The 288358-nt window shown below is 38.6% G+C and overlaps 1 protein-coding gene across 3 annotated transcripts; it reads left to right on the top strand.

The window, feature by feature from the left end:
• Positions 1-73840: 73840 nt before the first annotated feature.
• Positions 73841-244824, top strand: lrrc4ca (leucine rich repeat containing 4C, genome duplicate a). Of its 3 annotated transcripts, XM_035944424.2 has the most exons (4): positions 73841-74677; positions 182678-182815; positions 223951-224024; positions 239198-244824. In XM_035944424.2, the coding sequence occupies exon 4, from the start codon at positions 239249-239251 to the stop codon at positions 241193-241195; it is 1947 nt and encodes a 648-aa protein (XP_035800317.1). In that variant the 5' UTR covers positions 73841-74677; positions 182678-182815; positions 223951-224024; positions 239198-239248; the 3' UTR covers positions 241196-244824. The 3 variants fall into 3 exon arrangements, with proteins under 3 accessions (XP_035800317.1, XP_023118070.1, XP_023118060.1); XM_023262302.3 differs by lacking the exons at positions 73841-74677; positions 182678-182815 and adding an exon at positions 189867-191692; XM_023262292.3 differs by lacking the exons at positions 73841-74677; positions 182678-182815 and adding an exon at positions 189867-191696.
• The last annotated feature ends 43534 nt before the right edge of the window (positions 244825-288358 follow it).

Below are 288358 nucleotides of genomic sequence, written 5' to 3'. Positions count from 1 at the left end.
ATAATTAAACATTTAAAAAATACATTTAAACAAGAATATTAAACATTTAGAAAAATGCAAAACATTTAATTAGATTGTTAAACCTTTAAAAAGACAAAATATTTAATTAAAAAAATAAATGTTTAATTAGAAAATTAAATCTTAAAGACAAAACTTTAAATAAGCATTTAAAAAGAAAATTAAACATTAAAAGGTGGTAAAACATTTTAAAAGAAAAACCTTAAAGATTTCATCGAAAAATTAAACATTGGGAAAGAAAAGGAAATTTTTCAAACAAGCCAATAAAACATTTGAAAAAAACAACAATTAAACATTAAAAAGACAAAACATTTTGAAATCAAATCAGACATTAGAAAAGAATAAAAGGTGAGAAAAGAGCAAAACTAAACATTTAAGAAGAATCAAACTAAAGACAAAACATTTGAAAAGACACCAGTTAAACTTGACAAGATCAAATTAAACAGAAGAGACAATAAAATGATCAAAAAGAGCAAAAACAGATAAAGGTTTTAAAGCGTTTTCTAGTCTGAAATGAAAACATCAAGTTGTTTCTCCAAACATTTCCTCTTTCTATGTTCTTGGTTTGATTGTGGACAGATTTACTAAGAACTCATTTCAGAAAACTGCTTTCCGGATAAAGTCTACTAGTAGTTGAAGGCATCGATCAAACTAATGTTACCTTCTGATCTCCACAAACTTTACTGTTCAGTGAAGAGAATCAAAGTTTGTTCAGGATTTCTAAAAAACTCACAGGTGAAGGTCTGAGAAGAACTCAGATGGATTGTCTAAATGTGTAATCAAGACTCATGGTCACAAGTTTTAAGGCTTCTGTTAACCAGAAAGTTCAAACTAACAGAGAAGTACTCAGAAACTTTAAAACTTCAGTCCTCAGAGTGTCTGAAGGTTCAAACTAACAGAGAAGTACTGAGAAACTTTTAAAATTTCAGTCCTCAGACTGTCTGAAGGTTCAAACGAACAGAGAAGTACTGAGAAACTTAAGATTTCAGTCCTTGGACTGTCTAAAGGTTCAAACTAACAGAGAACTACTCAGGAACTTAGAGGATTTCAGTCCTTGGACTGTCAGAAGGTTCAAACTAACAGAGAACTACTCAGGAACTTAGAAGATTTCAGTCCTTGGACTGTCTGAAGGTTCAAACTAACAGAGAACTACTGTGGGACTTCGAAAATTTCAGCCCTCAGACTGTGTGAAAGCTCAGGTCCTGAGGACTCGGGAGGTCTGGAGGCTTGGAAAGTCTTGGATCTGAGGGTTCCACCCTCCAGCACAAAGGCTGAAGTCCAACCTCCTGAGAAAAACGGTCGAGTCAAGACCCGAGTTAAAAAAAAAAAAGAAAAACGACAAAAAATAGATGACAAATGCGCAAAAAAAAGAAGAATTAGTATCTGAGCGAATAGCTCAGGAGGATAAGAAGAGTGACTACCAAGCGGAGGGTCGCAGGTTCAAGACCCACCAGCGGCAGTTTTCTTTCTTTGTCTTTGTCAGAATTTTGATAAATTTTAAGAAGGGACTGGTCTTGAACCAGCGACCTGCAGCTCCATAGGCAAATCCTTAACTCACTGAGCTACAGATCAGATACAAAGAAATAAATTCGTCGTCCCTTTGGCATCGTAGTTTCTGAAGTGACCACATGGGCGGAGCCAAGGCGGAGTCTGGGTGGAGTCTGGGCGGAGAGTAGGCAGGGAGGTGGGTGGCGGCCTCCCCCCTCTACTCCCCCACCTCCCCCCACCACCCACCACACCTTCCCCCGCCCGACGAGTTCTTCGAGTCTCCACGAGTTCTTCGAGTCTCCACAGGTTTTCCCGAGTTTCTTGAGTTTCCACGAGGTCAGAGGCAGAACAACTTGTCATGAAGAGGTGTTGAAGTCGGCCAGGATGGAGTGACTTTTTACAGCGACTAGAAGGACGATGACTAGAAGAGCAGGTCTTTCACCACCATCCATAAAATCCATGGAGTCGGCTCCAGAGAAATGAAAGAAGGTCAACTTTTATCAACCTCCATCCAGATGTTCAACTTGATATCTTTACTTTGACATTTTTAGCACCACAAACCTTTAGTATCACACTTTATTATCATTTATTAGGACTTTAATGGAATCCACCAGCAGATTTAGTTTTTGTTGAGAAACTTTATTCTTGTCATCGTGGGACTGCAGTATTTAAAACTGTTCCTTCTATTTGACCTCATGTTTATTAGTTTTAGTGGAGAAAGGTATTTTAGTTGTCGATTAATCTCTTAAAAACCAAATAATAAATTGGATGAGTCAAGAGGTTTAAATCTTACTTTTTCATATTTTAAATATGACAAAAAAATATAAAAATAAAGCGTCTTGAGACAATTTGACCTGTAATTGCCGTTATATAAATAAAATTGAATTCAAATTGTATGTATCTTGTAATGGAGTAATTCAGCCATATATGTTGGAAAACCCTTTTTTTTTGTCCATTAATCTGTTGATTGTTTTCTCCAGTAATTCATTTCTTGTTTTGGTTTACAAAATGTCAAACCCAAATATATTCAGTTTACTGTCATAAAAACCAAAAAGATTTACATTCATGATGCAGGAATCAGGCAGTTTTTCACTTTTTTATCTTAGTTTAGTCAGAAAGATAGTTGCTTGTGAGCCGTAGAAGGTTTTAATCTTTGGGGCCGAGTGTCAGAAAACATTTACAAACCAACATCAACACTCAACAAAGATTTGAATATCATTAAAGGGAAATCCAACTTTTGCATGACAATGTCTAATTAAAGGACATTTATTTCCAACATAAATGTGTGATAGTCATCCTCTGGAGCTTTCTCTTCACATCGTCGTCCACCTGGACTGGTTTGGTCGGGAGCATGTGCAACAAACATTTGAAAAACTGCACTTTAACATCAATGAATGACACTGAAGTTTAATCTCTACATAAATGAGACTGAGTCTGGATGTGCTGCTCTTTCATTAACTCCTAAGTTTAGGGAAAGTTCAAACAAAAGAGTTCAGATACGACTTGAGAATGAGCTTATTTTGAACAAACATCTCAGACTTTCTGAGCTTCAGAACCTCTAGCAAGATATTTTAACAACAAGCAACTCAAGAGATCCACAAGTTGGAGAGAGTTAGCTTTAGCTGAGCCAAAGAACATGTGGGACGCTAACCTAGCAAACATTTAAGACTTTTCTCTGTGAATTCTGAGAAATAAAATGACAGAGTAACACATCTTAACTCTGTCTCATTAAAACAGACTCTAATTCAGTGTCATCCATCCATATTAAAGTGCAGTTACCCAAAATGTTTGTTGCATGAGCTCCAACAAAACTTGTCCAGGTAGAAGGCCACTTTGACAAACAGGAAGTGGATGATTCCAAGCAGATTTATAGAAGGGGGAACCGGACTGTACTAAGTGTGGTCGAGTATAGAGGGGTGTTTTGTGAGTTTTTAAGGCTGATAATGATTACTAGTGAGACATTTGGAGTCGATACTCATTTGCAGTAAATTAAAGTATTTAACATCTTGGAGTTAAACTTGAAGAACACAAACTCTAACAGAAAACTTTGATACGTTTTTGTTTTGTTTACAGATGTTAAGGTAAAGGAGTTTTATTCGTTACGTATAACCAATCAACTCACTCCAGAAGACAGAGCGACCACAGGTAGATAAAGGTTCAGAGCCAAAGTAGCACCATTTTTAAATGTATTTATTACCGTAAGTCAGTAAAAAATAAAATACTGATAATCAGTAAATCAGTCAGCCCACAATTACTACAATTCTACAATAGGATAACGTTATTTCTTTTATACCGACAACTCAAAGTACAGATGGTTTTACCTTAGCTGACATGTTTCGACTGCAACTGCAGTCTTCTTCAGAGCGTCATCCGACGTGTGCTGACGTGTCCTTTTTATCAGGTGACTGGTCAGACAGATCTGTCAGAATCTGTCAGATAGGCCACGCCCCCCGCCGTCCGGTGGTCTCTGGAGGATGGAGTCCCAGGTATTAGAGGGTGTAGGCCCCCTCATCCCGGTTCATGGAGAGTTCTCTGGAAATCCAATTGCCAAAATATACACGGACCGAAAAAGTATCTAGTATATAGCTTTAAAAAAACCCAAAACAATGTAAACTTAAATGCAGGAGTTTTCGTGTGGATTGTGGGGTCGTCTGTGGAACATTTAATAATTAACTGTTGAATTTATTTTAACCAGTTTAATAAAGCAGCCAACAGACCATGTCCAATCTGTGCATCTATGACTCCCTCATGATCACCAACAATTCCTCGAAAAGCTGTGCGGCCAGAAATAGAAGCTATGCGTTCGTCCAATGTACATAAAGCAGGAGTTGCAAGCCCTCCTCCTGTTGCCTTCATGCTTTCCTTGTGAGAACTTCTTTTGTGCTTCTCGTTAGTAGTCCAGTGTTTTCTTTTTTACCTTGAGTTCACAGCGGGCATCACTGTTTTCCATCCTGAAAACACAAGAAGAGATCTCACATGTAAGAACACATTTCTTTTTCTCTGTTTCCCCAATGAGTGTCTTCATTTCTTATTAATTGCTGTATTTGGTAATAAGCTGTCCAAACTGTGTTTGTATATGCAAATGATTAATTGAAGGACTATCTGTATCAAATTATTGCTAAAGTTTGAATTGGAAATCAGGCTTGTGCGTGTGTGTACAATTGATAAATCTGCCGAAAAGAATGTTCATGTTCTTCCTTATCTAAACAGAGTTTTAAGCATCTGGCCCCTGGTCCTCCTGATGGTGAAGTGTGCTCTGTTTGTCTGTGTGCTTTTTCAAAGTCTGAAATATTTATAGTGTGTGCACTAACTATGAGCAAGGTGAAACGCACAAGAAGCAATCTGGCAAAACCATCTTTTGCTTCTCCTTTTTTCCCCCCTCAGATTGCTTCAAACTAAATGAAAGAAGCGGGTCACAGCTGAAGTACTGCAATCTCAGCAGCTGGTTACTGAGAAAACACAAAGCAACTTGTGCTTACCATAATTATGATTATAAGGAGGAAAACCAAAATATGGCGCCTCGCTATCGAAACATGTTGTGGGGCATTACTGCATAAGCCACTGTGCAGTTAAATGACCCCTTTAATTTTCTTTGTACATAATATAGAGGTTCAAAACTCATGAAGGGTATGAAGACAGCATCATTCATTCTCACTTCATTTTATTCCTAAAGATTTCATTATTCTTTTGTTGCCCCTCTTCTCCAATCTTACCCCAGAGGCTCAGGACTGAACACCATTCTGCCTTTAAATGGAGCACTGATTGTTTTTCATGTTTATTCACAACCCACGGGTCAGCAGCCTCCTATAATCTCCTGTTTCTTCCAAGGACAATTTGGGGGATATCATGAATAAAAATGATCTTAATAATATTGCAGTGAAAGGACCCATGGCAACTATGAATACCATTAGAGTCTGATCAGAGGCCGTTAGTGTCACATTTATGTGGCCAGAGCGACAGTATAGAGCCTGCATGAGTGACTCCAGAGGCTGGCTGTTTACACTCTTTTGTCATCACTTCTTTCATATATTTTCTCATCCTTATCAGTTGCTGTATATCAGTGAGGTTTTTCTACAACACAACAGTTTTGATCACTGGGGGCATTGCTGTGTGTGTTTGTATTAAATGAAGTATGCATCTTACTTCTCCACTTTATCTCAGATTGATAATATGGAAACAGAAATATCAGAGAAAGTCATTGTGTCTTTGGAAGTATCTTCACCGCAAGGCGAGCTGCATGTAGCATTCAGAGCAATTTGCCTCCCTCCAATACCCTTGACCTAGTTGGTGAAACTTCCAGGGGAGTAGAGAATTAAAAGTGAGAGAAAAATACAATTATGTGCAGGAAAAAACATGTTAGGTGATCAAATATAGTATTTTCCTTGAACTGTGGGGTAAGGGGATGACTGCTCTCAAAACATTAACATAAAGAACAGTAAGGACTATCTTCCAAGGGATATGTTCTACCTGTACAATCTCCAAGGGAAGGAGGGGTTACCACAAAGGTTGTTAGGACCCTACAAATTACACATACTGTGTCACAGTGTCTTGGTTCTGACATTCTGGCTGGGTGGAGTTAAGCTGTGAGCTATTATTATGCATGGGTTGGAGTTTTAACAGTGACCATGGTTGATTTCTGTTAATATGGTATGAAATTAATCCCGAGGTCAAGGCCAACCTGTCCCTACATCCTTGTCATGCTGCGACATTTTTTTCTTTTAACTATTCCTGCTTGCACTCTTCCAAGTTTTATGATTTACATTCTCTTTTCTTGACTTTGAGGTCTGTTTTAATGAATCAAGGTGCAATGGGCAAAGCACAGCCAACTGTGGCGTGGCAATGGGGTGGGATGAGAAAGAATTCATTATCATACATTATATGTGGGTGTGTTAGGGGTTGTAACAATCACAGCCGATCACAGTGGTCTGTTTGATTCCTTTAAAAGCAGTGTCACCCCATCACAATGTACTGACAGTACCGATAAAGGTGTCCTGGAATCCTTTTAATGTGGAAACTGATATTCCTGCCATGAAGAAATATCACAACTTGGAAAGAGTCCTTGTGGAAAAATTACAATATGGTAACAGAAATATGCCAGAGAAGGCTGAGGATTAGTGTGACAAATTATATTTCACCTTGGAGACAGTCTCAGTTGTTTGTACCCGAGGTTTGGGAGACCTTCCTGGGGGACTGCCCTTAGTGAGATAAATTTTTTTCTTTCCAAATTTCACTCAAATTTTGCAGTAGAAAAGCCTATGTCAACAAAACACAAGATTTAAACTGGGCAGCAATGGGTTTTTTCAAAACAACACTGCTTCTTTTTTTTTGTTTAAAACAAAGTAGTTCCAATGACAGTTTGCAGCCTCGACCTTGGCGAATGTGGCTATCAATATCTGAGGTAACGTTAAGCTTTTATTTTTGTAGCAAACATTAGTATGCATTGTGGACTAACACAGAAATAACTTGCAGAGACTTTGTGTGCATTAGGCTCGACTGTGATTACTAGTCCACCTTCTCTTCCCTTCTCTCCATGTCTCTTTCTCAAATTTACACAGGCTCACATCAGAGGGTACAGGCTCATGCTCGAGTTACATTACCAAACCATAAAGTAGCCTACAGATACAGTATTTAATATAGATGGTTGGTGTGGAACAGGTAATATGACTGAGGAAATTACCCCACACTGCCTGGACTGCGCTTAGCTGCTACAGTTGCACATAATTTGACATCCTTAAGCTTAAAATGTCCCTGGTTGCAGTGTATCCTGAAAAACGTAACAAACCTTTGTTGGAATGAGCCTACTGCATCAAATTTAAAGGCTTCTTCAGGTATAAAAAAATAAAAACATTTGGCGACTAAAAAGGAAATAACTGGACAAAATGTAACTGGGGTTCCAATTAAGGCCAGTGTTATACTTTGTGCATTCACGAGTACACAAGGGTCTGCTAGGGTGGTACATTTTATCATCTCTCCAAGCCTGCTACGCCATATTTATGTATATCACCGATATGCACGACTACCAAGCATTCACACTTCGCCCTTATAGAATACTGGCTGCATTCACGAGTACACAAGGGTCTGCTAGGGTGGTACATTTTATCATCTCTCCAAGCCTGCTACGCCATATTTATGTATATCACCGATATGCACGACTACCAAGCATTCACACTTCGCCCTTATAGAATACTGGCTGCACAGACTGTTCATGTGGACATAAAATTTTGGTTGCACACAGAGGGGTCTGGGCAAAGACATATGGTACAAGGGCAGTTGTGTGCATGCTTGATGGCAGCATGTATTCATGCAACACGTAGATACGACCCACTGCACATGTATAAAGGGACTCCAAACAGACTAGAGAGCAGCATGATAACAGCGATGATGTGCATGTGGTATCTGCAGCAGTCTGTGTCCACATTCACACACAGGATGGGAGTTGTAGGTGAAACATCTTCAGTTGGATAGGCCTGCTTCTTTAATAAACATAAAAACAACTAATAAGTGAATCTAAACAAGAAAATAAATGCAATTCGATAAAACTTCAGTTTTAAATAAAACTTATTGAAGTTTTGTTGTTCTTGTATTCTAAATTCCAGTCCAAAAGTTCTCATTTGTGCATTAAAATCACAACAAAATTGCAGTTTGCAGGCCTGAGGATTCCACCCATTGGACAGTTTGTTGTTCTTCATTGTGTCTCACCACAGACGACAGTATCTCGCGAAGCGAGGTGTTGAAAAGGTCTTTCACACTAGTATGCATTTTGACAGCTATTACAGAAATACAGTGTAATTAAGGACTATCTCCAGTGTCATGACCCGAGGCATTAAGCTTAACCTTAAAGAGAGACAAACATAAAACCCACTTAAAGGCAAGTTTGTAGACTGGTCTGTCTGGTTAAACTGTCTGCATTAATTATTTAGTAATTAGCTACATGTAATTGCTTTCTGAGACCTAGGATTACACTGTCTTTGTAATGCATTAGCTGTCTCAATTACAGCAGTGTTGGATAAGCCTGTACTTGATGTGGCTTATCTTTTCATTTTCTCTCTCTTTATCCTCCCCCAACTAACCCTATTTTCCTTACTTCAACATGTTCCCCGTCATTCTCTCCTTTGGTTTTTCATTAGGATGAGAGCGGTGAGTTAAGCTATGAGCGAGATGTTATGTTACACCAAGACAAACGATGCGAGCCTCTGATCTCTAAGACAAGGCCTCTTAGTGTTTTATTAGGTCCACAGCCTCTCATTACATTTGGAGTACACAAGTGCACTTCTCACTGTGTTTCCACAGAAGACATTACACACATGCAGCTTGGATGCTTTTGCAGAAACTGCTCATCTTTTCACTTTTAGCAGCTCTGTATTTGCACACTGAGACCTTGAAGCCAGGGCTTGGATCTCATATCTCTAGACCTAGGGATATTCACCCAGACTTCAGGCCAAACAGAGATGGCTGATTATCAGAGGGGCTTTGGGACGGATTGGGGAACTGCAGAACCAGGAGGCCCATAGACGAGATAAGCCGGGGTTTTATGGGTTAGCTGAGCGGTCCAACATACCCTGGAGGGATCTATGAATACACAGAATGCCTGTTTGTGTGTGTAGGCATATGTCTATGTGTAAATTTGTGTACATCTTTGTGATGTTTGAGTGTGTACAGTGTTTGCATTTTAAGGTTTTGTCACATATACTGCAACTTTTGTTTGTCTTGAGGGCTATTGCTTCACTTTTGTGAGCTGCGAGCTACACTGAAGGGGGAAAAAACAGGGCCAGAAATTGTGGCTTGCCTCAGAAAGCTTCTTTTTTGGCACATGGGTGACTTGTGCACACTGTCCTCTGTCAGTCTTAGTGTCTTGGGAGTGAATACCCCAGTTTTGACTGCTGGTGTATCGCCCTCTCAACCCTCGCTCCCTACAAACACATTCTTTCTCATGCTTGCACATCATAAACCACATTTAAGGAGATGTTATATGTGGTTTTGCTTTTATTATATCCTCCTACACTGTACACTGTCTTAGTTTCATCAATATTAGGTGCAAATGAAGCCCACAGGAGGTAATTCTGGGACAACTAATAGAGCAAAAGGCTTAAAGTAAAAGAGCAATGGGGGAGATGTGGCAGAGGTTTCCACCTTACCTGCTGAAATGTGCCTCCATTGCCCTGCCAGTCCTCTGTGGCATTTTGTTTAGCTTGGAAATGCAGTCTCAATCAATTTGTGGTTAGCTACTTTGCTTTAGAGGCTTAATGATGTGAGCAATGTGAGCCGAGCCTGGTAAGTGGGTGTCTCAGTCTGTGCTCCTGAGATACTACAGTAAAATAAGTGTTCTAACATCATTCTGACACTCAACCTGATCAGAGAAATAATTGAGTTTGACTGAGTTGACTTAGTATGTAATGGCATCAAAGACAGGAGCTTACTCCCATATTTGTGCGTCTCCCTCGAGAGCTGAGTTGGCACCAGGATTTGGAACATTTTACCATCAAATTGCTGCTCTTGAGTAAGAAATGGAACACAGCGGGGGGACAAGTAGGCTGGATGTATATTCCTCAGCCAAACTGAAGGCCTTAGACAGCTTAATAGGAGATTATTTTAAGAAACTAACCCTGCACACGTTCTGTCTGTAACCTTAAGATATAAAAACGACCACCCACACCGAGAGAAAGCAGGCTTTTGGATACATTTTGCTTAACAACCTCTGATAATAGAAAAACAGAATTGTAACATTTGAAAAATGTGTGTGCACATGCAGGCATGCCTCAGTGTGCACAGTCACTTGTTTTTCCATGAGAACCTGCTATAAGATAAGCTAATTATCATCCCTGTGCTTATTCAGTACATAGTACTATTATACTGTATCTACTGTATGTAGTTTTTAATTTATTTCAAAACAAGATGTCAGAAATTGATAATTTTTTTCCTCAAGCATAAACACACAGTTGCATATGGTTTAATTGCTACTCATTTATTATTATTACAATTTCCTTTATGTCCTTTACATTTTCATACCAAATTCTGAGGCTCTTTCACTGTCTTTTTTAAAAATGCTATTATGAATAGCACCTCTCTTTGTGCATTGCATTGTGGGAAAATGTTATGCATCAGCAGCAAACTCAAAAATCGAGCATGCTTATGAATGCATACTGAAAATCTCATCACTTACTTTCACACTTTTCCAGCGTTGATACAGTTCAGAGCCATGAAGTATAGAACTGAATCACTGCCATCATCTCAGCTCAGAATGCATAGCTGCATTTAGTGCAGGTCATCGACTGAAAGGACATTCTGATGGCAGTACCAGGTTGCTTTATTAGTCCTTTGTTTCTGTTTCATGAATCTGGCTACTTGTGATACCCTTAACATAAAGTATTTAATCAAAAGTTAATTAGATGTTGCGCTATTAACATACATAACTGTTCTGTGCCTGCAGGGTTTAAGGTTTCTCATTTAGAGAGTTTAGTGAAACACAAAAACATATTTAGGTTGCTCTGAAAAGTAAAAGATGAGTATCTTTATTATAACAGAGATGAATGATGAACTACAAATGTTAGAGGCTCGAATGTTGTCAAAAAAAAATGAAAAAATCACAGATCGAGGCTGTAAAGAAAAAGTCAAAGCCTGAGCAAAGAATTCCATTAAATTACCACTCTTGGCTTATGCTAAAAGCCTTCTGCAAAAATACTAAAATGCTGCAACCAAAGAAATCATGCTTCATTGCACATCTTATCAGTATGTAACTCCACCCCTAGCTTGCTCACAGTTTTGCTTTTTCCTATTTTTTCCTGAAGGCACTACGTATATCCTTGGTGTAAACTGAGCTTCCATCGACCCATCTAGAATATCAGTAGACTACTTCTTCATACATTCTAGCCCAACACAACTGTATAGACTTCTTTTTCTGTGCAGAGATCTGCAGCAAGTGTAAAGTAGGATTAACTGATGACCTTAGACTACAAAGATTCATGCTGTTCTGCTTTCACACTCCTGACACACAGATGTCAAAGGAGCCAGCATGCAGAGAAACAATGTGTTTGTGAGATGCAATGGCAAGGTCAGGTTGTAGACATTCTCCTCTGGCCTACATAGAGTATGAAAAAGGGACATCCTTGAAGAGGATTTTAAAGATTGTTTTGTAATTTATCATTGTGGGAAAGTACACGTACAACATTTTCTTGTTTACAACTGAGAAATTGTTCTTAAGTTGGCGAGCACAGAAGATAAGTGTGTAAATCTTATTTGCTCTTTTTCAAAGAACTGTTTGAACATTATGAATAATGTATGTGAAAATCTGATCACGAAGGTAAAATAATTAACTTTTTCCACCTGAACCTTTCCCCGTGACATTTTGCATTCTTATCAGTGGTCATGCTGATTCAAAGACAGAAACTACAACAGGCAATCTAATGTGAATAAGCTGTTTCAATCAGCAAATAAGCTTCCGATTTCCATATCAAGCATAAGACAAGTGACAGAACATTTACACAAACTTACATGGCCACTGCATGCCTGTTCCTTTCCATCTGTTTCACATTCACGGTCTACCCATGTTACTTGCTCTGTTTTTGGTTGTCATCACTGTGGCGATAACATTCATCCTGTTGAGAATTGTTGCTCTGGGGGTCAACAGCTCCTGAAACACAGATGAGAAATGGCTGTGAGTGATGGAGGAGTGCCATACAGTGTCTGTGACTGATAGAGCTGGCACTACTTCTTGGATATAGGTCATCATTGCTTTATCCATTTAAGGCGTATTAATTACCAGCCGAAAGAAAATGCTTCATTACAGACTCTCTGTTGGCTCTGGAATGTGGTTGCAAATCACCTGGAGGTAGTGGGACTTTGGGGACAAATTCCTAGTTGCTTCAGACGGCTACATATCGTGTTTTATTGTTCTGAAATCTAATCTGTATTTACATTTTCTTTTTAAAGCACACTTTTTACTTTTGATCCCTGCAATGCTCAAATTCACCCTCCTGGCAACCGTGATCTGGGCTTAACGATGACTTAGATTACACTGAAAACCCCGTTCCCTGTCATCTGATCAAAGGCAAAACACCTAGTGAAATGACATTGCTGTTGCATGAACCTGTTGGTGTAAAGACATATATGCAAATGGATCTTTTCTTCTAAGAGGGAAGACCATATAGCTTTTCGAGTTACTGAACATATATCAGAGTGAAATAAGCATCCATATACTTGCATATAAGAGGCTTATGTGAGTTTAGTGAGGGTTATGTGGGTGTGATGTTGCAGCGATGATGCAGGCAAATGTTTTTCAACTAAATTACCACCTCCCACTTAATTACCAGTTGAAGGATAGCATTGATTCATGTTTATTCCACAAACATTATGTGGAGTTGTTCCCCATAGAACGCAGTATATGTTACCATGGTGTCAGTTGCACCGACATAAATGAAGCTGATTCACACAGTGAAGTCAGAGTCAGAGTTAATCCTAAGAAAAACTGACAGAACTATTGAGAAAACATACATTTTCTCAATACATTGCAGCCGAACATGATAAATACTCTTGGTATCGGTATCTTGATGCTACTGATGGCTATTTCTCGTTCTCTTTTTTGTGGTTCTTTAGGTACAGCTTTGACTTTGTGGTGTCCTCTCTGACATGGTTATACTTCAATCTTCAATGACCCTCATCTGGAGCTCAGCCCATAGAAAAAAAAAGAGACCATATTTCAAATGGTTTCCCCCCTCCCCATCCTTTTTTAGTACTTCCACCTTCCATCCCATCTGCTGGGCTATTCTCTCAGTCGCACACTTGCATTTGTATGAGGCAGTTGTGAGATATTCAGTGAAATAAGCAAACTCGAATTTTGTCATCGCACAAAATGAATTTAATCGACTGGAGTAAAGTGAAAATTATGTATGCCTCTGTGTCCCTACATTTCTAAGCAAGTGGGCTACTTTTTTCTACAGTCAAGAGACAGAGAGACAGAAAAAAAGACTGGGTATGCTGAACTAGATAAACAGGATGAAATCAGATCACAATGGCCTTGATGTCTAACTCAGGGATTTAGTGAAGGGAACCAAGGGACAGGATAAGGGAGGACACTGACAGCTTGTACCCTTGATGGCCAAATCCCGACCCCTGTTGTCCTTCCAAGTTAGGGAGCATTTCCAGCTGATAGACACTGTGTTTTGTGTGCCCTGTCTGGTACATGGATTGTTGCAACCTTGTAATCTTCTCACTCCTATTCATGCTGCAGTGCTGTTTTTTTCAAACCCAACTTTTAAATAAATTATTTTTATTATTCTCCTTTCTTGTCCTTTTTGGAGCTGCTGTCCTTGAGCCATTTTTCTTTCAGATCCTTTGAGGGACAAGCACTCTATTCATGTATCCATCTGTGCTGGGGATGGTGGGGTTATATATCCATTTGAAATCATACTGTCTATTCTATGTCTGGGATCTTTGAGGGCAGATTTGGCCTTGGGTCTGGCCTACTTGATCTCATTTATTTACAGGCCAATTGATGTATTCTTGTGAAGTAGGAAAGCCCACTGGGTATTTCAAGATATTACTACTAACAAGCAACTATTACAATAGCACAGTTTTCATCGGAATGACGATAACCGCTATGTTTTGCTAAATGTTTAATCCCTTAACCTCCAAGGCTGAAAACTAAAGCCAAGATTCAAGTATCATAAACTGCAATTACTCAAATGGCCACTTGAGGCTGTTTTCAAAAGTGAGTCAATCCCTATAGATCCCAGTGTTAAAATACCCAACTTTACAGCAGAAATAAACATGCTTACAGTCTGGTACAAAAAAATGGTTTCGTTCTCCAGCCTATTCACCTGTTTATAGGTCGCCATATTTAAACTATATGGCATTCAGTTAAGTGTGTTTAAGAGTGGGTTAGCTTTGAGTAAGAGGTGGGCATCGGACAGACCATGGCCCAGAGATATTAGCATGACCCACCTTAACTCCACTCATGCTTCTCCTCTTTGCTCATTTTTGGATTAGTGGGAAGTTAGGCATTCAGGATTTGCTCATCTTTATATGCAGTCAATGGGACAAACCAATTTTATTTGACCAGATCAGCGTGTTTGAAAAATCAATGTCCAACCAATGTACTTATTTATGATTAGCTAAAGTCATTTCAAATGCCCAATAAGTCACCTCCAAACACATCAACATCTGCTTGTTCCCATTTGACCTTTAAAATAGTTTGACAAATTGAGTGCTACAACTAGGACAGTTGATCTTCAGTTCAAGAGGTATTTGTGGCAGAACTTTGTTGCTTTTATTGATGCTCTTTTTTCTAAAGCACCTCATAACTTTAAAAGGTGCTATATAGAGCAGGATTTAAAAAACAACAAAAACAACAAAAAAAAAAACATGGTTGAAACCATAACTGTAGTGGTCTTATTGTAAAGGCACTGGGGTACAGTAAAGTCTTATCAGGGTAGACCAAAAGTGGTCATTTTAGTCTTGGTTTCCTTTAATAAAACCATACAGAAGACTATAAAATACATATTTCTTATATTTTCAAATAATATATTACAGTAACTATCAAGTCATAATCGTAACAGCTAAACTTTGCAAAGAAACGGCAAACCTTCTTCCTTTGTTATTTTGTCAAGAAGGGGCTGAAGGACCTGCATGCGGCCATGATGATCTAAAGTTAGGCTAAGACTAGAAGGTCTTGTGGTGCAGCTTCAGCAACGTCAAAAGAGGCTGTTGCTGGATTTGGAAGAATCTTTTTGTGTACTGTGTCCACATACTGTAGAAGAATTGGCCAAACCTCAGTAAACTCTTTGCAATGGAGATTTTCAGCCCATCTGTGGTCACAGAATGGCAAAGGGAAGAAAGATGAATAAGTGCAGTCCTCTTCTCTTGCTTTGACATTTTTGAAAGAGCAGTGCATTGTAGTCACCCGATTTCTGAAGAGCCTGTCGTGGCTGAAATGTGCAGTGGCTGCTACAATAAGTTCAAGACCTCTGTATTCTTCGATACATTCTTGCCGAAGGAGATTCAGTATGTAAGTCAAGCTTTGTGGAAAGGTTTCAGTAATACTGCATTAAGTTTTTAGTAATCTTTGTTTTTAAATTCTTGTCGTAACATCAATTGTGGATTCCACTGTACTAGAAGCACCACATTAACGTTAATCAAATAGCCATTGTAAAGGCCTCAAGTGGCAGTGCAAATTTGCATTAAGTCCTCATTCCTTCACAGAAACTACTCTCACATGATATGACTTTTATTTGACACATTGCTTGCAATTGCTTATAGATAGCTAAATATGCAACGGCTGCTTACACATTCTCATCTAACATCAACCAAACAAGATTGAGTTTGTTCAACAATCCCTGTCAATGTCATCTGCTAACACAAACAATTCTTGCATTGCATTTTTAATCCTATCTGAAATATAAAATATCACATATGAAGACATTGCCTCATTCTCTGTTCATTTCATTAAATGTGATTAAATTTGGGCTGAGTCTTGGCAGAATAAATAGCTAACATTTATGTATAGATGTTGACACAGATGGTTTCCTTTAAATTTTGCTAAATCAAGAGCAGAACTTGGGAATTTATTCACTAGATTTGGGTTATACTTGTCAACTTTCATGTGAGCTCGATCTGATTTTAGAAACCCTGCACTAAGACCTGTGGGTTTAGATTTTGTCTGTTTTCCAAACTGTGTAGGTGGATGCCAGAGTTTTTTGAAAACTAACCCAGAAATAATGCTATTATGATAACACAAAATCACTATAATACAAAATTGGAAAAATGCCCTAATAGTGATGAAAATACACACAATCATTCACCATTATTGGGACACTGAATGTATTATAAGGAAGCTCTATTGGATTGTCGCTCATTACATTTTAATGATGTGGCTTCAGAAATGGCCTTAAAAGCTGTCTGTCTCTTTGGGGCTGCATGGTAATTGAAACGAGGTTTCAATCTGGTATGTGGAAGCCAACTGGGATATTTCTGAAAATAACCCCATTTTAATGAGTTTGTTCATTAACAATATCCTTATAAAATGTAGACAGAATTTTATGCAGAGGAGGATCACATATAATGACAAATTAGAAGAGAGGAATAACAGTGAAATCAGCGTCAGGCTTTTTGACACAAAGGCTTTCTGTGATGTGATGCTAAGCAGACATTTTACTGAATGTAAATGCCGAGAATGCGAAGCTGAGTACAAAATAGAATATAACAAAAAGCTTAAAGATATCCAAGCATCACATAAGGCCTTTCTCCATGGAAGCCATTTTGATCTGATGAACACAGTTGCTACTAATGATGATGATGGCCACATTTCATTTTAGTGGGTGTTGGTGACTCACTGATAAGATATAAGCCCTGGTCATTACTGCTGGATGGATGCAGACACACTTGGACACACTTTTCCTGCATGGCAACAGGCTAATGTACGTATTTTCACAACATGAATGAATGAGTCCACCATTGTTATTAGGTACACATGTGCTTTCCCTGCTTTTTCCTGTCTGTTTTTAAAAGATATACAGTGCATGGCTGAGAATAAGTGCAAGGACAAGGACAGTAAAGACAGTGATGAAAATGCCTAACTTGGGAAATGCTAATGGCACTCAGCTAGTCATACTTATTCCAGATTATGTGTACAACCCTATCCAGACTGTTTCCTTCAGCCCTACTTCTTTTTCAGTCCAGAGGGACAGTGAATTTTGCTCTGTCAATTTGAGGTGTGCAAGCAACTTAACCACCTCTAATCTAACTTAACACTGGGAGACGTTGTACCGCTTGGGAATAAGTGCTGTCTGAGAAGTCTAATTCAGGACAAGAAAAGAACCTTAACCAGAAAAGGGATTTTCTTTATTGCTGCAGCACAGAGCCAGGCTCCAGCAGAAAGTCAAAGTGCCTGAAACAACTGTAAATCGATTGCGGAAATTATATTTTGCCATTTTAGGGTGAATTCATATAGTTGTACTTGTATCAAAAACATCTGATGTTTAAAATAAAAGATACAAAGACTTTCAGTGAAATACAATTCAGTCGTCCTGTCCTCTCAGTGGTGCTATCCCATTCTCTGATTGCACTAAGCTTAAATGTGAAATGTCAGTTGAACATAATGTGTCATGATACCTAAAATGAACCGTAACTAATTGACTTTTGACAAGCCAGCATATGGAATCTCTTTTATTTGTAGGTTCCCCAGCAAAATAAAACCATCTCTCAAATGGAATTTTGAGGAGATAATTGTATTGAATGGGGAGGATGCTGAAGTCTTGGGTTCTCATGTTCATCAAAAACAAAGTTTCACTAAACTACTGACCGGGGAGGAAACGTAAGGATTTTATTTGCATCACATTGTTGGCATGCAGATATTTTCAAATGCAATGAACATGTCTGGCTATACTGCTCCACCGACCACCCAATATTTCCATCACCCCAGAAGAGTTTTAACAAAGAACAGGGACAAGATGCAGTTTTCGGTTCCCACAAATGATGAATACCATTGCAAATCTTAGAAGTTTTAAACATAAAACAAAGCGAAAAACAGTCAGGGGCCATTGGTCAGCTGCTACTTGATTCATCATGTTTCTTTCAAAACCTAATCATATTCTTGTACATCAAATGTGCTCGTTGCTTCTATTCCGTATTCATATTCTCATACATTACTTATAAAAACAACTAACTGAAGTGTGTTAATGATGTTGGACACTGTTATTAGGTCCACTGATTCGCCTTCCTGTTTTCATGCACCACATAGAAAGAGGATGTGCGCTTTGCCTGTTCCACCCCTTTCCTCGACCACTTATTCACTACTCTATATCTCTCATGCAGCTAATATGACATTTATCTGTAATTAGACTCTTACATATTTTAATAGAAAATGATATCCCTTAAGGTCTCCCTGTCATTTGCATGGGCAGCTCTGATGATAATCGGGTCGGAGAAAAAACATTCTCGATGACATGGGCTGTCATCCCAAATTAGCAGATGCAAAATCCTTATCAGGTGACTGACCTTCCAGAGCACTGCTCAAACTTGGGCAGCATGTGTGAAGAGGACGTTTTTTTATTTATATTATACTACCTCTCAAAAGTATACTATATCAGATATTTGCTCAGTCCACTGAAAAAAAATGTTTTATTGTACAGAGAACTAGAATATTTATCACACACTGTTTGTCAAGCTTCTGACCAACAGCTTTTAGTGCCTACTTCTAGATTTGAATTTTCATTTCAGTCAGGGTGCACTTTGTTTGTGTAAAAAACAGGCAGCAGCCAGTCTCTCTTTGTTGACACGATAGCCCATGAATATTCTATGTGAATGAGTGGGTTTACTCTGGATGCTTGTTCCACAAAGCTATTCCTATGAGGGTTACCGTCTTATGAAGAACTTGTAGTGAACTACTCCAGGTGGTAATGAAAGAGCATGTACTATGCTCATTAGACTACAATGGTACACAACATTTTTCCACTCTCTATTCATTTCAATATCAGTCCAGTTTCAACATAGGTCATTACGGAGTACTTTACATAGTGAGGTCAAACTTTACAATAATATGCAATAGAGAGAAACCCAACAAACCCAATGATCCTCTCTGAGGAAGCATTTGGTGACGGGGAGGAAAAATGTGGGGATTCACTGAGGAGTCAGGAAGAAAGGAATGACCTGGTAATGGCTCATTAATGAGTAGTTCCTGAGTGACTGAATGATGGACTATGTAGTGGACAATAATGAGTTACAGGTAAACAGACTCGGAGATAAAACAAGAACAAAGGTTTGGTTTTAGCCTTGGTCATTAAGCACCACTTTGCAAGTTTGCATTGCTCTTGAAGTTCTTTTATCTTTCATATGCAGACAAATACACACTGTGACTGATGTCCTGGTTGGACATTACTGTGGTTCATTGTGTCCTACTTTAACCAGAGTCTTTATCTTATCCTTCTGTAGGATCGGTGCTGTTGTGGAGATGCTCTGACCCGGTCGTCTAGCCATCACAACTTAACTCTTGTCAAAGTTGCTCAGATCCCTATTTTTCCATAGGTGGTCTATATATGTGCAGCTGTAGAGTCCTGACTATGACTTTAAATGACATTATCATTTTGTGATCTTCTTGACACCATAGTGACATTCACAACCCATTACTGTATTAACTGATGAGATAATAGTTGGTTCATAAGTGTCTCTAAATTGAATTCAAGTGTCACCTATCTTTTCTGCTTAACTCTGACCCAATATTTTAATCAGCAGGTTTTTCTCCATCTTTCTTTTTTCTTCAATGATGGCTAGAATGGTTTTGGAAATAAAACAGTTTTCGTTATTTTTGCTTTAACAATAGGAAAGTGTCATTTTCTTGTGTTTCTTCATTGTGAATATACAGCAAAAAAATTGTAGATTTCAATCACTTTTGTACAGAACATTGTAAACCAGTTTACCAAGGAAAATGTACATTTTGGAAAGCAAGTCTACACTACAAACAAAGCAAAGGTTTTCACAGCGTATTTAGTACAAATAGAAATAACGGGTATAAAGCTGATGTAGTGATTTGTACTAAAGTGGCTTATTCCATTCTTAAATTGGGGACTTGCATCAGCCTTTATAGTGTTTTACAGTGACCTCACTGCATACATGCCCGCATTTATTTTATTTATCCTTCTCTATCCTCAGCATAGTGCCATCTCTCCTTCCCCTTCTCCTATCTCTCTTTCTCCATATCAGGGGAACTCTTTGCTCAGGAATAAGATTAGATGAGTAGGTGGTTGAGTGTGGCAGATTGGGAGTAAAATGTGAGACAAAGCAATTGCATTTCATATTGAATTGGGAATAAGGGACAACATGGCCTCCCCATGCACACCTCTCATCTTTTGGACTTCCTGCAGACACCACTGAAAGTCCATAGGAAATTCAAGGGCCTTATCAGTCAGCCTGATAACCTCACAAGGCATAGAGCCTGTCAGTCTTTTAACTCTGACATTAGATTTTTGGTGTTGTTTTGGCTGTTTTTGCTTTTATTTTATTTTTTTAAATCTTTCTTTTTGATGGAAAAATGAAGCTTTTTAAAAAAATCATTACAGGTGCAAAAGTAACTAGAATTACCACTTTGTGGTTATATGCCTCTGGCTGCCAGTCAAGTTAAAGTTCACACCCATGCATGTCCAAACGTGACCTTTCACCTTTAAGATGTAAAATGTCATCTCCTCATCATCATATCCTCTTAGACATTTCAGCAGCATTTTAGCAAAGTGTATGCATTTTTGAATATTGACTGATTAAGGTCACGCTGACCTTGAGGTTTTTTTTTTGCAGTTGCAGTGTAGTTTGCTAATATGTGCTGTTGAGACTGTATCTGCTAGTGTCGAGCATTTAGTGATTTTATCCATTGTGTTACATTGTTACTGAGAGCACATACAAGAGAGCAATCCTGTGGATGTTTTATTTTTCTTCCACTGCAGGCATGCCTGCTGACAGAGAGCTATTTCTTTTGTCCCTTTCTTTTCTGATAGAAAATACAGTATGTTGCAGTGACTTGCTTAAAAGCTTTGATATTTAGTTTATTCTTTTTGTAACGTTAGCATCCATGCTCTCTTGTGCTTTAAAGTTTTCCAGAGGAAGGCGCTGAGAGCACACACACAAGAGAATCCTGTGGACACTTAATTTCTCTGCCAATGCACATGCTGAGAGAATGTACAGCCAAGAAAGTCTGTCAATGCTCTGTTCTCCACAATGGTTGTTATGCGGCTGTGGGTGGTGAATAAAGTGTGACACAGTGTTGGACCCATTATATACAGGCGAACAATGCAGACACATAATGCCACAGCGGTCACCTGCACAGAGGCATACAGTAACCTATGATGCTGCAACACAAAGGTATGTCATGCAAGACTGTTCTTTCCTGCCATTCAACTGCAACATCAATGAATTGAACATCTGCAATCATTCCTTTGTTGCACCTTAAAGCTGATGCCATAACTGTCAGCATATGGGTGGAACTTTCTTAGAGACAAATAGACAAATAATAATTATTATTTTTTTTAAATGATTAAGTTGTTTTTCATGAGAGGTGAGAGACAAATGTGTTAAAATTTTAAAGGAGCATTAACATATTATAATGTTACTACTTACATGCTGCTTAAAGCCCTCTGGCTTTAAACAGCATTCAGTTAAAGGGAAATATACAGAACATCAGGTTTGCACACACAGAGCCAGTCAATACAAAGCAAAGTGGGGTCTTTATGTTTATGAGTATGTTTGATAATCTTTTGTGTGTATATATATATATATATATATATATATATATATATATATATATATATATATATATATATATATATATATATATATATATATATATATACACACACACCAGTGGCAGCAGAACAACAGATTGAAATTCAAGTTTATATCGTGACATTAAGTTAGAAAAAAGGATAACGTCTCTTAGAAAAACTTGCTTCAGTAATTATCATGCAGATGTGAAGTCTGTCCTTGTGGGTCACTTCAATGCCACTGACACAGACAGTTCTTCAAAACAGACTGACTGGATGAAGTGTGAGGTGAAGTGATCCTTTAGCAGTGACTGCTGCAAAAATGAGACTTTTGTTTTTCCTGATTTAACCCCTTAACACCCAAAGGTCCAAATATCGGTCAAATGAAAGTACGACTGCCGTATTTTGGCATCATTCCATTCTTAACATTTGTGTGCATTGCTTGAAATCACAAAGCTTCACAAATAAAACATTTTAAGATACAAATTTAAGTGACCAATACCAAGCAATAATAGTTTCTTCATTTCTAATAAGAGTGTGGACACAGCAAAACTGTACTTTCTCACCTTGTCTGTCATGTACAAGAACACATACTTGTTCAATCATTAAGTCCTGCACATTATTTTCACTGAGACACCAATAAACAAAATGCCTCCAAGCTTTTGGTCTTTTTTAGTGAAACAGGTCCTGAAAGACTGACCTTCTTTGTGCTCCTGCTTCCTGATGTCTCTTTTGATGCAGTTGCATTTCCCACAGCACAGCGTCCATGTGGCTCCTCTTTCTGGATCACATCTGTCAGGGGTGGTGAGAGACTGACAAAGAAAGAAAGAGTGGCAGAAAGAGAGAGAGCTTTGCTTAGTGGAACATCTGTTGCTAGACCAGGAAATCCCTCGCATGCAGTTTGTTTCTGTGCAGGGCGAAGAACACTGGCTCCGAGGTGCAGGCTGTCTAATTCTTTTGTGGTCGCTCTACTCCATCTGAGATAGAGGTTATCGCTTACAGGTCTTTCTGCTTTGTTCCACTGCACTGTATGGAAGCAGAAGAACTGACCATTGTCCCCCCAGCAAAAAAAGAAACTTAGAAAGAGAGAGAGGTGGTGTGTGAAATTCGTGTCATGGGGAAATGTTCACACCTTGATGTCAGATGACTGTCATCCTCTCATGTCACCTTGTTGGGAAGCCTGCAGCAAAATACATGCCTCACACTATAGTACCTGTTCGGCTCCAACAACCAATTTTGAAAACTTTCTTGGTAAAATATCAAAGGAATAAAAGGAGGAATTGGACACTATGGGGGTTGTAAAATGCAATTATTTTCAGCGTTCTTAGTAAAGGCCAAGAATGTCAAACTCTCACACAGCGAATGTTCACAGAAAGCAGATTTTGGAGAATTAGAAAAATGGTCAGCAGCGCTGGGTAAAGTACCACAGCTTTTTCTTTAATAACTCCCTCTCTGGTTTGTATTTTAGTTTTTCCCATTGCTCATACATTCATGTATTTTGTCAGTACCATAGTTTACTGTATCTCAACCAAGGCCGGTATCAGTTCTGGATAAATGTACACCTCACAGTAGCAAAGTGGAAAGTAATGATGTGAAGGTCAGAATGGTGGTAGAATGTCTGAAAACAGCAGTTTGAGTCTAGTCTCCTAGATGCAGGAGGTGGAGTGGGATGAGGCACGTTCTAGTCCTTGAATAAATGGTGTTGTTGGAGAGAAAACAGAAAACAAACAAGACAGAGATATAATGAAAGTCCTGAATAGAAGGCCTGTATGGTGAGCATCTTGACCCCATAAGCCTGTCAACTATACCTCCCATCAACATTTGGTTTATGTTTATCATTATTTTTGCAGCCTTCGACAGTCTTATTCTTACAATCATTTCTTATACTTGCAGCTATAAAAAAAAAATCTTTAGGAATATTTACTTGTCCATTGCTTTGATATCAGGTATTGATAATATCCACTTCACTCACTAAACAAGAAGCTTTACTGTACACTGTACTGTCCAAATTTTCCTTTAGACAGAGTTCTTCTCCTACAAAGAAAGGTGTAATGGTGTCTTTTTTAATACTGCTCTTATTTATTGATTAATTTAACTATTCGCAGAACAAATATGGAAGAACAAAAACTTGTTAAAATTTCAAATGACACAACCAATTGATGATTTCAGATCTATATGTTATGTTTGCTTTAATATTGAAAAAAAATACGTGATAGTATAATGCCCACAAGGAAAATTGCAGAAATATATTGAAAAGATGCCTTGTATTATATTGTCAACATTTGTGTGTATCACCCATTCACAGGAAATAAAGTGATGAGCTTTGGAAGTACGGAGCATTCATATTCAAAAATCTGCACTAAACTATTGGATGTTACAAATAATGTCTGATCTCCCTTTGGATTCTCCATTGAACATGTTTGCTTAAACTACATGCTCTCACAATATTCACTGACTTTTCATGCAACCTTCATTCTATCACATGCCTCCTACCACTGTTCCCCTTCTTCCTTCCTTACTTGCCTCTCAGAGGTCTTGTTGACCTTATTATAAATATGTTGACCTTTTCACCGGCTGGCTTCTTCAGTTGTGGACAAGGGCACATTACAGGTAAGTGATCAGTCGAACAGAATGGCTGACAAGGGCTCAGATGGACAGGACAGTGGGTGGTGGAGTGCTAGGGGTGGGACTCGCGTTGGAAAAGCTCCTGAATGTCAGAGATGAGGGCAGCGATAAGGAAAAAAGGTGAGAAACACAGAAGAGTCGAGGCACCCCGGCATGCTGTTCGCTGTCCAGATGACCCCTCTCACTTTATCACAGCAGAAGGAAGGGCCTGCCAGCTACTCGGTCCATCATGTTGACTCCAACAGCTGAGCAACATCTGTTCATTAGACTTGACAGATGAAAGAGGGGCCTGTGAAGATCGGAAAATGAGGATCCCACATAATATGTCTCCCATATAATTACGAGGACCTCATGTTGTATAGCAGCTTTGGTACGCTGCTGTGCTTTCCAGCTTCTTGTACATGTGATCTGCACACCGGGCTGCACAGATAGGTGGACGAGAAAGAGAGGGGGGGGGATTGTGAGTGGTAATCGAGGCGTTTGCTTCATCCGTCACGCTTCTTTCAGCTCTATTGTGCTGCGCTGAAGGTCTTTCTCGCCATTACATTGTTTTGTTGCTTTTTTTCCTCAACCTCTGAAATGTCACAGGGAAATGGGCACAAAGCATTGACATGGATGAGAACCGATAAATAATGCAACATACATTAACCTCCCCCTCTCCTTGCCCCACATACACCCCCCCCCCCTTCTCTTCCACCTGCACTTGTGTGTTTATAGGAGACAAGATGGTGGAGGGCAGGCACCCAAGGGACAGGGCCAGACACACTTCAGTGCATGTTTCATACACATGTATACACATGTAGAACTCATTTTAATGCTGAATAAAATGCTGCATGTGGAACACAACACTGCCTAGCAAGAAAAAACTAAATTCAAATGACACACAGACAAATAAGCCTGATATATGCCAGAGCTGGTGCTTTTTTAGTACTACATACAAACTATAGTGAAAGTGCTTGTGAAGCCATGCTTCCAGACACAGGCAGTGAGAGTGGCCACGCATGGAATGATTTAGATTTTATCACCCTGGGAAGCAGGTCACAACACCCAGGTCTTTTGACAAATACTGTGGCTGAGAAGATGGATTAGTCAGCATGTGCAGGACTGAGACAGAAAAGAGAATTAAGCCATCACTGTAGCTATCTGAAGTTCAAACACAACACTGAGTCCACTCCTGTTCTCTCCTTATCTCTCTCACAACAGTAACACTGGTGGCTGTGTGCATGTTAGCCAGACAAGCTTCTTTTATTTCTGCTGGAGATAGGTGTTGCAACACATTTTTTAAGTGTTCTTGGCATTTGGTGAGGATTGATAAGAACGTATGGATAAGAAAGAAGAGCCCTGATTTGGTGTAATGAAACCTTGTAATATGGTTCCGTAATATTCAACTATGACTGCCTGCTATCTGCAATCTAGTTTTTCCACTTTGGCCAAGAATACAAATCAAAAAGAGCCTTTCATTTTATTTCAGGGGGGTCCACATCTCATGTCTCTTTACTCAACTCCTGACTAATCTAAACACCTATTTTTAGAGTTATTTACCATTGCAGTGATGTTCCCAATCAGTTCAAGCACTACATAATATTTCTCTACACAGAAAGCATTTGAGTCGCATTTTTTAATTGACCAGGTGACAGAACAGATACTCTTCAATTTAAATCGGTCCAGTTTCCTACACTGCTTATGTAACGGCATTTTACTCACTATACGCATACAAACATGAGCCAGAGTGTAGTTTTACATTTCCAGTCTATTTTATCGCTCTTTACAAGCATAACTACAGTGACTGTGTGTTGGGCTTTGAGCATTGCCAAAATGTGGGTGACCTGCAGCTCAATACTGTGCCTGAAAGCATCCATGTGTAGACACTGACAGAACGCCAGAGCTGCTGCTATGCTATCATATTGCTCACTATGCCTTCAGTGTAGACACTGTGTGAATGTTTTAAATCTGGCTAATTGTTGCACCCACCTTATAAATCATGCTTGCACTTCATATGTTGCCTGTTTCACTGGTTTCGGGTGAAGTAATGCAGATGCTCTTCTGTTGTGCCTGATGCTTTCTCACCGTTCCCATCGGCCACCTGGTCACTTCAATCATCTCATCTTGTCATGTGAAAAACAACAGGATACATGAATGAATAAACTTGTCAGCACAGTTTCTCCTTACAGCCTTTGCTAATATGGCTATGCTTCAAACATCAGAAACACAATCCCCATGCCTCGCAAAAATTCTATTTTCTCCTTGAGTAGTTTGCTTCTCATCTTTCTACATTACTCTAAGTGAGGCTCCCCTTTACAAAACAGAGTTATTTCAGAGCAGTGAACATTTTGCACACTTGGCTTAGAGTCTTTCTGCTGTACAGTCGGTGTGCATAGTATTTTCCACCATGTTGACATTTTCATTTGTGATTTAAGCTTTGCATGTATTGTGCATCAAGAACTTGGAAATGGAATTGTTAGTGACCAAACAATTAGATGCATGAAAGCTTTGGGCTCAGTCATGGAAGGCAAAGAAAAAAAAAACAGTAATTGCTTACAATACAAGTTATGTTCCTGTGAATGCATAATAACTTACGCCTTCAGAAATGACTCTCCAGAGGCTGAAAGTTATCACTTTTATTCTGCAGAGGAAGCTACACCTCCTTTATTTTTCTTAAGGATAATACATGTCTCCCATTGTGATAATGTGGCTCAGTGATGTGCTTGTAATAGTTTCTGGGCAACAATGGAGCTTTATGGCACAGAGAAACATGATTAATCAGGCTTTGGATACACACATTCTTTGTTGGTTTTGGTCCTTTCATGAGATTTGTTCACAGCAAGAAACATACCAAAGTTATCCCTAATATTTAAAGAGCCCATATTATATGTTTGTGTGTTATAAGCTTTTTTTGTGCATGGAAACGATCTGCAAACTTACAAAGCCCAAACTCCATGCGATAAGGAGTTATTCTGTCAGAAAATAATGCTCTTTAGCTGCCTGAAATGCCTGGTTTGAAGTCCAGACTTTTCTTCCATTATGTATCTGCATTACCATTAGCTTAATGGCTAGTTTCTTAGTTCTTTTTTTCCCCTCCTCTCTGTCAAAGAGGTTTTGTTGTTCCTTCCCAGAGTTGCTGACTGCTTGCTCATAGGAAATTGTTGGGTTTTCTGCTCTTTGGTTAAGTTCGTTCCCTTAAAATGTACAGTTCTATGAGATGACATATGTTGTGAACTGGCGCTATAGGAATAAAATTGAATTGATCCACAACATCCAGTCAAGAATGTCCTCCATGATTTTATCACTAGAGCTGCTTCTTCTTCTAGGGATACATCTTTCTGCCTATACTTATTGACGTGGGGTTATGGTATGTAACTGTTACTTTCATTGAGCTTGCAGACCAACCAGGGCTGACAAGGATTTTCAAAGAGGGGATTCTTAAAGAGACAGGAGCTAAAACAACTGTTAGACAAAGGGTGCAAAGAGTTGCTGTAGGTTGAGAAAAATAACAGCTTTTTGTTGAACATGAAAGCATGGAGGCATATTCTAGTAGATCCCTAAAATACAAATCTGAACTTATAAATTTGCTTAATATGGACTTTTTAAGAACTAATACTTTCAAAAAGTGTTTCACGAAAGCATAGAAAAATAGAGACTCCATAAATATTTTGTACTGAGTCACTGTCCATTGGATATCATAAAAATTCTGAGGGGAAATGATACAGTGCAACCAAAATGATAGACTAGAAGACTAGAAAGCTGAGAAGCTCTAAAGAGTGAGATCCATATGACAAGACCCAGAATAGAGGCATATGGACAGAAGAAACACGCTGTGGCCAGAGTCAGAGCTCGCCAAGGTGACAACCCAAGAAGCTGCTTGTTGACAGTGAGATGCTGTTTTCTCTGCAGAGTAAACGCCTACTGATGACTTTAGAGAGGCAATGAAAGATTGCTTATATCATCTGGCCTGTGATACACTGGAAACCTTTTAGAAATCCATCAAGACATTAAAACAAAACACAAAAACAAGCATATAAAAGTAGGTATATGTTCACTCAGATTAGAAAAGGTTGGCGTTACAGAAACCAGGCAAACACAGACACAGGAAGAAGCTAAAACCAGAACAAGGTCAAAAACAAGTAGAACATAGACAGAAAACCTCTGGGCTGTGATAGTATTAAGCTCAATGACAATCTGGCAAGTTGGCAAGCATGATGAAACTGTGGTATATGTTCTGAGGGAGCTCAAGGGGGATATGAATGCAGGTGGGCAGAGGTTGACAGCAGGTGTGGTAGGTGTGTGCCGACAGGTAACTGGGAGCAGAATGGAAGACTGAGGACATCTGGTGGGTGGATAGGGTGAAACAGGAGGTGGTAGTGAAACATGGCAAATAAAAACGGTACTAAGAGCGCAAAGTTCTGTCTTTTCTCAGTAAGTTTGCAAAAAAGCTAAAACCAAGAAAGGATACTGTCAGAAAACGAAAGGCGAATTTTGAGGAACGCTTTAGCCCTATAAAAATGTGCTTTGGGGAAGCGGTAGCTGTGCAAAATTTGGTGGTGAAGACCCAGAAACAATCCAGTGAAACCACCAAATGTGTGACTCAAATTTAAAGTCTGCTTGACGTTTGCTGTTCTTATAAAGACCTCTTATTTAATGTTATCCAGTTGGCAGGAGGGGGCTTGTCAACAAAGGACAGGAATGCTGCTACCATCCAAAGTAGAAAGGCTTTGGGTAATAAAATCGAAGGTGACTTGTGATTAGAAAATTGGAAAAAGTTGCTGAAAGCATACAGATTTCAGGAAGCATAGAGATTGTGTAGAGACAGTATTACGAAAATTTGCTTGCACTGCCAGATGAAAAGCTCTGTTTTAACCCTTTAATGTCTGATTTTTTTCCGCCACTTGAATCCCATCTTGCAAAAATCTTCCTCCAGTGTTTTTCCCTTTATCTTCCAACTCTGTACCAGCATTTCTCATGCTCTCCTGTGCGACTTTGTACAGCAACAGGCTGTTGAAAGTCTCCTACACCACTGCAAAACCTGAGCTGCATCACATCTTTACTGGAAAAAGCACAGGCCGGGTTGTTTCACAAAATTAGAGAAACAAAGCAATACAAACAGAGGAGGAGAGGAAGACACAGATTATGCACTACCAGTGTTCCTAATTTGAGGTAAGCTGGTTTGCAGTCACTGCCAACTTAGCAGGCCTGCTCTCTTGAGTATAATGCATGATGTAAATTGAAGTACAAAATACAGAACAGACATACGTGAGACAGACCTCATGGCAGGAATTATCCTGTACACACAGGAGATAGAATATCCCCTTTGTATAGAAATATCAAGCAGCTGATTGATTCATCTATGCATAAAAAATGCACATACATCCAAACATGAATCAGTACTTGACGAACTGACAGATTTTTGACACTGGACATGTAGCACGATGCACCAGAACCAATTCAATGCTGAAATGTACAACTGCATATTTCCTCCCCTTGAGACACAAATACGGACTTTCTCATTTCTGTAAAGATTTATACTGAAACCCAGATTTATGGTTAGAATTTTGAAAATTAAGCAACGTGGAAATCAATGCAGCTCTGAAAACTGAACCCCAAATTGTATTAGCACCAAAATGTCATACAAGCATAAAATGATCATAGTTCTGGGAATATTTTCATGGAAGCTCAAGTTGGGAAATTGTGTTAAATTCTACGTCTTTACACAAGCACAGCACAGAAAGCTTGAGGTTTGATTTGCTGATTTGTGGCAGGGAAAAAAGGAAAAGAAAACCTGCCTGTGTCAATGTGCCCTCCATACCCCAGAGCTCCTGTGCCATCACAGAGTGACAGGCCTTAGTTCTTACTGTTCTGTGAGCATGAGCGACAGCCACTGATCCTGCCTGGAATGGTGCCACTGCAGTGCTAGCAATGCCCAGAGTTTTTTTTTCTTTCTGTCTTTTTTCTGACAGAAAAGTCATTGAAGAGGTTAAATGTTTAGTTATATACAGAGGGGAAACAGGCAGATCTGGTTAAGGGCCCCAAACAAGGGCAGGGGATGCGCCTTCTTCCAAGGCAAGATGCCAGCTGGAACATGCTTTGCAATTACAGGCTTCCATCCATTTCACATTAGCCGAGTTTGGTTTTTGCTTGGAGCCAGGAATGAGCTTGAGACAGTTAGTTCATGAGGTGAGACATTTTTCAGGTCACAGCTAACACTTCAAATTATAAATACAGGTTGGGTCGTTGATGCTGGCATATAATTAATCATAATCAGAAAAAAAAATTATCGATTCCTTCAGGGAAACTCTGTAAACAGCTTTGTCACTATTGATCAACACGCAGTAAAGGAAACATGAAAGAAATTAAGTACAATGAGAATCTTAATGCAACATTAGAAATAGTAATAAATATGCATAAGAAAAATGTTGGTGTTTGAGAGTAATGTAACAGGTAGAATCACAGTAAAGAGTCTTGTCTGTTGGAGTCACGTAATTGACATAATGAAGAAAACATTGGGCTGCAAAATCTGGAATCTGGTGGTAGCAGAGTAGTTGTTGCCAGTTGAACAGGGAAAGGCTAAAAACCAAGATAGTGTGTGAAACTCGGTAGATTTAAATGTAACCATCTGAAATCTATCAATGGTAGCAATGGCGTTGGGAGTTTGCCCTCATTTTGATTTCTGGGGGAATGTCCACTGTTGTTGTTTTGGCTACTATACCATTTTGGCTAAATGGTCTCTGTTGTAAGCAATATGAGAATGGAGGTGCTGCAGTTGGGTAGTTGAATGAAAAAAATGTTAACATGGTGAACAAACAGCTCTGTAGTCTCATTATCTCTCATAATTAGAGAGGGTGAAGCTTAATAAGTCACTCCTAATAATTGAAACAAGTATGACAAAAAGCAAAAAAGGTGAAAAAATGAGAAAACAAGCAGCACTAACTCCATCACGGATGCTTGACATCTACCATAAGTTTGTTGTTTTATATAAGATAAATGTCTACATTTTTAAAGATTTGCAGCTTGTTACAGTATAGGTAAAAAATAGGACCTCATAATGAAAAACATACAAAATAAGACAGCAGATACTTCGCAGCTGAACTGAACAAAATGCTAAACTTACATCACGACCTCAACTGTGAATCATTGAGGTTTAATTAAAATTATAATAGTACAGTGTTGTTGTTCATACTGGGTATTATGCCTTTTTTTGCATGTTTTTTGGACTATGCCTTTTGCCTGTTTCCTTTTGCCTTTTTGCTGGTCTTGACGGCCGATGCCATCTGTCAACTAAAAGATTACAAGAATTGCGACTACATTCACCTCTTCTGCTGCCCAAAAACTGTCAAACCTGACAACCTGTCCTGCCACTTCCAATCTGAGAAGGCTCCAAGAGAACCAGAGAATGACCTTCTGTCAGTGGAGCAGCTACCTGGGGAATTCTGGTGAAGCTAAATAATATATCTTCCCCTGCCCATAGCAACTACCCCATTAACTATCTCTTTGTCAAAGCTCATCCATGCTCTCAGGTTCTATAGTGGAGCACCCTATCCTTCAGTAGCCAGTGTCATGGGAGTTTGTGGCATCTTAGCTCTTCTGGTCTGGGGTTTGCTAGCATCTAATGGACCACAGACATTTTCAGACGGCTCCTCTAAACCCACAAACTGCATTACATGACCCATGTGAACTGGAGTCCTCAACCAGCAACTTGAAATGGCACTGTGCTTTACTAGGACCTTTATGGTTTAAAACACTGCCCAGCTATTTCACCAGCCTGCCTTCCTTCCAGTGCGCCTTCCTCCTTCAGAATCAGAGATAAAGAAGTAGTGTTCCCTCTGCAGAGGCCTACATCTGACACTGTCACTTGACCTACATGAAGCCTGGTCTGCCCTCTTTCACTCATCTGCCCATCACCTCAGCAATGTCAACTGCCGCTGCACCCAAGCTTCCTACTACCTCCAGGACAGACAGCGCTGTGGCCCACTTGGGACTTGCAATCGAAGGTAGAGACCTAAGCTGACTCCTCGCTTCATTGGTCCCTCACCCATGTTCAGTGTTGTCAACCCTGCCGCTTCGGCTTCTCTTTTTCATGAGAATTCACCACGATCTTCCACGTCTCCTGTGTTGGACCTGTCAGAAACAGTCCACTTCAATAAAAAGGTGAACTGTGTGAACTTTTTTATCTGTGTTTCTGAGTCATGCTATTGAGTGTTGTGTTTTTTCTGAGCCGTGACACAGAGAGCTTACTTTGATGCCTTTGTTTGCCTGCTAGAGCTCCACTCAAGAGATCTCTTGGTCTGTTGCCTGCTGCCATCTTCTTGATACACCTTGCTGTCACACCCCGATGATCCTATTGGCACACAGATTCCCCACATCTGCTCGTTCTTCCTCCTGGGCCAAACAACATCAACATTTGCTTTGGTGATTTAGCAAAATGTCAAGAGAGGGATTGCACCGTTTTATGTTAGCTGGCACAGGAAAAGAGATTGCCAATAACATCAGCTCTTAGGAACACATAAATTCATGCAAAACATGGATCTAGTCTTTTAAAAATTTACTATCATCTGGTTAAATTTTCTATCATGGGACACAGTTCACGTGGTCTTGAAAGGAAAACCACAAGAGAACAAGGCGATGCAAAAAACATAAAGACATCTAGTTCGCACAGCTCCCTTGGCTAAAATGTTTTATAACTTAAAACGACAGCCTTTTACCCCGTCTTCAGTAATGCGAGTGTTTGAAACCTATTAAGAGTCAGCTGACAGGATGTCAGTGGAGCTCCTCAGGAGAACCTTTCATTCTCAGTGCTTTTATTACACACAGTGAGGAATTTGCATGAGGGAATACAATGCTATACAACAGAGACGAGTGATAAGAAGTTGTTATTTAGGAACAGAAGACAGCATTGTCAGATGCTGGCACAAGGAGAGCGGTTTTACTCTACCAATTGAGTTATCTCAAAATGTGAGTGTTTTCAGTTACAGTTTGTGCATGGGTTTTAGGGTCACCATGTGAACAGAACTCCCTATTACAGTTTTACTCACAGCTGTTCTTTGTAACTCACTGTGGGGCGTCAGCGTTTTAAAAGCAGCCTACTGAGTGCATTTCTTTGTGGTACTCTTCGATTCTAAAACACAATTCAATAATTATTTTTTAAAAATATATTACATTTTTGTTTGTTTCTGTTACTTTCTCTTCAATCAGTCTTTCCCTTCATTCTACTCATTTTTAATCTAGCTGAGATATCAATTATGCATCTGGAGTTAACTGTAATCTAAACATATATGCTAACAATATATAAGTAGCATAACAAACAAACGCAACAAACAAACAAAAGAGCAGCGTTTTCCATTTTGCCACCTTCGCAGTATGGCTGAATGGAGCACTACTAAATCAGTTGAACTGTCTGTTAACAGTAAGCATTACTGACACATGTTGTTCCTAATGGCTGTGTACATTCTGCTGACAGAGTTCAAGACTAGTTTTGGCATATCCACTTGTGATAGCCAGCTGGCAAACAAATTTCCCTGTCATTTGAGGAACCTCTGAAAAAGCCAAACATGCAGGCTGAGTCACTCAATAAATCTTAGTAAAAGCAAACGAATTTGTCAAGTCGCAAGGACATAATAGTGGATGTATCAGTTAGGCTATGACAACATATTTTTCTCTTTCAGAACTGCAATACAATATTTGATATGTATTTATCCATAATTAATTAAAACCACAATTTTTTCCAAACTATAATCAAAGTCTTTGTGTTGCCAAACCACAGAGGTTAATTTGGATGTGAACATCAATCTCTGAATCAGAAAAACATAACTTGAAAGGATAATGTGTTTTATAGGAACTGAAACACGGTTGGATGTAAAATATCGCAAGTCGGCATGCTCACCTGGCTTCCAAGATGTTCGTTTTGCATCCCGGCTACAAAAGATGTGAAGAAGAAGAGTTACACATGGTGAGTATATGACAAAGGATGATTATCCAGTGTTGAGTAAAACTACATTTTATCCACTCTTTTTGCATAATACATCTATTCTTCAAAAAGTATAATTATCACAAAACACTCCTTATTGCTCATTTGTTAAAAAAACACTAAAACTACTCACTTCTCCTCGGATTATAATCCATCATGTGCATGTTCATACAGACATGAGCGCATTTGGGGTGAAAAATATCAACTGAATGCAGGACAGAGGCTTTGTACACTAAAGGTGTAATGTGCAAGAAAGTTTCTATCACATTGTCTCGCCTTACTTCACAGTAGCACAGTGGTCTGAATGTGTCCATCTGAGAAGCCAATGCTTTCTTGTAGATTCAATGAGCTTTGATGTTAGGAAATAGTATAGGCCAGTATTGTTATTCAGTAACTTACAACATGCAAATGCTGCAACTTTGTTCTGCTGGTTTGGAGGCTGACATAGAAAACACATGCATGTTATCCTTAATCAGTATGCCCTCTAGATTGTCAAGACACTTGTTTTTGTCATTTATTGTCCAGAAACTGTCCCTGCTGTGAACTGTTTTGAATTACTCTGGCAGATGTGGCATCAGTGTGTCCCTGACTGCCCTTCAATTTAAGCTGCCTGGTACAAGAGGGTAAAAAAATCATATCATTTCTACTTGCATGTTCGTGAATATCTCAAACAGCGTGTCTCTGAATATCAGATTCAAGGAAAAGTCAAATGAAACACGGGCACAGCTTGAAAATATGAGATTCACTTCAAAGATTGAAAACAGCCATCACTGCATGCTTGGTCTTCCTAGTGTTAAAGTATAATTCATATGAATGTTTCATGAGTCGACCCATACATAACAACTGCTGGGCATAGATGGCACTAGTCAACCTCAATGACTGTCAACATGCTGTTTAGGTCACCAGCTGAATATACACTGCACTGCCTAAGAATGGATGTCACAGCCTGTTTGTTCTCCTGCTGAAACATGAAAAAAGCATTGTAAGGTAGGAATATGATACCTTCCATGCCAACGAGTACAGAACAGGGCTGAGGGGATGCTAGGTTCCTTTGAATCTGGTTGAGCGAGCCAATGCTAAACACTTTGTTTTTACGAAACACGACAATTGATCATTCGAAAACCAATTCATTTATAACCTCTTTTTCCCTCTCATTTTGTTTTACCTCGGAGGCATCCACATTTTAATCATCATTACCATGATCGTAATTACCTTTCACATCATCATAATCCTAAAGACATTAAACAAGCTGCTGCTAATTCCTCATGACAAAAAGCATGGCTGCATTCACTGGCTACACGGTGTTGCTTTAAATTGCTTTATAACCCTAACTGCTTGCTCGAGTCCCAAATGATGCTGGCATAGTGGACTGACAGACCTTTTACCCGAGCTATTACAATTCAGACGCAAAAAAAAGTACTGTAATTTAATCAGCCATCATTTTGACATCCTAATTTGAAGAGAAAATTATTACAGAGAACCACAACATTACAAGTTTTGTGCCAAATAAGACAAAATGTCAGCGTGTTTGATAAATTTATCAAATGAATCTGCAAAGCGGACCTCTGCATTATGAGTTAAATTTGAATATTGATGGTGGCTCCCGGCTTGTTGTGAAAGAGTTTGACACAAGTGTATTATAAAATGGTGGTTGGGGATTTCACTTATGGACTGTTGAGAAGCAGCAATGCAAATTTTGGATTTATTCATTTTTATTACTCTTTTTTTTGTAGTAGTCAACATATTGATGACTTCAACTTTTTCCTATTTTTTTTTCGAACAAACTTCCTCCATAAGGTAAAATTCAAACAAGTTGGTCAAAGCACTGTAATTAAAAAAGGGGAGCTGTATTCTAGTGTGAGGCAATGTGTAACTGGTAAATGTCATCTTATATAAAGTAAGAAAGAAAACCAGAAAAAGAAAATGTAGGAGCCACAAAGCTATTTTTCGCCTACTGTTCTGCCTACTCACAAAGATGCACATACTCTCACATTTCCATCTCTTCAGAGCACATTGCATTGACTTGCATGTTTCCTAAGCCTGACCCGTTCCCTCTCCTTAAAGGGGCCATATCATGCAAAATTCAGTTTGTCATGTTTTTAAAAAAACATATAATTGTGTGTCTCCAGTGTGTCTAGAAACCCTCAAAATATAAGAAAGGACCATCCACCTGTTTTTTTTTTCTTTTTTCGTCTACCTCTGACTGAGCCACTTGTGTTTGCAGCCTATTGTGATGTCACAACAGGATAAATCCTACCCCGAACTGGCTCCGCCTCCTTCTCTGGGCTCTAACCGCTACTCACTGAACGAAGCAGACACAGAGCCTCTGTTCTGAATCACATACTTTTTTTTTCTTTTTACCTGTGTCCTACTTGTAGCAGTACATCCTACAGCTGCCGTCACACTGTACAGATTGTTTCATGCAAGATGCATACAACTGGGACACACTACTTTGTCACAATAAGACGCCTTAAACTTTGACCGTCGCAGTCTGTAGCGTAAAATGAGCTGTCATCTGTCTGTGCCCACTCGCCGGCTCCAGCTTGTTTATACTCACATGAGACACCGTGACATATGTGATGCGATTGTGCAGAGGATTGTGGGTCAGAAGGGCCAGAAAAAGAATGCTGGCTTGCAGACTGCAAAATGTGACTGGGTGTAGTAGGGCATCTGGGTATTTTAGGCATACTGCATGTGACATAGTATATAATGGAACATACGAAATCTTTTTCTGGCATACTATATAGTATAGTAGTATAAAGGCCAGCATGTACCGAGACAGAAGTATATCAGCCGCCCTGTATCTGTAAAGGGTGTGAGCAGCAGCAGCTAAATTGGATTAAAATCTAGACACTGATACAGATCAATAGGAAGAGGGATAAAAGTGATTGTATCATAGGCACAGTAGAATAAACAATCTGTGCAGTAATTTTAGCTGAAACTTGAAATAAACTTTGTGGTGTCTTGTGAGATTTCCCTGAATTTGTTAAAAAAGGGTTTAACAGGGGACCTTTAACCCCCTGAAGCCCAGTTAGCTCTGGGCATTTTTCACTCCTGTCACATTTTCACTTATTGTGGGCTCATTTTTCAGTGATTAATTTTTGCACAGGTTGTGCACCTTTGTGGAAACCATGGCTAGACACAGACAGAACTCAAAAATGTCTTCTGTGCAATATAACACAGTTCTAATTGAAAAATTCTCCCAAAAATCAAATACAATGGTTGATTTTTTTAAAAATTTGACTTACAACAATTAAAAAAAAAGAAAAGTACTAGACCTAATTTGCTTTTGTTAAAAGCCTCTACATGCTTTTCACACTACTCTGCACATCAGCTCTAGAAAAATATTTCACCATGCTGAATGCATCCTCCAACAGCTTGCTCCAATGTATACCATTTTTAAAGCCATGATACATTTAGTTTATTGACCAAGTATGTTTTATTTTCCTCTGTTGCTCTTGTCATCTTTCTATTTGCTCTGTGTAAACACACCCTGCAGTTTACCTGAAAAGTCTGCACATTTTTTGTCACATGACTGTTGGTCACAACTGAGTCTGTTGTGGCTTTTCAGTCACACCTTGGACCATGGAATTAGATTTCTTTTTTTTTTGCAGGATCTGGTGTAAACAGTGTATTTTTTGGCAAATTAGACTAAACTGATTTGGATATGTCACAATTTTAAGCTTAGATTTGGTTCACCAATTTCACCAATGGACCTACTTCACACATGAATAGTTCTATGTCTAACAAGCCCTATAGAGTGAAATCTCATTTGAAATGCTTCTGGTAATTCAAGATTTGTGCACTCAGGTCTTCAGTGCGAGGAAAAAGCAGCAATCTGTTCTAAATGTCAGCTGGGGTTGTTTAAGCTTCAAACACAAAATAATATAAATGTAGCTAACAAATGCGCCAAGTTGTCTTGTCACACGCAGCTTCAAATGTAGAAAAACACCAAGTTACAAGACTTGCTTTGATTGGTGGCATTGTTAGGGTCACAGTTTTGTAGCTAATAGTGAAATCTGTATAGATTTTCAATTGTGTGTAGACCAAAGGCTAAAGAAATGTGACAGCTGTCAGAATCTGCCCCACTGGTCACATCTTATTTGTGACAACACCACAAAGGATGAAAAATGTTGGGTTTTTTTTAACACGTTGAAGCTGGAGTAGCCTCTCCTTACCAGACACAGCAAGAGCTAACAAGCTGGATATGACAATTTTCTATAACTTACACCCCACATTGTTTCATAAAAAGTTTACTTTTTCAAAACATATTACATAGCCCTGTTTATCTCACATCCTAAACACTTGATACACATCTGGCTGTGTTTCTACGCTACCTGTTCTTATCGACATTACACATCATGTCATCTCTTCAATACACCTGGAAAAGATTTTTATTTTTTGCATACCCGATCCATCCCTGTAGACAGACTTCTGTAGATATCCAGACAATAAGCTTCCAATGCGTCCAAGGACAATTCATCACCTGACTGGTCACAAACTTTCAAACATCTCAGTGAAAAAAGAAGTCCTTAGGGGGTTGAGAAATGGAGTTTCCAAGGTGGACTGAAAGGTGACAGCTTCCTGGGATGTGTTGTAAACCACTCTGAGATTGGAATATGATGGTAAGATGCAATTTTTCCCATCCAATTACAGATCGTTTTGGCTTCTACCTCACTTGCCACATTTCTGACTGGTACAAGTCTACCATAGAGGTCATTCAGCAATGAAAGTAGGTGCTCCAGATCCCAGATTGTCAAGTTACACAAACAGTACATACAAAGAGTAATTATTTCCAATTTGTTTTAACAAATCTGGCATGTCATACAAAGTAGTTCATTTATATGTAAAAATGTCAGTATATTACAGTCTGAAATGCAGCTATTGAGAGCAGAAAGTCAGCTGTGCAATGTAGCTCCTAAAGAAGACAGACCAATATGACAGAGAGAAATGAAGGAATGTTTTCTCTGAGCAACGTTGCAGTGAAACACGCAATCACATCCACTGTCATGAAGCTGGAGAAGTGCTATGAGGTCTGCTTGCACTGCCTTTGGGATGCTGAGGAGACATCACTTCAAACTAAATGTGGCAGCCCAGATAGATGTTGATTTATGGTGCCCCTCTTGCCCTCTGCACCCCTATCTGTCTTCACCATCAGGCTGCATTTGCAAGGTTTATACTCAATATGAAGTGCCAACCACCCATACAGTCTTTTTCACTGAGTCAAGTGTGTAAAGTTGTAGAATGCTGCAATAGCAGATATCAGTGTGGTTCACCTAATGATTTTGTTTCTACAGTTTCATAACAAAATGTTACCATTTCCATCTCTAATCAGATATCAGATTCTTTGTTTCTCTAAAGTGTTTCTGATCTGCCTTGTTTGATCTAATTTAGAAGTTTTGTCCAACTAGACTAATGCGACAGACATCAGTTTGATGCAGGTTTGGCTTTATAAGGAGGATTCATGTGATCTGTTTCCAAGGTCACAGCCTAAAGGATATGTCACATGACTTCATACAGGACATGACTGCCAGAATATCTTTTGAAATCTTGGTACTAACTATATGTATATGGTTAGAATTAGATGTTTCTACATACACATGGAAACTAAAAAAAAATCAGCCTCTTCACAACAAGCAAAAAATCCCACAATGCAGCAGGTTCAGGATAGAGTGACTCCATCACTGTGCTTTGAGATACAAAGTTGCATTTTTCTAACTCTCTCTCTTTGTACCTTATTCATTATGTTGTTTGTATATTTATGCATTTCGTACCACATCCCGAGCCCTCTTTGTACTACATGGGACTTCATTCTGCTAGCAATATGGTTTCCACTCTTTTACTCATGTTTCACAGACTAATTTATTTCTCCAGCATTCTGTACACAGACATTTACATGACGGCAGTCTGTTGGGTAAGTGAAACGCAGATTTCGGAGCAACACCACCAAGCAGGCAGCTGTAGTTTATGTTTTGCTCTTGTAATTTACTGTAGATACAACGTTACCAAGGAACTTTTATTTTCACCCAACTTGTGCTGCAGCTTATTTTAGGTTGAGTTACAAACTTGAAAATGGACCTAAACAGTATACAGCAGGGGTGGGCAATTAATTTTCATATGGGGCCACATGAGAAACTTTGACAGTTGTTAAGGGCCGGACCAGTACACTTAAAAGCGCTGCTCAATATATATCTCAATAAAAACAGTAAATGAAACAATACAAATGATGTACAATGCCCAAGTCTTGAATCTCTGCTCTCAGATCCCAAACTCGTTTAAGCACCTTGTCCAGGCTGAGCCATCTGACAGCTGTCTGGTAACCAAGGTCGCCATGTTCACTCTCATCTCCTCCAAAAAGACAACAAACTAACCGTAATTCAATGCTCTTGCCCTGATGAAGTTAACTACTTTAGCTACAACATCAGTCACGTGGTTGATTTTCAGCGCTGACTTACACAGCACCTCCTGATGTATAATACAATGCAAAAATATCAGTTTCTGTTCTGGGTTTATTTCAGTCACTTTATCTTGCATCCGTTTCAAAAATCCAACATTTTTCCCTGTCAAATTTGGACAGCCATAAGTTGCAACACCAACCAAATTCTCCCATTTTAGTCCCAGCTTGTTCATGAGTGTATTTACCTCAGTGAACTGTCGTGGTCCCTTCATTGGCTGCACAGCTGCCAGCTCCTCCGTCATCTCAAAGGTTTTTTGTTAGTCCACGTACAAAGATGAGTAACTGGGCTGTATCACGGACATCACAGCTCTCGTCCAGAGCCAAGGAGAAAACGTCAAAATCGTTCACTTTGTTTTGCAGCTGAAGCTCCAGACTTTCGGAGATACTCTCCACCCGCCTCATTACGGGTCGCCTGGAAAAGGCCACATTAACAAACGCTTCTTTCTTCTCCGGGCATATAAACGCTGCAGAGTCCACCAGACATTCTTTTACAAACTCTCCATCAGAGAATGGTTTACTGTTTTGGGCGATTTTGTAGGATATTAGAAAACTCGTCTTGACTGCTGCATCCCTTGATGTGAGCTTTGGTAAAACAAAGTCATTGCTGCTTTAGCAGTTTAGCTAGCGAACCTTCAGATATCCTCCCCGCTGTGCATCAAATGTTTGTACTTCTCCGCATGTTTGGTCTCGTAATGTCGATTCAGATTATAATCCTTGAGCACCGCGATCTGTTCGCCACAAACTAGGCCACTACTTTACCTCTGATTTCAGTGAAGAAATACTTGGAAGTCCATGTCTTGTTAAAAAATCTGCATTCGGAATTAATCTTTCTTTTTTGCCGTTAGCTGACCAACAAACCAATCAGCCCATAAACCTTATGCTAAGTACGGAAAGCACGCGCGAAAAAACGTTAACTTAGCAGACCTTTCAAAATAAAAGCAGTGCGGGCGTATTGTTTGCATGTATTGTGATGATATATATTTGCATTGACTTTTAATATTTTCCAGTGACCTCATACGGGCCAGTCAGAGTCATCCGGCGGGCTGGATGTGGCCCGCGGGCCGTAGGATGTCCAGGTCTGGTATACAGGCATATTGGTATCAGTAAGGTATGGAATTTCTAATTTTTCTAATATTGTGTTTACAAAAGCATGTGCACTAAATGCATTTTCCTACCAAACTGCAATCCCAGTCACGACTGACTGTCAAGAGCAGTCCCACACTAAAGTCACACATAATCTTCATTTACAATGCTGTCAAGAGAGATTACAAGGAAGGGTATGTTGCTATTTTTTGCTGGGAACAAATAATTAATGGTGTGAATCTGAGTGTTCTGCAAGGTTTCAGATTCACACTGGTGAGCACTACAGTGTAAAATCTCACTGCTGCTGCCAACTGCATCAGCATCAGCCTTCCTTCTTTCAATGTAAATGGCTTTAGCTCCAAGCATTGGCAGCCAAAGCACTGCATAGTGGAATACCAAAGACGTATAAAAGGAATACCCCTGGTGGTGCTTTACAATAGATTGCTTTCAAGTTGTACTTAAGTGTATTGCGACTGCTGCAGAGTTCTTCTGATATTGTTCCCAGTTTTCCCTGCTTGACTAGTGTCTAGACTCTTTTACCTGTCTGGTCACTGTCCAAATATGTAATTCCCTTTTTCTCTGTATATCTTTTTTTTTCTTCCATAAAATGAAGACCCTACAACAACACAGCCTGATCAAATGTCATATCTGGGTGCATTTTAAATATTCAGCTTTAACAGGCAAAGTCACCTTTTTTCCCTAATAGGAGATGTGACCCTCTGAGAAATTAGTATTAGCAGACTGTGCTTTGATTTTAATTTGGTCAATCCAAACTAAAGTTAAATTGGATTTCGGTTCTCTTTCTTTCCTTATCTTTGAGTTATTTAAATTTTATTTAACATTCTACAAGAAACAGGCTCTCTGGCATTGTCAGCAGATGCTCTAAAATTACTGGATTGCCTCAAAAAAATCTCCAACAGCTGTACTCCCAATAGGTCCGCAAGTAGACCAAGGTAATATCAATTTAATTTCACAAACTACACAATGAATTTAACAGCCTCCAATTAGAAGGGATGTTCCTGTTAAATCTAAGAAGGACAAATTAGAGTAAAATACTGTTGAATGATGAGAATATCGACTGCAGTGGAATCGGGTGAAACTGGGTCTAATTGAGAAAAATTCCAGCCTCTTTACTGTAATGCATTACAACAATAAAAAGCTAATCTTACAGTATGTTGTGGTAATTAACCACCATGCTGTGAATGTGTGCTGAATCTCTTCAGTCTTCTGTGAAGCATCGTGGCCTGTGCATGCCCTCCCAGCAGGTGGACATGTGTCCTGCCTCTGTTATCTCTCTAGTTATTCATGGCAGCAGGTGCTCTCTGTGACATTTGTGGGGCGGGTCTTCAGCCTTTGTCTTCCAAGCCCTGGGGGAGTGCAACAACCATGACTTTACTGCACCTGATCCCCTGTATGGCATATGCATTAGTCCCTTACTCTCCCACCCCCCGCCCACTGGTGTCACTGCACCAGTGCAGAACACTGATTATGCAAACCGTAGGATGGAACGATTAGCATGCAGGGAAGCACAGGAACTCGTTCTGTGTTTTTATATGTAAGAAACTTTCTGGAACAAAGTTCAACATCAGAGTGCTAGATTAATGTAATTTTTCGCTTTGATGTTTATGCTCAACATCCCTTGGAGACAAACTGGGCGGTGGAGGGAGAGGGGACTCTGGAGACAAATGCTAGCTGATTTATCCCACTACTTAGCACTGCACTTCATTAATACACTGAAGCTGACTTGCAGAATTAGGTAGTAAGGAGCTACATTTACTCCGTTACATTAAATGGGCACGTGCATGTCAGAACTGGACAAGGGAGCAACATTAGAAGATGGTCTGGCCTGAAGAATTACATTTTCTTTTACGTAATGTGGATGGCCAGGTGCATGTGTGTTGCTTATATAGGGAAGAAATGGCAGCAGGCCACATTATGGGGGGGGGACCCAAGATGGTGTAGGCAATGTGATCCTCTGGGCAACAAAAAATTAATGATGTGAATCTAGTTCTCCTGGGAAACCTTGGGTCCTGTCATTCATGTGGATGCTACTTTGACAAGTACCACGTGCCTAAACATTATTGCGGACCATGCACACCCTTTCTTTGCAATAGTATTTCCTTGTGGCAGTGGCATTGTTCAGTAGAATAATGCACCCTCTTAGAAGTTACTCAGGGATTGTTTGAGGAACTTGACAAAGAGTTTATGATCTTGAAAGTCCCGAATCGTCCAACCTACAGGACTTCAAGGATCTGCTGCTAAAGTCTAAGTGCTGGTACCACAGGATACCTTCAGAGACGACTTGGTCCTGTTTCAATGATGTATAGTACGTTGCTACTGTCTCTTTTTAAATCTACCACATCATTAAAAACTTTATTGTACTTTTTTTCTCCAGATTTTTTGTCTGTCTATTACTGATCTTTTCCTGCCAGCTAACTTCAGGTCTTACCAAAAACCTCAACCTGCTTCTGCTTATATTACTTTAGGCGAAGGTTAACCATTAAAATATTTAATCAGTGTCTCTTACCAGTTCAACTGACTGCTATGACATGCCATGACAGTCTCATGATGTACACCAGGTGATTGTATCTATCATTTTCAGTGGACCCTTTCTAAAGGTACACAAAAAACAACTACATATTATTTTCATATGAACCATTTCTCCACTGGATCAGTTAATGAACCAATTGGATGTTGACAACCAAAACAAGTAAAAACTCCCTAGGAGATAACAAGAGGTATTCCAGATCTCCTCACTGCAGAGATTTGCATTCCTTGCTGTGACCTCCTGACCTTCTTCTCCTCCCAACACCCAATGCTGTATATATAAGAATGGTACGTTTTAAACCTTAGATGAAGGCAATCTGACGTCACCACAGTGGTGTCCCAACTCTGGACTCAATAATCCAAGATTGAACGAGTCATTGGGGCCAGATAAAAACACTGGATTCCAATTGCATGTGGAGGACACACATTCTTAAACGAGACGTGTATAATTATCATGCTACTGTGTACTTCTTTGCTTTGGAACATGAGGTCAATGACATCAGAATTCACAACTTCTGATAACAAGACTGATTAATATAATTAGATTTGATACATTTGCTGAATAATAAATCTGAAATATTCCTGATAAAGGTTTCTCGCATGAGCTAATCTAATTTCCGAGTGGTGCCCTGATAAATGAGTGCAATTTCAATTTTAAAGTGTAGTTAGGCTACATAGGAAGAGTTTGAAAGAGTCACAAAGTCTGTATTAGGAGATGGAGGATTAAGTCCATCACAAGATTTTAACACAGGAAACTGAGGTTTGCATCACATGTAGGATCATTATGCTTAGACTGAAGCTTCATATTGACTTGCTGTTTGGTTCAGTTTAGGCACCAAACTACTGGTTAGGTTTACAAACAATATCATGCTTTGCATTAAAGTCAACCCCTGACATGTATGAAGCTTCTCCTACATTTTCTAGGTTACCATGGTGACAAGTCCTACCTCATATACTATATGATGGTTTGGCTGAAACAAAGCAATGGTAAAGCAATAAAATACACTGCAAAGTTATCTGGATTAGAAAGGTATTTTGATATATCATAAACAAACATAATCCAATTATATGGTGAGTAATTGCTTATACAAGAGCTAAATATTGCTGTTAAAGAGTTGCTTGAGCAACACGTCACACGTCTTACTGTTCACATACAGTCCACATAGAAACCATTTTAGAAGTGTTTTTGACATTAATCAGCTATCAGTCTCACAGAACAAAGACTTCCAGACACCACTTCAGCAGCTGGAAGTGAAGAAAAAAATGCAGAAACACGAGCATGCTAAATTAAAGTATTTTGCCAGCTAGACTTCCTTAAGAAGCGACATCATAGAGCAGACTCCCAGATGAAAGTAACAGATGAGGACGCAACCCCCTGGAGTCTAGGACTCTGGTAGCGTTGGAGCAAAGTTAGCACATGGCTAATGGAGACTGGTTGATATGGATATATGGATGAGGTGGAGATGTGAAGCAAGAGGGATGCAATACTGATATTCTGAAAGACAGCGTGACAGAATAACAATGAGTTAAAAGGACAGGATCTAGAGGCTGATTGGCTGGGCGAATGTGGGCAGATAGATCATTGGCTGAGAGTAGTGACAGTGAAATTGAGAATAAAGTGATTTTGACAGCGTGAGAAAACAAGTGATTCGGAGATAAGAGCAGAAGGAATAGCCCATATTCACAGAAGACAGACAACATGAGTGAACGGGTCTTGTGAACTTACACATAACCTTAATATCACATGTGACTGTGTTTTTATTTCATCAGAAAGCTGTTAAGTCACACAAATCTCTAGATATTTATAGCAGGGAACAGGTAGGGTGGGTGTGGCATGTCCGGTGAACTAAAGGAAAGTCTGAGGGCATCTTGCTGGTGGATAAGGTATGAAAACAAATCAGGGAACTGTAGGAGCTATGACAAAGAAAATACCAAATTTGATTTAGTTGTTGTGTATTGTGTGTGGCAGATTATTTCAAGAAATCCCTTCAAACTGCCTCTCCGATATCTGCCTGTGACTGATCAACCCAAACTGTAACAGCCACTTTAACAAGATTCTGATGCCTTTAAAGACACTATAGTCAGTCGGCCAGTGAAGATTTCACTCTCACTTGCAGTTCAACTCAGCTTCTTTTCAAACTAACTTATAGTCCTTATCTGCTGTGTGCCACATTCCATCGCTCTTGCTCCCTCCCATCTCCCTCTCCTCCTCTCTTCTGCTGATGCAGCATCTCAGCATTCTCCCTCCTTCTGTCTGTTCACCTCCATCCTTCCATACCCTGTCCCTCCATCCATGCCAGCTCCTCTGACACTCTACATTACTCTAGCAGCAATGGGCACTGCTGCTGGACTGCTTCCCAGCACCGGACGTCCTCCAAGGGGAGAGTCAGTGTGTCACAGCAGATTAATGCCTTGCTCGCTGACTGATCAACTCCCACTGGTGTGGAACCTCAGTGTACTGTGGCGTGGCCCAGATACGGAGGCGATGCTATCCCGACTCATTGCCACTCTTGGTGGTCCGGCTCCGGCAAAACTGTGATCCATACATTTAATCTTCCAGACGGTGTCACGATGAAGCAGTGGGATGGTGTTGCACAGAACGCTTTGACAGGCCTGCGAGTGGCGGAGAGTAGTGAGTAGGAGGTAATCAAGCTAAGTGGCTGTTTATGAAGAAGGAAGATGGTGAGGTCACTACTTGTGTGACTTAACTGCAAATGCAACATAAACATTGTGTCTTTAGTGTATGTATATGAATTTCTTTAAAGAAATATGTTCTTTCTTTCAACTCTTTCCTATTCTTATGCACATGACTGTCTCGCAATATGAGCGATATGTCTGCTTATTTAAAGCTATTCATTTTCTTTTATAGTGGTGCTAGATATATGTTTCACCAATCATTAACTCATTAACTACATGGCAGTATCCACCTGTCTGTCCCATTCAGTCTCTGGATATTAGAGTTTTTTGAATATCACTTGTAAAATAACCACCTCAGCAGTGTCTCTTCAAGTTCCCCACTAACCGTAAAAGGAAGCGACATGGAAAACATGAAAATTCACATATCTAAAAAACCGCCGCAATAATAAAATAATAGGGGGTCATCTATAATCGTCCCTCACCTCAAGATGATGATGTCTTTTCAAACTCAATTACACATTAGCAGGACAATTTCTTCCTTTATCTATCACACTTCATCAACTAGGGCTTGGCTGCATACTCTATCCTCCTCATTAGCAATCACTCCATCACTCACTAATAATGGCCTATCAACACTGTCTCGATGACCAAAGTTACACCAGGGGAGAATGAAATATTAACTTATGATGTTAACCCAGGGTCGTGTTTTAACATTGTGGAATTAGATCAGATTTAGCCGACTATGGCCATAAATCAAACATGAAGGAGCATTTAAAACAGTCAAAGTAAATCAGAAAGAAATTAAACAGTAAACATGATCTTTTAAAGGCATGGAATTCATTAAAAGTCTCAGAGAAGTCGGGACTCGAGTAGAACTGGAAACCGCAATCGGTCAATTCTGAGCAAACGAATAACAAGGAAAAAGAATCCTTTAAGTGCGGTTTAACACACAGAGTGCTGTGAGGGGGGAAAAAAGGGAAATAAGCAGGACCCAAGGCAGGCACCTTGATTTATGTGGCCCACCATTACCATAAATGGATGCTGACTGCCTGCAGTCAGGACCAATACACTATCTATAAGGGCTCATTTCTCTCAAATTTACTTTGCCGCTGGTGTGACGGACGGTCGCTAGTCTTAGCAGCCTAAATCAGTTCACTTTCACATAGCTCTCCAGGCATGCCCGCCTCAGCCAGAGGTGCATGCAATGAGTGTCACATCCCTACCTCCTCTTGTCCACTCCCATTACCTACACAGATGCCATGGCAAATGGCTGGCTTGAGGTTACAGACAAGGGTCTGGTGTTTTATATTCATGTCAGGATAGTGGAGTATTGGGAGCTTTCGTTCAATAGAACTGCCACGTGAGAAACATTTCCTTAGGCTGGAGTAATGACGATTATAAAATGAGGTGAGAATTATTATCTGTCTCTCCTGCAGTCTGAAAAAACACACACATACACACACATAGTAAATGTCCACATCTGCCAAGAAAGCACTTAAGCAAGACTGGCATGGTGAATTTTGATACTACTTGATTAGTACTTTGCATAAATATTGAGTTTTGTTCTTAAGGGGCACAAGCAATGTCAAATAGACACTTGAGAATCAACAGCCATTACCATGTCTCCTCACGTAAACCTAGTTTTCATCACACCTCCAATTTGTCCTCATGGGACCGTCCTGTTTTAGAGCAACTTAATCTATGCCCCGGATTCATTTTATGAAGTACAGTAAAATGTGACACCATCTTGTTGTGCAGTTTCTTCGACTGAGTCATTATCTCTCTGACGAAGCACATATATTTTCTAACAGAGTGGTGTGATGCTCAATAATGCAAATGAGTTCTTTAATCTAAGCCTCCCTTAAACTGGTAATTAAATGAATGATTTATAGCAGTATGAGAGGCAATAACACTTTGTATGCAAAATATAACCTGATTGGTTGGATGTGATGTGTTTCTTCAATATTTTATATTAAACAGATGATATTTCAAGTTGGAGTCTTTAATTGGCATTAGTTCTGCAGTGCAGAGCAGTGGTCTTTGGTGCTTTCAGGGTTTAACAGCAAAGTTGAATTTTTGATTTGAAGTGCTTTACTAGCACTTACACCCTCTTTCCAGTACCACTCCATACAGTGAGTTATCTACTATTTGAGCTCACCTTGTACTCCATTACGAGGTCGAGGCCCTGCACCTGCTTCTCCAGGTGTGAAGGTAGGCCCTGATGATGCACTCTTAATGACTTGCCAGACAGTGAGGGCACTCCATGCTGCTGCATATTTTACAACCACGTAAAGGCTGGTCATTACCATCCATCTTTGTATATGTCAGGATTTAGAGAGTGTGCTTGCTGTTAGGATTTCCTTGTTAGGGAAGGGATGTGTAATCAACAAAAAGTGTGCTGAACCCTAAACATAAGTAATGTTTTCCAGTCCATGTGGCCTGGGCTCCAATGAGGCATTTCAAGCCAATAAAAAACATTAAGTCAGTGATATTGGGGAAACATGCTCCAGGTGAAGCTTATTAAAATGTTGGTAACCAGTCCCAGTACGCAAGAGGTCGTCACTGCAGCAGAGCAAGTGATGGACGTTTCTTGCCTCGGTATGGAAAACATTATGACCAGCCAGTTTTGTGGAGATGAATCCATAAAAATGCTGTCCATCATGATTTAGCACCGCCAGCTACAGGTGCTCCTATTTTAGATAATATACTTTTCAACTGAGTGATAAATCAGAGTGTTAAACAAAAAGCTGTGGGTATGGATTCAGAGCAAACCATTCTATAGTCCTTCAGGCTCAGTTTCTCAGGCACAGCTGTCCATGCATGATATCAAAAACACTAATTCTAGACTGAGTGATTATTTTGATATTTTCGTCAGTGTGTTTGTAGGATGTAGGAACATCTGTGAAAACACTTGCCTCACCTCAACATCTGCTCTGTCTGACCTTCATTTCAGTGACTCTGGTTCCGCTGAACACCACCTGACCTTAGCGTCCTTTATGTTTGACTTATCAGTGAACAAAATTTGCTCGAGGCCTGAGACACTACAGCTTTTAGAAAAGGCTGCAGCTATACTAAGCTCAAGCAGAAAATCAATTCATGAAATTATTGTCAAGCATGTCTTGCAGATCAATCTTTCGCTATTACCACAGCAAGGGAACACTGGAGGCAGCAAGTCTATTCATATCAAAATTGGAATGGTTTTAACCTGTCGCACCGCTGTGGACTAAACCTAATGCCAATATGCCTTCAGTGGCATTTTGATGTGGTAAGTAATGTATATAGGCTTTAAATTGTTGGTATTTATTTTATATTAATAATAAGTCTGATTTGAAATGTGTTTTCTTAGTCAACGAATTCACATAAAAAAACGTAGTTATGGTTTTACTCAGTTGTAAACTGGGTGCATGTAAACTTGAAAAAGCTGTTATTCTGTATATCTATAGCCTCCTTTGTCCATTTTTTGACTTTTAAACATAGTTTAGAAGCCAAAACTTCCCAAAATCTCTTGTTTAACATAGGTGCTGTACCAAAAACCCTTCTGTGTAACCATAGATATTGCACACATGACATTTTGGGATTATTATGCAGCTTTACCATACTAATGTTACTTGTTAAATTATGTAATATTTTTTAGTACTTTGCAGCATTAAAACTTACTATACAATTAATTATTTAATTTTCTATTGGAGCATTTTATTATTTTATAGCTTTTATTCATAAGTGTAACATTTTAAGTTGCTAATTTACAACCCTGCTGTCTGAGAGGTATTTTTGGCTTCTATACCTGCCATTGTTGATGGTGGGTGCAATGGTGTCAAAGCAGCATGAGAGGAAAATCAAATGTCCTGCTGTTTTTGTGTTGATAAAAGATTTTTCAAAGAGGAACTGCAGCCTCTCAGTCCAAAGAATCTAGAGAACGCGGCCCACCAAGAAATCACAGTTACACCTTGAACATCCTGAAAAGAAGACAAGAATACAAACGCTCTTGGATGCTAGAGCTTAAAATATGAGTTATATGTTTGCGTGATATTTAGCAGATCTTGATCTCGAAATATACTGACTATTTAAGCTTTCAACTCTTAAGCATTGTTCACCTGAAGGGCCACAGTAGTGCATGGCATTCTACTAGTGATCAAGTTTGTAATTCCATTTCATGTTGTACGGCTTCTATTTTGATCACTGGTCATTAGTTTTTAATTCCAATGTACCTAGTTCATAATGAAAGATCACACATAATAGATGAGAAGTGGTTTCATAATTGGCAGGACCCAAAGGAAACAGAGAGATGAAACTCTATATCTTATGTTCATCGAAAGTTCAGTTCATTTATAAATGAACCAGATTTCCATTCTCACAACTGATAAAATGGCTTTAAGCTAATTAATCAACTGTGTACACTTTTGAATTAAGACATTTTTAAGGTGGATGAACTGAAAATGGTTTACACCGAAGGGTTAAGGAGAAGGAATGAATAGGATTGAGGTAGGAGGAAGAAGGGAGTCGAATGTAAAGTTGGAAGAAGATCTTCAGATGTCAAAGAACCTTGAGAGAGACACAGAGCAAAAGCATGTCTCTAGAAACTTTGGTTTCTCAAGAATCAAAGAAAACGAGGAAGGTTTTCAGAACGGAGACTAACAGAAAGCAAGGTTAAACACAAATAAGTATGGTAGGGAGACTGAATTACATAAAGCATGGTCTTTGTGCCTGAATCCGAGTTATAATAACTTCATTATATAGTGTAAGGTAAAGATTTTTGTTCAATGTCAGACTCAGTGTATAGGTTTGTGACTATTTCCTGACAGCAACAGATCACAGCGCAAACCCTGCACCCTTATAACTCATCATAACTTTCATTATAACACCATATGCCTGTGCTTGCCTCTGGATTTGCAATAGTTTGTTGTTTTGCTATGTTGTCTACGTTGTCTTCCTAAAAAGAAAATCTTTCTTTAATGGAGTGTTAAACATTTTTGACATTTCAGCCACCTCCACATACTACTTGGTATAAATCTAAATAACTCACTCTGTTTGGGTTGAAGATGTCCCATGTGAACAACAACAAAAAGTGTCTCATTAAATTTTTTATGTTTTCTTTCAAACATACTTTGAGAAAGTTGTGACTTCTTTGATGCAAGAATTAAAGAACTTTGATGTGCATTATTCTAATCTGTGTTTTGCCTCAGGAATTGGCTTTAAAAGCTGACAATCACTTCAATCTGCCATTTTGAGAAAAGCCATTAACATTGTCTGAGCTACTTTAGAGTGATGTAACAAAGAACTAGACCGTGGCATTTTAGAGACTTCTGAAGTTGTTGTTTTCCCTAATCTGTTGTCTCTGTCGTGTTACAACAACAGCTTTTCTTCATCAAGATGCAGGACAAATGTTCATTCAGCATTGAAACGCTACCCCTGGGTACCGCAGCAGCACAAGCAGAACCTTATAGTTGAAACAAACATCTGACCAACCACAAAATGTCTCTCTTCATTTTTCATTCACACAAGGTCAGAGTGCACTTTCTCCTACATATCACCCTTCCTCTGCTCTGACCTTCCGGCCTCTTCTCTCTCCGACACTGTTCACTTGTCTACTTCTTTGACCCTCGCAATCTCCTCACACTGCTCATCTCTCCGTCTGCACCGTGACCCGATTCTCTTCAGCTCGAGCTCATCTCTGGTGACAGCACCCGATTGACATTAATGACACCAAGGAAAAGAAAGGTTAATTAAGACCAACTGTTCCCTGTCCATTCCTTAACACCATCTGCTGTGGAGCACTATTCCTGCAGTAAGCACCAAGTCGTGTGGAGAGAAAACATGTTTTCATTACGTCTCTACAGGCTTTCCACATTACTTGAACTGCTATATAGCCTTACAGAAAAATGCAAATAGCTTACCTTAATTTTTTCAGAACACATTCAAACTAACAAAAGCTTTTTACATGCATGTATTACATGGCAATCGAGATGGTAACTGGTGTCAAAAGGCAATTTTCATTTGAGGCTTCATACAATACATTTTGCCTCCATATTATGACCTGACAACTGCATTTCAAATGCACAGGATGTGATCCAGCGGTAGGTAGGCAGTGATAACATCTTTTTTCCATTTACTCTATACACTGCTGAAACAGTGGCCTACGGTGATACAGGAATCTGCACATTAGTGATAACCTTGAGGAGAGAAATGGGAGAAACCATTAACTTTAATAAAAATCTTATAAACATCAAAAGTTTGTCTGTTCCAAAAATGAAAAAGCCATTTAGTGGTTATGTCACAAGCTATTTATTTATTTATTTGGTGGTAAAGATGGAGGTTTTCAGTATTTTATTGCTTAATTTTTAACAAAAAAAAGAAAGCGCAGTGGGATGTGGATTAATATTTGTTGATGCTCTGTCGTGTAGCTGTCAGGTTACCTAAACAGTCCTAACTAGTGCAACTGAGTGCAGAATCCCAGCAAGCCACAGAAGACACTAAGGTTGCAGTAAAATACATAAACAAAGTGATGACAAACATCTAAATGTGGAGACTGGAGGGGGATTTCAAACTCCCTTTATCTTCGCTTTCATTTTGTCTCTGTCTTTATCTCCACTGGGATTCTCCGCTTTGATCTTTGAACCTGTAAAATTCACACGAAGCGGCGCTCTTGACAGTAAGAGAAGAGGCAAGTGCTGTGCAAAAGCAAAGTGAGGGGGTGAGCGGAGGATTAGATATGCAGAACATGGACGTCAAGGGCAGAGGAGGCAGATACAGCTGGAGGCAGCCTATCTGAATATGGGCAGCTCTGGAAATGCTCCTAAACTAAACAACCATGTTTCAAATGATGAAACGATAGAGCGAACACTTGTAAATACATCAGGAACAATTCTTGTCCAAATTACATCACAGCTGCAAACGTATAAGGAATCTCTTTTAGTGTGTTGGGGAAAAAAACAGGTTTCAGACAAAAAAAGCTTAAAAGACTTGAAAAATGCTTTCACTTTGGAGTAACGTTTTAACAAAAACACTTCAGCAGTTAAGTATACGAGGTTGCATGCTAGTTAACCTCCCCTGTGGGTGACTTTCAGTTTCTAACTCTATTTTTTTTTTTTTAAAAAATCTTTTACAGCGCACCTGTACTCTGAAGCTCTTCGTTTGTATTCGTTGTAGCAGTATTGGTAACTGTAAAGTGACTTTTTAAAAATGTAATTGACTGTCATTATCTAATTATTTTTCATGTAGGGTAAAATATACTACAAATAAAGAATGTATGAAATAGAAGTGACCTGGAGAGAGTTACACATAATATAGCAATAATCAAATGGTAACAAGAGGCCCTTTACAAAGGGTTTATATTACATGCTGGTTGCCAATAAAAGGTAGAATAATAATGATGAGCACACTTACAAGTCATAAATTGTGTACATGCTGGTTCTAAGCAGTACTGGGTCAACCAGTCTGTTGTTAACTCAATTTACAACATATGAAGTTGATGATAAATGCATTTTAGACCAGATGCTCTGCTGCTCTTGTCTGGAAGGTAAACCATTAAACGTTTGCTGCAGTGAATTATAGAGCTATCTGAAACACGTTTTTGTTGTTGTTTCCTACATACTTTCAGAATCAGAAATCTTCATTGTCATTGTGCTACTTTAGAAAATAAGTTAAAAGTAGATTAAGAACGTAGTTAAAGAACATAGCAAGAGCATCAGGATCATCAGTAAGATAAAAAATATTGCACTTGATGCCCACAACTGTTGCACATAAGTGACCTGAGCGATGTCAAGTAATTTATTCATTTATTTCAAGCCAAAAGCTGTCTTTAATACACCAATTACTTAAAACTTACCTATAAATAATTGGTAAATGTTTTACTATCAAATAGTAAAAACCATTACTTACATTGTATAAACTGATTTTAAAGATGCCGTATCAAAAAACAACAACAACAAAAAAATACGTCTAAGGTCAATAAAAGGTAAGGATGCTGTAATAAAGTTGAAGACATTATAAGAGAGAAATTACACTTAAAAAATCCTGACTAGAAACCTGTGCAAGAGTTCCATAAAGCCAAAGATAATGATGCTATGGTCCATGTCCAACCTTCCCACCAAAAATCCAGCCAATCCAGCCAGTCAAGCCATTGCACTGACCCAAGCACGGTGTTGTGAAACTGTATCCTTCTTAAACCTTATTCAAGAGCAAAGTAACCAAACTTTTTGTTAGATTTGAGTGACAATTCCATGCATGCTGTTTTGATGCCCCAGCAATCATTAAAATTGCTATTTCCCCGATTCATTTTGATAGGCACCTGGTCTTCATAGCCCAAAATAGCTGGTTGCAGTAATAAACAGGGGCATTATCATTGCTTAGTAGGAACAGTTGCCTATAAAAACTTTGGTTAAGTGTACAACAATGTGTGACCAGTGTCATCTACAGCTCAGACAAATCCCAACTTTGTCACTCACTGGGCTTTTGTTAAGTTGTTTGCTTTGGATTACATGGATGGATAAAGTAAACCAAATGCCAGAACTGTGCTGTTAAAATTCCGGCACAATAATTGAACAACGACAACACAAAGGAAACTCACGTTTTGGTATTCTTTACCTTACTTCTGGCTCGATGCACCCACCTTTATAAAAACAACCAAGCAAAGTCTGTTTCCGCCTAAAAACAGCATACATCTTTCAAGAAAGGTCGTATTTAAATGATACATTCTCTCACTTCACTCGGTTGGCTTTTGGCAGTAACTGAGGCATACAGTACAACCAGAAAATCCATTGAGCATGCTGTGCCAGAGAATGCCGCAATGATCACCATTGAGAAGCATCATTGCTTGCCTATTCTACCATGCCTTCACATTGTTTCTTATCCTTTCTTTCTTATTGCCAGAGGATTAAGTGATGCCTTATACCCCATGCCAAGGCCTTTCTCCAAACAAACCATTCACAAACAGAAAAAGCAATCAGGCAAATGCAGTTAGCATACAAAGAGAACTGAATGCACGTCTATAGACTGTGAACAGACATTTTAAGACTCACTGTGCTTGTTAGAGCGATGCAGGCCATGAATATTCATTCACCCAATTTTCCTACTGTGTGTGTTTTATTCATTTTTTCATATTATGTTTATTTTTTGCAGACACAATAGGAAAACTGGATCTCTCACAATCTTATGCACACACATTTTTTAAAAAAAGGTATCATTCTAGGAACATTGACAATGCACAGTCATGATCTCCGCTGCTATTAACATCAGCCACCTTTCTAACAGATTTAAACTTTAAAAATGTCTCATATTCCCAGCTTGTTTTTGTTCAGCAGTTCATAATTTCCAGCTCAAATGTCGAGCAGGAAAGAATGTGATGCACTTCCCCAGCTGGGAGATGCTGCAACACTTGTACTATCTCTGAATGCCAGTTGCTGGTATAATGAATGAGGATGTTTTGTAGACACTATTGTTGAACTCATTCATGCTTCCTTGAAAACAGTCCTCTGATGACACCCACAGAATTCCTATAGGTAGCAAGTGAATCAAACAAAAACAGCTGCATTTTTATTTGTCATTGTTGCCTCCCTGTTCTAAGCAGAAAGTCTGTTTAACTCATTGTATTTTAGTGTATTGTGGCTTAAATAACACATTCGCCGACGTGAGGAGACATTGTTTTATATGCTTGTTCAATGGCCGCTATGATTCAAATTTTCCAAAGACAGACATATCTAGAACTTTTGCTTGTCGTCATTCCTCACACATGGCAGCCAAATGACACAATTTGATGCAAAAGGAAGCGCATATCCCCTGTTGGTAGTCCTTAGGTGAGGTTGACATATGTGATGAAAGAGCCTTTACAAATACATGAGCTTAGAGACACTGGAGAGATGGCATGTCAATTCATGAGATGCCCATCCTGTTATCACAAATGTTCTCCCTGCCCATCCATCCTGCATGTATGCCGTTGGATTGAAGAATGCCTTGTATGCTTGAGTTTGTCCACTGACACGCACGCTAACATGTGCAAACAGCACACAAGCAGATCAAGTGTCTACACACACTCCACCACCCCCGGGCTTTGTGCATTGAGCTGATTATTGCTAAGCACAGTGGTTGTTTGACGGTCAAACCTCCCAGCATCTAGGTAGAAAAAAGCCCAGCCGTACACCACAAAGCCTTGTTGGCTTTAATTCATTGTCTTACCTTGATAAACTTGAATGGTTTAGTGAACCATCTGTGTGGCTGCCTTTCCCAAAGACAAATCTTTAACATTAAAAGCTACAATTCTTTCACTGTTGTTTCACCTGCTGGGAAGTATATGAGGGACTGAAGCAGGAGGGATGAAAACAGACATAAATACTACCAATGAAGGCTGGTCTGGCTTCTGTGAGTGCCTTACAACTTTTCAATCAGGTCACGAATATAACATTTTAGGGTTCAAGCTTTCTATTGTCATGGTTGGGTAAAATTAAAGTCCAATTTTCTTGAGGCTTGCCATTAACACTTCTATTGAATAAGCTTCAGTAGAGTTTGGTTGCCATTAAGATTATCCAAGTATATGCAATAGTTGGTAATTAGTGTATGTCCAAAGCTCTGTTTTGTGCAGGTGCAAACCCAGCAGGGGTGCGAATGCTGGCCTGATGACATTTTTATTCATACAAGTCCAACTTTGTGCTTGCACTTGCGCAATAATTTTGTGGCTCCAAATGAACCACACTTCTGCCCAAGAGTGTAAAGCAAAAGTACACCTGCTCAGACCACCTCCTCTAAAAATGCAAGAGTAGACAAGCAATTTATATCTTGCTTTGTCTTGGAAGGACACACAGCAACAACCACACAAGCTGACCTCTCTAAAATCAGATAAATACGTTTTATTTATGCGTAATTTTGCTTCTTTCACTTCAATTTAACTTTTCTTGCGTATTTAAATAAACTTCAAACTTTTACATAGGCTTAAGGTCACATCTGTGTTAGCAAAGATTGATGGGTAATTCTTACCAAAAATATCATCAGCGGCTGTTGTAGGGCGAATGAGGTTGTTCTCTTCCAGTTGATTAAGCGCATTCCATGTGCAGTCTCTAATTTGAAGGATGCACTATCTGTGGTTATGCATGGGTCAAACAGCATGGGTACCTTAATTAATTAGTCAAATATTCAGATGCGGAACAGAGATTTTACAAAATAGGTGCATGACCTTCTCTGGTTCTCTAAACTAAATAATAAGACAGAGATTTCAAAATTATACTCTGGATTCAAGCGATTAAAATATCTCAATCTTAAAGAACACTTAGAACGAAAATACAGTTTTTTGACCTTGTTGAAATGTTCATATAGTGTTTTTTATATTTGCTGGAAGACATATCATGGGCAGTATAAGCAGTTAACACTATTGAAACACTTGATAACACTGCCAATGACGGTCTCAGAAATATGGATTAAAGCAGCCAAAATTTTAAATATAACAAACCCAAAGAACTAATCTTGCCAACTTGTGAAGTGATGGAGGTTTCCATATCAGTATGTTTATTCAGAATCAGTTTCTGGTTCAGACATGCGTGGCTAAATAACTCCCATATTACCGATTGCTGACTGTAGCACAGAGTGTTTTCACAGTGTTTGAGAAGATTTGAATGTGAGCTGGCATGCTCAAGCTGCAGTGCACAGTGGGGTGGAAGCTGCAGGGTGGAAAGAGATATAAGAACTTCATAGATCTATACATTCTAAATTAGGAAACATTGTAGAGATGAAGGGATTGTTTTCGGGAATAAAACTTAATATGTAATTATGATGATCAGAGATGAGATTTTAGAGGTTTAATCAACACCAGAAGGAGGAGTTTAAAGGAAAATCCCACACTGACTTCCTAGTGGATAATCAAAGCACTTGATTTGATTATTGTCAGCCTATTAAATGGCTGCTATCAATTGTTATCGCTCCGGTAGATATGGCGAGTGGGCGTCCAACTCCACCTGCTTGGCTGAAGCTGTTATCATTTCGGTAAATTATGTTGATGGCAAAGATCTAATACACACGAGTGTTTACTGAAATAGTGTCAGAATCCACATTCAGAGGCAGATGTGCCGACGGTGGCCAGTCAGTCGCTGAATTTTCACCTAAGTGACAAGCATTTGTGATTTGTCTAATTTTAGGACCATTATTTCAACTTCTTTTTTGACTTTTAATAATCAAAGTATTTTGTTAGGTTTAGTGCCCAAAATTATTGCAGAATTTGTCAAAAAACAACAACAAAAAATACAAAAAGCTATTATGTTGCATCCCATGGGTAACTGGCAATACATGCTTTGCCCTGATAGTGGGCTAGAGGACAACAGCGGAGATTTTGCATGCATTTATTCATACGACCTCAAGAGGTTGTCTGTGTTATCTGGGTTACTCGCTGTTCGATTGTGATCAGAAAAGATGATAATGCTCCATCTGGCCCACTAGTAAGTACAGTTTGCCCAGTCTGAACCATAATTAAGGAAGTGATATTACTATTATGGGGACCCTGCCAATTTGGTAACTGAATTATTTGGAAGACAGAAACAGATGCAGCAGAACTGTGATACAGCTTTTAGTCCCTCAACTTGTATTGGTTTAATAATTGCTTCTGCTGTAATATTCAGCTTACATTTCAGGATTGTAAATCTCCTTGACAACTAACATTGCCCTCTCCGAGGCTTGCCCAATTGTGAATTCATTCACAACCTTTTAAATTCATGTCACATTAAAACAACACTAAGGCACATCACTACAAACCATAGATACAACTGAGCAACAATTCAGCAATCTACTCTGTGCAGGAAAATAAAAATCACACTGATAAATGTCCTGCGATGCAGATGCTTACCAGGAGATTAAGCACACATAAATAGCTAAAGAGCCTCATTAGTGCAAATGTAAATAAATAGAGACAGATGCTGCAGACAGAGAGTCGAAGCAGACCACAAAGTATGTTTTAAGTGTGGTCGGATCGGCATTATCTAATTATTCAAGCAGTGGTGGGAAATTTCCCACATGCCATTCCCCATCCCATACCATTTTTACATGAAATTTAAAAGGCACTTCGTTTTATCTGCTCATTTATTCATTCAATTAGAATTGTAATTAATCCAAGACTTACTGTCAACAGCAGAAATTAAATCCTAAACCATTGAAGAAAGAAGACGTCCATACCTCAAAAGACCATAACTTGGCTGTGGGAGTTTAATATTGTTGCTAATCATTACTGGCAGTTTAATGATTAGTAGCTGCCCGAGACTCCACATACTGGGGATTTTTTGGCTCTGATATTTCAAGCTCGTTTTATTACATATGGCTTGTACAGAAGAAAGAATTCAAGTGGTTATATCTAAAGTTATGGTCTTTGTCTGACCCACAAATGAGGATATACAGTATGTCCTTTTATTTTGATGAAGCTGTGAATTTAACTCACAACTGTTTGATAAAAACCCAGCTGAAGCCCAATTACTGCTTTAGGTACTGCTTCGGAAAGTATTTTAGCACAAACCAAAGATTGTTAAGGCTGCAAATGCAATTCCCTTTTTTGCTTCATATTGAATTGATTTTTGTAACAAAGACACCCATTTGTTTTAAATTGAATTTGCACAAAGTTAATTGGTTCATAACACCGAACAAATTCAAAGTTGCATTTGTTTAATTTAAGTGACCCAACACAAGCATGCACACATTGTGGGCATTGACAGAAGTAGTTCATGATTTGATTTCTGTTTTACTTTTTACTTTATATTATTTGATTTGGATTGACTAAAGAACTGTTTCTTTAAGTAGATCTGGGAGTACAACTGTTCATTCATATTCAGTGCGTGTTTAAGTTTTGGGATTCTTTAAAAAAAAACATAAGAAAAAAGAAAAGAAATTAACACAACCATCTGCCACAAAAGACGCATAAATTGAGGCTTGGGTCACATCTTCTCAATGAATCAAAGCCATCAGAGACTGCTTTAATTGTGAAAACATCAGATGCTCAGGACTCTTTCTAGAGAACTGAGCTGTCTGTCAGTCTTTGTGGGAGCCTCCCCCAGGGAACATTCCCTCTGTTTCGGCGAAAAAAAAGACATAAGGGAACGTCCACGTGCCAGCATCCGCATGTATGCAGTTTTCTTTTTCTCTGCAGTGGGTGTTTCTCTTGTCACTGATGGTATTATACATCAGAAGTCAGCTTATGTACTGCAGGTGTGCCGTAATACTTAACAGATCTTTGGCGTCTTACACCGGGATTAGAAGTTGTTTTGATGAAGTAAGCTTTAGGTAACTCGAGGGATAATAGTCTGCAGATGCCCTTTGCTTATTTCTTAAGATTAGAAGTTGAGTGACTTGTGGAACATTAAACATTGGCATAGTTTGTGGGCCTTCAGGGAACATCCTTCAGAGCTGCACTGTGCAGAATCTAGTTTGTCATTAGCTTCAAAACTTTGATCGTCTCTGTTTGGTATAAGCTTCTCATTACATTACTGCTTATTGCACTTCAAGAGAAATATCACAGAGAAAGTACAATTTAAATTTCCCAGTGATGCCGTATAAAGCAGAAACAGCCTGATCTTCTCTATAGCATCTTAGTACAGATCGATGATTTAACATGATAACTATAGCACAAGCAAGTATGAGTCAAACATTTCATTATCATAATCTACACTTGGTCCTGTGTCCTGCCGTTCGCCATCGGTCCACCAGATGCCCTCAGACTTTATTCTTCATCCAATCCATTTACTCTGTCAGTCAGCTGCTCTGTAGCAACCTCCGATCACCAAATTTACCCCGCCCACTCACACACCTCTGTCCCATTCCTTCATTAATCCTTTAGTATACATATAAACTATCCATCTTTTCCCAGCCATTTGCCTGATTGTTATTCTGTCCATCTCCTACATGGAGTGGTTTTGCTATCCTGCTCTCTGTTTTGTTCTTGCTGCCTCAACCTGTTAGCTAATAAACATTTGAATAAAGGCACTGAACTCTTCCCATTTCCCAAATCTCAGTTGGAACAATGCAGTCTGGCCAGTACGGACTCAGCAGACAATCCTTTGTTTCAACCTTGTGGAAGCTGGACTTTTAGTTTGCCCAAGGAAAGACTTTTCACAGGTGAAAGTGTCATCTCAAAATGTGCTTTCGTGTCCATCCTCAAGCACATTTTCAACCATGCTGTATGTGTTCCTGAGGCCTGCACCACAGTTGGATAGCTTTGGGCCTGCTTGCTTCAAACTTGCTGTTCAATGTCTTCTTCACCTCCCTGCTCCTCAACCGGTAAGCCTACTGCATGCACATAAGACAAAATATCTGTCTTGTTTATGTCTAACTAGTACCATTAGTGGCATCCTCCCTTTGCAGGCCGCGCTAATGTTTAAGTATTGGTTGTTTCAATGCAGGATTATAACAGTTAAAAAGCTAACTCATCAGCATGTTTTTATCCACAGGGACTTTCTGTCTGTGCTTTCTGATAGGCCAAATCTATACACAGTAAATATCTCCCTGCCTTAAACAATTTCTGTAGCTCAGAGGCCTTTGACTGGATGACGGCAAAGGCTGGGGAATTGGCAGTTTGTTTTTGATTTGAAGGTTTTGTGTCTGCTCTGAAGAATGTTTATGGCTGTTTGGAGATGGAGGTTTCAAAGTTTTTACATATGGTATTCAAAATCTTTTTTTAAAAAAAGGGATTGTCATTGTCAAATGCACGTAGCTGTGGCATTCATCTATTGAACAAATAATGAACAAATAAAAATCTTTCGCTCTACATCTGCTGCTGATAATTGGATTATTATCAATACATGAACAAAGCAGTTTTTTTTAAATGTCTCAAACAGCTTGAGACAAAAAGTTCAACTGTCAATGTATGTTACCATTGAAAAGGAAACTGTTGGTCAGTTTAATGGATTTTGGTCAGCATATAAAAGGCTGGAGAGATACAAAGTTTTGTGCAAAGAAACTCGTCCTCTTTTCTCACCTTGAAAACAATGTCAGTTGTAGTTGTAGATCTTTTTTTTTACATTATTGTCATTAACAACTTCCTTGTATCAACAGATGGAAGGCAAAACATGTTAACTTATTGTTTTTTGGACATAATACCTCTATCTGCAATCCAAATATCTCATATATTAGTGTTTTATTCATGCTGAGTCAAATGCTGTACATGCTTATGTAGATAAATGAGGGTACAGGAAGTAATAGCTAAAAATCCTTCTGTTTTGTTCTTGTAGCCCATTGTTGATGTGTATGAGAATACCGGTTAATAGGGGTCGGGTTCAAGGGTATTGTGGTCTGCACAAAGCATGTAAATTGGTTGGTGAAATACTGCAATTCTCATTAAAGCGGAGAGATGGCAATTTTCCTTTTGAGCTACCCTTGAGAGCGCAAAGGATATTGGGGAACAGTATAGAAACAGGACCCAGAGAGAGTTCTTAGTCTTTGTTAGGCTACAGACTCCTCAGAGGGGAATTTTTTTAAAACACCCCCTCATATCTCTATATAACCTTTGTACTACAGAATTTTAGCTTTCTTGTTCCATTTGCAATCACAATAGCTTATTTGAAATTAGTTCGAAGCCTGTCATTATACAGTTTTGCAATTCATATAGGTAAGACTCCAATGTAATTTTCCAAATGTGACCTATGCTTAGTCTTTATTGCAGTCTGTGTGAGGAATGATGATGACTAATAAAGGTAAGTCGTAGGACTTCAGAAGTGAGAAGTGGATACTGCTTTGAAACGGTGGACCAGAACTCTGTGGGAGACACTTGCTAAAATTTAAACCTTTGGTGTTTGGTCACAGGATAACTCCAGCTGCCGCTCTTATGTCTTACTGGTAAGACCACTTGAAACTCTTGAGGCAGCTGAGGCAAAAAGATCACACACCAAGTCCCAAGCATTAATGTTGAAATCAGAAGTATGAGCTGGAGTGCTGGCTCAGGGCAGTAGGGTGAGAGGTGGATACTTCTTTCACTTCATGTACAGATAATTCAGTTGTGTGAAGAAAATCGGTCATATGGTGAAACTTGTAATAACCCCACATTTTACATCAAGAGCAGCATTCCAGATAGCTAGATAGTCAGCAATTCCCTGAGTGGTTGACATCATGATGGTGATTGACAGTATTTGTAGCAGCACTGACATGATGTATGAAGACATATCAAAATTTCTATTAGCTCAAAGCTAGTGTGAGGGAGGACTACAATGATTTGTTTATGTGTATAAATGCAATTTCTGAGTCATTATGGTTCAATCCATGGTTATTTTGTTTAAAAAAAAAAAAAAAAAAAAAAAACATTTTGTGGACCCTTCAGCAAAGTGTCACAGACCCCTGTGGGTCCAGAAACCAAATTTCCTTTTGAGAAACGCACATCGTCTAGTAAACCTAAAGTAGCAGGCATATTGTGCCTTACATCTGTGTTTTGGTGCTCCTGGATGGATGTGCTCAGCAGTTAGAAGAGTTATTTTTTGTTCTGTTGTATAGAAACACACTGCAAATTCAGAAATCACTGCAGATATCTACAATATTCTACAATACAACAATATATTCTGAATCCCGATCAGAATGTTTGAACATTCGAACAGCTAGTAACTAGTTTTCTCAAAACACAGTGGATGTGTGACTTAAGCAACTTCATGAGTCACAAAACATGGCAACAAGAACCATGTCTGAGCATGTTCATCACATTTTAGTGTCTCCTGGGAACAGTTACCTCGTAATGTGTGGAAATCCCCAATTTTCTTTTGTCATCCTCTGCACCGTAGATTGAAAGCCCTGATTTCTTGTGCATTTCACACTGGGGTTTTATGTTTTTAATTTGAAAAGGTGTGAAATGTGATCTGCACCAAGTGTCATTTTGCTTTGGGGGCATGTGCGAATGATTTTGCACTCAAGGCCACAACTTTCTACCATTCTGCATTAATGAAGTATGAATTCACTTGTTGACAAACCAATGCACTGTTCTCCTTTGTATTGATTGTCCTGTCTGATGCGACTGTGTACACTCCAGATGTTGGAAATATGCAGCTCAGAGGAGCATTTCATTTTAAAACTCAGCTGTATTTTTGATCGTCCAACTAATAGTGTGGTTCAGCTGCTTTCGGAAATAGCAGCTGGTGCGACACATACCACAATGAGGTGACAGGTGCTACCTAACATTTCCATTTTTATTTTGATAGTCCAGGCCGTGCTTATAATCAGTTTATTAAAATAGTAAAAAGGCCTTTGTACACTGGGTTGGTGGAGAAGAAGGGCCAAATTGCTGGCAGTTCAATGTCAACTGTTATTGGACACTGTGCAGTGTCGAGAAAGGGTACATTCTGTGTATTGTTGTGCCGTTTATGGCTTTAGTTTGCATAATTAGCATTGCTGCTGTTTCACTATGCTCCTGCCATGTTGCCATGTATTAGAATGACTGTGGTGAAACATTTTTTCTAGTTTCTATTCATTTATTTGTGTCCTCTGGATTCAATCACATTTAAATCAGATTCCAATGCCACTTTCTACAACTGCTCCATTACAGCTAAAGAGAGCGCTCATATGCAGACTTGGATTTGTGTATTCAATCCATTTTAGCATACTCCCAAAGAGGCCCAACAAACCATCTGCTGTTTAGATAGGCTCTGACCTCTATGCCTCTGCAAGTCCAAGCACACCACTGGAGCATATCCATCCGTACAGGCCCGCCTAGTAGTTAATCTCTGAGCAGAAGACAAGGAGGTTATCATCACATGCCATTTGAAGGGATGGGCCCACTGGCAAATCCCCAACAAAGGCGTTGTTTCACTCAGTGCACTCTCTCCCTGTCACTTGCAGGACACAGTATATTAACGGCACACGGTATGTGATTAATACATTGTCATGGTGTAGCAGTGTGACAGTCTTGATGTCTGCACACTTTGGGTCTTCAGGGCATTTGCTATGTGTGAATAATATTGAGAGGGAACTGGATATGCTTTTTTGTTTTTGTTTTGTTTTGCATGCTGGAGCAAGAGAACTATTTTTGCTTAGTACCATTTATTTCCTAAAACATATATTTTAGCTTTTGTAGTGTTTTTGCAAAAAATACTTTGAAAATGAACTCATGACAATAATAATTACAAGGTGCAATCATCGAAATAGAAATTGTAATCATTTTCAAATTTGCTGCTTGACATTTTGTTTTGAAAGTATCATTATTCTGCAGAATTGCCAACTGCTGATCTTCACTAACTGGTCTGCAGATGTTCCAGCTGTGATCATACCTTGACACTGCACATCTGAATTTGATGTATAGGAATAGAGTTTTTAGCTGATATCGTGTCTAAAACTGTCTTTCATTCTGAGGTTAACAAAATACCTTTCATATACCATTTGAGTCCAGTCTCATTGTAACTTGTAGCTAATTTGTGAGGATCCCTTGGTGTCACATTAGAACGCACTGGTTATTCTTTAGCATCATCTTTCAACCCACAAGGTGGGCCAATAGACCTTTCAAAATCGATGAACATCAGAAGCAAATGCCATGACACTGTAGCCAAATGTTCTCGCCTGGTGTTGTCACTGTCACTCATTTTTAGGCAACGAGCGGTTTGCCTTGTAACATGTGGTTAATGTTTTGAAGGACTATATCTAAACCAAACAATGATCTCAGCCTTTACTATGTAGTCTTGGTGTATAAATTTAAACAGTGAGTGAAAGTAGAATGAAAATGAAACACAGCTCGGTGAAAATGGTCCGACGCAAACCTCAGTCTCTTGGGTAAAAGTCCATTGACTTACAGTGCCGCCACCCCTCCAGACTCCTTTCAAGTCTCTTTTAAACAGGAAAAACTACACGACCATTGGTGTTGAATATTGATGCAGGCAGCACCAATGCCAAAGGACACCTTGTGTGTATCTCCGAGACACCAACCGCTTTGACTAAATGGCAATTTTACGCCCTGGGAATGAGAAGGGGTTGACTATTCAGTAGGAGCATTCATGACACTTACGCCTGATAAGATTTGCATTCCCTGTTCAATTTCCTAACAGCACAGCTTCTAAATAAAATAGAAGCTGAATAGAACAGCTTTACCTCGGTAGGTGAAAGCACAACCATGAATTCAATGATTTTTACATGATCAAAATGTTTTAAAATTTAGATCATTTTAACAAAATACTGCTTTAGCTAAGTTGTGCAGGTTTTGTGAGTTATTTTTAATAGTTTACTTACACAATTGAGCCCATGGAAAGCAGGAAAACCTGATTTGAATATTAAAGCAACAGTTATTGTGATAAGATTATCACTAATGCCACTTGTAATCACACATGATCTACTTTACTACAAAAGCACTGGGATGTTCCTTTATTTTGTGGCTCTTTTTAGGGGCTGACACTGATTTTATGGAGTAAAAATCTGTGATATTGCTTTAATATTTCACTCTGCTGCGTTACCAACTGTGCTGAAAAAACTATAGATCCCTAGCAACCCCACTCTAATGAATGTGATGAACATAAGTGACATGGCAGTTGTTGTGGACCAGCTGACTTTAAAGTTACATGGAAAAAAAGGAAAATGATGGGGCCATTCCAGTAATCTGTTTCACAAGCTAGTTTGCAGTTTATCACGGAGCTACCACCTGATTCACCACCACCACCTGCTCGGCTGTAATATTTACTCTGCTACATGTGCTGCCGACAGCGCTCCGAGTAATGTAAACAATGGAGCATATATTGGTCTACCGTATTCCAATTTTAGATGTAGCACTGACCATTAAAAATGGGAAGTAATGAGGGTAATTTGTCTAGATTGCAAGATCTTGTCAAAGGCAGCAGCATTTTAGTGCTAATGATCTAAAACATCTGGCTCTACATCAGCATGTATTTTGAGCTGCACTCCTCTGCTGGCAGAAAGAGTCTGGATCCTGTTTGGTGCCTAAAGAACTGCTCTCCTCTGACCTGAATTCTTCCCCACTCCTGCAGCAGTGGTGTTACTGGGCCACATTTGCATTTACACCATTTCTTTGAACCTCTGATGTAATTAATTTAGAAAATGGGGGGGAATGATGTATAAACCACTTACGGGAAAACATATGTGTCCTACTAATAAGTAATTAGCACAGGGAGAAAATAAATAAAAAGCCTTTATTCTGCCTACAAAGGGGTTTTAACAATGGTTTGCCTGATGGTAGCATGTTGAAGAATTGAATTGTGCTTCATATGCTGATTGCAGAATCCTTCAGAAGACTGAAAAATATGATTTAAAAATAGACTCTTAAAGACAAAGCAGTGAGTGACAGGTGTCCGATTTTGACTTGTTTGTTTGTGTATGTGTGTCTGTGTATTAATTAAGGCTCGACTGAACCTAAAAAAATGCACTTAGTTTTTGCCGGTGCTGTGGGCAAGAAATCCAGTGGCAAATAATGTGAGTTTGACAAGGGACTATATTTACTGCTATCTTGAGAGAGGGAGGTTCTTTCTTTGGAAAAACAGAGGAGGGGCTCTCTTTATTCATCGTACTCTATCGTCTATTTTAGTTGTGAGATTTATTATGTTGAAAAGAGATCAAATAGTTAAATATGAAAGATCGCTTTATGTGCGCCATGAGTCATAAATATGCATTTTACATCAATCTTGTCTCTGAGTCGGGGTGATGAAGTCCTCATGAATATCAAAAAGGCTAATGTACATATAGAAAAACACAATGCATTTTCTCCTGTTTGTCATTACTGTACAGTAAATACACTGTAAAACATCAGGAAGGAATTTAGTTTAATCAACCTTAATGTAAATGTATAACTTAAAATGTCATTTATGTTTATTTTTAGACCACTGTAGAACTTGGAAACATGAGTTACTTTAACTTGATTTTTACCACTTTGGCCTAAAATATAGTTAAATGAATGAATTGCCTAGAGTGCACTTAGATCATCAAAGTAAGTTTATATAAAACAAAACAATCATGTAAGCAAACTTGGAGAGTTTTTTTTTTGTTTGTTTGTTTTAATAGTTTGAGAAAACCAACATTGTGGAGACTTGCCATTTGTCTGTGCAATATCAAGTTATGGTGGATACTTTTCTTAATATTCAATGCTATTTTAACCATGGTTAGTGCTAAATTTAGTCTCTAGATTTATACTTCTAAATCATCTCACTGTAACTGTGCTTGTACTGATGTTTGCACTGACTGTAGTAAGGAAAAAAAGGGCCATAAGTTGTCAATGTTAACTTGGTAAAAAATTATCTAAACCAACTAACACATAGAACATGTAAAAGGATAACAAGACTGGTTGATTCAACTTAATCTCTTAATTTAGTTGAACTTGTTTTCTCAAGTTCAGTTACTTTAATTCTTATTTACTTGTTTACAACTCAGAGGATTGAATGAATACATCCACTAAAGTGAAGTTAATTAAATATTTAAATTTGCAGGAAAACTTATCTTTCAAAGCTTCATCGAATTATAATGATTTACAGTGTAGCACTGTTGCCTTATTCTGCACCATAACAGAAAGTAAAGGTGCAACCTAGCTAAATGAGTCAAATGAAGTTGTGGTGCACATTCATTTTGATTGTTCACATGCATTTTCTTCAGTCAACAAACTGATCGCACACTTTTTCATCGCTGTGAGCCGAACTGTGACCAAAACCCCGAGATAGACGTGCACCGCTGCTGTTGTAACACTCTGGAGCAGCTGTGCATAAAACAAGAGCTTAACAGTGGTGCAGCGTTAGAGCCTACGCCATTCACAGCTGTCTCCCTCTCTTCTGCGTCAATGAGCAGTGACTTTAACTGTTTACTGAGAATGATTAACTTCTATTTTCTTTGGCTTGATGATCTAAAAGAAAATGTTCCCTTTGAGTCTCCAGCTGCTGCTCCACAACACACCTGCCTGGGGATTTAACTGTGGCTCGTGAAGCCTGTTTGGTTTAAAAATGATTGACAGTCGGACACCTTACATCATGCAACGGCATCAGATCCAATGCAAAATGTTTTGCTATTTGGAATTCAGAGTGGTGCAAAAATATTTTAGAGTCAAGCCCCGGGCACAGATTGATGTGCAGGAGGTCTGGAGGTCTCAACTGTTGGACTGACACTGAATACATTTGTAAAAATCAAAATGTCCTGTATCTGATGATGTCAGGATGTTATGGTATCTGAAGCTAGGGGACATTCTCAGTCAGTGCTATAGCATATCAGGTTAAAAGCAACAGCAGTAATCACTACACTGTAATGATCGGGAAATTAACCTGTCAGCTTAGTTATCATTTCGAACTACATGTGCACTTGAGAAATGGCAGTGTAGAAAAATGTTATGTATTATGTAGGTCTTCTATATATGGTAGGGCGACCTATTGAAATGCTATGGAAAAGTGTCAGGAGTGGGTGTAAAGCATGTTTTAAGTACTAAGTTGGACATGTAACAGTGTATAGTGCACCACCTTACCGCTTTCTGTAGTGTACATTTTGTTGTTATATTTGGTATATAATTCATATGTTTGCAACCATTACAGCCAGCGGTGCAAATTCAGCTTTAAATATTTCACAAAACACCACTGCCTTTATCTCCCTCTTTTTTTTGGACAACGCTGAGGAGAAAACAGCCATCTTGTTTAAAAAAGACGCTTTATTGGAATTGTCACGGGATAAACGTGACCTGGGGCTTGGTATTTATGGTTGATGTGAGCGCCACATCAGATCGGTCAATTGACCCGCAGAGTGTGAGTGGACCGTTACATCCCCACTATCTGGACAATAAGACAATAAATGGCAGCACTGAAATAGAAGCAAGCTTTCCCTCCATCACTCATGAACACAACACAGAGTCAAGGGGTTGCCCAACTACATCAGCACCTCGGTTTTCTAGATTACTAGCTGAACATTTGCCTCTAGTGTTATTACACATGTCGTGATTGTGATCTTGAATACAGAAAGAATACACAGCCAGGAGATTTAAAGCTGCATGAAAAATATGCTGCATATACATATTTATGAAAATGATAATAAAGCAGGTAGACTTGAATAAACAGTCTTGAAAGGAAAGTAAAACAGTCCAGAAGAAAATGTGCTTTAGCTGTTATTGAGTCAAAAATAAGATAATTAGAGGTAAAAATGGTCAGACATGATGATTCATACCCTCTGAAGATGGAAAATGAAATGGAACAGTGGCTCTAGTGGATATTCTGGACCTCAGGCAAGGTTTCTAGCGTTTGAGCTGAGGCACATACTTTCTCTTCTTTTTGCATTTGGAGGCTCGGCTAGTCAAAGGACCAGTCTACTGGATTTGTTGCACACTATTTATAAAGAAAATAAATAATAATAATAATAATAAATTTTATTTATAAAGCGCTTTTCCAAAAGCTCAAAGACGCTGTACATAAAATACAATAAGATAGAACAAAACAGATAATTAAAATCAGTAGATAGTAAACAAGTTCAAGATAAAATACAGAATCACTTAAGGAAAGCAGATCTAAAAAGGTGAGTCTTTAAAAGGGATTTAAATGTGGTGAGGTTGGTGCAGTCACGGAGGGCATGGGGGAGTGAGTTCCAGAGTGTGGGGGCGGCAATGGCGAAGGCTCTGTCCCCCCAATGTCGCCGGCTGGTCCTGTGCGGGATGGAAAGGAGGTTTGTGTGGGAGGAACGGAGATTCCTGGGGGGGGTGTAGGGGAGGAGCAAATCGGTAAGGTAAGAGGGGGCTAGATTATGGATGGACTTGAAGGTGAGGAGAAGCAGTTTGTACTGGATGCGGTGTGAAATGGGGAGCCATTTCACACCGCATGAAACAGGGAACAGAAAGCAGCTGTTTCTTATTCACATTGTGTGGTTATACTGCATTTCATTGATAAAATAAGGTAATTTGCAGCATAACAGAAACCTATAGCCTGAAATATTAGAATTTTTGTAATATTTAGACATTGCTATGCATTTTGTGTACCATCATCTGCATTTAAGGCTTAACAGTGTTTAATGCTGAACCATTTTTTCCCATATAGATCTCTTGGGCTTCATCGGCTTTCTGTAGCACACACCAACTCAGATAGTTGTTCCAGAAATGCTTGTTTAATGAAGTACACTGAAGGAACTCAATTGTATTCATCTGTCTGTGATGCACAAAGGCGGGACTCAGGCCCAAACACAGATCTATCGGACAAAGCAGGTAAAGTTAACAGGCACTTTAGTCAATACTCAGTCAGGCTTCCAGTCAGCAGCTAGCTGGCATGCAGGATGCGGTAAACAAAGCACGGTAGAAACAGTTGGCAGGCAAAGCATGGCCAACAGGTCTGTGAAAGGGCTAACGATGCAACTAGAGTAACTCAAGTAACTCAAGCATTAAACTGGTGCTGAGAAGAATGCCATAGGTAGCAAACTGCCCAGGGAGTCTATTGCCTTTCCTTTCCTGAAGGCATTTCCACTTGTCAAGCGGCGGTATATCTAAATATATTAATAATGTCTGCATTTCATTTGCCAACCCATGGGTCTTTACACTGGGCACATTGGCTCACCGGTATGACTTACCTTCCACATCCATCATTAATGTTATTTGCACACCTGTGCTTTGACAGGTGACAAGTCAAGAGAAAGGTCTGTGCCAGATCAGCATGGACATTGATGCCACACCAGTAATTATGATTTATAATCTCGTTTTTTTGCCAGAAGCTCTAATGAACTTCACTTGGCACTAAATAATACTAAAGTGTCTGGTAAGCAAAAACGAAGACAGATGCCTCAAATGAGCTTGTCCATCAGTCAAAGCAATCCTGTCCAAACTTCAGATAGATTGGGATATTTTCTCTCCCAACTCTGTTTAGTCAGGAAAAGTACATTCTGTACATTAGGTGTGTAAATTATACCAGTCATTCGCCATAGCAGGAACAAGTGGGAACAATAGGAGCCTTTCCCTCATGGCATAAACTGCTGATTTTATTATTTTTTCTGTAAAGCAAATATGCAGTCACATCAGTTCTCTGGGCTCAAAGATGGGATGCGATGACGTTTCCACTTATCTATACTTCAACCAAACACTGTCTCACATGTCACAGTAACTAATGCTGTAGCTAATGAAGCTAATAGCTACATCTGATTAGTTTAAGTTCATTTCATCAACTGCACTGCTGACACCGTTTACAAAGGTGTTTTCTCAGAATGCAACTTTTTCCCCCCAGTTATTGATACACGTATTAAACAAATGGCGCTCATGTGACATTTTCCCATTGCGCAAACCAAAGTTCTTCAATTTGCAAAAATTTAAAACGGAGAGCAGGCACTGTTCATTTTGGAGGCTGCAAATGAAGCTATGGTTTTAGCATTTAAACTCGTATGAGATGGGTTAATTTGGGTTTCTTCCAGCTTTTCTCGAGTCCATCACCCAGATTAAATATTCATTGAGTATGATTTTTCATTCTGCTTGTGGGATTGTGTAGATTTTATTTATTTACTGTTTATTTTGTCTGTTTCAGTGGTCACACAGATGTCAAAACTACAGTGACACAGTGAAAAAAACTGCAATCAACTCCAGATTCCCCAAGAGCTCTAAGCTGTAAAAGAAAATTAATTCCACTTTCTTTGTTTCTTCCTAATAGGAATAGCTTGGAGTCCACAGTCACGGCAACGGCTCTGTCCACTGGAGGTAAGGCTGACATCAAAGACAGCAAGTTGGGGAGATCACATCTACTCCAACGACTCCCTCATTCACTCTGACTTGGAAAAAAAGAATCATCAAATTCAAGAGGCACAATCACGTCTTTAAGCAAGACAGCTTATTTGTATTCTAGACTCCCACTATGTCTCCTCACGTGTGACTGAGCGCAAGTGAACGAACAACAAGAGTGAGCAAGGAGGGAGGAGGGCAGAAAGAGGGAGGGAGTGCATGAGAGAGGGGAAGGATGAATCTCATGCATTGCAGCAGAGAACTGTGACAGACCAGGCATTTATTTGAGCAGAGACTGCTGGTGTAGAAGGGAGGACGAGGCAGCAGCAGCGGCAGCAGCAGCAGCAGCAGCAGCAGCAGCAGCAGCAGCAGCAGCAGCAGCAGCAGCAGCAGCAGCACTCAGCACTGCTCTATCACACAGTGCCTCCACCACAGCTGGAGACAAGGTGGGCACGAAGAGGCGGAGGCACAGGGGATATACACTGGGAGCACAACACATTTCCAATGCCGCCACCAATATGATTTCTGGAATACTATATTGGCTTTTCCAGCTTTGCCTTGCAGCATGTCAGTTCCCCTTTCCTCCTGATACTCTTCACTTCATCTATTACCATTTCCTCTGGCTTGATGTGAAGACATATTCATGCCAGCGGAAAGCATGGCTTGAATGAGAATCAGTGCCTGTCTCTTTACATGTCAGACATTAGCACCAGCAGAGGACTCAAGAGGCATTCTGCACATTATGCGAATCTCCTGAGTGCTCCTCTGTGATCTCCCTGGGTTTTATCACAGCTCTGAGTCTCAGCTAGTGGAAAGAAGTCAGGGGAATTATTACATGTGTACATACGAGAAGTTGTCCTCAAAACAGGCCTCAGTCTTTTTTGTTTTCCTATTACCTGTTTAGCTGTAATTTTTTGTTCAACGTGTGGTAACGAAAAAGACAAGAAAGAAGAAGAACAGCAAAAGTAAATTTGCTTTATAAGAAGAAAAGAAGCGGCAAGAACATTCTCCCTTGCTTCACTTCTACTGTTGTGCACTGAGGGATGCCCAGGACAAAGACATCAAACACACTGGTGAGTAATACAAGTTTTCAACTTTCATGCAAACCTTTTTTCCAGCTGTTGACAGATGTTTGTTGAATGCCATCACCGATTTCTGACGTTAAGCCCTTTGATATCTGTGTCACTGTCTGAGTGTTGCTGTCTGCAAGGCATTTGTTGAACAAGGTTTAGAATAAAAATGAAGCAACAGCTCTCATGCATTATATAATTAATATAACATATATATTATATAATAATGAATATACTATAATATCTTACAGCCCAGCCTGCCTAAATTGATGCATTTCAGTTCCACTAACATAAAACTGACAGGCTAACTGTTGCATGGCCAGGCTTCTCCATCTAAATCAACTTCTTGTAATTCTGTTGCTAAGCTACAGTTCTCTCCTGTGAGAGTAATCATGCTACCTTTCCCAGTAAAATGATTTACCGTGTTTGGACATCAGCATTATTCATTTCTTCAGGGCTGAGAGATTGTGTTGCCTGTGTTGTACAGTTACGTCCAGATACACGGGGGAAGCATTAGCTTGTCCTTCAAAGTTCTCTGCTGTTTGTGGCTTCACATAGCTTGACTGTTTGTTGTATTACTGCAGCACACATCACACTGTCAAACAGGTCAAAGCATATTTCATGTTATTCATCGCTATAAATATTATCACTAAATGCATCAGCCTATCTGTGCTGATGTTAAATTGTTGCTTGCTGTGTGAATCCTCTCTGTGAGAGATTTACTGCCCCATTAACAAAACAAAACAAAGAAAAGCATTGTTTTGCAATCAGAAGAGTCTGCTGGAAATTCATGCCTCTTTTTTGTCTTATTAGCTTCATAAAGGAGCCATGTGGTTCATATCCAAGAAACTCGATGTCAATCACAGGTTCTTGCCTCTTGCTACAATTCGACTGACCTCTGACTACATCAATTGCAATTACACATTACCATAATTGTGAAGTACTAAACAGCCTGGGAATCAAGTATACCGTAAACTGGTGGCCTGTGTCCTCGAGTACTGGTGGTGGGCGGTTTCTATTTACCACAATCACACTCCTCTGTTACCCACAGGCCTGTTGAGATAAGAGGGAGCAATGCACACACATTTAGATTACGCCATCATCTGTTTGCATGCAATCAGGGCCTCTGAGATGCTGGACAAGTGCTGTACCCCTGAGAGAGCATGTGGTGATGAGCCAGTGTGCACAACCCTTGATGCCATTTGTGATTCTTCAAGCAGTGAGGTGATGATGAAAGGCTGGTAATTGCTGCTGATTAAGATATTAGAAAAAGCATTCACCCATGCATAATGAAATTATATGCGTCATCAAAATCAGAGCAAACGTACTTCATTTAGTTCAATTGATAAAGTCCTTCCATCGAGACGGGATCACTTGAAAAAGTGAACGGACTTTGACTCATTCACTCACCATTCATTACAAAAAGGATATGTGTCGCATCTCATTGTGATAAACAACACTATGTCTGCTGAGCTGAATGCATGAATGATTGTGGCAGAATAGCACAATATTGCAGTCGTCACACATGGGTTGTTATTCTCAGTTTGTACTGTTTAGCCATCAGCCAGTGTGCTTCCAAGTGCATATACTCCACTCACTATTGCAAAATAATACAAGATTGCATAATATTGGTTCTACTTTCTTCTTACAAACCCAAACTGCACTAAACCAGCAGCCCTATGGGGAACTGAGCATGCCAGCACTGAACAATAGACTGTCAGCCATTCTTTTGAAGCTTAATCCAGCACAAATCCCACACCAAAAACATTAGTCTCAGTAGCAAGCATATGTGCCATATATTATTGAACAAGGAAAACAATAGGAACAGCATCAAAAACAAGTAAGGAGCAGAAGCACACTGGTGGACCTCTAGAGTGATCCACAGCTGGCTTTTACCTCAATCTTCTGATGTGCACTCATGTTACAACCCCGATAACTACAGACCAAGTATTTTACATGCATTTGCTGAAGTTACATCTGTTGTTATTCAGTTTTGCTTTATTTCTGCAAACCTATCTCATACAATTTTTTTTTTACTGAGTATGAAGTATTAATCAACTCTTACCAGAATAGTTTTGCAATATGATTTTCAAAGGAGCATTATGATATTTTTTAGCATAAATATAGCAGCACAAACTTAATTTGTGTTAGTATGTAAAGATATGGTGGAGTAAGGGCTTCTTCTGCTTTATGTTTTGGTGGCCAATCCAGCTATGCATGTGTCTTAGTGCATGTGAGCCCCTCCCTTTTAAACTGGTGGTCCTTCCCCCACATATATAAGACAACACTGCACTGTAAAAGTGAAATGTAGTCTCTCGCATCCAGCTGGTGTTCTCCCCCACCCAAACAAAGTATTTTATTTATTTTATGTTGTGTCACTTCAGCTCAGTGTGAGAGTCTGTGCTGCTGTTTTAAGGCTCTCCTCTGCTTCCCCCTTTGCTCCACTATGTCTGTTCCTCTTTGCAGTAGAACAGACAGCAGAGCAAAGTCGAGACAGGTCAAGTGAAGATAACGTTACTCGAGTTGACAACAACTCTTTACAGCCATTCACTGTATTTCACAATGCTAGCATGGGCTAATAGTTGTGACTGATGTTTTTTTTTTTTTTTTTTTTGATCGCTCTCGTGTGGACAACATTTCTGGTTGTAAATAAAATGTGAAGCGAGGGGTGGAGGCGTTGCAGACATTCCTTTTGTTCTGGTTGGAAATGGTGCAGATTTTTTGGATAATGCAACAATCGAATCCAACTACATCATCTAAACCATATTGGAGATACATCGGAAATACCAAAACACCAGCTACATTCCATAATTTTAACATCCCCATTGATGATGATTGGCTGTGACTTTTAGTTTATATCACTACAAGATGCATATTTCACGGTTTCAGGCTGTTGGTTGTACATAAGAAGCAATGTGATAATGTCACTTGGGATAAACGGAATTGTGATAAGCATTTTTTCATTATGTTAAACCATTTTATTAACTAAACAATTTTTTTCAAAAGTTATTGAGCAGTTAATCAATAGTGAAAATAATTTAGATGCACCTCTAATACCAACACATGATTCTTCCCTCATCTGTCTTCTGTGAGCAATTTCCCAAAAGGAATAATAACTACAGTGACTGCTAGAAAAACGACAAAAGTCACAAAATATCACCAACAATAGAAGCGCATGTTTGTGTGAGTGTGGATTCATGTAGTGTGTGACTTCTTTCAAGTACAAATTGGTAGTAAATTGTGTATCTATGGTTAGGATGTGTAATAAAGTCACCTGGCCAGCATCTGACCTAATCATTCATGAGCTGTGCAAATCATACAGCGCCTTTCTTCTCACATGTTTGTGTGTGTGCATCTCAGTGCTCTTCTATTCACTACACGCTGCCATGTTGAACAGTAAAGTGGCAGGTATCGCAGGCTGTCAGGGAGATGGAGACAGGAAGAGGGAAAGAGGGAAGTGACCTCATCACTCATCTAGTGCTTGCTGATGTTGCCCTCAACAGCTTGGCAGTTGTACTATGAATCAAGTGCAGAGAAGTTTTGGGAGTTTAAATTGGATTCTTTGGATGGTTCTGTCACTGGAGAAGGTGGTGAAAATGAGAAAATGTCACTTTTATGCACCAATGTGTTTCTCTGAAAATAGAAGACCCCGATATAAAAGAGCTTATTGAGAACAGAAGAAAATATCATGATGTCGATGTCATCTGATCAAGCCTAAGTTCGCTATGTGTGTTACTGACAGACAGATGAAAAGTCTGATTGACATTCAGTAGCCTATATTTAGTGTTATTAATACATACATGCATTATACATAGTATAAATACAGATGGTGCATATGTCACTATATATGTATGTGCAGTGGTGTACTGACATATTCCAGTGGGCCAGCTGACCGTCAAAAACTCCAAGTTTTTGCCGGTACGGTCTGTTTCTTTACAGGTTTTTTCTGTAGTGCGCATTGGAGCTGCATGTGTGTTCATATGTAACCAACCTCAAAGACCCCAGAACAGATCTAACCACTGCTAATGAAAACACAAAAAAACGGTAGCTGCAAAAATATGCTTGTGACTATAATAATTCTATTTCTACAAATAAGTTCCCCTAAATCATTCACACTGCTTGTTTCAAAGTCAATTTAATTTCTAGGCCAAGTAAATTAGTAGCACTGACCACATTAACTCCGTTGTACAAAATATCCGATTTCCTGGAGTTGTATCCTCCATTAGGACACATGTTCAGATGATTTGATCTGCTCATCAGAGGCTTGTTCAAGCTAGTCTGCTGCTTGAAGCCACTGCTATTACAAACACGACTGTTCCTCATGTTTCCAGCACAACATTGCAAGTAGTATTGTGATAGCGGCTAACATGGCACCTGAACTAAGTGAAATTGTTAGAAGTCAAATTGTTATTCTAAGCAAAGAGGTGCTTTCTCAGTGTCAAATCCCGAGGCAGGTTGAATCTCTTTAGAAGGGCATTTCATGGCAGTATAAAACTCTTTGCTTGGGATGCAACTGATCCATTTCTGCAATGAGACAGATTAGAAGTGACCACAACAGCAGACCATCAATACATCAAGCTCTCAAGGATTGAAAAGCAAGATCATCAGAAGTTAACGAATTCTGCCTCAGAAGTAAACAAGGCTCCAGTCAACAAAAGTCCTGACAAAGGAAAGCTGTTTAGCAGTACTCTCAGATGATGAGTAGCAGTCTTTAAACCACTTCTCAAGAGGGGAAACAAGGACATACCAGCATTTTATTGATTGTCTGATTGATTGTCACTGCTGACCTTCAGTGGTAATCCAGGAAGTAATGGGTCCATGTGCAATATGTATGAGGCAAATTTTGCAGCTGTAATAAAGAAACTCCTGTCTTATTTTGTTTGTGTGGATGTAACCAAGATGTTCCCTCAATCTTAGTTAAGATAGTGGTCAAATGTGGAAAATGTGAGGAAAAAACTGCAAATGAATATTAAAAAATGGTGTCATTAAAGGGGTTTTGTAGAATTGTCAGCCCATGCCTGTAGTGTCAATGAGACGTGCATTGCCATTTAATCTAAATAAATTAACAATGATTTTACATGCATGGTTAAACTGCCTCTCAATTTTCATCCCATGAAAATGATGTTGACCTCCAGCTAACGTCTCTTTGTGTTAAATTTACTGTACACTGCATCTAACATTCCTTTGTGGTCCTTAAAGACCTGGGAGATTCCAAAACTGTTACAGCTCTCTACATCAGTTTACTTCAGTGGACACAGTCTTTTCCCACATTGGCCAGATTGCTAATTTGAAATCTAAACCAAATGAGGCATGTTTTGAACATTAACAATCTAATAGGACAGGTCCTCCCTATGCTAATGCATAGAGGTCTCTTCCCCAAGCATCCTTTGTACCTGCTGCCATCTGGAGTAGACATTTGAGAGCGTAGGCATGTCTGTACAGGTCAAATCTGCCCTAATTAGTATTTCATCATAATTACAGGGAGACTACAGAATGACAGCTCTATTTAAATGGGTGTAATGCTGCAGGTAGATAGTTAGCGAATGAATGGAAATGTCACCTTATCATAGTAGGACATCGGACTCATTCAAAGGGCTAAAGAAATATAAACTGAGAGTGTTTTTTATTACAGCTGTAATGGAAAACATACTGTGGATCTTCAATCTTTATTTAACTTTTGACAATAGTCGAGGCACACAGAAGCTCTGAGGACAAAGAGAGCTTAAGCAAGCACTGAAAACAAAGTGCACAGAATCACAAAAATGTACCTTCTTATGGCAGTGCAGTGCTGGATTACTTGACAAGTGTGGTGAGACAGCCAGAATAAGCAAGGGGACTCTTGCTAAGTCAGAGCTGTGCAATCAGAATTCCCTTTGGCATAAATCCTCCTGTTGATTTAGCAGAAAAACACAACTAACACAGCTTACATATGGCAATTTTATAATTTTTCAAGTGATGATATAGTCCAAATCTTCACTCCTTAATAAGAATAATGCCTACTGATAATCAGCGGAATTTAACCTACAGACAGACTGTGTAATCCCCAGTGTCTTATAAACCTATCATGCAGTGCCAAAGTAGATAATTGTAGGGATGTTTATAGAATACAGTATGTGAAGTGGATGCGGCCAACTAATTTTGATAACCAGAATTAAGTACAATTCTGGCAAAGTGAAGCCCAATCTGGAAAAGGGATTGAAGCAGGATGAATACATTGTTAGTGGGAGGAATATATTATCAGCAGATGAAGGTGGGGCAGGCTTTCATAGTGTCCAATCACATTAACTCTTCTCATTCCCCTTAAAAGCGGCTGACAGTTTTTTAATGGGCAAGGCACAGAGTCCAAACCGCCGTCGAGGAGAAAGATGAAAAGAACTAAAGTGCAGACATGCATGTTCATATAGAGCTGCTCTGAATCAGTGACATCAATCTGCAAGGTTTAGTACGAGAAATGCTATTCATATTATAAGGTGGAAAATAATGAAGGAATATATTTTTTGTTGTTCAGAATGCTGGTTAATTAGGTGCTTCACACGTCTATGATGCACACTTGGATCATGAATATGTGGGATAATTTCAATCAACGTTTGGAATTTTGAAATACCAACTTCATTTAATTAAAAAAAAAATATCTTTTGGTATTTTCAGATTTTTGCAGCAAGAAAAATCAACTTCTCGATAGACAGCAAATAACGATTATATTCATTCACTGCTTGATGAAATAACAAATGAACCGGAGCCTAATTGGATGAAGTGGGGTCACGCCACTGCAGTATTTATAAAACCTCTGGCATACTGTCATCTCTTGGCTCGGCTTACACTGGAGAATTGCAGCCTGCTCTCTCATTTGCAGTATTAAAAATGGCTACATGCTGTATTTTTAGCTGTAATTAATGTGCATCATAGTGAATGTGTTCTTAAATTGTAAAATAAGTATCCCTTACCGCAGCATATTACAACAGCGGCAACATCTGCATAAAAATACAGTATGTTCATCTTTAAAAGGAAAGCCAACACAGGCAACTTTCTAAGAGTAATTACGGTTTTGTGCAGGTGTGACAATAATGTTGCATTTTAACGCATAATACTAACTTTTAATAACTACCTTGATAGATGTAATTTCGGTGCCGTGGCTGAATGCTGCAAACATTGCCAGTTTGTCTTATATTAGGGTCAGATTGCCAGCCAACAGTCACATGTAAGTACTGTAAGATATTGTAATGGGGTTTAGAAAGTCATTCATTTCTCAGTAGAGGACTGCTAACAGCTTGAAACATATGGAGGGAAAATCGCAAACCAGTGTTGCTGGCAATTCAGCAGTGATTATTAAGGAACACCTGTTTGGCTGGCTGGCAAGGCGACTCAGGGTCCCGCTGAATAGCAGCAGGCTAATGAAGGTCTTCTCAGCTTAATTGTTTGGGCTATAAATAGTGACGGATAGAGGGATAGAGTACGGCACCACTCATCCATTTTTTCTTTTTTTTTTGCCATACATACGCTGAATGAGCTATTAGAGGTTTGCTGTTGTGGGTTATGAATAGAGCAGAGGAGGCACTCATGTAATTGCCAACATTAGCAATTACAAAAGAGTCATTAACAGCAAACTGTAAAATTAAACTTTGGTGAGAGGACACATGCACACAGTGAGGGTTGATTTTCTGAAGTGTGAGGGAGACTAATAATCTCCAATAAGCATCTTTTAGGCATTACAACAGATAAAAATGCATTTGATTATAAAGGTGAACAGCAGGTTTTATATTGTGGCCAAAGCTTGGCAAAGGTCTTCCTCATCAGCAATTCAAATCATGGCAAAAGTGGTTTCTTCTCACGCTGGCCTACACAACCTCCAGAACTCACATTGCTTTTGCTCTGACAGAACCTCATTCTGGGGGAAAATTAGATGCAGAACGCATCACTAATTGCAACATTACCCAGGACTATATCTCCAAATGACTCTTTGACAGAAGAACTCAATGAGAATGAAGCAGGATCATCTGATTTCCTGTTAAATAGTGTTTGAAGCATTGCCACTGTAGTGTGCGCCCTGCTGTTCGGGGGTCACCTTCATTGATGTTGTTCAAATGAATTGCTGCCAGTGTTTCCAGGTCAATCCTTTCTGAGACGGGGTGGAGTGATAAGTTTCACAAGTCTTAAAGTTTCACAGCGAATATGAGAAGAATTACATCTTTGAAATGTTTTTGCTTGAAGGATCCAAATGGAGAGAAATATGAGGCTGAAATTCCTTTGTTTTATGAAGGAAAACTCAATAAAAATGACTGTAACAAGACTGTTTCTGTTCTTTAGAAAGTTAATAGTGCACAGATGACTATTTCGATTACAGATCCTTGAATGTAACTAGTTTATCAGAAATATCAGGCAATTCAAATACTAAAAGGCATTTAAAGGTTTAGTTGCATCAAGGTAGTATCAAGACTGGAAAATAGCTGCGAGCTAAATCTGGCACAATGCATCACTTCTTATTATTATTTCATTATACATGGTCTCTGAACTGAGAGAGAAGATATTCAAAGGAGTTACTGCAACTCAAACAAAAGTAAAAGACTGTTGCCAGAGTTCATCAAGGCCTCAGCAGTGAAAATAAGTTAATGTCACCTTGTCTGTGCTTGAGCTCAGAAATGAGGCAACCAGCATGGCCCAGAGTATCAGAAGCAAGCGTGATTATTTTAATATATGCAGGGTCTGTGCTTGGACTGAGACCAATTGCCCACTGATTCACCAGGAACATCCACTGGTGTCACACATTACTGCACTACAAATGAATATGCGACCACTTTACTAATCACGGTATTCAGACGGTAAAGGTGTTTCATTCGATGCCCAGAAGTCAAAGCTTTCACATGATTGGTTTGTATTCAGAACATTCATATTTTTGTCTTATCATTATTAAATGACTTATTTAGCTGTAAATAGTAGTAAGTATTTCAATACTGCATGGAGCCCAACACTTTAAAACTGCACTGAAAGTAAACATATAGGGCAGCACTGGGAAAAGGCGAATGGCAAATAGAAACTAGTCGACCAAGTAACAAAACAAACAGCCACTGAGCGTTTCTCAAGTAGAGAATTTAATTAGGCATGAGACAATAAGTTCTGCATAGTACTTTGTTTACATGTATTCCAAAATAACCTGCTGTGGGATAATTAAGCCGCCCCAGCAACTGCTATTCTCCTATGTATTTTCTTTGCAACTTCCTGAAAATTGCTCAGTGCATTACTATAAAATGTGCAATCAAGGGCATTTTCCCAGTTAGATAGAAGAAAGCGTGATCTCAAAAGAGAAAAAAAAAAGAAAATACATAAATTTTATGCAGTATTTAAACAACAGATGAACAGAGTGAATAATTCCCAATATGCTGCGTACATCGGCTGTAACACACAGTTGATCAAATTAGCTGCTTTCTTTATTTCCCTTTGTCCCAGTAGCTCTGTATCTTCCCTCACACACTCAGATGCTGATCTGGTCTGAGCCTCGAGAGCAGTCTGGGCTTCAGGACACGGTGTCTTGCTCAAGGATACCATGACCATGATATAGATTGAACAACGCTGTGATTACTGGACATCCTGCTCTACCTCCTGAGCCTCAGATGCGACAACTAATTCTAAATTGATTGTTACAGGAGACAATGCAGACTTTGAAATCTCCAATGGAGCCTCATTTAGGGCAAGCTGGCTGGCCCGAGTGGCTGAAGCAACTGTCCAAAAATGTTTAAAAAAAAAAAAAAAAAAAAAAAAAGAATATATATATATATATATATATATATATATATATATATATATATATATATATATATATATAAATAAAAAAGTTTCACCTTGCAAATCTCTATTTCTAAAGGAAAAGGGAGTGTCACAATTAATCAGTAACATCTGCAGGATGAAGCTGCGGTTTCAGGGTCAACTTGACATCAGATTTTTTTGGTTTTCATTTGGATGCAAAGTTTGGTGATTTCATGTTTTAGTAATAGCTCTGCATTTAAAAATACATTTGCCTGTTGTAAATGCCATGCCATTTAAATTTTCAGTGTTAACACTAAGCGTACATCACCCTCTTCTTCTCTCCTCCCTGATTTTGTGTCTGTTGCTGACTGTCAAATAAACAGTGCCAATACAGCACCGCATCTCAATTTTAGAGAAGATTGTCAAATCAATGGGAGTTAACTTTCAGTGGACCTTGCACAAATCTGGCACAACGTGGGCATCCAGCATCATTTCCTTTCCTCGGTGGTGGAATTGGTGCCCCCTAATACCCAACATTTCATCAAGATCACTGTTGATGTTTTGAAACTCAGGATACTTTCAAAAGATGCTACGGGATTTTTAAAGAAGGGCTGCATAGTGGCTCGGTGGTTAGTACTGTCGCCTTGCAGCTAGAAGATCCCCAGTTCGAGTTTTGGCCTGGGATCATTCTGCATGTTCTCCCTGTGTGGGCTTTCTCTGGGTACTCCGGCTTCCTCCCACAGCCCAAAAACATGTAGAGGTTAATTGGTGATTCTAAATTGTCCGTAGGTATGAATGTGAATGTGCTTGTCTGTCTCTATATGTGGCCTTGTGATAGACTGGTGACCTGTCCAGGGTGTCCCCTGCCTTTGCCCTAAGTCAGCTTGGATAGACTCCAGCCTCCCTGCATCCCTAATGAGGATTAAGCGGTGTACAGATAATGGATGGATGGATGTTTTTTTTTTTTTTTTTTAAGAACTCCTGATGTACTTTAACAAAATCAAGGAGCAACAGAATGAGATTGAAAGTGTTTTATCAACTAAAATATGAAAAACCCACTCAGACATGCAAACACATACCATAAAAAACATGACTAAAGGATGCTATGCTGTCTAATGCTGTTCTGTGTTGGCCCTGACCCTGAACATTCTCCAACAATCTTTTTTATTTATTTATTTATTTATTTATTTTCTCAGGCTCTTGGCATTGTATTATGCATGCACTTTAAACATGCAGAGCTGTATGGAGGACTAAAAGTGCCAAAATTAAATAAATAAATACATCATTAAATAATTAATTAAATATGTCATTAATTAATTAAAATTGGAATTAAATATTTCATTAATTAATTAAAATTGGAATTAAATATTTCATTAATTAATTAAAATTGGAATGAAATACTTAAATGTGTTATTAAATAAATATATCATTAAATAATTAAATATGTCATTAATTAATTAAAATTGGCATTAAATATGTCATTAATTAATTAAAATTGGCATTAAATATGTCATTAATTAATTAAAATTGGAATTAAATACATAAATGTGTTATTAAATATGTCATTAATTTATTAAAATAACAATTATTTTAAGTAAAAAACATATTTCATTATTTCACTATTTAATTAATTATTTCATGGTCCTTGCGTTGCAGTGGATCATGAATTTATTTTATCTGTCAACCTCGCCCGTCAAAGTCGGTGGGCGGATCCTAACACCTGATTGGTTACCCTGCACATCAAGTCAAGGCAAATCGATTCCAGATAATGGATTGACGCAGAGCTTGTGAACACATTCCGATACACTGGGTGGCGCTATTCACCTCTACGTTGGTTTGGATACTCAATAAAACAAAACTTTATTAGCAACCGCTAAAGACTCGGTCCTCTTTCCCAAATGTTGATACATGCGGTGCAAGACAAATTTTCCTTTAGCATTTCCTTTAGCATCTACTCGGCGCGCCACGGCTCGTCTCGGTTTAGTTGTTTTTCCATTACATTGAGTACCACCTCATCGTGGGTTGAGTCGTCATAGCACGGTGGCCCGAAAGTCCCTTACCGTCATTTTTGTGCGACACAAACGCAATGCAACAATGTACATGGAGGCGATAGTACACCTGCTGCTCGGTCTGTGGCTTTCTGTCAGATTCAGAGTAACAGAAGAGTCGGAGAAAGCTGAGAGCGGCGAGTCGAAACACTCAGGAGACACACAGGAGAGTTTGGGAGGCGATACAGCAGTATCAAGCTGAAGACAAGAGGATATGAACGAGACGACATATAAGGGTAAGCTAATGCTAGTTCGCTAGCTATCGTGTATCAGTCCTGTGAACGACCCTGTAATGGCTGCAGTTTGTCGCTATTAGGTATTAAAATATGTATGCTGTGTATGTGTTTCAGATGCTCTCTGATGAGACTTCATGGGATTTACCTGAAGCAGCAGCACATGAGCCTGCAGTGGCACAAGGTGTAGAGGAGGAGGGCAGAGATGTACAGGATGCACTGATGCACTACGTGTCATGCAAAGTTATTCTTCTTGTTATACTTCTGTTTTTCTGTCCCCGGACCGCTATTGTTTTCTTTAATGCAATTCTGACAATAAACTTTTGTAGATGTGTCTATGCTATTGTTTGTTTGTGAAGGTTAGCAAGATTAAATAAAAAATTAAACGCCAAAACATTAAAACAGCTGTTTTAAGAAAATTCCAGTTTGATAAATCAGTATTGCTTTGGTGTAATTCAGTCACCAGAATTATGAACCATAAAGGAGTTTGTGTTAAAACATGTTAAATCCCATTAAACACAAATACATTATTAGGGAATATAGAATTGTTTGGTTCAGACTGTTGACTCTTTTCCTACCAGTGTCTTAACAGACAAAATGAAAAGTTATGATGCAATCACATAAGTCACAAAATAGTTTATTAGTCAGCAGCAAAATCAAAACTATTTACAATGTGCAAAGTACAAACTGTGGTGGGCCTCTCCTACAGTGGAGGGCTAAAAGTAAAACTATATACAACTACAGGTGCTGGTCATATAATTAGAATATCATGAAAAAAGTTGTTCATTATTTCAGTAATTCCATTCAAAAAGTGAAACTTGTATATTATACTCATTCATTACACAGAGACTGATATATTTCAAATGTTTATTTCTCTTAACTTTGATGATTATACCTGAATACTAACAAAAATCTCAAATTTGGTATCTCTGAAAATTAGAATATTGTAGAAAGGTTCAATATTGAAGACACCTCTAATCAGCTAATTAACTCAAAACACCTGCAAAGGCCTTTAAATGGTCTCTCAGCCTAGTTCTGTAGGCTACACAATCATGGGGAAGACTACTGACCTGACAGTTGTCCAAAAGACAAGCTTTTTCGTGATATTCTAATTATATGACCAGCACTTGTAAATCTCAAGTCTATGGGAGGTGGACTCGCTCACACTCGCCGGCTGCCCACTGCCTACCCAGCTACCCCAGCTGCCCCAGCACACCCAGGAATGACTGGTTGAAGGCAGTATTCTGGGCCAGCTTCATTCTCTCTTGCCTCGCTGAGGAGCAACCAGATGTTCTCATCATGCTGGGCATGACTCCACTCCTCCTCAGCCTGCATCTCCACAAGTACGCTAGGAAGGTCCAATTTTCTGTGGCCCCCTTTCCTCTTGCCTAGACCAAAGACAGAAAAGTGATCAGAGTCAGCTTTAATGGCCAAGTAAGTACACAATATACACAGAATTTGGTTTCGGCTGTTGGTGTCATCCTAGGAATATGGAAGAGAATAATAAAAAATAAACAATAGAAAGAGGAACAGGGAGGAAAAAGAAATAGTAGTAAAATAGAACACAATATAAACAGAAATGTACAGCTAGACTGGAATGTATGAACACATTAGCAAAATGGTAATTGCTATAAACACAGTAGTGGCGATTTTTGTGTACAGGGCACTGTAGTCCAAATGTCCAGGGTGAGTGGGGTCTCTGATGATGTTTTCTGCAGTCCGTACTATGGGCTGTAGTCTGTTTCTGTCCTGCTGTGTGGTTGATCCAGAGGTGCACAGGACAGATTGTATGACTGCAGTGTAGAACTGGATCAACAGCTCATGTGGCAGGCCATGTCTCCTCAGCTGTCGTAGGAAATACATCGTCTGCTGAGCCTTTTTCAGGAGGTCCTGAGAGATTGTAGTCCCCAGGAGCTGGAAGGACTCCACAGCTATGATGTGATGTGTTTAGCCACCCGTCCATCCATTTTCAATCATGATCATGTCTTTGATACTTTAATAAACTTCTGGCACTCTTCGCTTTAACCAAAGCACAAGCAGTAACTGCTCCACCACAAACAAAAACGACGTGGTGTGAACTTCATTTCATCCTGTGCACATTTTGGAGTTGCTAAGAAGAGCTGTGTTTTCTCATTTTTATGTATATTTTCATTCAGTTTCACAGCTACCTAGTGACTATAAGAAGAATGGTTGCAATACTACACCGCACCAGAACGTAAATTAATTAGAGTGACTTACTTGTTAAATCAATGGAAAATAAATGCAGCTGCATGTGTTCTGTTTATGTGTCACTGTAGCTACATGTAGCTTTCATCAGGCGTTCCTGAGCTGGCTGCTGCACAGTTTGCATTTACACCTGCCTCAATTCTTGGTCATTGGTCTCGTTGTTCTGATCATGCTTGCAGGCATTTACACCTGTAGTAATAATAATACGAAAATCAACCATGCTCTCTGTTTACCGTGTCTTACCGGTGATAAGACGTTGCTGTGACGTGCTGGTGTCGGTGTCCGAGCTGGTGCTGGAGAGGAGCTGCTGCTGGTGGTGGAGAGGAGACAGGGCAGCCGGGGGCTCCGCGACGGAGGTGGAGTAGGCTTCGCATGTGGAAAGGGATTCTTGAACAGAAATAAACACTCACTCTAAGTACAAGAAAAACACGGCATGCTGACTGAAGTATTAGCTTCTGAGAGCTAAACGTTAGAAACAGCAGCACGAAATACAAGCAGAGCACGGAGTTAGCGCCGATGGCTAACTAGCTATCTTATTGTCTGCTACAGGAGACAACGACGTTACTTTCTAAAAATACTTGTTTGCTTAAAAGAAGGTTGCCACCAATGGAATAAATGATGTATAAGTTTCTTGAAGTCACAAAACACTCACCGTCCTCGAACGTCTCCAACAATGCAGCGGCTGAGTCTCCCTCCTGTTGCTCGCCGGTGCGGTGCCAGTAAATAGCTTCCATTAAACCTCTTCCAACACCTCCTGGTTGACCCACGCCGGCCGTTGTGGTCCTGGGTGGACCGATAGTCACTTTTGAGCTTTTTCAGCTTCTCCCTACACTGCTTCTGTCCTCTTTATATACAGTCTACTGTATATGTGAGCGGCCATCCGCTCAGAGACCTCCTGATAAACTTTCTCCGTCCAGCTCTCTCTGTATTCTTTGGTCCGCCACCAAAGACAAAGTCTCGACCTCTTCATTCACCCACGGTACAAGTCTGGCTGTCACATTAAAATTATGAAGAACAGAGTTTCGTGAAGAGCAATGCACACCGTCGCTGTTTACAGTCATTTTTTAATGCAGGATTTTGTTTTCGTGCTGAAGTTGCTCTGTGTCGTCACTCCCTGTCCAATCAGTGGCCTGCACTATGTAAACGCCACATTATCGGCTCATCTCAGCTCGCTGGGAACCTCAGCCGAGAAGGTGCTGAAAATTAGTCCGTATGGAAACGCTCGCAAACAAAGATGAGACGAGCCGTACCGTGCCGAGTAGATGCTTGTGGAATCGCGGCTAAACAAAGACGAGCGGAGCCGTGCCGCGCCGAGTAGGTCCTAAAGGAAAAGCGCTCGACACTCCGAGCATCGCTGCAATTTGACAGGCTGGTAATCCACAAAGAACGTGATGTTCCAGAACTTCCCTCGGTATGCCAAACGCCCTGGTCCCTGTGTGTGCTCCTGTTGCACCCTGGTACCAGAAAACCGGCGGAGTACTTCCTCTAAATTTGCAGTCACTCTACGGTCAACATCTTGGTCGGAAAGTGCGGAAATAACTTCAACAACGTCAATAAATTCCTCTGCTTTACACGCTACATGCTCGCGGTAAGCAGGTCCTGCTTCCACATACTCTGCAAGGTCTAAAATATCTCTCACCAACTCTCTAGAAAGTTCACAGCGACTCTCCCTCTACACAGCCTCCATGTTTAGAAAGACTTCTACTTCCGGTTTCAAGGCAGACAAAAGCAGTGGATTAGACTAGATTCACGTTAGTCCCGCCCACGGACTTTGACGGGCGAGGTTGACAGATAAAATTAATTCATGATCCACTGCAACACAAGGACCATGAAATAATTAATTAAATCGTGAAATAATGAAATATGTTTTTTACTTAAAATAATTGTTATTTTAATAAATTAATGACATATTTAATAACACATTTATGTATTTAATTCCAATTTTAATTAATTAATGACATATTTAATTCCAATTTTAACTAATTAATGACATATTTAATTATTTAATGATATATTTATTTAATAACACATTTAAGTATTTAATTCCAATTTTAATTAATTAATGACATATTTAATTCCAATTTTAATTAATTAATGAAATATTTAATTCCAATTTTAATTAATTAATGACATATTTAATTAATTATTTAATGATGTATTTATTTATTTAATTTTGGCACTTTTAGTCCTCCATAGAGCTGTGCTTTGCATTCCCTTTGATGTTCTTCTCTCTTTCTCTATCACCTCATGCAAGTGTATTATTGTCCTACAGATAGAAGCCATCCATACATTCCACTGTGTAAATATAAAACAGCAGCGTCTTACCACAGGTTTATTTTAAGCTGATAATCTGAATTGCAACTAAAACACAACCACTATTCTTGAAACGCAAAATAGTGAAGATGCCATTTCACCCAATGCTAATCTGCCAGAGATGTGATGCTTTTGCACAGTGTTTATATTTGTTTGTGAAGGAAGTCAAACAATGACCAAGTATTGATTTTTGTTCACATGACGAGGAATGGATCACGGAGCTAAACCCTACTGTGAAAAACAATGTTTACAAGAAAGCTTTGATCATTCAAAAATCATTGTTCTGCTTCCATTCAAGACATGAAGTGATGATGTGAGTCATTGAATTAAGACAAAAATCAAGCTATAACCAATAGAGAGCAAATGAACAGACAAAAGCAGACAGGAAACTCTCTGTCCTCCTTTGTTATCTGACTCACTCCGTGTGCGGTGGTATGTTTGTGTGTGTGTGTGGGTGTGTGTGTGTGTGTGTGTGTGTGTGCGTGTGTGTGTGTATGTCAGACTCAGATTTAAAAATGGCCTCTGCCTCCTCTTCTTCAAGCCCCCTGTCAAACGCAAGAGTTTGCAAAAGTATCACGAAGAACAGGAAGCTAAATATCTCCAGCTTCTGTGTGGGAGAGAATAAATACATGGCAAATTGCAAAGTGTGCCACGGGGTATTTTCTGTCACCCGTGGAGGAATGTATGATGTTAAGCAAAATGCCTCAGGAAACTCAAAAAGCGGTACTCCAAACATAAGGGTGTGGAGGACTTGAGCTCAGATTTCACAGTCTATGTCACCACAGGCATCTGCTAATGCTGACGCAGACATTAGATTACACTTTTAAAAATGTATTTTGCTTTCTTTGATTTTTTACTCTATGAGATTATTTGCATTACATATGTTGCAATTTTAAATATGAGCTGATCATTTCTCTAAATTCTTTCGTTCACTTGCAGATTTGAGGTAATCAAAATGCTTTATTGTGCAACATTCCTCTAAAATTTGGAGGCTCAGGGAATTTAAAATTGTGTAAATTATAATTTTAGTATTACAAGTGTTACAATGGTTTGTGACATTGATGTAAATGTGGTACAACAAAGGAAGGTAAAGGCTTGTTTGGATTGAAGATGGTGATACAAAAAAATAACAAAAATCTGCATCCATCCTCAGAGTTCTCTGCAAGACACACACTAGACAACAGTGAGGTTCAATATGCATGGGTCTATGCGTGTACTACCTTATGTATCTTCTGTGCAGTTTCTCTCCTCTTCTGTGTATGTTTTATTCTGTTTGAATGCATACATGTTTCATTAAGGAAGAGAAACAAAGATGCAGATGAGGGGAAGAGCGTGTACAGTACATAGCTGCAAAAGCCTTGACTAATTAAGCTTTAATCTGCACCCATTTTCACACTGAATTTAGAGCCAAGCCTCCTCCAGGGAATCCGAAGGGTTTCACTACTCAGCCAAAGATGGCCCTCTTGCCTCATGACAAACACACAAACTGAGCATAAAAATAGAAACAACACATTTGGCTTGAATGGTGAGTTTGTTTTAGCTAGCTCTTAGCTTTGTAATCAATTACAAATTGCAAATACCGGTTAATCAGATGTGCTAGTTTGATTTGTAAGTGCAGCACTGGCCTCACAGGCAGATTTTATTGGACGCAATTTTCAGACAGCATGACAGAGAATAAAATGACCCCTATGCACAGGAAATGTGTGAATAATTACCTTAAAAGCATTCAAATGAAAATATGATTGTGCAGTGTCATGTGTATCGGTGCATTTTCAGTGATTCCAGACACATCTGTCAGTATTCGCAATGGCAAACAGTGCTCTAAAGACAGATGCATTTATATTTTTACAACTTGCTGAGAGAGAAAAAAGTCGGAAAAAACACCCTCGGTTGAATTCATTAGCTCTATTGTTGTAAAATGCAACACATCTCATTCAAACTATTAACTAAAGCAATGGGAGGTTGCTATGGAGCTGAACTGACAGCACCTGCATTTATATATACTGTATATGTACAAGGATGCTTAGTTTAATGCTTGGTTTCTTTACAGTTAACAATCGCCCACACTGCCCTCTACCTGCTCTATCCTTCCAGTAAATCATGATTGAACTGCAATTTGACATTTCGAAGTCATGAGAGTAAATCAACTTAGGTGTTATAGAGATTATCTGCTGCTTGTTGTCCCTGCATTATTGTCTTTACTACTCCAGACAGTGCAAGAGTGATTCTGACACCCTGCTGTATATGTCAGTGCCTGCAGAGAAGAACCCAAGGCCAAGTGATGAAGGGTTGCTTAAAGTTTGGCTGGCAGTGCTGTGATACCAAGTCTATTTCTTTCAGTTGAGATAAAACTATATGACACGATGACCTGTACCTATTTTTCACCTAATCCTCCGACATCCCAAATAGAGTAATGTGTGGATGAAACACTCTGTCATCCTGTTCTGCTCCCTCTGAACATAGCAGCAGCCACACAGGCTGACAGCAGGTTGTTGTGATACTGACCTGGTGCAGAGCAATGACAGGGATTTAGTAGTGTCTCATGTATAAAACATATAACGATTAACACCAAAAAATGTCAACAGTAGAACTAAAATGGGGCTAAAGTGCGTTATTATACAACTAAGAAAAATGGTACAACTCTGGGAAACAGGTTCCAACTCAGCAGTAAAACATGAAGTGCATCATATTTTTGTGCATTTCATTACAAAGAGGGCATCATTATTCAGTTAATCAGCTGCTTTTCTTTTGGATTATGCGTTGCATGGTGGCACTGCAAACCTTGGCACCATAAAGGTTACTAACTTCTTGACGCCACTATTATTTCTATTTCAAAAAAAGAAAAAAAAATGTACAAAGTATTTTTTTCAGCTTCTAAAATCCTCCTAGCTTGTACTGTATTAGGAAATAGAATATGCCTTAATGTTAATGAATGAATGCATTAATTAATCCAGTGTCTCTCATGGATATCCACTATCCCCATAGCAATAACCAACTGGATATGATCCTGCAGCACAGAGCTGGGATCAGTCATTTGTCTCCTCTCTAAAAATTTCCTCAGCCTTACAGGCAGCTCTGTGTTCGTCCTCGCTTGTTCAGTCCACCTAGTATCCGTCCTGTTCATTATTTTTGTGCAGGACTTATGTACTATGGAAATCACCGTTTAATGGCAACCCAGATCACATAAAACACACATGGCCCAGAGCCTACTGAATTTTGAATGAAAACAAAATAGGGACTGCACTGGCAAAGGAATGGCATACATTTTGTATTCAACTTTGGAAAGCTAAAGTCTATGCTCATTAGGCCTGTCACTTTTCCAAAAAAAAAAGAGACAGTTTTAAAGCAAAACCTCAAGGCTTATGAAATAAGTTGGGGAATAAAAGTATGAGCAGCGATGTGACAGTCTCTTCCAAATTTCAGGCACACTGGAATGCAATTTTTAGATTGAAATTCAATTTAAATATCCGATTCAAACAAAAATATCACTTCTATTTTCTCATTTTGATACAAAGTTTGTTTTTATACTAAGAAAGGAACGTGACTATATAAACGAGCCAACCTGTATGTGGGTCACTTTATTCTCTTTTGACTCTTGTGGCTCCACTTTTGTACAAGTAAAGGCTGAAAAATTTGCTTTCAGATGAGCAGTGAGGGCTTTTCTTAACCTGCACACATAAAGTAGTACAGCGACTTTCCATTTGCCAAAGCAGTGCAGGATTTGTGATATATATGCCATCCTCTGCACACGAGCTCAGACAAGGTCAACAGAGAATGCAGCAAGGTTTTGGCTCCCTGCTTTGGCTGCCAGAGTCGTGTTTACATCTAGAGTAGACATTGTGCTTGCAATGCTGTTATGTGCATGTATTTTATCTTTTTAACCGTATGTCTCAAGCTTGAAAACAATAAATTATTGAAAAAAAATGCTAGTTATCAACATGTTTTAGAGCCACATTTAGTGACGAGGAATGAATCAGTAAAGCAGACAGTGAAATCAGTGAGACTACAGATTGGTGTGTATGTGTGAGGATGTTAGTAATGATGTGGATATTCATTTTTAATGTGTTGTGTAAAGTTATGCAGCTGCTGACCTGATCATACATTTTAACCTGCTAGATAGTTCCTCTGTCTGGCTTCACCATTTGATGTTACCAGACCGAGACAGGGAATGACTATTCTTTGACCCTTTACGGTAAAATGGTCTTACAGAAAATAAATCAATGATCATTTCAAAACCATTAATCAACCATTAATCAGAATTAATGGTTGAGACAATCCTCCTGACACAGTATGAGCACATTCCTCCAGTGCATAAATCTGCACCTAGCAGATGTAGTCCTCCTAATCGTACACTGTTTAAACTGTGCTGCAACCAAAAGTCCAATATGGACAGATTGGGTCTGTGTGTGAGCTCTGCTTCTGTGGTGTTGTTCGTGAAAAGATATACAAATACTTGTAGATTAGTTGCATTTGGTGCAATTGGTGGATAATCCAAGATTACAATATGACTCAAATGAGTGTTACCAAATGATTATTGGTATTCTGTCCTCAATATTTTATAGAACAGAATATATACAACCCGTACTGGAGGAACATTGCATCAGCATGCAGCATATGTATGCATTCATAGTTAATTTTCTTGTGTGCTTAAAGCTATATCAAATTAGCTTTTCTGGTCTTGCAGACAACTTAACAACATGGTCAAGGGCTTGTGAGGCTGCTGCATTAGTCTGACTGTAGTCACTAGTACAGCTTTTTCCTTATCCCTTCAGATACACTTCACAATTAAAAGTAACTCCTTTGCTTTTATTTCCAATACAGACTTGCTCGTGTTTTAGGGAATACTGTGCATGTAGTTAGGTAATAGCAAATTAGTAAAAACATGAGTGAGATTTAAATCTTAAATAGATTTGTTTCTCTTTTCTTCTTTTGGCAGCTTGTTATTTTGCAACTGATAGACACAGAGGACAGATGACCAGAATTCGTAGAGATGGATGGATGGATGGATGGATGGATGGATGGATGGATGGATGGATGGATGGATGGATGGATGGATGGATGGATGGATGGATGGATGGATAGATAGATAGATAGATAGATAGATAGATAGATAGATAGATAGATAGATAGATAGATAGATAGATAGATAGATAGATAGATAGATAGATAGATAGATGATGGATGGATGGATGGATGGACGGACGGACAGACAGACAGACAGATAGATAGATAGACCAAACAGTGTACAAAAGAATGTGCAAATCAGGCTGGTGGAAGAAATGCGGTGCCGAAATTGCTGGAATTTACAATAAAAAAAGAATGATAAGAAGTCTAAGTGCAGTGTAAGTGTAAAAATAGAAATAATAATAAGCTGAAGACATTGCTATCACAGTGTGCATCTCAAGCTATTGAGAGATCACATAGATCTGTAAAGTGTAGGTGCTGTGTGCCAAAATGATTCACGTTCGCTCGCATCGATGTTTAATTAATATTTTCTGTTGAAGCATGCAAATGGCCTAGCAAATATGCACCCAAACATTGTTGCTATTACTTGTTGTGCAAATGCTATATACAAACATTTGAAATGCATGAAATTTGCAGTTTGTTTCTTATATAATTTTTGTAAATCATTATTAGTATTAGTATTGTAATAGATCTTACAGTTCTTCTATTCTAATTCATTCCTGGTCTGTCCTATGATCTTCTATGAGGAACAGAGCAGTGGTGGGGGGGAATTTGAGTGAGATAGGTGGGGGACGTTTTCACAGCTAGAACACACTGACATGAGCAGTGGACCAGTGGGTGATGTTTGGGGAATGCAGCAGCAATATCCAGCCGGTCGAAATGTCAGCAACAGGCAGCAACACAATACTCCCACATATCGGCGCTGATCCCAGTGGGCAATGTAATAGGGCTGCGACATTTAAAAAAACAATGCCAGAGAAAATCGAACAACCCAGATTTACTGGTCAGATCCAACGTGTTACTGCGTCACACATACTTCTTTTGCCACGCAATATGATGGCATTTTAATTATTGTTGTTCTGTGCGAGTTCTTAATTAAAGAAAGACACACTTCTTTGTTCTTTTTGTGTATTTTCCATAGGGACTGCCAGTTTTTGTTCTTCTGTCTGCCTCCAATAAGGCACACAAAAGCACTGTCAACAATGAAAAATATTCATATGACAGTGATGAATGGCTTGTTTAAAAGCATGAATAGCTCTTGACTCCTCAGAATACTGGTATGTCCGTATAAAGGGGCTCGATCATGAGGCATGCAATTGCTTTGTAAGAGATAGACATAATTGCAGCTAATTATTTTTAGAATAATAATGGAAATTAGTGTTTCCTAAACAGAGGGAAGTATCTTTGAACCGCTGTGATGATGTCCTTGCAGCATGTTTTTGTCCGGTTGGAAGGAAACTACTGAGCCACCCTTCATTGTCGTACGACAGTGAGTTTGGGTGAATTCACAACCAAGCAAATGTTTAATTTTGTTTGGAATATTAGAGGAGCACGGATGCAACCATACATGAATAGAATCTGCAGTAACCATCAGTGGCTTTGCTTTCCCTGCCAACATTATTGATGGCAGACAGAATGTCTCCAAGGCTTGCTGCTCCCATGTGTGACAGAATGAGAGAGACGAGGTTGTCTGTGAAAAAATATTTCTGTTTATCAGTCAACACAGCTAGCCACAATGAAAGGCGTTCTGTTACATACTGTACATAAATGGCATGCCGCAATGCCTCCCTCGTCCCGATTGCTTCCCCCTGCACTGTCCCCTGTTGTCCTTTTTGACAGAGCGGCTTGACAGACAGATCACAAAGATGCACAATCATTGCATGGTGGGGACTGGGATGGAGTGCGCCCATTATTCTAAAGCAAAGCTGTCTGGCGGGGCAAGGCCTGCGCGCCACATGGTGCCATGATAGATGGGGACCATTAATCAAGGCAGGACGGGGCTCTGAGATTGATGTGCAGAAATTCAAATGCTCAAGCAGCATTTGGAAGATTAAGGCTGTGTGGGCAAGGTTAGGAGGCTACCTTCCTGTTGTGCAGAAACAGGTGTGGTTGCCGAGCCTCTTCCCAGTGGTGACATGGGATGGGCGGATTAAGGGATGCTCTGCTCTGTAACTGTGAAGCTTCCAGTGTTCTTTTTTTTTCTCATAAAGCTCTGTCATGTTTCATATTGAGTCCGGTGCCCTAGATTTGTCATTGTCCCAGCGATGTCCTGTCCTGGTTTCTGAAGTCTTTTCAGGAGCAAACAGGATTCGTTATGATACCAAAGCAATCGAATAAACACAAATGAATGCAAATGCTTTGTTTCCATAAGTGCAAAGTGCTTTAATGACTAGAGTGAACTCACTAGAAATAGTCACTTTGTACCCACTTTTGCTTTGCTTCATTTGTATCTTAGCTGCAAACTACATTAGTGATACCGACCTTATCTTGCAAGAGTTTGCACTTGCACCCAGCCATTATTCAAACAGGGAAGAAGTCGCACACAGCAACATAAATGAGTTTACAAAGAAACTGTGTCACAGCTCCTAATAGAGACTTATTTTCCACCTTATGAGTTATCATGGCTGTTCTCTAACCATGTGCAGTGATACCACTTATGTTTAAGTACTCCTGGCAGTAACACTATATTTTGACAAAACGTTTGCATCAGTAAATGGTTGTTCTAATATGATAATGGCAGTCAGATGGTGTGAATAAGTCTTGTAAGGATAACATTAACTCGGTGGCATCCAGATGGAAAGAGAATGAGCCACATGGCCAAGAAAACCTAACATCTGCAAACTGTACAGGGATACAGACATAATTGTTATAAAAGTCACAGTGAATGGAGTGGAAATGACAACAGAACACAAACCAATGTCAAAACGAAGTTTTCTTGATACTACAATTACACCTTGACACTTTTTTTTACCTAACAAGGCATATATATAGTGAGTGAAAGGTTTAAGCTATATTAAACCTCATCCACTGTCACTTCATTAAATGCAGTGCCTCAGGTAAGAAAACACTAGAGAAAGCCAAGTGCACTAAAAACACAATAATCACACACTAATACAGTTTTTGTATTAAAAAAAAAATAAAACATTATATACAGTATTTTTCAGGCAGATATTTCCTGAAAAATATAAATATATTTTAAGTGACAATAGTTCAAAACAAACATTTTATGTATCACTATATTTTATTACTTCTGCTTTTGTAGCGGTATTTTTTTGCCTTTACTTGTATGGATTTTAATATATTTATAGATAATTCAATTCCTGAAATAATTTGATGATTTTTTTGCATACAGTTTTTCATAGTTGTTCTGTCTGACCACTACTGTAATTGCAAGCAAAATACAGCATACATTATTGGCCAGATTTTCAAGCTTTAGCTACTCCAGCAACACTTCATTCTGTTCAACATTAAAATGTCCTGACATAACAGCCTCTAGTGGGGCCACAGACTTTTGGTCTTGTTACCTTAATGACCTCGTCTGGTTTTGATGTATGCTCTAGATGAATGTGCGTGCAGTCATTAAACTCCCTGCATGCTTTTAAAATAAGTAAACCTTAAAAAAAAAGATAAATAATAAAAAAAATTCTCTGCAATGACAAAATGCCGAAAGAACATTACATCCACTCGTACTGTGTGTTTGGGTGGATCCACTTGTTGTGTGTTGCAGAACTGGTTAGACAGCTTTCGTTGCTTTTTCTTCAGGCACAGTGAGTCATGCTGAAAAATACCTAAAGCATTTTGCATTACTGCAAATGTAATACTCCAAAGTTTAGGGATTTTTTTTTTTTATGTCATTTCCATCTGCTGCACTATTTTTAGCACCCGGTTATATAAGACATGAGGTGTTGCTGTAGGATTATGTCCTTGTGTCATGGACAAATTTGTCAGAATCCATCTGTGGAACAATTTGACAATCTTTTTTTTTTTTTTTTAAATGAATCTTAAGGACAAAGGAAGTTGGTACCAGCAATACAAAAATGCATATGGGAAAACAAGCAAAAAGACAAGTCTCCCTCCATCCCCTCCGTTTCCTTTGCAGTATATAAGATACAGCCTAAAGTTTTAAATCATGATCTAAAATGTGACTGCTTTTGATCAAACTATAAATCCAGTCCTATCTGAATGCCGTCTAAATTGAAGACATTGCTCAGACTAAACAGCGAGTGCGTGAATCACAGTAGAAAGTACAGATGTGAATAAGCAGCTCCTTACTAGTGCTTTGAAGAAAACATTCAATACTATCGGTAAAGACTCCTGAATGTTGAGGAGATTTATTGTGTGCCCTGAGAACAGGAAAAAAAGAAAAGTCTTGCAACATTTACGGCACTTCCATATTTTTCACAATGACCCGTGTTCATTATTGTGTCTTGTGAGTGCCAGTCTCAGTCGTATTTAGAGTGTGACATCTCATTTGCTCTGCTACTTTCTGCCATCATACATCATCGGACAAATCAGCAGAGATGGCCATGACCATGCTGCTGCCCTGATAATTCTGCTGTCGGACGGGTTGTTAACATGTTAGCAGCACACGTAGCAAACACGTAAACACTTGAAATCAGTTTGTGCAAATGTGTAAAACAATGCATTGTCTAAAGTGAAATGGAATGAACCAATGAAAGCATGCCACAGCCAATACAGTATGTCAAGAATATTAGGTTTCCAGTCAGCAACTTTTTTTTTCTTTCTGAAAAGCAGCCAATGTGGCCAATGGGGTAATCACTTAACAATGCTACATGGTTAAATGTAGTGTGACAGGACTGCAAGTAGATAAAAATCACCAAACTGGCACTGTAATGTTGGCTACACAGCAATAAAATGTGTTAACTTTACATAAAAATAAGCTACTGTTAAGTTACTGTTTCCATTAAAAGGCTGTAGCAGCATAAAAAACTATGCAAGTATGTATTTTTATTTCTTTCAAAGTCACCTTTACGTTGTAAAATTAATTGGTGTTACCATTTTCTTTAACAAGTTGCATCATTTTCCTTAACATATACATATTCAAAATTATCACAATTATTGCCACAAATATTTTGCATAATATGTAGACTTTGAAAATAATGACCTTATCTCTTGTACACTTTCCACATGTAAAGAAATGCTTACTTAAATTTCACTGTAGTGTAACTTGAAAAAAACTGAGATTGTGAAAAGTCCAGTGTGGCGCCAGTTATTGTTCTTTGTGTTCTTTGTGATTTTTTTTTTTTTTTTTTTGCTTTAGATTTGAAAGCCTCTATGTGAATTTTGAAAATTTTGGCACCACATGTAATAAGAGCAAAATCAGACGGCTGACAGACATCCCAGTCTGTGCTTTGGATTCCAGTTTGTGCCCTGAATCCCCACTGCAGAGCCATCGCACAATTACTGCCCTGTTGGTTTCCATTTGAAATGAAAAGACCTGACCATACTTCATTTCATGAAGCTGCTCATTATATTCTTTTCTCACTGAGAGTGTGGCATTGTCAAGTAATAATTGCAAAGAGGATCATCTTCTCGGGGTATGACTTGTCATTTGAAAATGCAGATGTCAGACCAGCTAATAATAAAGCATCAATAAGAAGTAATATTGCAATTTTTGTAGTATAAACTCAAATTATACATGACATGCATCCCTCTATAAATGCAGATTGAGTGACATTTCTAGGAGAGAGTGACTGGAATACCATGTAGCATATATCAGTATGCTGTAAAAAAAACAAACAACAAACAAAAAAAACAGGTGATCTGTAACTTTCCATGCTGTCATTCATGATACAATGAGAAATATCTCCAACCTATGGGAGAAAAAAAAAGTATAAATGTGTTAAATGTGCTCCAGGAGACTATAGTTGTGATTCTCATCTGGACATCCAGCTAAGGCAAGAGGTAACACAGTCGAGGCAATAAAAAACAAGATAACTAGGAGAGACAGCTTGTGAATATGATTCAAAACTACACCAGGGCCATATCCAAGCAGAAAGCAGTCATCTGGCTTTGACAAAATGAAATACATCAGGAAAAGCCCTGAAAAAATCAGCTTTATCATTTTTATATTGTTCCCATGACAAGAAGGACCTTCAGCAACTCTAAACCCATCCGCAGAAGCATCATCCCTGGCTATTTTTCCCCCAGGGAAGACTTAAGCCATTAGATGAGAGGGAGGGAGATGGAAAGATACAGAGAGGCAGATACGCAGAGGAAGAGGTTATAAAGTGAAAGCAGCCAGCACTTCTGATGAATATTTCCAAAGGGGAAGTGCAAGTAGAGGTACAAACATCCATCTCTCACAAAAACAAGCCTGAGGGGATGGGAAGGGATATTGCTATATTCACCACAATGCTTAATATTTTCGTCTACTGTTAGTCACTGATTCAACAGCTGTAATCTCCCACATCTGAATAGGAAACAAACAATATGCTCAGTGTGTCTCCCTGTACAATCGAATGTCATAACCGACATCCGTCTATATTCAGTGACACTGGTGCTTTCTGGCACCCGGTGACATTTGTTGTAGTGCTGAAACAATTACTCAGCTATTGATCTGTTGATTGATATGTACTCAACAACAACTTTCAGAATTTATGATCCTAATCTTTAGGGGCAGTGATCAAGCAATGCCAATCCCAGTGAAAATTGTAATGGGATTTTCTTTTTTCACAATTTTCTGACATTCTTAATTTGCTATTCATCCTAACTGGCTGCAAAGAATAACATTAAAGGTGCAATATACTAGAACTAGAATATCAATATAATAATGCAAATATATAGTGGCATAATGGCATCTTTAGTAGTAGAGAATGAAGCCGCAAGTCTTTGCGTATGTTATTATATGAGCTTCTCTGTTCTGTTCCATGATTTGGCAGCTGGTCAGGCATGTTTGTGAATGTGAGTCCCTCGATTTGAAACTAAGAGTGACCTCCCACTTTGCAGTAAAAAAGCAAAACTGTAGTCTGGTGCTCAGACGTTGCTCTAAAATCTAAAAAAAAATTATATACAAGTATCTTACATCTGGCAGGTGCTAATTTTTATGCACTAGTTTTATTTCACCTCAGTCTGAGAATGTCTACTGCTGTACTGAGGTTCTCCTCTTCAAGTCCTCCCTTTGTGTCTGTTCCGATTGGCTTTGTGTGAGTCTGTTTCCACACTTGGGTCGGCTCCGGTCAGGTGTCATGGGTCTATTCTAGACTATGGAAACAGACACGAGCAGAGAGAAAGAGTGACAACAACTCATTACAGCCATTCAATGCATTGTACAGTGCTAGTGTGGCCTAATGGTCGTGGCTGGATTACTATTTTGTTGTTGTTGTTGTTGCTGCAGGCTGGCGTGTGCACAACTTTTCCGGTTGCTAATGAAAGGCAAAGGGAATACGGAGGTGTGACCGACATGCTCACTGGATCACATATGAAGCTTGAGCTGCTATTTTGATGCACATAGCTGTTTAGCATGTACCTCATGTCGTAATTCACCTGTTTCAATGCACAGTGTTCCACTAGTCAAAAGTTGCTGCTGTACTTCCAAAAAGCAAACTCCACCAAATCTAGTTGCTGTTGATGTATACATGGTTGTAAGTAAATTGGCTCATATTTCAAAAAATCTGCATTGCAAAGTATTTTGTGGGCAGCAACTTGCTTTCAAGGCTTTTGTTAGGCCTCAAGGATACACATAATTTGTGGGTGAGACACAGTGAATGCAAACACAATTGTGTTTGTTTTCAAGACAAGTCTGCAGGGTACCCACAAATTCAAAATAAAAGACATTATAGTCATTTCAGTTTTGATATAATGTGATTCGAGATTGTACATAATATGTAAATGATGGAACATGTATACCTCAAGGAACTCAAAAATTTAATCAAAGCATGGGAAAAGTAAGTTTTCCAAAATGTAGAGTGGAGCTGACCTGTTTATAAAGGAAGGCAGGATGTTTAATAGCAGCATACTTCACTGCACTGGATGAACAGGAATATTACAAAATTAGTCAACAACTGCACATAAATCTGCGACCCTTATTGTTGTGTTTCTTTATGATTGCGCTAATATTGTGCTAACAGGCTACACTTTTCTCCCTGGAGTCGGAGATGCCGCCCTACAACCATAGTCATTCACTTATGATCTATCTGTACCATTACCAGATGCACTGGACCCCTTCTAAGGGAGACAGCCTCGACTCTGTTTGAAAGCAGCCCACTGTTCATCAGGCCTTACTGTGACCCTGTTGTGCTCTCTCAGCAATATCTAGTTAGTTCAAATTGCTTCTCTTTGTTTCACCATTTTCAGCCCACATCTGTAGAAAGTAAACAATGCAGTATTGTAATGAGAAATGGCATGCAGGGAGAAAGGGAAGGGATGAGACCTCAGCGACTGTAACCCCCTTGCTCCTTCTCTCTCTCTGTCTATTTCTGTGTGCGAGTGAGAACAAGTGGACTGCCAAAGGGAGAGAGGTACCAAAAATTGCTTCTGTTGAATGCACTTCTACGCCTTTATTGCTTCCTGTAATTGCTTCTCTGAGAGGTAACTGGTCTTCTCTTGTCCTTTTTTTACTGTTGAAGGATTGTACCCTGCAAAACATGGAGCAAACCACGCCTGAGTCATGAATACGTTGATTTGATAGTCCGAATGTGTACATGCAATGTCTACCGACCTAGATTATAAAATTTAAATATTATACACTCCCTAGAGAGTTTACTTTATAAAATTCATCATACTTGATAGAAGACATGTCAGAGTAGTTATCAATGTTTAATGTGAAAAATAGTGCAATCCAACTTTAACAGATCCACACATCCTCCCGTTTAGGTCTAATCTCTTGCTTTAATACTTGAAATGTTACGCTGTGAGAATACTGGAGCAGGTCATATTAATACAATGGACTAATATGATTTGAGAGGTGTATAAGGTCATGCATGTACACCAAGTGTGTGTGTTATTTGTTGCTGATGTGCATCTGTGTGTGTGTGTGTGTGTGTGTGTGTGTGTGTGTGTGTGTGTGTGTGTGTGTGTATGGTGTGTTGATGAAACAAAGCACCAACACTGTGAAGGTTAGCAGTTTAATCCCTCGTGGGAGCAGCAATGCTAATGATGCATGCGCTCACTGCATGCGATGAATGCTACGGAACTTAAACACGGAGAGAGAGCGTGCGATGGCATATGTTAAATAGCAAATTTAAGAGGAAATAGAGGTAAGCTCCCAAGAATGGCTTCATCCTTGTCTCCAGGTGTTCGGTAAGAAGGTTTTGTAGAACACACTCATATCCAGGGATTAGAGATTACTGTCACTACAGTGGATTTATTTGGTTGGAAACCAGAGAAGCAGTAGACTATATCAGGTCAGAGAAGATATGGGAAAAAAAAAAAAAGGTGTAGGGGAAGGAAGGTTCTGTCATATACGTTGCATGTGTGTGTTTGAAAAGGCCAAAAAACCCAAAAAACATCCAACTAAATAAAGAACTCAGTTCTGTGATATACTTTACACCTCCATGCAATATAGCTTAAATGTCAAATAATTCAACACTGTATGATCTAACCGTAATTGCATTCACTTCTTGGAACTCAGAAGTCAGTACAGCTTTCATTACTAAGATCCAAAAATACTATGAAAAATAATAATCACATTTATTTTTAATGACAGATTCAGCCCTACTATACATAGAGGATACCAGCTTTCTGGTAAGATGTTCTGTGATTCTGCTGGCTGAAGTCAGGTGACACATTTGGCCTTTTGTTCTTCTTCTTTAGAAACACTTGTGTAATTTCACTAGTGTGCTTTGGATTGTAATCATGCTGGAATGTTCCTCTGCAGATCTTGGAGGCAGGAAGTCATCTCATCAGACAGTATTTTGGTATATCCAAAGGCATTCATGGTGCTATCTAGAAATGTCATCTCCACAACACCTTTAGCGCTCATGTTGCCCCATGTAATGATACCCCCAGCTCTGTGCTTCACTGTGGTGACTTTGCAATCATTGTGGTAGTCCTGGCCAGGTTCACAACAAACATACTGGACCACATCTGACACACAAAAAAGGTCTTTTTCTCATCTGAACAAAGAATGTGCTCTCATTATTATGGCTCAATATTTATCTTGTAGTTTTTAACAGAAGGATAGGCAAGGGTTTGTCTGTTGGACTCCTTCCATAGAGATTAAGTTTACGCTATGTCCTTCACACTGCCCGAGCTGTCACAGAAACTCTGATTTTTACCGATAACCACTGTGCCAAGTCTGAAGGACTTGCTGTCTGGTTTTCAGAGCCAAATTGTGCTGGTAGTACACTCTCCAAGGCGTCATTTTAGGAGTCCAGTCACAGAGGCTCTGATTAGTGGCACTAGGGTTCGTTCAATACCTCCTGATCACTGCTGCAACAGTGATGTGACAGATTTTTACTTGGTCACCCACCTTCTTCTATTGGTTTCCATCTTTGTGAAGTATCACAATCAGATTTTTTTGTTCCTCTGGCAATTCTTCCCCATGTGAAGCCATGATGCAAACATACAGGCTAGGGGTCCAAAGCATTTTGGCTGTTATAGTTTGTTTTATAACCATGAAAATGCATCTGTGTGCATTAGGTACACTGGGAGTCATACATATACTCAATTAGTTTCAATGATCACATGATTTCTAACTTGTGTATTTGTAATCATAGTTAAGCCAACCAAGAATTAATGCAATTATTGAGAGGAGATCCAAATTTGAATTCAATTGACATTTATATGATATTACACAAAGATGTGCTCACTTCTGTTGTATACTGTATAGTCGGCTGTTCTGTTAAAAGGTAAAGTCAAGAGGGGGCTTGGAAGTTAAAAGATTACCACATTAAATAGTCAAAGCTTAGTGTAACAGGAGAAGAAGATTAAATGCTTAAAAAGAAAAAAGGAAGAAAAAAAAAGCCCAATGAATATCGTTACATAATCCAGTTTTAACTACAAACTGTCACCTAATAGGAAGATGATTACAGATTTCTCTTCAACCACTTTCTTTTTAATTGTATTTAATTTAATTCTGGGATATTCTCCTAATACTGTCAGTATGGTCTTTCTTAGTATTGGTGTAGGCTCTCTAGTATCCCAGCACCTGCTTCAAAAAAGTTTTCCCTTCCTTACTGAGAGTGGAGTTCCCAAAAGTGGTCACCACAGTGAAGTGGACCCTGGAGTCACGCTGTTAACAACAAGAAACTGTTTTTAAAAACATGTCAAATTACTCATGCAACACATTCCAAGTCTCAGGGATCCACTGCTGAAGTCTCAGGTGTGAACTGCTCGGCATGTACCAGTCAAAGCTGTTTTAACATGAAAGGCGACGTCAACCTGATCTCACAAATAAATTCTCACAAATTAAAGACATGATTACATTAAATATAGACGATGTAGGAAACAAATTAACTCTGAGTAAAAGGCGATACATTTTCATAGGGAATAATGCCACACTAGCACCAACGTCTATCTTATACCGGATCAGGGGTATTTGATATATTATGCATGAATTAGTAATTTTGACCTTTAATTACAGTCTTGTAAATTAACAAGCAATCAAGATTTAGGCTTCCCTTGAAGCCATCAGCTGCTACACTTGGCATTAAAATCTGTGTGAAACATCCCTGCTCTGCAGCTAAATCAATGGCAATGCAGTTTGGTGTTTTTAAGGCTATTTATTCATTTATAGGTTTTGGCATTATTCATTGATTAAATGCCCATAAAACAGACATTACTTTACAAACTTGCACTTCTGTATCTACATTTATTAAAGATAAAAGACAGTGAAATAAATATTTCAGTGTCAACAAAATCTACCAGAGCACTCATGTATATTTATTCATGTTAACTCGTGCTAGCTGGCATCAGTCATGCATGGGCCGTTGCCAAGTGGTTGCCACAGTGGATGCATACACAAAAGTATTGGCTTTCTGAAAGATGGGAGTGTGGGAAGCAGTGCTAATATTTCAGTATAGAAACGATGCATTAACAGTGCTGACACCATATTTTCAAGAGGTTGTAAATGGCTGAGGGTTCTTATCCATTCCATTATTCAGCATTTTTACACACACTGTCATGCATTATGCCATATATGTACTACATGTATTATGGCTGTATCTGTCTCATACATTATATCTGAATTTTCTAGTATTACGTATAAAAAATTACACTGTAGTTGTAAGAAGGGATGTTAAAATGTTAATTAACTAGTATTTGTCAGCAGCCATAGCTCATTCTGTGTGTATAAAGAAGCTTACGTTGGTGTGTAAACATAGAAGTTAGAGCAAATACTGTATATTATAGACACTTTAGAATATCTGTATGGCTTGTAATTTGCAGTGTTAAAAAATAAAGTGTAAGATTATTATAAAATACTCAAAAATTCTTAAAAAATAATTGCAGATATACATTAAGGCCCTGTGTTTGCATGTACAAAAAATCACCTCACACTGTATTTGTTGCAACCTAAAAACCTCTGGATTGTTGTTGTTTCCAGATTTCCCTGGAGTTTATTCAGGTGTCAGTCAAACCATAAACAAGTCAGATAAAAATGGGGCAAATACACTGAAACACCAAAGTCACTTGAAAGTAAATTGTTATCCCTTGCTGTATTTGCTGGAGTCCCCTGCTGCTTTTGTAACCTAGTTTTTATATTTCAATTGAAAAATAAAGTGATAGAGCTGTTGAAGGTTTGTATTTTACTTACAGTAGGTTGCCTGTGCATTGACACATTCATAAAAAAAAAGGAAAAAAACGCACAGCACTTGCTTCAAACTCACTCAATCCAGCAGAACTCGTGCTCACCCTGCTTTTTTCCCATCTGCTGAACACTGTCACACACTAAAGTGTGAAGCAATAATCACATAATTTGGAAAAAGTGAGAAGTACAACTGTACCTTTAGTTAGTATTACATCAGGTGTGTTTATCATTCCAGTGGTAGTTTTGGCAGTTTTGCGTGCCTGCATATATGAAATACGTGTTTATTTTTACTTGCGTTTGTGTTTTGTTGAGATTGCAAAGCCTAGAGTGGAAACTGCTGCATCCAAACACTTTTCAGCAGGTGGTGTTTGCACAGTGAATACACCATGTCTCTGAGTTCCACTCCCCAATTTGAATGCCTCGAAGCAACAATCTACCCAGGTCCTCTTCCTACACGCCTATCATTGTTGCTGTCACTCCTGCAGTTGCCTGTCACTTGTATTTTGTGTTTTAAAGCTGTTAATTTATTCATCTTTTTTGCCAGGCACACTGCATTTAATTTGTGATGAAGGAACTGGAACAGGAGGTAAAATGTTCCCATATTATGGTTACATAAAGCTGAACTTTTTCTTGTATAATGTATGTATGAAGATGAGATGCCTCCTGGCTTCGAAGGCATTTATCAGCAGTTTTGCATTTAAAAAGGAGAAAAAAATGTTGTCTACTGTAAATTGCAGCAAGTAAGACTACAGAAGAAAAGCACTGCAGTGCTCATTATACATACTCAGTTTTTTTCAACATTTTTTTCTTTAGTTTGCATAGATTGTTTGTGTAATATGTTAGATTTTGTATTAGAAGTCTTCTGAAATTATTTTATTGGGAACACCACTTAAAGATATACACCTTTATTACACATGAATGTATCATGACAATTAAAAAAATAGATTAAGACTGGACGTGATTTATTTATTTGTTTATTTTTATACACACTCAGAATATTGAGCTCAAAAACTAAATACATTTGTTTTGCTCTGTGTTCTAGTGTTTCAGTCACAACTGTGTCTATGTGCATATGGTACATATTTCTTCTGACTGAGATGTCAGGATTTAAATTAATTTTGTCCATTATCTTTGCACTTATTAAATTTACTGTTGTTCAGTTTGAGGATGACTGCAAATTTTGCACACTGACTGATTTTGACAGAAAAAAAGACAGCTTTTTGTGAGTTTTTGATTTTGGGAAGCTTTTTGCTCATGTTTGTTCGCACTTCTTTCTTCTGCTTCTGAACATAAGAAACAAAATCCCATGGACTTCTGCTTTCACGGAACTTAGCCTTTTAACACCTGATGTTTTTAAGCTGACTACACACCACGACTGGATGACATTTTGCCCTGAAGTATTATCTGGATTAACACTGGAACATCTACCTCAAGAAAATTTAAAAAAAAAAAAAAAATCACATTGATTTTGCATTTAGCAGAGAAAACAAGCCACTCACCTGATAGATCAAACTACTTTAAAAGAAAATTCTTAATAATAAATACATTTTACTCAAGTTACTAAAATGAATTATCTTTGTAGTTAAAATAGGATTAAAGGAATGGATAAAGATTTTAGGGCTGAAACCGGTAACCTCATGAATGGCATGTTGTCTCTGCATGTCATGAAATGTCACATTTCCTATTTCCCAAAAAATTCAACCTGATATTCTTGTGTATATATTTGAAAATCCTGAAGCACTGTGGAATCTTTCTTTGATTATGCTTCTTGGTTCACCAGCGTCTCACATATTTATTGCTCACTACCATTACAGGCTACATGAGGGAGGCTTAAGATATTCCCACACAATCCTCAGATGCCCTATGGGGCTGATGCAGCACCTGTCGCCAGGATGAAGTGTGTGCATGTTACTTTGATGGGGAAGATGTCGGCAGTGCAGTGTAGCTTCGCGTATCACCACTGAAAAGCTTTGAGATCCAAACTATGCAATACTATTAATACTGCACTATACTAGAGCCCAACTATATTATTATTATACTATTACTATACTATGCTATTACTATAGATTATTATTGCTATATGATTACTATTACTATACTATGCTATACTACAATACACTGTACTATACTATAGCATACCATATTATACTATACTATATGATCACTATTACTATACTCTACTGTACTGCACTATACTATACTATGCTATGCCAAACTGTACTATATTATATTATACTATACTGTACTGTGATGTACACTACTTTACTTTACTATTACTGTTATACTATAATACACTACAATACACTGTACTGTACTATATTGTACTATACCATACATACCATACCATACCACACTGTGACTACTACTATTACTGTACTATACTATAATCGTGGCTTTTTTATAGTACACTACACTGTAAAATATCCACGCTTTAAGAAGTTGGCCTTAAACTGAGGACACGAGCTGTGACATACTTTCACCATCCAGCACAGAAACAATTTTCCCACACACATATTAACAGTGTCTGTCACATCACTGCACATTTCAGGCCCATTTTCCACTTGATGCACTATATGTCTGCAGTAGGTATAGGGCCAGTGGGTTAGACCTCTTAGCTCTGTGTACTGATGTGCACTAAAAAAAGTTGACAAATGGCTTTTGATGGAGGCAGTGAATAGCAGACTATATCCTCCCGCTGCTCCTTGGAATGGCCAAGAGAGCCTAGCATTAAGTGGGACCTGTACATTGCTGACTGTAGTGCTGCAAACACTGATGGCTGAAAGCTTGAATATGAGCCAGCAGCAAACCTACCCAAGATGGATCCCCATTATTTGCTGTAATCATAGAAATAGACTGATTAATATTGTGGTATGAAGAACGGTATTTCCCTCTTTCAGATTTTCAGCCTTGGATCACTATAATTAGTGACTTGTTCAACTCCTTCCCCTTGTTCTCTGATTCATGATGGTAGAAAACACCATGACTTTCCCACAGGCTTGGAAGCTACAACCAAACTACAAGTTTTTTTTTCTTTTTTTCTGCTGGCCAGCAAGGGCAAATCTTCAAATATATGCAGGACTGTTAAAAAAAAAAGAAAAAGGCATGAACCTCAAGGCTGTAGTCCTTTCCCTGATGTAGTTCAGTTCCACCAAAGTTCTCAAAGGTCAATATGCCATTTCTCTCAGATAAGGATTGGATCCTCCAAATATTGGGGCCACAAGAGGCCTCCTAGAAATTATGCTGCTAAATTGTTTTCCCATTTATGTTTAGGTGCAACAACTTAACTCATGGTGAACCTATTGGGTACTTTTGTTTTGTTTCTGAAGCAGATCACGATCTTTCTCCAAGTCTAAGCAAGTGCTGTGCATACCTAAACAAAACCACAACATGTGCAGTAATGTTGTTGTCCCTACAAGTGCATATTAAGTTCAGTTAGATGATTAAATTTGGATTTTTAAAAAAATCATTGGCAGGTTCAGCATCAGTGCATGTGCTGAATGTGTTGATTCCTCATTACATTAGCAGAACATTAACTGACTGCAAATGTGTTATATTCCTTCAGAACCCTCCCGCTGTTCAAATTTCAAGGTGGCATGATTGAAGAGAGGCATGGCTGTCTGCAGTCCAGAAGTCACAGGAAATTAGTGATCCTGCTCCGGGTCAAAGACAAATATGAACATTTAACTCAGTCCCTTTCACCGGTGCTTCTACCTCCACTCCCATATTATACAGTACAATGGTAGAAAGGCAAATCACAGTTGGTCAGGAGATAAAAGCATGAAGCTTATGACTTTTGACATGAGATGTACAGGCAGCATTGTATATTGCAGAATTCTGTCCATCCTTAGTGAGAATATGGATAGACAGTGCAAAAAGGGAATATGCTGCAGGACTGGTTTTCCCATCTTCTGCAGATATTTTAAAGGTAAAGTTAACAATTTTAATCCAGTTTTGTCAAATTCAGTGAATATCTCCTCATGGTCCACTAGCTTTTCAATTCTGTGTACATGCTGAAAACAAATCTGGTGTTCATACACAGCCCTGGTTCTTTAAGAGGAAACAAAGCGGGTCAGACCAAACCACACGACATTAAACTGGCATTCAACATGCATGTTTGTTCCTTTACGCGTTCGACTTTGTCCTCATTCGTGCTCGTGCACAGCACAGGAAGTCGGGAAGGGAGAGAGGAGATGACAGGCACAAGCATCACTGGGAGCGAGAACAACTGTAAATCTGCCACATGCTAACTATCTGAACATGCTATTTAGCTAAAAATCAACAATCTTTTACGAGAATCACAGACTTCATTTGCAATTATTTTTTTCAAAAGGTTCTCATTGGAGCACATTTTAACTGACAGTTACTAAAGCTGACCACAGGTATTAATTTCCATGAAGAAGAAAACTAGAAGCCTTTTACCACTTTATTGAGTCGGTCTGATCCTATAAAAATACATGTTTTTGATTAAAAATTGCTTTTAAACAAAACCATCGCAGGGAACTGAAATATAATTTGATAATTATTCTAACTAGACATCAACTGAGACAGCAGTAGACTGAAGGGCTTCTTTGGAGTATTAAAAGTTATTGAGAGGTATTAAAAGTTAAAACTTTACAGCAGTAGACAAGGTGTATGGGTATACAGCTGTTACTAATCATTTATCTTTTTTGTCTGGCTGCCAATTTTCTCCTTCGTTGTTAGAAGAGATATAAGTACAGCAAAGCTTTGTTGCTTGGTAAATAATATAGATCAATTTCTCAGATTTTTCACCAAATGTGTAGAACAGTCTTTCTTTCAGTGTCTAAAGCTGGGAAAATCATCCACAAATGCCACTTAAATGCTTCTCCCCCCACCCAGTAATGCATTCTTCAATGCTGCTGTTTATCTCATGCCTTCTGCAGTTTCGACCTAGCAGCGTGTCGAGGTTCATGCAACACTGGTAGAAATGTGCAACCCACTTGTGTGAAAATAGAAAGGGGGGTCACACAAGGACAACTAAGGCATCATTAGGAAAATATCCCAGCAGGAAATGCTTAGGATGGGCCGGTATTTGTAATGTGAAAGGAGTGACTCACCCACATGAGTATATATATATATATATATATATATATATAGTAGGCTTACATTATATGCAAGACGATTTACAGTCTCTTTATATTTATGCAGTGCTTTCTTGCTCTCCCGTTAGTTTTATTAATATTACAACAACATGAAGGCTTGCTTTCACGCCCATTTGTCTGTACTTTCGGTTCGTATGTGTGATCACATGTGACTATGCGACACAAATGAGTCCCACATAATATTAATATTTTATGGTATTATGATATAGCATGCTCTTAGAGGTTCCAGACTGTGCGCCTTTTCCAGCAAATGAATCAAGATCTCACATGCCCTGGCAGTGTATTTTTCAGTTTTTAAATTCCATATACTGCTAAGATGGTTCATTTCACCATGAGTGTATAACCACTGGTGTTAAGGTTGTTCTAATTGGGCTGTTTTACAATGAAAACCAGTGAGCTGCTGCTGTTTCTGCATCCTTCAGGAAGAATTTGCTGTCTGTGGTCTGTGACTGACAGTTATGGTTGTCAAGCAGACACAGACAGCAAGCCTGAGACGGACAACTGTTGGTTATTTAGGTGTTACATAGCATCTGGGACCTTTAAGGTTCCATCGAAATCATTTTATGGCACCTCATTGTATGCTGACCCACAGCTTCCACAGGAGCATTTGATAGTCATTTCATAATAAAATCTTTTTTAGCAGTACATGTTTCTGATCTTGCACCATTTAAAAAAATATCCCATACACAAATATGTATACACATTATAAATTGTAATAGGATTGCATGAATTATGTGATGTCAGTGGAATTACAGATTTCTCATTTGACACATGTCACATCCTGCAAAGAGTGACTACAAGTAAAAGATGATATAATTATGGCAAATGCTATTAGAATGAAGACCGGAGTTAAAACATCTGTATAAAAGACACAATGATAAATATTGTAGTAAGGATTGATGTTTTGATGGGATGGTATGTGTCTGTGGAGGACAAACACACATGTACAGCTGGAAGATCACAAAGTATGACCTGTAACTTTGGTGTGAAGATACACGCTTTCTTAGAAAATGACACGTAGTGTACTCAAAACATAATGGTGTAAACTTAAAGCAATATAACTTTTAAAAGAGGGGTATCAGAAACATAACAATACATAAAGGTTTAATATGCATGAAATCTATATCAAAATAATAGGGCACAGATATTTCTTTTTTGGCAATATATCAAATTTTATATGGAATATAACAAATTGTATCTGCGTCCCAGAAATCACTTTCAACTAAGTTATCCATTACAAAAACACCTCTCAAGGAAGTGTGTTAATTCCAGATCACATGACCTGCTCCACATGATGTCATTTCCTCCTGAAGAAAAGACTGGCCAGACTCCAAGGCTTTCTGAGTTATTTAATAGAAACTAGTGTGTGAGTCAAGTGTGGATTTATGGCATGTCAACAGATTTACTACAATATCTTTATAAATAACTTTCAATTTCAATCTTACTCAGTTGTATATATAATATTTAGAAGAATCTTTCTGTAAAAATGTCATGTGGTGTTTGGTTATAGGTGGCCATGTTGATTTTAGGCCTGAAAACAGTAAAAGTGCCAACTATGATACCCATCTACTATGTTACAATAAGTCCCACAATTATATATTGACCTAATTAATGATAACCTAATGTCCTCTGTAGAGTGAGATCTAGGGTGAAATATGATAACCTGATGTCATGATCTGATCAATAGATTTAGAAAAGTATCATGGTGTCAAAACAGCCACTCCTATCATACATCCTATAAGTGTGGAAAAATGACCAACTCTCACAGCATAAAAGAAGCACAGCTCAGTATCTTTAGTTTTTCTTGGGGTGTTAATCCCTGCTAAGAACTACTCCTGGGTTTTCTAGTCGACAAATAAATCCTGCTGCCTCCGAACGCTGACTAATCCTGGTGATTTTTTGGAGACCTTTAACATTTGAACACGGTCAAGTCTTAGACTCTGGCCCATGATTTGTGACTTAGTTTCCACTTCATCAACTGCAGCATAAATTCAACTAAAACAGATTCTAAAGAAGCAATAATGTTTCTCAGTTTTGAACTGTGGTCAAGAAAAAGTTTAAAGCCACCTGCTTCCCACTGAATGGGAAAGAAAAAAGAAAATCCCGCATGCTTCTCGGTATCTTTGAATTGTGTTTTGATATGTTGTGACACAAAGGTCACAAAGCATTACAGTGATGCCTCAAGTTGTGCTTCAGTCTAGTGAGGCAACAAAACTACACGCACTATGAATATGTTTATAAAACACACTCTCTTTATCATGAATATCTCTTGATGTGTCTGACAGAAATATGTATATTGTCATTATTAATGACATTTTTATGCATCCTTCTTCTTGTCTGTCAGCTTTGCTATTTTATAATTATACAAATGGTGACTGACACAAGTGTAACATATCATCAGTCGTAGATGAGCCACTGCTCACTGCTTGCGATTGCCAAAGGATGTGTCATTACAGGCTCACTCCTCTTGTCCCTTTCTCCATCTGCCAGTGTTTCTCTAATTGTCATAATTATAATTATGCTCAAAATGTTTTAAAACTGTACATACTACACCAGCGTTTCCTAACACTCATCCACAGTTGTTTCCTAATTACAAGTCTTTTACATTTCTCACCTTTAAACTCACTCTTCTGTCTCAAACCTTTCCACTTGTGTTTTTGCTCAGTAGAATTACATTTTAAGAGCTCCATCACTGCATAAATTAGGGTTTGTGCAATTTTATTGTTTACAATAAACATGAAGTAGTTATATTTAATCCAAGGTATTTTTTTCTTTCCTGTACACAAACTGAGTGCACATTCTGGGGTATTAATTTTATGTGGGATGTTTTAATTTTACATGTGATTGCAAAGTGGGAAGTCATTCAAAATTTTAATTAAAATACTGATATTTAATTACAAGTATCACAGGAACTGGCAAAGTGAGCTTGTTTCCAAATGCTTTCACAAACAACCTCACGGTGTCTTTTTTTCTTGCCAAAAGTGACTCCTTAATAGCAGTCTTTTTTTTTTTTTAGAGATTCAGTAGTGAATAAGTTAAGTCTGCTATTTTACACATGTGCAGTCTCTTTACAAACACCTGGAAATGAAGTGACTCGTCATCACAACTTAGACCAACGTCCCAGTCATCTTATTCCAAGCACGTCCTTCACACATCAGGTTGTATTTTCAAGGAGGACCTGCTTGTGCGCTGCACCTACACTGGGCCTCGGGAGATTTCACCACCGGCAGACTGCACACAATACCTCACTGAGGCACAGCGCGGCGGTGAGAGCTATGCAATGCGAAGACTTTCATTTGCATTGACATACGACTGCGGCTTTGTTTGCCAGCCCTGCTCTGTGAATTGCGATAAGCGCACATAGCTAAAAACAGCAGGATTAGATGTGCCTCCCTTCCACACGGCTACAAGGCTCCTCACCTGTTTCTGTGTTTTCTTGTTATGCATCTTTGTCTTAGAAACATTTGGCTCCTGTTTCTTTGTGTTACAGAGAATAGAAGGCAGAGGACAGCCATTTTGCGTGTGAAATATTTCATCAAATGCACAAAAGCTTGCAGCACCACGTGTAATACCATTTGTCCTTGAGAGGCACTCTGTTGCACATCTGGTATTTTTCAAGAGCTAGTAAGCTTGAGTCATTTTTTTCATATAAGCCTAAAACCCACAAGCTGGGATGTTTCACCCCTGACTGTGCATGTCATTGAGAAGAATTATAGCTCTGTGATACCATCATCAAGTCCGTCATGAGTTTTATTTATATGCAGAGTGTTGCACACCAGAACTGGAGCCTACCCTGTCGAAGGGAATTTTTAAGCATTAGGTAAGTGGTGTGATTGGTGTGTAATCACCACAGGGGTGTGTAATCTTTTTATTTTTTAAAAAGTGTTTACACCCACATTGGGAGTGTTGATGCAGGGCAGGTGAAGAGAGACTTGTCCAGTTCATGCTCAGAAAACCTTACAAAGAATTTGATTTACCTGCATTTAATCTCAAAATACAGCAAAAATAAACACAGATGCTCAGAAAGACAATAAGCAATATAATAATAAGCGTATGAGTATAAATTCCAATTGCTGTACTGCAAATAAATTATATTATCATAACACATTGAGTAAGTAAGGCATGTATAACCATAGTTCAAACTTTTTTTTTACATTTTTTCATACATTTATCACCACAATTGGTTACTATAGTGAAATATTGTGTAAGTGTTTGAAAGAGTTTGCTGCATTATGTAAAAGTTTATTGCAATGGGTCCACCTAGCATCACATCAAAATATGATTTCTCATCATGAGAACTGTGGACTTTAAGTCTTACAGCATATCGGGCTATAGATATTAATTTAAGTTTAAAAAATAATAATAATGTGATTTGATTTTGCATAAAAGTGTTACTGCTGTTTCTATCACAGAAACATTTTTGAGTAATTTCATTCTCTTCATACTGACTTCATTAAATCTGTTCCAGTAAAACCTTCGAGAAAGATGTGGCAATGAAAGTATTTGAAATCATAACACGCAGTTATTAACCCGTGTGCTCGCTTGCCATTTGTCTTTTCCACTCAATTACTATATGTTTTTTTCTTCCAGCTGTTTGCATTATTCACATTTGTGTCACCAGTAATTTGTTTTTCAAATTTTCTTTGTTTGTTTGTCCTTTTCCAAGAAACTGAGTGAGCAAATATAATATTTGCATTCACTTATTATTGGTCACTAGAAAAAAATTTATTCATTCAAATTTGACTGTTGAGTTTGTATGTTTTTTTTCTATTTAGTCTCAGTTCTAACTCTAAAGAAAATGATGTTGGCAGCTGAACAGCGGTGCTTTAATTGGCCACTTTATCGTATATCTAACAACACTACAGGGGACTCAATAATTGAAATCTAAAGAGGAACTGGGGGTTCAGACAGCACAGGATATTTATGAAGCTCTTTTCTGTGGTTCTCTCAAGAATCTGCTTAGTGCTATCATGTACACAAATACAAGAAACTTTGAAAAAAGATTTTGATAGATATCCAACACAAAACATCTGTTGAAAAAGTGAAATCTAGATAATCTCATTGTACATGTCTTGCCCTATCTAAGTGTCTTGCTGTGTTGAAATTCTCTTCTCATAGTGAGCAAGAGTGAAGCACATCTTTGTTCAAGACATTTAATATGTTTTGTTACAGCTAATAATCCTTGATATTCCAACCTTCCATCAATTTTCTACACCTAATCGTTGCTAGAGGGACTGGTTAGGTGCTGTACATTCTAGCACATTGGAATAGAACCAGACATGGATACTTCTGTATCATCATGTATGGACAAAAATCCACACTCATACTGACAGTTACAGAATGTGAATGCCACCATGTGCGATATCACTTTAATATCAAATGATATTCCAACACTGTCTGACCTTACAGCAATTGCCTTTCTTTGAAGTTAAACAGTAGGGTATTTTAGATTTACCGTAGAACCGTTCAGATTATTAAAAATACAGGCCCCTCAGTAGAAACTCAAAGCAACAAAAGTCAGTACAACTTTCATTACTGGAAATTATGTCCACCTTTACTTTTATAGCAGACAGAAGTCTACACAGTAGGGAGGACGGCAGTTTTTCTGAAGACATGTTCCGACATGGGTGGCATAGTAGCTCGGTGGTTAACACTGTCGCCTCACATCTCGAAGATGCTTGGTTTGCATCCCGCTCTGGGCATGGGATCTTTCTGTGTGGAGTTTGCATGTTCTCCCTGTGCATATATGGGTTTTCACCAGGTTCTCCGACTTTTTCCACAGTCCAAAGACATACTGAGGTTAACTGATAATTCTAAATTGTCCGTAGGTGTGAATGTGAGTGTGATTGTTTTTCTCTATGTGTGTCCCTGTGATAGACTGGCAACCTGTCCAGGGTGTCCCCTGCCTTCCATCTAAGTCAGCTGGAATCCAAATGAGGATTAAGCAGTGTGTAGATGGATGGATGTTCTGCCATTCTTCTTTTATTCTTCGCAGCTGCTCTTTGCATGAGGGGTTGGCTGCACTACTTTTCTCTTTAAAATTCCCCAATTTCAATTTTTCTTCTTCTTTAGAAACCAATATTTTGATATATCCACGGGCCTGGTACCATTGAGAAATGTCATCTTCTTGGACATCTTTTGCACTCATGCAGTCCCATATCATCACAGTGCCAGCTCCGTGCTTCATTGTGGGGACTATGCACTCACTGTGGCATTCCTGTCCAGCTCATGTCAAACATGCCGGACATCAAATCAAACACATCTATCTTGACCATCATCTGACCAAAGAATGTGTTCCCAATATTCATGGGGCTTCTTTTCATGTTATTCAGTAAAGTTTTATCTCACAATTTTGCACCAAGGCACAGCCAAAGTATTTTTTTTTTGTTGAAGATCGTTCATTGAGGCTGATGTGCAGCAATCCTCCCCAATGTCTGAGCTCTCACTCTGGTTTCCTCTGATAACTCTTGTGTCAAGTGTGGAACACATGCTCAGTCTGACTAGTGGTACTGTGACTCCTTCTATGCCTCCTGATTGCTGCTGCAACTGTGCTTTGACTCATTTTTAGTTGGTCGTTGATCATCCTGCATTTGTTGCCATCATTGTGAAGTCTCATAATCAGACTTTTTTGTTCCTCCGACAGTTCTTTTCCACGTGGAACCATTTATTTATTTATGTTTTATTTATTTTTTAAAATGGAACAGCTCATATTAATGAACATACGGCTAATTTCCATCTCGAGTCCCATTAGCAGGTTTAAAAATTTGGCAAAAAACACAAATACAATAACTTAACAAAGACATGCCAAAAAGAAAAACAAGCAACGAGCACTAACACATGGTGCACACAAACCAGCAAAAGCTTTTGGACCAAAGCAAGCCATGATGCAGTGATGCTGCTAGACAGCGCAGGGGTCCAGAATTGAGAAAATTGTGATCATTTTTTAACTGCCTTCATGCAATCAGGCTGATTGTAAATCACAGTTGTACTCAATTTTGTTTCAATAATCACAAAAGTTTCTAAGCTGTGTGTCAGAAATCACACATGTATGCAGTTTTGTTGCTCTGAATTTCTGTTTTAAGGCCTGTATTTTCAATCAAAGTAATTCTAAAGTAGACATCTGTTTTTGATTGTTCGTAAAAGGAAGCACTCTACTTGTCAATTTAGAAATGAATACAATTATTGAGAAGTGATTGAATTTTGGATCATTTGATATGTAATTGATAGTGAATAAGGGTATACTCATTTCTGTACTATAAACACGACCAGCAATACACCTGATTAAGTATATTTCTTTGGACTGTAGAAGTAACTTATATCACCTGGAGGAATTTCTTTCCTCTGTAACAATAGTGTATGGTGTATAGTATTATTAGGATTTAATCAGTCCAGGAGAGTAAAACAAATAAAAAAATGTCAATTTTCCTTCTTGTTCCTTTAGACCAAGTTGCTGTAAAAGGTGCATTATCATATGAGAGTATCAGCATCGTAATACATCAACTCCGGTAAGAACTGATATCGATCAGTCACTACAAGTGTCAGAAAAATCGTGTGGACACAGTGTTAAGAATATTTTACATGTTTACAATGTGCAATTTCATATATTGTTTGGTAAATGTAAAAGTAGAAAATACTGGAGATTAGAAAATACTGAGGGTAATTATTCATACAGAGGGAAGAATAAGGGGGAAAATTTAAAAAAAGATATTATTCAACATTAAAAAAGCAACTTTGTGCATAAAAAATCAATGTAAAATGCATCTTAAAAGAGCATTTCCTATTTTCCTATTTCAGTGACAGAACTTTCAAAAATGAACACTGTTTAAGAAGGTTATCTCGCATATTGTGATTTCATTGGCACCCCAGATTCTTCCTCCTCTGACCCACAGAAAACCTACCCAGGAATTAGTCTGATTCTTAGTCCCTGTGAGCATTTACAATCCCATCTTCATTATAAATCTGGATCAGATATAGCACCTAACCTTTGTTCTAGACCTGCACCGTTTAAAGCCTATGGATTAACTTATTATGCACAATGCAAGAACACAAAAATATAGAAAGGCACATTCAATAACATTCAATTTAAATTCAGAGTGCAAATTTCACTTAATATAAGACATCATTCGGGGCAGTAAATGAAGCCCAATGTGTGATCACATACGCTTTAAGATAACCACTGTTTGCTGTCTGGTTGCTGACAGTCCACACATTTCTCAAAAGCAGTGGCAGCATTTTTCTTGCTTGGAAAAAATGCAGTGCATGGTAAATTGTCTGGGTTATGCCCACAAATAAATAAACACATCACAACCTTCTCCTCCAGTATGGTGTTGAGGCCAATTCAATTATAGGCAGGCTTATCCAGTGAAGCTGAATGTAGCTCTTACTCCCATGTCTTGAGGTGAAGTCTATGGAGAGTTGATCTCATTTTGGTAGGTACCCTCAGGAGAACAGGTACTGAAAAGCCAATCCCACACTGTTTTTTAGATGGGAGCCCAAAAACTTTTGAGAACACACAGTTTTTTTCCTCACAGCTCTGTAGTTTATTGAAGCTTTGATTTTTTCCAGAAAATTATGTGGCCTCCAGTAAAAGGGTTTCTGAAGATAAAAAACAAAACAGTAGAAATGTGGTTGTATTGAGCAGTTTCACTGTAGTGTTGTATCTATTTTGAACATGTCGATGAACTCAGAATCAAGTAAATGGAGAGATCCGTAAGAATAACTCCGAAGGGCCCTGAATCCAATAGAAGTAAGACTTTTAAAAACATACAAACACGATACTGTACTAAATCAGTCCAAGCAAACTTGCCACACTCATCATCGTGCAATGGAAAGCCTGTTCATATTTTCCTCAGAGGGCTCAAGCTGGGAGATGATGAGAGAAAAATTTAAAATCTCTGGCATTGCCTTTAGTCTCCATGGATCCGCAGAAGGATTGTATGAAAGCGCAAGGTCAAGAATATCATACCAACATATCCTGCCATGTTCTATCAAAAGCACAAAACTCCATTATTCAGCTGACTGTTTCGAGGAGGGTGGATCATCTGTAATTCTTGACCACAGGATTTTTATATTCTGTGTTCTGACAAGTACTTTCTTTACAGATACTTCTTTGAAACCTTATTATTATTCTGTCTGGGGTTGTGGTCTGTGAACCTGCAATTCACACAAGAGAATCTTTCAAGTTGCACCTATTTACCATTTCATTTGATTTTCAATAAAAACATAATAATAAATAAATAAATAAATGACTCCATGTTCGGCAGGAGTCACTTGTAACTTTGGATTCAAAAATGACATGAACTCAAGGCCAGAATACTTATTGTAAGATAAATGTATATTTCTATTTGTGGCTTCTAAGCATTTTTAAAAACACATAACTTCCAACATTTCTCTTCTCTGAGTGCTTCTGCTGACCATAATTGTCTAGAATTTAATACAGATGATGGAGTAATTATCCTACTTTTGAAAGAAAAGTCATTTGGAAGGTTTCCAAAATACTGAATCATGCAAGAAGCCAATATGAGTGACATAATGACAGTGTTTAAGTTCCCACATTTTTATAGGCCCGTGGTTCTTAATGTGGGTGTCGGATGGGATTGCAGGAGGAGTGCTAAAGTGAGTTATTTGTAATAAAATCACACCGAGAACACTACAGTTCACTTGGGGTTTTCATTTTCACCACTAATCTAGTTGTTTTACACACTTGCGCATTGTTTTTATGCAAATTTTTGCAAACTGTTTTGAAAAACTCTAAGACGTAGTGCATAATGGGTGAGTTGAATTATGGAAATTAATTCTTAAAATTAGAGCTATCAAATCAGCAGCAGGAGGAGGAGGACAGTGCAGTGGATGATGCCACAACAGTGTGTAGCTTTTGAAACACATTTTTAAACTACTACTATTCACAGTAGCACTTCAGATATTGAGAATTTGGAGTACTTTTAAGATATGATTGCACAATTTTGACTAATAAAAGAGATTTTTTTTTACCTCCTAACAATTTTACTGAATATTGAAACTTTTATCTCTGTGTCACAAAGCTGTTCGGATCACCCACAGAATCTTATAATTACAATGTCACGAAAAAATCTCAATAGCATTATGCGGCAACACTGCACAGTGCTGAATTGCCCGGTGTTACATAAAACTGTTCTGTTTGCAGGAGATAACGCACATAATGTCTGTGGATGTTTACCTTAGTGTTAAACCTATTACATCATCAGGTATTGCAACAACTAAAATGTTATTTTTCATTCTGTTGATAAGCAAACACTCGAGTATAGTGTAAATTCAGAGGCATAATAGTGGCTGCATTTATAGAAAACTTGGACATGACATACTTAAGTTGTTGTTAAAGCTGTAATGCAAATTTAAATAATGTCGACATATTTATTAGCGCCATTCTTTTGATTCTCACATTAAGCTGGGTCAGAGGGTGCCGAAACTACAACGTGACAATGCACATAGACGCACACAAACGCTGTCTTAATGCCTAACTCTCTCCACTAATCTCCTCTCGTTGCAGCTGAATAATGCAACACTCCACCTTTGTGACTTAGACCGAGTGGTCACACATCTTGTAAGAGGTTTGCTTGTCAGATCTGAACAGTGCTTGTTTTACACATTACAACAAACAACTATTGCTCCTGATACTCTGAGGAGGACAGTCTTGTTTATAATGAAACCTATAACTGTGCTTTACCCTTTAACTCTGACAGCAACAATAATAGTGTCAAAGTAAAAGGAAAATGCATTCTTACTATTGTCTGACTTTGTTGTAAAGTTTGCATGTTCTCCCAAGCATCAAACTGTTTGAAATGTTTCCTTGCCTTTCAGCCATTCGTGCTCGGTAGCCTCTAGTCACCCCATGACCCTGTCTTGGAATAAACAGTTTAAGTGGCTATAAAACAGCTGGATGGATGTACGTCTGATTCTAGGACACTGTGTCTTGTATTGTTTTAGCTGCAGTGTTAGAAAGCAGTCTAAGAATGAGGTCTGGCAATCTAAAAGTCACCATTCTTCCCTGAGAATGGTTCATATTTTTACCATAATATTCCTCTTTGTTACGTCCACCACTGTGTTGTATGACTCAATGACCTCCAGCCTTTAATTACTTTCCAATCTATGAACAAATCTCTTATAGTTGATTGCAGTAATTGAGTATTGGCATCCACCTGTGTGACCTAATTGATCACAGAGTAGCAAAATTTTAGCAAAAGCTTCAATAAACAATCATAGAACATAGCTTTTATTGGAAAGATGTGACCTCTTAGCTTGATTAAGGGCTTGATTTTGATTTGAAGCCTCGGTGATGACAATCCTGATTACATTAGTGTGTCCTCTACATCATCATTTTCCTCATTTGTTTTAATTAAAGTGAGTGTGCTTACCTCGCGTCTTATTTCTGGGGAAAGCATTTTTACAGGGATATTTAGCTTAAGTTGGATGTTTGCCACTCGCATTCAAGTTGTTTGTTGTGTTCTTTTTTTTGTGTGTGGTTTCAGTTATGATTTAGTGATTTACAACACCCATACAGTTCCCAGGATACAACTAGATTAACTGCCTACTGAGGTTTATTTAAGTGTTTCAAGAAAACCTATTTAGTATTTATTGTATAGTTGAGGTTTTTAATTCAGCAAATACACCTCTGCAATAAAAATTCATAATCATTTTTGAATGAAACTGTGTGAGGTCACAACTTTGGGGTTGCAATTCCTGTCTGTGGAATCTGCGATAGTGTCTCCTTAACCTACTGTAGAGATTGTTACACTTGAACCTGACACAGGTGCACAGAGGTGACTTTGACAGAGATATCTCAGAGGTTGGTGAGGAATTGAGGCTACAGAGAATGAGATGCCAGCTGCAGATTTACACGCCTCCACTGGCTCACTGCACATCATTAAAGCCAGAGGCTGCTTGCAGTGGCTTCATCTCTGTCCCAGCCCACACAGGCTACATCAGGACCCCACACACTGATTTATTTCAGCTGTCTCTCCGAACGGCTTTTCCCGCCAAGAGAGAGAGAGATGGGGGCTGACGCGGTTTACGCATGTATATGAGATGAAATGCATTTTGGGAAGAGCACACGCTTCCTCTGACAGAAAAGAGTCTCTGTTATTTTTTCACCCATGTTTCCATTCTCCTGCCACACACCCCACCACCTTCCCAGAGTAGGAATCAGTGATGGATGTTCATGTGTACAATGTCTCTAAAAATACCCTCTTCACATCAGCATTAACTCCCTCTGTTCTCTGTTATTCCATGTGCTTTTTTCGGGGGGGGGTTGCAGTTGTTTTCAGGATTAATATCATTTCCTCTATGTTAAGCGTTTTGTTCAGCAATAGTGAGTAAACATGACAAATGCACTTGTACACAACTGTATGTAACAATAGTCTAATGAGGAAAAAATCATTCTCTACAGACTTGACCACCCTTCTGAGGAGCAGCTCTCTGAATTTTGGATGCACTCACTGGGTCAGTGGCCTACATCGTTTCTATGGTAAAAACTATACAGACCTAAGTCTGCTAGCTGAGAATGCCAAAGCTATGATGTGGACAGATAAACCAGAAGTGGGCCACCAAGCAGATATTGAAATGATGCTGGAAGTGGCAGACCCATGCGTCTCAGCAACATCAACTCGTAGGAATATGATAAGCTGCAGAAATGTCGAGGTGTGAAGGAGGAAACGGTGAATAAGTGCTCTCAGTGGGAGCGCTAACGTCTGAAAATTCTAATCACAGTTCTATAAAACATCAGCTTTCCTCTGCATACTGTTGCTAATCATAAAAAAAAGCTGAAAGTTTTACTATTTTTCCAATCCTGTGCAGACAATCTCGGCCAATACTAAATCCTTGATTATGTCACCGTGTGGGCCATAAACATTTACATTAAGATACACCATCAAACACATCCACGTAGTCTACCATTTCTACAATCTTCACTTTAAAGTGAGAATTTATTTTCTTTCCACGTTTAGGTTCAAACCCCCTATAGTTTCCCCAGACATCAATTCCTCCATACGTACGCCTGGCTCTGTGAAAAGTACCTTATAATGTGTTGGCTGGCAACTAAAGAGAATTTAGCCAAATTAAAAACTTGGTTCATGCACACAAATTACTTGCTTACAAAGCAGGGGGCCTCATTTCAAAATGGACAATGACTTTGAAGGGATACAGCTTTAACCTGAAATGCAGCACTATAGCACCCACAAGGCCTCTTTCAAGTGCCACAGTCCAGCAGGAGGTTGCTGGTAACAAAAAAATGGAGGAAAAAAATAAATCATTTCGCAAATTAATTACCCCTTTCTTTAATACATGCTTCCCTTAGGTAAAAATTTGCAGATCAATGCTTTGTTGAGCCAAATTCCATAAATGAAAAAGGCTCTCTGACCATCTGTTAATTGAATGAGTAACAACTTTCTCACACTTAATTCACACTTAAACTCTTTTACTGTGACCCATGAAATTCTTTGTGACAAGGCTTAGGAACTCGACTGTGTGTGGGTGTTGTTTGGAATTGTAAGTTTAGCTGCAAATATATTAAAAATAAGTGAGAATGAAAGAGCAATTTTTTTTATCACAGACATATTGCCAATATATGGCCATTTCTGCTCTGTCAAGATGGAGACAAACCAATCTATGAATTTGTTTCACATAAAGTGGACAACCGCATTGTTTTTTCTTGCCTTTAAATAAGCAGTACCAGTTAATTAAAACTCTGCTGCCACACCAGCATAACAACATAAGTCTATATTCATAAACTCACATTATAGGCTATACTTTTAGTCTGTGGGCTAAAGGCAATTTCCAACAACGAGAATGATTACATTTCAGGCTCGGGCCTAGAAAGGTGAGAATTGCCATATAGTTGTTAAGGTTTGGGTAAACCTCCCTGGAGTGAATGCTAGTCAACACATTTTATTTCTGTTAATGGAAAAAAAGTGCATGTTTGCGTACGTAAGCGGATGAAGGAAAAAGGGCATCAGGCTTATGGCTCTACTTACAATACTATTGATACAGCCTACAACTATTACACTCAGTTGTGAACACCCATTTTATGGATGTAAAACCCCGACCTTATACTCTCCGATTCAAGAGGACAAGAACTGCGTTTCCTAAATACTTAGCACTATAAAGCAGGTAAATTTTTTTCTGTTGGGTCTGCAATAGAGCTTCATATCATTATCCACTTACACTGAGTAATGCCAAATATTTCATAATCTAATTGGACTAATTGTTCCTCAGTAATTGCTGTAACTGAAATTCAACTCGTGCTCATTTAGCGTCGGGGATGAAATGACAGTAAAATGAACAGCCAGGCAGCAGACAGTGGCCAGCTGGCACTGCTTTTATATTTTCCTTGAGACAATATACAGAGAATAGTCAGGAAACTTAATGTGGAATCTCAAGATTAAAGCTGCTTTGTTTCATTCTGCATCTGACAAATAGATTTTTCAGATATTTCTGTTGGGTTGCAGAGTTGAGTATGGCACTCAGATTCAGATTCTGGCCTCTTCCTCAAGCGAAAACATCAATTAAACAAAAAAGCACTTTCGAAACAATTTGATTGAACACGGTTTGGTTTTCTTTTTCACACCCTCAGGCCATAGTTTACAGGCACTGTTTTGTTAACTTACCTTATAGTTTTGTCTTAATGATCTATCCAGTGATTCTGAGCCAGTTCACTTCTTGTCGAATTCTTTAAATATCCCTCTATGGTCTGCTAGCAGTCTGCTCTGTGGAGAAAAAAAAAAAGAAAAGAAATAAAAAGTTGTGCATGCAGTGTTGTTCTCTGTACTTTTGAAATACTGTTCTAGTGTGCCTCGTGCACTTGTGCACAGTACACGTGTGAAAAGGAGGGGGAGGGATGATGGGGGAAACTGCAAAGTGTGCGCAGGAAGGCTGGTAAATTTGATACATTCTAATTATCCAAACATGCCAACTAACTAAACATCAACAATTTTTCTCGAGGATTGCAGACCGCACCTTTAATTGGTGGTCGGTGCACAGCTTCATTGAACATGCGACATATGATGACAAATCACACAGCAGACGTGTCGTGGGATGTGTATTTTTACCGACTACACCTGCAGTGAATGCACAGTCCAAAGTAGACACTGAGCAGTGGCATTTTTGTGTCTTCAGTTTTTCGACCCAGTATGGTACTGTGAAACTTTTTCACTGAGTTTGTGTAATTTTGGGAAAGCTACTATGTAAGAGACTTCTGGAACTGGTAAAGTAAATGCTGGCTGATCAAGATCCCAAAGTTAAAGCCCTGTTTGAATGTAAAGAAACACTTTATGACCCATTTCTATGTAAAAGGGCTGTTCGCACCTCGTGTAGAAAACAGAAGACTGGTCCATTTTCATGTTTGCAGAGCAGATCTCTGCAGCACATAGGCACAACTTACGTGCTATTCTCCTGCCTGATGGAGTCACTTTCATTGATAATCGTGGAAATGTAGTGTTGTAGCAGCCGCTCCACTAATGGTCTGCAGAAGTTCAGTGTTAGTTTTCATTTAATTAGCCCAAATAAGTATTCATGGTGTCAAACTGTCAGAGTTAATCAGGATGTAGTCATGAGCAGAGAGTTGTCTATGTCTGTTTTTTAGTAATAGAAATCCTTTTTAATGTCATTGCAAATTTTGCAACAAAATTAATCAATAAGCTCTCAGTGAAATATGAACAACTGCAAATTCATGAGGTAGTAACAGACAGTTAATCTGAGTGTTTGACAGAGTTCAGTTCTCTTACGGCTCTGGGGTAGAAGCTGCTTTTCTGTCTCGTGCATGATTTGACAGACCTGAAGCATCTATCTAAGGGTCGTAGGTAACTTATCATTCCTTCCTGTCTTGTACTTATTTTTCAGTTATAATGGAAATACTAATGTAATTATCAGGTGGCTGCCTATTCGATCTTTGCTTTGGTTCTTAGTAACTCCTCATATGGAGTACTGTAATGCAACCAAACTGTTGCTAAATCCTCTGAAGCCAATTCAAGTCAAGACACCTTTATTTAAATAGCACATTCAAAACAACAGAAGTTGACCCAGAATGCTTTACATTTGAGATGAGAACAAATTGAAATAATGAAAGAAGGCAGACTTTACCAGCTAAATATCAGTATGTTAATGTTTCCCTTCTAAGCATATTGACATTCTTCCATTGGCATTTAGCTCCAAGTGTTACTGTGTTACTATATATTTGTTTATTTTTCTTGTTTGTGCCTTGTTTGTATGAAATTTGGAGGAAAACAGTTTGGTTTTGTAGCCTTTCAGATGCTACACAGTAACTGTTTTGGACCAATGGCCATTCCAGGTCAACAGATCTTATTTTGCCTTAATCTTGACTTAAAAGTTTTCCGTTGTGCGTTATATTACCTCTGTGGAGCTGTATTTTAATAAATGGTTATTTATGAGACAAAAACCTGCATGAGTAGACATGCAACGATGCATACGCACACTTGTAGCACTGAAATAACCATAACTTTTGTTTATTTGCAAGAAGAATCCCCTGCGCCTCTTTAACTGGCCTCACATATACTCATCTGCATTAAGCTTAACTTGATTTGCTTTTTATTACAATAAAGCTAATGTCCTTAGTGTACTGTATTAAAGCAATTCTTTGTGGTTACTTAGAGGAAAAACTAGGTCTGATAAGAATATTTACTTTGCTGTGTGCTCCCCCTCAGCATTTGTCTGTCTTTGGATAAGTGAAGTCAAGTAATTGGGTTAAAGTGTGACCAACTGTGAACTTCATTTGCATGCTATTATGTGTGAGTTTCATCAGCATATGAAATGATGACGATGTATCAGGCCGTCAGGTCCAACAGATGCAGATTTTGTTTCCTGAACATACACTTGGACACTTCCCATCTTGTACTTGTTCAGCAAGGGTAACCGCAATGCTGCTGTTTCGATATTAATTACTCTCACAGTCCTGATACAGCTGACAAATGACTTTTCCCCCTTACTGCTAGTGACATTCTGTATTCACGGTGGGTAATGCTACTCTCAGGGAAGTGTCCCATGCAGTCTCCTCTCTCTACCCAGCCACTTTTTCCTCATCCCTCAATTTCACTTTATCAGCTCAAAGTACAAATTGGGGCTTAGTGGCTTGATGGTAAATTGAAATTCATTGAAGCATTTACATGACATTTAGCAATGGTTGCATAATGCAGGAATAATAAAACATGTGTCAGACTGAACGGATTCGGTTTCTGCCTTGCGCTATCTCATCATTAAGCCTACGCATTCACTAGTAAGAGAATTATTTCTACATGCAGTGTTTGTGCTGCGTATGTGTGTGTGCTCTGTAGTGCATGAACACATTACGTGTGGGTGGACTTGCGAAAATGTCCGTGCTACTGTGATGCAACGCATGCTCATACACGAAGATCTTAATATAGGGAAGGTTGACCTTTAAGAAAGTTCAGAGATGCACAGAGCTGGATTCTCAATGATAACTATCACCGCAAGTTCATTTGTATTCTGCTGGGCCTGTAAAGATCAGGCCACCTCAGTAATGATGGCAAATTGGCAACTGGAGCTCGAGTGGGGAAAAAAATAAATAAACAGATAAATAAATAAAAATTGGCTGGTCTCAAAGGCCCGGTACATCAATAGTCTCAACTGCATGTCTTTTAACATCCGTATTACTGCCAATTTCCAGCCAGACCAACAACAAATCTATCAGTACCTTGATCGCATCAAGGCCTAATGTGGCTGCAGCGTGGCACATCCATCAGATTTCAATTGTACGAAACCAATCTTTGTAGGAGTATTTTATTGTTACATGTCATTTGTTTTAATGAGATACAGACAAATGTGTGCTGATGAATAACTTCTTTATCTGTATGGTATATTTAGATGTGGATATCTGCTAGTCACAGAGGGAAAATCCCACAATTGTCAGCTAAAATCCAAATATTCAGCTCTTGTATCAGCTGTCATTTTAATGTGATGTTTGGGTGAGTATTAAATTACATCTTATTTCTTTATTTATTGAAATATTTACTGAACTACATCGATGCTAGCCTTAAAATACAGACTGATTATATATTATAGATGTATTTAAATACAAGTAAATACTTATGAGACTCTAAAGTTTTGAACAGGGAACAGAATTAGCTTTGAAATCACTCGTTTCTTTTCCACTAACTGCAGCTGATGTAATTTAGTGATAGTGCAGATTAACAGAGGTAACTAAGTAGTCTTTCTTCAAGAACAAGAAATGTCATTTCATTTGATCACTCTTTAGGAACACTCAAAAGTACCTAAAAATACTCCCTTTTTTAAGCTGACATGGATTTTTCCCAAGATGCAGCAGATATTTTTTACAAAACTGCCCAAATCTTGTGCTAAGCAGCATTTTCCTGTACTTGCATGTCACAAAATTAAAGTCATTCCTTATTTAAAGTATGAAATTTTCAGCGATTTGCATGCAAATCATTGCAGACAGTTAAACAGACATCTAAGGCATTGATTGCCACATTTTTTAGGAGCAGTTTTTTATGCATCATTCATGAGAGTAATTTCACCTCCCCTTCAAATGGCCTTCAGAGAATACTGAGAATTGAGTATTTGCACCTCATGAATTGTGAATTTCTCTGTTGCGGTGGTTAACCTACAGAGCACAATATAACAACATAACAGTATTTTGTACCATTTCAGGAGTAAGTCTTGTGCAAGCAACACACACACACACACACACACACACACACACACACACACACACACACACACACACACACAAACATTCATAAAAGGACAAAAGGACACATGAAAAACGTGCAAAAAAATGCAAAGCAATATTCACAAAGTGTGTGTGAAGCCTTTCATAGTCGTTTGTGCCACAATTTACAAAAAGTTGCTTTGCATCAGGGTGAGGGTTAAAAAAAAAACAGAGAGAGGATTTGTGGTGAAAAACAGAGAGATTAAATATTATATTTCAGGAGAGCAATCCAAAGCCAATATAAAGGGCTCTCCAAGTAGCACAGCTGCACAGCAAGCAGGTGTTTGTGCTCTTATCAGGCTGGAGTCATGCCGTATCAACCGCAGCCTTTGAAATATGAGATAACATTGCGTGATAAAGAACATTTGATGTTGAAATAGTCTGATAGATGCACGCTGAGTGAAGCAAAGGAAGAGCCTTCAAATTTGCATGTCGCATCCTGGAGATTAGATTTAAGGCCTTCAACCATCTGTGATAATTCTGTGCTGAAGATGCTAAAGATTGTTATCTCTGGAATCAGATGCTGCCAGTAGATTGCTTTATGAATTATTTGTATTGGTATACTTCAATTATAAATTACAGTATGTCTGCTTGACGAGACTCCAGTTGCAGATTTTTTATTTTTTTGCCCAAATTGTATAGTTTTTACCGCAAAAATAACAAAATATAATGACTTTTAAGAGTGTAAACTAATGATACTACCTAGAGATTACTAAGATTGCAATGTTGTTTTATATATATGTATTTTTCAACAATGTCATATTTTATATGGTAAAATACTGAATTATACAAAACACATGCGTTAATTCATTCATAAATTCATATTTAAATTCAGAATCGGTCTGAATCTGCTGACATGGTTCTACCTGGTAGATAACATACGAGTCTCACAAAGTTCCACTTTGTTGATGACATGCACATTTTGAGCATCTTAGGAAGACAGATAGTGAGCTGCTGATGTGAACAGAGGAGGGTTCTGTCACTCCATTTAGCTCAGTTCTGCAGCTGTCATTCCACATCTGTTAAATCTCTGACTGTGTGCATGTTGACTCAAAGTTCATTAAGTACATTAAGTGCTCAAATGTCAAGGTTACATGAAAGGTGGGGAAATCTGAGAGCTCTAAAAATCTGAGGTAGAGCGATAGTTTCATCTACTACAGACACAAAAATACATTTTATCATCATTGAATTGCACTTTTTTTTGCAGATTAATTTTTCCTTTTTTTCTACGTCTACCTGTCTGTGCATATGGTAGAGTGGGTTTTGAATATAGTGCTTTAATTCCACGTCCATTTCCGTATGTACCAGAGGCACCAAACTCTCCAAATACACTGGCATATGCATGCATGAGAGGATCCAGGTGTTTGGTGTGTGCGCCTGTGTGTGTGCATGTGTATGAGTGCAAGCTCTGTTCGCTGCAGCTGACTCACTGCTGTATGCTCCTCTACACTGAGCCACTCGGACAGACCCCTTCAGCATTAATTACTGCGGCCATTAATCAGACCAGCACAGATAGCTGTGTAATCCCTCTATAATGCAGTTTTCTGGAGGGGGCCACCAGTGTTAATTGGATTTGATTGGATCCTGGTATGATGCTGCACACAGAACATCTTAAGGTAATAATTAGAAGATAGATCAATTAGTCCTTTGTGACATTGATCCTAAAGTGTAGGCTGCACTCCAGTTCCAAGGGTTCTTTAAATCGGGAGCATAATTTTGCCCTGAAGTCCATAGAAGGACTGACTAAGATGCTATTATAATAAAATGCAATATATTAATGACCTGTTGTCTTGGCATTAGCTTAATAAAGTGGAAATAAATAGCTGAGGGGAATATGTAATTAGAGGTACATAGAGGATGTACAGTATGTGGTAATGTGGAGATGACACAAATGACTAGACAGGCTCTCATAGTGTACTAATAGAAAAGTAATAGCACATTGTTAGCATTGTAGCACATTTGTTGCAGAATTATTAGTCACTGTCTTTCCTGTTGTTCCTCAATGTCCTATCCTTCTCTTTTTACAGACCTGAATTTAGGGCAGACGTGAGAAGCATTCCACCCACAGATAGTATGTTACCAGCGTCTGTGTTATTTGAGTCAACCCAACCCAGAAATATTCAGCTTCCTGCACTGATGTTGCTCTCTGCACACTATGTAATATAAGCACATGATTGGAGGTAGGAAAAATGAACATGATTGTGTGAAACATTTCATTTCTACATTAATAAATGGCAGAAATGTAACACTTTGGAATGTAAATTAATCTCCCCTCTTATTAATTTTTCTACTTCTGTCATCTGCAGCAGTTTTTGATTTAGGCATCAATCATACATCACTCTGTAGTCATTTTCAAAAAAAGGTGTTATAAATAAAGCCACTATAAATGCAAACGGAAACGTAATGAACATTTTCAAGCTCAGACACTCAACTTACAAAACAGTTTGTTCACTAAATTTATGAGCCTCTCAGACTGTGACCAGGTTTTGTCCTTTATCTTTAAGCAAAGACTGACAGCAAAAAGAACACAAATCCTCACCGAATCATCTACATTTAGAAAAATAAGTTTAACTTTGACTCCTTACTGAGGTGGTAGCTATTTCTTCAGTAGGCGACATCTGAGAGAGCCACTCCTTGTGCCATGTTTTTTTTTTTTTTTTTTTGTATGTTGGGTTTTGGCAATTCTTGGTGCAGTCTCAATTGGGTTTGGTCGCTCCACTGGTTCTCTTGGCTGTCAAGTGAGAGTTCATATTCTCACTGCACATCTCTCTCAGCCTTCAGGCAGGAAAAGCAAACCAAATAAATGGCTGATTTTTATTTCAAGAAGTCCCTGTCTCAACACAGTTTTACAGGTGTTTTTTTTTTGTTCTTTTTTAAAAAACTTTTTACCTGCGAGAGTACACTAAACAGCCTTCTTTTGACAGTACTTTTGTCGATTGGAGTCCTGCATTCTTATTTTAACAAATTCTGTATCTATGATGAAGTCGCTTTCTGTCTTGGTGAACCAAGCTTGATGCATTGATCTTCCTAACATGTGGACACGTTTGGTCTGCCTTATAGTGCTCTGGTTACAACTGATTCAGTTTCCACGAAGCATTTTACAACGCCTTGTGCTGTCCCCTTAGAAAGCCCCAGTCTAGCCATGATTTGACACCGAGAAAGGTCATCATTAGAATAACAATTGGACTTTTGTCACTTTCACTTAGTTATGATGATATGTTTCCTAATACCACAGTAGTCAGCAATACTCTGCTGGAAATTTGAAGAATATTTGTAACAGGTGAGCAATGTCTACAAACTGATCTACTTGAACAGACCTCTGAGGAACACATTAATCTCTGTGAGTGCCATCTGAATGTGCATCAATGGAACAATACAACACAAGGAAACCTGGCTTTCAGTGTAAAAAAGTTTGCATGATCATTTTATCTTTTTTTACATGTCATAACTTTTGTTTAATTTTATTCATTTATTTTTTCTCTTTCTAACTTTCCAAATACTCAGATTATTTCCAGATTTCTTGGATATGTTCTCAGAGTTTTGCACCACATGCCTGTGTGTTTCTACAATAAGCATGGATGATACCAGTCTTGCACAAATCCATGGAGAGATGTTCTGACATTCTTCACAGATGATTTTCTTTTTCCCACTGCTCTTCCCCGGAGGGATTTTCTTGTTCCACCTTCCACTTTAAAACACTTCAAAGGTGTTCCACTGGATTCAAGTCACTTGGCCAGGTCAGAGGTTTTTCTTCTTGGTGTTACACTGTTTGGAACCATTGTCACGTTGGAAAACCCATCCCCTGCCAAGCCTTTGAAAACAAGGAGTATTGTGCTTTTATTCATAGTGCCATCTATAACTGACAAACGCCATCTTCCATATAGCTTTTGCACTTGTAGATAGCAGTGCACTCCTTCCTCCATTTCTTATGCAGTCACTGTGGTAAATTTGGCCATGTCCACAACAAATATGCTGGATCCCATCTAATCCAAATGTTTTTTTTTTGGTTTCATTTGACTAAAAAAATGTGTTGCTGATATTCGTCAGGCATAGTTTCATGTTTTTTGTTGAGTTGGTTTTTTTTTCTGGCAAAATTGACTGTTGAGCAATGGTTTTCTTGTTGGATGCTGTCCGTTGAGGTTATTTTATGCTATACTGTGGGAACAGTCACTGAAGCACAAGTTCATAGGTCCACCTACGTACTTTTCTGCTTTTTCAGTGCAAAGCTAATTGTCAATACCATGTCTAATCTATTTTGTTGCATTTATCTTCTTCTTTGTAACTCGTATTTTTAGCGTAGTCTGTCTTACTTTTCTGTTTTCAATCACAAATAGGATAAAATACCCTATACATAAGATGCTATAGTTTTGAATCATTGTGGTTATATCTCACAGTAGATTGACATGCGTTCATTGCTGCACTTTGTGAGTCACTCCCAGATGCATCCCTTGAGTATTTGTGTTGCACTGCTACAAAATTTTACATAATTGTTTAATTGTGAGCTTCAGAAACACACGTGTTAAGCTTTAAAAAGACTGATTTTTCTCTGTCAATACATTTTAATGTGAGTGTGTGAAAAGAAGGGCGATTCTATTTCATCAGGTGCCATAACTCAAGCTTTCATAAAGCATCGACCAGATGGAGGCTCAAACACAAAATTTGAAAATTATTTTCACTAGACAACACATGACTAATAGTTACCTTCGCCATACTGCTGAAACTTGTATTGTTTTCTGAACTGAACAGCTGCTCTACTGAGCCAGTGTGTTGGTTGGGAAAAGGCCACATTTTGCTCTCATTAAACTGTCCCATTTCATTTACAGGTTCAGGTTACAGTGTTCCTCTTCCTGGCTGTGGGATGCTGTTGTTTTTGTTTCACCGATAACATTTAGGTGATGTTTAACAAATGGACTGTCAGTCAAATTAAAAGGCTGTTCTTGACCTCTCTTAATCTGTAACTTTCACTAAGCTATCTGCCCTAATAAACAGACAGAATTATCATCTAAAAAATAAAGCTTCCATGACAGTGTGGAGTCCTAGCAGCTGCCCTTGAATTCATTTCACTTTGAGTCCACTGGTATACTTTCTTCCAATCCCATCTTTGAAAATAAGAGCTGGAATGGGATTTCTAGTTGGAAAATATGCAATCCGTTTTCCAGCGCCACTAAGTCCCCAGGAGCATCAATCAATGTGGAACGCTTTATCCAACAAACACAGTCTCATTAATGCGTATATAACCTAGAGTGAGCACACTGTGCACTGAAACAGCACCAGACACAGAGAGCATTAACCTGTTATTTGTCTCCATCTTCCTCTATTGCTCATATCGATTAGCTTTGCCTGTTTTTTTTCTTTTCACTCAGTCTATCGCAAGAATGTTTTAAACACATAAAACATGAGCTCGGCAATCACAAACATGTACAGCGAAAACTGTGTTCCTTTCGGGGGTTGAGACAGTCTCACAGGCTTTTCTGTTGTTTTATTGGATTAAACTTGTCCATTTTTTTCTGCTTAGAAAAATAGAATCATGAAAGTGACCAATTCATCTGGAGGGGAACATGAATATCTCAACCAAATTCCATGGAAACACTCCTCGTACTTCATGAAGCCACAAATGTGGCGCTAACAGGAAAGTAGATTAGATAACAAAGTGTGTTTTGCATTGAACATACAGAAGTGCCAACCATATGCTTTGAAGCTAAATGTAGAAATGAAGTTGTGGATCAAAGTTTTCCAGCAGTGCAGCAGGTAAAAGTACATCTGATTAAAATATTTCAGTCTCGTTTACAGTATACATGCAACATGATGGTAGTTTTAGAGTACGAAGAAAAATGTAATTATAAAGATCATCATCTCATTATGTACTCAACATGTTAGTAACAGCATGAAAGTAATTACCATAAAATGTGGAAGTGCAGAGACCAATTTCTCAAGGAAGCCAGATTAAGGTACTGTATGTACAGAGCTTGTTGAGTCATATAAATGTCAACACGTGTCGTGCAGACTCTGTCTTTGAAGTGCGATATAATTTACAGTGTAAAGCACTACATCTTGCACGCTGATGAAGATGAAGGTGCTTCAGATGTGCCTCAGTCTCATGGAGCTTGAGATATTTTGCAATTGCTGGGGTAAAGCTTGCCTCAGCTATGCTCGGTTGTGTGCAGTTTCCACAACAGACAGCCTTAACAGGTAAAGAAGTGTGTTGCATTTGCGGAAAGATGTGAATCTGCTGCTACGCCATGCAGTCTCTATGACCTTTTTCTACAAAGCAACAGGTGTCTGTGACAACCAGCTTTGTTGGAAAACTTCTACAAGTCCTTTTCTCACTAATGTTGTGCAGCAGTTTGATCTTGGGTCCCCTCAAGTCATTTTCCTCACTGCTGTGCGTGTGTGGCATGATAGGCAAAATGCAGTTCATCTGAGGACTTTTTGAAGTTGGCAGAATCCAGTCTCTTCAGAAGTCAGGTACACGGAACAAACAACGGCAGTGACATGGTCATTACCAGAGGTGCATCAGTCCTCCTCTGCAACATGTTGGGCACTGAGCCCTGCAGGAGAGCAAACTGGAAGTTCTTTACACCAAGTTTAGTCATTTTCTTGAGAAAATGGCCTTATTGCAAAATGAACTGGCTTGAAAAATCAAAGCACACATTATATTAAAATCTATCTATACTTAAACTTGATTTTTTTTTGTTTGTTTGTTTTAATTTAGTCATATAAATCATGTATGTGCATTCTAAAGCCTTTCTCCATGGAGTGGTGTTACTTGCAAGGGCACAAAGTTGGGACTATTTTTTTTCTGAAGAAAATGGTGGCAAATATGAACCTACTCACTCAGTATACTGGGGATAGCATTTTTATATTGAAATTTTATTTTTAGTTTTGTATTAACATCTGCCATATATGCAATACATTATGTGAGAACCTATAATACCCTCTTAAAATGCTGTAGGATGTTTTATATGTATAACCTACATCGCCAACTGGAATATATTAAAATATATTACAGTTCCATCTTAAGGGTTGCTTATAAGGCCTCTGAATGAGAAATTAAATGGTGTTCTTCTGCAGGGTTTGATTGAAAGCAGGCACTGAAAGGAACTGAAAGCTTTCTGGACTCTTTCTATACTGCAGTTTCTTAAAAAGTAGGACACAAATGGACAGGTGAGGTCTTCTTTTGTAGTGAAAGGTATTGATGGGTTTGTACCTCAATAGTTGTGTACTCTTGCTTGTATAAAGTATGAAAGGGGTTGTAAATGTGTGTCTCTATTAATTTAAGAGTTTTGTTGTGTAAACAAAAAAGCCTTACTATATATACCAAGACTTGATTGCGCTCGACTGACTTAAAAAGTCAGCAGATTGGTTTGAAAGTATGTTGTCTTTTTGATGTCACCCATTTTACTTTTTATATGAAATTGACGGCAGTGAATAAACTTGAACTTTTAATAACAATCTAGATCTCAAGGTTTTGATGTGGTAAAACAATCACAATTAACAATTTTGAGATTACCCTCCCTTAAAATATAGCCACAAATCTACACGAGGAGATCAGGAACGATGGATGGGTCAACAAAACACCAGACATGAAGCTGCTGACCTAAACCTAACAGTGCTATTTTTGTGCCTAAAACTAATCTAATAGATGTGAAAAAAGTGCTGCATTTTCTAATATCTGTGCTACATTTCCTGCTGATGGTAGGAGACGCTCCTATGAATTGTATTCAGAGTCAAGGGATAAATGATGTATTTTGTTGTTCGAGTAGGAGGACAAGTGAAAACCATTTGAATGGCTAAGCATGATACAGAAATAAGCATGATACAGAAATCCATTGAAGTAGAAAATGAAATACATTGAAAGTCTGGTATTAATCCCATTTATCTGTTGCACTGTTCATCCTATAGTATCTAGAGACTGTGGCACTGGGACTGGTGGAAAAATGGTCGAGGCACATTCTACTTAACTAGAACATCCATGGTTTGACTCTGACATATGGCACAAATGCTTAAAAAATTAAATAAATGGTAATAATATTTAAACAAGATTGCGGTTTTCAAAGACACGGCTATAGATATACTGGGCATCTTAGTGCTACTGCTCTTTAATGTAATCTGTATTTGATCATGCAAGATTCGATGGGATCTGATTAAGGTCTGGTTTGTTTTTAATCTTAGTATTTAACTTCTACATCTTGAAAGATACATTGGTTATACATACACATTTATATGTTTTCATACTGGAAAATGTTTATAGCTATAGGCATTTCCAGTTCATATAATGAATGAAAAAGCCTGTTGTTTTTTTTTTCATCAACTGTAATAGCATTCTCAAATATTACTGTCATTGTCTTATTTTGGTGAACATCCCAACATAGGGAGAAGAGCCCAGTGCACACACACATACACATAGTGCTAATGATGTTGGTGATGTCAAGGGAGAAATTGCTTTTCTGGGACCCCTGCTGCACTTGGGGCTTATGTGATGTCTGTTTTCTGAGGACTGTCTCTTGTTTGCCAGAATTTTGTGGAAATAGTTCCAGTTTGTAAAAGCATCTGACTTTATGTGATGATTATTAAGCATTTTTAAAATATGTTAATGGCCCTTACCATTACTTTAGGTCAGATAAGATAGTGATGCACCTCTCCAGTCACTCATTATTATTATTATTATTATTATTATTTTTTTTTTTTTTAACAAAATGTGCCATTATAGAAATTCTGTACAGGTTGAACAAGTATTTCATGTTTGTCTGTCACTCTCTTCTCACCTACCCTCTTGTTGTATAACATACTTAGCCATCTGAATGTCTTCCCCTGTTCATTTTGATGCTAATCCATAATTCTACTGAAAAAGAAAGGCTCTCTGGAGCCAAGATCAAAGGCTTGGCTGTGCTCAGTGGGGACCAGGTGTTTAGAAGACAGTGCAAAGGCAGGAAGAACACCCATCTCTTTTTACCCATTAAAAAGAGCAGTTACAAAAAACCCCTTCCTAACTTATCATTGGATGAAACGGTGATCCTTGTTGTGGTTAAACAAATGAACAATGGAGTGCCGAGGTTGAACAAGGAATACAGTTTATCAAGATTCTTCTGCGCGACTCTGAGCCTTGTTTTGTCATTCAGGCTAATACTGTAGCTTGCTGTTCATTGCCCTTTGCAGGCATGTTTGCATTTCAAAACAGAAAAGGCAGAAGAGATGTTTGTGAGACGTAATCATTATCAGGTAATTCACTTTAATACTTCTCACCCACACCTACTACATTCAGGAGCAAATTAATTCATGGTATTCCTTGATGGACACCTATTTCCACTGCATTACTACAATCAGTTTTAATACTACAGGGTATGTTTGTTGAGGGAAATAAAACATGTGAAAAGCACACTTATCCACAACACGGCTGTAATGAAATTCAAGGTGCATGAGGCCAGCATATCCCCAAACCCCACTATTAAAGCTAACTTAGAAACTCCTCTGAGAATGAGCTATAAATCCCAGGCAAGATTTGGTATTATAATGCTACAGATCTCAACAGAGTTATGGGCCAGGCTGGATTTGTGCCAGGGACTTTTAAGCATGCATTTAAGGTTCTTGTGACCAAGGTTAATTGTGTTACTACTGTAAATCTGTAGATGAGGTATTCTTCCGATATTAGATTTACTGAATGGAATATAGTCAGTATGACTGATCTCCAGTGCTAGATTAGTAGGCAGAACCTAAACCCCACCACAGCAGACACATCAGTGTGGGGAATGTGCTAATCTCTAATGTCATCAGTCACTGTCTGAAATATGCTCTTCTCAGGGGATATGGATTAAAATTTACATGTTAGTTATCCAGCTTAATGTTCTCAATAGTGCCAGCAGGGCTTAAATTGTTTTACATCCACTCAATATGTGTACCATCCAAGCTTTTATATCCACTGGCTAATAAAAAGGAAAGGCATTTCATGAACAAAACATGCTTTTGCTTATAATAATTCTTTGCATTTACACATGGTCTGATGAACCAACAAAGAGCCAAGATTATCATCCACAACAGACACAACTTCACACTGTTTAGTTGCTAATGTCTTCGCTCAAATTGCTTGTTTGCTTAAATTACTATGGTGACTGTAGTATCACAGCAGTACTTATCTCTACTGGAACTGTGTATCAGCTCATGATTACAGGTTTCAATCATAGTGTACAGAGTCACCTGAAAAAAAAGAAAGGTGGCAAAACATGAAAGAGCAAAATAGGAAGCACATTGTCTTTGATGTTAGCTCTTGAATTATTCTGTCTTTTGTTGTTGATGAGACACCATTTTATTTCTATTTAAAAACCAATACAGACTGACTTCTGTTGGCATTATGTTATTGATGCATGCACTATATTTTTAAATGTCCTTTTAACTGGGTTTGACATAAGAAAGATTTTAATGCTGAGGACCTTTAAACTGTGTGTGTTAAACTGTATTACCAGTTTATTGGCTACAGTTTTGGCCTTTGCCTTGCTATGCTCTAATTCATCTGACATTAATAATCTGCAGTATTACATGATGTAAATGCATTTAAATCGATGCACTGATCCTATAGAAATTCAATAGAAATGTTCCTGTAAACACTTGTAGGTGGGTCATTTCATCATCTGGAGTGTCTGTTGATTAAGATGCACTTATCTGTTAAAAGTAAGCATGTGCACATCCTTATTATGTGTAAATGATTCTTCCTCTCAGTAAAAATCAATAGGATTTTTTTTTTTTTAATGGAAATTTTTCAAAGGAGCAAGTGGAACATCGCATCAGCAAACCCGCTTGCCCCCCCCAGGGTCTGGAATAAACATTATAAGACGTGGTATATGAAAGAAAAAAATGTAAATAGGTTATACATATGGAAGTTAGAAATTCAATCTGCAAAGAAAAAAACAAAAGGGAGTCTTGGTTATTGTTTAAATCCAAACAACAAATTAATCTTTATGTGGGTCCATTTGGTTGTTCCATCTTCTACATTGCCTTTAAACCTGTTAAACATAAACTCATAGGACACAGTTTCATTTTCAGAGATTTAGCTATTTTCCATTGATACAATTCTGGGAGCTGTGGTCAAATTAATGATGATAACAGATAAATATACTTTTTGACATATTTAGTGTTTGAAACCTGTCCATGATTACTGAACAAGGTCAGAGACTTTGCGCTTGTTTCTACTTTTGTTTTAGACTTCCAACACACATTTTCCTTTATCAGTTTCATTCTGTGTAGTCATGTTCAAGTGCTGTACTTTGTGTTATGTTGAGTAAAAACTTCCCCATTACTTGTTTTTTCCACAATCTGCCAAACTACTCATCCATTTTAATCTCTGTTCTCAGTTAGACATTTTGCCTATTCCAAAATAGTTTATCAATTTGTAAAATTGTGATGCAAGGTGGTATTCCTGTAGCATATTCAGGTAATTGGAATTAGATGTTACAGTTTTCCATTTGTAAAAATAATACTTCCCCTTAAAATTGGACTGATAAGACTTGATATAAAGTCCCTATATGTCCTGACCTTGCCATCTTTATACAGGGCTCACATAGTGCGCATGACTTTTGGATACTTCCACATATCCATACATTAACGTTTCTAAAAGTCAAACTGAAATTAAACTGACTTTTTTTTCTGTTTTACCATTCAGAACTTCTCTGTAAACAGAGATCCTGGATTTCTTAAGGGGAAAAGACATTTCTATATTTAAAAAAAAAATGTTTGGTCTCATAGTGGTGCTTTTTGTCTGTTTATTAATTAATTAATCAATTCATTCATTCATTCATTCATTCATTCAGTATTGCATATTTCTAACTTGTTTTTGCTCAATCAAAACTTTAAATTTTATACCCCATTTGCATCTTGACACCACAAACTGTGAGCCACAGCACACGTTTGCGTCAAAGCATGAACAAAAGCATGAACAAAAAGTGTATCTACTGTATATCCATCATGTCCTGCTGTTTTCACCAGTCCTCAGCATGAATATGGGTATGTCTCTTCACGCTTATTAAATGCTATTAATTATAAGAAGCCTTCTATGGAATGAAATCTAAAATCCCAGTTCATGCTATATACATAAATTGCAGCACTATGCTGGATTGTAAGGTACTCATTTTATCATGTCAGTCCCCTGTACAACACAATATATGTGGCAAGTTTAAAAGAGAGTGTAATGTTCTTAAAATTAAAACTACTACCACTTTAAATAGATTGGACATGACTCTGCCTCATCTTATTAGACAAAGACTACGATTCAGATCTGCACATAATTCTATTTATTCTGGCAGGGTGTTGGAGCTGGAAATGAGTGTAATGCCTGGAAAATAAAGGGGCTGTACTCGGTTCATTCACGCATACTATGCACAACTTTTCAGATAATTAATCATGACATATGACAAGTGTAAGAAACTACAAAGTTGTAGTGTTTGTCAGCTCAGCCGCTTCTATAGACGAGATGGAAGTTCTTCCAGAAGCAGAAAGCGTATTGCCAATTAACATATTTGAAGTCTCTGGTACACACATGGAGTCTGTCTACGAAAGCCAAAGAGATTCACTCTGTGTAGAATTAAGGCCTTTTGGTGCTCTTCAGTGTGTCCACTTTATTTAAAAGTTTTAGGACACATAAAATCTGGTCTGCAGAATCCAGAATGAATGAATTATCAGTATTAAGTGTAATTTAATTTATCCGAATCTCCATCATCTTTCAGAATTTATCAGCCACCAGTGTAGCTAATTCAGAGGAGGAAATGACTTTTGGTCCCTTTTGAGAAGAAGGCATGAAAAGTAACAACATTCCTTTTTCTTTTCCCTTCACTTACCACTGTCATGTCGGCACCCTTGACATTATTATTAATCATTCTTCCCTCAAGTGATGTAAAGTGCTTGAATGCAAATGACCACATCGTGCAGCCTGGAACAGGACCTCATGTTTCCACTTAAAAGGCATTTATTCTGATGACAAATCTTAGTGCAATGAAAAAAAAGTAATTGTTTCGTTAACAGAAGATCTAATTTCTTATGTCAAGTTTTCATTGTGTTCACTTTAAGGATTTTGTTGCTGTTTTCTACACAGAGAGGCATAATTCTATGACGTTTTATAAGAATAGCAGCACAAGGTAACATATTGTAATAAATCAAGGCAAAAAAAATGCCTTTAGGGAGCTACAGTATATGATTTTTTGAAATTATTAATTTGTAGGTGATTAGTGTAAATCTTTGTATAGTTAACTTAGATATTGGTCATTTAGGCAGCTTATTGCAGCTCAGTCAGGACAAAATGCAATTCAAATACACACACACACAAAAAGACTTGTTTATTTTGTCCATTTTTCCAAGTTCACTTTAATGTCTTCAATGATCTGATGTGAAATTAAATTTATTACACAAAATCAGCCATTTTAATAGATATTGTGTAAAAGATAAAATAATTCATATGTAGCAAAGTCAGTATTTGTTAGTTTGACTGGCTCTTTTGAAACATGAACATCTATTTAAGTGCTGTGGATTTCCAATCTCAAATCTGAATCTATTTATAGTAGTCTGACACTATACTTCACCTCAGTGGGTCAGTTCAAGCCAACATTATTCATTTCAGCCTTTTTCGAGTGTTGGATTCTTCAAAGTTGCTTTGTATGGGCCCGTGTTCACTGAAACCCAAATCCAGACAGACAGAAGAGAAAATCAACACTCTCGTCTGCCAATCACACACAATTAAACCAAAATGTCTCCTGTTCCCCAGGGTGATCTCCCACATCCACTGGTGAAAGATCAACAAGGCAAAGAGAAAAACAGAACAAGGAATTGTTTGGAATTCAAATGCAGGCCTTGGATGGTGCTGTATAACAAGTTGGCTGTCCATTTGTTTAGCTCTGATGTCATTCTTCTATTCTCCTCCTCTGTCAGCTTGTGTTGCTCTATGACACGGTCTATGAGACCCATTTTCCTGAATATTCATGTCGTAAGGTGAAATGAAAAGATGAGGGGTTGTCAGGAATTTCAAATCTGAATGCAACCAGTGAGGTGCCGAATCCCACTCCATAAAACATTTGAATCAGTTGAAAATAAATATTCTGGCAGGAAAATAAAGTCCCGAAGATACTTTAGCAAGTATGTTTTCTATGTATCAAGAAGTACAAGACTTATTGAGTTATGGTTAGGAGGTAACTGGAGACTGACATGGTTTCATCTTGAGAACCTGATGCAGTGAGGGAGGAGCTTGGGGAGGATGAGGAGAAAGACAGTTGGCCTCAAAGGAGTTCTGGCAAACAATCAGATGATTGACTTTGTGACAAAAGCAGTCAGTTGTGGTGACTGAACCATCGGATCAGGAGGAGTGCAGTTCTCTGGAGTTTTGCAACCGCTGGGAGACCTGATTTAAAGGCATTTTTTACATTTTACTAAGTATTGTATAGTGCTGGTACTAACATGTTGATTTAATAACACTACACATGACAGTGTGCCACGGTAATGTTCCCTTGCTAAAGGAACTACATAGGTGGTTAGTTGCTGGTTCTCTTATTGTACATGTCACTGTAGTAGTGATTGCTCGCTGGCGAGGACTTGAAAAGTTTGTCTGCACTGGAGTTAGTGTATCTGTCTCCACAGTAAAGGCAGATAAATGTGATATTCCTTGTCTTGAGCAGTATTTCCTTCTGTAAGCAAACTACTGTATGTCCCTTATTAGCTGCTGCTAACGGTATATTATAATTGAATACGTACAAGTAAAAATGCTGAAAAATAAAATCTGTAACCTAAAATCTGAGATCCCTGTCTGATGTTTACTGATGTAAAAAAAAAGTTGTTTGGACAAACACAGCATCATGACTTGTTTGTCCAGATGTCTTTTTATTTTCTACCATACACTTTATCATCCTCATAAAATATTAAGCTGTCAGCTCCACAAAGCTAGTAATTAGACTAGACTAGAATATATTTATTGTCAATTTCTCTATATATCCAGAAAATGCAGAGGAACCAAAAAACGTTTCTCTCTCATTAATTAATGAAATAAAGACTTGTTTTCTTAATTTACTGTAATAAATACATTGATAGAAATGCAATTTCATTTGTTTGGCAACTAAACAAAATCATTCATGGCAGAAATAAATTGGAGTCCATCCATCCATACACCGCTTAATCCTCATTAGGGTCACTGGGAGGCTGGAGTCTATCCCAGCTGACTTATGGTGAAGGCAGGGGACACCATGGACAGGTCACCAGTCTATCATAGGGCTACATATACAGATAAACACTCACATTCACACCTGCAGACTAATTGGAGTCAATAAAAGCATTTAAATCAGAAATCTGAAACAATTATACACACTAATAGGTTGCAGAAGTTGTGTAACTTCACCAAATTGCAGCAGCAACTCTCATTAGTCTGCAGGCAGCAGGAATCAGAAGTGATATCCACAAGTTAACAGACTGATAAGCACAGGGCCTATACTGTCACTCTGGTACCTGAATGAATCTGGTGTGCTGCAAAGCCTCCAGGAGGTCTGTTTGGTATTTCTGAGTATGGCGTGTCAAGGGCAACAACTTCCTGCACACACCCAAGTCAGGTCAAGTTTGTAGCACTGAACAGTCTTATCAAGAATGCCTAGAGGCACTGTAAATCTAGCGGGGAAACTGTGAGTCACTCACATTGCTTACAGTAAGATACACTCTTTTACTTGTATGGCTGGTAATGCTGAGATATACAGTAAAACCAGAAGAGAGTTGGGAGAAGGCAAAAGCTTGAGTGTAAGCAACTCTATGCAATACAATCAGTATCAAACTTACAAAGATAACAACAGAAAAGATCTTCATTTTTGGTCAACACTATCAACAATAAGAGCAACCTGCTTAGTACAATACATTAGGTACCAGGGAAAAAAACTAAAATAGGAACCAGTAATAATGGTACTATACCATGACTTCTTAAGTCTGCTTGTTGAATTAATTTTTACCATATGCTCAAATGGAAACACAGCATGTTTTATTTTCTAAATTTCAGACCCAGAGACACTGTGTTATACCTTTGCTGCCTTCTTTTTTAATGTTCTTCACATTATCATCAAAAGTTAAAAGGTACAGGCAAAACTGTCTCTTTGTTCTGCCGAGTTCTCGAGCAAGAACAGGAAAGCCTGAGCTGCATGACCAGAAGCACAAAATTAAGATGCTTTTAACTGGAACCTGCACTCATAAAGGGATAGTAGGAATGGTAAAGTGGTCAGCAGGAACATAGAAGAACACCACATACAGGCCACGGCTCTGCTAGCACTCACACAGGGAGTAATTATCCATCAGACTCTTCTGGTTACAGTATTTCTGGAACAGGTTCACAGTCTCACCATACATCCTGCAGGTGTCCACAACCAAACAATGCACTTGGTAAGTTGAATTTCAGCCAAATATTTTGTTTTGCAAAGTGCACACATGAAGTTTTGTGTTTTTTGTTCAGAAGATGTAAATTATCCGCAAAAACATTGTAAAATTTTCCATGGAGAAACGCATACTACACTTTATAGCATTTCATATAGTTTGCAGACCAAGACCTGGATCATATGTCTGTCAGTTACTGCCTTGTTCAGGATTTCCAGCCGCAGGGTTCTGATCAGATCAGAGGAATTCCACACAGGTCAGAATAAGCTTTTGGGCATGCAGGAATTTGAAGGATCTCTGTGATGCACGGGTTCAGCATTAAATGCATGTCATTACAACTTGCAAATGCAGAATAATACAGAATAGCAATGAAAGCTGAGGCAGGACAGCTGTTCTCACCATAGCAAGCACTTTTTTCCACCTAAAAAAAATTCTGATAAATCTCAGCTGCCACACGCTTCCTTAGATACACAATTGCATACTGCGTATCACAGCTTGACAGAAAAAATAAAATAAAAAATGCACCCTTAACACATTTGTATATGACGCTGACACCACCCGATTACATCTGTGCAGACAGTCAAATTGGGCCATTTTTTTTTTTGCATTCCCGTGCCATACCTATTTAAATTAATGTTGTCATGCTCCAAATAAGATGGCTGTCAAAATACCAGAGTGAACCAGCGAGGTTCTTGACAAGGAAATAAATAAATAATAACTGAGCAGGTTGCGGTCAGCAAAAAGTGCCTGCTACCCGTCCAGCTACCTCTTCCTCCTCCAGAAAAAAAGAAAGTTAATACTTGCATAGACTCAGCAGTGCCCAGCTTAAGTTTCAGGATTAGGTTGTTAGAAACATACTCTTTTTTAAAATTTATTTATTTCAGAGATAGTCACGCAAGCAGCCTCGGTAACCCGTGGAGCCAGCATGTAGCTTTACAGGTGTGAAGAGAGTAAGGTTATGCGATTAGAGCTTAGATGAGTCACTAATGGACAACCTCTGGCTTTGGACAGCTGCAAAGTTATGGATGTGCTAATTTCCCCTCCAGAGCAAGGATTGGTATCAGACTTGGCAGAGGTTCTGTTCTGAAAAATGGTAAGCAACTGAACTGAAAGCACAGACAACAAAAGAGCAGCTTTAGCTGTTAAATGAAAATCTATTAGTTGTTTTATATTGAGATATGATCTGCCTGGGATTAATAAAGTACAAATCTCTGTATTATAGGAGTTTGGGTAGTTTTTACTAAATGGATTTTCAATGCCACATTTGAAATATCTGGAATATGAGCTAAACATATTTTTCACTTTCACCCTGGCAGGCACAGTGGCTCTTTTGCTGGAGCTACGAGATGCAGAGATTTGAAACAGCCTCATAATTCATGGTTCCCGTCTTGCCATCTAACACAGGATGCACTGATTGACTCATCTTTGGAGGGAAGAGCAGGAAGGTATTTCATAAAAAAAACTGAAGGGTAAAACTTTCCCATTAAAACAAGCCTTTCTCAGAGCATCTTATCTTGTGCCATCCACTGAGGGTAGAGATCTCAAAGTCATGAACACAAAGTACACAAACCACAGAAGTGTAGATCAGAGCCATCAAAATTATGCAATTAGGGCGGAAACCTCCCCTGATGAATTCTGTTTTTGTCATCGACGAGCTACAAGGCTGCAGATTTTTTTTTTTTTTTCAGAGATTCATTAAAAGGCAACACAGGGAAGGTTATGCTACAGCCGCATGCTATTAAAGGATCACTCATGAATCACTTTTCTGATTTAGATGTATTCTTCTTATAGATATTAACATTTGATGCAGACATGGAATTTGTATGCTTCACCTGTGCTTTTTCTTTATTCTTATAAACATTTTCTACAGGATTAAACGGTCTATAATAACCTGCAGCCACATACAGCTGTGCCTTAAATATAATCTGAAGAATGTAAAATCACTTTCTGAGGTTGAAAATCAGTGCAGCAGGGAGGTTCAAAAGAAAGGGAGGTTATGTAAAACATCTTTAAGTTCTGGTGAAAGTATTGTTGCAGCAGAAAATAGAGAAAGGCCAGCCAAAGGAGAGAGATATATAGAAAAATACATACATTAGGTCCCACATTTTTTTACATGGAAGGATAAAACAGCTTTTATACCTAAAGTAAGACCTGCTGGGTTTTTCTTTGATTTAAACAAAACTGAAGAATCTGTCGGGACCTTGTTGAGACCCTTCTCTGATCTCTGTGTGGATAGATATGCACAGGTTGTGTAACAATAATAGAGACTGTATTGTGTTTTACAGTAATCTGATTAAATGGAAAGGTCAGTGAAGCACACTGCCAGGGATTAGACGATAATAGAAACTTTCAGAGTGTTACTTCGAGAGTTCTGCTGGTGCATTGGGATATAAAGCATTTAAGTTTCTTCTCTGGTTCCATCCTCCCATGTTTCGAGGCAAAGAGTTATATTGTATTGATTGCCACACAGGTTTGAAATGATTAAATTATTGTCCAGCAGTTGCTTATCTTAAAAAGAAGACACTGGGATCAGGGCTGCCTGCAGGACTGTCTGAGAAACTGTAGATTTTCTCTAAAATATTGGGGCAAGTTATAAAAGGTATTAGCTTTTTGGAGATTATTTCTCTCTAAAGCCATGATAGGTGTGGGGATTAAGAGGCAGGCCTGTAGCTACTCACAGAGATTCAAGGGGCAAACAGTAGTTTTCGTAAATGTTTGAAGCAAAACTGCATCAGGAAAGTGTCCAAAAAAGCTAATGATGCAGATGATAGGGTTGATGTAAGGCGCTAATGCATTGTTTAAGGACATTTCATTACATAAGCAACCTTTGTGCACAATCTGTGCTGGTGTGTACTGTAGCTGCTCTGATGCTTTGTCATGGCAACCAAATATAGCTCTAAATTTTAGAGCCTTATTTGTCATATTTGGAGTTAAATATGCACAGATGGTTGAAAAAAAACTTAGATCTTCCTATTTGCCTTCTGAACACATAGAGCTTAAGAGCTTTGAAGCCAAACTGAATCAAATGTTGAGATCTTTGCTGTAAAACGGATGATTTCATTCAGTCAAAGTTAAAGGATAAGCTGACACTGATGTAGTGACATCTGTAATTTGCCTGTTTGGGACTAAATCCCCCTTTTTCACCTTTGCTTGTTTACTTTCCCTGCTCCAGAGAAGGAAAAGAAAGACCATCTTTCCTTTTCACCTTCATAGTTAGGGGCAGAGGTAGTTATGGAGTCTGCTTTACTCCTGCAGTCAGCACTGGTGTTTATGCTTTGACCTGCTGGCACCAAAGCTTCTATCTGACCTGAGAGAGCCTGAGGTGTGTGCTTGTTATTGTGTGAGAGACACAATGAGTCAGACTACAAGGGCTTCGCAAGGCCACTTTCCCACTGGCAGGACCTGGGGCATAAAGCCACATCGCTTCTCCAAAGAGGCTGTGGGGTCTGAAGAAGAAACAAAACCTGGAACGGGTGTAAGATCATGCCTGCATACGAAGGTGGTGGTCGTGGCTGAGGTTGTGCCTTATGAATGACACAAGTAAACTTTTTTTGCAAAATGCTGCTAAAACACTGCTTGACACCTGATTGCTTTGTCGAAACTTGTCCTTTATATGAATAAGGCTTGATTCCGATTGTTTCTGCACAGTTCTTGACTCAGACACATCATTTTTTTATACAGAAAACAGGCTAAACAGTGTGTTCTTGCCTTTGTAAGCTTGATTAGCACATTCAGTTGTGTTTGACTGCATTACAACTTTGTGTAACTCTTTTAGTTTCTTCATCTGAGACAATAAGTAGCTCCTCTAGTCATCTTTATTAGTGACATAGCTGATGCTCTCTTGGCTTAAGGTCCAACTTGAGACATAATGACTAGTCAGTGGAGACTGTTGAAACTGTGGCAGTACAAAGGAGGAGGGTAGCTAGACTTATAGACACTATCGATCGTCCTTAGTTAGCAAGTGCACAATTCAAATGTGTTTATCCAACCATCCATCGTGACCACAAGGGATTCGTATTGAAGGGACGGAAAACTAAACCAGAGAGCCTTTACCCTATAGCCACGTCCACCACCTACTCATGTAGAATCCGGAGGTATTTCCAAGCCAGTCTAGCTCTGTTGGAATGCCTCTGTTGGGAGATGCAAGGTGCCTGGAGGGCATCCTAATCAATGCCTGATTCACCCCAACTGGCTCTTTTCAATGCAAATGAGCAGAATCGCTTCCCTGAGCTATTTAAAGATGTTTGAGCTTCTCCCACTTCTAAGCATAAACTTACACAACCTCTGTAGGAAACTAACTTCAGATGCTTACATCCATGTTCTTCACCTTTTGGTCTCTACTGGAAATAAGCTTATAAGCACTGGTAAGCTTAAGGACATACAGTAGACTATGTGGTGATTATGTGAGCTTTGCCTTCATGCTCAGCTCTTTCTTCACCACAGTGGTCTGGCTGGCTTGATTTCAGTTGCAGCACAAACTTTCCTACTGTTGTGCTCCAACTTTACCTTACTTGTGATACCAAAATAGAATCATACACCATCTCTAGCAACTAGTGTTAACTTTGGCACCAGATTTCCTTTTAATCTTTCAAAAAAATGTATAGTAGCTAAAATGTAGCCATTTGTTATTAGTTTCTGTACAATACTTTACATTTTCACGTTCTTCAGTCACATTCCTGTGTTGCATTTATAATAATTATGCCATCCAAGCATTATAAAGCTACAGCATACCTGTCAACCATCCAGTTTTTCCTGGGAACTTGACATATTTTATGCTTATCTACTGCTGTCTTCCCTTTAAATATTTACCTGCAAATCTCCCTGTATTTTTTTTAGCTTTTTTCTTTAAAGAGAAAACATTAATTTAGCCTGTATAATCCTTTGAATGCAGGCATTAGATGTATTTGTTACATTTCCCTCTGGTACAAACAAACACGTGGTCAGGCAGCCCTATTCACTCACTATGCATGTTGCATAGGGCCCTGGAAATTACACATGTGCCTTGCCTCCCACTTGTGTCAGTGTTACTTAATTTAGAGGATGAAGTGGAACAATCCCTCGAGTCGTAAAACAAGGGGGAAAAAAACATGGGAGTGAATTGCAGCAACAGCACTCAGGTAAACTTGTGTTCTCTCCTCTCCAAGTGCGATGTCTGCCAATAACAGCAGCGTTAAGCTGAAGTGTTGGCTTGCAGTGCATATCTCACTAGTCTGTCTGTCTGTCTGTCTGTCTAACCTTGTTGAATGCTGCATCTCTTCATCTCTCTCTGCCTTGTTTGCTGCCACTTCCAGGGCTGTCGGATGTGACGCTGTCCTTGACAGTAGTTAGAGTGAAATACAACTATTTATTCCATTTGATAAACTGCAACTGGCAACTGTGTTTAAACTGCAGCCCGGAAACTGTGTTGTGCATGAGCATGCGTTCAAATGAGCATGCACAAAATGAGACTCCATTCCAAAAAATACAGAAGTACTTTAAAAAATATGTCAAGCTTACGAGGAAACCTGGGGTGTAACTCCCATTTTGGGGTATAGCTGTGTATTATAAAGCCTTGTACATTTACAGTCATGGAAAAAATTATTAGACCACCCTTGTTTTCTTCAATTTATTGATCATTTTAATGCCTGGTACCACTAAAGCTACATTTGTTTGGACAAATATAATGATAACAACAAAAATAGCTCAAAAGAGTTTAATTTAAGAGCAGATGTCTAGCCATTTTCCATGGTTTCTTCATAATAATCAAAATCACTTACGTTCTTACATCAATAGCTATTGCATTGCACTGCCACAAACAGTTTCTTTTCTGTCAGTTTTAGTCACATGATCCACACAGGAGTTAGTACTTGATTGCATAACCATTGTTTCTGATGACTGCAGCCATGCATCTTGGCTGCTCTCCACCAGCTTCTGACATTGTTCTGGTGTCACAGCAGCCCATTCCTGTTGCACTAATTCAAACTAATTCGCTTTGTTTTTGGGTTTGTGGTTCTCCATTTTGTGTTTGATGATTTTCCACAGGGTTTCAATTGGATTTAGATCTGGTGATTGAGCAGGTCAAGGCATGGTTGGAATGTTCTGGTTCTCCATCCAGGCTTTAACTGACTTTGCCATGTGGTAAGGGGCATCGTCTTGTTGGAAAATCCAGTCATTGGAGGCAGGAAAGAGTTTTCCAGCTGATGGAAGAAGACTGTTTTCAAGAGTAGCCCTGTACATGAAATAGCCTATGGCATTAAAATGAACAAAGAATTGAAGAAAACAAGGTTGGTCTAATAATTTTTCCATGACTGTATATAAGCATATAAGCATTATTTAGTTTCTTAGTTGAGGTGTAGTTACAAATCCGGAAAAAGAAATCGTATTTTAGGTCTACTTATTCTTGGTAAATGGTTTTACATGCTTCACAGGTCAGATAAGAAGGCCCTTAATCAGATTTTTGCTAAGCCAGTTCTTCTTGCACTGATATTTAAAAGCAACTGGTTTTCTATTGGTGAGTTGTTTTAGGATGCACTGTGTGTACTGTTGGCACGTGGACAGTGTTTGGGTTGATGGGACAGTCTGTTGGGACACCAGTACATTTTCCTTATCTTTAGTTTTCAGTGTTGACAGAAACTGGCTACAAGTGCTGCCTTTTTTGCCGTGTACAGCTGCAGTACTTACAGGTGTACACTGTTTGCAGTAGTAATACAACAGACTGTAAGTCATTTCCATACGATGCATTTCTGAACACAATGGCTCACTGAGTCAATCATGTTCACTTAGCATTAGGCTACTGCACCTCATTCCTGAATGGGCAATCGAATCGTTCTGCACAGAAAAATTTTATTTTCTCATTCAGAAATTGTATTTGGTAGAGAAATACCAAATACAAGATTTAATATGTGAGTAAAATTATAATTTGACTGAACAAAAATCTATTTTGTCCTCAATACAGTTATTTGCCTGTTCGCTAATATCTACGCACACAGTGATTATCTCTTCTACTCAGTTTATATCCACTCTGTGCTCCTACTGTGTGTGCAAACCTGTAGACTCTTGGTGTTTGTCTTTTTCACAGTATCTCTGCTCAGTGCACTCTCAGGTTTGTCTGCATACTTGCTTAACTTGAAAGAGTGTTACATTATGCCACAGTTTCAGCTAATCAGATAGGTATTTCTGTTAAGCTGTTTATTCTCCAGTCAGATAGTTAGTAATAGTAGGGAAGAGGGGAGCACTGACAGAGGTTGGCAAATACAACCAGCCTATAACTTCTGTAATGTTAAAAAGATGTTTAAAAAAAACAAACAAAACTGTGAAAATAATGGTAACTATCTACAAAATAATTATCTTTGACTGACTGAAATGCAGACTTTTGATGTGGACATTATGTACAGTTGTGGCCTGTTTTTTGATGTTGTTTTCTGATTTTATTAGATATTATCTATAGGTCATACAAATAAGGGAAAGTCTGTAAAATTACCATTTAATACTTTTTTTCAACCCCAATATATCACACAACATAATTTTTCTTTCAGATATTAGTGGATATTTGCAAATTCATACACTTTTTGCTGAATTAAATACATTAAAAATGTTGTATTATTATTGTAACAGTACTGATTTGTGATGTGGACATTACTGACAGCAACATGTACATGAATACTTTTTTTTCCTCTTATTTTGTAACTGCCCAGTTTTATGACATACAATGGTTACATATTAGAGAGTTAGTTTGAAAGGTTTCTAATTTAGGTTTTCACAGAAAAACAATGGTAGACTAATTGGTAAATACACTAGATCACTTAAACTACAGAGTCAATGCATATTATCCATTAAGTATACTAGCTGTGACTGTGCTTGGAAGTTAAAAATAATGTAATTTATAATTCTGTTTGACAGAGGCTGTTACATCTAATTTTACAAGAGTGCTATCAGGAGGTTCATATATATTTTGTTGATTAAATCAATTAACTATCTACTCAGCTAGATTACATTCAACTCACGGCTCCGCAGAGCTCATTTATAATCTGGACTGACTCACTTGTCAACTGAAATATTGTCCACTCTCTGTGGGATATTTTTTTTTTCTACAAACATCAAGGGGAATATATATTGTGAATGTCTGACTGTCAACAATAATCCTAGAACTTTCCAACAGCAACACAATAGCTGACTGAAGGCAGCATTAACTTTACATGTAGTTCTACATCCATAACACTTAACAAAAATAGTATTATAAATATCAGCGTACTAGTCTGCACATTTTTGCAGAAACTTGTCTGAGCAGAGTTGTTGTAACTTCTTAACAAATTCTCAGTGGACTGTAGATTTATTAAGGCCACAAAACATCTGTTTGACTGTCTGGGGGGGGGGAGATGTAATTATAATTTCTATAAAAACAGATTTTTAAATCTGTGGTATAAACAAAACTACAAAAAAAACAAAAAAAAGTGCTTGACTTGGTGTTGCTGCCCAGGTTACAGACCTCTGGCTTGGCAATCTGTTTGCTGCAGGACTAAACTTTCTGCACTTTTAGAAAAATCAGAACTACAGAGTTAAATAGGAGAGCTACATCCGGTAATGTAAGAATACGCACACAAGGCTTAACTAAAAGTAAACGTAACTAAAGCTAAAGATACTAATTTTCACTGATTGGCATCTGTCTTCTAGGTTTTTGCTTTGTTATTCCACATAATTCGGCTGCAGCTAAATCAATCAATGATGGTGGAAAAAAACAGCTTAACTCTTCTTTCAGTTACACATTTTCACACACAGCTACAAACAGTGTGCACTGGCAACTTCTTAGCCTATGAAACTGAAAGAAAAACATAAAAGCAGAGATGCAATTCTAAGGCAGCAGAACGGAGCAATTTGTAATTCTTAAATCATGCTTGAAAATCTGTCTTCAAAAAATCCAAAAGAGAACAGGTGACGAAGCACAACCTTCCATTCCAAGTCTCACTGGGAGCCTGCATGACCCATGCTGGTGATTCCGTCAGAGCAAACATCCCACTGCTGTAGCTACTGTCACTGAAGGAAACCAACTTATCCTGCTTTAAGGGATATGATGAACCTGAAACTGAGATAGTGATTGAAGCAGACAGCCTTGTTCCCATTTTGACACATCAGTCAAGGTGCATGCCACGTCATTTAGCCGGCAGGGAAGAAAAAGTAGAAAAAAAAAGTCATTCCATCCCCATGGAAACGTTATAATAGCATGCTCAAACACGTATGTACATACCTGAAAGGCTAAAGGTGAAATGTTAGGTGCAAACCATGCTGAGTCAATGAAACATTAACAAGAAAAGAAAATCTAATTTCTATTCAATCTTATTAAGTTCCCAAGATCAGCTATTGGATACAAACAGGTTTTAAATGTGACAGTTTTTTCATAATAATGAACTCAATGAGGATGTTTTCTGTGATTTACCATGACTTACTCCTCTTCTCCCCCTTACACCTACACTAACATATTCCAGTAGAGTGATTATTCTGAATGTAGTAACAGTAGAGACTCAACCTTTAACATGTATGGACAGTATTGGTGCTTATTGATTTCCTTGCCTAACAAAAGCCCTGTAAAAGGTGAAAGCAACATATCGGTGATCACTGATTAGGGCGACTCAGATCTGGAGCTCTCTGCTACTGAGAGGCTGTCAGTTTTCCTTCCCCGCTTCATCCTTTTATTCCTGCCTGTCAGCTAGCAGACTGGACAGAAGGTCAGAGAGTTGATCTGTGCCAAAACTCTGAGGATTTTACCCCCCCCCCTCCCCTCTTTTCTCTCCTTTTCCCTTTCATATATGCAGATTCTGGACCTCCTAATGAGAATATGTTACTCCCAGATACCATCTGTTCCACTTGCACTCTGTATGAGAAAATAAAGAACGTGTGACATCACTCCAATGAGACTGATTAATCAAAGTCATGGGGTACTTGCCCTTTGGAGGAAATGTGTCACAGTCTGTCTTCAGTGTGTTTCCTGCGCACAACCAAAAACATATGTGAATAAGGATCATGAATATGGAAAACTGAGCATCTTAGGTTTATTTGTATGGATTCATAAACAGATGTCAGACTTGTGCATGTTGCTCACAATCTGACTCTTCAGAAATGTTTAAAAATCACATTCAGGTAACCACAATATTCCACACAGTTAAATAAAAAAAGATTAATAATATGATTATCTTCAAATGGAATCATCTAATCATTTTTAATAACAAAAAGACATTTATCAAGGGACCAGAGTAAATATGCAGGTGAAACTGTGTTGCTCGCCTCTCTTTTTTTAACTTGGTCATGCTATAAATATGCTAAACTCTTTCATTTCTTTCCCTTTGTTATCCTCCCTATAGGATGTATCTTAAAATCCCCCTATTGAAAACCTACAAATTACTAATTAATGCCATAGAAACTAGTGTATTTTTCAGTGAGGAAAGACATTTGCGTCCAAAAAAAACCAAAAGCCCAAACAGTAGACGCTGATTTCTCTGTTGCTGGTTTTTATTCCAGCTGCAAACATTCTGCAGTCACTGTCAAGACGGCCATTTCAGTGAGCTCAGTGCACACCGCTGTTATTCCAATCAAATCTAGTCCTGTCTGTGGGCATGAACATCCTGGCTTTCCCAAATAAGAAATGACAGCCCAGAGTGCTGCTCTGGTAGCCCAATCAAAGAAGAGCTCCAGGATGTTTTACAGTGATTAGCAGGACAACCTATGCTGGACCAGGAGGAGGCCAGCAGCATCAGAAAGAGAAAGGTAACTTAATAACACAGTAACAGCCAGCAGTCATACAGCCAACAGACACAACTGGGATAAAAATTAGAGTTACCGTTAAGTCGCTGCACTCATGGCTGTCAAATGAGAAAATGTTGCATCGGACAGACATGAGCTTATATTTACGCCAAGGGGGTGCAGCAGTGGTTAAAAAGCCAGATTCTGGGAAATTCACTTATTTTTCATTTTAACCAAGACAGATAGTAGCTCATGTGATTAGCCAAAAAGAGAGGGGAGGTAGGAGGTAAAAAAAAAAGAAAAGTTAAAAAGTTCCTCATCCAAATACTCCATCAAGGAGCTTAAATATTTACAGCACTTTAAAGCAAGTCAGAAATCAAATCTTCTGATTTCTATGGCAAAAAAAAAAAAAAATCAGAATATTAAATGAAAATAGTTGGATCGATTCAATAAACAGGGTGTGAACGTGTAAACGTAGTGCATTACTAACAGCTTACACTGCTGTTGTTGGAACATGATAATATAATATTATTAGTTACAGTGTCACAATGCATCCACATGTTAGACACATGCGCAAGTATTTCTCTGACATGATGTTTTATATTTCTTTTGTCAACCACTAAAAGACATGTTCCAGTGTCCATATCCTTCTAACCTGAGTTTTTCTGGCTTCACTTAATCCCTAAAAAAAAAAAAGTACTGTGTCTGTCTTTTACAGAGCACTGGTGGGACATTGCTGTCTTGTCACTGTGTTTGGCCAAAGTTACCTGAAGCTCTATCCAAATAAGTTTAAGAGGGTTAAAGCGAATTTAATATAGTGTAAAATGCCAAGAGCAAGTGCTTTAAAGGCTGCAGCCATTGAGACTCATACCATTCATTTGGACTGTCCCATCTGAGCAGCTATTTGGATTTGGACTCCATCCCACAGAGCAGTAAACATCAGACAGTACCAGAGCAGAAAGCATGTGGTGTATTTGAATATTACTATTAAAAATAAGAGGAAAAATCTGAAGTAGGTCTGAAGTATGTAGGAGATAATGTTTGTAGTTGTTGCAAATTGTCGCACGTTTTTACAAATATGACGTGAACTTGAGTCGAGGATAGTGACATTATGCTTAAAATCACTGGTGTAGCTTCTATGTGAAGAGCCCTCACCCACAACAAAAGCATTTTTACAAAAAACTAAACAAAACACCCTTTGGCATTCATTCTGTATTTTCAATTTCTGTGTCACGCTGTCACTGTTCATTTTTCTGCTCTTAGCACATTTGTCTTATGGACAGAACCACGTTTTAAAATTTCATATATAAATTCAAATGTCTTGCAGTTTTAATATACCAAACTTACTTTAAACCCTCATTTAGCTGCATCTAATCGGAGTAGACTTGCTAACCGCTAAAGCTTCACCCCCATAGACTCGAAGCATGTTTTGAAGATCTGCATTTGCGGCCTCGGTGAAGTAGAAAAGATAAGCATCAGTTTTAATGTGAAATACAGTGATGGAATAAATTATTAGACCACCCTTGCTTTCTTCAATTTCTTGTTCATTTTAATGCCTGGTACCGTTCTGCAGTGATAAGGGTATTTGTCTTCTTTCTTTCCTGCATGTTAAGAGAAGGAAAATCCTCCAACATTTGCATGAATGTTTGGAGCTTCAAGTGATGGATTGCAAAGACGCAGCTTTCACTCTTCATATTGTTGTGACAAGCTGGTGTGCCCCAGGCCGTGTCCTGCACAACTAAATTCATGATGTGGCCTAAACAGTGACAAGACTAACAGCTGTTGCCGTGCATCTGCCACTCTGTCTCAGCACTGTCACGACATTGTGTTGGTGTTTCTGGATGAGAAGTGTGAAGGTAATCAGATAAATCAAAGTGTGTATCTGCAGTGGTGGTTTCTGGTTTGTAAAATGCGATTAAAGGCTTCCTCGTGTTTAATCTTTTAAATTCCAAACAGTTTCTAGGTGTTTTCAGCTCCTGTAACATTTTTTACTCACTGTGGGCCTCATTTTTCACCGTAATTTAAAGTCCTAAACTTCCAATGGAAACAGCACAACTATGGCTAAAGTACAGAAGCTATAACGCCATATATCATAAAAAATAACAAAAGCTACATTTTTTGTGAGCATTTATTTTACATAAAATGAAGAAAAACAGAATTAACGTGCCCAACATTTTTTTTAAGTGGCCACAGTGACTCAACATGCTTTGCACATTGTACTACTTAAATATTTTGTTTAGTTTCCGTTCTTTTCACATATCTTCTCTGTGCAAACACAGCTTGCAGCTCAACCCAGTTCACTCAAAAAGTGTCCAAATTTTTGTCATGTGACTGTTGTTACATCAAAGCACTACTGGCTTGAGTTTTTCCTCTTTTTTTTCTTACAGAAAATGGAAATGCATCTGTCTTATATTTTGGTGAATTACAACATGCTACATGTAGAACAAGGTGATTTTGATGATGACTTTGAGCTTAGATTTAGTTAAATTTTCCAATGGAATGTCAGATCACAGATGAGTATTTGAAAAATACCAAAAATTGCTGGAAAGTTGATGATTCTTTCTGTTTTTACAGTTTCAATCTGTCATAAACGGTGTCATTTTGGCAATCTGTTTTGGGTTCCAAGGGTTAAATGTTCAGTCATTGGTGTAGTGTAAGTACTTGTAATGTGACATGTTGCTTCAAATAAACTAGAAAATAAAGTACTGAAACTTTAATTTATTCTTTGAACACAGTACCAACATCTCATGATGAAGCTCATGATAAATGACACATTTAAGGGCATTAAGGCACCACACGGCTATTATCGATGCCAGTGGTGTCATGAAAAGTACTGGGGAAATACATATTCAGACATTGTTCTCACTGTAGGGCAAACAGGCAAGCACACACCCACACACACACACACACACACACACATTTTTAATATTTTAGCAGTAGTTAAGTATCTAAACTTGTTGCTCTCCATATCACTTCAGTGTATCTGTCTCCAGAGACCATCTGACCTCAAGTTGTTTTCAAAGGTCGCTTGTGTTGGTGTGACATTGCCATTGCTAGCCTGATTCAATCAGTCAATTAGCTGTTGTTTGCATTAGTTTTTTTTGACCAGGAAAGTTAAGAAAAAACAAACAGCTTTCCTTGAATAACATCTTTTGCAATGCAGTTGTCTTTGTGGGTCTCCTGGTGTCTCTTTGGAGAACTTTCGAGGACGGTACAGTAAACTCTCGCTGGGTCTTTAATCTCAGCCAGACTATCTGTTTAAATGAAAATTACAGGATGAGAATAAAATGCTCCCGCTTCATGAATAGTGCATATCCCCATGCTACAAATGTTATGTGGAAGCTTGTGAAGAGTTACAGCATCTGCTGAGGGACTCAGACACTATGCTGCACAAATCAGTTGCTTGGTGAAATATTCATCTGGTATCAATATCCCTCCTGCTGTCACCTTTGAAAACCAAAAAAACAACTTCATCAGAATGATGTAATCCACAAGCAAGATTTAAAAAAAGAAAAAAATGAGAAAATAAATAACAAAAAAGGAAACAACAAAATGTGCGTATGTTTCTAGTTGAGGCAGTTCTACTAATGCATCAATCAGCCTATTTCTGTCTGCTCTATAGCACAAACTGTTTAAGGAAAGTGTCTGGTTTTTTCGGCTTTTCTACATTAAATGTTTTATTGGAGGTTTCAGAAGCTTCAGCCACTTTTTATAAATACAGAAATATTCCTTGTGCTACAGTAATAGTGCATTCATGAGCTTATGAAAAGGAAATCTCATTGTAAAAGGTTTTATTGCAAATATTCATGACTCAGTAAGGCACTTCATATTTGAACTTTGCTGTGCACTTAAGGATCAATTTAATTCTTTTGGTATGAACCTGTGGCAGCAGGCCTTGAGTAGAGGCAAACAATTTACCTTTTACTACTGAGTCTTCCCGAGACAGCTATTGCTGAAACCAGAACACGAAGATAAAAAGGAAAAACAGACGAGATGAAAAAGGTGTGGTAACGACAGTAAGAAGAGGGTCGTTTTGACCTTTGTTAAGCAATCTATCCTCAGTCAAATTTTATTTTTTTTAATCCAACAGGAAAATCCTTTAAGAATCCAATCAGACTGCAGCCTACTTCAGAATAAATCTTTAAGGTATTTCTTAAGAGCTATAAAAGATACGGATCATGATGGCACTGTAAAGAACTGGAATTTGAAAAAAAATGAGTTGAGAATGAGAATTTTTGACTGTTATAGTATTCAAGGAGACACCTTAGGAAAGCTTTTGGATCAACTATACATATATCTTTGGCACTATTATCTAATGAAATATAATACAGAGGAAATCTCACTCTCTGTGCTGTATAACATATCATCTTTTTTGATGTGCTACTCATGGCCCAACCTTTTGCAAATACATATCTTACTATGATTAAAACAGGGATGTGAATCACTATTCCTCATGTTCAATCTGATATTGTACACAACACTGTGACCTACAGTGGATCAGTGGAATTCTCTTTGAACTATGCAGACTGTCTTCTCTATTCTCCCAACCTCACAGCCATTCACAATTTATCTCTCACACACAAAAGTTGAATTTTAAAGTAATCATTGAAACAGATGGTGCAACTTGGATGCGAGGAGAATGCCAAGAAACTGTTTGAACACGCTGAGTTTTAGCAGACATCTATCGCAAGCTGCATTTCCACAAAAAGAAATCTGATCATTGTGCTGTGTTCTTTCCTCGCATCTTTGGGTGGTCAAATCACTCAGCCACAATCCATCCCCTGCTACTTCATACAACACCTGGCAATAACACGTTTCAGTCCCAAGGACATGTGCTGCTTCAGATGGATCGTGTTGATTATGTCTCAAATCACCTCCTCCCCGCTTCACTTGCTGTTGATCATGTGCATTTCGGCATTTTCACAAAATATGTTCACATCTTCTTTTTTTTGGTCTTACTTCTGTCTGATTTTCTTCCATAACTAAAATTTTACCTTATCCTGTCATCCCTTTCTTTGACACTTGAGCGGTGTATGATTAAAGGATAGTGGATTTTTTTTTCTTATTTTTTTGAGAGCACACTATTCTCCCTTCGTGTGCTTTTACTGTGCTTTGAGATAGCGAGAGAAGTGTTGCTGTCAACAAAAATCAAGCACCGTCTCCTGTGAATGAGATTGGCGGTAACAATAAAAGAGAGAATAATCCATGCATTAGCTTGAAACCTCCTTGTCACATTTGAAACATGAAGGTAATTTACTAGAAAGGGCAATATTGTAAGGGGAGATGAAAATGTTGTACGAATGCTTGTCCAGCGTGCTTCTTTCATGCTTTAGTAAAAGAGATTTATATCCTCTCTCTGAAGCTTTGAGAAGAATGATATTTGTCTCTTTTTCCCTTCACACTGTCATGTTCATAATGTGTTGACTTTTCCTTCTCTCGCCTGGATAAATAGTTTTTAATCATATTGTTTCAGTAGATACTATACAGAAATGTCCATTTATATACAGTATATACTTCAAAACACTGGTCCCTTTAGCCCAGCAAATAATCTAGTTCATTTTTCTAGTTTGTAGACAGCAAGCCACCAAACAAAGAAAGTAGGGAATTATGCAGAGATAACATACGGTGATTGCAATTATGTAGCCATGGCGACCAGGACCAACCTCTAACTAATGTGATACTAAAATAATCAATAGCCTGACGCATGCAAAATGTTTTCCAGGTGAACAGACCTGATCTGCAGCTTCTTCAGAAAACCAAGACTATTTAAAACCGGACATTATACATAGAGAAATTTTCTGTAAACACACATTTTTTCAAATTTTTTGGTTGGACGTTGAGTCATATGTGCCTGACAAAATTACTTTAGTCTGTTAGTTTGATTCAAATAGCTGAAATTTCAAAGTGTTCCCAGTTGCACCTCAATATGTAATTGTGGGACTTTTTGTAACATAGCTGACAGGTATCATCGTTGCCTTTTTTGCTGTTTTCAGGCCTAAAAAGCAACATGGCCGCCTATAACCAAACACCACATGGCATTTTTACAGAAAGATTCTTATATATATTAGCTACACTTCAGTAAAATTGAAATTTGTATTAAATAACTCAGAAAGCCTTGGAGTCTTTCCAGTCTTTTCTTCAGGAGGAAATGACATCATGTGGAGCAGGTCATGTGATCTGGAATTAACACACTTCCTTGAGAGGTGTTTTTGTAATGGGGAACTTAGTTGAAAGGGATTTCTTGGACACAGATACAATTTGTTATTTTCTATATAAAATTTGATATATTGCCAAAAAAGAAATATCTGTCATGATTATCTCAACTTAATAAAAAGAACACAAAACAATTTGTGAATAAGTTCATTTTATTATTGTTTAGATAATTAGAAGGTGATTGTTATTAAATTGGAACGATTATTTAGTTGGCATTTTAGTGATAGTCAATCATTTTTTTTAAATTAAGAAGTGATTGTCTCCATAACAAATAATCATAGAATTTGTAAAGACATGATCGTAATGAACATAAAAAAAAACGTTTTTTAAAAATAAAAATATATGCAAGACATATCCCATGGACTTCAAAAGTGCCTCAATTGTATATTGACCCTAATCTTTGCACAATTCACAAAAGGCCGGCGGTGGCGGAAGGAATTTGTTGCAGTTTCAAAGTTGTTTGAAATAATTAAACCAGCAACAGATTGTTGGCAGCTGTTTCTTTGTGGCCAAACACAATAAGAATATACCAACATTAAAAATAATAAATAGAAAACCTGAGCCCAAAGCCCAAAGGGTGATGTTTTGTTGTAGTATGTTTTCCGAGTGCTTATGTCTCAATCACCTATTTGAACTGAATGCAAATACAGCAATTCTCCACGGTGGGAATGTTAACAAAAGACGGCTGTTTGAAGCAGCAAGCAGTAGCAGCACACAGATACAACATAAATGGTGCAGTGGAGGAGCCATCGTTCCAGATAAATGTGCTCGGCTTCCTACATATCAATACACAGAACAGAAAAAAAAGTTTCCTCTATCCCCCGTCTTCGTACCAATCATATTTGTCATTGCTGTATAGTTTCTAGTTTTTCATGTTTATGCAGAGCTCTGGGAATCTCACACACGCCTTGATCTGATCCAGGGGCGGCAGGCAAATGTGCTTATGTTGACTGTTTTCCAGGGATAGTAGCGACTGAAAAGCTGACACAAAAATCAACGGATGACATCATATATGATTCTAAATTTGCATATCAGAGAAGTTCTCTACAGTCCCTGCTCTCTGTGGAGGACAGCTACACAGAATATGGAAAGCACTGTGATCATCAGAAGCCCCAGATTAGACATGAAACAGAACAAATTTGCTTTAGCTGTACAGATTTGTCATTAATCAAAACATTAACAGTTTCCCAGTTTCCTACTCATGGTTGAAAAAAATAAAAAAAATAATACAAATCAAATAAAATATCTGATTTGTCAATCTGGAGTAATGAAGATGCCAGGGTCTGAGCAGTTACCAAATCTAGTGACAAATTAGTTAATATCTCCGGAGACTTGGTTTCATCCCCAAGAAGACGTGAGTTTTCTTTCTACTTAGTGTACCAGATAGATTTAAAAGTGAAACATTTTGGCAATCCAATGCTTTGATTATACTTTAATTAGGACTGATCAAATAAACAAAGCAACTCAGAGAAGTATGTTGAGTTTAAGGCAACGCAGTGATTATTAGCATATTATTCTTGTTGATTTTTAAAGTATCTCTTCTTTGTTTCTTTTTTCTCCCCCCTGCTGTCTAATTTGTGAGTCATGGCAGTATATAATGAGCCATGACATAATTAGATCAAGAGCTAATTATCCACTTAGTAAATATCTAACTTGTACCGTCCACTCAACATAATCAGGAGTTACTTTAAAGTTCAACGGCACCGATGCACATATTGCCTCACGATAAAAGAATTTTCAAAGACAACTCATAACTGCACACACAATGAAATACCCAGAACACCAGGTGTACCATCCCGTTGCCATGTCAATACGTGAACACAAAAGGCTTCCCTGTAATTTCAAAAGACCACATGCTGACACACATGATGGTCCTGGATTAATGGGTAGCTGTACAGCTACATAACAGGAATGTATGAGAGAGGATTTCAATCGCTCACTCTCTCTCTCCCTTCTTCTTACCATTGTTTCATCAGGCCAATCATTGTGCTGCAAATTCTTATTTTATTGACACATGTAAATATACCTTCCATATGAGATCATTTCATTCATTTCCAATACAAACTGACTTCTTTCAAGGATTCTCTCCAGTGCCGAGAGTAATTTCCCTACACTGCATGGTATTTTTTCCTTTTTTAAAAAGACCATAAATCAAAACAATTTCGACAACATTCCTCACGATAAAAGACAGGAGAGCTGTGCGGGTCTCCTAACCCCATTGTCAGGTTCTGTTTGCTAGTTGTAAGGACGTCTCATGCTTAAATCTGTGTCAAAGTCTGAATTTTCAGTCCAGACGCTCTTGGTCAGTGCAGTCCCTTCACTGTATATGAATGATCCTATGCTTCCTCAGCAGACTGACACATTATCACCACTACATCTCTTGTCAGATCTGACAAAGCTGCAGTGAGTGGGAGGGAAGGAGAAGTGAAAGTGGCATAAAAGGAAGAGTTAGAGAGATGGAAACGACTAGTTGCTAAGGATACCTTCCATAATAGACATGGCATTAAGGGGCAACGAGAACATAGGAGGTTAAATATCACAGGAACTTTTACCCAAGTGCAGCTAAGCATTTAGAAAACACCATGGGAAACAGATATGGTATGATTTTTAACGCAACACCGCCATACTTTCAGGCACAGTTATATTTAAAGTAAAACAAGGAAAAGCAGTTGCATTTGTTTTAACTTTTACTTCCTTACTTTCAAAGACTTACTTTGCCTCTGATAGCTTTGCTTCTGCTTTCACCGCTGTGCTTCTTTTTCACGTGTCCATCTTGATCTGAAAACACAGAAATGTGGGCATGTAATTGTCTGAGACACCGCTATGCTTAGAGATTCTTAATCGTTTTATTTGAATGACAGCAGAGATGGAAATAGATGATAGGGTTTATTCGCATTCCTTGCTATACCTCTGCTGTTTGTTGTCTTTCTCTAAGCTATCTTGTTTAGGTATACATCGGACCTCCTCCAGTCGCCAGCCAATGCATTCTGTGTGAGAGTAGTTTTGCCAGTTGATAGGAGGGCAATGCATGTTATTGAAACATGGTAAGAGGCCGGCTGAAAATGCTTGTTTAATGTTCATCTGTCTGGGCCAGTGGAGCTCTCTCCCCGTGTCTCCGTCTAATTATGTCAGATCTGCAAGCTGCCATTTGGCGGTATCGATTCGTGCTACCAGTTACACACAAGGCTCTGGCCCCTCAGGATGATGTCTGTGGAGTGTTTGCCCATACCGTGAAGTAATTATCGGCTCGCCAACTCTGTTTTTCGGGATATGAATAAGTGTCTGCTCTACAGGTAAGCCATTATCATCCATGATGTGTCTCTCCAAGGTTTTATGTCTGAGCAAAAGGAGCAGCAGTAGAAAGAAAAAGAGCAGGGCTGCTCATCGGTTCAACGTGAGAATATTTTCTGTCTTAGGGAGAAATAGAGGCATAAAAAGAGGCAAAGAGGGAGAAATTAAGAAGTAATGTAGCATGTAATTCAGCCATATGTTGGCGTTCACCTTGAGGGAGGAATCACGATACCAGGAGAACATATGTATTTAGATTCTGAAACTGAAAGAGAACACAGTCAACTAGTGTCTAACCTTGACATGTGCGCAGACAAATATGTTTGGATAAAATCGAAGTGATGACAAGGTCATGACATAACTGTCATCACCAAGTTTTCTTAGCAACATGTTGAATTACGATCTGAATTTTCTTTCATGATGTTCTTCACAGCTAGTGAGTTTAAACTGACCTCATATTTTGTCCGTAAAACAAAAAAGATGAAAAAAGGATGGTGAATCATATGTTTAACTATTTATTTTTTTGTTGTATAATGTTCATTTTCTCCAGTACATCTCAGCTCTACAGGTCTTTGTGGTCACTGTTTTGGTTTCAAAGCTCGATGCTTTGGTCTTGTTCACTCTCATGACTCTCATAAACGTTTAACGGCAAAGCAAGCAGCTCTTCCCAGAAAGAACTCTGATGAACCCCTGCTCAGTGGCAAAACAGGCAAAGCAAAGTCAACTACTAGCTGGTAAATGTAGCAGAGGATGACACAGATATTGTTATAGTTGGTGGAATCCGAAACGGTGCTAAAAAGACAGCAATTGACAGAAAATCATCATATAGACTGTTAGTACAGTCAATGCAGGTTAAGGAATGAGTGAATATGAATATAGAAACAAACATGTATTAATTCATTTTGCTGTCATTTGCTTTATATGTTATCTAATGATTAGTGCATTAGCAAGTAGATTCTCAGAAAAGAACTTCAATATCAGATGTAAATGAAAAAGCTGGGTCAAGATATAATTGTGGAACTTTTTGTAACATAGTTGACAGGAATCATAGTTGACATTTTTGCTGTTTTCAGGCCTAAAATAAACATGGCCGCCTATAACCAAACACCACATGGCATTTCTGCAGAAGGATTCTAAATATTATATAAATATTCTAAATATTATACATACAATTGAGTAAAATTGAATTTGAAAGTTATTTATAAAGATATTGTAGTAAACCTGTTGACATGCCATAAATCCACATTTAACTCACACACTACTTTATATTAAATAAGTCAGAAAGCCTTGGAGTCTGGTCAGTCTTTTCTTCAGGAGGAAATGACATCATGTGGAGCAGGTCATGTGATCTGGAATTAACACACTTCCTTGAGAGGTGTTTTTGTAATGGGGAACTTAGTTGAAAGTGATTTCTGGGACACAGATACAATTTGTTATTTTCCATATAAATTTTGATATATTGCCAAAAAAGAAACATCTGTCATGATTATCGCAACTTAATAAAAAGAACACAATCAAAACAATTTTTGAATCAGCTCATTTTATTATTGTTTAGCTAATTAGAAGGTGGTTGTTATTAAATTGGGACGGTTATTTAGTTGACATTTTAGTGATATCCAATCATTTTTTATTAATAAGTGATTGTTTCCATAATAAATAATTATGGAATTTGTAAAGACATGATCTTAACAAACATAAAAGACCTTACTTTAAAAAAAAATAACTTTTAATAAAAATGAATGCAAGATATATCTCATGGACTTCATAAGTCCCTCAATTATATATTGACCCAACTGTACTTTAAAAAGAGAACCTTGCTGAAGATGTTTTAAGTCAAGAAAGCCTGAATTCCTTCTTTATATGACAACTGACACATAGACGTTTATACCAAGAAGCATTATAGGTGCATTGATACCACAACATATGAACACAGAAGACATTTACAAAGTGGCAACTTTTAATTTTGAATCATTAACTTTAAATTCCATTGGTCTTTGTAATGTCTTGGCAATTAATTTACAGTAATTTTGGTGTTGAACTAAAAAGGAGAACATGGTTAATTTAATGTGTTAGCCCAGTCCTGATCTCAGCCTGAAACGAGGTCACATAAATAAACTGGCGTTAATTTGATATATATTTTTATGTACTTAAAACACACATTTCACTTGAAATGGCCGTGGACATGGAGCTGCCACCAACAAGCACCGAATTTTTAAAAAGTAGGCCATAATTGGGGATTTAACATCCTATTTACTTGACTAAATTTTCAAATGCACAGTTTGTGAGGACTGAGAAACCTTAACACAGCGTATATATTTTCAGTTCTGCTCCTTTCCAACTGTAATGTATGAATTTAACTCCATCACATTGACTCCAGCACACCCACTAAACCAAAAGCAGAACATTGCCTATGCACACTGGAGATTACTGAGGCTGTGCTGTTATTGTAGATGTAGCTGTGGAATTCTGCTAAGGGAAGGGCCACGGGGCTTCTGTTGCAATGTGATTCAGCTTGTGACTTGGCAAATCTGAGCCTGCTGCATTGCTTAAACCCTTGCATGGTTGCAGCTGTGGCTGTAGGGACAACAGCTAGTATTAAACAAATGTGCTTTCTTAAGTGTACAGCGCGTATTGAAGCGTGTGTGTGTTTTGTACGAGTGAGTCACTGGGAGATAGAGGCAGAGAGCAACAGAGAGGGAGATGTTCAGTTGACTCACCTTCTACTAGCCTAGGAGACTGTCCATGTTTATTAATATGCCACCTCCATGCATTTCTAGTTTCACTTAAGCAAGGGAAATTTCTACTGACATGACTGTGCTGTGTATGTTGGATAGAGGTGATTGCAACATTTTTTAATATGAATAGTGCTTACACACTTCAAAGACACCACTATTAGAATATTATTCTTATTGCATTGTATCTATTGACTTTAAAGAGTGTTAATGAGCACAAAGTGATCGTGCAATGTGCAATGTACATGCTCTTAGTCAGCAAGGTCAAATGTGAAAGAAAATAGAACATCATTTATGTCCTCTAATTCATCCTGTTAGCAGCTGCACAATATGAAAAAGAAAGTATGTAATGACAAAGATACAAAAGCAACTGCACTGAAAATTAACAGTGTGTTCATCGATAATTTGGGTTCTATGTGGTTTTCACCTTGATTTTTACTTCCACAGAGGAGAAAGAAATACGACTTTGAACTGAACATGAATTAATTATAAATCTGTTCCACACACAGATCAGCGTACATTCAGTGTACAATGCACTGTGTTCTGTAGAGCGCCCTAAGAAGAAAACCTTGTTCAGAAAATCTTCCAACCGGGATGAATTATTTCGGTATTTAAAGAGTTTATTTGACTCTGAGACTGGAGTTTGTGGTTGACATTGCAATGCTGGGTTCTGTTATACTGTACAAGCATTATCCATGTTTCTTGAACAAGAACAGACAAAGGACGTCCACTGGGAACATGCCAGCATAGTCTGCTGTTTTTTAAAGAGCAGATAACCACGTTTTACCACATGTAAGATCCCAAGTGTAACTCAAGTTATCTGCATCATTCTGTTCACCTGATATAACCTCTGTGTTCTCTCTGCAGTTTGCTTAGTCTTGAAAAATCCACCTCAGTGGACGAGTGTATTAAAGAGAGACCTCTTGCTTGAATTTGAAGTTGTAATACATTCATTTTCTGTTAGTGATCATGTTCTCTGTCACATTTTCTTTTTAATTTAATTCTCTTTTGTTACAATTAAATGCAAAATTTGGTCACCCTTGGGCAAATTTGTAATTTGTTGAGTTTTGAAGTTAAATACAATCTCTGCAGCAGACATTATAAATGGTCCTTTTGTGAAATGGTAATGCAGTATCACTTTATATTTCATAATTAAGCAATACAAACATATTAAACAGTAACTGTGTTACAGTAGAAGGATGCACTACCCCTCCCATTGCTTTGCTTTAACTCTCTGTCTAGCATTTCTATACTGAAATTCCTAAAGTTTTCTTTGTAACTGTCATTTCTGGATGACATTTTGGACAGTGAAAAATTGCATGCTGAAATTGCTCTGGTAGTTTTTTTTATTTTGTACTCATTCTGTGTAGGCATCAGTTACCTTCCATTCCAGTTGCATGAAAGAATTCATGGTTGTTAAGTGTTTGAAGAGTCAGATAATTTATCAAGTTCTGAGACTGGCATTAGCTCTCAATTCTGACCTGTTTTTTTAATTTTCTGTTGAGTATCCAAAATTGGAAAAAGAAGGAAAAAACAGATGTTATTTTCTTTTTCTTTTATTAATCCAACCTACAAAACCAAATGATAAATTTTTCTTACTTTTATTTTGTGTTCACATCAAAAACAAAGAAATGAATAAGTCATGGAGCAAATATGTTTTGATTTTGAATCCATCCTGTTAGTGTGACCAGGAAGTTCCTGACTTCTTCATGTGCTGCACTTAATAAACAAAAAGTGTGCCGCACCTGCAGTAAATACACCAGGAAGAGGATGGTACATGATGTAATGTGTTGTTCATATGAATATATGATTATGACCTTGAATATAAGTGTGTTGTTTTTTCCCCCACTAAATATTTTGAAAAGGTCACATTAAAAATATTCATTGGTGTGAACAGATGTAAACTTTAGTAAACCATCATGTATACAGTGAGTTAACTTGCAGGCAGTGACATGAGTCCTATTTAACATTTGCTGACATTCTGGAAAATTACATTTTCTGAACCAACTATTCATCATTTTATTTTTGCTGTGTCTCATTGGATGCATTGACAGCTGTCACCGAATTTCTTTGACAATGAAGAAAAAAGAAAAACTGGAGGATTTTTGGGCAAGTTTATAATTATGTTTGCAAGTGTGCATCAGGATCTTGTAAATATAAATGCTTACTTGTGACTAAAGTATAAACAGGTAGGATAAAAAAAAAACTAAACTGTGTAACTTGTATGGTTGTACATTTCAAGTAAAGATTTTTGTGATATTCCAAAATCAAGAAAAAAATATGTAAATTGACCACATTTCCTCATTGTGTTGATAAAAAAGCGTAGTCTTGGTGTCATTGCATTTTCTTCAAAATATACAAACAGGTGACAAATTAAATGAAAACACAGAAGTAGTAAGATGTTGGCCCACTATGTGCCCTAGAACAGCTTCAATGCTCCTTATTGAATTGGTTCTTTCAGTTAACAGAATGGCTTTTACGCCATGCTTCAAAAAAAAAAAAAAAAAAATTCCCTCATTTGGTGTTTTGAGGATGATGGTGGTTGACACATTCATCAAAAATCTCCCATAGGTGTTTATTGGATTCAAATCTGGTGACTGGGAAGACCATAGCATATGATTCATATCATTTTCTTCCTCATCAAACCATTCAGTGACCCTTCTGCCCTCTGGAGGGAGACATCTGGAAGAGACCACACCCATCAGGATAAAAAAAAAAACCTTGACCATATAATAATGGTGACGATTCAGAAACATGTTTTATTGATCTGCAGTGACCCTTCCCTCTAAAGGGGACAGGTGGACCCAAACTATGGCAGCAAAAGGCCCCCCACAGAACAACAGAGGCAGTGTATCCCCTCACTGCAGGGGTTCAGTGGTACTGATTTTGCCTTGAATTTATCCCCCATCTGTACTCCACATTAGCCCACATAAGCATTGGTTCTAGAAGGTAGCACAGGTTGTATTTTCCTTCTGTCCACTTTAGAAATCACAGAAATATGCTCGTATAGGTGCTCAACCTGTCCATACAAAAGCATGCTGCTGGTCCATTTATTGGAATAAAGCTTTCAAAACAGAATCACCACCAGTCTTCATTTTATGTAATCTGTAGATGTGTGTGTGTTTCTGTTCTTTGTTGATTGTGATCATGTGTAGTCTTGAATTTAAAAATTTAGTTGTTAGAAATCCGAAAAAAGCAAGCAAAAAATAAGGGGGAAAATAGCCAGAATTTGAAAATATACAGCCCTCCTCCTGCAGTTCTTTCCTCTCTCCTCTCTGTCCTAAGCTGCTCCCACCACACAAGCACAATAGTCAAGCTGAAAGTCAACATTCATTTGTGGCTTCACCCTGGATTCAACCCCAGCCTCCCAAGTGAAAGTCCTCCATCTAACCCAATGGGCTCCTGCATCCTGCTCTCACTGTGGATTTGGTTGCTATTTATACTATCTCATCTGATTGGTGAAAAGCCCTGAAACGGAGCAAGGAGGAGGTGTAGGAGTCTAGATTCTTCTCAAACCACTTGAATTACAACATGCTGAAAGGCTAGTATGGAATTTTTGCCGAAAGATGCCAAAAGTATATTGCCTTTCCCTGCTTGAAGTTAGAGTTCTGTATCACTAAATGTGTCGCATGCATATAAATGATTTGAGATAGAGTGATTTTAATAGTTTCAGCAGGCTGCAGAGGTTGTGTATTCGAGCTTTGTATGTCTTTAGTGTCATATGCACACAGAGCTCAGACTGAGCAACACATAATAGACGGATGCAAAATAATATTCATGCTTCATTTTTTTTTCACTAAGTGCTTCACACTGTCTAAGATTTGAGAAGCACTTAAGCTTGAGATACATACTGCGTCTTATGAATTTTCCTAATATTTTCTTCCTGTTTCTATTTTTTTTTCCAGGGCTGTTCTTGCTTTATTCCACCATAACACTTGGCAAGATATTACTTTGAATATGATTTTCTTCTCTATTGAATGGCTGATGTGTCTATTGATGTAAAAAGTGGATGGAAGTGCAAGTCTCCATTAATGGTATAGTTGTTTACCAGCCGAAGTGAACAGGATGTATGCACAAATGAAGTTATGGATCACCTGCAAATAGCCCTGGCCTCCATTCTGTGATGTGTGTGCATTGCTGCACGACTGCACTCTGCACGACTGCGCTCTGCACATGTTTGTATCTTTTTTTTATGATTTATTTTTCAGTTTACTCAGTGGAGTCGCCAGGCCATCAATCTGAGAGGAACGGAAAAAAAATTTAAAAAACAGATATCAAAACAAATAGTCCAAACAGCTTTTCAAAAAGAGCACTGAGCTATGTATTTTAAGGCTGGTAGATCTCTGAATATTATGAACAACTATTGCAGAAAATATACTTCACTGAGAGTTTCATTCGCTTTGAGTGTCTCAGTGTTGCAAATTTGTTCTGGACCTTTTGGTTCAGAACGCAGTTGACATTTTTCATAAAGCATGAACACAGAATTGCTGTCAGTGGTGATTAATGAAATACACGTCTGTGTGCATACGTGGATGTGCGTGCAAATGCCCCGTAGTGCTGCAGAGTGCACATGCATTCTGAAAATATGATTATAATCAGATAAAACAGTAGTTGCTGCAACCGTCATGAATCTGAAACTATTTGAGGGATAGCTCAGATCTTTTAAACAAGCTGGAACAAGTTGCCTAAAAGCAATGTTAGTAATGCAGTTCTATAAAACGAAACCCATGCCCTTTAAATCAAAATTGCCAGCAGCATTATTAGCCTATAACCTATGAGCTATACGCAGAATGCAGAATCATTTTGCATTGCACCATAATGCACAAACAAACTCTGCTACATCTTGTCACACACCCCTCATGGATGTCTGAATGGAGCAGAATTAAGCCAAAAAAAACCAAAAATGAAGTAGGGTAAATAAAAATCATGCTGCACTGTGGTTTCAAATGTATTTTTAGCAAGACCCTGCATGCTGGTGCTGATTTTGATTGACTGAGAGATCTCCACCCATCAACTACTCGCTTGCAAGAGTAAAACCCATACCTCTTTAGATCAAAATCTCTGAGACATCAGAGCAACAATAACTACTGAACAACAGAGCTGGATTACTCATCAATCTGTCGATGTATACTGTAGGATGTAGAAACCTTGATGTTAAACACTGATTCTTTCATTGCTGTCAGTCTATGCGTGCACCGCCTGCTTGCCTTCATTTCACTCTCTTCACTCAGGGAATGAAGTTGCTCAGGGTGAAGTAGCAGCATGTCGGTTTGTCATTACCAAGGTGAGGAAAAAAAATATAAAGTCAGTAATGTTAAAAGCAAACAACGCACATGTTTTGTGGCTTCAACTATGTGTTGTTGCTGTTGTGTATGAGATATTGTCAGGTATTGTTAAGCACTGTTAGCACAAATACAGTAGCATTCAATCAGAGCAAATATCTTGAAATGAAAAATGGACACAGACATACAATGCAAATAACATTCAAGCTATTATAGCAGTAAGCAAGCAGCATCTGAAACCTTCCATTCATGTCTGTATTTATACTAAACAAATCACTCAAGTCATTCACTTGAAGGACAAGTTCACATTTTTTAAAGTTTATCTTTTAAACTACACTCTCTTTGAAAGACTTTCTAGTCTTTGAAATTGTTCATCCTGTCCACAAAGCTCATAACACAGAACTGATTAAGAATCCGGTTTCCCCAATGAAAGCCTCAACAAATAAATAAACAATGAATAAGAGTAATCCAGAACATGAAATTTGAATGTAAAATTATTTCAACATAGGTGCCAAAATGTGATTTTCTGCTCTTCTTAATTTTTTATTATATTAAAAAAAAAAAAAATAAATAAAATTTCACTACAAATTTCATACATGTGACCTCCAGAATATTTTACCAGCAACATGATGTTAATCTTTATAAAATGTGAGATAACCTCATTGTGCCTGCTGCACAGTACATTCACATTTCTGTGGTATAGATTCCTTGTCTATAAGCTTCAGACGTGCAATGATCTTTTATGCACATTCACAAAAGCACTTCAATATCCTTTGCTTGGTATCATTCTGTTGGAGGGCTTACATTATTACTGCTCTGTAATTCGCCAGATAAAGCTGACATTAAAACTCTGCTGGTTTGGTGGATTTCAGGAGCTTGAAAAAGAGTGTGGGATTTTTGTGCATTGCATCCTTTAAATTCACAGAACTATCAATGTACTTTGCTGAAATAAATTCAGTAAAATAGAGATTTTTTATGGCTTCTGATGGTGTTGAAAATGCAATCGAAGATCAATCTGAGAAGCCTGTAATTTACTAAAAATATTTAAAATCAGAGTTAGGGTAGACACTCTTCTATATGTCAGCCAGCAGTGAATCTGGGAGGGATTATGGCAAAAGCACAAGGCTTAAATTGCTGGCTGAGAGTTTGGAGAAAAGCTTATCACTGGTGTCAGTGGGTTTTTGAACAATTCTATCCACACAGGGTCAGTCTGAGCTTCTCCACTTAGATTAAATTTAGAGCAGAAACTTGCATAAGTAAAAGCCTTAGAGGACAAAGTTACTTCTTTCCCTATAATTTTCAGTTGTATCTGTCTTTTTCTTTGTCGCTTTTCTGTCTTTTTTTCTTCCATATTTTTTTTTCACATGCAGCTGCAGATCCCTTTTTAATCATTATTGTAATATAATTGAATAATCAGTTTTATGGAGTTGTGTGGAGAGGTGTTAGCACAAATGTTTAGTGCTCAGTATCAGTAGCACCTGTTATAATAGTGCTACATGGGATATAATCGAGCAATTCTTCACTCTGAAGCTTTGCAAAACACTGGAGAACATTACTCTGCAACTTAGCCTGCTAGAAAGTTGTAGGTCACTTAAAGCAGCTCAAACTTTTGCTTTGCACTTTTGACTTTGTGTGGACTGTTCCAATCCCACTTGTAAATCTTCTTTTTTGGCAGTCTGGACCTGTTACCCATCCTACTTTCGCCCTCATCCAAACAGAAATACAATATTTTAATATTGTTGTTTTTTTTATATTATTCATACTGCAAGTGGCAGAGATCAAGTGGATGTTCCTGCCAGCAGCTTTTTTTCTGGTGCTGTGGAGCAGCTTGTGAGCTGAAGCTAACAGACTGATGCCTAAAAGCAATCTTTACATTTCATATGGGACACTATACAAAATGCCCTTCACATTTCTGGCAATAGCTGTTAAGTATTGACTCCCGTTCATCAAATTGATTGTCCATTTGCAGAAGTAATGTATACTCAGAATGAAAGGCACACTCATTTGAAATACTGGACCGCATGTGTGTTTGGATTAAGTGTGGACATGCATTGCAGGAACCTTTGAATATATTGGACAGTGGAGAGGATATCACTGAAATATTTTCCTCAAGCCTTGCCTTGCCCGAGATGAAAAATAGCTTTGATGACAGAACAATAACAGATCAGTGCAATTGAATTTTACTGGAATGTGCAGAGACGATTGATAGTGCAGTGTTTTTTGGGGTTTTGTGTGTGTGTGTGTGTGTGTGTGTGTGTGTGTGTGTGTGTGTGTGTGTGTGTGTGTGTGTGTGTGTGTGTGTGTGTGTGTGTGTGTGTGTGTGTGTGTGTGTGTGTGTGTGTGTGTGTGTGTGTGTGTGTGTGCGTGCGTGAAATGCACCAAGTACAACACTAACAACCCAACAACCCCTTTTGGTTTGGTGTGGAATGCATTAATATCAGTTAAGCATTTACTGTTCTCATTTTGTAACAAATACATTTAGGCTAAAATGGAAATTAAAGAAGCAATCAGTTATATTTAGTTGATATCATTAAGGGATAGCTACACTGGTACAAAGCTGAATTTTTAGAATGTTTCTACAAATTATGTCCAGTGATCCAGTCAAAACCTGTTAAACTTCTCAGGGTATAGAACCATCTTCTTGCCAGTTGTCAGTGGAACTTCATTAACTGAAGTAATTTTGCTCTCAATCCACAATATTCATCAAGCTCTACCATGACAACATAAAACATTAAAACCATCTAAAGTGAACTTACAGGGTTTTTATGTAACAGCAGCCATCTGTTGAGCTAATTCAAAACCAAACGTTGTGTTGCTGGACGCCGACCTGTGGGAATTACTTCGAAAGTACCGTCCTATTTGACAGATTTATTACATTGGTTAAAAAGGTTAAAAAGTAATCATGAAGTGACCGTTTAGTACCTTCGGCAAAGAACAGAGGTGGCAAATTACTTTGCAGTCATCCACTGTTTAATGCTCAGACTTTTTCATGCCATGTCACATGTGGCTCCATTTTCTATTCCTCATCTTGCTAATCTCTTTAAAATAGTGTTAGCTTGCCATTAGACATTAACACTAGCAGCTCTTTTGAATGCTGTCATTTACCAGTCATTGATTCTTATTGTCTGTAGTTAACCAGACTGTAAAATGACCTTTCTAAGAGAAAGATGATTAAGGTAATCAGGAGTGAGCCTCGCGATGTTCAATTATTTCCAACCTTTCAAGGTGATACCTCGTAGTGGCCAAATAAAGTTTCGACTGGACTCTTTATTATCATTTATGCTGTAGCCGTTGGTATTTTTCTGCAGAGACTTAAAGACCTCTAAAAGCATTTAAGGACATACAGCATGATCAGTGGTGTTTCAGTATATGACTGAGTCAAGGGCAAAGGTTTGGTTTTAACTCTGACTGCCAATGGACAGTTTTTTAAAGCATGGTGTTGACTTCATATATTCAGCATGGATATGCCTACAGAACTTGACTGAACAGGAACTGCACCATCCTTCTTTTACTTTAGCAAATACATTACTTTTTTGACTAGTGTAAGTAAAATTATTAATTAAAAATTCAGATATGATAGTTGTACAATAAACATTACAAGTAAACAGCCTATGTGCTCTTCTGTATGAGCCACCTATCTGAACCATCTGCAGACTATTCTGTAACTCTGTTCTGTTTTTAGTCTTTTCCTTTAGGTGACATGTGGCCTATGTTTTATGCTTCAAAAAGCCACAGTGGTGGCTGTACATGCACCTGTGTATCTACAGTTCCTTACAAAAATGTCCATTTGTATTCATTGTTTTTACTTTAACCTGTTAATTTAAGAGACATTTTACTGTAACACCAGAGTCCATCTGTCTGTCTCTGTGCTGCTCAACCTGCTGCTGCCACAACTTCATACACTGATAAATGACATTTACACTCACTGCTATGTTGGCTGTTCTTCAATATATATTCTCCATGTTATAATGACTCATGAGTGACTTGTAAAGGATGCTGTTAGTTCCATAAATAATAATTAATCACAAAGACAATAAATGCTTGGATTAATTACATCGCCTAAGCTAACACTGAAATGTGGGTTATTCATAAAAAAGAACTACTGCCTACTTAATTTGTTAAAATTACATTTCATTATATTATGATCAATTATTTGCCAAAAAATTGAGCAAAAACACAATATCAGAAGAGTGTTAGTTATATACAGTAAGGATACTTTAACACCAACTCTTCAAATTGTCATTTGTCTTTCACTCATCACTGTTTAGATACTACTTCTGTTCACAGACTGTAGAGAAGAAGTTGATTATACTTCTCTGTATAAAACGTGAAATTGCTTTAAGCGTGCATTCTTTGTCGTGGCCTTCAGGGGGCAACTACACTGGCTCCAAAAAGAAGTCTGACTGTACAAAAGTCGAGAAGAAAATGACCTGACTTCTCATTTGATTCATGACCTCAATCCACTTTTTCTTAACGAGTTTATGGTTAAAACTTTTTTGATTACAGCATGGCGTTCATTTAGGAAACGATGGTCCCATTTAGAGTAAAACGGATGAGAAAGCAGGGTTTGCTTTAAAGAGTGGCTACCTTGTGATTGACAAGTTACTAACATGGGGGAGTGCTGTTGGATTCTAAATCAGATCCACCTTTCGCTCCTCTAGATCTCCACCTTCTTGCTCAAATATGGTCACTCGTGGCTCCAAAAACAGTAAAAATCCGTAAATCAAAGCTTCAAAACAGGAGTCCATAAACCAATAGGTGATGTCATGGAGGCTACATCTACTTCTTTTATTGCCCATGCTACTGCCACTGCAGTAATCTAATGTCTAGTACACTGGGTTGCCAGACCATTGGTTTAAGCAAACCCCATCTCCTCCTTCTTCTCTCACATCATCGTAATAGCTCAGTCACAGACCTTACCAGAAACACTATCACTCTTATAAACACAATCAAAGACCCCCCTGCCAGCACCACGTCTCCATCATGTATACTCAAATCTATACCAATGCATGGAGTGCAAGTAGGAATCACTTTACATAATCAAAATGACATTATGGCAAAAGTCACACAGCCTGTTCTATCCATAAGTCATCAGGAACTTTAATGCTCCCACACGTTTTACACTTTTATGATACCAGTTTGATGAGATACTCAGGTTAAGAGCTAATCAACTTTCATCCAACTAAATGTGAGCAGTATTTTTTTTCTTTCCAACTAACAAAATGCAAACACAGCCAATGAAATGCTCAGTTCCTTATAATGTATGTTATTGATTATGTGACGGTTTACTGTTTTGTTTCTTCCCTCTGTTTATCTGGCCTATGGCAGGCGGGATGTGAATAGATGGCCCACTCGATCCCCTATGTGCTCGAGCAGAAAGACAGCCACACGGAGGATTAGAGCGAGAGAGGATCGCCCGTCACATCCAGATGCCGCAAATCTGCTCCCTGCCTCACATGTGAATAGGTATGCCATTGTCTGGAGCACTGCTTGTTTTGCATGAACAGAGACACAGCCAAGGAGATAAACAAGCTGAAACTGAGGTTACACCAAGTCTAAATCTGCTATGATACAGGATTACAAGGTTTATGTCATGCTTAAAGCTTTATCCTCAGATTGTCAGTCAAGATTTTCTCAGTAGAAAACTTAGTAAGCCTTTAATGGTTGTGCATTAATAGACAATTCTAGCAGGAATATGGGAGTTGTTTAAAGACGCACAGCATACTGATGACGAACTATCAGTAGTCGCACACTGAGCTGTGTGTGGTTGCATGGCAGTGGCTCAGAATGGGCTCTTTGTGGGAAATTTCATGGACTATTTTATTTTATTCTATTCAAAATGGCACACGATTGCACCAGTGTGTACGATCATAATTACAATGCAGCACGGATGCTTTAAACACCGTCACGTCGACGTCTGTCCCCATGTTTCTTTGGTCGTTTTATCATGGGTCTGAGAAACGTGATTCTGTGGGCTTTTGTTTACCTGCAGAGGAAACAAGCAGCCACGTTTGACTTTAAATATCTGACTTTATCGTGGCAAAGCATTTCTACAGAGAATACGCTATTGATCTTTCTGTCACTATGATAAATCAGATATCCATTACAAAAGCACTGGCTTGCTTGTCAGTTTTCCATTCCTGCAGCAATCTGACTGATATTCCACCTTGTAAGAGATGAATTAACACCAGATTATAAGAAAGAAAAAAAAACAATATATAAATGTGCAGGAAACGCTCCACATTTTGAGACGAGGACATTAAAAATATTCATTAGGGGATATAAAAAGTGCGATGAATGATTGAGGAAACTGCTAATGACTAATAAATTTCAAGCTTAATTCCTGAAATAAAAGCATTGGGGCTAGCTTGGGCATCAGCATGATCATTTCTCAATACTTGTGTGCTTAATACTTTCTGCATTTACAGTGCAGGATGTTGCTATACAATATGCATTTCATTACGTTGAGGAATGTCGAGCCTCTGGGCTGGCAGATGCTCGCACCTTTCATCTTCAGGTTTATGGCCAAAGAACTGAGCTCTTTTTTTGTGAGCATTGATCTTCCTCTTTCCTTAAATGTCCTATTCCTAGGAGATCCAAAGTCCTACTGCAATCAGATTTGGTAGATAGGATTAACACATGTCCCAGAACACAAAAAATTGTGCAAATTAGTCAGATTGTGCTTTGGTAAATAAATTCTAAACTGTAATTGACTTCTTTTCATCTCTGCCTTAATCATGTTCCCAACATATTTAACATGTTTTAATGTCATTAAATTTGTTTTCTGATATTTGCTGTGTTTTGCACATGGATTTCTGTAAATGCACGAACAGAATATGGGATTTCATCCCTGAGATTGGAAAAACAAGATCCTTGGAACGTAGTGTGAAATAAGTGAAGTAAGACAAAACTATGAAACTTGCCAGAGCATCCGACCTTCAGACACATATTTTGAATGGACTTTAAATTGTACCCAACCACATTTCATCATGCTCTGGAGCACAAATAGCATTTTTTCCCCCTCTATCTCCTTCATCTCCATCAAATTTTACACAGCAGTATTTCAACTGCCTACATCATCTTTGCATCACTAAATTCTGATACTTAGTCATGACCCACAAAAGAAGTTGCACACAAGCTAAAAGGAATACATAATTTCTTAATGCCCATGCATTCCAGCAACACAAACCTCACATAACTGTGTGCAAAAGCCTGAAAGTTTGTCAGACCATAATTGTTTGGACTCTACTCTCCCATATGGCCAAACAGTGGCAAAGCTTCAGTTGGCAAAATGTCTGGCAACATTTCATCTGCAGTCACAAAGCTTCCCCTGAAATATTCACTCTGTAATAAATGGCGCTCTCCTAAAATCACGAATCAAACTTTTATTTTGTCAAATCATTTCAGTCATGGTGTTGGACACTATTGTTCTTTTGTTTGTTTGTTTTTCACACTTTTGGGAGATGGAGGGTACAGTTAGAGGGAACCAACACATCTTGTACATTCAGAAAAAATTCTTTGACATTCACCAAAACTCTCTTTTACAAATGATGTTAGTGAAAATGAATTAATTATAACTGTAAATTCCCTCAAATGAAACAGAGGGAATGAAATCAATTTTCCCTTTGTCTGTAAATTAGAGTGATGTTGATGAAAATGTTGATCACAACAAACAGCTTGGTTTTAATCAGTCAGTTTCACAGACAAATTTCACTCCAGGAACTTTAATATTTGGACTGGAGTGATGTATAATGTGGTTTTATTTCATTTATTTACTTTTGATGTTTTCAGGACTTGATAAGCTGCAGCAAATATCCACCAACTAAACGAGTGATCCACTCTTCTTCACCATCAGACGATGCAGTTGAAGCTGCTTAGAGATCTTTATTATGTTGAAACATGATTGGAATTATTTTAATTTATCCCAGATACAGACAGGGGTGAATCAGGAACCTGTGCCAAAATTGGCCTAGAATGGAAACTACAAATTCATTCTTCAATCACAAGCCCTGTGGGCCAAAGGAAGCTGTGGATAAGAAGTACAGTTAGAGATTAGTCTGGATCAAAGAGGAGATTAAATAGGATGGCAAACACACTGATGCACCTAATTATCAAGTCTGTGAAATGCGATGAATTGCTTTGGATTTCAGAGACATTGTCACTGAGGTGTTGGTGGAATTTCTCCCATTGGTTCTACATGCTAGACTAATGCTGCGGTTGAAATATGTGATTGCACAGAGTACAGTGGGGACACGGAAAAGCAAAGAGGGATATCAAAAATTAAACAGTGAGACACAAGTGAGCGACGAGCGAAACGTTCACAGGCCAACAGACTTGCCTCTCCGTCTTACCTATCGCACGCCTTAGCACATTATTTTATTGCCACTGAGCCCTGCAGGAGATCAGTAGTGATGTCTCTTACCCTCCAAAAACATCATGAATAATGAATGGCAGATCTCAAAATAAATAACACACATTATTAATGTATTCAGAGCCTCCTTTAAAGGGGACAGCTGTAGGAGCCACAGCAGCCCCTCCTAACTCAATATCTGAGCAGGTAGAATTGTGAAGAACATTAAACAGGCAGAAGGGTATTACGATGTGTGTTTTATCAAAACAGCAACGGAATCCTAAAAATAGCAAACCCAAAATGTCAAGATTTTAAATTTAGAGCGAAAAAAAATAATTTCACCAGTCCAGTGTGTAGATCAGAGTGAGTAGTTGAAATTCTATTTATGAAACAAGGAATCACCGCCATCAACGTAATCAAATGTATATGAAATTGGGCTTTCTGCTTATGTTCTTTACTCCTAACTTATACTACATATAAACAGTATATAGTCTTACATGGCCAGATCTATTCCAGAGAATGGTCTGGCTGCACCTCGTTATCATTTTGTGATAAGGGGAAAGACAAAAACAATCTTGCTTGTTTGTATTTCTTCAGACCAAGCAAAAATGTCATGGGTGGAGCTAAAAACAAAGGAAGCAGCAACGGTGCCCCTACAAAATACCAATATGGGGAATTGTGGTGTAACATCTGTGCATAAGTTGGTGAGTATTGTCATTTAAACGACTAATTCACTGAAAGAAACAAGCAGGCCTTCCTTATTGGACAGTCAAAACAAAAGGTTGTTGTTTGGAGGTTCCTATTGTTGTTTCCTCTGGTTAAATGTATTTTAGAAACAGCAACATGCAGACATAAGAAGGGGAGGAGAAAGACTGCAGGCTTATACGCAAAGTCTATATCCAGTGAGTCAGAGTGACTATATGTGAACTGACTCCTATTTTGTTATCGTACTCAATGTGATTATTACATTATCTAACTGCTTCCCAACACGTGTTATTCAAACCCTGACAATGTAATATTATCACAGAAAGGAAGAGAACGGTGTGCTATTTCTCTTCTGCTTTTCTGAGTGTGGTGGGTGTGACTGTAAAGTGATGATGAAGAAAAAACAACACAAAAAATTGTGAATTGTGAAACAAAAGAATAAAAAAACTAATAGTTTAATGCCTACGTCATCCCTGCATCTCTAATTCACATTGGAGATGTTGAGCAGTTGTCATTTATGAGGATGCTAAGAGCAAAACCAATAATCTATACCAGAGCATCCCTTTAAGTAAGATTTTTTTACTTGCCCTTGCCACTCCAGCAATAACAGGCCCCACGAGTCTTGTATGTGTCTTGCCCTTTCAGGGAACAAGGTCATATTGTTTACAATGGCAGCACAACACCTTTTTTAAGACTCTCCAAGGACAGGGTTATCTTTACTGTAGTGCTTCAATAGTGTGCATGACTTGTTCTTACATCAGTGACACATACAATCGTAAGTATTTGGAGAGTTACACGTTTGTTCTGTTTGTCTTTCTGGCTCTGTGCTTATCACATTCAGTAAAACAAAGAGCTAGGTCTCAGCTTTAATTTGAGCAGGTTGCTGTGTGATCTCTCAGCCTTTAGTTTGCTCTTCAGCCAGTGGAACGCAGCTCAATCATGAGACTGACTCGGCCTTTCAGCAGCGCCGTCATCCTGCTGAATGATGAAACGTTGTTCAATGAGTTTTGATGCATTTGGCTGAATCTGAGAGCCCAAAATGCTCCCGTGTACCTCTGCATTCAGTGTGTTGCTTCAATCAGCTGTGAAATCATCAATAAATGCCAGTGTGACTGTTCCATTGGCAGCCATTAGGCCAGAACAGAACCACCAACATGTTTGACCGATGAGGTGATGTGCTTTCGAGCTGTTGCTTTCTTTTCTCCACTCCTCTCTCTTTCCATCATTTTGATAGAGGTTGATTTCTGTGAATAGAACTTTGTTCTACAGCCCTACCAGTTTCTTTTTATGCATTTTTTTCAAACTAACTTGGACTTTCATGTTTGCATCTTGTGGTAAATCCTTTGAAGTTATGGTCATGAAGTCTTCTCTCGACTGTTGACATGGAAACATGCACGCCTACATCCTAGACAGCTTTCTTGACATGCTGTGCATGAACAAAGGGCTGTTATTTCCTATGAAAGTGATTTTCCACCCATCTACTTGTGCTCCTTAGTTTACTAGGTCATTTGCAGTTTCCTAGTTTTTATGTACTTCAGCCAACTACTGATTTTAGCAAGTCCACCACCTTTGACATCTCTATAAAAATATTGCTTTTTTTAGCCTCAACATATTGACAGACAGCCCTCTCAGCTTCACAGTTCTCAATCAACTGTGACCTACAAGTGAGTTCCTTTGAAAATGGCACACTGCTGCCCAAGAAACACAAAGCAACGGCATGTAGAAATTACTAATGCTAACTGCGCTAATTGGGCTATAACTCCTACAGAAATCTGTGCTTACTGGTAACAACCTGTTCAAATTAGAGACTTAGCATTTTCATGGTGTATTAATTATTGCATTTCAAATTGAATGTGCTGAAACATAGAGACTGAAAAATCAGAAATGATGTAACTGTCCAAGTATTTACAGTCCAAATGAGGAATGTCTCAAACTAACATTATGGATCGAGATTGGGCCGAAGTTTATGGTATACGCTATTATCTAAGCCCAATCTTTTGTATATATCTCGATATATATGTGTGACAGTAGAACTAATGTCACACATGTCAGAATGGGAACGTATGAGTTGCATCAGGACACATAATATATAACAGACCTCCTTGTCAGAGGACATTAAGCGTCATCTGTCATGGTGCGTCTTGTTAGCTAAACTTCTACAATGGTCTCTGTTCGTCAACACGGAACTGAAAAACAACTTTATCAGGACATCCCACATCCAAACTTTAAATCTATGTGTAACATTAGCCATACTGAATACTACAGTTTTATAGAGAATAAAGGTTACGACCTGCCTGTAGCAATAAGTATCAAGAAGTGCTCACCAGAGACCAGCAGACATCTCGCTGTTGGAGAAGTAAAAGCTTCCAATCATAACTATGAGGTAATGTGGTCATACAACAACTTGACCCAAATTATAACCAAAAATTACCCCAGCGAATACATATAAATAACTCAGAAATCTGTATTATTGACAAAACTGCTCGGTTATTTTGAAAAGTGAAGCGAGTTTACATGTGAATAGGTCTTACTCACTGACTTGATCAGAGGTCAGGGAAATGTAAGGCAAGAAGAACGGAGAGGAGGGGGAAAAAAAGCTAGTCATTTAATGATGTCTCCTTCCACTGGAAAGCAAGAGGGCGGTGCTCTTTACTACCATATGCCAGACACACAGACAGGCAGGTCGACAGTTATGAAGACAGATGAATGATGCAACGCCTTCAGCACTGAGGGAAATGAGATCAGATGTTGACAGCTAGATGGACAGATCCCTGGCCTGGCATTCAAATGTTTTCTCACATCTACACTATCACATGGTCTTAGGATGCACGCTCTTCCCTCGATGCTCACACCGGCACTATCTTGCAAATGTATCCCTTTTCTTAGCTCTATTATACATGTCGTATAATATGACTGAGTTTAGCATAATATGTGCAGTACAGCAGGTTGCCTAAGATAAATGCCTCACAAGCAATAATCTTTCTGAAGACCTGAAGTCTCCAGTGTCAGCCGCCATGCTAAAAAATCTGCAACGTGTAGGCCTATTTCATAATTCATAATGCTCAGCCAGCATTTATAAATAGGGTCTAAAGTGCTGAAGCCTGAGAGCGATTATAACACATATTAATCTGTTTTCTGGCCTGTCAAACTTGTCACAGCACTCCCCTCATGTGCTTTACATTTTTTTCCACACCGTGACTGCGTGGAAACTATTCTCTTCACCATGAAAAAAAAATGTACCCCTGTGTTTCCTGTTGTGCCCTGCAGCCTTTTAAAATACAAATAGATATAGTATAAATAACCCTATATAAACAAAGCCTAGTCTGTCATGGGAGAGCAGTCCTATGCGACAATCAGCCTGAGGCCACCATCACAGTATCACACACCAAACAGGAGCCAGGACGCCGGTAGGTGGCAGTCGTGTCCCATTTGCAAGATCCATATGGGAGGACTCTCTTTCTGTTCCTACATTAAAGCTAAACCTCGCTCTCCCTCCTCTCTCTTACGCACACAAATAAACAATAATTTGCTTTATTAAAATGACCGATGAATAAGAAGGACGAAGTTAAAGAATCAATTAAGGGGTGTCAGCGTTTAGAGGGAGATGTAAGTGAAGGTTTCCTCCAGGGGAGAAATTCACAGAAGCTCCAGAAGTTCAAACAGAGCAACATGACGACTGAAAGAGAGGGGAAACAATATTTCCTGCCCCCTTCAGTCCTGCGGTTGACGGCAGAGTCGAGCCACCAGCAGTGACTGGCGGAACCGTCTCAGTTGGAGGAAAACAGCCAGTCAGTGGGTGGTAACCCTACATGATGCCCCCCTCCTGAACTTATCAATTCATTGTCCGTCCGTGCTGCGCCGAACGGGTTTCTTTTTTTTTTTTTTTTGTATTATTTAGGTGCGAAAATGCCGAGCGCACTGAGGCACCGTGAAAAAAGCGCACCGGTGGATGCAGCCCGCTTGCGCGTATTGGAACGGGGTAATTTGTGACCACGTTTGAAGCAGCCTCACACACCGCATTCCAGGGAAGAAGAAGGCGAAGAAGAAGCGGCACTTTGTGGATAATAGTCCCCACTTAGAAAAAAAAAAAACCTTTTACCTCCTCTTCAATGTCGAGTCGAGGCTCGAATTGCTGAAAAACGCGCATACATGGAGCGAGGGCGCAGAAGTGATGACTGCCTCGGGTGAACTATAACTCCCGTCCAGACAGGCTGAGATCAAGGCTCGGTGCTGGGGTAAACATGTAAGAATTGAGCTTTCTGTGTGCAACGAAGGCTCCTACACTTGAAGCCTCTGCCTGAATTTGAAGCTTCTAGAGGGATAACTGGCTGGATTTTTTTTTTCTTCCTTTCGATGTTGCATCTCAGATTTACGCATTTTCCTCTCAAATATGGAGCAACCTGAGAAGAGAGATCGTCTTAAATCGCGACAACTTTATCACTTCTCCGATGTCTAGGATACCTATTGAGTCACTCTACTGCGGGACTTCTTTCATCGATACAACCAGGAGAGGAGGAGGGGGTAAAAAGAAGAAATAAGCGTCTTGAAATCCGCACTGGGTTGTGCGGTGAAATCTAATCGGGGTTGATGACCAAGAAGTAATAAGGGGGGACTTGATGAAAAAAAAAAGTTGAATTTGAATCGAGCTGGACGTTAAAATAACCTCAACCGCTCAATGTATGGATGATGGTCTGCCCATGCGATCTAAATGACGAGCTTTTCAAGGATGGATCTACCTGGACACTGACCACACGAGGTTCTCTCCGAGCTCTGCGTGGTTTTTTTGGAGAGGTCACTTTTTAAGCATATCATTTAGATCGGAGAGAGAATACATGTATATGTGCGTGTGTGTGTGTGAAAAAAACAGTGTTACATTCACCCTAACTGATCATTTGGAGAAAAATCTGGGACCACAGTGGGTTTGCATCGGGAGAGTAGTTTCAACAATGGCACTTGTGGGTGCCTTCGCCTTACGTGCGCCCTGAAGAAAAAGCAAAAAAAAAAAAAAAAAAAAAAAAAAAAGAGAGAAGGAGGAAGGAAATATCCGATGCATTATCATCACTGTGAGAGTTAATAGCATGCCATCCGGACTAATGTGTGGATTACATACCACGTCGTTTTGAGAGTGTGGAAACGCAATGAGTCTGACAAAAAAGTGCCACCGCGGATTCTGCAAAATCGCTTGAGAATTGCGGATTTTTTTTTCTTCTCTGATGCAGTTTTTTGGGGAGGGAGCGGACCGTTCTCCGTCTAAAGCAGAGATCCTCCAGACCTTGGCGTCTTCGTGAGTAAGTAAGTCATTGTTTGAGGTCTAGGGAACCATATATATCCTCATACTCATCTCTGTAACTGCCCCCACTCATCCTGTAGGTTGGTAGTTTTCTTCTTGATGACTGCAAGGATGGAAAGTAAATCAGGGCACAGACAGCATTCCCAAGGTTCCACCGCCACTAATAATGCGGCCTTCAACTAAAACATCTCTAATCGTGCGCTGATTTTGGAAGATAAGGTTGAAGGATGCGCGCACTCGCATTGATCTGCTTGCTTTGACTGCGCGCCCTTGAGTTGGGTGCGTGGGCATGAAGCTTATATGTCATGAAGAGTTTAAAAAAAAAGAGAGAGAGCAAAGTTTCCTATTAAACAGATTAGATTCGCAATGGAAAGCGTAATAAACATGCTGAACGAGGCACCTGCAGTCCTTCCATCTATCCTACAACCTACATTTTGAAAATCTGCCATATTTAACACGTGCACCTGTATCCCCACAGTAATCTCTGAGAAATACTTAATGGTATTCAATGCTGGAATTTAAAATTCAAGCATGTCTGGCACCCATGTCTTCTTCTTTTTTCTCTTTTTTTCCCTCTACGTGATTTACACAAAAGGCGCTTGTTCACTGTGTAGCCTGGGAGGGAGCTGTCCCTTTTTTCCATGGTGCTGAAATTAAAATCTGCCGTCTCCACTCTGCCTCTACTCAGCTGGAGAAGACAGAGATGTTGCAGTTCATGGTTCGAGAATCTGAGCCACTAGGCTGCTGAATATAATCCTTTTTGCAGTATGCAACTAAGCAACAGATGACACATTTTGGGGGGGAGGGCATGGATGTGATATGCAAGAAGTTGAAAATGCGAGCTGCTGTTTGCTACAAAATCCTGTATATGTTGTGCATAAACCATCTCTCCTGTCAGCTGTTTCTCTGGAATAAGTCTACAAATTGTATAGGATGAGAACCTCCCCAGAACAGAGGTTAAAACACGTCTTAAATGCAACATGTCACTGCTTTTGAACTCTGCAGCCGCTGAGCTTAAAAATAGATGTTTGTCATGTTGGTGACAAACCAGTGTTGGTGGTAAAAGCATAAATAGAGGTTGCTGTCACTCTTGAGACAAAGAACAAATTGCATCTCTCACCTGTGAAAGTGAGAAACATGGCGAACATTATTCACCCAGTGAAAGAAAAGCCCTCCATATGATGGAGTGACATCACCTTGGGGAGACAAATTAGACTGCTGATTTTATGTTTTTGCCCTGTCAGGAGGCTTTAGCAAGATAAATCCTCCCTACATATTCCCAGGATTGCAGTTGTTTGTTGGCAACTGGTGCAGGAGTGATTCATGGTAATAAGCAGGGAGACTATCCCTCCTCCCCATTTAACACTCCTCAAACCTTCTCATCCCTGTGGAGATTTTCTTGGAGATGGATGTGGGCTGTAGGTTTTGGGAATGTATAAAATTCTAGACAACGTATGGAGCAAATGAATTTAAAACTGACTGGCCAACTCTGGATTTGTGTTTGTTTATTCCACTATGCAAGACTGACAACAGCTGTATCCCCAGTGTGTCCCTATTAGTCCTTCTAAGCAGTGGGAAATAGCCTTAGAGCAGGTGCAGCAGAGGGACCAAGTGGGACTTCCTGCTGCTCACACAATGCCAGTCTTCAGCTGATAATGTTGCTAACACAGACATCTGTTTTATGTCCAATTTCTCCACCCATTGTTGTCGGACTTATCTATTGAAAATCATTCCATGCAGCTGTGTCAGAAAATTAATGAACTTGTCATCTGGAAAAGGGCACTACTGCAATGAGGTGCCAGGGTCTTGCAAAGCGACAGGCTGTATACCCATGTTCCCTTCCCACACTCCCTTTGTCATTTTTTCTCCCCCCTTCTCAGCCTGTGACTCAGTTCAGATCAAGGCCAGCACTTTGTGCCATATAATAAAATGTTCATTTCTCAAATCGGATTAATCTCTGTAAAGCCCGGCTTAGGACACCATTAGCATTCATTTCTTTCACTGCCGGGGACTTGTATCAATAATGGAGCTATCCCTACATTTTTCATCTTCTCTGGGTATAAAATCTTCTCAGGGGGTTTCATTCAATGAAAAAAGGAACAGTTACAGTGATCCGTTATCTATTCCCTTGCCTTTTGTACTGGAAAACAGCAGTGCAATGCTGGGGGTCTGAAGAGGTAGGCCAGATAGGAGCTGAATGCTCGAGGTGAAATAAGCCTTTATAGGAAGATGACGTTGATAGCAAGAGCTTAAAGGAACATATTAATAATAAATTCAGAGCTCAAACAATATATTGGTGCTAATTATAAGTGCTGTAAATTTGTTAAAGGACAAATGTTTAATCTTTTTGTTTTAAAGTTTTGCATTCAATTTCTTACAATAGCCTGGAGAATGTAGAGCTACTGGAATCAGCAATGGTTAATATACATATTAATGTTACTTATTAGTAACATTAATATGGTACTAATATGTAGCATATCAATATTTGTAGTGACAAAAGGCTTTAACACTGTGAAATCAAATGTAGTTAACTGACAACATTAATATTAACTGCAGTTCACATAGTTACCATCATGAATTGTATATAAAGATAGACAAAACTTCTGCCATGGGTTTTTTGTTTCTTATGCCTTGCTGTAATTGTGTGTTTTTGCTACAAAGGTGGATATTTTAGCATGATGGTCTGTGGGGATTGACCTGCTTTTTGTCCAGTTGAGATCGTTTGTCAAATTTTTGGCACCTCTGTGTTGGCTTCATTTTTCAGCCCCAGAGGCCTCTTCTTGGTTATGGTTAGTCCTTGTCATCTCTGGGCAGAGAAACTTTAGAAGTGCACTGGTTTTAAGATCCAGACAATGCAACTGAAGCTGCTGCAGAGAACATCATGGCTGATGATCGCTGCTTTCCATAAATGAGGGAGTCACGTGCTGATTAATCGGGCGGAGCTGCAGAGGTAGGCAGTAGAGAGTCACTTTAAAGCAACTGATGCCTCAAAGATGCTTTCGTAAGCCAACGGTGACTTATCTGTGGCACGACTGGCCAATGACATGGTGTTGCAAGTCTGCATCACAGGCAGCTATTGTGAGTGTGATAAAACGCATGTAATCTTTTGAAGCGAGTGTTGTGGTAAAATGTGGCAATTTGTCAAAGTTTTGTCGCCGTAGGTGCACTGGAGCAATATCATCCTCATGGACTCTTTACTGAGAAAAGAAGTAGTTGTTTTCAATCTGCTGTACCACTATGGATGAGCATCTAAACTTCAGACTGTCGGATGCTTTTCTAATATAATCTATTCGATCAGTCGGACATAAGCAAATATCTTGGCCACTGCACATATACACAGACAGACAGGAATTGTATCTGCAGTGGTCCGACTCATTAGTCATCCTTTCCAGCATGTCTGTCTGAATGTTCTGTCCAGAGAAAGAACAGCTGAGCAGGGGGACGACCGCAGCGCATTCCACCAGTCGATGGATTAATCAATTGGTGTTCCAGCTCAGCCCATCCATCTCAGGGAATAATCTGGGAGACATCATAAAAGTGCCATTCTATCATTCTAGAGGCCAGAGAGCGTTGCTCCCCTTTTTCTGTCTGTACTGCCACTATGATCGTGGGAAAAAGAGGTGGATAAAATGAAATACATGTACCTGTGTTCAGCATGCCAACGCTCTGAGGTGTTTGCTACCATTTCCTGCTATTTTGAAACAATACAGTTTAAAATATTTCTCACTGCTGTGACTCAGCGGTAAATTATTCCAACTCTATCACTATCTCCCCCTTGCCTGGGTTCTTTCGTAAAATTCAGCCAAGAGCACAGGCCTGCATTCAAGATGCATCATTACTCACCACTTGCCCTACATCACCCACCTTGCCAGTCATGATGATGGTGTCTTTTCGACTTAGTAATCCTCACCTTCCCCTACCACTGCCAGTCTATCTTCTCTTGACCTCGCTGGAGTGTCACATGCTGCTAAAATGAGAGTGACAGCACCCGAGGTAGGACTGATGTGATGGCTCTGTTAATACGAGCTTGCTTAAGTACAAGGCAAATACTCACAAACACATTCTTACTCTCTCACGCACACAGAGATACACAGGTTAACAAAAAAATAGACAGATACACCACGGACGAGTCATTCTTCCTGCCTTTGAGGCAACTGGGCTCTATCAGTTTAAAGTGTTACTGGCCTTGGCCATCACATTAATTCTTGCTGTTACATTCAAAGGTTAAATGAGGTGGGAGAGGGGAGGCAGGCTATCTCTGGCTGCCTTGCTTTGTTGTTTTTCCAGAAAGTGTCTTATGGAGTTATAGATATTTATGTACTCCTCAGAAGAAAAAAAAAAAGAAGCAAAAGACAGTAAAAAAGAAAATTGAAGGCAGAGAGGAGACCCACTCTTGAGCACTGTCTTCCCAATCTTTTGTTGTTGACAGTGGAATTTAGAGTGAGCTGCGCGCGCTCACTGCTCTGTGCTCTAAACACTCAAAGTTAAAAACATTTGAACTGGAGAGATGCCCTTCAAACAGGTTTTCAGTGGTCGCATAGCAACAGAGCCATGACTAGCGCATCCCTAGGCAGCTTATGAGCTGCTAGCTAAAGTAGAGGTTGTCAATGGACACCAGCCTTCAGTGACAAAACCAGAATCCAAATTCCAGACTGTAGGCTATTTTAAAATTACAGACCACAGCTCTGTTAGAATTATTGCTTCTAGTCCAGCTTGTGTAATATGCATCTTCATACACAGCCTCAAACCTGTCAAGCAAGTCAGTCCGAGAGGCGATAGTGAACTGAAAGAAAAGCTGTGTTATTGTATACACAAGAACATGCATTTGTGTGTGTGTGTGAGAAAGAGAGAGAGAGAGAGAGAGAGGATGTAGTGTACTACCTTTTAACTTGTAGTGTTGTTTTTGAGATGAAAAGAAAATACCCTGTAGCTGTAATGGATACTTGACCTGTTAGAGCTGATGGGCTTCTCCCCGTGGAGAAGAAGCAATTTTTTCATACGGTGTTTTGTCCATAACAAATTGCAAGCTTTATCTGCAGGGGGAGTTGCAAAGATTTTGTACCATGCGTTACAACAAAGCAGAAACAGCATTTGACTAGCATCCACTTAATTTTCAGTACATTTTCCTCAGGTAAAGGCATCAAAATACAGGAAACTGGGAAGCAGTTATTACTGACAGGCAAAGAAAAAAAAATCAGCCACAACCTTTCAGCTTTTGGAATGTGCATGAATCAAATTGAGCAAAAGAAAAAAAATGAAAAATTCAGCTGCCCTTTGAGAACACTTCTTGATGTTGTAATATTAAAAACCAATGCATTTCAGCAGCCTTCATCAGTGTTTAATACTGAGCTGCACTAACAACTTCAAGAGTGGAGTCGTCCTATCATGGTGTGACTACTGAACACATGGCTGCTCATCCAATGGTGAAAACAAAAAAAAATGTATTAACCGCAATATAACATGTTTAACCCTGTAAAACTTGTTGCAAAAATACATCAGTTTTATTTTTTATTATTGTTTTGTACTATTTTATATATACATAATATTTTTTGTTGTATATGTATATCTAATTATTTTTGTTTTGCTTTTTCTCATTTTTCTTATATATTTTATATATATATATATATATATATATATATATATATATATATATATATATATATATATATATATATATATATATATATATAGGTTTGTTTTATTTTATTCTTTGCTCATTTTTTTTCCATATTTGGGTCTAACAGGGTTAAAATGAAGAATACAAAGCACAGCACAGGAATGGCAGGTCTGGTCACTGTAATTGTGCGTCTGAGCTGACTTTTGATTCAAAAATGTTCTTTTGAAAGCCAGGTGTGCATGAAATGTCTTTTACTGCAGATTTTTTTTTTTTTTGCTACAGTAGTGTGTATGCATGTGTCTAAAAGTACATGCACGTGCTCTTACTAAACTGGTGCCTTCTGCAGACCCAGGGGCACAGAATGAGTGTCTGGGACCTGGACATCAGGGTCGGGCTTTGCCGTCTGTCTCCCAGATCTGCCTTTTAACTCATGAGCCCAATCAGGGCTGGCAATCAGATGGTAGCTCAGCTCGGCTTCACAGCAGGACTCTGGTCATCAGTCAAACCCCCACCATACAACACAGCATGGTCACACCCTGGCTAGCAACCACATTGTAAGACTGTTGAGCTATACAGGCATTGCACCTTTGATCATTGTGAGGAAAAAAAAAACATCTCCCTTTGTCCATTAGTACAGCACCTTTAAAGACACGCTAGCGTGCTGAACCTAACAAAGTGCGCCTACTGTTATATATTCGGCTCACGCGAAAACCATATGGAAACACAAAAGAATGAAGTAATTCTAGGACAGATCACATGCTGTATGTTCTGCGCTTACGATCATTTATCTGTTTTCACTCATGAGTGCACGTGCATGCATGTGGAAATGATGTGTGTGTTTATTTCGGTGTGTATCTGCGTGAGTGTCGGCATCTTTCTGTATTTCTTCAGCTACCTACTCACCCTGTTAGTCTCTGACCTCAATGTGTCATTCATCCTGGCACCTGCATGTAGGCAAGGCTGCCCTACTATGATAGTTTTGATCTGACAAGGATTGACTTACACTTGATTTAATCCAAGTTGTCTCTATAGAGTCTGCTGAGGTACCAGTCTGTTTCACGGCTCAGGTCAAGGCCCTGTGACAACGGCTGTCACATCCTCTACTCTAATGCATGTGTGAGGAAGAAAAGAAATGCTGCAGAAAACCCTGGATAAATTGAGGGAGCTCATGCATGTCTGGTTAATAGGTAATCTCCCTCACAGACAACAAGAATTAATCCTAAACAGATGCCACCTCTTGTAACGAAACCCTTGCACTTCCCAAACAGGCAGCATGTCAGGAATGAAGACTGGAAGGAGCTTTGTTGTCATAGTGGTGGAAGTTCATTATAAAATCCTAAATGGTATGGCTTATTAGTTTTTATAAACCTTAACGAGCTAATTAAAAAAAAAAAAGCTACAATGAAGGTCAATGTGAATACAAAATAAATAAATCATAAAAAAAAATCTCACATAGCAGCAAATGTTAAAAGTTCTTGATCAGGGCTGAGAGTTAATCTGTGTGTCGGCATGTAATATTTCTCATGAATGAAAACACAAAATGAAATTGATGGATTTTAAGTAGTCTGGAAAAGCAGCAGAGAGGCAGTTAATCATGCTTGATAGGGAAAGTGTGTGTGCGTACGTACATGTGTGTGTGTGTGTGTGTGTGTGTGTGTGTGTGTGTATACAGCCCAATGGCTAGCCTCATGCAGCTTGTGCCAGACTCCTCAGCATTTGGCTGCAGCCCGTCTGTCACCGAGGAGAGAAAAAAAGTTGCACAACATTCAACGCCTTGTCATATTTCATTTCATTTTTAGCGAATAAATTAACATAATTTTAACCATTGGTAGCTACGTCTTAATGGAAAGTGAGTAGGTACATTATGTTGAATGCATGCGCTACAAAAACCAAGTAGGCTAATGTTTCAGTATATTAAGATTTAAAATCCAGCTGGACTTGTGTTGAATATAAAAGGATTATCCAGTGCTGACTAAGGAATTCCATCTGACTGCGTTGAAATAAATACATCTTTCCTGCCTTGAATACAGTCATTCTTTGAGCTGCTTTTTTTTTTAAAGAAGAGACAAGACAAGAGGCTTCAAAACCTCTGACTTAAAAAATGGTTGCCTCCACAAGTCAATTTGCCAGCTACTCAGTTTCAAAAAATAAATAAATAAAAAATTCCAAAGAATCTAAATCCATTACATATTAAGGTAGATTTCTGTGAGCAGTTTCCAGTGAAAATCAACAACTTAAAGAATTTTTTAACAAAGAAGTTGCTACAAAGGCACCGAGTCATGGTACCAAGGGAATGTTTTAAAGATTTATTTTGGGCACACAAATGGCATGTCAAAGACGACAAAAATGGCTTTTTCTGATGTCTGTGGGTGCAAAGCCAAGGAGGAATCATTTTTCAGTTACTTTACTGACCTCTTCATGATGGTGGCTGCACATATTAGAGCCAGATCTAGTGAAGTAGCATGATTCCCTGTGAAACAAGACAGTCCCACGTTTGATTCTTCTTTTCACTTTTAAGCTGTTAACTCCCAGCTGAACTGAATCAAAAGGTAAAGTAATTTAATGTCAAGCATCATGTGGAGTTTTATTGCTCGTACTGGCCCACTTTACAACATCAAACAACATTTTGTTTATTTCTAGCAGATGAGGGTTTCATGCAACGTGGAGCTCAGTTATAGCATTCCTAAATGTTGTTGTTTGAATAATATCAAGCAGCTGTGACCTCCTCATCCAGTCATGCTATCTGTAAAAGACACCTTGATATTCCTTGCATGTGACTATGTGGTTTTGATCCTTCTCTGCTCTGGAGTCTGTCGCAGTGATATAGTGATTATGTATAGTAACAGGGGAACGTCCCGGGCTTTATGTTGACTGCTAATTGGGCTCCAGTGTAACGACTGTGTCATATTAATGACCCAGATCCAGCTCATTGTAATATTCATGAGGTGTGAGGATTGCCTTTTCTCTCTGGGGCTGCGTGGTGCAGAGGCTCGTGAGTGTGTGTGATGGAGTTAGTATGTTGATGTGGATGCAAGCGTGGGTGTCGAGGGGCGAAAAAGGTTGATCACTGTGTACAAATGATCTTCGGTTTATCCGTTAGTGTTCCTGAAAAGCAGTTGTTTCTGTGATATCGGTTTCCCCCACTTTTCCAGTGCCATTGATATTAAAAGGTGAATGTTGATTTAAGTCTCATCTGCAGACAAGTACGAGGATGCAACTGGCTCTTGCTGTGTGACATTGTTTTAAAAACGAGAAAAAAAAAACAGACTTGAAACCAGGTGGGCCTTTTTGCTTTGTTATTTTTTTGCAGAGGATGATGAAGCCCTTTGGGAGACGTTTTGTTTTTTATTTCAGGGCAGTGTGGACAGGTGAAAAGGGTGTTGGATGAAACAGGTGGGACTCCTACGGTCACTGGCAGGCAACCTCCTTATCCTCCCCCTCTCGGTGTGGTCGGAATTTGCATAACACTAATCGGAGCATAAAAGGAGAGTCAGATTATTTCTGTTTTCATTAGCTCCATCTCTAGGTCTTTCTTTATTCTATAAATGCCTTATCATGTCCTAGCCAGCATAATGCATATTTCTTTTTTCTCTTGCTCTAAGGCACAATTCTGCTGTGCTATTGCTTTTTTTTTGTAATGCTTGAATTGGAATGTGGAGTTTTGTAGTTAAAAGAGGACACATGAATGTGAGGTGTCCCTTACGGCTAAAAAGGTTAAACCACCTCGGTTAGGAAGCTGAACAGAAACAAGCTCTTCCTACTGTAGTGTGGACAAGATCACAACGAAGGCATCTGGTCGACTGATCAGATGGGACAAGGTCTTTTGAAGGACAAATAGGTGTCAAGTCTCGGGTTGTGGAATGTATAAGTCATGAACAGCTGCCTCATTGTTTCCTTATCGCTGTGTGTGCTGAGGACAATCAACCTCCAGCCTCACAGTGCGCTATCCTTTCCTAATAATTCTTCTTTTAGTTTCATTTCAGCGTTCATTTTTGAATGATGAACCTTAATGGCAAATTGTATTTCCTTGTACAGACTAAAGCGATGCATAAAAACAGGGGGTGTTACTCTGGCTTCTGTCTTCCAAAGACAAATTAGATTTTAATGAAGAATGAAAGTGGCTCTGTGGATTCTCTGGCATAACATCAGATCCAGCACAGTAACTTTTGTGCAGTGATGAGGCATTCATTACAGACAGTTAAGAATGGCAGCTATCAATCTGTAAATGAGCTATATAAGTCATATAAATTATACTGCAAGTGTTGGAAGCCCACCCATAAATGTCAAAAATGCAAATAGTCTTCCGTGGATGGCTGGGCAAATGGGGAAAACGTGGAGGAGTCTTTTTTTTTTCCACCCCAAAAAATCCAGGATCCTCCATTCTCTCATTTAACGTGACAATGGAGGATTTCATCATTGTGAGGGAAACGAGATTCACTGACTTAGGGGAGATATAGTGTTCTCAGCGGTGAAATACGAGAACAAATCTTCATAAGACTGTTCTGCCATTTTTGTACTCATTTGTTCCGACATCAAAGGATCGGCTACATTGTGATTACAGTCTCTGTGAAGTGGACCGTAATCCAAATTAATTGATGGAGCAATGCTGGAATATGCTAACAAGAACGGTATTGTTTTGCATGCCTCAATAAGAAAGTTCAGCATGAATTTTTGAAGTGGGATGAAAATTCTCATAGTGTTTTCCAGTGACTTTTCATCTGTCTGTCAAGAGGATTTGTTTTCGTTTTTTTTTTCAGAATGAAAGCACTCAAAGACATCTTGTACCCTTTTGTATTTGGCTTATGGACACATTAATTCCTGTACTGCATTGTATCGTTTTTGCATACAGATATATCAGAATATTGACATCAGGTGAGAATAAAAGACAACACGGACATTCTCCATCAGTAACAATTGCTGGACAGCAAATTTGCTCAACCTGAGAAACCCAGTACAGGTAAGTTTTACTAGCTAAGAGTATTAGTTTAAAACTTTAATATGTGGATTATAATTGGCCGTGTTTACCCCACGAGGGTTAGCAGATATAGCTAATGATGTTGTACATGAGTTGTATTCATTAACATTACATTAGTATGTATTTAGCCCTCTGAATACCAAAACAAAGATATTTAAATCACTTTATTCTGGATGTCTTATTTAACAATTTGCCAAATATTGGTTGTGTGCACTGAATAGATTAGGTAAAGGAAAAACATGTTTAAACTGTGCACTCTTAACCCTGAAGCCATTGGGAACTGTGACCAATAATGGCCTGCCAAAAACTGAGGAACTTTTTAGCTAAACTAGGTTGAACTGCAGGCTGTGTATTGGTAACGCCTGCTACTTCGAAAAAATGTTGTACAGGCTGATTCCAGGTTGTTGTTGTTTTTATTTTTGCACAATAAATGCTCAAAATAATCAACTTCTGTTGATTTTTTTTTCTTAGTGACATTTTTTATTTCTCTCTACTTCTGGCCATGCTTGTGCTTCCAAAGCGACGCGGGACTTTAAATTACAGTGAAAAATAAGGCCTCAGTGAGTAAAAATGTGACATTGATATCAGTATATTAATATGTATGAGTGACTTTTCAATCATTCCAGCCTATAGGGAGATAACTATGAGCTCTGAAGCTCCTCCAGTTGTCTCTTTAGTTATGTAAAACCAATCAGATAAAAAAAGACAAATACCAATGTAGCTAAATAACATTATTCTGAAAATAAAGGTACTATTAGACTATTGTTCCTAACATGTGTAGTTGTCTGAGGCCAGGAGGGGAGTCATGCTCAACCCCGAATGGCTCATAGAACGAAGGGCCTGCAGAGAGAGAAATCTGCTAACATTAGGTGCTGCATCTGTAGGAGTTACTAAAACCACTGAGTTCAATTAAAAAAAACAAAAAAACAATAATCAATTGAATTCTGAAGAGGATGACCAGGTTGATTCTCAAATTGCATATTTTTGCTTCAACAATATAACTCTGGTGCTGAAGTTTACTGGTGCATACACTGATTATTGAGCATAACATAATTTTGGCCAACTTTAAATGATCCTTGAAGCAGAATAGTGTATTATGGGATAGAAATACTGTCTCAGCAGTGAATAATCATTCCAAGCACTGGTGAAATTAATCAGGTAGAATTAAATCAAAGACCTTGGACTTTGCTCTAGCAACAATGAGCAAAGATGAGAAAAAAAAACAAAAACAAAAACATATCTTTAAAAAAAACTGCGGCACAGCCAAGTCATCTGGGGATTCAAAGCATCCTTATTCGCCTTTGAGAAACCGGGTCAGCACATTGTATTTTGGTATTGAATAAATGCATGGATGGAACTTGCTAGAGGCAAAGCATTATCTGTTTTATTTGATTGTGAAATGTATTACCCACTTAGTTTAATGCCTCCCTCACCTTGAAAATGGGTAACAGGCCAAGAAGACTGCTGCTTGCTCCACACGTTCTGTGTGCCGAGTGTCGTTCCTGAAGCTTTTGGTGTGTCAGACCTGTTCCTGAACTCGGGCAGCGAGTTAATGTCCACTTGCCAGATGCCTACTAACATGGTGTTGCGCGTGACATTGCAGTGCCACTTACTCTGGCTGTGTCTTTGGCTGTCATTCACCTTAGCAAGATTAGGAAACCTTCTTTCTGTCTGTCTAACAAATCTAGAAAGTGTCTGACATCAATAATGGTCCTGCTTTTGTAGTAAACCAACATTTTAAATTACAGTTTTCCATGGCATCTCACACAATCCACAGATAGCATGTCTTTAAATGACCTCAACAAAGAGAAACAGGATAAAATACAGGTGGACAAATAAAGAAAGCTTGCGAGAGTGTGCTAAAATTAAGCATTACACTTTGACATACCGTGGGGGAAGCTCTCGCCTTTTCAGTACAGCTGAGGTTCAATGCAATTTGCCATGTTTTAAGCTCAATGCCCAGGGGCTGTCGCAGGATTTAAAGACCTTATGAAAAGTGCTAAACCACATACTGTATGCTTATAAATATAAAAGACAGTACAGACTGTGTGTGTGTGTGTAGGATGAAAAATAAGAGCAATCATATCCTGGCCAGCATACAGTAGAGTACCATTAATACATGCATTTATTATCCCAATTAGTAAAAGGCAAACAACGATGTGTACTGGAAAGTCATTAAACTGCAGATGAACAAGTGCCAAACAAATTACTTCTGCCATCAACTGTCAATTGAAGCTATGAGAGATGTTTAATACTTTTAAAAATACCCAGCAAGTACTTCAGTGCTATATGAATAATGAGACCCTGTGCTGAATATAATGTGCTGATTCTACTGTAAGTGTTTCAAGTACAAATTACAGTCCGATCCTACCAACACCTTGGGTTATGTGGTAGCTTGTATTTACCCTGGTGATCCATCTCCTCCTGCAAACACAATTATTTGATTTATGGGGACCAAAAAGTCTGGTTAAAATCAATTTAACACAGTCTGCTTCTTTTAGAAAACCAATCTGTTTTTGGTGGAAATTGTTCAGTTAATTGTCCAGTTTGTTGGATTTAGGAGAATCTATTGGTATAAACTGACTACAATGTTTATAATCATGTTTTCCTGAGTGTATAATTAGCTGAGCATAAGTAGTTTGCAGCATGTTAGACTGAGTCTTGTATATCTGCAGAAGGAGCAGGTTGTCTTCCATGGAGACTGCTGTTTCTGCAGTAGCCCAGAACAGAAAACCCAAGAACTGGGTCCATGGCAGACTTTTGCATTTTTAGCAGCCACCATTGGTTCGTCTACAGGCTTGGAAGGGGAGGGTGAAGCAAGGATTGGTTGGAATTCAGCTGCTAGATGCCACTAAATCACACACAGACCCTTTAAGGTGCCCTTTAAGCTGTATTTCTTCCATGTTAGTTTGGTGGAGCTTCTCAGTGGCAAGTAGTTTAGTATTATTTTACTGGATATGAATAAGTGAAACATTCATATAAAGTAGAGCATTGATGAGAAAGCACGTATTGCTCTGTCTCTTGGCGGAAGTAAATGTTTTAGAGAATCTGTGTTTTTCTCCCCACGCACCGTTCAAACACACAAAGTAACAGCTCTCGCGTTGTATAATTCAAATCTCTGTGATTGAGTTCAAAATATTCAAGTCAGTAGCGCTTTTCTGCTGAGTCGCATCATTTTAAAAGGTGTTCCTGTCATTTTGTCTAGTCCCTGAAGTCTCTTTGTTCTCTCTTTCTTTCTCCTTCTCTTTCCAAACTCTCTTATCCTCTCGCCACTCTGTTTAACACTAAGTACTGTATCTTCCCATCCCATCTCCACCATTCTACTTCACAATTTTACTTCAGCTAATCTCCGTGTGCTTTATGCACAATAATTGGTTTAGAGAACTGTTTATCCACATCCTCCACATTTCCCAGCTCATGTGAAGCCGAATCCGGTAACCTGTGTGCCTTCAATCACGCTGCTATTCCAGAGCAGCAACAATACCCCAGATGATTTTGGCTCTACTGCTCCCCTCGGTAATGGGAAAGCTAGAGGCAACTGGCTGCTGAGGCCACGCACAAACAAGGCGGGCTTGGAGGGAGCAAAGCCTCCTCCAGAAAGCAAGCACATCAGCGCTATTGTTAGCACATAGCAGGAGATTAGCGCTGATGGCTGCATACGAGCAAGCAGGCTTGGCTGGTGTTCTGTGTCGGATGCTAACCCAGCCCACCCCTGCTGCCACCGCCACAATGTCACAATTAGTCAGGATAGCTGCAGACAAGATTGCCTGCCCTGGTGGCAATGCAGTCAATCCATCTCCAATCACTGTGATATCACCGCTCTGGAGATCATCATCAGCATAATGAATACTGCACCCGTTTTTACCTAGCAGATATATGCTTTGCCTGAATCAGGAGATGCTCTGTCCATTGTTCATTGTTCTGAGACTAACAAGCTCACAGTCGACATAGTTATCTAGGAGTGAGTCATCAGCGCAGGATCATTCATCGGCTGAAGCATTAAGAAAAATCTGTAGTCAAATCTGTAAAGTGAATTTGTCACAACAGCCAGGGGAAAAAAAAAACATATAGCAACTTCAGCCAGAGTATGTGAAGCCTGATTGCATGAACAAGGCAGCCACAGACAAAAAACAGTGAAGCAGCAAATGATATGCAGCCTGCCTTTCATTCTCAGTGTGAACATGAGAACACACACCTGTGCATCCTCATCCCTACAAACACACACACACACACAATTTCTTAGTGCCTCTGACTGATTACAGTGCATGATTAATTAGCAGACAGATTGCTAAACGGTGGTGAACATGGTTTGATGTGCAGAGGTAAAGACTAGACTCTCCATGGAATTCACTAATGTCCTCTATACCCTGCTCTCTCTCACTCACTCACTCTGTTCCCTCTCATCCTTCTCTCCCATCTATTTCTTCCTCTCTTTCTATATTAAGCTCTTCTGGGTTAATCATTCCTAGAGGACGACAGCACCACAGAGAAAAAAAAAGAAGAAAAAAAGCAAGTGAGTCGGGTTCTTGTGCAACCACTTCCAGTGATTACAGACCCTTTAAAGGATAACCACAGATCTTACAGCCACACTGTCCTCAAGGCTCCCGAAGAGGTGATGAGTTTTACTGTTTTTGTCTCGGCTTTGTCTCATTTTCACAGAACCAATTCACTTGACCTTATTCCTCATTTATCCTTATATTTGCTTGTCCTTTCACTCTGGCACCACAAGAGGGTTTTCTAATCTTCATCTTATTATACGGCATTCCTTCACCTTGCCTAACATCCTTGCACCCTATTTTGCTCATGGATCCGGTGGGAGGAGAGTGCTCTAATTTATTTGTTTGCATATGGGGGATATGTCCAGCTCTGATGGATGGCTTTGGCTCTCAGTCCCTCAGTAGCTTTGGGTTTACAACAGAATTTGCTTTGAGTCTCTCAAAGGGCCACATCCTCAAATAGAGACGAATAAATAAAACACCCCCCGCACGCATGGAATAGAGTGAATACAACACACTGACATGCAGTTCCGCCACTACAATTACATACATCTATGTGCATGCACACAGAAGCATGCACAGAGTAACTGATTCTACATACAATAATCACACAAGTGCATACAGAATACATTATTCCTCAGTGCTTTTAAATCTGTGGCAGCAATATAATGATTTAAAGTACAGAAGAAGGGGAAAAAAAAGAAAGAAAAAGCACCAACAATGTGGAAGTAACCATTAAAGTCTTCTGATGTCCTCACATGAAATCAGTGGTTGCCAGTAATCGTTTAGTCTGCTCCGTGTCCAAATTAGTCTGCATGGTAACTCTCTTAATCAATGTGGTTGCAGACTGTGATGTGATGTGACTGTTAACATGGAGGCTTTCTCTCTGCTGTGCTCTCTCTTCTTCACACACACACGCACGCACGCACGCACGCACACACGCACACACGCACACACGCACACACGCACACACACACACACACTGGGGTCTCCAGCTAAAGTTAAATGTCTGCCAGCTGAGCGTGTCCCTCAGTTGGGCTTTTGTTCATCTCCAGCTGAAGCTCTGTAATTTGTCCACCAGTAATTTATCAGGAATGGAGGTTTGGGGGATGCCAAATTTGTCACAAGTTCTGCATTAAACAAGGCACAGTTAACATGTTTAATCATATTACATTTTGCAGTATTGCTATTTTGAAAAATTAATTGCAAATCATTTCTGTTTTTAAACTTAGCCAATGCGTTTAGACTTCTGAAAGTGCACTGAAATCTGCAGCGCTTCCATTTTTAACTAGTTACATAGTGTGTATGTGTGTCTGCTTGTGTGTACAACTCTGCCTCCTACGAATTGTATTTGTACATAACTACACTGATTTCCCAGTTACATTCTGGTAGTCAGATAATTGTCTGCAATATGTTCCACGAATTACACCCAAGACATAAGGAGGTGGTCGGGTTAGATGAAAGGGCACAACCCTCACATGGGAGATTAGGGTTCACATACACACTGTTATCTGCAGATAGATTTAGGCAACAAAAAGAGCTTGAATATAGAGAGAGAATATGGTTTTGGTTAAATGTAAGTAAACATGCCGTGCCTAAAGACATAGCAAAAGTTTTCTCTACTAAACCAGACTATAACCTTTTCCAAACTTTAACCAAAGACTTCCAGGGGTATTTAAGTATTAAAAAAAAATTTAAAAACACGTAAAAACTTTCATGATTCTGTAGTCACAAGTAGACATTACTAATATGCTCATTATTAACATATTTCCGACTTGCCAGATAGTTAAAACATTTCCTTATTACAGTAATAGAAAAACATCTTCCAATCACAATTCTAGTCCTTTTTAAATGTATTCTCTGTTGCAGTTTAGTCATATATCATTGCAGTTTCTAGGAGAGAGGATGCCGTTTGAAAGAATTCATTGCTGGCTGAAGTCACACAATGCTGTGTGCAGCTTGTATCACTGAGTGCTCCAGCATCAGCTGTAATGGGATATGTGTTCAACTTCCCCGTCTCGTGAGCAAATCTGAGACAAAGCTCTGTACTCTGTTGTTGATGCATGTTTGTTGATGCCTAATTAAATGCACAAGGCCCCAAGACATTTCTGCGTCTGTAAAACCTCAGTGGCCAAGACGCCCGTGACTCTGCAGGGTGAACGGCAGGCATGTGGCAGGGGAGATGTACTTCTCCGGTTCATTTCATCGCTCCATTCTCTCCCTGTCTTTTTGCTCTGTATTTCTACGGCTCTCTGCCTGACTCGTTCCCAAAATAGATCTACAAACCAAGGTACCGTTTCTTGGATAGGAAGCATCAGTAGTATAGTGGGAGAGCATTCACGCACTTGTTTTATTATTAAATCCTGGTTATGTAAACCACCAGGAGACACCACTAACGCATAATGATTCACCACAATTCAATTGTATAACAGGCCTATTTCAATGAGGAAATCAGAGATGGTGCATGTGTGTGTGTGAGAGAGAGAATAAACAAGGCCTGCATCATTTGATTCATTTCCTGTTTATTGAAGCTGTCTCTATGGTTACTGTGAGCTTCACTGGTAACTTGCTATCTGTGGTATTTCAAGTGTCTTTAAGTGGGTAATAGTGGAATTGTAAGAATCTGCATATTGCATACATTCAAAATTGTGTCATCTAGACACTTGCTGATAAAAATGAGTCATTCTAAATCTGTTGCATGGTGTAAAATAGCAGCTGACAATATCACTTCACTTCAAAGTGAGACAATGTTGCTTGTGATGGAATGATAAGGACCTCCTATATCTTAGTAAAGAAAACGTTACATTCATAAATAATGAAATTGACCCTCTCTCTGTGAGTCTTTGTGGTCTGACCAGCAGCTTCTGATACCAAGCGTTATTAATAGATCTTACATGTTAGCACCATTGCTAAGCTAGTTTAGTGACTTTACTGTTTTGTATTATTGCCTCACTTTATCATTTTGGGCTGCTGTTGAGATGCTAATCAACAAAGTTACTTGGTAATCATTACACTAAAAAGTATGGTATTCATTAAAACAATAAAAAATAGAGCAACACATCCTCAAACCATAAAACAAAACAGATCTTGAGATTTACTTTTAGTCTTAGGATTAGTTATCTGAGTTTAACAACGTAACCTTAACTCAAAGATCAATTCCAGTCATAAGTAACTAATGGAAGTAAGAAAATTTACGAATTTGTTGAAACATTCTCACATTAAATATAACTTATCTGTTTGGGTTATGTTTGAGGCAGTAGTGTAGCCAGAAATTATATTTGTGTGGATACAGAGAAAATCAGGCATTCCAGTAAATGATTACTAAAGCGTCACTTTAAAAATCATTACTACAGGCACCTGTATGCAAGAACTAAAAATATAGGCACAAGACCTGATCTAGGACATGCCCACAGCCAAGCACTGCTCGATAACCAGTACATGCACAACCGCACACAGCTGGCAGCCACAGCAGCACCGGCTTTAGTTAAACCATATCCGGATACATCGGCAACAAAGCAGACAGTAACAAAAAACAGAAAATCAACAAATCTGCCTGATACAACAGAAGCACATTCACACATAAGCAGCATTACATTTGCACTCATATGCATGATAAACAAAAACAGGCAGCACAGCGGGGAAAACATGCAAATATTTAGCCTGTGATGGCTGCAGCTGAAATCATTACACCGATGTCCAGTTTAGCATTGTTTTTGGAAAAGCGAAAAAAAAGTCCTCTGCTTCATCATTATTTAAGCTTACTAATTACAAGAAGTCAGGTTGTTAAGCTCTTCTGCCTTTGCCCTGAGCAGTGTGCTGCTGTACAGCAGGTGACAGAGGAGGATGATGGCAAGTGAGGTCCTTACAGTTTACAAAGTGTCGCTGCTGTTATTCTGAAACAACAAAAATAGTATTAAGTGGTAAACAGCACTAAGACATATTAAAATGTTTCAGTTATGCTACTTCATGGTTCGTCACTGAGTGCATACCATATTTCAATTAAGTACTAAATTCCCTGGTATTAAACAATTTAACTTTACAACATTCTAATGCCAAAATGTCAAAAGTCATTTAAAAGTGTATGGACAAGTAATAATGTAAGTCTTTTTTTCCAATCACAGTATGCTTGATCAAAATGTCCAAAATGATTTCTTGGATTACTTTGACATTCAGCTACTGCCACCGTGGATGAAGGGGAAAAAAAGGAAAAAGAATGAGAGACTGATAAATGGTGTTTTAGTTTAGTCTTTAGTTTGTTCAGAAACTGAAGTGCCTCTATTGAGGACTTCCTGCAAAAACACTACAGATGCCAAAATTGTCTATCCACTAGAAAACACTTTGTACTACAGCCATGTTGCAATAACCACCGGCACTTGACTGTCAAGTGATTAGTGCCCTGGCTAATTTGGGATTTGGTAGGTGTTACTCTCAGAGAAGTTACTGCAGGCTGAGTGAAAGCTAATACAATATAAAAATGAAATATAGCACAACAGCTCAACACTCTATACAAAGAACAGACCACGAATCAGCACCATTAAAACCACCTGCCTAATATTTTGTAAGTCCCACTTGAGGCACTGACTCATTGGGCGTAGACACGAGACCTTTGGGGGTGTCCTTTAGTGTTGGGCACCAGGATGTGACAGCAGTTGGTTTAGGTCATGTGGGTTTGGGGTAGGGCCTGCGTTGATCGGGCTTATTCTGGATGCTCAATCGGAAAAGAATCTGAGGAGTTTGGGACCGATGTAAAACCCTTGGGCTCGATATCATGATCCTTGAGCCACTCTCCTGCAGTTTTTGCCATGTATTAGTGTACACTGTTCAGCAAAGAAGTGTTGTCACCATGGAGGTATGTTCTCAGTCTGTAGCGACATTTAGCTGGGTGGTACGTGTCAAAGGAACATCTGCATGAATTTCAGTACCTAGGTTTTGCAGCAGGGCTGCACAGTGGTGTAGTGGTTAGCACTTTCGCCTTGCAGCGAGAAGGTCCCTGGTTCGCGTCCCGGCTTTCCCGGGATCTTTCTGCATGGAGTTTGCATGTTCTCCCTGTGCATGCGTGGGTTTTCTCTGGGTACTCCGGCTTCCTCCCACAGTCCAAAAATATGCTGAGGTTAATTGATTACTCTAAATTGCCCGTAGGTGTGAATGTGAGAGTGCTTGTTTGTCTATATATGTAGCCCTGCGACAGACTGGCGACCTGTCTAGGGTGTCCCCTGCCTTCGCCTGAGTCAGCTGGGATAGACTCCAGCCCCCCCCCGCCCCCCGCCCCCCGTCAAAAATATTGAGTCAACCTGAATTTTCATGGCTTCATTTAGTGATGTATTTATCTTGAACTACATCATATTATCAAGTATTGCTGTCTGCACTGTTGTCTACAGGAGCAATGTAAAAGTGTGGTGCTACATCTCAATTAGAACATAAAAATCTAGTATCTGCATGAGAAAACAGCATATTAATGAGGACATTTATGCAAGCTTATCTGTTGACCTGTAACTATGATGGCCTGTTTTATCCTCTCATCTCACAGCTTTCATTTTCTCACTTTTGCTTGATGTCCTTGATGTCCTCAGGGGCTCTATAGTGATCAAACCAAATGATTTCAATCATATAGTATCTAGTTTAATAATCTAGAATCCCACGTCATTACACGCACCTTGGCAATCTGTTTACAATCTCGTGATTATTTAGTGGAACTGTGCCGTAACAAAAGAATATGCTTTGTGAAAACAAGCATAAAAATCCAATTACCGTTTTTATGTCTTTTTTTAAAAAACATCTGTAGCATTTTCAGACCAGCTCTTCTTATATCTCCATCCAGACCTTTTACATATTTTTAGCACGTCGGGATTTGCGAAGCACGCATAAAATGAAAAGATAACACTGTGGCAAATGGCTGTGATGTTTTACACAGGTCATGTCTTGTCATGCTATCTAACCTGGCAGCCCTCCTAAAATAAAAATAAAAAATGAAAAAAGTAGAGAGGAATAACAGCTGCTGTCTCACCCCGTCACACACACCCACACCTCCCCCTCTCTGTGTCTTACTTGCTCTCCAACTCATGTGTTACCCAATCTATCTATTTCACATGAGGGAAGTGCACTATTTATTTATTATGTAGGTATTTTGATCTCTTTTGTTATACATGGGTCAATATATAATTGCGGGACTTTTTGTAACACACTTGACAGGTATCACAGCTGACATTTTTGCTGTTTTCAGACCTAAAATCAACGTGGCTGTCTATAACCAAACACCACATGGCATTTTTATAAAAAGATTCTTCTCAATATTATATATACAATTGAGTAAAACTGTAATTGAAAGTTATTTATAAAGATATTGTAGTAAACCTGTTGACATGCGATAAATCCACACTTGACTCATACTCTACTTTCTATTAAATCACTCAGAAAGCCTTGGAGTCTGGCCAGTCTTTTCTTCAGGAGGAAATGACATCATGTGGAGCAGGTCATGTGATCTGGAATTAACACACTTCCTTGAGAGGTGTTTTTGTAATGGATAACTTAGTTGAAAGTGATTTCTCAAACACTGATACAATTTGTTATTTTCCATATAAATTTGATATATTGCCAAAAAAAGGAAATATCTGTCATGATTATCTCAAGTTAATAAAAAGAACACTTTTGAATAAGCTCATTTTATTATTGTTTAACTAATTAGAAAGTGATTGTTATTAAATTCGGTCGTTTTTTTAGTTGACATTTTAGTGATATCCAGTCATTTTTTTATTAATAAGTTTTTGTTCCCATAACAGATAATTAGATAATTATGGAATTTCTAAAGACATGATCATAATAAACATAAAAAGCATTAGGTTTTTTAAAAAAAATTTTAATAAAAAAGGCATGCAAGATATATCCCATGGACTTCAAAGGTCCCCTCAATTATATATTGACCTGTACAGTATCTATGGTAACCAAGTCAGAACAACAACAAAAGAAGAAAACGGAAATAGCAACCTTAAAAAGACTTTAGAACTTGTTAAGTAACTTGTAAACTTCTTTAAACATGTTGGAATATCACTTAATTAAATTTGTCTGACTTCTTCCATATATAATGCAAATAATTAAAGGCTGTTTGAAGTCGCGTGGGCAAATGAAGACACTTCATGTGAATACAAGTGTTCTAATGTGTTGGACGTGGTGAAGGGATGTAGGAAATGTACTACTAGCGATGTCTGACAGAGCAGATTTGATCATTAAAAATGAGACTCACTGTGTGAAATTTACATCTGTGAGGAAGATCAAAAACAGCGGCCCCAAGCCAGCACATGTGCAGAGTGAGACGGTGAACTGGAGTGTAGTGAGCAATGACCCATTCTGAGGTTCTGCTTCGATAATTAAAGTTCATCGCTTTTTCATTGTGCTGTTTTTTTTCTTTTTCTTTTTTATAGTGTAATTTAATTTGGCATAGGGGGACAAAAAAATAAAGTGCACTTTAGAGTCTAATTGATGCTGGTTTCTCCTTAGTCCTGCATCCTCAGCATTCCCCTCTCTCCCACCAATGAAGTTAACTAGGCGGGGGATGGAGTGCAGGGAGGAGACGGAGGGGAGGGAGAGACACGGGAAGAGGAAAGAAAATAAGGAGGTTATCGCGTAGAGGGGTGGGAGGGGGGTGCAAATTTGATTTCTTCTACATCCATTGTTAGCTTGTGGCTTTGAGAGGCAGTGAAAGCAGAGTCCATTTTCTCGTTACTGTTGTGAGGGAGATTAGCAGAGACTGGGCTTGTTTCTATTTGAGGAATAATGAAGAGTGTGTCTCTATACAAGCCCCACTCTACTGTTGCAGCAGGGTCTCTATTAGTCCTCCCTCCTCTCACACCCTTTCTCTCTGTATATATAAAAATGTGAAAGCATGTGACAGTTCATCATTCCTCGTCCTGTTTCTTTTTTCTGTTTGTTTTTAATCTAGCTTATAAAATTAGATAACAGAGAGGGTTTGTCTTGTGCATTTCATGTGGAAGTGGCAAACTTGTGGGGTCCCACACTCTCGCCAGGTGAGAATTCATACAAGGGAGCTCTGTTGCCGAGGAGCACTTTACTGTAGCAACAGTGTCATCTTAATTATGTACTTGCTGAAAACCTGCACTGAAACAAGGCCTGGAAACCCTCCCTAGATGGTAGGCAGGGGAAGGGATTGCCTCAGATCGGTCTGAAAGTAGCTCCCTTGCATACTTTCTGCAGCACTCTTATTTTTAGCATCTTGACTTTTTGCAGCTATGGGGAACTTCCCAAATGACCCGAATGTAAGGATGCATTTGACACCTTTGTTCATTAAGAGAAATAGGGAGCAGAAAGGCAGCCTTTCGTTGGCTCCCATGACAACACCAGGATGCCGGGAACAGGCCACGGAGAGGCGGCTTTACAAAGCTTATAGCCCCACTTCTCTGCTTCCCAATAATTCACTCTGGTCCTGGTGGAGTAAAGGTGTCAGCCAAGACATTCACCCTGCGAGTTCATCTGAACAGAGAAATGGGATGATGAAAGGAAAACACCAGAGGGGATGGGGGAGGACAAGTGGCTCTTTTAATGACTGGAGTGTGATGGGAATGCTGTTAATGAGGAGGGTTGGGATAAGAAGCTATGCATCCCACGTAGAGACAGACAAGCCTGGGAGGAGCCTGAAGAGGAACTCGGCTCAGCTTGCTCGGTACATTTACAGCTGAGCAAAGCCAAGCAGAGATGCGCAGACCACAGGAGTGTGGGATGAATAGAGTTTGACTGTGAGGCAGGCAAAGATGGCATCGAGAATGAGCAGCACCTCTTTTTCTTCTCCTCTTCCCCTTTCTCCCAGAGACACAGTGGCAGCTCTCTGGTGAAGATCAGAAAGGTGGGAGATGGAAAGTGAGCAGGAGTGGGAGAAAGAGGGAGAAGAGAGAGACAGTAGCCCCGGGAGGGTACATCTCCAGTCAGTAATTCCATTGGGGCTCTCCCCACTGCTCTTCAGTTTCCATCTCCAGATGAAAAATAAATAACCTCTTCAGACGGCCTCCCTCTCCTCTGAGAGAGAAAGAGAGCTTTCCCAAGAGCAGTGTTCACTTTCCATGTAGTTATTTCTCGCTCTTCCCCCTTCTTTTTTCACACACTGCTGGATGTACACTCTGTCTAAGTAGATGCATATAACCATAGTATGTTTATGTTTAAATAAAATATTACTTTATAACACATACATGTACTTACAATACATGCAGTTATGTGCTATGATTTATTAAATAATTGTCAGCTGCAATTTCCTGGAGGATAATACATTCATTGTCTTCTGCCAATGCTGCTGAATGTTGCATATTACCAAAGGGCTAATACTGCTGGAGTTAGATGTGTGCTTAGGCTGCATGTGATATGGTATATATAAATCCAAGCAAGCCACCTGGTAAGGTTTGAAAATGCGGACTTCCCAATTAAAATAGTGTAGAAGTACTTCTAATGTCAGTTTGATTCACTTGAGTGTCATGCCTTAAATATGCAGCTTGAACTAACATACAAACAAACATGCAAACAATGCTATGGTGCATTACCACCACCAACTGGAATGGAGCATGTATTGGGAAACTAAGCGCACAGTTGCTGTTTCTAAAAACAAATTTAAAGAAGAGCAGAATATGCATTAACTGCAGTCATCATCTGCTCAGTTTTAAAAGCTCTAACTTATGTCTTTTATTTATTTATTTATTAAATAAACAGTCTGACTCACTGTATGTCCATGAACATGACAAAATGATTGAGTAATGAGTAACTTTTCAAGTCTGCTTTATCAGATGATTCTCCATTGGCTTTCACGCAAAACACCGAGCAGAAGAAAGGAAGTCTCATTTATGTAGTTACGACTGTCAACTTTTTACTTGTCAAACTTAATATATGAGATGTAATTTTCTAACAAATCTCACATTTTACGCATTTGTCGACTGCTATGACTAATATATGCTCATAAATGTGCTTGTGAAGATTGTAATGTTTAATCTAAATCTTTATATGTATGTATGTATGTTCTAAATATGTACCTGTAATAGAGCCCATCTCATATGGATCCTAATTTTTTATTTTTATTTTTGTCCTGGTACAAAAAAAGCTAATGTCATGCTGTAGTGATTGACATGTTAACATTATGTAAGCCCTCTTTGAACACACATTCTAATCTGCAGATGCTCAAATCCTCTCATCGTCCTTCTTCTCTATCTTCCACCGCTTGTGTTTACCATGTTAATGCTCAGCATTTTATTTATTCCGATTACATTCTTTCATTGATAGCATGTTAGCATTTCCTCTCTTAACTCTATTATCAACTTCAGGTCCTGATAGCTGTAATGAACGCTCTGCTTAGCACTGATATCGAACGGCAAATCCGCTTAGCATCCCTGGTGTTGAGCACAACAGGGAATGGGGTAGCTACACTCCTGTATGCTCACTCACTCGCATGGCTCATCGCTGTAGCATGATGTCAAGTTTTTTGTGGGGTTCTGCACATCACAGTGAAACGTGCCCTCATGGATTTTACAGAGAGCTTGTGGAGTACATGTTGACATGCATGCAGGCGGTGTTAGACGGACTTGCGTTCTGGGTTCTTCTGTGTGAGGTTGGAAAGTCAAATGTTAGACTTTTCAAAGCACATCTACACAAGAGCATGTGTGTGTGCTGTGCAATGGTGAGACCACACAAAAGAACAAACACAAGACAAAAACAAACACCAAAGTCTTAGGCCCTGCAGCTGTCTGTATAAAATGTAAACTATGCTATTTGATGATGGATAAAAGTCATGTATATAAAGTTATCAAGGATAGAATGATAGAAAAGGCCATTGGGGCCATTAAAATCAAATGTAACTTAATGAGATTTCTTATTTGTAAAGTCTTGCATTGTGTGGAGAGAAAAGCCCACAGAGTCACAAAAATGAAAAAAAAGATCATCTGGGGACCACAAGTATGCTTAACAGCTGTTGTTGCAGTCACCTCATTTGGGTTTCATATTACCTGTGAAGATGTGGAAATGTTTGCCAGGTAGCACCATTTAAACTTGCTTAATTTTATTTAGCACAGTGAACAGAACAGATTTTTAAAAATAAAGAAACAGGACTTATTCTCCAGGGACCACAGTTATCCGAATCCAATTTCTTTAAAATTCCACTTATGACTTACAAGGCCTTACATGGCCAGGCGCCAGAGTCAGTGACCTCCTAATTCTTTCGTGTCCGGAAAGGTCTCTTAGATCTGCTGCGTTAGGCCTGCTAGCTGTTCCACACTCCAGGTTAAGGTCAAAAGGGGTGAAACAGTGTTTTCTGTACCAGCATCCCAGCATTGGAACAGTCTTCCAATTAGTATTTAATTGGCTGACACTGTTTCTGCTTTCAATTCCTGTATTAAGACGCACTTTTTTGTGATTGGCCTTCATGCCTTAGCCCTGTTCATTTATATAATACAATTTAACTGTGCCACAACCTATTGTTTTTTCATTTGTTCTACCTTTTGGATGAAAAGTGCTTATTATTATTATTGTTATTATTAAATCAACCTAAATCACTGTAAAGGCCATGAATATCCATGCAAACAGTCTATCCAGTGTATATCACAATAGCCTGATGAGCCCAATCCTTACCATACTAAACCATCACAAACTGAATTGACAGGTCTTTTGGGGATACAACAAACTATTTAATATCTTATGCCATTTAGTCTACGCGCTCTTATTGCCTAAACACTTGAGATTTACTGCTATTTCAGTCAGATGGAAGCATTTCATCATAAAACGGCTTAATGTGACTTTACTAAGAAGTCAGTTCTCGCACTAAATGGTACACCAATTGAAGCCTGGTATTTAATTTCAAGAGGAAAATCCAAATGAGTAACATCTGAAGAAAGAACAGAAGGGGGGAAATTAGTCTAATTTGTCAGTTTGCCATGTTCCTTTGACGGTGGCACATGCTAACCACTTCAGCTACCGCTCGTCTCTTTATGGAGACCGACACACCCAGTGACTCAACATGATGTCCATCGCACCAGGAAATGAATAATGACTAAAAAAATAAAATCTTTTCTGTTTTTCCTTCACATGTCTCTCACCCTCTTTGTTCTCAGATCGCACTCATTTACTCAAAGATTTCTATATACCACTTTGTCTTTTCTTCTTAATTTGTATTCACCTTTTCTCCCCCTCCAAGGATTTCATTTCTCAGTCTTAGCTTGCATTTTAGTCTTTACCTACTCCTTTTACCTTTGTTTTAAAGAGTGATCATGTGCTCTCTTTTGTCTATTTTCCCTCTCTTGGTAATTTACAAGAATTATGTACACAGTTTAAAATTGCATACACATTGATTTGCATTCATTTTGCTTTTTGGCTTAGTCATTCTCATGCATTTTCTTCTTCAGAGGCTTTTGCAGCTTTATATGAGAATCAGACATTTTGAGGTAGAAATTCTATACTGGTAATTTACTCCTCTCTCTCTCTCTCTGAGGCTAACCATGCTGTCTTGTGTGTCTTTCATCTTCTCCTCAAACGACTTTTTGCCTGACTTTTTCCCTCTGTCTTTTGAATGTCGAGTATTGTGTCCATATTTGCCTCCTCTGACTGCTTCCCTCGTTTTGTCATCCTCAATGTCTTTATTCTTCCAGCGTAAGCATCTTCATGTAGTTCTCTGATCCCTAATGACAGGGTGTACATGAAAACAGATCACAGTCACTTCGAAAACATTTTTGATGGGGCCAAACCAATTACCTCTCACATCAAGAACAACAGACAGCTGGTATCTATACTGGTGAAAACCTAAGATAAGGGGGTGCCTATGAATCCATTCTACAGGCAGATTAATAGAAAGAACATTCTGTCATCAAAAATGTTGAATCAAACTGGCGCAACTGGCCTGAGTGAAACCGAGAGTCAAAGGGCTGTTCCTTCTATCTTTTCTCTTCCCCTTGTTGTCTTTGTTACACTGTTTTCCTCTACAGCCCAATCTGTCAGCCTTTCTTCCTCTCAGAACACATCTCATCCCTCCCCTCCTGCTTGAAATCTCTTTGGACTTGAAACGCTAATTCAGTCAGGCACTTAATCAGACATATTAATTCTATATCTCCCCTGATTGCACTAATTCCACTCGGCAATGAGTTTCTCCGTGGCATCACTTTGGTGCAGCAGAATTTTTAAACTGTGGTACTAACCAAGGTCTGTGAAAGCATTTCTTTTAAGGAGCAAATTAAAATGTGTTGACAGCAACTGCATGGCAGGGATAATACGTTGGGCACAATGCTGCAACGCGGTCTGCATTGTATCATGCTTTGCTGTTATCTGTCAGCCCTACAGCCATTTCAATTCCATTGGACTTGAGGATAGTCATGTTTTGTGTCATTCTTAAAAACAGTACATAAATATATCCTGTTTGAATAAGAAGACCGCATCCTGCACCAGTTTTCCAGTTACAAATAAGAAGATCTGCGCATGCATGTCCACTGCATCTGAATCACATCAGCTACACCACACATTACGGTACCATACAGGATTTGTCCATATTTCAAGCAAGTCTGGTTGATTATTGACTGTACAGATACATAAGCTTACACGTAGACTCGCACACACATACACAGAAATAAGCAGAGTGTGCCAGAGAAGCCTGCAAGCTCTCATATTGTCTACCGACAAATGGTGTACATAGCTGAGACGTGTATTAATTAATATCATATTAAAGTACAGATTTAGCTTCATTCTAATTTAATTAAGTCCCAGATCTTCTAATTGAGAGAATTACAAAATTGCTTTCTTTGTTCCAGATAATTGTCTTCCATCTTAATGCCTACTTTAAAGTCCGTTAATTTGTTTTATCTCGTCACCATCGTCTTTTCCCTGTTTTTAAATGGAAAATATGGTTTGGAATCCCTCTGAGTGTTTACAACTTGCCAAAGCAAAATCTTTCACGATTTCACGTATCTTTTTAACTTCTTAATATGATCTCACTGCCTTTATGAATATGATCTATCTATCAATCTATCAATCTATCTATCTATCTATCTATCCCTTCGTCCATCCGTCTGTCTATACATACTTATTTTCCTTCTTTCCTTCTTTTCCTTGCTCTGTACGGTCAGTGATTTGGCGATGGCCCTCTACCAGACACAGATGGATTTACCATTAGATAATGACAAATGGCAGGCGCAGCTGAGCTGATTTCAGCACTTACTGCTCCTTTGGGAGCCTGTACTCAACACACGGCAAACCACACGACTCAGCCCCACCGAAGATCTTAATTGAACGAGTGGTTGTGCAGCCAATTGATTCAGCCTCACATGCATTTCTGGTCATTTCCAGCGGGTGATGTACTGTGACCTGCAGGTCAAAATATGCTGAGATCTGGAGCAGAAGACACGGACATTAGTCTTGATTTGTTGGACTGCTACTCTTTCAGAGAGAGACTTTATCTCTGTGAGTTCATGGGAGATAAAAGAGAAGAAAAATGGCTGAGTAGGTGTTTGATAGAGCCTTACAGATACACGTACGTTTACTGGACTGAGTAATGGTGAATATGTGATTAGATAATAAATGATGCCCTGCAGTTCATACGAAATATAAGGTGGCAATAAAACTGAAACGCAGTTGCTGCAACACACAGGCAGATGGCAAATTAAAGGTAAAATCTGGACCCTTGACCCCTCTGTTGAGGGGATCTGGTGGCTCCGTTATGATGTCGGGGGTATTTTGCTGGCATGGTTTGAGATCACTTGTTCCTTTAGAGTGAAGGGTCACTGCAAATCAATACAAATCTGTTCTGGGTGGTCACCTTCATGAAACATTTCTATCCTGATGGGAGTGGTCTCATCCAGGATGACAACACCCTCAATCAAAAGGCCTCCAGGGATCACTGTGTTTAATGAGTATGAAAATATGTGAATCACATGCTATGGCCTCCTTAGTCACCAAATCTCGACACAAATAAACACCTAAACCACCAAAATATTAAACAGAGCTCTGAACCATCATCAAAACACCAAGTGAGGGGAAATATTATGAAAGGAAAGTATTCCATCAGTCCAGGAGACTCTACCAAGGCACAATGAAACTGCTCTGGAGGCATGTGGTGGCCCAACACCTTACTAAGACACCATATGTTGGTCTTTCCTTTCATTTATCATCTGTGTACAGTTGATAAGTCTTGATTATTTATCTTCAGTTTAACTACAACCACTTAAATTAATTGTAATTCTAAGTTTCAAGAGCCCACCGCAGTCTGCACCACACAGTGGATAGCAGAGACTAACAGCTACGAAACACACCCGATGTTGTACGAAAGAGCAATATTTAATATTGATTAAATTTGCTTGTAGTTTGCTCCATTACAATGCCTCATCAGAGTTGTGGGCGCCGCACTCTGTCCTTGTAGTTAAATGACAAAGCATTACAAATCGACTATAAAGAAGCACATCACACTTTGTTTTATCTCTCGTCTTATCCGAGAAAGAGCCAACCACCATTGAAACATCAGCTGTCTCAGACAGACCAAGCTGTCTGCACATTTAAGGTTTGAGTATGGCTCTTTCTTCTTAATTAGAAAGAACATACATCTTTTAAACACTTTCTAAAACGTCGACTTGAGACGCGCTTTGAAAAATGCAATGATGTAGAGTTTTGTCAAAGGAGGAGGAAAGCCGGAGGGTGTTTTTGTCTGTCTGTGTGTGTGTGGAGGGTGGTGGGGAGGGGTTACAATATTGATGTTGTTGATAATAACAACGATAATGATTACAGCAACAAAGTCCATATCCATCACCATAATTTGTCATTCTTCGGGAAGTTTAAACAAGACAGCGTTGGATAGTTCTTCCCCAACTTACTGTGCTGCATTTCATGCTGGGTTTTTTTGTCTTTAAATTACATCACTTACATCACCAGGTCATCTTGTCAGGGTTTGCTGCTTCACCTGTGTTGCTTTTCAACAGCTGTGTGTTATTTAGAGCTGAGGACTCGAGTTTCAGACTGAAATCATGTTTAATGGACAAATCTGATTCTACTCTCCCAAATGTCAACAAAGATCAGCCATCACCGGTTTCATCTGACAAGTCTCTTTGATGCATGACATTCTTTTTAAATCTGTTTTGAGAAACTACATGAAACACCAGAGTGAGCCACACTGCTATGCAGAGCGACATCTCTCCTCATTTGGGTGAACATGGGCACTATAGTTTAGTTTAAGTTCATCTGACCCACAACATCTTGCAGCTGTAAATGCCTGAAAATTGTCCCCAACATTTTTTTTTACTCCTGTTTGAGTAACAAAATTGCACTATATAGAAGTAACCTGTGAATAGATTGTCACCCATTCCACATCTTTTGCCTTGGTCTTAATAACAAACTTCTATATTTGTAGGTCTGTTTTGTTTTGCTCTATTTTATTCTGTTTTGTCATGAGATCCATATGATATTGGCATAGATGTATTTGCAGTGTTTTATGGCCCTTAGCTGGTGGTTATTTGAATATAATGCAACGTTAATGTGGAAATGATACTCACTAGTTATGCTGCATTAATAAAAAAGATCTTAAGACAAAAGTCGGGGTCATGAAAGGCCACACAGTAATATTCTAGTGGATCAAACACATTTATTTGCCCTCACAGTTCCTGCACTGCACTAATGGATGGCATGCAAGATGGAGAGCTTTATCTCCATTTGCTTTTGTCCCCCATAATTTATTCAGCAGGGTCTGTCCTCTGTGTGTGTCTCTGTGTGCTCAGGCTGCGTGTGTGTATATGTGCGGGTATGGCCGTGTGTGTTTGTGAGGCTTTATGGCTTTGACTGTCCCTCTGTCCCCAGGGCATCAGCTCTTCCGACATACAGGAGCATAGTGTGAAGTCCCTCTTGTTAGATGGAGATTCTCAAAGGCACTAAAATATCGGCATCAGCAGAGAGTGCTGAGGAAGTAGTTGAAAGGAAAACTAACAAGATGACTCAATGATTATTTAGAAACAGTAAAGAGAATTTTGAATTAGGTGTACTCTATCCTGGGGGTTCTAAAAAAAACATTTTTGGTAGTTGAGTAGATACATCATGATCTTTCCAAAACAGTGCATTATTCATGAGCTGTATTCCATGGGGCCCATGAAATGGAGTGGCCACAAACTGTTTCATTCTAAATCTGTTATCTGTTTTAAAGTGTGCTGACAGTTTGTTTCTTGTATTTGCAGGGCCAGAGTTATGGTGGACTGGCATTTAACATGAGGTTCACCAGAACCCCTTGGAACTGTGACTGAACCAGCAGGTAAATACTGAAATATAAGCTTAATCTTGATCACCTTCTGTCTAATCTGAAATATGTGACATAATTCTTTGTAATTTCACATGTTGTCCCAAACTCAAAACAGTGCTTTTAGAAGGAGTACAACATCAAGAGTTGCAGAGAAGGGAAGCTGTTATTTCAGTGTGGATGCACCTAACTCCCTAAGAATCCACACTTTCAGCCAAAACAAATCACACTTGTTATATCAGCAAACTACTGCTGCTCTTGTCTTAAAGTGTGGAAACTCTGCACAGGAGACGCTCTGTCTAGAAGTGTTTAATTCTGGACTGGAAAACATGAATCACCAGCATGTTTTCCTGCCTTCTGCCCCACGTATGCTGGGATTAGCCTCTAGCCCCCCCTGAGATCATGAAAATGATTTAGTGGGAAAAGTTAATGAATGGCACAATGAATGAACTTCACACTTCTACTAATTTGCTTTATATTAATTGAATTTATTTCGGCTATTACATGACTAAGCCACTCAATGCTTTCTAAGTTATCTTATCTACAGTGGACTGAGCATAGCAACAGCACCATCTTTTAATATAAGAAGAGGCGGCCCAAATGTTTGAGTTTTTTGAAATGTCATCACGTAAGTCCAGGGATGTTGTTAACGAGTAATTGGACTATATTTCGAGAGGGAAAACATTCTCTTCCTTCAGGGACACCTTACAAGTCCGTGATATTGATTTTCTTTTTTTTTCTAATCCATAAAGACTGAATAATTTGCTGATCTATTGAAACCACACTTGAATTTGTTTAGCAGGCTGTCTGAGAAAATAATCATCCAGGAAAATGGGGGCATTATGAAGGAACAATATTTGCAGCACAGGATGTACTGGGTCCTTTAAAATCCCCTCCCTTTCGCGGGCTGTATTACGATCATGCGGAGCAATTATTGCACATAATGACTCCCACAAGATGGCTAACTATACCATCACACATTCACAATCATGATTAAAAGGTTGAAATAGTATTGTGGGTGCACTGTGGGCATAACCTGACTTTACAAAGATTAGATGAAGAAAGAACAAATATCTGTCAACAACTATTGGACTATTTTAGACTAATGTTATTGATCTTTATGTGCTTTTGTCAATTGGTCTGATATTCAAGCTTTTTCAGAACACACAAGCTGTACTGAAATGTTTTTTTTTGTTATCCAAGGCCACAGGAATGATAAGTACAGTGTATAGAAACTTTAGAGGAAATAGTAGAACATAGTTTGGATTTTTAGTAATAACTCAAATTTCTTTAGTTTGTATGTGGTGCAGAGAGCATATAACTTGCACAAACCTGCCATAGTTTGATATGCAACATACTTATAAGGCACATATTTCACAACCTTTAAAAGCAAGAAAGTGATTACTGCTGGTTTCTGCTTGAAAAAAAAACCCCAAAAAAAACATGAGTGTCAAATCAGCTCTGTTACTGAAGGATTAAGAATTCAGAAATTATTTGACTGATAGACAAGGACAGAGAGAGATTCATAAGTCTTGTAGACTTCAATCACTTCGGTCCCAGTAAACTGAGAAATGACATGCGACTTCTTTGCTGCAGGAGTAAATATGTGTTACAATAAGGAAAAAAAAGGTAGAATTTCAAGCCACAAAAGTGGAAAAATAAGGACCATGTGACTCTCAGCAGTGTTTCTATGCTGGTACTTCAGCTCACAAGAAGTCTATTTTCACGAGACATTTCACCTTTGTGTCAGGGATTTTTTAGATCCCTGTTGGACTGCATAGAGGAATATGCCTGTGGTGTGAACAGTCCTGCTGCAGCTCATGCATGTAACTCTCAGTACATGTCTGCTCTACTTTTGGTGTGAACTGCTGTCGCCGTGTCAGGGAGCTTTTTGCTTGGCAAACACTGTTGCTCTAGGCTGATGATGCTGTTTTGCCTGTGTTGGCCATACAGTGTGTTGTCATATTTTTGCATCTATTATACCGGCCACAGGAAAACATTTTAGGTTTTTTTTTGTTTGTTTTTTTTTGCAGTCGATGTAGCAGCAGCAAATCAGGCACTAACTATTTGGGCTTTTTTGGAACTCTGTTGGTTCCCTCATGGTGCTTTGAAAGCTCACATATAAAAGTGCTGTCTGTCAGACCTTTTTAAAATCTAAATGGCATTGAACTTACTTGATATGACTCGCATGAATAGTTGCTTTTGTGATTCGCTTACTTCAAGGCTTCTTTTCATGTGGTATTTCTCTTATTTTATCCACTCACTATGAGCATCCCAGTGGGGTGGGAGATTGGATGTCTTCATGGAAGCAATATTGAATTTGTGCAACGGAATCAATTGACGTGTTTTTATTTTCTCCAGAATGTAGCCATTCCCTTTGGCAACACATTTTAGAACAGCTAGTAGCATAGATGGTTGGAAATGTGTGTATTCATCACAGTGCTGTGTTATTGAATGGAGGACAGTGTAATTAGTCTTATCACAGAGCAGCTACCAACTTAAAATGTACATCCTTGGGACGGCCTTCGGTGTTTTCTGAATCAGAGCTTCAATGAATTAAAACAAATTAGGACAAGGGTAGCTTATTCATTTAATAATCTACGACTTTCCATAGTGCGGTAGAAAGTGATATTGGAAAAAAAGTATCAATATCTGTTTGCTTCATTACTTCTCTGACTTTGCCATTGAAAAGTAGATGCTAGCATTTATAAACTGAAGTAGCATATGAGCAAAAGATTGTAAATGAAAACATTAAAAACTGTTTTAAATAAAGGAAAAGAAAGCAAACTGCTTACACAAGGTCCAATGTGATCTAAAGTTGTGAAAGAAACATTTTAACTGCAGTGCTGTCTATCAGAATAAAAAGGAGATAGAGCATTCAGAGCTTGGAATATCACACACATTCACACACTAAAAAAGCCTTTTTTTTTCTTTTTTTGTTGTGTGTATATATTACGTTGCCTAAATTATTAAATAATAATTAGATAATGAATGCCCCACTCAACAATCTGTTTAGATTCATGTAAATGTGGATAATTTACGAAATTGTTGCAATCACCTCTATTTGTTGCATATAACTCTTAATTGTAATTTATTGTTTCTAAACCACCAGAGGTCCCCCCACTCTCATTGTTACCTTTATAATATGTATCAAACACATTTTATTTGACATTTGGAGGTACTTATTGCTTTTCTCACTGTTAACAGCTAACCTCCTTTGAGCAGATTCTCTATAGGGCTGACCTTCAGTCCGACTGATGTTGAAAAGGTATACTGACACATCAATCCAGGAGACGTTACAAGATTGTGCCCTTGAACATGTCAACACTGAACAGATCTTAAAACCAGTCATATGTTCAGAGACGTGAAGCAAGTGTGTTTATTTCCAGACGTCCAGACTCACTGCAGTGATAAAATTTCTGTACTATTTCTCAGCACAAATCCACAACACTTCTTATTTTATTAATTAGCAATTAGGCTGGATTGTGTTATTCCAAAGGGATTATAAACACACAAGAATTAATCTGAAGGCCAAATGAGTTCATTCACACATTCTGTCTGTAATACACTTTCTGACACCGTAGCCTCAGGTTTTGTCTCTGGTTTGTAGATACCATCAGTGAGCTCCCTGTCTCCCTCTTATCTCGGATGTTCTCTCAAGCCCCAAACTCAATCACAGAGAGACCGTACTGCCTGGATGTCCGGGTTCACAGCCTCAGAATGACCTCTGCATGGATCGGAAAGACTCAAAGTGATGCATGCTAACCCTGACCTTAAGCAGACACCAACGTGACAGCAGCATTACAGACAGACTCCTTCATCCCGCATCCTTGAAGAGTAGTTAGCAGCCATTTTCAGCCCACAGCCTCTCAGAGATGTTTACAGGGTGAAGAATGATTTTATCAATATCTCTTGTCACCCGTGAGCCCCCACCGCTAGCACACTGTGAAACAAGAAGGCTGTCACGTACACAGCTTGTGAAAATTTGCACATGCTAAAAGCACACAGCACAGACATACTTCACACGCATACACAGCTGCTATAGAAAACCTGTTACATGACTGTATTTCTTTTCTTTAGAGTGATCAAAGCATCATTTAGAAATGACTCGAGATTAATTTTATTTTAATCAGAAATAGGAAATACTGTGGTTGTCTCTATGTACAGTATGTGGATAGTTCTACATACTGTATGTGTGTGGAAATGTGTGGACACTTAAATTTGTGTCAAAACACACGTTTCTTTACTTGAATGTGTGCGTTGCAGTTAACCCTTTTAAAACCACAGGGATCACCGGTGACACCACGACGCATGTGTATTTCAAATTACAGTAACTCCTCACTACTTCGTGCAATTTTAATCATTCAAGCTGCCCCTGAAAGCTGTGAAACGGGGCTTTCTGGTGCTATTACATGCATTACGATAACGACTGAGTGCCGTGTGGGGAGAGGGAGGAAATGAGTGGAAATGAGGAAATGAGTATTATAGTGCTAAAAAGGTTAATGCAGATGCATGTATAGGTGTCCTTGTCTGTTTTCAAGGCCAGCGGCCCTACACGAGCTCCTGGTGCACTTTTGTCCACAGAGACCAATTGAAATGGCTGTGGGTCATTCATCAGGAGAAGGTGTCACTCCGGAATTCAATCTCTGAATGAGGAGGAGGCCGGTTGCTATGCCTTTACGTACAACTGGCCTGCACCTGAATATGCAAGTGCGATTCCATGGAGTAACGATATGCCTTCCTTATCACGCTCTGGTGACACACCGCTCTCTAGCAGATACCAGAGCGTTGACTCACTGAGGCATTATTGCTGAAAATAACTTCACTCAAAAAACAGAAGACGCATCATAGTGAGAAACTGTATGTTCAAATAAAGAAGTACAGAGGGAACTTGTGGAAACAGTAGGAAAGCTTGCAAAAGGTGATTTTTTTCTGGATTACTTTTGTATTATCGAGCAAAATCTTCTATTCCATGGTCAGTCCAGTGGAGGTACCACTTTCAGATACTACAGAAAGGGGAAATTATGAAATGTATGCAGGGTATTCACTCGTTAGTCATTTAAAAAGGCTGATACTATACAGCAGCACTGACTGTGAGCACAGCTGCAGCTGCTCTGTGTGGCTTATTCGGACTTTGACTGCTGCTGTGGTTGAATCTATAATATTATGAATGTGTCCAGCTGTTACTGTTTGAACTTGCAGTGCTTCTATGGTCAATGTGTCACCAGCACAACGCAGGAGTTCAAGAATAAAGTAGTTTCCATAAATCGCTAAACCGTAGCTGCATACATACAACCGCTGCATGCAGTCACCCATTAAAAAAAAAGCGTCATAGCCATAATTATAACAACCGAAGCACACCGATAGCAACACCTTTAATCCCAGAGGCAGCCATGTCATTGCAAAGCTGCAGTCATAATCAGAGCTATATTCAGCAGAGGTCAGTGAACCAGCTCCTGTAGTTTTCCTTATAAATTCAGTGGTACAGTCTTGTACTTGACTCTCGCTGTAGTCACAGTCAGTGGTGGTCGACTGCACAATGCTATATTATAATACAGAGCGTCCTTTCTATATACGTCAAAGGAAATTAACCTGTCTTTGCAAGATAACGCAATCTGTACGGCGAGGTAACACAGAATAATTGTGAGGAAATGCAAGAATAAAAGAAAGAAGAAAGCCCGCTTGGACCGATCAAGTGCTCTGTGAGATACAAATAGAAAGATAACACATTGTTAGGTACATGAGGCAAAACAAAAACATCACTCACAGTGTAAATGTCATTTATAGACTGTAAAAACTGCCAATAAAGTATTTTCAATTCAGTTTTGGTCTTCAGTATATTGTCGTATTATACAGTGTTCCTTTCATTCATTTTAGATCTGAAGTCTATTACTTTTCACCCCTCTCCAATAAAAAAAAAAAAAAAAGTATTTTTCTTGTTAGATTGTGCAGCATGAAGGCTAAGAGGAGTCGAGTCATATCAACTTTTATTTCCATGAAAATAATCTTGTCCTGCCTTAAAAGTGGCTTAGATGTAACTTTGTTGCCGACAGAATCAGACGATTTCTGAAATCGCCACTTCTCTTTTTCTTCTTCCACTCATTCCAACTCGCTACTCCAGCTCACCTACAACTCTGCCCTACACTACATAAGGTGCAATACTGGAGTTATATTGAAATTATTCAGCCATACATGTTTGAACCCAAAACTGATTATAAACAAAAATTGCATCACATAAAACCCCATTCTGCAAGTTGACAGGATTGGTTCATTGGGTTTGTTTCACACAAAACCTTAGAAGTCTGAATCCATGTTTTTGTTGTATTTTATATATTTTATATATTTTTCTCTAACTGACATTTCTTGTCTGTATTTATTCATTTATTAAGACAGGAAAGAAAGACAAAATGCTCACAAACAAAAAAGTATCAAAGTATTTCTGACATCCTTGTGTTAATAGTAATCATGGCTCTGTGTTGTGATAATGTTTAATATAGGTTGCTTGTTGCACTTAAACCATTTGCAGGTGCAGTAGCTGAGACAGAATGTTTACTTACAGCCAACATTACAACAGCTCATTAGAGGAGTTTGTTTCTTTCTAATGACCCTTTTCCCCCTTTGACTGTATACTAATTGTTTCCAATTAGGACTGCAAGTTAGTGTTAACAAGGTGACAAAAACCTTTTCTGCTTTGTGACACTGAATTCAAACTGTACATTAAGATGACTCAGCAACGAAGAAGAATCAGAAATGCACTCGGAGCTCAGAATCTTGCAATGCATTGAAATGTGTTTGCTGAATTTGATATTATTACAGGACCACTGGGTTCCCTGTGAAACAAGAGAGACATCACACACTTACGTAATTTAGTTGGGATCAAAATTATTGATTCTTGCAGGTATAACTGAAATCTCCCAGCCCACCCGAGGCAACAAATCTGCCACCACACCGGGCTTAAGTGATATTTAGTAAATCCAGATCAAAGTGTACTTTCTATGTATCGCTTTTCCCTTTTTTTATTCTTAAATAGACCTGGGATCCATATATTTAATCAAGTGTTTTAACTCACATGTATTCTGCCCCTGAAAGTGTTTGATCAGCTGATTTATAAGGGCACGCTGCTTAAATCAATATTTGTTAGATGCATCAAATTCATTTCACCATCTTGTTGTGGATGAGACAGACAAGCTGTGAGTGGAAGGATGTCAGGCTGTGGGCAGGGGAGCAGCTGTCAGTTTGTCTCACTTGGCTAGTTAGCACCAATTCAAAGTACTCGGCTTGTCTGTTTCACTTGGCTGGTTAAAACAAAAGACACTGAAAAAGAGCTAAAGTATGTCCATTTTCTGCTTTTTTTTTTTTTTTTTTTTGTCTTTCAACATCCCTGAACACTTTATTTTTGGGTAGCTTAAAATAAATGCACTCATCTGTGGAAAAAACAAGGGACACACATGACAAATTTTACATTCATATAGACAGTAAAGACGTTATGGCAAGGTGCAAATATACAAAATCAATAAATGTGATGCGCAAATGTAACAGACTGAAAACATTTTCAAGTTTTCAGATATTTGAATTAGGTGAATAAGTAGCTGTCATAAAGCTCCACTGTGATTCAGTTAATAGTAAGATACAAACTCGACAGTGCAAAAAAAAGGAAAACAAAATGAAGAAGAGCTAATTTGAAACTATAAGGCATGAACACCTCAGTTATACATGCCAGTGGTAGAACAGCTTGCACATGAGAGAGAGAATAGTCATGAATATCCATAAACATCTTAGATGTTTCTGTGACTGAAATTCAAATTTTGAAAATCCTTACTCTATGTGCCAAGATCAGAAATTATGGGGGAAAAAATAAAAGACTAACTGTATTACACTATGTACAAGCCTCAAACAAAGAAATGAGTAGAAGACCAGCATATCTCCTCTGAGACTCTCACACAGTAATGCCTCAATCATATCAAACACAGTGCAGCTTTAAGCAGTTAGTTTTTAGAAAACACACTCCAGGCAGATCAAATACACAACTGCAATAGTCGGGATAATTAGTGCCTATTCAGTGATCAGCTACAGATAATATACAGTATATTTACTGATGTTTTATGTGTGTAGGGAGATTAGTGTGATGTGAGTGAGATCAAGAGGTTATATGCAGATGAACCACTTAATTAGTAACAGTTTGTGTATGTGTGAAAACACTTACCATGAGCTAATTGTGAGATAAACTTCCATTTCTGTTGCTTTTTGTGTATTAATTACTCAGATCCACCTAGAGAAGTCATTATGTTTGTACTTAGGAGTGTGGTGCAAGAGGTAATTTAAACCAAATGTTGAGTACATGATGTGAGTATAAAATCCATCTTTGGTAAATCTGACTAAATAGGAATAAATACTTAAGAATTTAGCTGCTGTCAGAGAAGACAGCAGTGACAGTCAAAGGCTCAGAAAATGTCTCATCTTGAAGACAAAAGGTAAAATAAAAAATACAAATAATATTACAAATATGGAGGCAAAGCAGATGAGTCATGTGGAGGACACACTTTTTTCATCTTTAGAATATCAACACAACTGTTTGGGCAGAGACACGGCAGTCCTGGTTCAAGGAGAGGAAGTCGTGTCCTGTTTTTAATTCAGTAAAATCCTAACAGAGTGAGTAAAATAAAACAAAAAAACGGAATGCAAAATATGTCTACATGTGACAATGTGATAATTATAATACAAAGGGTAACCTTCACCTAATCTTTCTATTGCGCCGGTCATGATGTGTTTATGCTGTGAGGCTGCAGATAAGGAGAAGAGAAGGCTTGCATTGCATGTGGTGGGTATCCCTCCCACACTGGAATCCTTGAAGGACTGTGGTTTATATTTGGAGCTTTTGCAAGATTGCTGGCATTATCAAGAAGTGACCTGATTTGATTTATATCTCATTAATCTCCCTCTCTCTCACTCTTTCTGTCTCCTGTGCACGCCGACCTTACTCTGTCACAGACGTCTCTCTCTCTGCAATCTCTCATCATCCTTTCCCTTCCATGCTATGCAGTGTGAAAGCCAAAGCTTCTGTCAGTCACTCTTCACTCAAAAGTTCATAATCATTGGGCACTCAAGCATTAACTGAGTGAATAAAGCCTCGGGCGAGTCCCCTCTCACTTTCCTCACCTTTCAAATGAAGCCATGGATGTGTTTGTGAAGACTCGAGACAGGAAATGCTTGTTGACCATGGAAAGAGAGCAGAAGAGAATCACTCAGCGCTTCGTGCCAAGCTGTGTCGTTACCAGACCTATTTTAGGGGGCTTTAGCCCCACTTGAATTTCCTGTAGACCTGCTAAAACATTCAATCCTTTATGGCTGATTTAAAATGCAAAAATACGATACAGACTTCAGAATACTCATGAAAAGGGTAGAGGCTCTGTAGAAAACGTGCAGCACAATGTGTGCACTGACAAGCTAAATGTCTTATCTGTGTAAAATACACATAAAATACAGTCATGACGAGCTGAACAGATATGATCCACATGTGAAATTATCGCTATGCTGTCATGTTCACAGTATTAGAGAAGATGAACTCACAGTTTGCTCATAAGATGTTATAATTACATCTATAAAACAGGTTGGCTTTGTATGAATTTATATTTCTAGGTTCTGTATATTACACCCATCTGTAGCTGTTTAAGTTAGAAGTGTCAAATAACAGTCATTACGATTGCTGCAGAATCAGTAACACAGCAGCCAGTTTTTCTTTGATACGCCAGCAGGTGCTTTTGAGAAAATTCTGTATTTACGTAATGACTGCACTAAAGGTTTCATTGATCCTCTGTGTCTCGTGTGAATTTAACACACATAATGTAAAGAATATCAAAAAGTGATGGTTATGTCACCTAATAGATTCAAACTCTATCTGGTGTATACTGCAGCTGCTGTGAAAGCTTAAAGTCCGTTGTACTGAGTGTGGACGTACCGCGTATCAAATGAAAAGAAGAGCTGAGCAACATCAGACAAGCAGCTGTTGTATTTGTGCTGCATACATATTGATTAGTTGTTTCAGTCAAAAGGATGAGTCTCTTATTTCTTTGGCTTTCCCACTGGTTACCTTTAAGTGGCGTAATCCTCAGGGAGGGTATGTTGGAAAAAGTGCTAGATCTAAAGAGGTTTGTGAAGTGTTTGTCTGTTTATAGGTATATTTTCAGCGCCTTCTTTTCAGTAGCTGAGTCAAACCATGCCATACTGTCACTGCATTGTAAAAATGTTGTAAAAAAACATGAAAGAAAAACATACTGATACTAAAAATGATCGGTTATCAGTTGGCTTAGAAATATGACTCATCTACTCTCGATATTCTCACTAATATAAGCTTATGTAATGTATTCGTAGTATGTTGTTTTTCTTTACTTAGTGTTGGCTTTAGGCTAATCAATCACGTGCATCTGGTATTAACCTTATTCTATTATAAATAAGTTTAAAGGGGGGTCATTAAACTTTTTTTAAAACTATGAGCGCATATAAACATTTTTAAATGCTAAAATCTAGTATATAAATATTTTACAAATACATTACATACAGTTGCTATTAATTTCTTCGCTGATTACACACCGTTGTATGTCGCTTTTAAATGCAAAATGCATGTATGTTCTCAAAAGGCAGTTTGCATTTCTGATGTGTCATTTGCATGCCATAGTTTTTTCCTTTGTGCTTCCCAGTCTTTCATTCCCATTTCTGTCACTTATATCCTGCAAGGAATGCTGGAAAGTGACCACAAAGCTCGAATGCTGTTCAGATATAAATTCAAGTGATTCATTAGATTTGTCTTTTTAAATATGTCATGCTTTTTTTTTGTCATCTAAGATAACGGCTGTATGTAGCCATGTACCAACTTTCTTTGCATAGTTAGCTCCAGTGTGAACTGTTTTCATTTAGTAAAGCAGAAAATGAATTCACAAATGTTGCAGATCTTGCTCTTTAATTGTCTGCACTCCTGATAATCTGGGTCATGCTTTGGCACTCTCTACCAGACAAAGAAGAAGCTGGCAGTTCATAATCTGTTAGGACAAAAGTTTAAAAATGCATTCTTTCCTTAATCTCATTTTCCTTATCTCTTTTCATCTAATTCCATCACTGCACTATGTAAATCCAATTTTGCTGCTTTCATTGTCAGTATGAAGACATATTGTTTTGCTTTGTAAATGAACTTCATCTTTTCTGCTGCCATAATTTGGATTCTGTTCTGCTGATTCATTGTTTATCTCTTCTCAAGGTTTGATCTGCTGAAAAGGAGGATGAGTAAACAGTGGAATGAGATACAGGGATTGGGGGAGAGTTATTCACAAATCCTAACTGCAGCATATTTTCTAGTGGATCATATTATTGATAGGATTTCACATTGAACAAGGCTTTTTCTTTCTTCCTGAATAATGTTCGGACACCGTAAATATTCCTGATATTTTTTCAGTTTTATCCCCAATACCTTCTCCTGACAGGGTCAATAGAACATGAGAGTAGAAAGCTCATATTGCGCCTAGGATTGTGCCATAGTCAATTGTTTTGTGCGAGCTTATAATTCTTAACAAATTAAAGCATCCATAATGCAATGTGATTTTCAGCCTGGTGTGTGATCCCTGTCACATTTGCCTGGTCCCCTGCATGAAAACACATTCTATCTCCACCCCCAGGCTTTGGCTGCTTGGAATTTGAATTTTGTAATTGAAGAATTAATGGAGTCAGTAATCAAGCAATTAATCAGTAGTTACAGTAATAGCCTGCTCGTTCCTAAGTGAAGAGCTTTCTGTTGCAGATTAGGGCTGTGTGTTGATATGTACTGTAGAGAAGCAGAAAATACTGCAATCCAACAACAGCATCCGTGCAAAACTAGCTGTCAATATTTCAAAGTGATGGAAAATCTGCTGTGTGTGTCTCTCTCACACGATGGAACACATTATTTGTCAAGTGTTCACTAGTGTTTGTCTCATATTCATGCATGTCTTCCTTTACAATATTTTCCAGACAAACAATAAAAAGAGAATAGCAACTCTTATTTTTTTTTTATCATTATTTCCTTAATGTGCTTTCTAATCTCACATTTTAGTGACAACAAATAGACACCTTCATTTCACTTCAATTAAAAATGGTGGTTGTTTTATCTTACAGTATTCATCAAACACCTCCCAAGAGAACACTTGTCTCTCAGAGCTCACATAATTACCCCCATTTATTGATTAAAAACATACTTGTACAACAAAGGCTTTCTTTCATTTCAATTGTACTGTAGCTATTTGCAGCTTAAGAGCTAAACATTCCACAGGAGATCAGTGTTTATCACTGGCATTTCACTGGAGGTTGTAACACCAACACGTTGTTGGGAGTTCACATCATTTTTTTCTTCGTGTCCGCATTGATTTTTTGAACGTGCTCCAGTTTCCTCCCACATTCAAAAACATTCAGGTCAGGTAGATTAGAGACTCTATAAATGTTTCTCTTTATCAGTGTTAGTGGTGTGGCTCACTTCCGACCTGCCCATAGTGTTTCCCTGTCTTTCACTTAGAGAGTAGCGAGGGAAGAAAAAAAAATCCAGCTTTCCTTGACAATAAAAACTATGCAGAATGTTGAACTGCCATTAATCTGTACATAGTGACAATGTTCTCATTCCCACCTCAGCACTTGCATACATTGACAGAAATTACTGTATATATTAGTCCTGGTCAACAATTCAAATTTTAAACACATGATTTTCTGCTATTCTTATTTTTTTCTGAACAGGTACCAACAGAAACTTTTTTCTTTCATCAGGGAGCAGCAGAAACATTCTATGTTCAGTAGCAGCTGTTCCTGCTAGAGTGAGGTGAAGTGGTCAAGCACAAAAAAGTACACAGCTGGGACTCACTATCCAGAAGACGTTTGTCTTTTTTTTTTTTTTTTTGCCTTTTTAGGCATTAATATCTAGAACAGTGTAGAGTGACAGGAACCATGGGGAGAAGAGCAAATGGCCGTGGGATGGACTCGAACCACGGCCGCTGAGTCTGGGACTACTGTCCCGGTTTATATTGTCACACAAAAACCTTCCAGTGGTGCAGCTTGAGGCTCATACATGCCGTCATTCGCTACGATCCTAAGAACATTCCACTGACCGACATCTTCCACAAAACTAATCGGAATACAGTCTATAGCTAACTACTTTGCTGTGGCATTTGTTAGCTTGTCTTATTTTAGTGTATCTCTATTTCTACCACACGCTGCATCCAACCAGTCTGCCAAAGCCTCCCTCCATTGTTAGTTTGGGTGAGACGTGATGACGCCCATCCCAAGTCCTGATCAACATCCAGGCCTCCTGTGACCCATGCTTAATCTGTAGGGTATTCAGAGCAATGGACCTTCATAATAATAACAATAAGAAGAAAAACTGCATTAACACATATTAAAATAATTATCTGCATTAATGTGTTACTAACACATTAACTTGCCCAGCCCTAGTATATACATACATATATGTATGTATGTATATATATATATATATATATATATATATATATATATATATATATATATATATATATATATATATATATATATATATATATATATATATATATATATATATATATTAGTTATTGAACACTGCAGCATCAGTCTAGGTCTTGATAATAAACTGGATCCATGCACACCTTTATTTTTATTTACTTATTTTCTCTGTGTGACTCTCAATCAAAACTGCTGGGATTATTGAATCGTGAGTCTTGTGTCAGTGGTATAGTGTCTCTAGAACTTAGCACTGATTAGGCAAGCATGTTAAGATTTATCTATATAGCACCTTTAAAATCCAATTTTACAAAGTGCCTCTCAAGCCAAAAGCTTCAAATTTTCATAATCTAATTATTAAAGTGTTGCAAAGTTTAGAGGCACCATCAGGCCACTGGGCTATGCACAAGCCACTGCTGAGCTCACCTGAGAGGCTGCAGCTTTTGATAAACACAATTCCAAGATTCCAGAATTCAATCAGAAATACCTCTGGCCGTGGAAAAAGACCAACTTTAGAGTTATATGCTCCCTGTGCTATCTCGTAGTAAAAGGACGGGCTGCAGCATTATGAACCATCTTCAGATGAGCCACAGCTTCTCGACAAAGGAAAGAGAATACAGAAATACAATAATAAAAGCATGACAACACAAAAGCTTGGATTGGTTTTTCAGCTCTTTCAAAAAACAGAATATGCCTGATCTTTGAGATATTTCCTTGCTGTAAAAGCATGAATGAAAAATCTTTCTAACATGAACTGTAAAATTTAAACTAGAATCAAAATCCCCTTTGAATTTGTACCATGCAAGTAGATATAAAAGGTAATCTGAATTGTTTCATTGTTGCCTGCTTATCATTTATACTGTATAAATAGACATTTTTAACCATTATTCACAGTACAACAATGAAACCATGAGCATACTTGAAGAATACTAGTATCATTGAGTGGCAAATAGAAAGATAACATAAAGTGAATCAATTAGATAAACATCTGTCATTCAGTCACACTCCATAGCAGCCTTCTCTATTTCACACTGTAAATCTTAATCAAAGACTATATTGTTTGTGTTGCCACAGTTTTGTTGGGCATGATTCATGAAGAGTTGCACAAACAAATTCCCCAGTCCCACTTTGGCTTGCGTGTTTGATATTCCAGTTGCATACATGCCTTTGAGTAACTGTGAGTTGTAATCAGACATTTCCAGATATCTTGACTCGACTGAAGGACTGCTGGGTGACGAGCCTCCTTATTATTTATGTCCCTCCAGTCTCAAATATAAATCACACAACACAGCAGTCATAGCTGCTTTTCTTCCCTCCTTTCCTCCACCCGCAGAGATACAGCACAGAAGTCGGCAGCTTCATTGTGATTTTGTTTTATGTGATTGAGATTGAGAGTGCGAGGACAGTGCACCCAGAAGCAAAAATGGATATAAGGCACTCCATCATGGCTACAAGTTTGTGCATGTGAGTGTATGAGTGTGATCATTAGTTGCTACAAGAGATATACAAACCTAGAGAGTGTCTGAAGATGAAAACCCCATTGCTCCTTTTAAAATTTTTCATTGCTGTTTTAATATGTTTTTATTTGTTTTTCAGAATATTCTGTTTGTAATAAATGGTGAAAATTTGCTCCGTCAATTATCTAATGGATCTCTTCTCTTTTCTGTCTCTACATTCCATTCCAGTGGGCCCCCATCCTCTTTCCAAAGAGTGCAAGACCAGTCAATGAATTATGAATGTTAAACAAGATGACCTCCTCTCAGCAGCAGCAGATGATGCGAGGTCCTAGGTGGAACCGGGCCTTATCCGACCCCCTGTTTGTGCTGCTCCTGGCCCTCCAGCTGCTGGTGGTGGCAGGTCTGGTTCGTGCTCAGACGTGTCCCTCTGTATGCTCCTGCAGTAACCAGTTCAGCAAAGTCATCTGCACTCGCAGAGGTCTGCGGGATGTTCCCGATGGGATCTCTACCAACACACGCTACCTGAATCTGCAAGAAAATCTCATTCAGGTCATAAAGGTGGATAGCTTCAAGCACCTGAGACATCTGGAGATTCTGCAGCTGAGCAAAAACCACATACGCAAAATTGAGCTCGGGGCCTTCAATGGACTGGCCAGCCTCAATACCTTGGAGCTTTTTGATAACCGCCTCACCACCATCCCAAACGGGGCATTTGAGTACCTGTCCAAATTAAAGGAGCTTTGGCTGAGGAATAACCCCATAGAGAGCATCCCCTCCTATGCTTTCAACAGAGTGCCCTCATTACGGAGGTTGGACCTTGGGGAGCTCAAACGGCTCTCCTACATATCTGAGGGGGCCTTTGAAGGGCTGAGCAATCTGCGCTACTTAAATCTGGGAATGTGCAATCTGAAGGAAATTCCCAACCTTATTCCCCTGGTAAAGCTGGATGAACTAGAGATGTCAGGAAACCAGCTATCTGTCATCCGGCCTGGTTCATTTAAAGGGCTTATCCACTTGCAAAAGCTATGGATGATGCATGCCCAGATCCAGACCATAGAAAGGAACTCCTTTGATGACCTGCAGTCACTCGTGGAGCTCAATCTAGCTCACAATAACCTTACCCTCTTGCCCCATGATCTCTTCACTCCTTTACATCACCTGGAGAGGGTGCATTTGCACCACAACCCATGGAATTGTAACTGTGACATCCTCTGGCTAAGCTGGTGGCTTAAGGAGATGGTACCAGCAAACACAAGCTGCTGCGCCCGATGTAGCTCACCGCCCCACCATAAGGGACGATACATTGGCGAGCTGGACCAGAATTACTTTCACTGTTATGCTCCTGTTATTGTGGAGCCTCCCGCAGACCTAAATGTGACAGAAGGAAGCGCTGCAGAGCTGAAATGCAGAGCCAGCTCCTTGACCTCAGTGAGCTGGATTACACCCAATGGTTCCATCATGACACACGGTGCATACAAGGTCAGAATCTCTGTGCTTAATGATGGTACACTGAACTTTACCAATGTAACCATGCAGGACACAGGCACATATACATGTATGGTCAGTAATTCCGCAGGTAATACAACAGCATCTGCCACACTCAATGTGTCCTCCACAGAGAACAGCAGTTTCAGCTACTTCACCACAGTGACAGTGGAGACAATAGAGACGCCACATAACGAAGGCTTCACCACGACTGTGCAGCAGAAGGTGGGCCCCACACCCTCTGGTGGTATATGGGAGTCTATTTCACCCACTTCTACAACAACCACCACGGTCCGAATTCCACTGTCCACCCGTGTCACAGAGAAGACTTACACGATCCCTGTCACAGAGCGGGGCGGAGAGGGTTCACTGAACGGCTTGGACGAGGTGATGAAGACGACCAAGATCATCATCGGCTGCTTCGTAGCAATCACGCTCATGGCAGCTGTCATGCTGATAATCTTCTACAAGATGCGCAAACAGCACCACCAGCAGAACCACCACGCACCCACACGCACCATTGAGATCATCAACGTGGACGAGGACTGTGTCACGGGAGGCCCGGGCATGGAGGGCCACCTGACTCTGCCTCCTCTCGAGCATGAGCACCTCAACCACTATAACACCTACAAGACTGCATACAACCATGCCTCCACTATCAATTCCATACACAGCTCAGCGCACGAACCTTTGTTAATCCGGGCCAGCTCGAAAGACAATGTACAAGAGACCCAAATCTAATACTTTTGTGAGACATAATAAAACTGATGGAATTACATACAGACATTACTGACAAGACATTAGTGACTATTGGTTGTGAGGACTGTGGCTCAAACATGGAGGAACAGACTCATGTGTTTGGCAAATCAGTGGCTGGTGACGTTATTTCAATGACTTTGGGAATTAGAGTATGTCTACTGTTTCAAAAAGTGTCTTTACAAAACAGAAGTTATTTATTTAAGAAAAAATATTGTGGTTAAATCAAGAAAAAACTGTATTCTGCAATTATTTTTTCAGCACTTAATTCATGTTTTTTTCTTTTCTTTCCTTTTCTTTTCTTCCTCTCACGTCACTAATATGCTTTAAAACTCTGTTGGAAGACATCTGTCCAAGAAAAAAATCCTGAAGCAAATCATTGTTCCTTTTTATATTCTTTTTTTTTTGGTATAACTGTCAATTTTTGGATCAGATGAGATAGTAACCTCATTTCCCCATGTATCAAAGAAATCTAGAGCACATTAGTGATTTCTCCAGCTGTGGATTAAGTGATGAAATCTTTTGTGACCATCTGTAACTGAGATGAATTAAACACTTGTTCATCATTTTACAGTGAGTGGCAGAACTGTTAGTGATGAAATTTGATCATAATTCACTGTCTAATTATAACTGTCACATACATTAAGCACTCTCTGCTCTGTCATCAACAGACTGAGGGTCTTAAATGAGGAGAATACATCCTGCCTTCTGCTATTGTAAAAGTCAAGGCTTTCTATTTTAGAAGTACATCTTTGAAAATTCTATTGACTTGTCTTTGTGTTCCTAATGCATATGTAAAATATACTTTTATCCCTCATCTCAATCTGTCTTGACTCAAGTACCCGGCCACTCAGACATTTGATTCTTCTTCTTTTGATTATTACATACAATCAATTGCATTAAGATCCACTGATATTCGGAAGGTCATGATACAGAAGCAGCGTTCACGAGTACTTTAGAAATAACATAATTGTGGTTGAAAAGGATGAGAATCATGTCTGTGTAGGTTTTTTTTTTATTTTTTTTTAATTCTGGCGAAAATCCAAGGCCTCCAAATGTTTCCAGTATATCATGGCTTCACCTTTACCTTATGGTGCTTTGTACTGTTGCATATGAAAATGATTGCTTTGAAGCCACTTTTTTTCATGCTGAGACCCCTTACCTCATCTGCAGTACTGCGGGAGCACTGTCAGAAGCAGACTGACGAGCTGAAGAAAGAGCTTAAACCCTTTATACAGCTGTCTGAGCACATTGCCTGTCATCTGTGTGCCACATTTCCACATGGGCAGTGCCTGGCAGCCCCAGATTCACACCCTGCCCCTGCCAACCACAGGACTTGGCCCTGCGTGGCAAAGCTTGTGCTGCGAGAGGCTTTAGGGATGAATGTGTGGGACCGGGCATCAACCAGATGTTTGGGTTGCACCTGCCTCTCTCCCCATCCCTTTGTGACAACACAATTTACATTTTAATTGATGTGCCCGTGGGCTTTGGATGGACACAGCTCTGCAGGCACCCATACCCTGGAAACCATTTCAAAGTCCCGACTGTAAAAAGTGGTGCCAGGTACCATAAATGCAGTGGTTAGGCAGACATTTGGCAGATGTCCCTGGGTTTATTTTTAGCAAGTAAGTGCAGTTTTTGCTTAACGGTAAAATATATAGCAAAGGTCAGGCCACTGTCATGCTTAACTCAGTTTTGTGTTTTTATTACATTAAGGTAATGTAACACACAGGAGAATGCCTCACAAAAATTGCAGTTACAGATCGTGTCACGTACTTTCTGTGGATCCACCATCTATATCACTAACCCCAAAAGCGGTACACCACCTAAGACTTGTATGATGTCGTGTGTTTCAAACTTTCATCTTCTGTAGGCCTGAAAAGCATTTGAAATATGCAGTGCTGACCAAGCTTCAGATTACCGGTGGTTACCAAGGACTCCACTGGTGGTTTTCACAGCAGAATTTCAACAAACCCACAGAAACTTCCCCAACTGCTCCTGCTGCATAATCAACCTCTTTGCAGTATGTGCGTGCTCATCTTGTTTCAGTCGCATAATTCGCCAAAATATGGATAAAAACAGCTCAATTTTTTCACTGTCCGGCTTACAAGCAGCGATGTTCATGATTTCTGAATGTTTAAGCACTTGCCTCCTGCTTTTCCACTGGCCAAAACCACTCTAAACTGCACTAGCCTCATTCCAAACTCCCTGAATTCAAAGCAGAATTCAGCAGAGCATTAATTTGATAACAGTTAATTGTCAACTCATTTAAGAATAAAGACAAATCAGCAGGTAGTTGTAACTGCAAACCCCATACAGCCACCTTTAAAGGCTACATGGAGCGTTGTCTTCGCAAAATTACACACTTTAATCTCAAAATACAAAATTGCTACACCCCGAAGCTTAAAGCTTCAGCATTTTTCAAGTAAAAAAATAAATGTGACACAGCTTATAGCAAATCTTAATGGAATTAAACAATAATTGTCTAAAGCCCTATTTGCACAGAACTAGTATTACCTGGGGTACCAGTGATTGTTAATAAAAGAATTGCATAGATTGTATACATTAATAATCAATGTCCGTAGTCTATATTATGTATTATGTAAAGTCACTGCAGCAAATTACCCTCCATATTTTGCCTAATATAGAGGACAACTAATAATGTTAGTTGTGCAGGGAACAGCATAATTTCATTTAGTTACATATTTTTCTTCCTCTGCCAGATAAATGGTTACAGAGATTCAAGAAGAAATTATTAATGGGAGCTCTGATACCATTTGAGATGCAAATGCAGGTGGCTGTTGTAGCTACACAGTATGGAGACCCGACTCTATGTTTCAAGATAATTTGATAATGAAGATAGTCCTAATTTTTCCTGTAAATTTGAGTGAGTTTGTAACTCATTGTGACTAATATGTGCTGCACACAACACAGATGTGGGGAATAGATTTCGAAATAAAATGAGGTCCCCAGGTAGTATTAGCCCATACTGAGGTAACAGATTACCCCATATCATGCTTTTTGTCACCACCTGGACACTATTCATCCCATAATTGCACTTGTGTGGAGTTGGGCACATTTGTAAACCATAGAAGGACCTGGGTGCGTGTCATTATTCTGTGTTTAAATTCATTCTGGTGGGATATGGATCACAATTTTATTCACTTTATGTTGGAGACTATTATCATCTTCCCCTTTTGCCTTTAGTTGGAGGTAAATCGTCTGAAAATTTCAATGGTAAATTTGTTGCATTTTAGTCAAGCTGTCTCATGTATGTAAGATATCTAAATATTTTTGGTCAATATTCCTTTTTTTCCACATTCTTTTCTTTTTTCTGAGAGGGAATGCTGTTCTAGTGGTAGATTTATATAAAATACATTTTGAGAATAAAATAAAACAAAAACAAAAATTTTTAAATTTTGATTTTACATGTGCCAACAAAACCTGTTCTAAAAGTGAAAAAAAGAGTAACATGCTGTAAAAGAATAAGAGATTGATTTTAATGTAAGCATTCTTTCATGACCTTTAAAAGATATGGAGATCGATTATAGAGACCAGACTTTGTAGTTCATACACAAAATATGGGTAAAATAAACTATTGTTGTTTTTCTGTATTGTCTGATTCTTGTTTTCAACTTGTGCCACAGGAGAATTTACATATTACACTATAGTTGAAGAATTCATACTTTTATCTTCCACAGCATCCATACACTTTTCCAGCTATTACTTTTCTGTGATGCCAAATACATAAAACATATAATTAGATATACTATTTCACTGACAAATATGTTATTATTTCAATTTCTATAGGAGAAAAACACAATATCTGAGATTCATTTAAATTCCTTCTTGTATGCCTGTTTCTTGGCATTGGCATGGTGCTTTATATACATTTATGACAATGTAGATTCTTGCTAACAATGGAATTACTATGCCTTTAATGTGACATTAACTCCACAATTTTAAGTATTTCTTGCAAGGCATCAGTGTAACTCAGAATTATTACAACATTTCAGGCACACTGACATTCAAAACCACAAGATATTTAGTGTATCACACAACATATTAGTATATTTTTCTTTATTTATTTTCTTCAACATTTTTCCTTGATCTTTGTCATTGCTCAGACATTGATTTAGTGTAATGTGACAAACAACAGTGATTAGAAAACACAGCTGCTGCTTAATATACCTATACTGTGGTTACTATTTACAAGGATATGAGGATTTTCAACCATCCAAGCATTTCTAGCGATCTATCCCATCCAGAATAAGGGTAACAAGAAGCAAGAGTACCATTTTAGTATCTGAATCCTAGACTCCCTCAAGCATTGAGTGGCTTAATGACATTATTGTTTTCTATGTCTTTGCACTGCCATTGTCAAACTACACATCTCTACATTATCTCTACATAAAATCTAGTCATTGCTTTTTTTTTTCAGCTAATGGAGAACTAGTGCAACCGTATTAGTAAAAAAAAAATCTTATGATCTTATCTTAAGCAGATTTCATCACACAACAAACAAGATGCTTTGCTTTTCAAATTCATTTCTCCATCATTAGCATCTTATTCCACCCAGTAATTAGCCAAATAAAAGAAGACTGAGTGATGGAGTCATATTATAAAGTACAAGCCAACAGTAAATATTTGGGCCCAAGAGTGAAGGCATCAGAAGCGAGTAAATAAAGTAGCTGTAGTGTCACACTTGAGCTTAGGAAATCAAGGAATTTTGATCAGCGGATTGCAGAATGCCTGACAGCCAGAAAAACAAGAACTGACTGTGGCATTCAGGGTCTGTTCCCTTTTTTATGAGGAGCAATAAACAAACACTGAAGAGAGTTGTAATTGCTGTTTTTGTTTTTCTCAGTGGATATATAATTTTACACCAGTGTCACAAAGAGAAACCGGCAATCACTTTCTCCTTAGAGAGATTTTAACTTAAAAACAGTCATACGACAATGGAGACACGTACAGCTGAGCTATCACAGTACACTGGTAGATCTTCCTTTTATAATACAAGCAAAATGAGACACAAGTGAGCTATTTAATATTTGTAGCATGAGAAGTTAGACATCTGATGCAGCATATATTTAATACTTACAGGGAATCCACTTTGTGTATTTTTTTGGCTTCTAAGCCAACAGATGCTGAACATGCAGGACTATTTGTTTACATCCACAGGTCTAAAAAAAAACACACAAATATGGTGTGACCTCAGAGCTAGCCATCATATAGATCCAATAGAAGCATGAGTATTTACACTCTGTAGTAAAAGTTACATTGATCAATAGTTAATGAAATGCGAGAATGTGTTTGTAATGACAAACCAACCCAGTTTATAGCTGTGCAGAGCCCTAATCCTTTTAGCTCAGTGTTTCAGGGCTGCAGATTTATCGACTGATTCATAAATATGGGCATACATGTAAACATACAAACAGTACCACAGCAGTCAACCAACCAATCGATCACAAATGAGGTAGCACTCAATGGACCTATCGACTGTTTTTACTCAGCATTATACACACTGTCCCTGTTCTCGATTTAGTATGTTTGTAAAAGAGTTAGTGTGAGACACAAAATAAAGATTGAAGAAACTGAATTTTTCATTCACAGCAGGAGGCTTTGATTAGACGTATTAATCAAGGGCAAAGCTGCTATAGTGGCACTATCAGTATAAACCAAGTATAAAATGTTCTGTGTGCTGTGGGAATACAAAGCTGTTGCTATCAATGTGATAACTGACATCAACAGAGCCAAAACAGCAGCTATGAAATACATTTGTAATCATATATTATTCAGCAGCCACTAACTCAATGCACACTGAAACAAACAAACAGAAAGGCATATAATGACACATTATAAATGATCTATAAAGGTTTCCTTAAATTATTTCTAGGTGGGCTCATGCAAACTTTTCACCTTTGCTGTACATTCATATCAGTCAGACATAAACAAGCTAATGCACACAATTTACTCCTGTGGAAACGCCGCAATGTATAATGCCAACTGGCCTCCTCTTTGAAGTGTGTGACAGGTTGGTTTTCATAATAGTTGCCTATTCAAAACACAGCCCAGAGCCTGTTCCACTGGCTCCTCACTAATGCACCATTAAACTCCTCATTTTCTTATTTATTCTGCTCCTGAGGCTCCGGTAAATTAATGGGTGCTTAATGCCCATGCATTGCTTGGTATGCAAGTGTTTTTCTTACGTAATTTTTGATTTCCAAATGAAAACTGTGAAGAAAAATATATCCCATAAAGACACGTTTAAAGAGTAGTTTGCTGTGTATGTTCTCTATGAATATAAACTGTAGTGTTTATGAGGAGCTGTTATGATTATGGGGCAAGTCCAGATAGAAGTGTTAAACCTACTCAACTATTAAAACGTAGCTTAACCTGTGACATCTCTGTTGGGTGTAGTTATAGGCTCAAGTGAACTGTCAGAGGTAAAAGAGACTCAAAATTCCAAACCAAAGATGGCAGCAAAATACTGATTTTCAGTTTTCTGTTCCCAGTTACTGGATGCTGCTCTTGAGATTAGAGCATATTCACTGTCAGCATATACATTTAGTACCCATAGTTGTACCTGCTGTCCTAAACTCAGCAACTTTTTCATGCACAGAGGATAAAAGTATAGTCTAACTTGCCAATGTGCAGTGAAGAACATCTCAGACAAACTATCTGTGCTGTCTTGTTACTCCTCGCCATGTATTCCCAAACATAAAGAGGCAGACATCCTCTTTATCATACTCTGCAACATAAGGAGAACATAAACAACAGGAGGCCAGAGCTGATACAAATGAAAGTTTAGCCCAAAAGATGAAATCAAAATGAATATCGGTTAGAATATAGAGGAATATAATCCCAAAAAAGCAACTTTAGAGGACAGAGAGCGTAAAACTAACATTAGATCTGAACCCTGTGCACATTTTCTCATTAGCTGACCAGGAAAGCTCTAGAAAACCAAAATACTATCTAAAAATATATTATTATGCAGTGCATTTATTTGCTGCTCTGCCCTTATTTTCAGCCCTTACTACCTTGGGACCAGTAGTTGCCAGATGTGCCGAAATGACAGCGCCTCTTTTGAGATCAGTAGCTGCCCTTTTCCTTCAGCTACTGCAACGTGACACCAGAAAAACTCAAGATCAAAGAAGAGGATATTCTACTTTAGTATGAACAATAGATACCACCATACTGGGACACAGTAAAGGTTATAGATCCCGCATCGATTACTAGAAGTGTATAGATTCATGAAGACATAGGGTGAGTTGAGAATGCTTGCTGATTTTCTGTTAAGCCCACTCTATTGTAGGTTGATGACATCTATGCCCTTAACCCGCTAACATTCACCTGCTTGTGTGCTAAAAAATAACAAAAGTTTGCAAGAATTTTTGTTCATTGCATATAGTTATTCAACAAGTGGACCCTGTAGATGGCAGAGAAGTTAATAAACTACAGTTTCGCTGTACATGCACTCTTCTACAAAGTAAGAAACTATTCTAACTCCAGTACTGGAGTCATATAATGGTTTACACTAATTGGATCTGTGTTTTATGCGATTTGGGTTAAAATGGGACAACTCATCCACCAAACACATTGTTTACTTGGCCCATGCACAAACTGGTGACTGTTAGGGTGTGAAACGACAACCAAGTTCTTGCTTTTAGTAGAAATTGTCACCACTTGAAAAAGTGTGCCTTAACACAGGATTAAAAGGCAGAAACAGTGTCAGTCGATCAAATGCTAATGGGAAGATTGCTCCAAGAATGAGACATCGGTGCAGTAAACACTTTCTGCCCTTAACCTGGAGTCTGGAACAGGTAGCAGGTCTGACCAGGCAGATTAATTAAGAAATTAAAAGTTCACTCATGTACTCTGGCACCTGGCCATGAAAAGCCTTCTAAGTCATAAGCAGAATTTTCAAACGGATTCCAAAAGAAAGTCAGCCCTGTAATGGACTGGCAACCTGTTCAGGGTGTACCAAACCTCTCACCTAATGTCACCTGTCTACATATCGACAGGATAAAACAGGTACAGCTGATGAAATGGAATGTAACTGTAGAACAAACTTGTACCCAGTGCAAAGAGGCTACATCCATGGTGATGAGAGAAGAGTGTCTGGTTTTCGTCAGTTGACTCTAAAGTTCAGCTGTATCTTGGACACTGAAAAGGAAAAAAAGAAAAAGGAAAACAAGGTCCAGATGCAAGGAAACCACATGAATAATTTTCCTCAGTGTTGCTATAAGATAACCTTCTGATTATCTTGGAAATACTACTGAGGTGGTAGAAACATGACTGTACCACTTAGTATGTGTGAGATTTGGTTAAAGCCTAGATCACATGTCGAAAATGACATTGAACACTCTTGGCAATGCCCTTAATGTCTGTGAAAAGTGGACTGAGCAATGGCTGAACTTGATTACAATAAATGCACATGGTTGATGATAAACACCCCCATTTTGTGAGAATTTAACTTGACCATCCAAAGAAAGTGTTATCTTTTACTGCTAAAAGTTTTGTGACACTTTAGTGGAGACGTGCATCAAGCAGCTACAAAATTAAAATCACATTCCTAATACTGTGTAAGTCATCCTTGTGCCAAAATCAGATCCTTTGGGTGCTGTGGGTTGTGAGATGGGGCTACTGTGAATCAGGCTCTAATGGGTTTAATGGGTTTCGTGGCTGATCGGTATACAACTGTGTGCCATCTGTATAGCAGTGAAATGAGATGTTGGGAGCACAGAGACAATACAACTGGTTCAAGAATTGATCCCTGAGGTATGCCACATGTTGTTTGTGCAGTTAAAGAGATGAATGAATTGACTGAGATATAAAAAGAGAGTGAACATTTTTTACTCCCTATTTTCAGGTTGATATTATCAGGCGAGGCCTAACAGCAACCCTGTCTCACAGAAATTACACCCCTAAAATCCAACAAGACTGCATTCTCAATTAAAAGAAACATATTTTACATATGGTAAGGTAACAGTATGGCATAGTAATGGACATTTCCACTGTTAAAGAGGCAGAAAGTCAAAGTTAGGAGGTTGGAGGGGTGGTGGGGGGGAATGTCCATCACAGTCCTTTAACCCATGACACTGGGGTTTATGTTATGCTTGTGTGAGACCATTATTTTAAGATTATTTTGTCTTTTCAATTACTGTTTGGGTAGATTTAGGCACCAAAGGTACTACTTTAGGTTAAAAAAAATATTATTGTTTAGGTGAAATTGAGCCTTGCAAGCTACATTTTAAAAGATTGGTTAGGTTTCGTATCAAAACCGTTTACTTAGTCTTCAAAAAAATATACTTTGTGATACATGACTCCAGAGATGGAAGAAAACTGTGTGGTAGAAGTTGTGCAAGATAGTGGGAGAATGCACTTCTTCATTAGGAGAGGTGTCATCCCATCAAAGATGAGGCTTCATTGAGAGCAGGAAATTATTTTATTTCTTGTCATGTTGCTCTTTAAGTGACTGAAAGAAAGTTTATGTTGATATGATGACCTGTAATGCAGTCTGCTGTGCATAGGGATGGTGGGTTCATTCTGACAAAACTTGTACAAATTTTAGTGAAGCCTTGTGTTCACATCCACAGGAGACAGTGAACCTAGCAAATAATATATCTTACCAGTATATATCATTTTGTAGGTCAAATTTTGGCCTACATTTAGCAGTTCAGTCAAGATGTCCACCAAATTGGCCTTTAATGTCAAGTCAAAAGTTGGACTGAAACATTTCAATAAAATTTGGAACTATGTCTTTGAAGTAATTATGTGAGTGTTGCATTTTCCATTAGCTTTTTGCTGCATCTATGTGATGTGCATACAGTTACACCTCATCCTTCTTTTATGTTATATATAAAATTAAAGTCTTATGCGATAACAGCCAATCATACATAACTGTCAGTAGGAGCAGTTTAAACTGCAAAGGAAACATTCCAGTCATGAAAATCATAGATCAGTTTTGTTCATGTAGTTTAATATTACAAAGGTGCCTCACGGTCCATCATAATCTGTATAAGCTACAGCACCCTCTGTTCTTAGACTCTGAGTGCATTAGTGTTTTTGAAAGCATATAAATTTATACAGTAAGGATGAGTGGCACAGTGGAATGACAGTAGGAAAATTGTACAGTTTAAAACAACTCTATGACACTGCAGTCTTGAGATCAAAATAATATTGCTTTCACGGCTAATGACGCTTTACAATTTGCAGTAAATCCTCTTACTGTAAGGAGATCCTCTAGGAACTATTCAAGAAGATGTAGCCTCAGGATGCAAGAAGTGCACTTAATGTTGCAGTCACGTTTGAATTGGTTTTGACAAAGTCTAGTAATCTCGACCAGGAGAACCTGACTGATGCAATTCATCTTGTCAAAAACACTTAAAATCCACTGTTCTGTTACAACATGGAGGATATATGCAACTCCAACTGAAACTGAAGGCAAAGATGTCATGAAGTCCTATGTTTTACCACACCTTCTTGATTTCAGATCAGACTAAACAAAGGGAAAACAAATTCAAAGAACTTTGTGAAAACCAAAATGACCTTCCAAGTTTTGCTAAGAGAGGACAAGACTAACCTCCCAGGTGGATCAGTTTTCCCATGGAAAGCCCCATGTAACCACAGCAGCAGGAGGCCAACAGGTGTAATTACAGCTACAGTGCCATTTAAGTTCAGCAGTGCAAAGTTGAAGAAGATGTTTGTGCCTAGTATACCAGAATAGATGGCAAAGCTGACGTCCATTTAGAAACTTTTCAGATCCTTCGGACATTGAAGCCAATGCAGGCAATTATGTCTGACAGCAGGTTCAGTCTTATAACCAGGACAAGTCATTTAGACAACAATGGAACAGAACAGAGACACAGTGCAGCTACTGTCATCCACCAGATCTCCAGGAGTTCTCAAATGCTGTGCACACAGGATTCACATAGAATTAAAAAAAAGTTTCCCTTAACTCAAAGGAGAATTAGTTCTCAAGAGTGTGTTTACCAATTTACTAGAAATACGGTAAATAAACTGGATGACAAACCATATAAATACATACTCTCTGTTTCTCTTTGCTTTCTCTAAAATGCACATATATGTATACATGTACACAAGGCAAATAATGGTCAGGCTTCTGTCTGCGTGGGCGACAACTGGAGGCGGTGTCGGCTGCTGCAGTGTACCGTGTCTGTGTTCCCGTGGAAACTGTGGTTGCGGGATGCACTGAATAACTGACCCTGCTTAGCATGCAAAGAATTGGCCATGCACAGATCCCCTTTCCTTCAAAACTGCACCTTTGACAACCTCCAGTACACAAACTACATATTTTTAATCTCATTTAACCAAATCGATACTCATGTACTGCAGGTTTTTCAGATATGGTGCCACTTTAGGCAGTCTTCTGTTTGCAGCACATTTTTTACTGAATACATAGAACATTGTGTGAAAGTATATCTACCAGTGACAAAAGCAAGTAGAAGGAATTACATCACCCACTCGTCTGTTCATAGGGGACAGGCTATACGATATCATTCTTATTTTGTGCTATACATCAAAACTCCAGTCGACACTCAGAATCTACTTCATGGCTCCAAACCTGGCTTCCAAATTTCCTTTTTCTTGTTTTTGTTTGTGATGAACAGCTTGCATAGACCTAGCGGGAATTTCAAGAAAGATAATACTAATCTCTCATACCTCTATGTAGCAGACAAGACCCATGTGACATTCACAAGTTGACACGATCAATACAGTGAACCACTTAGTGCTAGCGTCTTTGGGTGGTATAGAAATGCACAGCTGCATGTCATTTGTATTGCAGTGGAAATCAATTCCATGGTCCCAGAGAGGGAGCTGCTAGACACCCCCGTCACTAATTAGGTGATTACAAGTTAGCAGGTTGCATCTTTACTCTGTCACATTCAATACACAGTAAATCCATCATTGTTTAACTGTGAGTTACAACGGTAAGGAATTTACATGCATTCCTTTTCACTTTTTTTCAAATTTTTTCATAAATCAACACTTCATTTGTTTGAAATCTCTGGCCGTCGGTACACTCAAGGGCATTTGATCACACGGTGTGGTCAAGATGCTTGTATGTTTGTTGAAGTCAGAAGACTTGTTGTCAGGTTCCGTGGGAGTGAAAGGGAATGAAGTGGAAACCTTGAGTGTAAATGGGTCATCGCAAGAAGGAATGATCAATAAACTGAAATAGAAACCATTTATTTCTATCTGATGGATATTAAACATACTGAAGTTTAATCTGATTTTTATTCTTGGAAATTTCTAGCTGAACCATGGCCTTGAAATATAACATGTTGTTTTGTGGTCTAGAAATCACTGAACACTGGGAGGAATTCACAATGCCGGGCACAAAGCTTCGGTGGTGGAAGATGTATTCAGGTCTTTCACTTACATAAAAGAACCAGTAATGTAAAAAAATACTGCATTATGAGTAAAAGTCCTGAACAAAAAGTAATATTTAAGTAAAAATACATAGTATCCTCGACAAAATATAGCTAAAGTGTAAAACTGAATTACTACGGATCCCTCGGACCAACATTTAACTATACGTGACATATTTAGATTTATAATATTGAAAAATAAATGTTAAAGCAGCATGTTACTGTTGAAGCTGCTGGAGGTGGTGTTAGTTTGAACTACTTTTATACAGCTTTATATACGAGAAAACTGCTAAACCTGCAAGGGCCTAAGATAATTAATGTGAGAGGAAAGAAGAAAGACAAAACAAAGGTTGAAGAGACAAATTTGATGTCATTGTTCTGTCTTTTTCTCTAATCTTTGTTTTTTGGTGAGATACTGTCTTTTTTTAAAATTAAACCATGTGAGAATATTTGGGTAAAAAAGCTACTATTTGGTGGAACTGTTAACAACTCAATTGTATCACATATCAGTGTATCGGTATAACATACTGATTTTGGTTTTTGTAAGACACCAGAAGCTACAAAGGTTGAAAACTGTTTTATTTAAAATGTTTGTTATATTAAAAATTAACTAGCAACTGAACCTGTGAAATAAACATAGAGTAGAAAGTATATTAAGATTTCCCTCTGACGTGGTGAAACGGATGTATAAAGCTGCATGAATTGTAAATATTCAAGTACAAGTACCTCAAAAATTGTGCTGTCAGTAGTTACTTTTCACTACTGCAAAGCCAAAGCTTGGAACAGAACGCCCTTTAGCAAACTGCAGTTAAAATTTCCTTTATGGCCAATAATGTAACAGATTTAGGAGCAACATTAAGGAACTGACACATTGCAGTTCTGGCTAACGAGCTTACGCTACCAAACAACGAATACAAAAACAGAAATAACTTGCATGGATAGACAAAGATCAAAAGAATAAAAGAAAAGAAATGCTTCAAAAAGATGTGAACAGTTTTCTTCTTGACACTTGAAAGAAATTGGAGGACAAAAAAATGACTAATAAATCAATTTGTTTTTAATACAGGACCGAACTTGTTCTCTAATTATTTTAATCAGCAGCCATAATCTCCCGTGACAACATAGAAAGATGTGTTTTTTAAAATATTTTTTATACATTCGCTCTCTTTTTAGCACGGCAGAAAATATGCCAGTATCTTGTATACTCCACTAATGTGAGTGGGGAAAAAATGAATTCATTAGTAATTGAATCTTTTGAGTAATGTTCACAAAGTCACAACCATTTGAAAGTGATGAATTATTCAAGTGTAATAAATTCCCTTTAAATGGTTCTCAGTATTTGTGCATAATACTCATGCAGAATGATACAGTTATACACACTGAGTGATTTGATGCTGTTGGGGACTATTGCCAATAGAAGGCGTAGGTAAGGTACCAGCAGTGGGATTGTGCTGATTTTATGGCCTGTGATGATGACTGGCAAATGAGACGCCTGAAATTTCCAATGGCCATTGTCTCGATGAATTGGATTCAATGATTAGATTAGGTGCAAAGAAATGACATACTCCCTCTCTCTTTAAAAAAAAAAATTCTGTGTTTTGTGGCAGCTGGGTGGGACGCATCAACCTGGTAACCAAGAAAATGGAGAAGAAGCTTGAAGCATGTTGTGAATGGGTCCAAAGCATGATATTTTCCAAAATCAAATCAATAAGTTAGGGTATCTAAACCTAACCAAGCTACTGACATGTTGTGAAAGGGCCGATTTTAACCAAAAGCATGATACTTTCCTCAACATAACCAAGTAGTTTTGGTGCCTCTACCTAAATAAATGCAGTGCAAAACAAAACTTGCATGTTAGAGTAATGGTCCTGCTGGGATGTGATCTAGGTCCTGTCCTACTTTCCACCTCCCATTCAATCTCCCAACGTGTACTTGGTGGCTCTTTCGAAGTAAAAGCGCCTTATACTACGTCATAGTCGTACCTTTCAGGGAGTGTTTTGTTGTTGTTGTTGTTGTTTTCAAAATATGAATGAGAATGCACTTCAGTTTAGCATGGAAACATAAAAATTTTGAATCAAAATTTGATGATTCATTTTGAAATGTGAGGAATGCAAGACATCAACTGCAATAGTCTGGTTTCTTTATGCGTTCTTTAACCCTTTGATGCACAACAAGGGTCAAAAGTGATCCATATTCAATGGAAAATGTCTCTCTCTTGACCCATGGTGTGCATCAAAGGGTTAAATATCACTCGAGGATAGCTAAAGGGTGAACCTTAGGTCAACTGTATTTTTTATTACAGTGTTTCTAAATGTACATATTTCCTAGCGTGCAATTCCCCAGGTGTTGTTGGTCTCCAATCTCACTCATCCACTGAATATAGATCTTTCCTCCACTTTTTATATCATCAATAAATGATTTTTGTTCATCTGTGCCAGCAGAAACAAGCTGTAAACCTAACACTGACTTATTGTCAGTGCCATCTGATTTGACAAGCATGTTAGCAAACATTTGCCCACTAACCCAACAAATAGCAACATTAGCATTCATATTTCAGACTACCTGATGGATAAACCTATTGTATATTATGCTGTTAGCACTATGGGAAATATCTGACTCTTTAAGCTGCTAAATGCTCCACAACGTTCAGCAGTGAGCTAACTTTTCAAAAACACAAGTGGAATTTTTTAAACCTCAGCAGAATTCTTACCACAGTAATCTCTGTAATAAATTAAATTAAATATTGATTTATATTTCATTAAACTGTACTATATTTAATTTTGTTATGCTTTCTGAATACGCATAGTAACTACATTATATTGTACATGATTATTATATGAGTATCTAAATCTGCCCTGCAAAAAAAGAGAAAGTGCACTCAGGAGATATTACATTAAAAACTCAATCATTTGATACAGTACATCAGGAAATTGAATCGTACATAAGTTCAGTTTATCACTAAGTGGTCTACATATGAACACACACGATTAAATCTGTTTAGTTCGGCGACAAAGCTCTTTTATAGTCGGCATACTGTTGTGTAAAAGTGAGCCTGCTGCAAATGGCAAGCACACATTTGAAGGTCAGGTCTTAAGAGGGAAAAATCCTCCTAACTGTGCCAATTCATTAATCTAAGGCTCAATGCAGGAACAAAATGTATTTGGATGATGAATGTCCAGATCAAAGGCTTTTGCACCCCCAAAGGCATGAAATTAAACTGAAGTAAAGCTCTAGCGCCTTTTTTTCTTTCTGAATGTAATGCATGCTACTGGAACAGGTTATTATTTATTTATCTTTTTATTTTTTCAAATCTATGTTTATAGCTTTGATGAATGTTTTTGTTACATAATTTTCTAGAGGAGACAAAAGAGTCAAAGAGTATTAAAATGATTCTCAACATTACAGTGGGTATGAGTTAGGAGGACAGTGCTTAATGAATAATAAACATTATGCATAAAGTAAAAAAAAGACAAAAAGCAGAGAATAAAACAACTGAAATAATAAGGTAGGACAAAGGGCAAATGAAAGCTCTGTTAATCTGTTAATTTATCAGGTACAGGAAAGGCAGATATCGCGGGAGTAAATGGATGAAACCTGGTTGTGTCAAGTCAGTTTGCAATTAAATACTAGGATGGCAGTTCCACAACTTTTAGACTCATTCATCTCATCTCTTTTCCTCTCTTCTTTTGTTGGGTCACAAGGCTTTGGTTCTAAGACAACTTGGAAAGAAAGCTAGGAAATGCATCTCTTAATTACGAATCTGATATTAGCTAACATGAAAATCTGAATTATATTTAAGACATTCAACAAACTCCCAAAATAAGTTTCATACCTTGAAATCTCAAACCAGACATGTCACTGATTCTTGTCAGTTCACAGATTTTGATAGATGGCATGTATTAACCACACAAAATGAAGAGTAAAAAATATATTACCAGCAAGAAAAAAAAGCATTATTCATTCATTCATTCATCAAATGTTTAGTTGATTGTCCTATAGGCAAGGTCACCATGGCAACACAGTGAATGAAGCAGCTCTGAACATGTTCCAGCAACTTTCTCCATCTCCTGTTTTAGGCTGTGCACAGAAATGTAATTCCTCCAGTGTTAACCACAGATGGGCATCTAATATTTATGGATGGCAGTGTAACTCTGAGTCAGATCGACAAATGGATGAGTCTGAAAATGATGTGAAACACATGTTTTGACCTTCATGGTCACATAATGACCGAGTTAAAGACTTTTGTGAAACTTTGGACCAACGACTTAAACAACACTTTCCACCATCATCATCATAATACCAAAATGAGGGAATATCTTCTCAAATGATGACATTCATCACACTTGAAGTGACTTTTACTTTTTCTTTTTTTGCCACCCATCTGTCAGTCTGACCCAGAGCTACAGTACCATCCATAAAGATGATACTCTCACCGATCCAGACTCCGAAGAGCTTACTGACTATTTCAATAACTTTAACCATGAAGATGAACTTCAAAGTTGAAATCTATAAGCATAATATCCTGTTCAAAGGGCTTTCCTCTCATATTTTACTCTCCTGCCAAACTAATCAAGCACATCCCTTCCACTCTGAGTACTAACACAATTAAGGCATGTCTTGCCAACGATAATTTGAAACAGGCTCAAACAATCTTGCACGGATTACCTTAATGGCTCAGAACAGAAAATTGTAAAAAGAAGATACTATTTCTTAAGACAAAAAAGAAGTATAATTATATGAAAATGTCAAAGGAGGTATCACCAAAAAAAGGGTAATACTGCTACAACAAAGTGAGGAAGAACTGGGAACAATTACAGACAGATTAAATGCAAAGTTTCTGCTACATATCATGTTATTTTGATTTTTTAAATAAATGAACATTCTGATCACTAGATAAAGTAAGACTGTGGCTATATTATCATAAATCTAAATAATATCCATGCAGTATCCTAAGGTGCTGAAAATGCAGTCAGTACTGCTGAAGTGCCAAAACCTCGCGTCAAATGTCAAACGGTCACTTGAGTCTTCCTCCAAAAGCAAGTAAAACCCTGTTGACCCGCATGTTAAAATACTCAGTGTTACAACAGAAATAAATATATTTACAGCTTCGCATGAAAACTGTTCTGGTCTTGATAGCTTATTTTCTCTTTCATGACAACTGTATGGGTGGTAAATTCTTACATAACTCACCCATTTGAATTGCATTAAGGCTTAAAGTTGTGCACAATGACCAGTGCAGCCACTTTGATGTGGTCATAGACTGTTCATCGCCCAAACGTGTTTGCATGTCCTCCCTCCTCAGCGCCGTTTCCACTCCACCTCTTTGCTCATTCTTCAATTAACTGAGAGTTTTAAGAGGAGGCATTGCCAAGATTGATAAGATGACCACACTGAGCATCATAACCACTCTTTACAAAACTTATGGGTGATGTCACAAGGGGTTTTATCCATGTTTACATACAAAAATTACGGAGTAGGCTAAATTATGAGAACTAACATGGCAACAGTGCATTTACTGTTAATTTGCCTAATTTTATGAGGTGTTTAAAGGCCTTCTGACCTTGCAGCCCTCAACCTATATTCATTCTTTCCTGTTACATCTCAATAAAAGGCATCTCAATAACCAATAAAACAGCATGGCAACAAGTAAAAATCAAATGGAAATCAATGTACAGAGACATAATTAGCCTATATTGAAATGTGAAATGGATTTTTAAAAATAGAAAATCTAGGTAATCTGTAAATGTATATCATTTTACCCCAAAATAGCAAACAGACAGATGCTACTGCCACCTGAGGACCTCACACCTGCAGAGGAGCTAGCATTGGGCAACAACCAGAGGTAGCTCATCAAGCATTCCCCAAAATGTACAATAACTTTCCTCAACTGCTATTAGTTGAAACAAATAAATTAATAAATGAATGGTACAGTCTATATCTTTCAGTGAATATGGACACTACATGCCTGCAAGATCCACCCAAGTCAAGAAGTCAGGATGCCCAAAACTTATGTGATCCACATATGAATCGTCTTTATTTTTCAAAAACACCATGCATTGCATGTGATTCTTCGTTCATTTGCTTAAACAACTGCAGTGTTTTTCAGTTTACAGGGAAATAGTACCAGCATGCTTTGGCACCTTCATGAGGAGACTTTTTCTGCAGTCAAAGAAATGCCAGAGGTAAGACCAGATATGAAAAGTTTTGGATGTGTCTGCATTCTTGAAATTATGTAAAGCCTTAACCTTGCTGCAGGACATGACCTGAACAAGTAATTCAGCAAGGAATCCAGTAAGTTTCTACCATATCCATATACATTATCATACTTTTGACACATTTGCTTTCACATGATGCCAGATTTAAAGTTCTGCTTATTGGCATTGAAAGGTAGACAAACTTTATATTGAATGGTGGAAGTTAAATAAGAAGACGTTGCAGTTGGATATGAAGAAACCGGAGAAGGTTGCAAGAATAAATTTATATTTTTACAAGCCACTTTATATTGTGTTGTTTATAGTGTGTCCAGACTGTACTTATTCATTTCTCATCTCTGTACAATTGTTAGTTATTATTTTATTATTATTATTTTATTACTATTACTATGTTTACTGCTAAATGAGCTTGCTGTAACAATGTGAATTTCCATTGACGTGGGGAGAAATAAAGGATTATCTTATCTTCTACACAGTTGAAGGTTGTGATTTGGACTTTTGGACTAAATATTTTCAAAACAAAATTGGAACACTTAAAAAAACAGATAATCTAAGCATTTTCACCTCAGAGAAACAATGGACATGCTACAGTTGGTTGTCAATGGGTTTAGACGTGCCGCAAAACTGGAAATTTTAAGTTTCTTAAAATGGGGATGACACATGCAAGCATAAAAGGGCAACTGACAGAACTGTCTTTTGGGATTTTGTTTCTATCCATTATAAATTGTTTAAAACACATCTAAATAGAGCTTGACCTGCTATGGAAGAGTCTACAGTCGTTCAGCGGTATAAGTTGCTCTCGTCACTCACCAGGGGATTCTGCAAGCTACGGCAATGAAACGAAACTCTCACTTAAATTACACAGATTCATCAAAAAAAGTCAGGACATTTCCGTCTGGAATAGGGCCCTGGTGTAATGTTGCAAAAGTTTAAGGCTTTGCTTTAAGTAACATACTATCTTGTAATCTGTAATTTATACCATCAGAGCAAGTTGCAATGTCTTTACTCACAGATCACAGGTGCTCAATTTTACACCACAGTGGCAGTTTTAGTATAGATCATTGTTAATGTCTGAGATCATAATTAAAATAACATTTCAGTCAATGTTTTAGTTAACAATGTACAATTAAGATTATAAAGTCATATCTTCCTTAATCATCTAAAGTGCAAAATTTAATTAGGCAAATGCATTCTAAATCACCACTGCCCTTTTTGCTCAGATACGAATCATTACATAACACTACATGAAGTTTGTGCTTTTTTGGCTTTCACCACACACTACCACATCCGACATGAGGGACCAGCCTAATTTTGATGTGCAGTATAGATAAACTTGGCTACTAATGTAATGTGGGTTTTTTTCCCCCCACAGTGAAAAGTGCAGGAATCTGTAATGAACTACAACACTGCTTGTCTGCCTGAACCCATTAACACAATGTCTACTTCCTACATAAACTGGAAATAACCATTCATTACTGTAATGTAGTTCCAGCTCCATTAATAATAATAAGTTGAGAAGAGTTGGGAAGAGTCTGATTCATCTGCTTTCACAAACTGAGAAGACTAAATATATCATAAAATGCATTACAAGTAATGATGCTAAAAACAAAACAACATAATATCTTTGAAGTTGGTGTGAAGATCGTATAGAGTTCCAAAAGAAATCATAATCTGCATTTAGGCCTTTTCAGACATGGGATACAGTATTTTGTCTTTTCAATGTAACTGTTCCTCACTACCTCACTCCCAGTATAGTGACAGAGTGAAGCATTGCATGTGTGCAGTGCATTAAGTGATGTATAATACATAATGATACATTGATAAACACAAGACTAAATCTAAACTAACGGCAAGCTTACTAAATAGCTGAGCTTATTTCTGATTTCCTAAACACTGAAAATTCTGTCCACGTGTGATTATGATCTAGCTACTACTTTACAAACAAGAAAAAATAAAAACATCCCGACACCTGTGATGGAGCTCAGAAACGAATGTGAGGAAGGTCACCATGTAACAAATGATTGGACTGTTGCTGATAAACTGTGACTGTGTGTGTGACAGCTCACCGGTCTGAAGTGAGGAACAGAACACACTGTGACTTGCTGTTAGATCCTGACCGATCTTGTCTCCGTGTCAGAGATCATCTGTAATTAGAAGCAATTAATGAAGTTACCCTGTTGTGTGAATGGGCACAACGTCCGCTTTGTGGAGACGCTCACATGGATCCTGCTACAGCTGGAAGCAACAAAGTAAGCTTCAGCTCCTGTCAGTGTTTTGTCAAAATCTGGAATACATTTGTTATCAATGAGTCTTTCAAATCTGACGTGTTACAGACTTATAGATGTAGGGCAGATTGAATGAAACATGATTTTTTTTAATGTTTTTGCTCTCTGTAATGTCTTTTTTAGCCAATATTGGTGCTAAGATGTATAAAAAGCCTTCCCCAAAGCACTTAACACAACCCAAAGTATGTTGCCTGTGTGTGTCTGACAGCATGGAGTTGACACTTTGTGCTGGGTTGAAAGTGATGCTGAAATGTTACTAGGATTACCATTTTTTTTTCCAGGAAAACATGACTAGGGTGTTCAACTGCTGCCATGGACAGTCTGTGTGGTGTAGAGTTGAATATTTCCCAGACGGCCTAAAATAATTCCTGCCTGAAAACAGGAAAGTCGTGATCATTTTTACCATAACTAGACATACACAAATTTCAACAACACATGTTTGCTTTTTTCCTCATATTATTAATAGAGTAGCGAGGCCCTTAAAAAGTAAAATGTAAATTGCAGGTTTGGCAACAGCAGTGAAACAATCTGTAGGAAAATGAAACTAGATTACAGTATGGTAACATCTGGAGTCATTTTTCTAAAGGCGTCATCCACCTTCAAAAAACACAAGTTGGACATGAAGTCACACAGAAAGCGGTCAAGATAGTCAAGTTTAACTCAAGGAAATATGGATGTCACTGCTTTTAGTGACACTGAAGAGGTTGAAAATGTTTATTCATAGACGCATGCTGCACGAAAGTCTCATAATAATGAACCTGCTCGGTGTCCAAGCGGAAAAGTGAGAGAAAAAGGAATACAACAAAAATCAGCCATGTGTGACAATGAGTGGAGAACTGGACTAGTTTCTTTTGAGTGCATTGCATTTGCAGCATTGTATTGTAAAGTTTGGTATCATATATGTGAACAAACTGTAATTCTGCATCCTGTTTTGCATTGTCGAAAAATAATTTTCATTTTGTTATGGTGTCCTATCGCTGGAGTGAGGGTGGGGATGGGGAGACAGATGGAGAAGGAGGCTGCTGGATTCTGGCTAACCCTGGTGGAGAACTTCACCCCAACCTGGCATAAATGCCTGACACTGCAGCAGGCTTTGAAGCATGCTGTTTGGATCCCTTTGTGCTTCTGGAAGCCTGCATGTACTTCAGACAGCAGCACAAGCCTCTCCAAGCCAAAGCAAGTATGTTGAGGGTGAAATGTGCTCGTATTATGGATCATCCATCCATTATTTCCTCTATACAATTAGACTAAAAGCAAAGAAGAGCAACTTTACTAAGTACATACGGATGTTAGTGTTCAGCTGTGAAAATAGAACTTGGATACTTAATTTCATTTCAAATAGCACAGTAACCTACAATTGGAGGCAATATTAAAACTAAATTAACAACTTTCAGTTAGACTGTATGATATTATAATATACATATCATAATTTACCTTATCAGTCTACACACACCAATTGATGATGATTACCAAGTTTAGGATGTTGTGTCTTATGCCTAGACAACACTGTTTTTTTACAGCTAACAAGTAATTGACTGCCATTAGAGTAGTTTTCTGAGGAAGGATTTTACAAAAGTTTGGGTGTCCTCATTTGGGTGACAAGCAATAAACTTAATCTCATGTTCAAGGTGTGTCTGATTGTATAAGGTTTGAATAGGAAATGTAGTTCTACATTTCTCAAGACCCTTTAATGCCTAAAGCAGGCTTTAAGTATTCATTTTCTAGGATTTAACCCATGCTATGTAAACCTTTTTTTTGTTGTTATATTCATGATTCTTAATGTCTGTATGCTATTGATCATGGTGGAATCACAGCCATTCCCTATATATTTTTTAGTACCAAACTTTGCCTGATACAGGTCTAGCACCGAAACACGGCACTAATAAATGATTTTTTTTTTTTTTTTTAAAAAAAGTTAGACAGCATGGGGGAGTCTGACTGAAACTTTTGGATACACTCATCTCTCTCCTATATGTCAACCTCATGAAATAGATGTAAGAAGAGTTCCTGTGTTTTTATCACAGGTCATTCGAAAGCTAACCGGGGACAGTGAAGAAGCACGCTGTTCTGTTCAAACAACTGGTATGCATTGGCCTGCTATGTAGCTGGTTGAATTGCTCCTCATACATGGAAAAACTCAGGGCTTCCAAGGATGCTTCTGAAAGTTGAGCAATGACTTTATATTTTTTACAGGAAATAGCAGCTACTGTTGGGCTGTTGCAACATGTCAGTTTGATTATTCCTAAGGTGTAACCGAGTAAACTGGATGGTCAAAGCACAGGATTTTTGAAGAATTTAGAACTGACTACTTCAGTTAAACTCTGTTAAAGATGAATTGAAAGGGTACAGAAGATGGAGATTCTCATTTCACGGTTTCTTCTCAAAACAAGTATTTGTGTTGAGCTTCATTTGTTTTCCTGGCACGCTTGTAAAGTGCATGCAGTCACAAATTTTTGGGCAAGTGGCATGTGGACATTTGCAGAGGGGTCTGAGGGGACCCTCAGGGACTTGGGTAGAGGATAGGATGAGCAGCAGTTGGCCTTTCGGCAGCCCTGCACCTTTGTGCATGTTTCAACCAGTTTCACTTCTTTCAGGGACATTTACAGATGGAAAAAAAATGCCTACTCCACAGCAGGTGCAGCATTTGAACCACTCTGAAAAACTGCAGGATGAGGCTAGATGTTGATTGGTTAAATTTAGAGAAACAACAATTACAAGAGCCTTTTTTTTTCTAGGCTAGCACAGCAAACAGGAGTGCTTCAGTCTCCTCGGCTCCCTCCATTGTAGCGTGTTGTATTGGCACTCAGCATTGATGTTGCAGTTGAAGCTGTCAAAATGATTATGTCACCTTATGAGTCTGGTGGATCCTTCATCATAATGGAAACACAAAAGCTGAAAGGGCCCATCAGGGGGCTGTTGCAGATTAGTTAACAAACATCCTATATAAACAGTTAGTTTGTTATCATATTCATGAACTGCACTTAACACAGTAAAACATATTCTGCAATGCAAATGTAAATCAGCCCCACTGCCAATGCTTAAAGAAGATCACGTGGGTGGAACTTTAAATATGTATGAGGATGCATTAAATGACAATGACAGTAAACAGTTTTAAAACAATATGTGCAAAACTCTAAACTAAGTGGGAATGTAGAAGCCAATGAGCATGCTACATTATAAATAAGAATCAGTCTTTGTCTGGGCAGGTGTTCTGCCTGGAAGGTAAAAAGTTTCGACCACTCAAGAAGCCGCTGATGATGAATTGTTTGTTTTAGGTGAATAATGTTGGACTACAATTGTTTGGAGCAATAAATGTACAGATTATTGGAACGCAAGCATTTGTCTCAGGCTTTCTTCATCAGATGTGGTAAAGTTTGTCAGCGCGTCAACTTTTTAAGTCCCGGTGAAGCACCTCAGCGGCTTCAAACATTGGCTTAGCCGCTACAGGGAAGTTGTTCACACAGGATTTGTGAGCAGAAACTTTGAGTAAATGCAATTTCCGTAGTCACCAACTGGATATAACTTGCTAATCAAAACTGATTAGGTTACCTCTCAGATGAAGAGCTGTACTCTCCACAACATATGTGGTATCTTTCATTGTGTAAGTCATCTCAGGTACAATATATCGTTAAATTGTCAAAACCTGTCAGGCATAAATGATTTCTGTCACAGTAATATGGCATCTTCTTAACATGCGCCAATTCTGTAAACTGCCTGAAGAGTGAAATCTGAACTTCACGAATAGAGGGTGAGCTTTTCACATCATGCATCAACCAAGTTTGCTCATGCGCTACTCATAAGTAAGGATTTTTTCTATCAATATCATTTCTGAGCAAGGACAGACTAGGTCTGGTGAATTATCATCAGAGGCAACTGCCTGTTCAAGAAACAGAAACAGGAGCAAGGATCTGTGGAGGTGTAGAGAGGAAAATACAGCAGAACAGAGGGAAGGGCAGAGGAGCAGAGAGACATCGAGCTGTCCCAGATGAAATACGAGCCACAATTGTGGACCATATAATTAACCATGGCCTTACAATGGCAGAGGCTTGTTGCCAAGTGCAGCCTAATGTAAACCTTGATACAGTGTCTTCAATTATCCAAACATTCTGCAGGTAAGAAAACAGGTATGTACTCAGTGAGTACTGGAATTTGTATTGTCACAATACTGCAGTTACACCAAAACAGCAGCATTAAAGGAAACAAAAAAGTCAACAAAAGTCAGAAAAATGCTAATGCATGCCAGAAACTCATACTGCAAGAGATACTTGTGGCTCATAATGGTACAGTTTTTATATAGTAATATTGTCTGTTTGTGATATGCTATGTGTAGTACTAGATTCTGAACGAGAGGCAGAAGAGCAGTTTATACATCTTAGCAGGAGCAAGAGATCTGCAATTATGTTGAAAAGGATTCACAGTGCAACATCAGAGGACAAAAGCTTCTTTCAAATGTTCTAATCTGTAAGCAACGTGTACAAGAGAGAGAGCATTGAAGAGACAAAAGATCACCATGAAACAATTCTCCAAGGCACCAACTATATAAAAAAAAAAAGGTTGAATGGGCGCTGTTATAAGTATGTTTAGGTAAAGCAGTGATGTGCAGTACACCTAGTATATTGTACAGGCTCATCCTTCATTACTGCCTGTAAGCATTCGATAAAGTTAGAGAAGAGCAGAAGATATTTTTACTTTGCAGTTATTTTATGATTCTACAGTTAAACTGATTTGTTATTGTGTTTGTGATACCAACAGAATAATGGATCTGGAAGGAGGCCAACACAGGGGCAATGTCACTATGTGTGCTGCAATATCTGCTAACAGTGCAAGTACACTTACCAAATATCTAGGCCATATGATGTCCAGAAACTCCTGACGAGATCCTGTGAAATGAGAGAGAAAGTTAACTTTTGTAACTGCATGGGGCAATGTAAGCTTCCACCATGCAAATGTCTCCACGGGCTGATTAGCTGTCACTAAAGTATGTTGATGATGTTCCTTCCACCATATTCTCTGTTCCTGAGTCTGGATGATGAATTCTTTTCTGCATTGAAGTGAAAGATATACGATCATCTATCTCAAGAGCTGCCTGTTGGAATGGAAGCTGCTTGTGATTTTGCTGCAGGGGATAGTTGTGACATACAGGAAGATTTTTTTCCCCTCATTGCATCAAAAGGGAAAATATCAGGATAATGAAAATCTGTTACCAGAGAGACACAAGTGACAGAAGATCCAGTGAAGCAGTCCTTTATGTAGCACTCCGGGTGCACACATTACTTTCATTTTTAGTTTTCTTGTTCTCATACATTTCAGCATCATGTTGTGCTGTGTAAATGTTCTGTTTTCTGTGGTCTAAGAGTGTTACTTTACCAAAAAAATTATTTAAAATGCAGTAGCAATTGCCATGGAAATGTGAGTGCAATGTGTAATGTAAAACCTTGTACTGAATCCGAATAGTAATGCGTTTGATACACAATAGCATTCAGTAATCTATCTGAAAGTAGCATACTGGTGAAGTAAACATTAAGTTAAAAAAAAAAAGAAAAAGAAGACAAACTAGGATAAGACCAAAATATGGATTTAAAAAAAAATTCAAGATTCACTGCCATAGTCGCAAAACACCAGAGCATTTCTTCACAGAGTGGAAACAGAACTCATGCAGTTAATATCTGCGTTTGACCTGTATCATACAAGCTGTTTTGAAAAATGCACCTAGTTTTGAGAACGTGAACTAGCTGATAAAACCAGTAATAGATATTTTTCCCCCGTAAATTGCCATCTGGCATTACATCAAAGCACAGACAAAAGAAGTCACGAGATGAATCCCACATTTTTTTAGACTCCATATAATAAAAATAAGAAAACGATTACCAGTTACTATCACACCTTCAGATGAATTTAGTTCATCTAGATTGTGTTGACAGTCGCTCTAAGATGTACTGATGTAATTATATGTTAAGTATTGACAGCATAATTACTATTTAAGTTATAACTGACTGCATTAGACTGAGAGGTGTTTTTATACTTTGCAGTCCTACATATATAGAGCAGACATATCTGTTTGTGCAAGGTAGCTGCTAGGGAGTCATGACATTAAGGTTAAAGTTATTTGGCATAATAGTTAAGAATAAGGAGAATATTTATGACTAAAGTAACATTTGTACATCTTCCTAGTACCTCCATCTAATCCCATCTGGGTTACGCTGATTCACACTGAGGTCTGATATGTTGATGCTGAAATAGAGCTATTATAGAGAATGTTGTTCCTGTGGTAAACACCTCCTTCATTGAGTAAAATAAAAATAAAATTAGAAATTTGCAAACAAATCTCCTTATAAAAAGTTCTTCTCAGGTCTTTCTTTGCTACATGTGCATTTATAGGGCAAGCAGACTGAGATGATAATGTTTTGTGGTACAAATAATAACAAATACTGTACAGATGTGTATAGTAGATTATATGCTGTTAAAACAAAAATGACTTGGGATTCTGCCAGCAACACTGACTTGGCAATCATGACGCAGTCCAGATGCTCAGATTACGAATGTAGGAGGACAAATAAAATACAATACTATACTATAAATGTTAAGGTGACATGTAGTGTAAGCATGTCACCTTGGCAGTTCACCAAACTATTCAGGCTTTGGGTATGGATGTTCACTCAATGGCAGAAATTTCAGCGCCCTTTGTGAAAAAGGTGGAATCTTGTACTGATAGCTTCCAGTCTACTCCATGGCATTGTCCAAGAAAAACTAATTAACTGATGCATTCCATTTCATCAGGGTCTGGGGAACCATCGATCACACTAAGGGGGACAAACAAAATACAGTACTCATGTAAATTAAAGTCCTGGAGAGCCTCTGGCTCAGAATAGATTCTTTTCCTTCACTTATTAATTTATTTCTTCACAACTCTTTATCGGCAAAACAATGACTGGACCACAATGAGCTCAAGGGGAAATGTTGAAACAATGTCTATGACTGAAGACAACAACAATGGCATTACAGTCTGTGGAGATTTTAATGCAAAAGCATTTTCGTTAAATGGCTTTATCACGGGCACTTGGTCTGTGCACAATAAAGTCTGTACTCCAGGCAGTAGTTACTTTATTCTATACCTTGAGACAAAAAAAATAAATAAATAAAAGAAAAAATCATGTTTGCAAGATCCTCACATCACCCAGGTTGTTTCCTCAGTCAAAAACAGGATTTGCATGTTTTAGGAAGCAGAGATGAAAAATCTGGATTATAGTGAGTTAAGCCTATTAATGTTGAAAGCTATAGATTTGTAATAAGATGGATGGGCTCAGCTTTACCTTCACCCTGTTTCTGTGAGATTGTAAAGGTAATATAAACAAGACACTTCAGGTGATTACAAGCATAAACTAGGCATCTATTCATGCAAAACCAGCCATAGAAATTTCTGCATTTCATAATGTAAAAATGATTCGCCCTCACTTGGTGGTTTGAATCATTTGGGTTCATGGTTTTAAATACTTACACACTTCTTACATACTTGAACAACCCTGTCTCACAAAAAAAAAAAAAACACATTCCTATATGACTAAATTGCATTCCAAATGATGTTGTGAAAGAAATATATTCTCTACTGGTGACATAACAGAAGGAAGCATTGTAACTTACAGGTTTGGAAAAATATCCCGGTTGGGGTTAATATACAACATTTTTCCAACCAAGCTTATACTTGATGTACGTGTTCCCTCAAAATGCAACTGAGAATTTAGTTAGCTGTAGGAAGCACAAGGCTCTAACTGAATCATACATGAATATTTGCACGTTGTGAAGGTTTGGATAATTGGTTGTTGGTGACGTTTGGGCTAATTATCAGGCCCACATTGTGTTGTCATAAATCTGCTGCTTTAAATGCATCTTTGATCTAAAGTAACCATAAAACTACCTTCACTCCTGTACATAGCATCACCATCTGTTTGCAGATATGAAAATAAAGAACAAATAATTCTATATATTTAGAGCCCATTTGAATAGACTCAGTGGTACGTTGAAGAAGTTGTCACTTTACCTATGTTGATGCTATTTCTCTGACACTTTTACTACAAGAAGAGCACTATAAGCTACTGGTGGATCTTATTCTATGGAGAGGATTAATGTAGGGAGCATTCAAAATCCTCTAACAGATGTCATTAAAACAGTTGGCAGAACCTCTCCTCTTAAAACATGCAGACCTCTTGGTGAAAATCTCAACAGATGGCATATATGAGCCTTAAAGGAAACCAGATTGTGTATTATAGCAACATCTCTCGGCAGTGTATTCTTAAATCTGAAAGCAAAGCCAGAGCTATTATTTATTTGTTAGATTTTTCTCCTTAAAAATGTTTTGTTTCATTTGTATTCTAATGCGGTCCAGATGTTGGCATGTCGCACATCTGAACCTAAAGCCTTGTCTGAACAGAAAGTAAGCAGACCCTATATGAAACCACCAGTAGGCATTAACATGCAGACACATGTTCATTCACTGAAGTTACAAAATGCATATATGAATTGCATCATTAAAGATGTACACAAAAAATAACATCTTTTCTGTTTGTCAGCGATGAAGGTCTGAAACTGTGTGCTTTGATTTGTTTCAATAAGGAAGAACACGTGAAACAACTTGAGTTTTGTTCCAAGGCCAACAGGAAGATCCACACATTTATTGTTGAGTTGTTCTTCATACAACAATGGAACAAAACAGTATTTTTGTAAGCAGTGCTTATGCAGATTTTTTGTCTTTCAATTCAAGCTGCTTTCATGTATTCAGTTTTGAAGTACATAACTGCAAGATAAAGTGCACACATGTGGATATCCTAATACCAAAGAGTAATAGATTTTTCAAGGTACACCTTCTAAAACATCAACAAAAAAAAAGGAAAACATGTAAGACAAAGGTGAGCTATCTTAATCAATGTTATTCACCATGGTTCATTACATGTACTGCATTCTTTGCTAATGGAATGAGTTACCATGTCACTCCAGCCAATGAACACTGGAGCTGTCACTCACAGTGCTGCCTTGGGCTGAGAAATACATCCAAGTAGAGGTATTAATCTAGCAGCAGGTTTCTTCAGCTGTCTGCCTGTCTGATATGACTAAATATCCCTGTATTTCTCACCGTGGAGCATGTGAGAGCACAAATGCATTAACACAGCAGATACTGTAGGCCTGTAGCTCACACAGAGAGAGGCACAGATGCACAGAATGACCATCAAACACCCTCATATCATGCCTACATATAGGTGCACTCTAAACATTCAATGTATGCTTATCTCTCTGGATCAGCACGTTCAGTTTGAGTGCAAAAAAAGCTAAAATAAAGACACGGTTCTAGTGTTTACCTGGTCATCGGGTTAGTGCTCAGCATCCCTCTGATTGTACGCTGACACAAAGCGTTGTATATTCGTATAATGAGAACAGCTTACTGATAACTGTTTCATCATATCAGTAATGTGAGATAGCTGGTGTTGTTTTCACCTTGTGGGCCTGTGTTTGTCATCATGGCACAATGTGGTCCTAGACACACCAACCCCAGCGGGAACTACCACAAAGGCCATTTAGATTACTCTGACAGGTGTTTATTACCAGCTCTGACAGCGTGGATGTATTGTTTTCACCTTGTGTCTCTGTGTGTTTGTGAGTGTGTGTGTCATGGAAAATGTGGTACTGGAGACACTTACTGTAGCAGGAACAACCACAAAGAGGGGTTTTGAGCACTTTGGCAGGTGTTTATATGTCTGTCTGTCTGGATGATGACAGATTTCATCAACACAACAGTGTCACAACTCTGCAAGATACAACCACTAAACTTCCCCAGTGTGTAGTTGAAAACTAGATAAGTTCAAGATGGCCGTGGTCTGACCTATGAGTACTGAGTTCCCATGGGTTGGAATGTCAACGTGTCATCATCGCGGCTAGTGTGATCCCACTGCACAATAGTCTCTAATACTGTCATCTAGTTTGCGCTACCTGTTTTCTGTTTGTTTCAGTTGTGTCAAGGCCAGATTACTTCACAAGTTTGTTCACTTCATTATGTCTATGAGCTACTGCAAGCTTTTAAATTAAATCCACAATGATAGGCTTGAACATGATATGTTATCATAGCTTTTGCAGGAATGCTGTAAAAGGGCTTTTCCAGGCATCATGCTTGCAAGGCTTGACTGCACCAACACCAGAAGCTTTTATCTCTACACTTTTCACAGATCTATGCATTTAAAAGGATTTTGTCTAGGGCAATTATTACTGGTAGGGGAAAATGCAAGGAAGAGAGATGAAGTGGAACAGAAACTTGAGACAACATTGCCCAGAAGGAGTAAGCTGGAGGGGAAGATTTGACTGCAGAGAAAAACCGTAAAGAGGGAGCGAACAAGAGCTTTTAGCTGAAACCAGCAGCCGGTTTAAGTCACTCTGTCATTTGGTCAGGGGGTCCTGAGAATTTGAAGCCCTTTATTGAACATGGCATTATGGAACATAGCTGCAGGACTCTGAGCCTTGTAGTTTCTTCATTTTATGTTTACATCTGGAGCCAAAATATCTGTCTCCCCTGACAGCGACCCAGGGTTTGCATCTTAATCCAATGCTGGACTAGTTCATGATAAACTGCAACCAGGTTAGCACAAGTGTAATACATCCTTTAACTATTTCATGAGTAATGGAAAGGGCACACAACAAATATAAATAGTAGAAGGCTGAGCAAAATCACAGAATGGGTTGTAATTCATTTAACAATAGTCAATCCTTATCATGTTCTCTTTAATTAACTTGTCCGAGCTTCTTTGTGGTCATTTTAAATGTGTTTGTGGGTATGTTAAGTCTTGCTGGTGTATCTTTTTGTAGTCATTTTGTATCTGCTTGAAGTGGATTTACAGTCAGTGTCCTTGTAGTAATATTACAGCTTGTTCTAGTGTCATTCTGCATCTCTTTGTGGTTGTTTGACTACTGCAACCAGAGGTTCTCTATCAGAGCCCCTCTGACTCTTGTGCTCCTGGGCTACAATAATATGGTGGTTACGGCTGTGGAACAGTTATGGGTCAAATGTCATAACAACTAAATTCAACTAACTTGAAACACAAAATGAACATTAGGCAACCATCTATCTTGGCCTCTTTCTCGTGCATATATTGTTGCACTACATCACTTCGTTTGCTGTCAACAAAGATACAACTGTCACTAGATGCTGCTGCCACAATGAGGCGTAGCTATAGGCTGTAATTAGCTGAATGCACAAACAACAAACAGGACATTTTTTTAGGGATGCTCAGTTAAGTGCCAGCACGAACACTCAAAGCCACTTTTAATACCTTGCGAGAAAGCACTATACTGTATCATGTACATCAGTGAGCCATAAAATTAAAACCACGGACAGATGAAGTATACAGCATTGATTATCTCATTCTAATGCAATGTTCTGCTGGAAACCTTGGGTCCTGCATTCCTGTGGACGTCATTTTGAGACATACCACCTACTTATGCATTGCTGCAGAGTTAGCACACCCCCACAAGGCAAGGGTATTCCATAGTGGCAGCAGCCTCCCCCAGCAGGACAATGTGCCCTGCTGCTCAGCAAAACTTGCTCAGGAACTGAACAGCCATGGCTCGAGGGACAGGATGTGGAGCCCAAGGCACTGACCCAGCCTCTAAACTCCCCCAAATCACAATCCAAGTGTCTTTGGGGTGATCCAAAGGATCCAACATACCGGTGCCAAACACAAAACCCCTGAGATCCTGTCTCCATGCCCCAAGGGGTCGAAGTTCTTTTGGCAGCATGAGAAGGTCCTGCACAATATTAGGCAGGTGTTTTCAATGTTGTAGTGGATCAGAAATAGAACAGAATAAACAAGCATGACTAACAATATACTGAATCTGTATTTTGAAAAATAGTTCACTGTTGATGCAGAGCAATTCTTGAGCAGACCTACAACAGCCCAGGTGATGTAGGCTAACCACCTGGCAAAGAGGAAACCACACTGGACCAATCTGAATCTATAGCAGGACTGTTCAGCTCAGCTGCACAATGCAGTTCAGTTTTGTTGCAAAAAGACAGACTGGGGTGAATGTTTACATCATATACATGGTTTCCAATATCAGGAGCAATTAGAGGCATTCCAAAAAAGCCGTTATGCACCTGCAGAATAGTATAGTCTGACCCAGTGGGTGTACATATTTTTTTACTATGTTATTAGAGTACGACTGTGGTGACATTTTGTAGGTAAACCTACATGTAGCATGAAACTTTGCACACCCTCTTTTTCTTCAATTTATATTCCTGCTCTGCTCTATTTCAAAAGGAACAAAAAATTGATGTGATAGAAAGGAGCTGGATATGCAAGGACACACTATCAAAAATCTCTTATTTCTACAGGACAAATAAGCGTGTTTGGGTTCAACAAAAGCATTTCACAGCTCAGTAATTTATGACGTGAGCTTAATTCATTAAGAAAATTTTCATAACGACTTGGTTATCAACTTAAGGATTTAGTATTCAATATTACAGTCATTGGCCACATTGTGGTTGACATTAACCAACCAGCCAATAATAAAACAGTACCCAAAACACTGTAACCTTTTCATTGTTCCACCAACAGGAATTCTTCTGTTGTTAGTTTCTTTCAGATCCAAACTTCGACTTGTTGTGTCTATCTTGCCCGGCCCGCAGAGGGATTCCACCTTCGCCACCGACCTCCTGTTTGCCCCCCTGAGGGTTTCCACCAGAGGGGTTCCACCTTCACCGCTGGCCCCAGCTGTCTGCCCTTCCCTTCAGGCCGTCCTCTGGAAAGGCTCCACCCATCTGTCTTACCACTAAGCCGTCTGCCTGAGGTCTCCAGCTCATCTGCTCTGCAGTCACCCTGCAAATCCAGCGTTCTGTCTCACCTCTAAGTTCTAGCTTTTTTTTTTAAATTTTAAAAATCCTTGCCAGCCTGGTTTGTGTAAATGGGAAACTGCTTTTTGTAAGTAAAGCTTGCTTGTCGCTTTCACAACCTGCCCCCTGTGTCATGCTCCTGGGTCCTCGGAACAGAACTCTGAAAAGGCCAAAATAATCGACTGTTCTCACCTGCTGCCACCAAGAACATCTGTAACAGGAATTTTGATTGGTAGAATAAAGCTCTCCACTTTTACCCTCCTGTCAAAGCATAACACTTTGTGAATGCGGTGTACTTGACCTCCTGGTATTGCCTAGCAACCACCTCAAAGAACCTCAGCCATATGGTCAGTGGTGCCAGTGTGCAAGTCTCCAAAGTACTTCAAACCTTAATGCAGTGTGGCCCATGCTAACCGCTACTAACTATGCTGTCAAGAGGGGCCTTCCCTTCAGTCCCTGAATGCAGGTCCATCTATACAGCTGACTGACGGATCTGTAGCAGTGCCTCCGACTGACTGCAGCCCACGCTCTCCTGTCAAAATCATCTTACTGCCATCAACCAAACAGGTGGACCCCAGATGGACCCATGAGGGCTTTCAGGAGAATTCAGACAGCCCACAGATTTTTGTCCTGCTGCCACCTGTCACCATAAGCTAAACAGGTACTGTCTTCCTGCCTCAAATGTTACTGTACAGTTCGTGCTCCAAAAAGAAACTTTTTCTCTTTGTGTATGTCTTTAGTTATATTAATTACTTCTGTAATTGATACAATCATTTATTTTGCATCTTTTTTCTGATTTCCCTCTTGATGAATCATAGTGTGCTCAATCTGGTTACGTAACTGGTCAATATTATTACCTATTAATCACTCAACGTGCCAATTAAGCTGTTGTTGTGTTATTGAATGATCCCATTTGTATTCCAAACACAGAATGCCACAAATAAAATGTGAAATAGCAGGAAAAAAAAACATATCTAAAATTAAAAAAAAAAAAAAATAACTTCTCATTATACCTGCACATTTCACCTCAATTAGCCAGCAGCATTGCTGTTGATAGGTATGTATTTCATATAAAGTTCTGATTTATAGTTATTAATAGAGCAATTTGCAAATTTTGGTGCAATGTAATATAGTTCAATAGAAAATATGTTATGACAGCTTCCTTGTCAAACTGATGTTGTTGCTTTTGTAATAGTCCCATTAAGTGGAATTATTCCTTACTCACAACTGCAGGGAGAGAAATTACTGTATGTTACTGTGTTGCTGCCTGCACTGAGGAAAAAGTTTACCTTTGGTGATTGAAAATTATTTCATGTTCATCACATGTACATGCTTGTATTGCATCATATTATTCCTTTGTTATTGCTCTATTGGTAAATGTTTGTTCAAATCCATTAATGTCTGGATTATCAGTGTCTCTCTTCGCACACACGTCTGTTTATCTTCCTCTAGATGTGATGTTTTCTATGGCCAAAAGAAGAGACAATCAAGACATCAAGAGCTTCCTCCTGCGCTGTCAATCTTTGATGTGTTGGATTTTGATGTGTGGTGGTTAGAGGGAGTTTTAAATCCCTCATGCCAAGACTTGGGGAGGCAGGATTACGCAAACATCTTTCAAGTGTGTAGGCCCTGGTTTGTAAATCATTTGTCTCTTCCTTATGTCAGTCCTTCCTAGCAGTGATGTGAAGTTGAGGAGCTGTTTAATTACTACTTGCCACTGGTTTCTTGCTGTCTCATTCCTCAACTGCCCCCTTATTGTTGGTAAATACCCTCCATACTCATTAAAGAGTCTCATCATTCAAAGAAGACAAGAACATGGCTGACAATGAGCAACAACAACAAGAAAATCCAACAGGGCTGGTGTAGCATCAGTTAGAATTAATATTTTCTAAAAATAAATGGTGTCAAAATGTATTCATTCTTGGCAAGTGTGATACAGATCAGCTAGGGCAAATTATCACTGCTTCTGATGAATTTTCCTAGGTTTTAATAGTTTCTGCTTGTGCTACAGTATGAAAACATAAATATAAATAAATAAATCATGCCAGTAAACAAATGTGAGACAAGTTACTCCCATGAATACAGTAATGAGTTATTTTTTGTTCAATATTTGTATTATTTGGTCCTCAAAGCAAGCGAGAACTGTACACTGATGTCGGTTTACAGCAAAAGTAATAAATGCGAACTATATCCAGTAATTTGTTAATGTTTGTTTATTAGGACTTAAGACTGAGTATTTGCTTGGAAACTGATTTTATGCCAAATGAACCAGCATTACTGGTTGGCAGACGGAATCTGTGTGCTGTCGCTACGCTCTCTCCTGTTCCAGTATAAAAGCCCAGTCAGATGGTGATCTGTTTGCTGGTATTATTCTCCAATCTGAACAACCTGAGGGGGGGATGTTCGGTAGCACTTTCACCAATTCAGGCATTCTTTTTTACTGTCTGAGGTGGCAGTTCAGATAGCTATTGAGCTGCAGCTTCTTAAAGTAGGAACAGATCAGATACAGCTGGAGACATGTTGCTGCCACTGGGAAACAAAAAAAAAACTGTTCAGTGACTTCTCAGCCTTGATGGATCATAAATTTTCAGCAATATAGTCCACTTATCTTTGCATTAAGAAGATACTTTGAGTTGATTTCAATATGGAATCACTTAAAACTGTATGAAATATCTTCTGTCAAGATGTGAAATCAAATCTGCATCGCACAAATAAAAACTTCCAGCATGTGTTGCTTTAGTTTTAGTGAGTGACAAATGTAGTGCCAAAAGTCGACAGTCCACAACAATAAGATTAACCTGCTCAGTTCCTACTTAGGTCTGTCATAGACTAAAGAACACAAAACACCCATATTTTTTCAGTAACAATCTGACAAACAGCATATCTAAAGAGCTAACAAGAACAAAGCTGAACAACAGAGCTGCCTGATTGATACCTTAGTTTTACATTATTTTCTGTCACATTTGCTGTTGATACATCACCATCTTCATCTTATTGTGTTGCAAATACAACACGTTCATGTTATGTTCCCCAACTTTTTAAACTGCAACAGAATTCAGCACTATATAGTGACAATAGACTGTAGGACACTGAAGGCTGCAAAGGATAAACTGACTGCGTCCTTCAAATCGTGGCAAAAGAAGGCTATATTTCTCAGCTGCGTTTGGAGGAGTCTTTGAGATATGAAAGGCCTTGCCAGTCCCTCATGACATATTCAGACAAGAAATGCGGACTTCAGAGGATCCTGCCCCGCAGCTATCAATACTGTCCTCCCCAGAGAAGGCATCAGTGCATCCCTGCAGCAGTGTATGATGGTGCAGATGTGCTCCTATGCTCATGATCTCCTGGACTCATTCTGCCATGCTGGCGCTTGGAATCGTGTCTAGTTTTCTGATCTACAGAGACAATCTAAAATGAGAACATTTGCTGATCCATGACTCCATCATTTTTGGTGCTGAAACCAGTCTTGTTAGGCACATAGCCATGAGCGTGTGAAGTGGTCTGGGGGATGCAGCCTGTTTCACAGCACTTTGTAAGATAAAACTACAACAAAAAAGAATTCAGAGGACAAAAAAAAAAAAAAAATATATGAAAATAGGATGTGCTACCCTTGTTCTGGTAACTGACTAATTCCTACATGAAATATAGCAATGCCATACCTAAAATATCTGTTAGACCATTTGTTTCCTTGTGTTTTATGATCATATTGTGCAAATTTGCTGTCTTTGCTCAGTCCTTCACAGATGTCTCATAATTCAACAGTCTTCTCTGAAAGCTATGACCTGATACACGTGTAGTCACAGTGATAGCACAATGATCTTAGTCCAGATGCACCGACACACCGTAGTGTTGCTCTTTGCAGATGAATGCCAGAGTGTTGGACGGCATTTGATTTCAGTAGATAGACACATGGGGAACAAGGGCTGGCTAATGGAATTCAGCACTATCATTATGGATTATGGTGGATTTATATTTGCATTTGTATTCAGTACATCGGAGACTGGTATTTGCAGTCAAATTCTGCTTTGTTTCAGCCATTCTTACAACAAACCTCATACCATAAGTAAGCTAAAACATTGTAATTAAGATAAGATAAGACAGAACTTTATTAATCCCAAAGGATATGCATGGGAGGGAGTCACACTGGATTCTTGAGGGTCAAACATTTATCTGTCTTTACTTCACCTGGCAGGTAGATTAATAACCTCTTGACTCATATGCAACCTGTTTCCTAAACTAATGATACTTTAAATTGACTTAATGCTTAGATGCTGTGCACATGATAAAGTTTTACTAATATACAGAGAGAATTCTGTGCAGTTTCCTCTAAAAACCTTAACACACATCAGACCACATCTCACCCAAAAAACTGAGGTGAACATATTTGAAACAAAATGTGAATCATGAAATCGAGCCATTGCCACTGTGTGGTTTCCAAACTGACCAGAGAAGCCGACCATTTGTCACGTTGCATAGGGCCCAGAAGCCACACCTGTACTGTACAGTAGCAAAGCATGGTCTCATATTTCATATTAGCAACACTCTTTCATGTGTCTCTTAACTGTTATGGGCCTGTGGCCTGTTGCCACCCACTCAATATGGCTGACCATCTGAGTGATTGGCCTATTTATTCCCCCGATGTTCATCGATTTTGTTCTGACACATCTGCAACCTCTCCTCTTGGAGCCCTACCGTGGACACATCCCCTTAATAGTGGGCTCCCATGTCACATTTCTGAATGGATGGGATCTATAATAGTAACATTTCTATGCTGCGTATTAACAGATGCCCCCTTATGTTATGAAACCTCTCAACAATACATTTGTCTATATGCAGAGAAAACGTAGGAACACTGGATCAATAAAGAGCAGATATCATTACCCATGTTGATGTTGTCTTGGAGATACACCTACTCTTTTGTTCTGTTACTCTCTCCTGCTGAGGTGCATGTCATGTAATGGCAAAGGTCTTGTATTTCTTATTACAGAGAAGAAGCTGTGCATATGATTTGCATTCATACATGATACATATTCATCCCAAGCCAGCTATCTCTGTTTAAATAATATTTCAGTACCACTTACCACTTTACAAAGGGTGTATAAACCGTAATTTATTTGATCATGATTAATTAGTCAAGAACAACTTATGTGGTCATTTTTGTGATATTTAACTGATCAATAGAACAAAGTGATTTATTATTATTATTATTATTATTATTATTATTATTATTATTATTATTATTATTATTATTATTAATAATAATAATAATAATAATAATAATAATAATAATAATAATAATAATAATAATAATAATAATAATACATTTTATTTAAAGCGCCTTTCAAGGAACTCAAGGGCACTTTACAGAGGCATAAAAATCGACAAGAATAATTAGAAACTATGCAATAAAAAAAATCAATAACAAGAATAAAACAAAGAACAGCAAAGAGGTGTGGCACAGTGAGGTTAGGGTGTGAGGGAGTATGCAGTCCTGAACAGGTGAGTTTTGATTTTGGATTTGAAAATTAGGAGGGTGTCACAGTTCCTGATATCCGGGGGAAGTGAGTTCCAGAGCTGGGGAGCAGAGCGGCTGAAGACTCCCCATTATCCATTAATATAGTCATCATTTAATGTTTGCAAACCTTTCCCATACAGTGGTGCATGAGATTCTGTCACCCTAAAATGATTTGGTTCACAAAATATCAAATCATCGATGTGGATTCCGCTATCAGCTTTGTTACAAAGGCACTGGATTTCTGAGCCACAGCGTGACGAGTCCAATAATAGTCAAATCAAGTCAGCCTTATTTACATATCACATTTAAGACAACCACAGTAATAATAGCACAGCTTTAGTATCATCATTTTTTTTGCTATTTAAGAGTAAGTTCACAGTGGAGCATCTGAGATGACAAGAGGCCAAGTTGACAAGCCAAGAGGCACATCAGTGTCACAGCTATGACAGCTCTGCTACAGTCAGCCATGGGGTTTTACTGATCCGCCTGTCGGGAGTTTCAAAAGTATGCACACCAAGTGGCCAAGACGAGCTTAATTCACAAATGTAGCACTTGAGGACTGTGCTCTTTTCCAACTAACTGGGGAGCACACACTGAGAACGTCTTCTATCAGATGGGTTGTGCAGTTAAATTAAATAACCTTGCCTCCTAGAAATTACATTTTATTCACATATTCATAGCAGCAGTTACCTTCTGAGACAAACAAAATGCCAGCTGAGTAACAAGTTATTTGCTTTGTTAATAGGGAAACATTTTTAAAGTGTGATGAACTGCAACACTTCCACTCTAAAACCACAATAAAATCTGGTTATGTTTAGGCATTTATAGCACTTCATCAACAATTACCACTGTTTTTTGCACTACAATATTTGCACTACGTGGTGGCCCCCACCACCTGCTGCTACTGGTCACTTTATTCACTTAGTCACTTTTTTGTTGTACAGTGTACTTAGTTGTTAGTTTTTATTATAGTAGATGTTAGCTTTTATTATAGTATTTACTTTATCTTTATCTTTATTTTTATCTTTATTTTTATCTCTACTATTTGTTAAATGTTTAATGTAGCAGCATTGCACCGAGTCAAATTCCTCGTTTGTGAACCTCATGAACAATGGCAATAAAACTCATTCTGATTCTGATTCTGATTCTGATTCTGATTCTGACTTGGGTAAGGTTAAAGAAAGACTGCCATCTTGGTTTAATACTGAAAAATGCAACAGTTATCAAAAATACTTATACTAACTTTAGTGCTTTGTTTGCTTAAACAATGTCAATAGTTTGTTACAGTCAGCAAATCTCAGAAGTACAATAAATGCTTTAAGATCAAGGAATACCCCTACTGTAGTATAATCATTATTTCTATTGCAGTTGGTGTTTTCTCTAACAATTCAGTTGTCTTACCACCAAATGAATGTTTTCTCAGTCTTAGAAGATCTAACTCATATGGCAGTTCACAGACTGCAATATGTATTTGTTTTTAAGTCCTTGAACAGTTTGTAAATGGACTGATAAATGTACACTGGTAAATACATTGTCACTCAATCGGGCACTTTGTGAATGTCAGTTGAGACAAATTCTATTGTGACAGATGTTAGCATGTTGTTTCCTGATACATTTTATAGTACTGACTCAGTATGATGAATGACAAATTAGGGTGAAAAAATGAATGAGTGGCTTTGTGCTGCTCAGAGTCTGAATTAGAGTCAGTCAGAAATTACTTACATAGAAGCATGATCAGTTTACAGATGATGAATTGATCATTATCTCCTGATTCGCTAACGTGGAATTGCCCGGTCAGTTCAGTAGTACCTCAATAGTAATTATTGTCTACTATATATATCCCTGAATTAGAAGCTATCAGGAAAATATTTCTGAACAATGCATAAACTACCGAGATTTGTTCCTCAATAATGGAGTCATTCTTATGTAACTATGCACATTCTTGTGCACCGCATTGACTACAGGAGACTCTTCAAACATGCAGTCAAATAGAGACATTCAGTCAATCACTGCGTGCCTCCATTTAATTTGTGGAAACCAATTCAATTTATACAGAAAAAATCAATATATTATATGGGATCTACATCACTGAGATCAACATTAGGTGTTCTATCTTATTTAACAAAGTAATTGACTATCTTCAAGATAAAGACGCCCCATCAAATGACTGACGACACAACACCACTGATCTGCTCCCAGGGTTTTAGCCAGTTTGGCATTGTGACACTGAGCCTCCCTTAAAAGACAAAATCTTACTAAAACCTCAAGGTGTCTTTTACATTATATATGATGCTGCAACATATAAAAAACATGATTTGTTCAGTAGTTTAAACATCAGATTGCAGACAGTCAGGTTTATTTTTATCCATGATATTGCCATTTTGTGTTTTGATATTAAGCACAGTGATGCATCTAACGTTAGTATTAAATAATATTCACAAGTAAACTTCACCTGTACATCATACAAGTAAGCTGACTGTAGTCCAGAAACAAATTGTGGAATATACTTTTATCTATTTGAAAAACATAACTGCAAATGAACATAAAAATAAAAAGCAAAATGCTAATTGTATAAAACGTTTTTTTGTTTCTAGATTCGAATGCAGCTTTGGTTTGTTTTGTTTTAGATTTCGTATGCATTTTTTCACACAATTATGAAACCATTTTACCTGATTATGGCTCAATTCAACCAGTAACAACCTTGTCAGATCCACATTGTGACAATCTAGAATGAAAACAGCATTACCCAGCATCAGCTGCTGGTTCTGTCAGCATGACACCAAATTGAGTGCAGTGTAAGCAAGAAACTAAGGTCATTGCTGCTGGTTAAAGGTATCTGTTATTCCTCAGATCAACTGTTGCATATGGACCTACTTGGCTTGTAAGACTGTGTGCTTCACTTCAGCAAGACACTGCTATTATTTTCACAATCTGACTGTATAATGAATTGTTTAACGTGAAAGAATGTAGATTTGTAATGAAAACAATGGCTGAATAACAGATCACTGAGGAAGAATGAGATGCATATCAAATTAAATGGCTTTTTATGTATCTTAGTGATGAATCACTTACTAGCAGCTATGGGATTTAATTTTACACCCATCAGTTTTAAATTTAACTACAGATGTGCTACTCTTACTTATACAACTGGGTTGCTAAGCTCTCCCTTGGACAACCCCTTCGTACGTCTTCGATTCAATCAATCGACTGCATGATGGGTGGTTGCAGTGAACTGTCAGATTGCTGCAGGGATCCTGGTTCCGGGGATTAATTAGGGTTCAAGCACCAACGGTGTGTAGGAACCTCCTGGAATGCATGGGGTTTGTGGTATTTTTTCTTATATTATGCTTTCTTCTTCGGACCTAAACGTACTCGAAAACACATCAAAATATGCACACACACACGTCAGAACTGGCAAACAAATGATCTTTTTGGGGAATTGCACTTGTGTGGCAAAATGGCTCAATAGCGCTACCTGCAATATTATGAAAATTCAGTCCCCAAACCCCATTTCACCTATAGCTATGAAATTCTGTAGGAATATGCAACACATCAAGATGCACAAACAAGCCTCCTGCACAAATACCCAAAACCCAACAGGAAGTCGGCCATTTTCAAAGTCAAAGTCAGCTTTATTGTCAATTCTTCAATATGTACATGACATATCAAGGATCGAAATTTCGTTACTCTGTCTTGGTGCAACAGTAGACATCAAAAGAATTATGTGTCATATTTTGGATGATTTTAGATCAATTTTTGCAAATTTTTAACAAAATGTTTGAACAGAATTAACCAAATTAATCCCAGTAATAGGCTGTGATTAATCATGGTTAATCACAAGTTTAAAATACTATTATATACTTGTATTTTGGGGGAAAATGCATGACAAACTGCTTGGAAGGATCAGAAAAAATTGTATTGCAGCTCCTCCTGCATTTGCAATATTGCAATATATTGGAACATCAATAAATGGTGAAACAATTTTATCTTTTAAGAGACTTTTCACTTGGAAAAATCCAGCGGGTTGTTTGACAGCTGCTGTTGTCTACTACTAACTTACTACACATGGGGGTGGAGGAAGGAGAGAGACAGGAATGTGACTCAGAAAGAAGAAGTCTGCATTAAAAAGAAAAAAAAAGTCAGACACAGATTCCCTCAAAACGTGTGAACTCATTCATAGGGGTCAGATTAAATATACGACTCTTGTTGCCACAAATTAATCAATTAATTAGAAACAGTTAGTCTAAGGCAAAGGTTACATAGGACTCATTCTTCTTGTTTCATTTGATTTACATCCCTTTAATCCTTTCTCTGTGCTCAGATGAGTGAAAGCTCTCTACCAACATTTCCCACAGAGCTACTGTATTTCCCTCCAATGCCCTGATGATGCAGTTGTGCCTGTGTGTGGCTTGAATTTCAATGGGGCCCTTTCTGCACACATAAGGGGCTGCACTTCATATTGAGTTATGAGCTTCTGCGATCAAGTAGAACATTTGATGATAAAAAAAAAAAGATTCTCCCTGATGAGTAAGTTCTTTATTCTAGCCTTCAGGTTCATGTATGAAATGCAGATTAGCATAAGTGCAAATTAGCACAAGTGCAAAGTGATCACAATTCATATATTGGCAAGCTATGAATTATAATACAAACTGCACAAACTGTTTAGGTTTGATCTGAAGCTTCTATTCAGAATTTTGTAAGGAGAAACAACACAATGACAAATAAACCTTCCCTTTAAGTTTCATAAGTTTAAGTTGTCTCTCCTCAAGTTCTCTCTGGTCTCAACAGCCTTACAAGCTTCTCAATGTAGAATCTTTATTCGCCACCTTTGGTCCTCAGTGCAAATCTTCCTGCATACAAAATTGTCTCCAAAGTTCAAAAATACACATTAAATATATATCATACTGATTAATATGACATTTCTTGTTTGTACATTCTGTGGAGAAAAATAAAAAGTTGTAGGAGTTATGTGCTGGAACTGTGATTTTTTTTGGCTGGGCCAGCAACTTTCTGTAGCCTCCACTGGTTGCCCAGCAACTTCATGGTTCAAATCCAAGATGTCACTTTTTCCCAGCGAGAATTATTTTCAGCTACTAACCCATCACAAAATCTGATTTTTCTCATTTTTACATTTGAGTTTATGTACTGATTCAACAGGTGACATATCGTGATAATTAGTGAGAGTTACAAGTGCTGTTTTGTTTTTACTATTTTAATGTTGGAGATGGTAAGGCTAGCTCTTTCCACACATTATGCTAACTTAACCTAACAACCTAAAGCTCCATAAGTCCCATTAAGAAAACAAATACCCATATTTACCATACTGTCAAATTCTTCTTTTCTCTTCTGTTACACCCTACATTACGTGCACATGTGTTTCTCACTTAAGATATTTCTGGAACCACTGATTATTGCTGTTAGGACCAAAGTCATAGCTGCTGCTTTCATCTATATAGATGACATGCACAAAAAGTAAGATAAGGTGAACAAAGGGCTGGAATATTAGCTATCCTCTTTGCTGCATCATTCTTCTCGAACAGCTAAGCCTGATGAAAATGGTTCAGTGAGGCCAGGGTTATACTTAATGCCTCTGCAAGTACGTGAGGCCCTGTTGAGGTCCAAGTGATGCAAATTTTAGCAACAAAAATCTGTGCAGACCCCTTCACAGGCATCTGTGTGAAGTCCAAAAGTTGTGTCCATGTTGCCACCATGCAACAAGGGTAGTAGTGTGCATATGCAGATTATGGAGATGTCAATCTATTGTGCATTTATGGGACATGTCCTTGAAGTAGACAAGAAAGTAGTGTAATAACGACAACTACACGTCTGTGGTGTCTGCAGCTGCCTGTGTATGTACCCGCAAAGGAGCACAGGGTTAAGAAAAGCAATGAAACTGACTTCATTAAGAACAGGGGAAATAAACACGAGGCACAACAATACAGCTCCACATATTTACAGCCAAATGCAGATTTGTCAGCTGTAACTCAAGTACTCATGACACTTTTTCCGAGGCATTACTTACCAGATGACATGCAAAAAGCTTTGGCTCCCCTCAGTTGGCATGAATTACTGCCCTATTATGTTTCTGCATTGCTTAATGTTTCATTGTCATTATCAGTCCTCATCTGCCCAGGGATAATTTTGAATTACGACAGTGATTATCGCAAATTACTTGTTCATACTGACTTGTGTATTCATGTTTTAGTGTGACGGCAGTTCTGCCAACATGTGATAAATATGCAAAGACAAACGAGGATATCCAAACACAGCATTTGTCACTGTCACAATCTTTATTCCCTGTCAAGTTTTAGCAGAAGAATTTTAATCAATACTTTTCTCGTGCCATAAAATCTTGTACCAAATATGTCAGAGGGAAAAAATAACACAGCGGAGATAAATTTTATGTGTAGGAGTCAGTGAGTTTTCAGAGTTCTGGGAACAGGCCCCAGTCCGCTGTGATGTGCCATTATATTACAATTATTCTGAATTCTGCTCTTTTTCCTACTGTCATTTCTGCACAACCAAAAGCTGCCCCACAGTTTTCATTGTAAGATTTTTTTTCTTGTCTTGTTTTTGCTTTAATCCCAGTATCCACACAGAGGTTCTTTTCTTTTAGTCTGAGCTGCTGACACAAGACAAGCTTTGCAAAAGTAAGACCTGTGGCAGCACCCAAAATGCAACCACCCCTCACCCAAGTGACACCTAGGGGGAAGGTTACTGAGATGAAGAGGAGGCAGCCTCTTGTGTCGCATAGTGACAGCACCCATGACCCATGATTGTCTGTGACATTTAGGTCTGTGGTTCCCCTCGGTAGATCATTTCCAGCCAGCCTGAGGTCAGCCTCGGGGCACATTTGTCTAGCTCCACTGGGCTGTTGGTTCTACAAGCACTTGGCTTTTGAGCAAAGCAATGAATTTGGTGTTTCAGTCCCCCTCGGAGCCCGACTTTATGTGGCATCTTTCACATGCCACACTCAAGGATACCAAATTAAATTTGTTACAAGTTGCTGTAAAAAGGACCGGGAGACATTCCACTAGTGGAGTCATAGAGGACTATAAATAGTGTCATAGATGATTACCACGCATCTTTGCCTTAGACACTGACCGTAATTTTAACACAGGTATTAACGCTTCTTGCAGACTGTTGAAAAGTCCTCAATATTCTCGCTCAGGCAAACACTTCAGGAACAATTAAAAAACTAGCTGTATCTATCAGCTCGTGTGTGTGGAAGTATTTGTCCTTTGTATTGATATGCTCAAGATTTTAGATGCGCACTTAAAACTGATGTGTAATTTGAACTTTCTTTGTTCTGCCAGTCATTAAGGGGTTTTGGAGTATTTTTAGGAAGCAAATTGTGATGCTGTTTCTGTAAAAAAAAAAAAAAAAAAAAAAGGCCTGAAATGGGAATCCTCTAAGGACATTTTGTTTTTAACTTTAAAAAGCAGTCCTCTTTAGAAGTGCTTCAGCTCATAAGGTGATGATGTAACACCCTTCCTTTTTTAGTCTCCTGCTGAGAAACAAATAGCGATTGTCACCGTTTATGCCCTATCAGCTTGTCTGTTAAATAGGACACAACCGCCTGAGGGGGTCAAACCTCTTTGTCTTTACTAATGTGAGCAACTGCTCAGTAGGACTGTTTGGATTGGAGACAGTGATAAAGGTCTTGTTGCTCACTAAAAGCTGCTCAGCACTGGAACTCGTTTCAGGGTGTCCAGGTATATAGAGACACTGTGAATTAGACTACATCTGCAGGGTGGTGATCTATATTATAATGTAGCAGTCTGCACAGACACAGCATCACACTGTCTCCAGCACAGTAATTAGTTCTATTCATATTTGTGTGATGGCAGTACAAGCATAAACTGTGTATCGAATG

Source organism: Amphiprion ocellaris, chromosome 3 (genome assembly GCF_022539595.1).
Source record: "Amphiprion ocellaris isolate individual 3 ecotype Okinawa chromosome 3, ASM2253959v1, whole genome shotgun sequence".
NCBI classification, from domain to species: Eukaryota; Metazoa; Chordata; class Actinopteri; family Pomacentridae; genus Amphiprion; species Amphiprion ocellaris.
Note: the sequence above shows the minus strand (reverse complement) of the source record. Positions and strands in the feature narration are given on the sequence as shown.

What these genes read in the sequence shown, in the direction of transcription:
- lrrc4ca (XM_035944424.2), top strand. Translation starts at nt 239,249, where the DNA reads ATGTTAAACAAGATGACCTCCTCTCAGCAGCAGCAGATGATGCGAGGT.